The 255,059-nt window shown below is 39.9% G+C and overlaps 3 protein-coding genes across 3 annotated transcripts in view; 2 read left to right on the forward strand and 1 right to left on the reverse strand.

The window, feature by feature from the left end:
- LOC121294717 (la-related protein 6-like) overlaps positions 1 to 9,337 on the reverse strand; it is a 10,152-nt gene extending 815 nt beyond the window's left edge. Inside the window, exons 1-3 of the mRNA XM_041218755.1 lie at positions 8,577 to 9,337; positions 4,898 to 5,096; positions 1 to 1,721 (exon numbers count right to left, since the gene is read on the reverse strand). The exon at positions 1 to 1,721 is cut by the window's left edge and continues 815 nt beyond it. Coding sequence (XP_041074689.1) covers positions 579 to 1,721; positions 4,898 to 5,096; positions 8,577 to 9,322 — 2,088 coding nt within the window. The 5' untranslated portion in view covers positions 9,323 to 9,337 and the 3' untranslated portion in view covers positions 1 to 578. The remainder of the gene's footprint in view (positions 1,722 to 4,897; positions 5,097 to 8,576) is intronic.
- A 29,396-nt stretch (positions 9,338 to 38,733) lies between these two features.
- LOC121294927 (leucine-rich repeat-containing protein 49-like) lies at positions 38,734 to 55,903 on the forward strand. Its single transcript, XM_041219137.1, has 3 exons — positions 38,734 to 38,989; positions 41,139 to 41,342; positions 55,714 to 55,903. Exons 1-3 carry the CDS (start codon positions 38,739 to 38,741, stop codon positions 55,787 to 55,789), a joined length of 531 nt encoding a protein of 176 aa, XP_041075071.1. The 5' UTR covers positions 38,734 to 38,738; the 3' UTR covers positions 55,790 to 55,903.
- Positions 55,904 to 116,205: 60,302 nt separating this feature from the next.
- Positions 116,206 to 231,351, forward strand: LOC121294518 (leucine-rich repeat-containing protein 49-like). Its single transcript, XM_041218313.1, has 10 exons — positions 116,206 to 116,225; positions 119,968 to 120,115; positions 143,451 to 143,534; positions 158,537 to 158,706; positions 162,404 to 162,508; positions 206,806 to 207,043; positions 209,729 to 209,908; positions 210,768 to 210,877; positions 229,136 to 229,289; positions 229,681 to 231,351. The coding sequence occupies exons 1-10, from the start codon at positions 116,206 to 116,208 to the stop codon at positions 229,888 to 229,890; spliced, it is 1,419 nt and encodes a 472-aa protein (XP_041074247.1). The 3' UTR covers positions 229,891 to 231,351.
- The last annotated feature ends 23,708 nt before the right edge of the window (positions 231,352 to 255,059 follow it).

Consider the following 255,059-nt stretch of genomic DNA (forward strand, 5'->3'; position numbering starts at 1 on the left):
TAACCTTGTACTAAATCCACTTGTGCCTCAATGACTGATGCATTCAGGTTGAGAGACAAATTCAGGTTTAAAGTTCAGTCCCCTTACTTTTCAATAAGATGTATTAGGGCAGCTGTCACTAAACAATCTACTTAATTTAAATACCATTTTACCAATCAGATTATATGTATATTTCCCCCTTGATCCATTCATGGATGCCACTTTTAGAAAAGCTACCATACCTCATCACTTCCACTATCATTTTCACCAATATACTACTTCTGCTCTGAAGTAACAAAAACGTACACAACACACAAACCGAACACATACATAAAAGAAAAGCAACGCAGCCTACAAACTGTTGTTACAAATATACAAATTAAGAGATCCATCAATTTAAGACTATGGCTTTTGAGAAACACAAAAATAGAAAGTCTTAAACAGAATACAAAAATAAAATAGCCACTATAAAACAAGTCAGTCTTGTTCTTTAAATCCAGTCTGTCCGTTTCCTTCCTTTTCCAAGTTGCCAGGCTGTGAAACTGTTTTTCCTACAGCTCTCAACAAAAACGAGGGATGGGGAAGGAATTGTTTCCCTGTTATTCAAACAGGGTGCATTTGCCCCTGTCCCCCGGGGAGTTATTGTGGAAGCCCCTGGTTCCATCTGGCCCTCTTGGCAGTCTGACCACCCCAGGTGGCAGCCCGTCTGCGTTCTGTATCTTGCGGCCTAGCATGGGGCTACCAACTGGGCTGCTCTCCTGAGATGTCACCTGCCTGCGGCGCTGCACCCAGGGGCTCCCAGAGGGGGTCAGGCTGCTGTCCGAGGAGTAGTCAGCCCACTTGCGTTGACCTGGCTCAGGGCTCAGTCTGCCCACACTGGCCAGGGGAGACTTGTGGCTGTGTGGGGACTTACGCTGCACAGAGGGGCTGGTTCGGGGGCTGTTCCAGGGGCTGGAGCGAGGGGAGACGCTGGGGCTCAGGTGGTTGTTCTGGTGGTAGCCCCCTCCGGGAGGACTCAGCTTGTTTGGCCGGGCCTTGCGGGTCAGTCTGGGCGAGGTGGGGTTGCTCTCAGTCTCAGAGGAGCTGCAAGCGTCGTCTCCGATATATTGCAACTCTCGGACCCTGCTGTTGAGAGAGCGATTCTTTCTAGAGCCATCGTAATGCTGCTTGTCTTTTGGGACCTTTTTCTTCGGGGGTTTGGTGCCGATCAGGATCACCTTAGCCCCTGCAGTGGCCCCAACAGATGCAGCCTCCTCCTGCTGCTGCTGCTGCTGCTGCTCCTCTTCACCTGTTCCAACCGCCACATCGCTGTCTCCCAGAACCTCGTGAGCATTAATCGCAGCCTCCACCTCCTCAAATTCCACAATTGCGCACTCACTGGTGCCCAGTTGGGTGTAGCGGCTACTGAGCTTCTTGAGGTCTGCTGGAAGCTCCTTGCCGGGTTTGAGGACACGGACAGAGGCAATGACCCCATATGCACCAAACACTTTGAGCAGGTGCTCCATCAGCTTCTCCTGCTGCACGCCCCCCCCAGCACTGTCCTGTCCCCCGGCAGTCCCAGCCAGCTCAGACCACAGGTGCAGCTCGCTCACCAGCAGCATGCGGCTCGGCAGATTCTCGCTGGCGAACACAGGCACCACTGCCTTGCGCCGTACTTTCCGCCCCTCCTCGTTCAGCTCCAGAAGCTGAGAGTGGCGCAAGGCATAGGCTGTCGTCCGCCAGTCTCTTGTCAGGTGCTTCACCTGGGAGACAGAGAGAGTCAAACAGAAAGCTTTGGAAACTTTTTAAAATCTAATTAAACTGTAAATCAATTTGTTGTATGTCTGCTTTCAACATGACATGAAAGTGGAGACGTGCTCTGTGTCCAGAATACACCAATAAAAGTTCTCCTTGTGGTACCTTTTAAGGATGAGTTTTTAGTTTTGTAACAGATACAGTGCCTTGCAAAAGTATTCAGACCCTCTTTTCAAATTGTTGCTTTAAAGCTTGCAGTCATCACACTTTGAAGTAAGAATTAATGTGTTATATACACAACCTACTCTACACATTCAAAGCAAAACCAGAAAGTAAATAGATAATGAAAAAAATGGAAAAGTGATGAAAACTTAAAGTATTCAAACCCTGTGCTGTGGCAAACCTAAATTAATTCAGGTGCACAAAATGAACTTAAGCCACACAATTAGTTGAATAGCCTCTGTGTGTGCAATATTAGTGGTTCCCACTATTTCAGAATAAAAACACCTATCTGTGAGGTTCCTTGGTCAGGCAGACACTCAACCATGAAGACCAATGCGCTTTCAAAGCAAGGTCAGGGATAGTCATTGAAAAGCACAGATCAAGAGAAGGGTACAAAAAATATCAAAGTCTCTGAATATCCCTGTGAGCACAGTCTACTCAAATCATCAAGAAATGGAAGGTGCACTGTACCACCCAGACACTGACTAGATCAGGCCGTCCCTCCAAACTGAGCAGCTGGGTAAGGAGGAAACTGGCAAGGGATGCCAACAACAACAACTTTAAAAGAGCTACAGAGTTCAATGGCTGAGATGGGAGAAAATGTGTACGAGTCAACAATATCCAGAACACTTAACAAAAGTAGCCTATATGGCAGGATGGTAAGAAGGAAGCCATTACTAAAAATAAGCCATCTCAAAGCCCACATGGAGTTTGTAACAAAGCACCAGGGTGATGCTGCAAAAATGTGGCAAAAGGTGTTGTGGTCAGACGAGACCAAATTGGAACTTTTTGGTCTAAATGCCAAGCGTTACGTTTGGCACAGACCCAACATAACACAACTCCCAGTCAACACCATCCCTACAGTCAAGCATGGTGGTGGCAGCATCATGCTATGGGGATGCTTCTCAGCATGGACTGTAAAGCTCGTTAGGATTGAAGGAAAAATGGATGGAGCAAAGTACAGGCAAATACTAGAGCAAAACCTATTTCAACCTGCAAAAGACTGAAAACTGGGGTGAAAATTTAGCATTCAGCAGGACAATGATCCAAAGCACAAAGTTAAAACTACACTGAAATGGCTTAAGAAAGTGAATGTCCTTGAATGGCCAGTCAAAGTCCCTACTTGAATCCTATTGAATCTGTGGAAAGACTAGAAAATTGCTGTCCATAAGCAATCCCCAAGAAACTTGAGAGCGCTTGAGCAAATCTGCCAAGAAGAATGGGCACAAATTGCACCAAGCCAGTATGCAAAGTTGGTAGAGACTTACCCAAAAAGACTTGCGGCTGCAATTGCTGCCAAAGGTTCTTCCACCAAATAGAGTTGACTGGACTGAATACTTATGCAATCAACTTTTCATATATTCTCCTTAGTTTTTGCTGATATTTACTGCAACCTATTTACCCTTAGAAGTCTTCAGTTTGAGCATTCAAGTTTTGAATAAAATATTAACGTTTAAAAAGTGTATGCATCATTTTGTAATTTCACATAATGGGACACCATAGGAAGGGTCTGAATACTTTTGCAAGGCACTGTATTTGCAAATTTTTTCATGGTATCTACATGGAAACAGCATTTCCTGAGGTTAAATCAATACATTTGGTAATAGAAGAGCATTAAGTAAAAGAGCATCACAACCATGCATTCAGAGCTAAGAGGAGGTGTGCACAAGTGTGGGTTTGAGTAGCTCAGTGGTTAGAGACAGTACCTTGCTGCAGTGAGGAAGGCAGTAGGTTTGAGTAACTTGGGGTAGAGAATGTACTGTGCTGAAGTGTGGGAGGCAGTGGGTTCGAGTAGCTCAGTGGTTAGAGAAAGCACACTGGGCTGCAGTGAGGAAGGCAGTGGGTTTGAGTAGCTCAGTAGTTGACAGCAGGGCTGCAGTGCAGAAAGGTAGAGCATTTGAGTTGCTCAGGTTTTAGAGTGTTAGACACAAAGGCCTAACTATGTCCCTCTATATGAAATCTGGTTCCTTGCCCTTGGGAAAGTAAACCCTTTGCAATGAACGGGAGAACTTTGAGCAAACAGAATTTCATTAAATCTAACTGAATATAAAATTATGGTAATTGTAGGTCTTGCATTTTTCTATACGAAAATACAATACAATATTCTTTTCATAGCACAAAACCTTGAACATTCAGTCAAATTAAGAAACAAAATTGTATACACTTCCCATAATGAGCACGTCTTTCATATGGAAAAATGTGAAATGGCACTCGTTTAGTAATTTTTCTACAATGATTTTGTTCTATAAAGTGTTACTGAACAAACTACAAATAAAATATTACTAACTGTTTCTCTTGTATGTATCACTAGCACATCTTTCACCAAAAATCATGTTTTTTTTATTCACAAATCCTTTATAAAGTCAGCATTTACCACTTATTTTTATTTGACTATGTACGTATCTTTTGGTCTTTCTAAGAGTCACCAGTATTTTCCAAAGTACTATTGTGCAAGTGACTAATACTTATTAAATTTGGGCTAAAACTTTAAACCAAATCTGTTATTTATATTGCTGGGATAATAACTAGGACTAAGGATACCTCAGCCAAGAACTCGCTTGTTGTTATGCACATTAATAAACAATTTCACACCCCCCAATCAAAACACTGAACTTGTTTGCACCAAGTGTTGGATATTTAGACCGATAGGGTTACTCATACACAACGTAGAATATGGAAATGACTGGTCAACACTGACTTATGGTCAGGCATTTGGGAATAAACAAAATCAATTATGATTACGTTGAAAAGGATATTAGAGATACTACACAACACAGCAGTCAAAATGAAGAATAACGTGTTTTGCTACAAAAGTTTTAGTAACGCAAAGTATCATGGACCAAGTCATCGACTCAGACTTTCCAACATCTTTCAGAGCTCTTGCCCTGATGAGAGTTGTTACAAAACCGGCTCATCTGACTTCCACAGCCGGATGCATTTCATACACAATCTCTCGCAGTACCTTCTTGAAGGAGGTGAGCAGCTTGACGCTGACGAAGCCCAGCTTGTTGCGGCGGACGTGTTTGAGCAGGAAAGCGTCACGCTCCAGGTTCTCATCAGACAGGTAGTACTCGATCTGGGCAATGAGCTTCTGGGTGAGATCGGGGTCAGGGGTCTGCCACCTGTCCTCTTCGAGCTCCCCTCCACTTGTCCCTGCACCACTGAGGAGAGGCACCAGGGTCAGACAGGGGCAGCACTGCTCACCAAACTACAGATACTTACTGGAAATTACATTAAACAAATTAAAATCACATCCCAGAAGATTTAACCTTCGGGGGAAAAGGGACAATGCTTTTAGGCAAAGAGGAGGTCTAACTACTGCACAACACAAGCTACAGATCTTCCTTCTGTAGAAGCCTTTTTTTTTTTTATTCCTTCATGGTCCTGTGTACATTGCACTTAAGCAAAAATAACAAAACGTGCACAAACATTTACATAATTATCCAAACTTAACATTCCTGGGACAAAGTTAGTGCTGCATTGTTTTGATTTAGTTCTAAAATCTAGTTTTCAGCATTAGAGGTAAAATAGTAGAAATTGACAACAAAGCAAAAAAAGGAAAAGTATTTCGGTGATTGTCAAGATATTCCCCAAAGAAACTGTACATGCAGATGGAGATAATTGGTTTTGAATATATTAATGAGTCTTTGGAGAATATGGCAGATCGCTATTTAGCTTCAGAAACGCACATTAAAACAAAAGGCTACTACAGAGGCTGCTGAACAGAACGTAAAACAAACAGCTTTCAGAAAACAAACTGGAAAGTCAGCACAGACAAAATGTATTCCAGTTGGCAAGTTAAATCAGTCCTAAAACCGATCTAGCACAGCCACCCCACTTCAACCTGCGGCTGAATAAAATAAAATTATTGGATGGGACAAATAACATAACAAACGTGCTGTACATATTGCCTTTATTAAAGTATGCCAGTTGCTCTTGGGTAAACAAATTTTTGGACTGTTTCCAAATCGATTTCCACATCTCTAACTTGGCAAAGCTTTGCCTTAGACGTCATACCAATTCAGTGGAAGCAGAACATGCAGTCTCAATCAACTCCAGGGGGCTGCAGCATGCTTGCATTTAACAAATGACAGCACTCCATTTTAGAAAGGAAGTACCGCTACTTTTTTTAGGCTTTATAGTGGCGTTCTGAAATACTGTCTATTTAGGTTTATTTAATGTTTAAAAAGGTCTGCAAAATCCTAATGTTATTCCGCAAACTACCTGTGAAATACATGCATTTATCGTGATTTAAGCAGACCTCTAGTTATAAGGACTTTTCTATGAATCGGATGATCATATTTCATTTGCAAGTGTATTGAGTGTTCTGCCTGAAACTTTGCATAGTTTTACAGTCACCTCGAAGCCTCTACGAGTATGAATTGAGTTTTTGTGGCTGTCAAGAATGAGGTCACTCGCCTTTTACTTTTATTACGCAGGGTAGTTTACTGGTTGATATTTGACATTATCCCAGCCTTTACACTCAAATCTCTGGGGCTTTCTGCTGTTAAGAATTAACCTTGTAGGGTAAAGATAAAATGTCTGCTTTCTTTGCTTATAGGGCTATGACAAAGGAATGAACTTGCTAGTCTAGGTCATGTTAACCCTCTATGATAACACACGTCAAACTTATTTTAAAGACTTGATAGTGTCCTAACGTCAAGCGCTACTTGCAGGTTTGGAGTTGAAACTTTATTTTCATTCTAACTTTAAAACTTTCTTTTTGTTTCATTCTGGCTATGTAGAGCGACATGATCTAGGCCCACATGCACAATTTTGGTTTCCATATACACCCAGGCTCTGACTCTGGAACTTGGACTAAAGGACGTTGGATCAAGCAGTTCTTTAGACTGTTTCTTTATAACAACCAATTGCACTCAAATTTGTTGTATTTAAAAACGTAGATAGGCAACTAAAAATGTGCTATCAGGCACAGCTTCCTGCTTGAAGTGTAGGCCTCAGACCTCATGACCTTCTCAGAAAAGCTCATCCCTGGAGAACAGGAGGGGGACCGTTCATAACACTATCAAATTGGCTTCTCAATATAAACGCATGCAACGCTAATGTTATGAACACTTCTAGCCTGGGGGCACGAAGGTCGAACTCGCGTGCTTAAACATGACCAAGCAACAGGTTACCTCAGAGCAGTCTGCCATCACACTTCATACTGCAGGAACAGACCTGTCAGACCCTGTCCAACACAGGCCTCATCACAAACAATTACAGCAACCACCACAGTAGGAGAGATCATTCAGATAAGCCTGTCTGAGGTATGTGCCTTTATGGGAGTGAACTTAACACATCCTTCTGTTTATACATTAATCAAAAAGTGGGTTACTTTAAAAAGTGGGTTCTTTACAGTATTGTAATTAAAATAAATGCAAGTATGAGTCATCTATTGAGAAGGTTCTGACCCACCACAAATTGTCAGCCAGTCATTTTCACATAATAAATTCAACACCTGTCAACAGTCAGAGTGTAGATCCAGGTCTAACAAGTCCACAATGTGCTTGAATTAAGGGCGTGAAATAGCGGCCTGCCTGCAACCTGCGTCAGCACTCCTGCCTGATGTGATTGAGGGGGGAATCTGAGATTAATCGTGACTAGAAGACTAAAAACCTTCAAAAAGACTATTAGGCGTGGGGCCACCCCAGTAAAAACAAATAAAACATACAGTACATAGCTCAAAACAGTAACTGCAAATATCGCAAGCATACTATATTTAACACATACCCTGTCGGTTGCTATTTTTAACCTAAGTGACATACACTGACAAGTCACAATTTATTAGTCAAATTCTTGTAACTTAGCCCAAAAATGAGGCAACACTTTCTCTTGAGTTCTCGTTTTCCCACCAAGTGATACCGTATACCTGTTGACGCTGTACTTTAAAATGCCAGCCTTAGCGTTACTATTGGTTTATCTGTGTTTGTCCAATTTGCATCGATAATCCTACATCCTCTCTTTAAATCAACCATAATGCATTTTTATAAGTATTTATCTGAAGCCAAACACTAACTTGAGAATGTTAAAAAAAAAAAAAAAATTAGTAAGCCACCATCGATTTAATTCTGTTGTCCATTAAATCACTGACGAAGCAATTCCTATACACGGCACCACTTGTTGTAGACGGAGTATACAGATGGGTATTTTCTCTAGTTGCACAATACGGTGACCTAGTAGTTTCTTGTTAACATGTGGTGTTGTTTAATGTAGCACTGCATTTTAACAAAGTACAAACTGACCGAATTAGGAACAGCGAGATACTTTGTAAACCACCTACAGTATTTTCAATAATCTTGAAATCGTTAGTTCTGTTGCAATGCTACATTAAACAACACCACATGTTAACAAGAAACTACTAGGTCACTGTATTGTGCAACTAGAGAAAATACCCATCTGTATACTCCGTCTACAACAAGTGGTACCGTGTATACGAATTGCTTCGTCAGTGATTTAATGGACAGAATTAAGTCGATGGAGGCTTACTATTTTTTTTTTTTTTTTTTTTTTTTTTTTTTTTTTTAAAATCACAGAATTATATTTAAAGCCAGAAAACACACTTTGTCCATTTACTCACATAAATAGACGTTTATGCCCCCCAGTAATAATATGTAAAATCACATGTACAGTATCTATACCTAGATTTGTCGTGTCTTCCCAAGTCATCTTCACTACAGCTACCCCCTCGAAGGTCCAGGTGGTTTGACATGAAATCTTCATCGCGATCATCGTCCTCGGCCTCTTGGATAGCTACCCGGATTGTTACCTGGCTCCTCATCTCCTGAAGCTGGCATTCAATTGCTGCCTCTGCTAACCCGAGCCCCGCAGACTCAGAGATTGAAGCAGCCGGGCTTGGGGTCTCAGTCACCGCGCTCATATTGTCTGAGTTTGTTGCTCCAGCTTCTCCTGTGGTTCTTTCTGTCGCTTTCTCTTCGCCTGGCAGTTCAGTTTCAGGTAAAGAACTGCCTTCCTCAGCACGGGCGCTAGCAGCACAAACCAATGCTGGAGAGGCGCTGGGCAAATCAGACTGATTTTGCAACAAGCGCCTAACAGATGAAACCCCGAAGTTGCAGCCCCAAGCCTGCCAAAGCTCCCAGATTCTCCCCAGAGGAGATTCCGGGGGCAACGAGGAAGCAGCGGGCAAGGGAGGTACAGGAGAGACGCGCCTACCAGCAGCAGGAGAGGAGCAGGAAGGACTGGAAACTGCTTCTGTTGTTACTTCCTGATCTGCAAGAGGCTTTATCCTTTTGAAACGGGCCCTGGGATTGGGCCATGTCATCTTTCTGTGTTCATCCCCAACCCACCACCAGATACCAATATGAAACCATGGGGGAGGCAGGAGAAAAGACAGGCAACGGAGGAACGCGTTTACCAAGGCTTGCATATTTCTCTCTTTCCTTGTGAAATGACATCTCCGACTCTCGGCAGACACGTTTTATTTATAAGCGTTGGGAGTGAACGTCACCCTTAATTTTCAACTGCATTTCATTAGGAGGTTTTGCAAGGCATTAAAGAGCAAGCAAAACGCTCCAATCAGCGAGGTCGACTCACACTCCGTTTTTTAGAGTTAAATTGAATAATAGGATTTAATTTTAAACACGGGGGTTGTGCATGGATTCAATTTTGGACGAACTAAAAATATACCTCGAGATATCTTTTCTGACAAACTCATGCACTCCAGATTATGCTTTTGTTTATTTATGAGGGAAGGTTAGTTTTGGCATAATTGTAACGTCGTAATAATCCCCAAGTTTGCCCGAAATGTGCAACACGTGTCAGAGAGTTCAGCAAAGTCAATTAAAGATGTTGCTGGTGTTATGCCTAAAAGTGTCATTGCCAAATAATGTCACCTGGCAGAATTTGGCGTCTATAGGTTCCAAATAGTGTCACCAGACTGGAGACACTATTTGGCAGTGACACTATTGGGCACCCAGTGATGCCAAATAGTGTCACTTTGTTATTTAAATCTGCAGTAACAGCTCATGTTGTGTAAGCATAGGGGGTGAGGAGTGGGGGGGGGGGGGGGGGGGGGGAGGGGGGGGGGGGGGGGGGGGGGGGGGGGGGGGGGGGGGGGGGGGGGGGGGGGGGGGGGGGGGGGGGGGGGGGGGGGGGGGGGGGGGGGGGGGGGGGGGGGGAGGGGGGGGGGGGGGGGGGGGGGGGGGGGCGGCATGGGGGGGGGGGGGGGGGGGGGGGGGGGAGGGGGGGGGGGGGGGGGGGGGGGGGGGGGGGGGGGGGGGGGGGGGACTTTGGTTGTTTTTCCCCCCAATAAAAAGTATTTGATAGAAAACAAAAATACTATAATTTATTCATTTTTGTAGTTGCCTTGTTCACTAGGCCAGACAGCTACCACATAACTGAGTCATTATTATTAACTACAATTAATAAACAAAAATAGTAACTTTTGTTATCATTTTCAGTTTTATCATTCATGTATCATCTTTTAAGTAAATTTGATTAAAATGATAATAATAAAAACAAAAAGCCATTTTCATTTAAAGGCACAGCTTTAATCAAAAATCTATTGTTTGTGTGTTCATCTTTTAAACATGTTACATTTTGAAATGTTTTTTTTTTTTTTTTTATTTATTATTATTATTATTATTATTTTCTTTTAAGCCTGTTTACACTTGCTGCAGACGAATTTCACAGATTTATTAATGAAAACGTCTTCCCTAATGCTTGCAGATGTTTGGTGAAACCACTGTTTGCAATTTGCACACTGTGCCATGGGGTATTCTTCACCCAGCAAGGCAGGCTGCCTGCATATGCAGTATATGCAGTATATGCAGCGACAGCGAGTGGGAGAAGTACAGGCGTGGAAAAGTACAGAGCAGTTTAGAAGCAGTAAGGAGAAATTGCATCTTTAATTGCTTTAATCAGAAAACAGAGGACATTGGGGAAACACAGCAGCAGCTCAAAGTCAAACAGCCGCGTATGTTTTTCTGATAACAAACAAGCTGAAACTCGGAGCAGCTGATTCAAATTCAGCGCCGTTCTGAGACACGGGCGAGGGGAGGAGCCAACAGCACAGCAGAAAAACGCAGTTAAATGAGGCAGTCTTCCCAGCAACAGCCAGTGAAAGCGACAGCGAGTGGGAGAAGTACAGGCGTGGAAAAGTACAGAGCAGTTTAGAAGCAGTTTGAAAGCAGGTTGACGGCTGCAGAAGAAACTAAACTTCAAAAAAAAAAAAAACCCTCAACATGGTCTTCAAGCCAGTAATCTGTGACACCTGTTGATGTGGGAAATCCGAGAAAACCCAGCGGAGCTAAACCAAGTGTGCGTAAAGTGCCGCGCGATCCAGGATTTTAATAACTAGTAAGTATGCTAGAAATGGAGCTGGAAGAAGTGCGACAGCAACAGGATCTTGAGGAACTGGCACACCCACAATTCATGGAAGTCTGCATCACCCTTAACAGACTGAAAGCCACCAGGGAGATAGAAGGTCAGAACAGCTGGGTTCAGGTAGGCAGAAGCAGGGAAAAAAAGAAACTTCGTCAAACACAACCACCAGAAATCAAAACAACCAACAAATTTGAGTCACTTCAGAATTTTGATGAGCAGAACCAACAACAAGAGAATGAAAGGAACAACATCCAGGACCCCATTGACAGTGGTGACCAGACAGCAAAAAGAAGGGAGGTCATGATTGTTGGGGACTCCATATTGAGAAACACAGCAAGTTCAGTTCGCAGTTTGGACCCCCTTACTACAACAGTGTGCTGCCTTCCGGGAGCCTCTGTCAAGCACATCACTGAGAACGTGGACAGGCTCCTAGAACGAACAGGAGACGACCCGGTAGTAGTCGTCCACATCGATACAAACAACATTGGAAGAGACAGACCAAAATCCCTGCAAAACAAATTCAGAGAGCTAGGAAGGAAATTAAAAGAGAAAACCAAAACTGTGGTATTTTCTGGTATACTACCGGCACCTTGCAAAGGACCATATGGACAGCTGGAAATAATTAATCAAAACGCATGGCTGAAGATGTGGTGCACACGGGAAGGCTTCACCTATCTTGATCATTGGACCACATTCTACAACGAGGACTATCTGTATAGACGGGATGGACTGCACTTAAATAACAAGGGAACCAGTCTACTTGGAGAAAAGATCCTTGAGCAAGTTCAGAAGCATTTAAACTAGAAAGGAAGGGGGGAGAAATCAACAAAAAAAACAGAAGGGAGACCGCATCAAAACAAGAACAACAACTCAGGTAAGACAACCATTAAATGTATTTATCTAAATGCTAGAAGTATCAGAAACAAAATTCTAGAACTTGAAGCTACTGCACTAACAGGTAACTATGATGTGATAGGTGTTACAGAAACTTGGTTGTCTGAGAGTGATGGGGACGAATATAATATTTGTGGGTATACACTGTATAGGAAAGACAGGCAGGACAGAAGAGGAGGAGGGGTAGCGCTATACATAAGAAACAGTCTTGAAGCCCAGGTGTTAAACCTGGACAAAGAAAATAAAACCGAATCAATATGGGTCAGAATAACGGACAAAAATTCAAAGGGCATAATAATAGGAGCATGCTATAGACCGCCAGATTCAGACGGTGAGCACAATAATCTGTTATACAATGACATTAGAAATGCGTGTAGCAAAGGAGAAGCCATACTAATGGGGGATTTCAACTTCCCCCAAATAAAATGGGAAAACCCGGTGGGTAGCACGTTGGATGAAATAGAAATGGTGGAAATGACAAATGACTGCTTCCTAACACAATTTGTGAAGGCACCCACTAGAGGGGAGGCATGCCTTGATTTAGTCTTTTCAAATAACGAAGATAGAATAACTAAAACAGAGGTCAGAGAACCACTGGCAAACTCAGACCACAACATGGTCTCATTTGAAGTGTTTTTTAAAACCCCAAAAGTAATGACTAAAGCTAAGGTTTACAATTTTAGAAAAGCAAACTATGAAGGTATGAAACAGAGACTAACAGAAGTAGATTGGAGTAAAATAGAGAAAACACCCACAGAAGAAGGATGGTTGTTCTTCAAAAATGTAGTACTAGAGGCGCAAAACAATTACATCCCTAAAGTAGACAAATCTAAATGTAAAACTAAATTGCCAAAATGGTTTAATAGATCAATTAAAAAAAATATTCAGTGAAAAAAGGCACTTTACAGAGCATTAAAAAAGGACCAAAAAGAAAGTACGCAGAAAGAGTACACAGAACTGCAAACGCAAGTCAAAAAGGAAGTTAGAAAGGCCAAGAGAGAAATAGAAATGAACATTGCTAAGGGAGCTAAAACCAATTCCAAAATGTTTTTCCAATATTACAACAGCAAGCGAACATTCAAAGAGGAGATTAAATGTTTAAGAGATACAAATGGCAAAATTGTAGATGAAGAAAAAAAATAGCAAATATATTAAATGATTACTTTTCACAAGTTTTTACAAAGGAAGATACTGACAACATGCCCCACATGTCATCCAGTTCCTATCCAGTTTTAAATAACTTTAGCATAACTGAGGCAGAAGTGTTAAAGGGACTAGGAGCTCTTAAAATAAACAAATCCCCTGGGCCGGATGAGATCCTCCCAGTAGTACTCAAAGAAATGAAAGAAGTAATTTACAAACCGCTAACCAAGATCATGCAGCAGTCTCTTGACACAGGGGTGGTACCGACAGACTGGAAAATTGCAAACGTAATACCGATCCACAAAAAGGGAAACAAAACTGAACCAGGTAACTACAGACCAGTAAGCCTGACTTCTATTATATGCAAACTTATGGAAACTATAATAAGATCCAAAATGGAAAATTACCTATATGGTAACAGGGTCCTGGGAGACAGTCAACATGGTTTTAGGAAAGGGAGATCGTGTCTAACTAACTTGCTTGATTTTTTTGAGGATGCAACATCGATAATGGATAATTGCAAAGCATATGACATGGTTTATTTAGATTTCCAGAAAGCTTTTGACAAAGTCCTGCACAAAAGATTAATTCTCAAACTGAACGCAGTTGGGATTCAAGGAAACACATGTACATGGATTAGGGAGTGGTTAACATGTAGAAAACAGAAAGTACTGAGTAGAGGAAAAACCTCAGAATGGAGTGTGGTAACCAGTGGTGTACCACAGGGATCCGTATTAGGTCCTCTGCTATTCCTAATCTACATTAATGATTTAGATTCTGGTATAGTAAGCAAACTTGTTAAATTTGCAGACGACACAAAAGTAGGAGGAGTGGCAAACACTGTTGCAGCAGCAAAGGTCATTCAAAATGATCTAGACAAGATTCAGAACTGGGCAGACACATGGCAAATGACATTTAATAGAGAAAAGTGTAAGGTACTGCACACAGGAAATAAAAATGTACATTATAAATATCATATGGGAGATACTGAAATTGGAGAAGGAATCTATGAAAAAGACCTAGGAGTTTTTGTTGACTCAGAAATGTCTTCATCTAGACAATATGGGGAAGCTATAAAAAAGGCTAACAAGATGCTCGGATACATTGTGAAAAGTGTCAAATTTAAATCAAGGGAAGTAATGTTAAAACTGTACAATGCACTAGTAAGACCTCATGTTGAATATTGTGTGCAGTTCTGGTCACCTCGCTATAAAAAAGATATTGCTGCTCTAGAAAGAGTGCAAAGAAGAGCGACCAGAATTATTCCGGGCTTAAAAGGCATGTCATATGCAGACAGGCTAAAAGAATTGAATATGTTCAGTCTTGAACAAAGAAGACTATGTGGCGACCTAATTCACGCATTCAAAATTCTAAAAGGTGTTGACAGTGTCGACCCAAGGGACTTTTTCAGCCTGAAAAAAGAAACAAGGACCAGGGGTCACAAATGGAGATTAGACAAAGGGGCATTCAGAAAACAGAAAATAACGGAAAAATACACTTTTTTACACAGAGAATTGTGAGGGTCTGGAATCAACTCCCCAGTAATGTTGTTGAAGCTGACACCCTGGGATCCTTCAAGAAGCTGCTTGATGAGATTTTGGGATCAATAAGCTACTGACAACCAAACGAGCAAGATGGGCCTAATGGTCTCCTCTCGTTTGTAAACTTTCTTATGCTCTTATGTTCTTATGTTCTTATAACTTGACACAAGTGGTTTGCTTTGTCTTAGCAATTAGTACCCTTCTGTTAGATGCGGTCTTTGGAAAGGTCTCCAAACCCACCTTCCTGAAGCACTCTACTAAATGCATTTGCATCCTTTGTTGATCCCATTTTATTGTACAGGGGTCTTCTACGCTGCACAATGCAAGAGCATTAGCAATGGCAAATAACCCACAATCATTGCTACCTGACTGTGGCTGGACAGCCATGTGCTGGATTTCAATAAAGCTTTCTTGGCAGTAAAGTAGGACTGCACCTGTCTGCTTTAGGGTTTGAGTCACAGAAACTCCTAGGCTATCATACACTTGTACCACATTTTTAAAAGGTACAGAACTATTTGTATATGTTGTCACCCAGTGAGTCTGACTTATGTTCAATAGCTGAACAAACAGCTTGTCATAGGTGGCCACACTGCCTCCTGCATTGCCAGCATGTAATGCCACTACAGTCTGGAACCCTTGGATATCTTTAAATTGACTAGCCATTAGAGCTTGGGCAGCATCAATATGCTCATCTCCCAACCAATCTCCTTCCGTAATGATCTCTAGGTTCAAAATGCAGTGGATTCTTCTCAGGCGCTTAGCAGGAAGTACCACGTTTCCTTTCTTGATAGACTTCTCTTCCCCAATAACCACCACCTCCTCATCCAACAACCTCTTTCCTTTAAGATATGGCAATATGATAAAAAAGGTAAGTCCAAAATTATGCGCTCTCCAAAAGATGGCTTTAGAGGTGTGAGCTTGTAAGCTTTATAATAGAACACAGAAAAGATAAATGCACAAATAGCCAAGATTGTTTTTTTTTTATTTTCTGTTAATAAAGAAATAAAGTTTAGACTTTATTTAATTATTTATTTATTTAAGGTCTTCATCACAGTCGAAATGTTTATGTTTTCTGTGTTATAAATGGATAAAAAGAAAAAATACTAAATTCACAAAGCCTTTTACTATTCTTTTTAAAAACAGAAACTCCTGTGTTTTTGGCAGATTTGTGAGTCTGACCTTCTATATCAAAACATAATTGAACTTACATTTTCATTTATTAGTACCTGCCACAGATGTTTAATCTTTTAGGACTGCAAATGTCTTCACTGCAGGAATAGGATGATCTGTAAGAAATAAAGTAAATGCAATTCATTATGAACTGAGCTATAATGAAATTAGAAGTATTAAAAAGCTAACAATTTATATTAAAAGTTATTTAAAATTAAGTGCATTTCAAAATATGATGTTATTTACCACAAGTTGTAAGACAGTGTGTAAACTCTTTTAAACTGGACTCATCAGAACTAGAATCAATGTGGTAATTTCCTGTCCTCCAATTCTCCCTGTGGTGACAGGCAGGTCTCAAGTGATATTTCCTCTTTTCTGTATGGCTTCAGGTGAGTCTAGGCCACTTTACATTGAAGTGTCCTATTCCCATCAATGCGCTCCTGGGTCACCTCCTTTCTGCCACTGATCATTTTGATTCTTGAATCATAGAAATGTATTATTAAGGCTAACATCATGTAAAACACCTACAGACACAAATTTATGTAAAATTACTTGGAATGGTTGCAATTATGAAAACATAATGCCTGCTAATCTATAAATGTTACAACATATTTAAAAAATGTCATATTTAATTTTAACAGTATCAAATATCCAAATAATTACTACATCATTACGTATTTAGACTATGTAATTTGTTACTTTATCATCATTCTTAGCTTACCTGTATGGACCGACCCAGTCTGTTTCTAATTTACTTCCCTTCCTACCAATCTTTCAGTAATTCTTTTGTAACACTTCATCCCCTACTTCAAAAGTGCAGTTTCCTCTCGTATTTTTCCTTGCATCGTCTCTGACTTTTGTACATTGTCTAACACCTGAGATATAAAACAATCACATCCCTTAAATATTTTAATAGGTGTGTTCAGAAAATAAAAATCTTAATTATAATTTTAATTGTGTTAGAATTTTAAAATCAAATGTTGCAGATCAACAATCTCATTTTGTAAACTCTAAGAAAGATTAAGCTTTTACCACATCTTTTACTGTCTTCATCTGTTTTTCCTTCAATGCAGCAAAGTTGCTGATGATACTGTTAGTTCATTCAGGGATAGGAAGTTCACTGTGGTTATGAAGATCCTAGTAGGAGGGGGATACAATTGATATATTTAATACTATAATCCCCTCTACTCCACACCTCATACACACCAATTTGTTGTAAGTATTTGTTTACTGATAATGTCCACTTACTTCACAAGGAAGTCTGGATTAACTCCCATACATTAGATAAAATGGGGTGAAATGTATAGAGGAGTGCACTGAATGTCCTGTTACCAAACAGGACTGGTTCCAGAAACTCTTCCCAGTCATCCTGTTTGTGGTTAACTAGCTTTGCCCATTGGTTTGTGGATGGTATGCTGAAGAAACTTTATGCTTTTTTCCCCATTTGGAAGGGGGAAGCTCTGAACTGACCTGGAAAAAAAAAAAAAAAACCTTTTATTAATAATAAGTCCAATTCAAAAGTACCTTTAACCCTTTTGAAACATAAACCAAGAGGTTAACAACTGTAAAGTCAATTAATAGGGCGTTGGACCACCACATGAGGCCTGTATGTGCCGTGGCATACAGTCTACCAGCCTGTGGAATTCTGCAGGAGGGATGCGGCACCATTCTTCCACGAGAAAGTCAATCAACACACGCCTGGTGGTTAGAGGTGGAAAACGATGTCTCAGGCATCATTCCAGAATATCCCATAAATACTCGTTTGGGTTCAGATCTGGTGACTGAGAAGGCCATGACATATGGATAACATCAGTGTCATGCTCATCAAACCACTAGGCGACCACAAGTGCTCTGCGGATGGGGGCATTGTCATCCTGAAAGACAACCCCACCCCCCGGCAGGAAAGAAACGCTGCAACATAGGGTGAAGATGATCACTCAGTACCATTAAGTAGCGATTAGCTTTGACCTTACTCTCTAAGGGAATGAGTGCACCCAAACCATGCCAGGAAAATGCGCCTCACAACATTACTGAACCACCAGAAACCTTCACTGTTGGAACCAAGCACTCAGGGCTGTAGTTCTTTAGGTTGCCGCTACACATGCACTAGTCCATTTGGGTTGAGAACATGGTGAAGGATGATTTATCTGATCATATCACATTTCTCCACTGCTCGGTAGTCCATTGCCTGTTCTCTTTACATCACTGGACTTGCAAACATGCATTGCCAGGTGTAATGAGCGGTCTTTGCAATGCAACCCGACTATGGTATCCCTCTCTGTGGAATTCTCAGCGGACCATTTCTGATGAAACTGGCTGCTTGCACCCCAGGTTGAAATTTGCAGTCAAATGATGTGCAATTGCCTGCCTGTTTTGCCTTGCACTTAGAATTAATGCACGGATATCACAATCCTGAAGTATGCGCTTCCGCCCACTGTTGCCCTTTGCTGAGGGTTTCTTTCCCTCGGAGTTCCATGCCGACATCACCTTAGACACCGTTGCTTGTGAAACATCAGCAAATTGAGCTGTCACTGAAGCTCCTGCCAAACCTGTCTCAACAATCACCCCTCTTTCAAAGTCACTGAGGTCTTCTCTTGCTATTCTAGCCATAATTATAGACAACCAGACCTGTCCAGCATTTTAAACATGACCCTAAGCATGCTGGGATGTTATCTGCTTAATTAATGCATGGGCCACACCTGTGTGGAAGCATTTGCTTTCAATATACTTGGTGTCCCTCATTTACCCAGGTTTTTCAATTTTTTGTCCACTTCATGTACATACACTTCAAAATGGAACTCTAGTTATGAACCCTAGCTAGTTTCCATGGCGATAGTTGTATCATGTTCACCAGAACCTATTACGCTGCCATTTCAGTTAATAGACTATAACTCTGGTTGAACTAGTCATTTTCTCCCACACTTCCCATCACTGTAAACAGGCACATGATTAGAAGAGCCCTAGTACATCAGCACATTAATCTGTCCTCAGTTGTACCGACTTAGTATTGTGTGTAACACACACAAACACACAAAACGGTTTTGGTCAAATTGATTTTGTTTTTCTATTGATATATTGTTAAACAGAGTTGTTGTCCATAATTTCAAACACAGAATCATAATAAAGGTAAAATTAACATTATGAAAGGAATACCTCAAACATTTGGCTATTTGACTACAAAGAAAAATAAACTTTGCTAAACTCAAGAAAAAAAACAACAAAAAAAACAAACATCTGTGTTAAAATTTGCATTGGATGAAAAAAATGATCACTCCGAATCAACAGAAACAGTCACAGGTGTTTCCAGTGCTGCGTGATGTAACCAATAACCTAAACGTCTGTCTATTATGGAAGGCCATCTGGTCTGGTGGACAGTCATTTTACATTAGTGGCTTGTCATGGCCACATATACTCTTGGAATCGCTTATCATACATAATGCAGTTGGCATAGTAGCCAGTAACCTTTGGTGTATCATTTAGACAAGAAGACATACATTTAAAATAAGGAGTATTGCAAATATGGCGGCGAGAGATGTTCTTCTGTGCTGCAAGTATACATTTGCAAGATATTTCAGTTTTTTATTATTCTTAAAAATATTTCCCAACATAAAGCCAATGTCACCTTACAATAATTGATTTTGAGTTTAAGTGTTTAAAAAAATAAAAAATAAATCAAACAGAACGAAATTTCAATGTACCATTTGTAATTCGGTAATATGAGAGAATTGGTCAGGGGTCTGAATATTTTTGCAAGGCACTGTATATAGTCACACTACCGGTAAAAAGTTTTAGAACACCTCAATTTTTCCAGTTTTCATTGAAATTTACGCACTTTAATGTACTCTGAAATTAAATCATAGAACAAATAAACAATTGGAAATAAAAAAAAGAAATCATGGAATGGAATTTAATCAAAATTTTTGACTCGTCAAAGTAGCCACCTTTTGCAGATATAACAGCCAAACACACACGTGGCATTCTTTCTACAACGGAGATAAATATTGTTCGGAAAGTTCTTCCCAACACTGTTGCAGAAGTTCCCACAAATGTGTTGCACTTGTAGGTTGCTTTGCTTTTACCCTTCTGTCCAGTTCATCCCAAACCAGTTTAAGTCTGGAGACTCTGCTGGTTAATCCATGATTTGAAGCCTACCATCTTGTTCTTTTCTTCTAAGGTTGTTCTGACATAGCCTGGAGGTATGTTTTGGGTCATTATCTTGCTGTAGGATGAACCCTTGACCAACTAAACGTATACCAGAGGGTATTTCATTGCGCTGCAAAATACTGTGGTAACCATTTTGGTTCAGGGTGCCACTCACTCTGTGCAAGTCGCCAACTCTGGATCCAGCAAAAGAGCCCCAGACCATCACGTTTTCTACTCCATGTTTGACAGTTGGTGTCACACACCGAGGAACCATCCTTTCGCCTACTCGACGGTGTACAAAAACCCTGCGTGATGAACCGAAGATTTAAAATTTTGATTCATCGGTCCATAAAACCTTCTTCCAGTCTTCAGTAGTCCACTAGCTGTGCCTCATGGCCCAGGCAAGCCTCTTTTTCTTATTTTGCCATCTTAGCAATGGCTTTCTTACTGCCACCTTACCTGCAGCTCGAAGCCATCTCTTCACAGTTGAAACTAAGACTTGCTTACTTCGACCAGTGTTAAGCTGTGCTTGAAGCTGTTGTTCTGTGAGCCGCCTATCACGTAAGGTGTTGACTCTCACACACTTGTCTTCTGATTCTGTTGTGGCTTTGGGTCTGCCACACCTCTTCCTGTCAGAGTTTCCTCCAGTTTCCAAGTGCCTTTTGATGGTGTAGGAAACTGAACTCACTGACACCTTGGCTTTCTTTGCAATTTCTCTAAAGGAAAGACCTACACTTTTAAGGGTTATAATGGTCTGTCTGTCTTCCTTTGTTAATTGCCTTTTTCTCGCCATTATGATAGCAATATATTACTTCCTGCAATACAATACTGTCCAAATAATGCTTATGAGGGTGTAGTAACACAGTCTGTTCCAACACTGCTTTTATACAGACAGAGGGTTTTTAAGTAATCAACAAAAGTTGGGACACCTGTAGGAATTGTTAGCATCAACTTTCAAGGCTTAATTTACTTCCATTGCTGCAGAATAGCTGTAAGTTGTTAACCCATTACTTGTTCCCTGAAAAAGGCCTTTTTGTGTAACTCTGAAATGTACATTATTTTTCAGTTTTTGTTAACCTAAACTTACCTCTGGCAGTTTACCGCTTACCTTTATACCATTTCAGTTTATTCACTGGACTTGAACTGCTTAAATGTCAATAAAAACTGGAAAAATGGGGGTGTTCTAAAACTTTTGACCTGTAGTATGTGTGTGTGTGTGTGTGTGTGTGTGTGTGTGTGTATTATGTATGATATATATGTGGGGTATATATATATATATATATATATATATATATATCTATATATAGTATTATATATATACATAGAAGTTAACACGTTTGTGAGAAGTTATTGGAATTTAAAAAAAAAAAAGTTTTTAGAAGGCTTTTAAAAATATTCAAAGGCTCAGATTCCCTGATCACTTTTGGAAGGGTATGGAAAATGTGAGCCAATTTTTCATTGGATCATTTAGTACACCTACTATTTGCTCCAGTACTACACGTAGTAATTTATTTGAAATGTGTACTAAAAAAGCACACATTTTTGACCCAGATGGCCTTCCATAGCAACAACTCTCAAACTCGTTCCTAAACTCACCGTTGAGAGCTAGTGACGCGCACCATTGGCTCAACAATGACTCACCGACTCTCAGAGCTGGTGAGCTGATCAACACAAAGATGGGACACCCAAAACTGCAAACAAGCTGCTAGATAAAATAATTAGTAGGATTTAAATATATCGGTCACTTATCAAATTCGCTTTGCGGTTTATTGCTGGACTGTTTAAAAAACGGTTGAGACTGGCTCGTAGCATCATATAGTCTGTGTTCCTAAATTCAACGCTGAGAAGCAACAACTCTTAATCATTCCTAAACTCACCATTGACAGGTAGTGACGCCCAGCGTTGGTTCAACGCTGATTTAAGGAACTCACCCAGAGCTGATGAGCAGCTCAACAGAAAGATGGAGACCACGATCAAGCGGCTATATAAAAATTATGAATGGGATTTAAATTTAGATACTGATACCTCAATCCGCTTTCAAAACGATAATTGCTAATACACACATACACACACACACACACACACACACACACGCATATATATAACTGTTGTTGCAGTAGTGACGTTTTTGTTGAGTCAGTGCTCAACAGTACTGTTGAATTTAGATACGCACACATAGCTTGAGACTGAATATTGACAGTATTACTGTACTCCCGTCCCTCTGAGCTACGGACAGTGCCATAAAACTCCTGTAGCAAATTATTTGGATCAGGCAGAGGAATCACTTTTAAATCAATATTTAACGTTTCTAGTTTTAGCCAGTCGAACAGCACAACAGATGCCCAAGTAAGTCGTACTTACTTTTTCCCCCATTTGCATTAGTGTCCAATTCACTCATACAAAATCTCAACCAGACTTCGGTTTCCAAAAAGATCAAAACCGACCGTCATCTTTATTGCGAATTTAAATGTTTTTTTTTTTTTTTTAAATTCTAATGGCGTATGGATATCTATACGTGATTCACCACTTTTTGAAAAGAAGTGCAAACTCATGGTGATATGTTGTAATATCCACACCCCCATGTGACCTGTTTTGACTAATTAGGATAGAGTATTTAAAAAACCCATTATATATATAAAGATTTTGTAATATTCTTTTTAGATTCTGAAGCTGCAGGCCCGATATGCAGAATCGCTCATTTTAAATGTTACCGTTTAGTTTAGGAGAGCAACAAAGCATTCCTAAACACCCGGAGGTGTTGTGATAATAGTGACGTTTTTGTTGAGTCAACGCTCAACAGTACTGTTGAATTTAGGTACACACACACAATGTGTTTTTGACCTAGATGGCCTTCCATAGTAAGTCACCTGAGGACATCCATCATCTTCCCTCGGGAACGTGGAGCTAAGTGATGCTTGGAGGTTTGACACAGGCCCGGTTTTTGTGATGGAACCGCATAACAGTCTCACGTTTTGATTGGTCCATGTCTGTCACATGAATATGTCGTCACATGAGTGGAAAAGCTTGCAGGCATTTTTAACGTTGCAATCAGAGAAAGAGCGAGAGATCTACTTTCCACAATTTTTCAATTAAAATATAACATGGTATTTTGCTGTACTAATATAACAAACTATGGGTTATTACTTTATATGAATTATTATGTTATGCACAAATGTAAGAATAGTTTTTTTTTTTTTTTTCTGTAGTGGTGTACTTTTTTCTTTCAAATAGCATATATCAGTAATCATCTGTGCGATGCATTTTAATATCAAATTATTTGGCCCGCTTTCATTTTTAGATAATTTTCTAATTCGTTACAGTTTTTGGGACTCAGCTGACAGCTGAGTTTCTAAGCTCAGAACACCATGCAACCCCTGCATGCACATCACCACCATGCAACCCCTGCACGTATCACCCACCATGCAACCCCTGCATGCACACACCTAGCCATCACTTTTAGTGCATATTTCTGGAACAGAAGCACCTAGAACCATCAGGGCAGTGTTAAAAAACATATTTTCAGTCGACCACTTACATCCACCGTTCGAAGGGTTCTAGACTCAGGGGACCAGCGTGAATGTAACATGCCATGAAATTGTAGCAATTCTTTGCAAAAAAATATTTTCAGGGTGTTCAGCCTCATTCATGTGTATGGCACGGTTGAAAAACACATTTTCATGCATATTCTTGAACCTGAGCACATAGAACCACCATTGCTATAGACTCAGAGGAGTGCCCCAAACCACCTCCTAAAACAGCACATTGGTTCACCCAAAAACTCGAGTAATTTTGCTGAGCCATCCTGGCACCTAGAACCGTGAAACTAGAACCAGTAACTCTTGTGAGGAGGCACCATTGGGCCCTGCCACAAAAAAAAAAAAAGAAATCAAGTTCCTAATCTTCACAGGTTATGCCCTGTCAAAAATGTATAAATTGGGGACCTTTCCAGCTGGGGACACGTCGCTTGGAGGAATCGACAGGGACCCCGAGGTGGAACCCCGTACCAATTTTCAACCGAAACCTGAGATATAGCACCCTGAAAATTATCTATGGGAAAACCCATTATAAAACACCTTTGGGTGGCAGCAGGGTTGCGCACAAACCCGTGGACGGTTATTTTCTTTATTTGAGAGTCATGTGCACATGAAGAGAGTGCCTCCTAGTTCATTGCCCCAGGGGTCGTGGAGATATGAGGTATGATGAGACCACCCCCTCCATATGGCAAATCCCATTATAAAAAAAACAAAGCAGTCCAGAATTTGGGATGTTATTTGCAAACCAAATCGGCCCAGAATCTAGGACATTATCAGAAGCAAGCGGCCCAGAATTTGGGATGTAAGTGAAAACAGGGGCAGTCTATATTTAAAACTGTGACTACATTTGAGATAAACTAATGTATTCTGTAACAGAACTGCAATACTGTATATATTTGATATTAAAATATATCACGCAAACGATAATAGATATATGTTATTTGAAAGAAAAAAGTACACCATTACAGAAAAAAAATAAATAAATTCTTACATTCATGCATAACATGATAATTCATATAAAGTAATAACCCATAGTTTGTTATATTAGTACAGCAAAATACCATGTTATATTTTAATTTAAAGGTTGTAGAAATAACGTTATCTAAAAAACAGAGTAGCCCAGATTTTGGGACGTTATCTGAAAATTATAGCGGCCCAGAATTTGGGAAATTAAGCAAAGCGGCCCAGAATATGGGACATAAATGAAAACGGGCAGTCTATATTTAGTACAGCAAAATACCATGTTATATTTTAATTGAAAGGTTGTGGAAAGCAGATCTCACCCTCTTTCTCTCTCTCTCTGATCGTAATGTTAAAAAAGCCTACAAGCTTTTCCACTTGTGTGATGACATATTCATTTGACAGACATGGACCAATCAAAACGCGATACTGTTATGCGATTCCATCCCAAAAACTGGGCCTGTGTCATGCCTTGATGCTTGTGTTCTTTGAGATACAGAGCAGTTACTTTGATGACTCAACAAAATGAACAGCAAACAATGAATCAGGTTTATTTTTCATTTTTACTAAAGTCGTGTCTGAATTTTAATAACTGTTTGCAGTGTTTCCCATCTCAAATTAACTTGCATCATTCTGAAACCACTGCCATGAAAAAAAAAAAAAAAAAAAAAACCTGTTTACATTGTAAGAAATTATGGTTAGCTAAACAAAAATATATGATCTTCAGGGTTTTTTTTTTTTTTCATTTGCAGATGGGTGAGTTTGTGTGCATCTTATTTTAATAGAGTAAATGCAACAGAGATTTTAACGGACATGCAAACTTGCAATATTAAAAAAAAAAAAAAAAAAAAGATTTATACAGCAGATCTATGATAACAAGAGCTGTGGTTTTCTCATGCACAGAGTGGTAACTGCAGTTAAGTGTATCACTGGCCTGATTCCATCTAACGCAGGCAGTAGAACATTCAACTTGATGCAGTTTATAAAAAAACAACATCTCAACGCCCAAGTTCAAAGTATCAGCTCAGCGGGAGGTTTTTTGGAGAATGTTGACAGTTTAACAAAACAATCTAGAACAGTTTGAAAATGTCATTCATACTGTATCTTCCTAGTGTTGAGAGTTTAAACAGGAGCATGGAAGTTTGACCCTGTCTGTCTAATCTATTTTTAGTTACTGGCTCATAACTATTCATATGTCAGAGGGAGCTGGAAATTAGAAATGCAGTTTTTTGCTAATCTTATATCAGCCAGTTTCATCAGCGAATGACTACAGAAGAACCTGAATCACTGAGTCAAAAAAGGGAATGAAGGTCTGTGGCTCACTGTTACCTTGTAGGTTACTGCATGAGAAATCAACACACCCTTTTGTGATGCAACTCTCTTCTTGGAATGTCCATTTTTGTTAGACCAGAATTTCAACTGCAGGAAATAAAAACTGGGCTTTGTTCTTGAACCTTGTAATTGGGTTGTACTATTTAAATGGTTCTACACTGAAAAAACAATTAAGCTGCTAATACTGTATAACAGAAAAATCTACAAACAAGGACATCAAAGCATATAAAGCTCCACCACGTCTATAAACTCTAAACTAGAGCTATCAAAATGCTGACAAAGTAAATGACCAGGACATAGATCAACAGCATGTGCTGAACAATAGAAAAGAAATCACAATTAAATGTTTAATCACATTATGATAAGCAATTCCCGGGATATATGCTAGTGTAGGTGTGACATACAAGGGATGAACACACAAACAGAGGCATGCACATAGCTGCAGAATCTGATACCCTGAATAGCTAAATTATGCTAATTACAAGATTCATGACAATTGGATAAGTGGGTTTCCAAATATAAATAACTACTTTGTCATTAAACTTGGTAGTAACATTCTTTAGCATCATTTGATGAGAATATCGGATTGTGGGGACATAGGGCAGTGTCTGTATGTCACACTTTATTTTTGCACAGAGAATTGCTTATCGAATTGTAATTCCATGATGTCGCCATCTCAGGTGTTCCATGAGATATCTCAGGTCCACTGAGGTAACGGGCAGCTGAAGAAGATAAAAAAAAAATTAGTTACAAAATGTAAAAAAAGCTGCTGTCACTTGCCTTTGAAGCAAAAAGAAGCTGATGGTCAGCTGGCACTTCAGTCTACCAGCTCTCAGTCTGCTGTTTCAGCAGTTGGATATACTGGCCTGGACCTAATGAAACTGCTAGGAGCTTAGATACTGAGTGAAAATATATGTAAAGGAAGAAAATAAATAAAAAACAAAAACTGAAAAATAAAATGATCTCACCGGAGGAGCGTAAGCTGTTTTTCCGTTCGGGGACAGTATGTTAACAAGTGCCGAATACCTGTAGCGCTGACACAACCAATATGATGTGAGCAGTTTTACCTTCACGGGCCAGTTCCAAAGTTTTGTTGACTTGGTTAAAAATTGCGGGATTTGATACAGTGGGCTCTATTAATCAAAGTGTCGGTGTTTAGAACTTTTTAAGAAATCTTTTCCGATAATTTCTTGTTTACACCTTTTCCTGAAATCATGAGTGATTCATCAAACATGAGATCTAGTGGTCTGGCTTTCCAGATCTCCCTTCAGTTCCTCACACAAGTCAAATGTTGCAGCTCTATCCAGCCTGAATCTTTTTTTTAACCTCATCACTGGGCATGTTAAGGAAAGAAATTATTTGCTTAAAAATTCTCGTACGGATTTGCCTTTGCTGACCCTGGTTATCCTGTTGTATAGCAGCCTCGTGTTCTAGAAGGTCATATGCTGCGAGGGCTACAATTGCAAATGCATTTGCACTGGCAATTTTTGCTCTGTGTTAAGAATGTGGTGTTAACTTGGACAGAAAAACGGTTCTTCTTTGAACAAAAATGTTTGAATCGCTTCCCTTTTCCCACTTGCATAGGCAATGACATGCAAATTAGGAAACTTTTTTTAGGATTTGTCGGATTGTGGAAAACAGTCGCTATTTGACATGCCATGACGTCACTCAGTCGTCTGAGACGAAATCCATATTTGATGAAGCACAAACAGTTCTTAAACAGTTCTTAATCTGTTCAAAACGATTTCTGAAACCGACACTTTGATGAATAGAGCCCAGTGACTCAGACAACTGGAAGAGATCTGAAAACCAGGTGTCTTTATTCACACCCGTTTCTCCTCAGGCAATGTATCATTTTACTATAAACGTTACTATGTAACATTTTTTGGTTCATATTTAAAAATATTAACAGGAAAGTAACAATATTTGATTTAGTAGTTCTATTAACACGACTGGAATATCCCTTCATTTCACTTTAGTCAATTTAAAACCAAAACAGCGAAGACCGACACATAGAAACCTTATTTTTACATCTCGAAATGCCTTCCACTTTGTCAGCTGTCAGAAACCTCAAGTCAAGAAATCAAAACATACAGCCCCCATGTTTCTGAGGATTTCACAAGCCTGTGAATTGTTTTTAATTTCAAACACTTTCATTGACTACACCCCCCCGCTAAACCTCGCTGTGATCTATCACTCTCTCACACACAATCACAAATTTATAATTTTAAATAAAACTATAAAGTACTATGGGACAGGGTCATAGAGAGGAAATATATAGATCCCCGGATTATGCAAGAGTTTACCTGGAAAACCTTGTGTAAAAGGAGAGTGCAAAAATACATTTCTCAGAGTGCCACGGACACCCTGAACAGTGATTGTCCCTGATTTAATAAACTGACTACGCTATTTTTAATTAATGGACCAACATGTTTCAAACTTAAATTTAAAGTTTTGAAATGGCCTAGTCAAAGTCCCCATTGAGATATTGTGGCAGGACCTGAAACGAGCAGTTTATGCTCGAAAACCCATAAATGTCAGAGTTGAAGCAGTTCTGCATGAAGGAGTGGGCCAAAATTCCTCCACGGCGCTGTGAGAGACAATAACTACAGGAAGCGTTTGGTTGCAGTTATTACTGCTAAAGGTGGCGTAACCAGTTTTTGAGTCTAAGAGGGCGATTACTTTTTCACACAAGAGCATTGGGTGTTGCATACCTTTCTTAATAAATAAATTAAATAAGTATCAAAATGTTATGTTATTTGTTCACTCAGGGTCCCTTTTATCTAATATTTGATTTTGGTAGAAGATCTGATAACATTCAGCGTCAAAAATATGCAAAAAATGCAGAAAATCAGACGGGCAAATACTTTTTCACAGTACTGTATTTGAAATGTTCGTGGAGCACAGAAGCGCTCAGCTAGTGTTGTTCGTTGTAAAAGTAGTTAATTACAAACGTTCTGTTGAATGCACCCTGTTAATACCTCTTGGCCGAACATTTTCAGACAGCCGTGTTCGCTCAATACTGCCAACTCAAGTAAAATGTTTGGCGACGACCCGGATAACACCTGGAAGACCCCAATAACTTCATACAATCGGCAATCGACTTTCGAGACAAGACAAACCCTATAGGATTCGTCTTTCCTTCAGAACAAGCAACAGCATCCCTTTTTTGGCTGGCATAAATGGCCACAATGGGAGAACAGGACACATTTCTAAGTGCAAAGAAATAGCACTGCCTTAGGTAAGTGATGTGTGTTTTGTTGCTGGGGTGCTCTGACGCTCAAATATCACTAGACACTGTCCATTTACATTGGATTGATAATTGTTTTACCTTTACCTAATTCTGCAATTCATGCAAATTTCTCTTCAGCAGAATTACGTTTTTTTTTGGATACTGAAATTCAATGCTTATTAGGAAAATACGTTGTTGAAAAGGCACGCCTGTTATTTGTTTCATTAATAATCGTGGTTCCAAAGAATGACGAGCCTAGAATGACATTAAACATCATATACATTTAAGATGATCACTCTGAAGTCAGTTTTACAGTTAATCTCTCCTGAATGCTATATGACATCTATTGATTTAAAACATGTATATTGTACTCTACCTATTACCCAGGAAGTAGGAAAATACTTCAAATTCGTTCATAAGGAGTTTATACCAATGTACATGTATGCCCAAAGTCTTACAAGGGCTCTCACATATTTGCCCAATTGTTAAAACCACCAATGTCCTTTTTATGTTCCCATTGATTTCACCAGTGCTGCTTATATAGATGCCTTTTTTATTCTAGGAGACATAATTGAGCAATGTACTAATACTGTGCAGGACACTAAGATCTTTGCAGTTCAGTTATAAATTAAGTTATGTGTTTCAAGATCTTCATCTCAGCAGGGTATAATCTGCCAAATACATTTTGCATAATACATTCCATTTCAAACACATACAGGCCTGTTGTTGTGGTGTCCTAACACCATGTGTTCTCTAGTAGCACGGAGACATTCTACTGAATACTGTCATCAGAGCTGTGTACAAGGGAAGCAAAGCGTTAGAAAGAGCGATCTGTATATAAAAATGTGCTGGGGTCAAGTAAAAAAAAAAAAAAGGTTAATAAATCTTTGATAAAAATGGGCAAGTTAATCAAAACACAATTAAGTCTAAATCTATTTGGGGGTGCAGTTATTCCAAAACATTTATTGTGTCTTTTGCTTCAAGCAGAAGAACAATAAAATGTGACTTCTTATTTCTATTAATATAAAACAGTTATTAACAACAGCCTACAGTTTTAAGATTTATCAAACTTTTATTTAATTCACCGTAATGGTTTGGGAATATTTCCCTACCCCCTTTTTATAGCATCTAACTAAAGTATTATCTAGTTATAGTTATTTTGTCCTCATTTGTCTCTCCAATTTAGAATAACCAATTACATTCCATTACCACAGTAACCCCCCACAACAGCTCAGAACATTTTGAATTCTTTACAACCAGGTATCTCATAGTAGATGTTGGCAAGTTGCTGGCTCCTTAAGGACAAAGGCTAGCCCAGCGGATTTCTGTCTTGCCCTGTCTACCATAGCTCCTGGCCACTCAACATGTCTTTACTAGTGAGCCAGTATATTTCAACACACAATCATTATAATGCAGATCAACATTATTTGAAATACACTCTCAACTTTTTCAGAGGTAGACACGAACACTTACAAACGTACAGGAAAGTAATGTGCCTTAGAGGTTAACTAGGGCTCATTTCTTCCCTAGTAAGGGAGCTATATAGCAAGCAACTATGCTTAATTTTCACCTCCTTCAGATTGCCATCCTTTCCAATTATAAAAGAATATGGAAACAAAGAAAAACATGTATGCTGCACAGTTACATAAAGCACTCGAACATTCAAAAAGGTTTTTGATGCATGGGCTCTGCCTTTGATTTTCGAGTGTCTGCTCTTTCAAAACGAGATCTCTCTGGGGTGCACTTATTACTGGCCGCTCTTCAGTTGTTAGGCCTAGTCCCCTTGAAGCCATATTCACATCCTGAATCTGTCCTGTCCTCAATTGTTCAGACACCTGTGTCTAATTCTTGGTGCACCACTGATAGAATACATCTGCATTAAAAGGGCTTGCTTGAGTAAAACACCAGCACAAGAGGGTTGTTTGATTGCTTGGTTAACTACTCAATATTAGTTTTTTTTATTTAAAATGCTGTCGCTTCTGAATTTAGAAATGTGAAGACCTGAAGGACACTGGCACTGTGTAAGTCAGCTTCACCTTACAAATCTGCAAATGAACACACCTCAATCCTGCCTGCCATTCAGTCTTTGCCTCTCTCAAGCAGAGACTGGTAATTGTATAATATTGGACTGAAATTGTGTGGTGGTTTTTGGTTGTGGACTAATAGCCACAAGGTGCTACATTCAGACCACCAAATGTCAAAAAAAAGTCTGTGCCTATTTGCTGCAGTGCTGTTTAGTTTAAACACTGTATACCAGCACAGACAGTTTTATAATGTGGTATGGTTTCTGAAGTAGACTTTTTCTACTGGTTTAAATATAAGCCTCAAAATAAATTCTAAAAGTTTTGAATGTCCCTGCCAGACTTCTGAGACAGCAACAGGAAGACTGATTTACATAAAGACAAACAAGCAGAGGAGTAATTGAACTAAGAACAATGAAATGTACATTAAAGAAGCAAGGCTGATCCCTAGTGGCACTGCAGTTTGTAGTGCGAGCGTCATTCACATTCCATTAGAGTCAAGTTGCAAATATTGGATGGAGTCCATAGAGAAAGCTGCATTATGCTGTGTATGAGAAACTGGAATCTATCTCAAGGATGTAGAATACAAAGGATAGCATGGTACAGGGTAGCAAGTGTTCTGTGAAAATAACAATGTATAGGACATATGAGGCGGTAAGACCAATGGGGTGATGTCTGGTGAGCAGTGGTACTGATATAAGGAACTTTAGTGGAAATATACTGGAAAGTACAAGAAAATTGTATAAAACCCTCTTTTCATATATGAGCTGTGCCTTTTTCCTTATTTTGCCTTTTCTATCACCTTTCATCTGGAAACTGTAATACTGTGGATTCCCCTTTGTTCCTGATAAGTTTGTTTATGTTCAGGCATTGGATGCCATAGAGGCTACCAGCCTGTTCCTGTAACTGGGTACAGATACAAAGAGGCGGGAATACTGGTTAATTCCTATAAGGAATATTTGAGTGAGACTTTTAATGAACATCCTACCAGAAGATTTGGAGACAGCCCTCAAATTGTAAAGAGGCTTTGTGTGTATTCAGAACATTAAATTTGCCATTAATCTCTTACGCTAATAGCTTTAAGGTACAAGAAGGAAACAGCGCCAGTGTTGATATCACTTGTTTGTTGGAAACCACCTGCCTTTAAAGGAAGAAGAGGGTCTACAAGACAGCTGTACACTTTCTGTAAAATACATTTAGCTTTTTGTTATTTCCCATCTTTTGTTATTTTTGCTCTGAATAAAAACACATAAAAGACTATCGATAGTCTGAGTCATATTTGGGTTTTGTATTTTTTAACATATATTGTGTTCAAGCTTGTATATTAGTGGCTGAAATAGTAGGCAACCACACCTCAATTGGGACTTGGATACTTGCCCTTTCATGTCTTAATTAAGTCAGCAAATGTTTCTACACCTTCATAGCGTTACAAGGACCCCTACTGGTCAGATGCTGGGCACTCATGCTAACAAATAGTTTATTTAACGTAGTATGGTACCAGAAATGATTTGCATTTGTTTGCAAGGCTGTGAATATTCTATTTTGCCAAACAGTATAACGTTATTGTCAGGACGCTTCAATTTCATTTTCTAAACTTCACAGGAAATATAACTGCTAAGTGTTAACACTGAGATAAATAATGACATCCTGTACAGAGTGTGAACAGAGGTGCATGTGAACTTCCTGTGCTGATGATGTCTGACAAGAAAATCTACTCTGGACAAATACAATCTGATCGTTCACTGGTCACTGTGACTCATTTAATTTCACTCTGGCATATTTCTAACTAGTGTTAGCTAACCGTTTATCTCCTTCCTTGGTGATTTGTACAGTTTTCATTCTTGGTGTATTTTAGAGGACTTTTAAGGTTGACATCCCATTACCGTTAGTGTTGTTCAGAATGAGCAGTGAAATGTTGTACATAAATACATCGAGTTTGTTTGCTAACCAAAGCAGTGCTTTTTACTATGTATCCAGTCAAAAGCTGACTAAATTAACATTTTATCCACAGTTAGTGATAATATTGGACTAGATGTCAATTCTGTGCTGAGCCTATGTGACAGTAAAACAACTCAATAACCGAACAGAAAAACATGGGCCCAATTTAACGATGAACCCCCCTACACACACACACACACACACACACACACACACACACACACACACACACACACATATACACATAAGAAACCAGGAGGGTACCTAGTACTGTTTGTATACTGGTATGGTCGCAGTACTGTCATGTGTTTTTGCCACTAGGGGTGACAGAGCCAGCTCGACTACTCTGCGTGGGCTTTTAGGGGAGACCTGAAATGGGACAGGTGACAGTGATGCCAAGTCATGGGAATTCCTGTTTGGGTCGTTCGCTGTGGCTATGAAGTCACTAACTCATTGAACCATAATATGCAAGCAGTTGTTATTTAATAATATCTAGAAGCGATCGGTGAAAAAACATAAATAAATGCTAAGCTTGGTTTGACTGTGGTGTCGCTTTAACCTTCGACGCTGCAGTACGTTCAACTATAAATATCACAGGGAATTGACACGCTACAGTATCTTAATTATATGGATATAAGTATTATGCTTTTCAGTTGTCAACAATGCATCATTTAATTTACAGACTATTCTGTTGCAAAACTGAACAATTTAGGACTAACAAATATTTTACTTTTTTATTTTTATTTATTTATTTTTTACATAAAAATATTAATTTACACCAAGTATAGAATTCCAGATATCAGTGTGTATTTTTTCTAGTACTTACTGAATCATTGATATCGGAATTTGGGGTATAAATAAACTTTTTTTTATATAATTTATAATTTATGCTTGCTGTCAGAAAAAAAAAAAAAAAAAAATGATATCAACAAAATGTAATGCCAGGTAAGCCATACCTCTAAAAGTACGATTCGGTTATTTTTGAGAATCCTGAACACTTCTCCGATGAGCTTTGCTATACGTCTTGTCACTACACCGTGTAACTTATTATTATTATTATTATTATTATTTTTTTTGTTCCTGGGTAGTAAGTGTTATTTCCTAATTACTTATGCCTCAAAAGTATAGAAAATGACTATTATTCCCCACAAACTTTGCTTTTGTGATCAGGACAGTGATATTTCAAAATATCACTATTTCCAATGGGAAAACGGGCAAATGTGTGTCTTTTCGTTCACATAAAGTCAGAAAAAAACAACATATGAATCCAAATTAACATGTATTTATACTAAAGTAATACAAAAATGACTACAAAAGATTTAGAAGTGAGTAGTTTTTCGAGATTTACGATTATATTGTAAATACAGTATAATCGTAAATCTTAAAACTACTCACTTCTAAATCTTTTTGTAGTCATTTTTGTATTACTTTAGTATAAATACATGTTAATTTGGATTCACATGTTGTTTTTTTCTGACTTTATGTGAACAAAAAGACACATTTGCCCGTTTTCCCATGGGAAATAGTGATATTTTGAAATATCACTGTCCTGGTCACAAAAGCAAAGTCTGTGGGGAATAATAGCCATTTGCTATACTTTTGAGGCATAAGCAGTTAGGAAATAACATTTACTACCCAGGAACAAAAATTGTGTTACATTGTGCTATCAGTAACGTCAGAACCATTGTTTTGCGTCTTCATAGTAGTACGGGATTTTTCTCTAACGTGGACCGGTGGTCGCTGTTGCGAACAACGCTCTGGCGCGGTTGTCAAGGAAGTGTGGCTTCGAAAACAGGAGTTTAAAAAAAGTGAATGATGATACAATTTAACTGGAACAATAAGTAACGGTATCGACTAGCAATAATTAAAGTTATTTATCTAGTTTAGCTGAATACAGATTGCAAAAATAAATAAATGACGTTAATCAAATTGAAAACACAACACAGCACAATTATTTTCATATAAATATGTACTGTCCTAGTAAAATATAAAATATAGAGTATTTATTGTGAAGAATAGTGTCGCATAGTTATTGTATTTTGAATTAATAATTGTCAGATTTGTCATCTCCGATCTTTACAAAACGGTACAGCTGCACAACATCAAATAAGTTGCCTCATAAATACAACAAAGGGAGGCTCGTTGCTCACACGGTAAGTTCATATTTGATTTAAACACAACAGTACTTTTTGTGAGTTAAGGGTCTTGCTCTGATGGGCGCATTTTGGTGGGTTGCTGGTGTACTGCGCAGCCTAGTATTTTATATAATTCGACAGAGCTACAGAAAAATGCGAATTCTGGAACTACATTAATTGTGAATATGTGTGATAAAATGATGGTGTACCTTGTTAAAGTTGTGTTCTTTCTTAAGTGTAGCCACCATCCTGTGCACTGCTGTGGCAACAAGACCAAGCTGACCAGTCCTTTTTACAATATTCCCCAACATTACATTTAGACAACTATCCCCTGTTGACATTGCTTGTCACTTTTAGCACTCCTAATATGAGTCAATTAAGTGTTGCCAGAATTCATTAAGTCAGTGACTTGAAACATCCACAACTTCTGGGGTTCATTAGAAAGTGACCCATCCTGTATTTCAGGTCTTTTACCCACTATGATTCATGAGATCCAGGCCCTGGTGGTTTAGGGTAAGAGGGCTAGTGGAAAGCCTTGGAACCAGAGGTATTAGCCAGTTATCCATAGTAAAAGAATAGCAACGTGGGAAACTATTTGAAAACTGTATAATTACTATGAACATTGACTGTGGTAAACGATTATAAGGGCTGTATTAAATTAAACCACATTTCTAGAAATTAAATATTATTTTACTTTAAAATACTGATAATAGGCCAAAGAGATGCAAGAGTTTAAGGAGTATATCTATTAAACCATGCGAACAAAGGTTGCCAAGCTTATTGCAAACCACTTTGCACCACAGGGTGTGCACATGCACTTCTGATGACTCACATGTTGAATTGTGTGGAAGAAATGAATTAAAACATATATTATAACAATTTTATTAAAAATAAATAAATAAATAAATAAATTGGAAAAGTCACTGAAGGGCAAAACACTAGAACAGCCATGTTTGTCCATTTTATGTCTGAGTGTCACTAAACTCAAGATGTGCCACCCTGCAGAAAAACATGGAAGATAGGGCTGGTCTGTAGAAATTAAATGTTCAACATCACAATGAAAAGCTTACGCTAATAAAGGGCAGGGAAATATAGACAGTGCAAGGGGTACTGTTTGGATAGATTTTTAAAACCTATTGTATTAGTTTTAAAAGCTGACACCGTTGTAACTTTTTGTTTTAGACTTCACAAATTTTAACGACACAGTATGAGTGTTAATAATTTAGATTTTTTAACATGGAAACATTAATCAAATATTGATGAACTTCTTACAGTTAGTTTCACAGTCCCTGATTAGCACAAATCTTGGATTTATAGATGTTGTTTTGGGTAAAGTAATCCAAGATTAGAGCTAATCAGGGACTGTGAAACTAGCCTATAATGTTTACCTAGTAGTAAGTGTACAGTGTATGCAATATTTTCTTTTCTATATACAATTAAATGCTGTAAACAAACAGTATTATATGTATTGCTTTCATTTATAAAACATGATGAGAGGCTTCTCATATTTTCTGATTGATTATGAACGTTCCCAATACGTTAAAGGTAAATGTTTCAGAAATTAAATGGAAACTACCACACAGTACAAATAAGGCAATCTTAGATGCTTAATCACTGTGGTCCGAACTGGCTAAATACCCAACTGAAGAGCGACACCAGTATGTTGACAAGCTCTGATGATACCCAGCACAGTATTAGTAGTAGCGGATGGCAGCATTCACCTGTGGAATGAAACATTGACTTTTTCTTTTATTGATGGAATAGGGGAACTAAGATAAATATTTCAATCGGACTTGTATATTCTAGCACACCAGAGCCAAACTTGGTACAATGGAAAGTTTTGGAATGTCATGCTAAGCAATGGCGGAGTAACTCTAAAGCAAAGGGGCTGTAAAACACTGCTCCTTTGTAAAGTATACAGCGTATATTTTTCATAGTATAGAAATTAGAAGAGGTAAACACTCGAGGACCTGACACCACAAAAGCTTTGAAAACTGTGCAAAATGTAAACGGGCAATTAGGTATACATGTTTTTATTTCAATAAGCCATAAAAGAGGTTAACTAAGTTGTTTGGCTCATGCACTGCTATGAAGTACTTTTACAGCAATTAGGAATGTGCAGAAAAACTGGGTACTGTTAGTACTAGAAAAAGATTTGAACCTCTAGGGCCTTCACATTTCTGGTTGTTGAAATGCAGTTTCTTTGAATAGGAAGTTTTATTGGAACATGTTGCTCTTTTTATTTGCCAAGGTCTTCCTTCTTGTTTTGCTGGTTCTCTCTTTGTTTACCCATTTTGCATGATATTTTTATTTTCCTATATATTCCCTCCCTAACTGTATTGACTGCTTGGTAGATACTATGGTTTGGAATAATCTTTCACAAAAACAAGACAATGCTGTAAACTTCACTTCCTCTGCTGCTCTTGAAAGCATTGAGATCTATGAATTTAGTGATTGGAGTATTGGGTTGTTTTTTATCTGGCCCGTGATACCTTGAGTATTTTCTTTGATTCCTGATTGTTTCTGTGATATTCATGAACAAGTGATATTCATTGTCACCAGTGTGCAGCATGCTTAAGTTTGAATCCTTTTTTCTGACAGTTGGACATCCGTCTGGGTAAAGACCTACCTAGCCACAACAGAGTGCCCACCCAGGGTAACCTGAGAAGCTGCCATCCTCGGACTGGTATTGTTATATCCTAAATTAGAACAGGCAGAAGTAACATAGCTGGTTAATTCACTTGAGTTTGAAACACTTCGCAAGTAAAATGAGTTTGGTGATTTCTCTTTCAATCTCGGCACAATTCGTCAAATTCGCCAGTTTTTGCTTGAGAGGCCTAGAGCTGAATTGATTGAGATGTGCTGCTGGCACTGTTTGCAGCTGTAGTAGAAGCTGACAGACAGGCTTGGAATAGTATTACTGAGTTTTAAATTGTACCAGGCAGATATTTAACTCTGGGTCAGAAACAGCAAGGTTCTTTGTCCTTGTTCTCAATTCAGGATTAAGTTAAAGTTGGTAGTGAAAAGAGGACAGCCATCAATTTATGCACAAAGCTTGTACATGCTATGTGCTACATTTTAGTGAAGATACACTGAATGGGTGTGAGTACTTTAAGACTTACTAGTTGTTGTTATATTTTTATAATTGTTCATTTTGTTATTGAAGGGTAGTCAAATTCATCTACTTCATCCATAACTTTAAAACGTTCAATCAGAAAACTGTAAGAAGTGAAGTAGACAAGCATTTCGTCAAGCGCATTTATGTATTTATTTACTGGGCAGTTGCACAAACGTTTGTCTTCTAACTTTCTTATGATTAATTAGTTACAGTACATTCAGACAGCTAGAAGGATATCAACATGCCATATTTTTGAAGGCTGTTGCACTGTTTGTTTTTCTTTGCAGAAGGGAGGCTGATGAGCACTGGCAGATCCCCACTGAGTCCCAAGCTGGCATATGCCAGTGAGTTCATCGTTCAAGAGAGGTCTGTCCCCCAGGCATCGATATCCCCCTGCCTGGGATCATCTGGAGATGCCTCAGCTCAGAACTTCAGGTCCAGAGCTCGGCAGGTGTCTCACAGTGCAGGCACCAGCCCCTCCAACAGCAATAGAGCCACCATCAACTCTACCAGTACTGCAAACTTAATACTGTCCATTTCTATAAGGAGGTTGGTAATATATATGTGCCACTTTGAACTGGTCTCAACAAAATAACTCTTATTGAGCAGTTATTAAGCCAGTAGTGTAACTGCATTTCTAGCTGTAAAGATTACCAATCATTGTGAACACGTACAATATATTTGCCCTAGTTTACCAAGGTTTGCAATGTTTTTGAATGTTTTACCATACCTCTGTACTTTATGCTTTACCATGCTTTCAATATGCTTTATTACACTTTGCTATGCTTTTACTGTAGGGAAATGTTTACAAGGGACAACAATTAAACATATCAATGAAAAGCAATTTGGAAATCAAATTAATTTGTTCCAATTAATGGTCCCAATATATCAAAGTTGATATCTGTATTGAAAATAACTGTTTCCATTTCTTAGTTTTTTTTGATTATATAGTGGAATTTTGAGTTCTCTGAAAACCGGGGTAGTTAATACATGGACCACGATCAGAATCTGGATTGTCAGTATGTTTTGACTACTTAAAGTACAGTAATTTTGCATTTCATTTTTTTAACTGAATTGTTAAAATTTGTTTATCTGTGCTTCAGTTTTGTTTGCTGGAACTCACTTTGTTTTCACAATGGTGGATCACAGTTCTGTTAACAGAGAAAAAATATAAGAATAGTTCTACAATTCTGTGGTTTTTTTGGGATGGATGGAACTCAATCAGTAAAAAGACAGCATGGAAGGCAGATTATTGAAAGAAAACTATAGTTCCACTATTATTTGGTTCCTAAAAAAATCCCCTTTACATTGATGTAATCAATAATTTTGAACTGTTCCCCTGATAATTTGCTGTAGACTTGTTTTTGACCTGTCGCAAATTAAATGGAGCATAAGCTTGAATGGGTGTTAGATTAAATGAATGGCCTATTTTTCCACAGCAGCATCACAAAGTGGTGCACAGACTTTATACCCACCCCTTATTCAAAGATAATTCCTCAGAATGTACTTTTTTACTGGTGACAGTTTAATTTAGAGATCCAATCTAAATATAAATCTATTTGTATTTTACTGTGTTACTATGTTGTACACAAATGTATTATAAAGAGTCTTTATTATTACAAATGAACAAATGCAGAAAGATTGTATCTGGGGGCATTTATTGTCATTTGTTACCCCGCTCATACCCTTGCTTACTAAAACAGTGCAGTGGCACCCCAAATAGTATCCCTGTACTACCAGCACAGTATGGGTGCGACATTTGTTGTTTATATTTTATTAAAATTTGTGTAGAGTGAATGGAGTCACTGTCTGTCCCCCTTCACAGATAAGCATTTTGTGAAAAGCCTGTTTAAGCCAGGAACCCTTGTCTTTTTACGCTCCCCTGAAGACAGTGCAGCCAACCCTGACTGGCTGGATCTAGACAGGTGAGCTGCTAGCTTACACAGGACCTGCACTGCACCTCGCAGATCAAGGTGGACACGACCAACTTCACACCTAACTTTGTATGTGTACAACACTGGATCACAACCGGATCACTTGTTCCTCTCGTACTTTGACTTAAAAAATGATGATCTTATTTGTGGCTGTTATAACCTATTTGTGTTACACAGATTTATTTTAAACACAAAAGGAATTCTGCTCGGACCTAATTGTTTTTTCCTATTGGATCGTTGGTTCAACTCCGTTAGTTAGAACATTGAAACCAAAGGATGTCCCTTGACTAAAATGTTTCCCACACTACGTGTGTGACAGTGACCTTCGTGATTTTTAGGATGAAAAGCATCATTTTATTGTAATGAGCTTGCTTCACCACTTCAGACCTTGTGTTTGACACGACCGCATTAGTGCATTCCCACATGATGCCAAAAGGTAGAATTGGAAATTGGAGCATTTTCACATTTCCATCATCCTTTATGATCCAGGTTCATATAGGTTGCTGTATATTGGCCATCTAGAGGTGAAGGAACTCAATGACTTGCTTCTAATTATGGCAGAGTGGAATGAGTGGTCTACCTAGAGAATGTCAGTTTAATGAAGATTACACAGATGCATTTTCCTGATCAACCTGATTGAGCCAGTTAATTATAAATCATCTAAAAGTCTGCACTTGTCTTTTATCTCTGCTGTTATTCCTGACACTTTGTAAAGTGTTTTGATTACACTGTAGGAAAATTACTTTGTCTTCCTTCTCTGGCAGGAGGAATCTGCTCATCTGTCCCCTGCTGGAGGGAGAGGAGAATTTGCGGCTGCTCAACTTACAGCACAACCTGATCTCTGAGATCCAGCACCTCTCTCACCTGAGGCGGCTCATCTTCCTCAACCTGTATGACAACCACATCACTGAGATCACCGGGCTGGCCGCACTCACCAGCCTGCGCGTCCTTATACTGGGCACCAACAGGTACCAGAAACACACAGCTACTCTGTCAGCTTGCCATTCAAGTACAGAGCTAACACAACCATTCCAATACATCTCACCTAGTATGTACTGCCATCACTTCATAGATCTGAAGTGTTCCTATATGAAAGATGCACACATTATTTTAAATGTGGATTTGTTATTTGTCAAAGGCATTTTGTACTCTTTTCAATGCTGCACTTGCTGTCATGAGGGAACACAGTCGACATTGAAAATGCACACGTTGCATCTAGGAAGTTTGAGTTCGTGTTACTTGAAAAACCAATAAAACATGTATCATTTTTATACTATACATGTATATTTAAGTATGTTTTTCAAATAATCGAAAGATCTTATTTCCTTTACTAAAAATCTCTGATGCTTCCCAGTAACCTGTGGCTGACTTTGTTTTCAAAGTTGACTGCATTACTTTTACATGACCTCTTGAAGTTGAATTCTCTGAAGTGCAGCTTGAAGTGTTTGCTTGGAGTGACCTTTATTTTTTCTTCATTAATAGCATTGAAAAAAATCTAATTCAGCTTTGCCTTTCATATAGAAAAAAAAAGAGATCTAAGAGAGTAGTTTGTTAGCTCTATTTACTTTCATCCAGGTGTAACTACCTTATTGATGTGTCTGAAAGGCATACTTTATCATTTAATTTAAATGTGTACCTTTTTTTAAATATACAGTTTTGTTTTTTCAATGCCATTCTCTGCTATTTCTACTTAGGTAATTATTTATTAGGCTTATTGTCCTTTTCAACAACAGGGCTGCTTCTGAAAGAATTTCTAAAAGCTGAGTTTCTGAAATGACAACTCGCTGTGTGCCACTGTAATTTCAACCCCTGTGTTTCTATTTAGATATTTGTTCCAATTATGTCCTTAATACATGGAAGCCGTTAAACCCCTGGCCAGGTCAAATATCACTTACTCATTAAATGTTAACTATTGAACCTGGAATGGGACAGGAGTTCCCTATCTCTAGTATAAAATATAAATCCTCTTTTGACTAGTATGTTGTTTTTTTTCATATTCACTGTTTTTACAATGTTAGACTAAAATCTATTTTTGGAATTCCATCAAATTTCACAGCTGTTTATTTGAAATATAAGAAAATCATGCATACCTTGATATCGCCATCTCTGTATTCTAATGTCAGTGCCCTACAAATGCTAACCCTCTTTGTATTCTGGCTTGCACAGTCTGAAGCGTATATTTGTATCATCTCTTTTGGAAACATAGACAGGAAACAAATATAGAAACAGATGGATAAGCAAGATGACTTCAGGCAAGAACAGGGAAATAAAAGGAAACTCCCACTAACTTTCTGTGTAGCTTTTCTTTCACTGGATGGCACTAGAGTCTTTCTAATATGAAGAAGCCAAACCAGAACATAGTGTAGTTTGCTTTAGATATGAACAGTCAGTTATCTTTCTCTGTATAATTGAAGGCATCACAGTTTACATTTTACTAAGTGCTGGTTAAACAAAGCAATCAGTTTTCAAATGATAAAATCACACTATCACCAGAGATTTATGGCCATGTTTATCGGCTTTAAGAGTTTACACACATGCAAATTTCAGTTAAGTCTGTCTGGCTAAAAGGGCTTAAACAAAATGTCAACTGGTATTCCTAACACTTCTAATGGGTAATATTTTAATAAATACAAATGTTGGTTTTTAAAACAGGTCTAGATTTATGTAAAGATTACCATGCTTTATGAATATTGGACTGTGGCAAAATGGTTAACAGTGTACAAGTGATCAGTGAACAGACAGACACAGGTCTTTTTTGGGGTCTAATTCAGGTGCAAAGTTGTTTAATGGGTTTGTATATCCAGTGCCTGATGGCAAAACAAACAGTAAACAATAATGATGGTAAGTAATACAGCGACGTGTATTACTTAGTTTGTAATCCCTGGGTTTGTCCCGAAATAATAGTGCCGTTTATTGTACGCCCACACAAAACAGATACACAAGTCGGTTAGTATGTGAATTAATGCTTGTAGTGCAAATACAGTTATATGTGATAAAGTGCAGTGATGTCGATAAATTAATATACTGAAGCTCTACCCCTTTTTCTAAATGACCCTTTTAACCCTAGGAACGAAGTTCAGGCCAAGCAAAGTACAAAGGTACTTTGTTCTTGTTACTTAGCACCCTCACAGGTCAGGAGGGAGGTTTACCACCAGGAATCACTGTCTTTCTGTCACATGGACAGAAAAATGGCATAAGTCTAAGAGATAAACATTTTTTTTAAATACATTATGTTAATACAATCAAGGTATTATAAAACCCAATCAAAATGGAGATAGTTTGTGTCATACAGTTTGTGTCTGTCTTCTTCCTTTTGTGTGGAACTATTTTTTTGAGACATAACTCATGAGCAAGTGGAATGAAATAAATTTGCTTTGTATTTGGATTGAGGATTAGGTGCCCTTAAGATATATCAGTTTTGGAGATGAAAGCCAAAGGGTCAGGTAAGATGGTGCACTTATGCAATTCAATATCAATATACCACAGCAAAGTACATTCCAGTCAATAGGTGGCACTTTAGAATTCTACATATAATGTATATTTTGGTCTGTGATCTGTTTTAAATTGCAGATAACAGAAAAGTTTTATGCTATAAGGAACCCGTAACATTCAGAATAAATTTGTGTTGTACAGAGTTCCCTTTCAAGTACGAAATGTAACCATTACCGCATAAGTATTTACCTCCTAAAGACCCCAAAACCTGAATATTCAGTGCCATTTTTCCTTTCAAGATCTGACCTGACAGGAAGAGAAAAGTACTTATTGCTTATGACTGTATCATTTTCGTGGATTCTTGTGTTTTACATAATTTATGCAAACATTTATTTATGCTGTATCATTTTCTTTTTTTTTTTATTAATTACGCTTATATTGTGCAGTACAGCCTGTTGTTTGTTACGTCCTGCAGTCTCATTCCACAGTATCTCACTGCTGTTTTGGTGACTGCTTTGCATCACCATTCCGAAGGCTGTTAGTACCTCTAGCAAGCAGGCTTCCCTCAGTCTCTTGTGGGTACTGACTGTGTGGTCTTGCCAGTAGCTTGTACAGGTGGGCATCCCTCTAGAGTGTTACCCGCAGTAACTGTGAACTGGTAGACCTGTACCATACCGGTACCGAGGATCACCGACCCCGCTCCATTCCCGATCTGATACTATACCGGGACTGAGGTTACTGCACTGGTCTTGCATCCCTGATCCGGTACCAAGCCGGTCTTGTTCTGGTCTTGAACAGCCCTGTTGCTTTCCTTTAAGCATTCTTTGGCAGCACTTGTACATTGTTACTGTACACTGCATTGCTGCTTGTATAACACCTGGGTTTATTCCCTGTGAAACATATAAGGCCAGTCTGTCTGTTGAGGACAAGCATGGCATATGCTCTTCCTGCTTGGGGCCTGAGCACGCAAAGGAGGCACTGATGAACTGTAGTTTTTGTGAGTTCTCTTCCCCATCACCCTCTGGTGGAGGTCCTCACCCCACCAAGGGAGAGCGGACAACATACCCGGGAAATTGCATCTTATACAGTAGGCTTAAATTTCCACGTTGGTACAGGTGCCTAATTTAGTGCCCCTGTCCAAGGTGCTATCTGCCACAACAAACCGTGCTGGGTCTGGAGGTGATCCTCAAGCTGGCGTATTCAGCCAGTGCATTCACTGCATGGCTGGACAACTTCAATAGTATTCTTGTAGACTACCAGTCCTATTTGCTGAGGTCCCTCTCTGACAGTCGCAGGCCCTCACCACAACAGCTGAATGAGCTGTGCGTGGTCAATAAGAACCTGTTTCATCTGTCAAAGCTGAATGGGCAGGCTCTAGGTAGAACCCTGGCTGCGCTGGTAGCTGCATGCAGTCAGCTTTGGCTTTCCTGGGCACACGTAGCTGACAGGGATGACCCTATTACACCAGCGCATACCTTTTGGTTCCGCGGTTGACGAGATGCTGCAGAGCTCTCACCGCTTGTGGGAATCCACAAAGAAGCTGGTGCGCTTGCTTCTCAAGTGACCACCCCCAGTGTGCAAATCAGTGGCAAACAGGTTTCTTTGGCACCAGCCGCCTCCAAGACCGGCACAACTGACTGTGCTTGCTGCCAGAGGTGGTGTTCAGAACCGGCCTGCGGCTGCTCGTCGCAGAGGCTACAGTAGGTTTTGTTTCCCTGCTGCAGAGGCAGATGCCTCAGGTCAAGCCACAAGCCAGGCAGCAGCCCTAGTGGTTTGCAGCCACAGGCCCAGGTCCAGTCCAGGCCCCTTTTCAGGGAGTCATCTGGAGTATTGGCGTCAGTGCACCACAGACATCTGGGTACTTACTCCCTTTTAGACCAGCTACTCTCTGCAGTGGAAGCACGGTCCGCCTCCCTTTCGGGGTGTGACTTTAACATCAGTCACAGACCAACAGGACACCATGATGGTGTCTCAGGAGGTAGCAGCTCTGCTGCAAAAATGGGCTATTCACATGACAGACCCCCTCTAGTTACAGCTTAGTGCCCAAGCCTCAGACTGATCCTGAGACAGATCAACCTGTATTTGAGCCAAAGGAGGTTCAAAATGTTGACAATGCAACAGCTGTGGCAACCAATCAGGCCAGGTTTCACCATGGTGGACCTCAAGACGCCTATTTCCACATCCCTATAAAAGCAGCGCACAGGAAGTACCTGCGGTTCACCTTTGAGGGAACAGTGTATGAGTTCCATGTCTTCCATTTGGCCTCTCTAGCTCCCTGTAGCTTTTCGAAGTGCATGGAAGTTATCCTGGCCCAACTGAGACAGAGGCATCAGGGTACTCAATTGTCTGGACTTATTTGTTTCCAGTCTGCAGCACAGGCAAACACCCACATGTAACTTGTCACCGGCCACCTTCACCGTTTGGGTCTTAGGTAAATCATGCAAAGAGCCAGCTTGCGCCTTCTCAGACATCCTCCTAACTGATAGTGTGCTTGGACGCCAGGTCCATGCTTGTTTAGAGGTATTTCAGCTCAACAGAGCATTTATGTTAGTGACGTTCTACCTACCTCTCCTGCACATGTGCCCTCTGCAGGCCTGGTTCAACAGCAGAGTTTTTCAGCCCACGTTGAACCATGACTGCCTACTGACAGTATCTCGTTACTGTGTAAAGGCTCTCTTTTGATGGAAACAGCCTGTTCATCTATGCCTCGGCGTAGTGCTGGACAGTGTCATCAGAAGTGCTGTGTGGCATGGGAAGGAGTGCAGGGTGTAATGGAACCTAACTTGGCAGGGTCTCCACATAAATGTTAATGGAGCTGCAGGCAGTTTGCCTGGCCTTGCAGCATTTTTTGGAGGAGGTTGGAGGGAGACAGTGCTTATCTGTACAGACAACACAACAGCAGTGGCTTACATCAACCACCAGGGCAGCCTCAGGTTCCCCAGTCTCCATTGCATGGCCCATAAGCTTTTGCTCTGGGCACATGAGAACCTCCTCACTGCAGGCAGTACATCTGCCCGGGGTGACAAACTGGGTGGCGGACCTCTCAAGAGAGTTCCCAGTGCTTCAGTGGAGGCTTCACCCTGAGGTGAGCCTCATTTGGGTGAGGTTCGGGAAGGCATATATAGATCTCTTTGCCTCCCAGTAATCAACCCACTGTCCCCTCTGGTTCTCCATAGTAGGAGGCAAGGACCCACTGGAGGTAGATGCCATGGCATTATATGTCTTTCCACCACTTGCCCTGCTCCCGTTATGTCTGGAGAAAATCAGGCAGGACCGGGCTAAGGTTCTCCTAGCCCCTTATTGGTCCAGGAGTCTCTGGTTTTCAACCCTGATGCAGCTCCTGAGCACCCAGCCCTGGAGGCTGCCCAGGCACCATGACCTGCTGTCAGGCACGGGGAGCCTTATGGCATTCTGACCAATCGAGCTGAAATTATCACTCAAAGCGTCTTTTTTGCTTGCAATCACCTTGTAAGATGCTGCCATTTTCAATTGCGAAAGCCTGCTTTATTTTTACAGAGGTCAGGACAAAGGTTATGTTCCGTACCAATCGTGCTTTTTTGCAGAAGACTATCTTGCGATTTCATGTCAACCAGTCTGTGGAATTGGAGTCTTTCCATCCGCCTTTCCAGTCTGACAGGGAGGGACCATGTGCTCTGCCCAGTGTGGGCCCTGGCATAATATGTTGACAGGACGAAAAGGTGGAGACAGTCCTCACACTTTTTTATCTGCTATGGGGTGAAGTCCCATGGTTTCCAAATGGATAACAGGTACAGTCAGGACTGCGTATGAGCAAGCCAACTGCCCCCTCCAGAGAAGCTCACTGCCCAATCTACCAGGAGCATGGCAATGTTGTGGGCTTTATTCCAGGATGCATCTATCAAGAACATTTGCAATGCAGTGGTGTGGGCTACTCTCCATACCTTTACTAGATTCTACAGACTTAATGTCATGGATCCTGAAAACCTTATTTTTGGAACCCTTACAACACAGGCATAGAGCTACTTGTTACTGGGGTTCCATATGGTAACACAAAAGGCAGCCTTGGCTTAGCCTTGTAGTATTCCAGTCGTTCTGCAATATTGCCTTTGTGATGGCTTTGGTACACTTACCCATGCATTAATGGTTACATTTCATACCTGAAAGAGAATGTTAGCTAATTTCCATAACCCTGGTTCTCTGAAAAAGAAATGTAACCTTAACCTTCAAGGTCACTGTGTCCGTGATTGCAGCAGGCTTGAAGGAAAAATGACACAGAGATCTGTGCATGCAGTCTTTTATACCATCAGGGGCAGCCATGATGGTGTCACAGGCTCGGCTGAGTGGCTGTGGTGTAGAATATTCAGGTTTTGGGTTCTTTAGGAGGTAAACACGCATGCGGTAATGGTTACACTTCTATCTCAGGGAACCAGGGTTATGATACTTTTTCTGTATTAAGACAGCATGCTTAAATTGCGTAAAACAATAAGCAGTGTCATGTTCACAAAGACTGTCTCATGGGAGATAGAATTGGGTGATCTTTTGCAAAGATACAGTATGACACATAGAAATCCATGCTAACGCTAAGCAAAGAATAGTTTTTCTCCTAAAGATTTCAGAACAGATTTCAGAACAAATAATGCTAGATGTTTAACCCCCAGTATTTATTTTATCAGTGACTGTTCTGAAATTATGGGGCCACAAAATGTAAAATATTGAATTAGGAAAAAAATGCTTTTTTTCTAATGAGTCACAGTGATTTATGTTTTCTGTTTACAGTCATAGGTAGAAAACATGATTCTAGTTTAGCTATCTCCATGCAGTGCTCAATGCACGCATGGACTAGCTGCTTTGCATCTGAATTGAACATGGCATGAATCAGCAAGGGACATTTAGTAAAGCTAAGCACAATTAATTATCTATTTTCCATAACCTGTGAGTGCTTCTTGTGAGCACTAGCCAAGATTGGGAACCTGGTGAGAGCAGAATTTGAACCATGATTGCATGACTCACCCTGCACTCCAAGCAGAAGTGCTTTATTAGGCAAGCTACTAGGTACCTAAGGGGTCATCAATTACAGCAATAAGGGGCCGTCAATTTCAGCAAGCATACACATCGTGCTATTTTTAACCCCCCCAAAAAATAAATAAATAAATAATAAAACATAAAAATGCTGACATCAGAAGCAGGCCCTAGGTTTTTAAAATGTAATTACCAACTACAGTGTGTAAAAATGTGCACACTTGACTGGTTTACTGTACCCTATATTGTACACAAACACGTAGGCATTGCAGAATTTGAGCACCGGTTAAAAAAATGATGATAACCCTTTTATCTCTATGGCAAGCAGGAAGATCAAAATCTGAATCTTTATTTCAAGTCTCCCAACACATGTGTGTTTACGATTTATATTAAATACATGTTTGTGTTAAATGAGATTGTATCGTTGTAGGTTAGTTCTTCTGTACACTTTATGAAAATTGTTGATAATTGTACACAGCCCCCAGGTTCTGTTGTGTCTTCAGATTCCTCAATGTTCTCTAAAGCAGACTGCTTATCCAGATCAGACACTGCTCTTGTCTTCTGCATCTGTATTTAATCCTCCATTTTATTAGACATTTTACAAGATTGCAAATTCGCAATGAGATCAAAATGGGATACCACAATGGACTCTGCTTATACTTCACTTTTCAGTTCTGATATTCCACATTCTGATCAATGACTGACACACAGACACATTCCAGTCATTTCCAAACCTGACAGTAAGAACCAGATACTGATTTCATACCATAGCTGACATTCAGTTCTCTGCAATAGGCTGCTCACTATAAATCCTTGCAGTGGGCAGGCTGGTTGGTTTTAGCCCTGCCTGTCACCTTTGTTTTTACACATGTCAATAGACGAGGAGACTTTTTTGCGTGGAACATTGCTTGGGCTACTCTTACATTTTGGCTCCACCATGGTGTAAATAAATACTGGATCTAAAGCTAGGTTGAGGTCTAGCAAATCCATGTTTTACATTTTCATATGGATCTGTTATCTGTCATTGTTTGATTTAAAGATATCAAACGTGATTCTTTACTTTATAGAGATAATGTAATGTCTGAGAAAACAAGTTTAGGCAAAAGTTAAAATGTTTAGCACTTAAGGGCCTGACAGCACTTGAAACCGAAGCCTTCTATCTATCTCTGTCTGTCTGTCTGTTTGTCCACAGTGGCCTTGGATTTCAGTGCAGTAATGAATGAACAGCTCTTTTGCTCCCTATAACCTCTTGACTTCTATAGCTGATTTATTGCCAAGCCCCTGCTGTGCTCTCACTTTTCTAGCTTCTAAAGAGTATGTGTGCTGCTGAGAAGGTATCCTGGATTTTCCGTGGGTGAATTATGAATTTGTGCTGCAGTATATATATAAATCATCTCGGCTGATGTCTTGCTTGGTTTGGATTGGGGTCCGTCTTTGCTCAGTCCCCATGTGTGCACATAGTTAAGGTCTTACATAATGAAGACTGGATTACAAAACAAACCCGGTGGACTTTACAATGCTGACAACATTAATGTTAAAAGTAATTATTATACGATCTCCAATGTTGGACGGGACAGCTGTGGACAGTTATTTAATACACCTGTGTTGTCTCAAGTCTGTAATCAGTGCTGCTGATGATGGTGATCAAAGAGGCTTTGAGTACGTGACCTGATGCTTGTAATATGGCTACACTCCAGAGAAGTATTTGTAAGTAGGCGGCCTCAGTGTTTTAAAATTGCAGCTGTACTGTTTATCTGAATTTGGCTTCATAAGTTAACTGACCAGATCTGCATTATGCCTTAAGTGTCTTATTTTTTCTAACAAAATATTAAAATATCTACAATTTGAAATTTTGCATTTAAAATTTATGATTCACCAGTTCTAATGCCGACTGACTGCAGAAATCAGGTTAAAATGCTTATTTGCAAATTTCGTTATTTCAGTTTAGTCACTAACTTAAATGGCTACTAACTGCGCAATGTATACCAGTTGTCGAGAAATGATGGCCAATCCAGCCCACAGAATAACATAACACAATTCAAAAGTAGCATATTTTTTTTTTTTTTTTTTTAATACTTCATTGCGTTATGACAAATTCAATGAGAAATGGTACTCCTCCTACATAGACAGGAATGCAGAATAACACCAAAAAACAATCAAAAGTAGTAAACATTTTTATTTTAAATGCTTAATTGCATTATGACAAATTTAATAAGAAAAATGGCACTTTCGTTTGGGGATCAGCTTTAGAACACCAGGTGTGATAGGCGTGACGACGATACATAGGTAGTCCTCCACAGATTCTTGTGTCAGCCTGTTCCGTGCATCTGTATTTAATGTTGCGTTCATTGTGGAATAAGCCGCTTCACGTGTGTAAGTCGTTTCAAACATGGAGAGCACAAACAGATCCAGTGGTAGTTATCTGGAAATATATAGGCGGATCAGAATGATTCCAGATTTGCTTTGTTAATGAATTCATTTTTAAGCAGTGACTATGCCTGCAAATATACTACAAGTTCTAGTTGCTGCTTTGTTGATTTGCAAGATTCACTTGCTTTGCATCGGATGATTGAAAACGGATCATGGACAAAAACGATACGTACCTGGGAATGCTGAAGTTGTCAAAGCGAGCACTGAAATTGTCTTTCAGCTGTACAAGTAGCCCGTTCTGCGGCTGAAGACCACTGATGTATACTGAATATTGAACTGTTTTACTGGATGGACACAATTTAGATGTAGGCCTAAATAATAAATATGTTTAGTGTTACATTGCTACATAATACATCTCCCAGCTAGCACACCAACGTTGGACCAACGTAACATGTAACGTTATCGGCCAACCATGAATTGACCATGGACCTGCCATACATCCAGTTATGATCCAACCTTGGAAGATGGTTCTTTATATATTTAATATACAATATTTTTTTACTACATTGATCCTGAAGACAACAAGCCTGCCTATCATGATATAAAGACATAAAGCCTATCATGATATACATTTAGCGATCAATTATATTGTATAGGTTGAAATATTATGTGTATGTTCTCCATGGTTGGCCCAAAATAGTGTATTGTCAGGGCTAGATGTGTTGGTACCATTTTTTAATTGAAACATGTCAGCTTCTACTGCTTTATTAATATAGTGGTTTTTTCTATATCTGCGAAAAAACTTAAAAAAAATAAAATAAACACTGAAAAATTTCAAAAATAAAAAGTTAAATACTGCAGTGTCACTTTGAACTGCAGATGCGAGAGCTTAATCCCTCAGAACATCTTGTTAAATGACTTTAGCCTGTCCGAGTAGTTTTCAATACCTCCCTGACCTCCAAAGGCAGGCTGTGTACAGCATTAGGTCATGCAGCATCAAGAAACGTTTTGTATTTTCAGAATTCTACAAGCAAGGCAGTTGATCTCACTCCGTCACTTGGGGTTTCATAAATTAAGACATTGACTTCTCCTTGTCACGGAAAAAAATGTCTTGATTTGAAAAATACCTGGCACTGGACTTTAAGTGCATTATTGAAAACAGCTGTGTGTTCAGCTGAAGAGAAATGTGGAGCTACAATCACCTGGGAACTAGCTAGTGTGACAGCTCAGCAGGTCAGCATCTCTGATTTAGTCCCCCGGAACACCACTGACATCTTAATCTGCCGAGCAGCAAAAACAATTCACACAAACTATTACTATTCCCCAGAAAGGCATTTGCGTGCAAAGTTTGCAATGTCTTTTCCTTTATTGTAGCCTTAATCCCTTTGGTGTGGATTGTTGGGTGTTGCTTTGGGTATTCACCAACAAGATTAAAATGTGGCTTTACATTACCAGAAATAAGCAGAGTTACTGTGCCGCTTCGCACATGACACTATTTCTTGATCAATTGTTTTTTTTTTTTCTATCCAATTTTTCAAATGTCCTATTTAAATGACATATCATTCCAGCTGTCGAAGCTACTGAACTTTGCTGTTTGGTTCGAGGTTTATAAAATGAACATTTGTTTTAGTCCATTAACAAAATAGGTCTTAACCAGTTTGCAGCTAACAAAATAATTCTATAAATCTTACAGATTTTGCACTTCCATTAGCCACAGTAATTAGGTCCCAAATGTGCAGTTTTGAAAGAAATACATGTATGTGTATATACAACATGTATTTCTTTCTAAAATATGATATCTGGTACTACTTTTTAGGTTATTGAATGTTCTCAGTTTCTGTGTTCTAGTGATTTCTGTTACACTTGCTAAGTCATTTCACCTCAGCAGTTTCTTCTGGGTCAAGCATGTTACTGGCTGAAAGCAAGTCGGTCATGTAGGAGCTGGTTAGTTAATAACAGGATAGAAGCCGTTGAAGGGATGGGGACAATTTCCCTCTCTAGGTGAAATGACCATGCATGTGCTAGACACTAAATGAAAGCATAGCTTTCAAACAGAGGTTTCGTTTAATGAAAGTGATATTACTTAACATAATTAGTAATAGCAGCAAAGATAGTAAAAGGCAGAGAAGACATATGGAAACTGTTTCTAAACCTTAATTTGATTTATAAAATGGGTATTTTAAATATTCTATCCTGATTGGTCAAAATAGGTCACATGGGGGTGTTGATATTACAGTATATCACCATGGGTCAGCACTTTTTTTCAAAAACGGGCAAATCACTAGCAGATATTCATACACCTAGAATTTAAAACAAAAACGGCAGACATATTGAAATTTATTGCAATAAACATGACCAACGAGATTTATGTAAATGTTGAACTTTTGGGAAACCGAAGTGTACATGAGATATTGAGTGAATCTAAATCGGACACCGATGATTAATTAAAGTAGTGAAAAAAAAGCAAAAGTAAGTATTCAAATAAATTCAAAACATGCCATTCTGATCACTGCTCCTTCTCCCTGAACTATGACGTTTCCTATCCCATTTTGAAAATTAATAGTTTCTTTAAAATATCTCTTAAACTTTCAGCTTTTCACAAAAGATTTGTGTCCCTCTTAAAAGAGTCTTTGGGGTTAAAATATGTTTTGTTGCCGTTGCTCCCACTGTCCGTTCTTTGGTTCGGTCTGCCTGCCTGCTGCCACTGGACCCACCCCCTGTGCAGCTGTGTGATCTGATGCTGAACATTTATAAATTAATCTTGACAGTTCCTGCCATACCTTTTTAAATGTGTCCAGGTATGATGGTATCATGTCTTCTGTTGTGCCCTGCATTGTTTTAAATTGTTTCTTAACACTGGCCCAGTAGTTCTCCATGTTACCAAGCTGTAAATTGCAAAGTCAGTTTGATAAGTAACCGGGTATACATGCAAATACTGTAACGTCTTTCTTGCCACTGTGAGGCTGTAGCACAAATCTGGTATGGATACCTCCTGTTACTACCACGGATAACAAAGGATGATTTAAAAAAAAAAAAAAAAAAAAAAAAAAAAAAAGCATTCTCACCTGATACTATTGCAGGTCTTGTGAGAAGGGTCTCTGTGATTTAAAGGCAGTCTTATTTGTACTGGGCAGTAATATTTTACTGTAAAATGTAATGAATAAACTAAGAATTATAAGAAGTGTAACAAATCAAAACTGCACTTTCAATGACAATGTTCAATTCAACATCTGAATTTATTTTTTAATTTATGCATTTTTGGCTTTATTTTTTATGTTTTAAGGGACTATTTTTTCTAAGTTCAGGTAGAGGTGGAAGGATATTTAATAAAAATTACTTTTTTTTTGTTAATTAAAACATGTTTTTACTTATTTATTTTTTTGGTAGTTTTTTTGTAATGTTGGTTGATCCATTTTACAAGTGCAATAAGGCACGACAGGGTGTGGGATATACCCCAATATCCACACACCCCGGGTGCGTTATAAGTCACGAGGCACATATCAGTTGAGGACTAAACAACAGTGGTGGAATGGTACAGAAAAACAGAGTACTGGCATTTCGTAGGTGAAGTTGCCACATGATGTGCTGGAAACTGGTGCATAAGGGGTGTCCTTAATTCACATTATATTACCTATAATCTGTACTGTAATAAAAGGCAGCAAATAGGTTATTACCCAGACAACATGCAGACCTTGAAACAGAATAGGCCTTGTACGCCAACAGTGCTGCTGCAGGTTTAAAAGCTTATTGTCGAAAACCAAGAATTCAAGCTTTGCAGTTCCAATCAGCTGTTCACAAAATCCATCAAAAAATGCCAGTTGCTGACCTGGAAAATATTATACATCATGTACTTAGGAAACTAATTCAATTTGAATAATGAAATGGCCTGTTTGCTGCGGAAAGTTACAACAGACTGTGCATGTATTACATTTCACCTCATCCGTGTCTTTGGGGTCAATGCATGTTAGTCAATAGGGGAACCAGCTGGTTGGTTAATGACAAGATGTTCACTCCAGTACTAATTCATTTTAAATAAATGTTTTCACTTCGGTTACTTTCAATACTACATTTAGAAACTTGCTGAAGTTTAGACAGAGCTGGGCAACTTAGTCACTTGGGTCTACTGTCTACCTGTACTTCACTCATTTTGTTTTCTTTCATTCTCACCTTGGCTTTTGGTTTGGCTGTCTCTACTGTTACATGCATTTGACTTATAAGATTATGCCAGAACTTTTTTTCATTTAACCTGTTTGTGATTTTACCCACAAAGGACAAGACTTCGTTCTCCCTCCTGCCACAACTGGCTTGTCAGTAGAGATAGGGAGAGTGCTGATGGGTTTAAGATCTAAGAACAAAATATTGGCATTGAAAATAAATTCAATATTTAATTAACTAGTATCAGTAAATCCTGACAGTGGAATGATGGATTGAGTATCTGATACTGCAATGTGCGTCAGTATTTGGGCACATTTATTTTTTGGTGAGTAAAAAAAAAAGTAGGTAGCCTTTTCATTGCCTTTCTTTTATTTGTGTTCACAGAATCTCAAGGATTTCTGGTCTGGAGAGCCTGTCCAAACTGTATGCTCTGGATCTTCATGGAAACCAGGTACACTAAAAATGGCCAGTCGGTACATCAAAACTATCGCCCTGCAACCTTCCTTACCCTTCTGACATACATGCCACATTTCCATCTGCCACTGGGATTGACTCGTTTATTTCCATCAGCAGCAGAACGAGATCAAATCCATTTTAATCGCCAGTTAGGATTGCGTGCTGGCAGAATATTGAAGCAAGAACTCGTACGTCAGGTATGACATATGACAGTTATCTCAGCTAATGTATTCTTGCCATTTAGAATCACTTTGTGTATCATTTCCTGTCTCAATCATTGTTTTTTTTTTTTGTTGTTAAAATCAAAACTGTGGCCTCCTGTAGCGCCTTCAAACATGTAATCTCTCTAAGCACAGCTGGTACACCACCAGTAACTTGTCCCCCTGCAACACTGTACCCAGTGTATGTAACATATGTTACATTTGTTCTATGTGGTTGCATAAGGACAGGTTAATGTTAGCACTCTGGTGTACCAGTTGTTCTTAGAATATTTAAGAGCTCTGCAGAAGCCACAGGGATGGTTTAAAAAGCCAGCAGGATAGGATGACTTAAACGGAATGATACAAAATGGATATAAATATGAAAAAGAAAGCATTAAGATAATGTGTCATGTTGATACCCTTACTAATTTGCTCTTTAAATCTGGTGTGCAATGACCTGTAAGAACCACAGTTGTGCACTTCTGCTACATCTTGTATACGTTTACCAGGATACAGCATTAAACTTGTATATTGGGACAGTGTAGTTGTTAACTCTAGTGGTTAGGCATGTTAGGCACGGGTTTCTGAGCGCAAACAGCTTCGTCAGTGGTTTAGAGGAAACAAGTTGTTAATTCCCTGATAACTTCTTGTTAGCATGTACTTAAAGCTTTTAATTTCATCTAATTTATTAAGACTAAGTGCCAGCTCAAGTCACCCTTGTGCTTCCCACACAATGGCCCTTAGAAAGTGGGGATTATTAAACTTACGCAGCTGTGGCAGTCCCCAGACACCCAGCTGCTCTAAATCCACAGAGATCCTCAGCTCTGCAAAGAATTGTGGGCTGTTGAGGCGAGAATGGGGCTCTGACAATTAGACTTGGCAGGGAGATGTGGGGAATTAGAGAGGGTATGCAGTGTGGGCTTTGTGGACACACCTCAATATGATGTTGAGTTTCATCAACCCTTAAAAGTAAGAGATGTTTACTAGTAGGGATGGCATTTTTGTATAGTAAATTGCGTGTACTTGCTTATTAAAATATAAACAATTATCCTATTAAAAACTTACCTCCTGTTACTAGTATATGTTCTGCTGCATGAAGCCTTATAATGTAGTACAGAATAGATGTTAAATCAATGAATGTCATTGACTAAAAGTCAAGTTAAAACTACATTTTTTTTTTGTTTATATTTATTTAATCTTGTCCTTAAAGTGCTAGTAGTCCATATATCTTTAGTGATCATTTCAATCATTAGGTTAATTATTTGCTCCATGTGGAGTGAGCTGTTGTGATTTACCTGTGTGTACCTGAACTCTATGGAAATCACACTCCTCTAGTCTCTGTAATTGACTGTCTCTACTCTCTGGTCTGGCTTCTTCTCCAAATTCTCTTTTCCATTTCTCTTCTCCTAATCTTGTATTTTCCTGCTTCATCTCCCTCCTCTGACCTCTCCATCTCAGTCTCCCTTGACTCTATCACTCTCTCTCCATCTTCTGCTAAGTGTTACTCTTAACCCCTCCCTCCCCTTCTCTCCACACATTTCTTCCCTGACATGCACTTGCTGCTTTTTTTGGCAACATCTGCTGAATCCTTCATTTTACACTACTTATTCCACTCAACTCTTGGTCCAAGCTTGGGTACTCTCCAGATTGGACTACTGTGTAACTGTCTTTGCTGGTCTCCCTGATTTGGCCATTCCACCCCCTTCAGCTCATTAAAAAATCTGCTGTCTTGTATTCTCCCAACCTCTCTACTATCATACAACCCTTCTGTTTCACACTCCAGTGGTTAATCATATCTGCTTGCATTCAATTCAGGGGCCTGTTTCATAAAACCGATTTGTGAGGAATCGCTGTCACAGACCCCTCACTGGTTGCAATTTGTGCAATTTTCACTAGAAACCTGCTAAGCGCTATATTTGGCACAAGCATAAAAGGCTTAAATAATTACAAAACAAAATTATGTAGTTAATAATGTGTGACCGAAAGATATGTGGGTGAAAAATAACAGTAACTTACAGTGGCTCTCAAAAGTATTCATCCCCTTGGACTTTTCCACATTTTATTGTGTTACAACATGGAATCAAAATGGATTTAATTAAGAGTTTTTGCCACTGATCAACACAAAAAAGTCCATAATGTCAAAGTGAAAAATAAAATCTACAGATTGTTCTAAATTCATTACAAATATAAAACAGAAAATAACTGATTGCATAAGTATTCACCCCCTTTGCTGTGACACACCTAAATAAGCTCTGGTGCAACCAATTGTTTTTAGAAGTCACATAATTAGTTCAATAGAGTCCACCTGTGTGCAATTAAGGTGTTTCACATGATTTCAGGTTAAATACACCTGTCTCTGGGAGGTTCAAAAGTTGGTTAGTACATTTCCTAACAAAAACTCCATCACGAAAACAAAGTAACATTCAAAGCAAATCCGGAATAAGGTTCTTCAAAAGCACCAATCGGGTAGGATATTAGAACATTTCCAAGACATTGAATATCTCCTGGAGCACAGTAAAGTCCATTATTAAGAAATGGAGAGAATATGGCACAACTGAATCTGTCTAGAACAGGCCGTTCTCAAAACTGAGTATCCGGGCGAGAAGGGCACTAGTCAGGGAGGCCACCAAGAGGCTTATGACAACTCTAAAGGAGTTACAGTCTTCCACGGCTGAGCTGGGAGACACTGTGCATATGGCAACAATTGCCCGGGTGCTTCACAAAACTGGCCTTTATGGGATAGTGGCAAAAAGAAAGCCATTCTTGAAAAAAAAACTCACATCAAATCTCAGCTAGAGTTTACCAGAAGGAATGTGGGAGACTCTGAGACCAATTGGAAGAAGATTCTATGGTCTGATGAGACCAAAATAGAGCTCTTTGGCCTCAATGCTAAGCGCTATGTTTGTTGCAAGCTTAACACCGCACATCACCCTGAGAACACCATCCCTACCGTGAAGCATGGTGGTGGCAGCATCATGGTATGGGGATGGTTCTCTGCGTCAGGGCCTGGAAAGCTCATGAAGATAGAGGGCAAAATGCATGCAGCAAAGTACAGATAAATCCTGGAGGAAAGCCTGCTGAAATCTGCAAGAGACCTGGGACTTGGGAGAAGATTCATCTTCCAGCAGGACAATGACCCCAAAGATACAGCCAAAGCCACACTGGAGTGGCATAATAACAAAAAAAGGTCCATGTCCTGGAATGGCCCAGTCAATGCCTGAACCTCAATCCAATTGAGAATATGTGGAAAGAGTTGAAAAATGCTGATCACCAAAGGTTCCCGTCCAACTTGACGGAACTTGAGCAATTTTGCAAAGAAGAATTGTCAAAATTGCCATGTGCAAAGCTGGTAGAGAATTATCCAAATAGACTGATGGCTGTAATTGTTGCCAAAGTTGCCTCTACCAAATATTGACTCAAGGGGGTGAATACTTATGCAATCAATTATTTTCTGTTTTGTATTTGTAATTAATTTAGAACAATTTGTAGATTTTATCTTTCACTTTTCACTGTTTAGACTGTACTTGTAGATCTCTTGACCCTCTTACTCCTCCTATGTACTGTGTTCACATTACCTAAGCACCACGTTACTGGTTCCTCAGCTGATGCTCTATTATGTTACTGTTATGTCTAGATATAAATAGTTGTAATCCTAGGTTGTTAGTAGTATAGTTTGCGCTTATTGTAAACTGTAATGTATTTAAATATTGATTTTGCACTATAAGTCTGACTGCCCTGTAACACTTTTAAGTGGTTTTGGATAAAGGCATCTGCCATTTACAAATAAATACTATTCTCAGTTAACAGAGCTTGAGGCTTGTGGCTAGGGCTCTCTCCAGGTAGGTGAATACGTGCTTGTATCATAGGTGGTTTAACATTGTCCCTATGTGGTTCATGTAGCCCAGTCTTTTATTGCAAAGTGTGGATTTTATTGTTTTAGTGTCTACTTTGGTAAAATGTCAGGTATCGGCTTACTTATGAATGTTAACCACAGCTGTTTAAGTATAAATAATTATACCATAACTGCTGACAATATTGCTTTGTATGATATCACCTTTTTTTTTTTTGTAAAATACCTCTTTTTGTAGTCTTCATGTATTCATAAAATTGAGTAATTGATTATAGTTTTAATATGTGCAATGGTGCATTCGAACCCCCTCCGTTACCCATAACTACAGTATTGGTATCACCCTTCACTGTTACGAACAGCTGTTTTTTGTTGTTTTTTTTTGTCAGGAGCTTGATAATGATTTATTTAATATTTACAGTGGCAGGATTAGCATAGTTAATGGGTCTGTTCAGGCCATTTTATATTTGTTGCAATACAAGACAGATTATATGATTAGTAATTTTCTAAATGATTACCAATTGTCCAGTCAATTATTTGAATAAACGATTGCACGTGCCCATCCCTATTTACTCGGTATATACCTCTTTGTAGAACAACTCCAGCTTCATTACATATTGCCATTAATAGAAGGCTTGATATTAAAGTTTCCATGTGATTTCTATATGTGTGGTTTTAGAAAAGGCTGAACTCTGGTGGAATACTATTAATGAAACAGAGATGTGCTTTTCATTTGGGGCTGTAGTATAACTGCATGGTTATAATTAAACTTTTAGCAGTAGGATGTATGGTTGAGGGTATATTTACATCTGTGCTCATGCTGCGTTAGAAATTAATGGCTATCTGTGCTACGATTTGGCTGAATCGACCTTGAGCGTTGCATAATGGATCTGAAAGTCTTGAACTCCAGCTGCAACCAAATGCCACTTTTCACCTTTAGAGCCAAAGCAACAGATTTTACAAACCCTGGAGGCAAAAAAAAAACAGTAATTGATGAAGTCCTGAAAATGACGCACATTTCTCTGGCAAGGCCTGACAGATCATCTGTCTTACTAAAACTGACCTTTTCAGAATGCATGACAAATTAAACATCAAAAGGCCAGCCTTACAAAACAGTGTTTGCTAAATGCTCCATCTCCCTTACTTCTAATTAGCTAAATGATGGTGTACATTTTTTACTTGTGAATAGCAGAAACTGCAGCATCAGCATAGGTTTTTAAATTTTGGATTATGTTTGCTGTAACAGATAATATGGACAACCTGAATTTTAATGACTTTCCTTAGACCAAGCTGTGCATATGCTTTGCAACAGAACAGTGTTTAGAGTCCGCTTAGTCATTGTGAATGCAATTTACAAAATGAGATCCAGTAAAAAAAAAAAAAAAAAAATCACTCAGAACTGGAGCTATAGGCTGTATTAGTAACTTCGTTGCTATATCACACTTTTAGCAGTATAACTGCATGTTGAGTATTTACGTGATTTGGGTTGGGTTTGTGATGACACTGACTAGCCAATTGAAGAATTCAAGTTAAATTAGATAATCCCTGTTTCCTCTTATGGGAGCGATGTGATCCTTCCAACTACTAAGGCCACTCTTTAAATTTTGGCTGTCAGTGTCCATCAGAAAAGGTTAGAGCAGAGATCCCTAGAATACCAGTGGAGTGAAATGTAAAAAAAAAAAAATACTGCAGGGAATTCAGAAGCTGCCAGGCCAACATTTTTTGCTTATGACAGACAAAAACCGGTAAATGGTTATTGAAGCAGCAATTATGTTATGATGACTAACAGTGCAGGGCTACAGCAGCCAAGCTACAGAGACAATGTGTGGTCTTTAGACCTTGCTTACAAATCTGTTATGCTTGAAGGTTTCGAAAATATACCTGTGCTGTTAGAGGATACGCTTGGAATTAACTCTCCGCTGAAATGAACAGCATACTTTTTAGCTGGCATTTTGTTTTTTGTTTTTTATTTCAGGAATTATTCTTGACTGTGGTTGGCTTTAACTGCAGCAATAGAACTATAAATATCAATTTATGGTGGTTGCAGCTCTTCCATTTGTTATATAGGTCTCAAAGCTACAGTTTCTTGATCCTGGTACTACACCAAGTAAAAGAAAACTCTGTCTGCTTGCCTTTCATTCAGGAAGTCTGTTCCTGGAACACATCCTTGGTTGTTTCACCTGTTTCTTTGGGGTTAAAACAGTTTACTGGCTGCAAACAAGGATGCAGCTAGTTGGTTAATGACAGAAGGGAAACTGTTGAAGAGCAGGGACAATTACTCCTTCCAGGTGAAATGATCAAATTTATTCAAGAGAGATTAACCTTGTGTAGTACCAGATGTCATGTTTGAAAATGAAAGCACATGTTTGCTATGACATGTGAAACCTAACCTGTATAGCCAATGGAAGTGCAGAGCAAGTTCGAGGTATGCATTATTTTGTTGGCTACAAACACTTTTTGCTGGAGTTTAAAATAAATACATCCTTGCAATGATTTTTGTATGAATCACAACTTGTTATAGGCCTATAGCAATGCAAATGCATTTCACTCTTTGGCTGTGTTTGCATGCACCTGAAAATAGACTCTATAGTCATGACTGTGATATACCAACAACCGCCGATGGCAGTCATTATCATGGTACATTTTAAACATCATTAATATTAAAATGAAAGACAAACTGCATGCAACTATAAAGTTTTAGTCAAGCACATCATCTGCACAGCCAAAACAACGTATTTAAATGAACAATTAAACATAAAAGGGTTTCTTTTCTAACTTACCACATATAAAGCACTACTTAAAAAGAGGAAACGCTATAAGAAAATAAGGTGTTTATATAAGTATAAACAAGTTTATGTACATACACAACTGCAAAAACAAAAAGTCACAGACAAAAGTTACATTTTATTTGTCTTGTGTGTGTGTGTGTGTGTGTGTGTGTGTGTGTGCAGCATAGAAACCAGGTTGAGCTGCTGCGGCCTGCAGTTTTCTGATCAAAATGTTTCTGCTGAAGCATCGTGGCTAGCTTCAAATGAAATCTTTTCCTCAGTGCATTTCTTTTGCAAAACAAAGGAATTGATGGCTGCTAGGTCCAGTAAAGATAACAACAAGTTTGTGTGTGTGTGTGTGTGTGTGTGTGTTATATATATATATATATATATATATATATATATATATATATATATATATATATATATATATATATATATAATAGAATATTGTAGGGTATATTCAAAATAAAAACATGTACTGTATTGTAAAAGGCGCTTACAGTGTTAACTAGAGAAAACACTTTGAAAATCCAGGGGCCATAGCCAGGCATGAAAAATCACGATGCACTTGCCAGTGCACCCCGTCACTAAAGTTTTTATAATGGAAGAAAAAAGATATAAGGAAATTATTAAATGTTGTTTACTTAAGTACAAAAGTTTAGTTAACAGATTTTTTTTTTTTTTTGGTATAAGATACCATTAGAGAATTTTGAGTACCTAAGGTTCTAAATTTGCAGAACATGTGGTTTTGTACAGTGCCATTAAGTACTTTTTTTTTTTTTTTTTTGCAACATTAATTCAGTATAAAAGCAAATAAGAAATGTAGCAATGCCAGAATATTTGTTATAGATACTTGTCACAAAGACTGCTGCAGTGGGTGACGTCAGACCAGAAACAGGAAATAATCGACAGAGAGAGGTGGAGTTTGGTGGAGCTGAGCCACTGGTCTCACTCAGCATTTAATAATTGAACAGACAGTCAGAAAATAAACGGTTGTAACAAACACACAAACACAGGACACGGCACATTCGCCAAAACAAAAGAGACAAACAAAACGGACTAACACTACACAAAACACTGTGAGCAGATATTTTAACTTTACATTATTATTTTATTATTTATTATCTCTGTCTCCAATCCCGTTCTCCACTCACCGAACAACCAACCCCGAGTGGGTGAAAACAGGCAGCTTTTATGCAGCTGTACCGAGACTCGATTGCTAATCAATCAGTCAGTTGGAGTCGCGGTACAACTGCATGTGAATTAATAAAGTGCAATTCCCCGTTCTCACATATTATTACGTTTTGTGTATTATTAAGTGCTGTGCAATCCTCTTGCCTAAATACAAATATACATTTTAAACACTTGTGTTACACAGGCCCGTTTATATCCCGTGTACCAATGACTATACACCAACATTAACACACAATACAAAATACACACAGGGGCGGGCACTTTGCCACAATACTGTATTTAGTTTTAAGTCCTTATCTATCAAACGTGAATTTTAACAGTGATATCATTATTCAGAAATACAGAGAAGACAAGAGTGTTTGCATACATAAAGTTTTGTGTGATATGAAATGAGCTTAACCGTGTTTACAAGACAGAAAGTTTAGCTGTGTAAGCACATTATAACCAATGAGGGTTTCAGCTTGAGTCTTCGGCTGAACAGTGGATTTTGTTCTGACTTTCATTTGAATATGCATTTGACTTCTATTAATGAGATTGACCAGCTGTGAGGCTCTTTGCAAACCACAGCCCAATGAATTCGGCACACCCTTCAACTCAACTGCCTGTGTCAATCATGCACTGTCTGAAATAAACCTTGAAATATCACACTTACTTCAAATGGAAAAGTCAAATGCTTCTAAATACACCAGAATGGATATTTAGGGTTTCCGGATTTCAGGCATTATTTCTGAGCGCTTGTAACAGGGAGAGATCTGTGCTGACTCTGCTGGCGTGTTCACGGGCTGCAGGAAGAGGGCGGCAGTCATCCAACAACCGCCTGTGAGTCATGGCAGTGACACGGGGAGGTGGGAAAGTGGGTGTGTGGACTTTCCCCCTCTCTGAATGGCTGAGAGGCGCGTCTTGGGAGATTGTTAGCCCTATAAATTAACGCTCTGTTGTTTCCTCAGATCTGCCCTTTTAAACGCGTAGGTGCGCGGAAACGCTGGTCCACGACTGAACGGAACGGAACGGAGGTTCAGAGAGAGACAGTGAGGGAGGGGAACCCTTGGGCAGATCCCTGAATAAGGATAGCTGAGCAGGCTAGGTAGCTGGCAGCGTAGGACGGTGATCCGGGTCGCACGGACAGCGGCGACCGGGATATTGCTGCAGAGTGCAGCACCTTTTCTTTGTAGTTTTGTTACTGTTTTATTTTTCCTGTTTCTTTTTGCCTTCGATTTTTGCAGTATTGTTTTGAAGAACCTGCGAGTGCGCCTGAACTGTTTACCCTTGCTTGGTATTCCCGTGGTTCTGTTTACCATAGTTGGTAAGCAGACCACGGACCAACAGCGCCCTCTGCGGGCTAAAGAAACCCAACGCGCCCCTGAAATAAAACTGGGCACCTGTGTGGTGTTTTCAATTACACCTGTCTGTCTCCTGGTCAGTGAATTACCCACACCCCTTCCACAGCACTATATGCACACGAGGGATGACATGCATTTTATTAGCAATGTGTGAAAGGGTCTAAGGCCCATATCTCTGGTGCCTCATAACTGGCTATGGCCTTGGATCCAGAATATCTTTGGATATCTTCAAAAAGCATGTTCATGTGGTGTAGAATTACTGCTATTCCACTTTGTGTTCATCAACTGGTTCAAGCAGAAAAATAACTTCTATTCCAGTGTACAACAACAGCTGAAAATACTGCTGTATTCAGTCTCATCAGATTTGTGGTTCCTGTTTTTCAACCTTTCACGCCCACACCTACCTTCCATGAGTAGCCTCTAAACCCACCATTCAGATTTACACTGGGTGCCCAGTTGCATAGGTGACTCTAAACTAGTAGCTGAGCTAGGATTTATCATCCCAGGGTCTTCTCTCGAACTATTTTCTCACAGACCACACTTGCTTCCCAGTCCCTCAGCTCTATCCAATATACCACACTGTGTCTCACCTCTAACTACTAGACCACACTACCTCTATGTCCCTCACCTCTAACCACCAGGCCTCACAGTCCACCAGTTCTAATCACCAGACCACACTGCTTCCCAGTCCCTCAGCTCTATCCAATAGATCAGATTGCCTCCTTTCCAGTTCATCAGCTTTAACCACTGGGCCACTGAGCCTTTAATTCCTCAGCTGTGATCATTTTGGGAAAGAGGAATGTTTGTGTGGGATGTTTGAATGAAGTCCCCTTTGATGTGGAAAAACAAATTGCAGTTTCCAATCTGGTGTACTGTCTCTCTCTGCCTGTAGGGGGCAGTAGTGCCTTAAGAAACCCTGTGCGTTTTGGCGTTAAAGAGCAGATTTGTACCAGCTGAAGGAAATTGTGCCTTTATTTGATTGTTTTTTTTAAAAGATTAGTTCAGTGTTGCCCTTTGAACACACTTGCCTGTTTCCAAAGAAGCCCTGTCCACATTCGTTTTAGTGAATTATATGTATATAGGGCAATGCAATTCTTTTGGGGATCCACGTACATTTATTCATGTTGGAGCTGGCAAATGTGCTGTATTCAAAATTAAAGCTATCAGTTTAAAAAAAAAAAAAACACTGATGACCATGATATCAACAATTGCAAATTCAAAATTATCACTATATGTCACTGTTGCAGAGTGGTAGGAAAGCTCTGCTGTTTAATCGTATTGTTTATTTATTTTTAGAATAGGGTCCCCCCCCCACCCCTGTGTTATTTTGTATTTATTTACTGTATTGTGTTTTATTTTGTTTAGAGATGACAGCAAACCGCTGTGTGTTTTGTTTGTTTATTATTTATTGTATGACAGCGTAGCTGTGTTTTAGTTTTGTTGTTGTTTTGCAGCGTGGATGGGAAGCCCCATCCACATTATAAAAGCCGTGCAGAAGGTGGCCATCTCCCAAATGAATTAAGTGATTAATTTGTTGCTAATCAGGAAATGGTCACCTGCATAAATACCTGCAGCTCTCTGCACTCTGTGTGGGTGTTCGGAAGTGGAGAACGGGAGAGTAAGAGGAGAGATAAATTTGAAAACAGCAGATATAGGAACAGTGAAGGCGATCGCCCAGCCTGACCTATATTTATATTTTGTGTTCGTGATTTATTTTTGTTTAAACCTTTTATTTTTGTGCTCTGTGAGCAGTGTTTATTTTTGTTTAAATATTTAATTTAATTTTGTGTTATTTAATAAACGGTGCATGCTGTGCCAGTAAACTGCAGTTACCTGACCTGTGTGTGCTTCCTTCTTCTGGTTTGACGTCACTGCAACGCCAATTCCTGCCACAGTCACTCAGAATAGTATTGAATAAGAAATGGCAATGATTAGTTTAATTAAAGTTGGATAGGCATTATTTATGCACAGTTTGGAAATATATCTAATTACTGATTTACAGTATGAGTAATAACTTTGTGTTCTCAAGATACAGGTAAAAATGTGTGACATATAGATGGATGGATAAAGTAATAAATGAAAGTATGAGGCTTTAAGCCAGAATGGGAGGAACAGTTTGTTACACTGAAAACAGTGTAAACCTGTTTCATCTGCAACAAATCGCCTGCACACTGTAGTCTGTATAAGGCCAGCAGCCTCAAATATCATTATGAAACAAATCGCAACACATTTTCATCTGAATATCCTCCTGGATCAGAGTTAAGGTGAAAGAAACTGACTTCTTTAAAAGCCCACCTGGGCAGTCGGCAGATGTTCCTTTCGGTGGTCAGTAAGAAGCTGATTTAACGACTCAAGCTAGTTTTGTATAGCATGGAATATCGCTCGTGCCAAACATCCTTTTTCAGATGAACAAATGTTTTCATAAATTTGAAGTGTTGGCGCTAGTCTAGAGAATGCACGTTTTAAATGTTATCTTGCAGGTCTAAAATTAATATTACATATTATTAATATTTACATATCTTACACCTTGTCATAAGCAGTTACTGTAATCCCTTTCAAAATGAATACAGTGTATTTGTCATCCACAAGCTCATCGGTATTTAATACACGCAAGTCATGCTTTTTTGTAATACATACAGTATAAACAGAAATAGAAAAACACCATAGTGTTACATTTTAATAAACTGTAGATCTACAGTACAATAACAACAATTGCACTGAAACTGTAAGACTCTGCAGTGTGCTATCCCTTCTTCTTGTGTATTTTGCTGCCATCAAGAGATAACAACTACTGTACTGCACAGAGTAAGTTCAAGATTCTGTTAGAATGTTTAAGAGATTTTTTTTTTTTTAAATCAGAGATGTTGCCCATCCTAAAAAATTACACATGGCCAAAAAACCAGCCTCTGTAAACATCTTGGGACACATTCAGCCTTTTCTATAAACACGCTAAACCATTTAGAGTGGGATTGACCTTAACCCAAACAAACCTCAGGAAGCAATCCATGGGTGACTCACTCGCACCCCACAAGCACAGTCTCTGTGGTCCAAAGACCATTGCACTGCTGCCACATTCATCTTCAGATTGGAGCGCTTCCACTCTTTCAGTGCGCTCCAGTGTCAATAAATAAAATACACGCTTCTGATGGTAAGCAAAACAGTGCCTCGACAATGCTTTGAAATGCTTTTTGTTGCTGACATGTCTAATAGTTTTAATCTAATACAATTGGATCCCTTTCATTTTCAAGTTCTGTTTTAAAGCAGTTTTCTTCCTTGGGGGAGTGGATACTTGACCTTACATGACCTCCTGCTTTAGCTGTCCCAGCCTTTTCTAAACTGCCCACTTTGTAATTTGTGTATAATTAATTTTCATGTGAACAGGTCAGCCTACAGGAATGTTCAAATGTTTGCATTGTTAATTAAGTGCTTTTTTATTGTATTTAAAGGAGTATAAATTGGAGGGTGGTTCATAAAGGGATATTTAAAATGTTCTTTCCCATTTTTGTTTAAAGTTGCATGTAAGGGGCCTCACGTATAATTCCCAAAGCTTGAAAAGCATCTTCTTTGATCCTTTTTTTATTCCTTTTTTTCTTTATGCTTTACAGACTTTATTTTCACTTTGTCTCTGCTGGAGTCCATGTATCCGCTACATCAGTATGTTTGTATGGAAGTGCTTGGTTTTCAGTCTTCATTTGGCTGTGTATAGGATCCCTGCTGATCCCACATATTTTCCCTCTGTAACACATAAAGCTCTGGTTAGGTCATATTATCAGTATTGCAAGTCATGTCCCTGTTGGATCCTATGAGTAGCAACTACTCATATAAATTGTGTCTTTGCACAAATAGAATTCTTTCCAATTTATTTAATGAACATGGAAATAGCTGACTGAATTAGAAAATGATTTACCTTGATTATTCTTGCAACTTGTCAGGAATCAAGATAGATATATTTGTAATGAATATAACACAAAGGCAAGCTATAGACTTATTTTGGCTTTTAAATATTTCTTACATGCAGTATTATTTTGTAGAAACTATGAATATCTTTATACACTTAGGAGTTCTGTCACTTAGCATTCTTTGTTTCTGTACTTGTTTTTCTATTTGAACCTAACTCCTTTTGAGCTGAGTACCCTATCAATCGAGTAACCCCCTGTTTTAAAACAGATCAGTCAACTGCTATGGTGTAGCAGCCTTTCACCTGTGGAGGCTTGGCTCTGAATCAGGTGATAGTTGGTTTTGTTGTTTGCTGCTTACCGTTTGTTCAGACAGGATAATGAACTGCTCCCTTACTCACTTAAGAGAAAGGGTGGACTCTCCAGTCCTGCACAGGCTTCAGTCATGGAGACTGAACTTCTCCCCACACCTAAGAGAAAAGGTGGCCTCTCTAGTTAACAGACTTGAGACATGAGACTGAACTGCTCCATGACTCTCTCAGACAAAGGGTGGTCCCTTCATTCCATGTAATATGATGTGGTAGTATAGGTTTATTTGCCAGTAGATCTGATGGACTGTATAATCCAGAAATACATTAATTTTTACCAACAAATGAACTTGAAACTTTTGCTAGTCTGTTCGAGGTTCTGTATTTCCTCTTCCCAGAAAACTACAGTCCTTGCCTTCCTAATGCTATACTGAAAAGGCTTATACATAGTGTCTCTTTCTCCACACATACAGTACTGTGCAAAAGTTTTAGGCTGGTGTGAAAAAATGCTGTAAAGTAAGAATGCTTTCAAAAATAGACATGTTAATAGCTTATATTTATCAATTAACAAAATGCAAAGTGAGTGAACAGAAGAAAAATCTACATCAAATCAATATTTGGTGTGACCACCCTTTGCCTTCAAAACAGCATCAATTCTTCTAGGTACGCTTGCACATAGTTTTTGTAGGAACTCGGCAGGTAGGTTGGCCCAAACATCTTGGAGAACTAACCACAGTGCTTCTGTGGATTTAGGCAGCCTCAGTTGTTTCTCTCTTCATGTAATCCCAGACAGACTCGATGATGTTGAGATCAGGGCTCTGTGGGGGCCATACCATCACTTCCAGGACTCTGTGTTCTTCTTTACGCTGAAGATAGTTCTTAATGACTTTCGCTGTATGTTTGGGGTCGTTGTTATGCTGCAGAATAAATTTGGGGCCAATCAGATGCCTCCCTGATGGTATTGCATGATGGATAAGTATCTGCCTGTACTTGTCAGCATTGAGGAGACCATTAATTCTGCCCAAATCCCCAACTCCATTTGCAGAAATGCAGCCCCAAACTTGCAAGGAACCTCCACCATGCTTCACTGTTGCCTGCAGACACTCATTCGTGTACCGCTCTCCAGCCCTTCGGCGAACAAACTGCCTTCTGCTACAGCCAAATTTTGACTCATCAGTCCAGAGCACCTGCTGCCATTTTTCTGCACCCCAGTTCCTGTGTTTTCGTGCATAGTTGAGTTGCTTGGCCTTGTTTCCACATCGGAGGTATGGCTTTTTGGCCGCAAGTCTTCCATGAAGGCCACTTCTGACCAGATGTAGATGGGTGTACCAGGGTCCCACTGTTTTCTGCCAATTCTGAGCTGACGGCACTGCTGGACATCTTCCGATTGTGAAGGGAAGTAAGCATGATGTGTCTTTCATCTGCTGCAGTAAGTTTCCTTGGCCGACCACTGCGTCTATGGTCCTCAATGTTGCCCGTTTCTTTGTGCTTCTTCAAAAGAGCTTGGACAGCACATCTGGAAACCCCTGTCTGCCTTGAAATTTCTGCCTGGGAGAGACCTTGCTGATGCAGTATAACTACCTTGTGTCTTGTTGCTGTGCTCAGTCTTGCCATGGTGTATGACTTTTGACAGTAAACTGTCTTCAGCAACCTCACCTTGTTAGTTGAGTTTGGCTGTTCCTCACCCAGTTTTATTCCTCCTACACAGCTGTTTCTGTTTCAGTTAATGATTGTGTTTCAACCTACATATTGAATTGATGATCATTAGCACCTGTTTGGTATAATTGTTTAATCATACACCTGACTATATGCCTACAAAATCCCTGACTTTGTGCAAGTGTGTCTAGAAGAATTGATGCTGTTTTTATATTTTTCTTCAGTTCACTCACTTTGCATTTAGTTAATTGATAAATATAATCTATTAACATATCTATTTTTTGAAAGCATTCTTACTTTACAGCATTTTTTCACACCTGACTAAAACTTTTGCACAGTACTGTATATTAGCTGACTATGACACTCTGTATTGATTTTATAGGTGTCATATCTAAAAAAACGAATTCTTAATCTGTCTTGCACGCAATGTCAGTTTCACTTGTTGTAGCAAACTCTTGGTTTTGTCTAATAAAATATACTTGTTTGAATTACATTTTGAATGTGGGTACTAATGTGGCTTACTCCTTTTCTGTCAAAAACAGGATTCCTATTGTTTTTGTTTGTCGGTGGGAGGTGAGAGTCAGGCTCCAGCAGTGCTCTGTGACTAATAGAGCTACAATAAAATATGTAAACAGCATTGTTAAAGTGTACTTTCTATCAAAATGGTTATATAACCCCTAGTATTCACCAGTGCATATAGAGCTTGACTAAAGTGACATCTGGCCTACTTTGCAGCTTGACCATTTTATTGTTTATTTTTTATTGAATTAAATTATTAAAATTAAATACAACTTGAATAAGTACAATTAATATACAGCCAAACTAGCATTGAGTTTCTTTTATTTACAAAACATGTATTGTACATTTTTAAATGTACAATACATGTTTTGGAAATAAAAGAAACTCAAGGCTAGTTTTTTAATTTATAAATTAACATGTCAACAATACCAATGACGTTATAATCTCTATAGCTTGTGCAACAGTATTTTATGACAGAAAGGGCCAATTAAACCAAATAATACATTTTAATAATAATACTAATCAGATTTAGTAAAAGGAATATTGCTTCAAAGTAGATAATTTCTTAAAGCTGAAATGTGTTTGCTAGTGTATTTGCTGTTCTCACAATCCATAGATTTATAGACATTGGTATTAAAACACCAACATGTGTTCATTGGTTAGTGCAGGGCTGTATGTAACTGAAAGCATGAAACAAATCAATTCTACACATTCTAATATCATTTAGTAAGCTGGACAAACATGTAGCTATCACTCGGCTTGTATCATAGTGTCGATAGTTGTGCATCTGACTGGTGACCCAAGGGTAGCTAGTCACTTTATATGACAATCTCCTGATCCCTGTAGTTGCAGTGCTTCAGTATGAACTAGCCCTTAATGTGTCACAGTAATGTGTCTACAAAAGAAAGCTTTATTGTAAGGTTTCTTATATAATCTGTGAAATGTCAAGTTCTAAAAGAAATTCATGTTATTGCATGTTTATTTTAAAACATGATCTCTAATGCTGTATTATACTTGGTTCAGGGTAAACTGTGTAGAGTTTACTCACATTGCGAGTCCAGCTGGAGCAGAAGGCTCCAAGCCAGAGACCAAGTTGTCATTTGAATCCCAGAATGCTGAACCTTAAATAGAAATTGCTAAGTGTTTATACAGTATGTACAGTGCCTATAGAAAGTCTACATCCCCTTTCAACATTTTCACCTTTTGTTGCCTTATAGCCTGGAATTAAAATGCATTAAAATATTTTTTTTTTTATGTTTTTTTTTTATTTTTATTTGTCTACACATCCTACCACACAACCTCCAAGTGAAAAAAATATTCTAGAAATTTGTAGAAAGTTAATTAAAAATAAAAACTGAAATAGATTGGTTGGATAAGTGTCCACCCCACTTGTAATAGCAATCGTAAATTAGCTCAGGTGTAACCAGTCACCTTCAAAATCACACACCAAGTTAAGTAGCCTCCACCTGTGTTAAATTGTAGTGATTCATATGATTTCAGGATAAATTCAGCTGTTCCTGTAGGTTCCCTCTGCTGGGTAGTGCATTTCAAAGCAAAGACTCAACCATGAGCACTAAGGCGCTTTCAGAAGAACTCTGGGACAGAAATGTTGAAAGGCTCAGATCAGGGTATGGGGATAAAAAAAATTCAAAGGCCTTGAATATCCCTTGGAGCACAGTCAAGATGATTATTAAGAAGTGGAAGGTGTATGGCACCACCAAGACCCTGCCTAGATCAGGCCGTTCCTCCAACTGGATGACTGAGCAAGAAGGAGACTGATCAGAGAGGCTACCTAGAGGCCAATGGCAACTTTACAAGAGCTACAGGCTTTTCTGGCCAAGACTGGTCAAAGTGTGCATGTGACAACAATATCCCAAGCACTCCACAAATCTGGCCTATATGATAGGGTGGCAAGAAGGAAGCCATTACTCAAGAAAGCCCACCTTGAATCCCATTTGAAATATGCAAAAAAAAAAAAAACACTCAGGAGATTCTGTAACCATGTGGCAAAAAGTTTTGTGGTCTGACGAAACTAAAATGGCAGTTTTTGGCCTAAATGCAAAGAGTTATGTTTGGCGCAAACCCAACACAGTACATCACCCAAAGAACACCATCCCTACTGTGAAGCATGGTGGTGGCAGCATCTTGTTATGGGGATTTCTCATCGGGATGGACTGGGGCACTTGTCAGGATAGAAGGGAAAATGAATGGAGCAAAGTACAGAGAAGTCCTTGAGGAAAACCTGCTGCCCTCTGGAAGAAAGCTGAAACGGGAATTGAAGTTCACCTTTCAGCATGACAATGACCCAAAGCACACAGCCAAAGCTACAGTGGAGTGGCTATGGAACAAAAAGGTAAATGTCCTTGAGTGGCCCAGTCAGAGCCCCGACCTAAATCCAATCGAAGATTTGTGGCAAGACTTGAAGATTGCTGTCCATCAACGCTCCCCAAGGAACTTGACAGAGCTTGAACAGTTTGTAAAGAAGAATGGGCAAATATTGACAAATCTAGGTGTGCAAAGTTGGTAGAGACCTATCTCAACAGACTCACAGCTGTAATTGCTGCCAAAGGTGCTTCCACCAAGTATTAACTCAGGGGGGAGGAGACTTATCCAATTATGATCTTTCAGTTTTGTATTTTTAACATATATATTTTTTCTCAATAAAAACTTTTTTCCCCTTAACAGTGTGGAGTATGTTGTGTAGATAAGTTGAAAAAAAATCCTCATTTAAATGCATGAAACTCTGAGACACTGACACAACCTAATGTGAAAAAAGATCAAGGGGGTGTAGACTTTCTTTAGGCACTGTATATAAACGGTGTAATGAAATGGAATGCTGCTCCATCATTTAGACAGTTGGCAACGATTACAATCTGTCTATTGTAGTTGTTTTTTTTTTTTAATTTTGTAGAAATTGATTATTTTTGTTAATTAAAATGAGAGTGTGTGTTTGTTAGGAGCTGGCATGAGGCCATCAGAGATTTCATTTCAGCTCAGCTATAACAGTTGGTGCAAATCGGTAACCACTCACTGCTCTGTTCAAATATATATACCTTTTATATTACAGTAGTTGAATCTGATTTTTCATTATGTTAATTATTTTAAAGTAAAAGCCAGTTACAATATAGTGACTTTAGTTGGTAGTAAAGTATGATTAAAAATAGTGATGGAATGAACGTGGGTTTTTCATGTTCAAATTTTCTTACAAAATGAAAATAAGTATTCAAATATTTAATTTTGAATTTGCTGAAAAAGTATACTTCATACCATATTACAGTAAAATAAACCCGGTAACCCATCACACTACCTATAAGGCAAAGGAGAGATCCACTCTTCTGTACAGTAGAGTGTTATTATTTTAGACGTTATTTATGAATTGGTTTCCTTTGCATGTTATACTTTTCTCTATCATACACAGCGATTTGTAAATTCTGTTATATGAACAAATATGAACATGGTCTGGTTTCCACCCAATATACATCTTTTGAGTATTTAAATATTTTGTCCCAGTTTTAAGTTTTTTATGTGGAGTTTCTAATGCTAACATCAAGCTATAATGGTTTAGTAATGAATGAAATGTCTTGGGAGAATGCAGGCACTGTTTAGCATCAAAAGTAGTTATTTCAGGAATAAAGAATTGACAGCTGTCTTTCAGAATTTTTTAATTTACAGGAAACCATGCTATCAGATGATAGGAAGTGGAAAGTTAGCATTTTATTTTATTTTGTGTATTGTTATTGGGTTTATTATGTAATTTGCATGGCTTTGCAATTGAAAAGTGTTATACATTTTATTTATTTTATGGCTTTTTGGAATAGGCGATAATGGAAGTTGCTCATGAAATAAATGGGGACCTACATAGTCATGCATATATTGAAATATATACATATTTTTTTCCCCATGTAAAGCGAGTGTGTGAGAGAGAGAGCAGGGTTGGGGTTGCTTGTTAGAGAAAATTTACTTAAGGTAATAATGCATTATAATTACCAATCTAAATTATCAGGTGTTTTTTGAGTCGCATCGGGAGATGGGAGATTCACCCTCTATATCGACAGGTTTGCATATTTGCATTTCAAAGTTGATCAATTATCATCACAAGCACTGACATGGATTTCATAAACTTCAGTGAAAACAGAACAGATATACTGGAATTGTGTTTTAGTTCCACCCCGTCTGTTGCTTTGGTTACACAATTTCAACACCAGTTTTATTCACTGTTTTTCTGGTGTTTTTCATTGCAGAATTAGCTAATCAGTTCAACTCGGATTACTAACAGGAACCAATCGGCTCTATAAAACGTTGTCAATGTTTTTCCAGAGCCAGTTTATTAGAAAAGAATATCTAGGCTAAAACTTAAAGAAAAAATGTGCAAGTGCCTTCAGCAAAATTATGTTTTATAGTATAAAAGACCTTAGGAACGCTAGAAAAGCTTTGCTCAGAGTTTTTATTTGTTAATAGCAAACTAGTGACTGCTCTAGTATAGTTGAAAATGTCTGCTAACATCTGAAAGCCATCAGTTTATGATACTGTAATGCAAACACTTTATACACGCTGCGAGTAAGCTGTTTACAATACATTCATTCATGAGATGTTTTTAAAGGCTGTTTTTGATGGATGAATGCAATTAGATATTCATGCATACAAAACTTTACATTTAATCCATCAAAACTGGCTTAATATGTTTAACCTAAGATTTGCAATGACCATTAATTTCTCTGCTAATGCCCATTAATTTCTTGTTTTTGGGACTGCATAATAAATCATGTTGTTAAGACGATAAAGCGGTAATAAAGGGTCCAGTGATACAGTTGTTGAGATTATATGGAAATAATAATAATGGAGTATTATCAAAAAAATTACTGTCCTTCATATTGCATAGTTTTATGCTATGAAGATGACTTGTCTGTCTGACAAACCTCCCTCCCTCCTGAGAGTGGCTGGAAACATTTGCTGCATACTACCTATAGAAAGGATTGGCCTTTTTAAATTTAAAACTATCAGTCAATGCTGTGCCATTCAGGCCCTAGTAGATTAATATTTATCAAATCTGAAGGTTAAGACCAACTGTACTAACTAACTCAGTGGTGTATATTTTTATTTATATAGGAACAATTTAGTAATCAATAATTTAATGTTTATCTGGGTTGATTAGTTCTCTTACTAACAATATTTAATTGATGTGTTTCAAAGATCAAGGATTTACTATGAACAAACATTCTTGCGCAGGCACAAGGAATGTTTAATCAATAGTAGTATTTTATTAAGTACCCAAATAATACACAGAAATCAAAAAAGTCAGAACAGATGAGATCATGTGACCTGCAGACAGGAATGGACGCCTGAGTCTGCTATTCCCTTCCACCCGACAGTTATTTTTTCCTTTAAACTTTATCCGGGCATTTTTCAGCCACTTAATTCAATAAAAGTTAGTATAAAATGTCGGAGATGGCAATGAAACGTGATAAAGACATGAGTTCCTCACCATTAAAAAAAAAGTTAAAGGATATGAGTACCGATCTCCCCGAGTCACAGCTGCGTGCTGCCGTTGCAGATTTGCTGAAACAACAGTTTGGGGATTTGCAGCCCCTAATGAGACAAGTGATTCGGGAAGAACACTATTTAACGGAGAGGCTTGGATCCTTGCAAAAAGGATTTGAAAACACTTACTTCTAAGTTTGACAATATGCAAGTAACTGTTCGGGCAGTCAAACAGGAGTCAGCTGAAACCAGATTCACTGTTGATAGTGACCCTATCAAATTCCTCCAACATAATCTTCCTAAATGAATTCTGGCTATGGAAGGCAGATCTGTTGAGATCGAAAGAGACCACTGCATCTACAGCAGAAAGGAAGGCCGTAGAAATAGGCCACATACCTTGTTTTTCAAGCTGCTGCATTAGAACGACCGCCAGGCCATTCTCGCTGGAGCTCGGACCAGCCCCACCCTGCAGCACGGTGGCTGTTCACTTCGCTTTTTCCCGGATTACAGCAATGTCACAGCTCAGAAGAGACGGGACATGGCGCAAGCCAGGAAATGTCTGATTTAGAAGGGGATCAAGTCTTTCCTGATTTTTCCAGCTCTGGTTAAGGTGTTTCATGGGGGGGGGGGGGGGGGGGGGGGGGAACACTGGCTATTGAAAAACACCTATGGAAGTAATGGAAGTTGCAATGGACACAACTCAGCAAGGGATCTGAACTGTGAAGCTATGTCTGAAGTTAACCGTGACTTAAGGTTTTATTTCTTTTTATTTAGTAATTTCTACCTCTCTGCTGTCTGCCTTGTGTTTATGGTTAATATGTCTCAGTGTTGACTTTCTACGAATCTGTTCTTTGCTGTTGTTCTATTTGCCAGTGCTTGCTTCCAATATATTGTACTGTTTTGCATACCATATCTGTCCGATATCTATTTTGACTGGTATATTATCTTTTCACACAATGTGCTCTTTGCTGCAACTAGTAGAATACACCCTATGTTTGTCTTAATTTTGTTTGTTTTCCTGAGAGAGAGGTTTTCGTTTGTTGATCAGCCATGATGGCTGATATTAATATTCTACCTTGGAACGTCCGTGGCTTAATGTCACAAAGACGGCTGCAGTGGGTGACATCATACCAGAAACAGGAACCAACAAATAAACAACAAGAGGTGGAGTTTGGTGAAGCTGAGCGATTTTTTTTGCTCAGCATTTAATAATTGAACAGACAGAAAATAAAAGGTTGTAAGACAAACAAAATACAGGACACGGCACTGGCAGCCAAAACAAAGAGACAAACAAAATTGAACTACACAGACAAACATGGTGAGCTGCTATTATTATATACATTACTTTTTTACTTTCTCCTCTCTACACCCGTTCTCCACTCACTGAACACACAGCCCGAGTGAGTGAAAACATGCTGCTTTTATGCAGCTGTACCAAGGCTCAATTGTTAATCAATCATTCAATTGGAGTTTCGGTACAACTGCATGTGAATTAATAAGTGCAATTCCCTGTGCTCACATATTACTACATTTTACTTGCACATGAAGTGCTGTGCAATCCTTTTTCCAAAATAAGAATATGCATTTTAAACACTTGTGCTCGTAACCCATATTACATCCAGTGTACCAATGACTATACACCAACATTAACACACTACATGCAACATAAAACACAGAAATACCCAGGGGCGGGGCAACATTGCCACACTTAAATACTCCTGTTTTTAGATTTTTTGCACCGTAAAATGATATTGATTGCATTAATACAGGAATCTCATCTTAAATCTGAGGACATTCAACGCTTTCAAAATAAACACTTTCGTGTTGCAGCATACTCTTCTGCAACTAATAAAACTAAGGGGGTTCTTATATTGGTAAATCGGAAACTAAAACTTTCTGTTGAAGGATCTGTGGGTGACGACTCAGGGTGTTTTGTTTATTTGCTAGGTTCCTTGAACAATGTTAAATTTGCTTTTGTTTCTATTTATGCCCCTAATGACTATGATATTCACTTTCTTCCTGGTATAGCAAATGTTTGTCTAGATCTCTCCGAGCACCAATTAATAATAGGAGGAGATTTCAATACAGTAAGTAATCCGATTTTAGATCGATCTAATCCCAATTCATCTGATAATTGTTTGAATTAGTAAGTGGTTTTTATTAATTTTATTAGAGCTACTAATTCGCAGGATATTTGGCGTTTGATGATTGATAATGCAAGGGACTACACCTTCTTTTCTGCTCAATACAAAACCTACTCTCGGATTGACTATATTCTTACCTCATCTACACTTATTGAATATGTGACAAAGATTGACATACTGTCAATATTAATTTCAGATCATTCCCCTGTACTGTGTAATATATTACCTACAATACGCCCTCCACATGCAAAGAGATGGCATTTTAATACTTATCTTTTACTAAATTCAGAGTTTATTACACAACTTAATAATAAACTACAAGAATTTATTAAATTTAATCTCAGTTTTGCTAAGAATCCTCAGGTCCTTTGGGAAGTTACTAAGTGTTTTCTGAGAAGTAATTGCACTGCATTTTCTTCCCATATACACACCTTTAGAAACAAACAAATTATTAACCTTGCTAATAATAACCTTATTAAAATGAAAAACAATAAAAACAATTAAATATTCTCAAAACCGAATTTAAAGCCCTGACGTTGTCGCGAGCAGCACCAAGCAAATTTATTATTACCACGGGGAAAGACCTAATAGATTACTGGCTCTGAGACTAAAGCATAATGAATGTTTGGCAGCACTTAGCGCGATTTAAAACTGTAAATAATGTACTGTTTACAAAACCTAAAGAAATTAATAAAATATTTGAAGAGTACTATTCCAAATGATATACATCAGAGACCAATACAGATCACGTTGCTTGTAAAAAAATTCTAAGCGAACTAAATCTGCCTAAACTGGATCCTGATCAAAGTAAACTTCTTGATGCACCTATTACCTTAGAAGAATTAAAACAGGGAATTACATCTGTGCAAAAGCATAAGTCTCTGGGCTTAGATGCCCTCCCCCCTGAGTTCTTTCTAGCAATATGGGATACAGCTGGACCTCTTATATTGAACTCTACAAACTACGCTATTGAAACAGACTCTTTTCATAGGGACCAAAATACAGCCTTAATCTCACTATTATTGCAAAAAAAAAAAATAAAGATCCAAATGGATGTTCCAGTTAGCGTCCAATTTCCCTTATATGCACAGATGCAAAGCTCTATGCTAAGGTCATGGCTTCTAGATTAGAACAATATATTGGTAGTTTGATCCACTTTGATCAAACAGGCTTCATGAGAGGGAGTCTAGCTTCTGACAATATTCATAGATTACTACATGTCATTTGTGATGCTGTCTCCCACTCTGAATCTTGTGCATTTTTTTCCCTGGATGTGGAAAAGACATTCGATCGAATTGAGTGGCACTACCTTGCATTTATCTTTACAAGGCAGGATAGCCACGATTAAAATGAACATATTAATGAGAGTTCATTTTTTTATTTTCTATGTTACCCCTATCCCCATATCCTACTTTTTTTAAGGAAGCCAGTTCTATTATATTTAAATTTATTTGGAATGAAAACGTCCCTGTATTCATCTAACAGTACTGCAATGCACAAAGGTCAATGGTGGATTGTCTCTTCCTGATCTTAAACTATACTATTGGGCTAGTATAGAGCCTTAAAAACATGGACCAACATAGACTCAAAGGTCGCCTGGCTCAATTTGGAAGCAGTTATAGTTCACCCACATAGACTACAGGACTTAATATTTACTGGCATCCCTAAGAAAAACTTAAATTTCAAATTTGTCTCATTTGTCTCCTATTTGGAATAATAATCTTTTATATATCCTGTCTAGTGGTTTAAAATATATTTTTAACAGTAAAGACCTTCGAACGTTCCAGGAACTCAAGGAAGACTTCTCTCTCCCAGGTTTCTCTTATTTTCTGTATTTAAGACTAAGGTCTGCTTTACGTGCCTATGGGGTTCCTTGGGACTGTAACAAAGTGCCCGCCCCTATGTCTATTATCTGTTATGTGTTGCGTGTGGTGTGTTTAAATGTTGGTGTATAGACATTGGTACACGGGATATAAACGGGTCTGTGTAACACGAGTGTTTAAAAATGTATATGTGTATTTAGGCACGAGGATTGCACAGCACTTCACGTGCAAGTAAAATGTAGTAATATGTGAGCACGGGGAATTGCACTTTATTAATTCACGTGCTGGGATTCAAGTGAATAATTAATTGGTAATTGAATCCCAGCACAATAGTATATATAGATGCACGTTGTCACATACTGGGGGTTGGGTGTTCGGTGAGCGGAGAACGGGATTGGAGACGGAGGAAATAAGTAAAGTAATAATAATAACAAAGTATCTGCTCACCGTGTTTGTCAGTGTCTGTCCGTGCACCGTTTTGTTAAGTTTAGTCTGTTTTCGTTTGTCTATTTATTTTGGCGTAGAGTGCCGTGTCCTGTGTTTTTCGTGTTTGTGTAAACCTTTTATTTTGTATTAAACCGACGCCAACAGGCGTCTTCATCACTTCATTTCATCCGTCCTGTGTTTTGTGTATTGCCTTACCTTTCCTGGTTCTGACGCCGCCCACTTCGGCCGTCTCTGTGACACGTGGTGTCCTGCGTGGGATTTAACAGCGCCTCCAAGCGTCAGACCAGGAGAGGTTTTTTTGTGTGGGAGAAAAAAAAAAAAAAAAAGAAAGAAATGGGGAGAAGCAGGAAAGAGGATAAAGAGGTGAGGGACAGGGAGGAGGAGTGCCGCCTAAGGGCCAGACATCCCCGGCGATGTAACCAGTCCTTGCCGGGGTGCCTCCTCTGCAACCAGGACCATCTCTTTGCCAATTGTCCCTTCCGCTGCCCCTACCAGGAGGGAGAGGAGGAACTGCCACAGAAGAGGAAGGCAGAGGTCCCACCGCTGTCTCCACAGCCGCACCAGTCTCCTGCAAGGGAGGAAGAGCCGCACCAGTCCCCTGCAAGTGAGGGAGAGCCGCACCAGTCCCCTGTATCAAGGGGAGACTACACACCGCTCCCACCTCCACCACCAGGAGACTACACGCCGCTCCTACCTCCATGGGCAGGAGCAGAGCAGCAGGAGCTGCCTCTGCCTCCGCCACCTCCACCGGCAGGAGCAGAGCAGCAGGAGCTGCCTCTGCCTCCGCCACCTCCACCGGCAGGGGGAGAGCAGCAGGAGCTGCCTCTGCCTCCGCCACCTCCACCGGCAGGGGGAGAGCAGCAGGAGCTGCCTCTGCCTCCGCCACCTCCACCGGCAGGAGGAGAGCAGCAGGAGCTGCCTCTGCCTCCGCCACCTCCACCGGCAGGGGGAGAGCAGCAGGAGCTGCCTCTGCCTCCGCCACCTCCACCGGCAGGGGCAGAGCAGCAGGAGCTGCCTCTGCCTCCGCCACCTCCACCGGCAGGAGCAGAGCAGCAGGAGCTGCCTCTGCCTCCGCCACCTCCACCGGCAGGAGCAGAGCAGCAGGAGCTGCCTCTGCCTCCGCCACCTCCACCGGCAGGAGCAGAGCAGCAGGAGCTGCCTCTGCCTCCGCCACCAGCAGAGGGTGAATGCCTGCTGGGTCCCTGTCCACCAGCAGAGGGTGAATGCCTGCTGGTATCACTTCCCCCACCAGCAGAGGGTGAATGCCTGCTGGGTCCCTGTCCACCAGCAGAGGGTGAATGCCTGCTGGGTCCCTGTCCACCAGCAGAGGGTGAATGCCTGCTGGGTCCCTGTCCACCAGCAGAGGGTGAATGCCTGCTGGGTCCCTGTCCACCAGCAGAGGGTGAATGCCTGCTGGTATCACTTCCCCCACCAGCAGAGGGTGAATGCCTGCTGGTATCACTTCCCCCACCAGCAGAGGGTGAATGCCTGCTGGTATCACTTCCCCCACCAGCAGAGGGTGAATGCCTGCTGGTATCACTTCCCCCACCATCACGAGGAGAGGAGCTGGAGCTTCCTCTGCCTCCACCTCCATCAGGGGGAGAGGAGCAGGAGCTGCCTCTCCCTGCACCACAAGGGCCAGGACTAGATGCTGGCGGTCCTCAGCAGCCCTTGCATAGGCTGCTGAGGGAAGCACGGGGAAGAACCTCCCGGCTGCAGTGGCCGAAAAGAGGGCCAACACCCGCACCCCAGCTTGTCCTGACTGCCAGCCTCGCTTCGCCCAAGGATGCCTCGCTTCGCCCAAGGATGCCAGCCTCGCTTCGCCCAAGGATGCCAGCCTCGCTTCGCCCAAGGATGCCAGCCTCGCTTCGCCCAAGGATGCCAGCCTCGCTTCGCCCAAGGATGCCTCTGCATCGCCTGGGGTTGCCCGCCGCTCTGCATCGCCTGGGGTTGCCCGCCGCTCTGCATCGCCTGGGGTTGCCCGCCGCTCTGCATCGCCTGGGGTTGCCCGCCGCTCTGCATCGCCTGGGGTTGCCCGCCGCTCCGCATCACAGCCGGAAGTACTGTGGCCGGAACCCCACGAAGGGGAGCTGCCGGCCACGAAGAAGGGGGAGGAGGTCTGGAGACCGCCAACCCCAGCAGCAGTTTCGCTGCCGGAGGAGGGGGAGGAGGTCTGGAGACCGCCAACCCCAGCAGCAGTTTCGCTGCCGGAGGAGGGGGAGGAGGTCTGGAGACCGCCAACCCCAGCAGCAGTTTCTCCGCCGGAGATCGTGGGGGAGGTCCGGAGACCTGCTCCCTCTGCAGTTTCTTCCCTGCAGGAAGAACGGTGGTTGAAGCCCCACCAAGGGGAGCTGCCGGCGCCGAAGGAGGGGGAAGGTCAGGAGACCACACCCCAAGCAGCCTTTCCGCTGCTAGGACTACCCTGGCAGGAGAATGCTACCCTGCTGACAGCATTACGACCTGTGGGCCCCTGGAAGCCTCTGGTCCTGGCCAAGGACTTTGGGCGGGACTTTTGGGCTTTTAAGGGGGGAGGTGGCCATTGAGGCCATGTGTGCTTTGCACAGGAGGGGGTATATGTAACAAAGTGCCCGCCCCTGTGTCTATTATCTGTTATGTGTTGCGTGTGGTGTGTTTAAATGTTGGTGTATAGACATTGGTACACGGGATATAAACGGGTCTGTGTAACACGAGTGTTTAAAAATGTATATGTGTATTTAGGCACGAGGATTGCACAGCACTTCACGTGCAAGTAAAATGTAGTAATATGTGAGCACGGGGAATTGCACTTTATTAATTCACGTGCTGGGATTCAAGTGAATAATTAATTGGTAATTGAATCCCAGCACAATAGTATATATAGATGCACGTTGTCACATACTGGGGGTTGGGTGTTCGGTGAGCGGAGAACGGGATTGGAGACGGAGGAAATAAGTAAAGTAATAATAATAACAAAGTATCTGCTCACCGTGTTTGTCAGTGTCTGTCCGTGCACCGTTTTGTTAAGTTTAGTCTGTTTTCGTTTGTCTATTTATTTTGGCGTAGAGTGCCGTGTCCTGTGTTTTTCGTGTTTGTGTAAACCTTTTATTTTGTATTAAACCGACGCCAACAGGCGTCTTCATCACTTCATTTCATCCGTCCTGTGTTTTGTGTATTGCCTTACCTTTCCTGGTTCTGACGCCGCCCACTTCGGCCGTCTCTGTGACAGGGACTCAGATGTATGTCCTCATCCTTTGATAGACTGGTTGGTGACGGACAGCTGTTCACAAGGGACAACTATCTATGAACACTTGCTAAAAAAAGCATGTTACAAAAATTGCAAAAATTTGGGAGCGTGAAATGGAAAAGCTCAGCTTTTCTCCTGATTGGGACAATGTATGGAACAATACGTTTTTAGCTTCCAAGAACCCAGCTCACCAATTAATACACTTTAAACTTATCCATAAAGCATATGCTACTCCATACATGCTTTATAAAATGAAAAGGTCCCCTAGTCTGCTCTGTGCAGTTTGTCAGACTGGTGCAGTGGGCACATACCTACACATGCTTTGAGAATGTTCGATTGTGGCTGCGTTCTGAGACAGTAGCTCAAACTATTACTGAGCTGACAAAGGTTCAGATAATAAAAAATCTGATTGTATTTCTATTGAATGATGGCTCCTCCCTGGGCCTTTCTCTAAACCAGAGCAGGATTCTTCTGGCAGGGTTAACTGCAGCCAAGAAATCAATTTTACGGCTTTGGATAGACCCTACTCCTCCTGTGATTGCTACCTGGCTCTCGGACTTTAGAAGCATTGTTTTTTTGGAATGCTCCACAGCCAGGATTAATAAGGCACGTCTGACAGCTGTACAGGCATGGAGTGCAACTGCTGCCTATTTGGCTACGCTGATGTTTAAATGACATGGGCTTCCTTTCCATTACCTTCATACTAGCTTCTATTTTTGGTATGTAATTTTATTTTTAGATAACAATATTATAGTAACTTTTTCTTAGTTATTTTATTATTATTTTAATGTGCAAACCTTGGCAATGTTCTAAATAGTTATTTTTTTATGCTTTGTTTCTGTTATTAAAAATACAAAAACAACTGATCACGCAAAAAAAAAAGTCAGAAAGTAACTCTCTTAGTCTCCTAAGCACAAAACAATACTAAATAATTAACAGTAAACTTCTATGTGACTGTGTTACAGTTAATTAATTTAGTTCCATGAAAGGAAAATGCAAGTGGAATTATACTCAATGGTTCCTTGAAGCTTAGACTATTGGTCCGCTGGTTTGGAAACTCATCTGTTGAAGTGTCCCATACGAAAGCTCTCCTCTCAGCAACAAAATCTTCAATCCCACATTAGGGGGATCAATCTGCAACAAAGTCTTCAGTCCTCAGTATAATCCACAACAGCACCCGTCCGCTCTGTCCTCTTCACTGAATCTTTTAGGTACGCAGGTAGCAGGGCACAGTTTCTTTTGGATACTGTGGTTTTAGGTGATCCAGACTGGTTTTGTTTGATAAGTCACTGTAAGTTTTATGGTAGCCCTCCAGCTGGGCCTCAGTCTCATTGCTTGTGGTCGTTTACTCGTCTGGTTCTTGGGTCTTCTTTTTCAGCAGAGTCCTGTTTTGATTCCGTTTTTAGGCAATCTCGGAGTTGCAGCTTTGCTTAGCAGTGACAGCACCTCGTTTAGCATTCGATGTGTAGTGCAAAATGTTTAATTTTGCTTGGATATTTATAGTTTTTTTTCACTCTGCTAAATAGCCACTTTCGTGAGATAATTTGTGTATATTGTCTTTTTTTAAACTCGCAGTCGTGTGAGGTTTTAATGTCCTTTTCCACTGGGACATTGCATAATTGCATAAATTATTGCATAATTTTTCATCTATTTAGAACATCATTACAAGGTACCAAATGATATTTGCATGCTGCATTAAGCACTATTGGGAATATTGTTTTCCATGAGACTACTTACACTATTATTAATGTATTTGTAAAATGTGAACATTAGGTATTATAAATTTAGATGAACAGATGCACAGCATGACATCGTAGGCTACATGTGTCGTGCATTAGAAAAGATGAAATTGCTTCCGGATTGGCTAGTCTGTGCATTGAAGTACAGTATAAAAATATTTTGGTTTTGAGGCAGCTGATGATGGCATGAAATAATAAAACCTTGTTTTTCTCCATGGATATTAAGACACCAAGTTAAAGTAAGTTATTGCTTTTCTTATGTAAATATCTGTTAACATCTATATGTATATGTTTCATATTGCACTTGTGTTATAATAGTTTTCTGTATTTTTGCAGATATTATCGGTGTCGTTATCGATTGGCAATTTTCATATAGTTATCCACCCCTAATTTATATATACAATACCAGTCAAAAGTTTCAGTACACCTGCTTGAAACCAGGTTTTTCATGATTATCTATGCTTTTAACTGTATAAACTTGTCTGTAAACACTTAATATTTCATTATATAATACTTGTACTTATATAAGCTGATAATCATAAGTGAATTGCATTCAAAAATGTAATTTAAATGAAAATGTAAATCTTGTCAATTTCAATGAAATGGTCACCCAAATCAAGGGGATTTCAGTCTGAAGCCCAAGTCAGTTAAAAGTCTGAAATGTGTATAACATGGTATTAGAACACTGGCCTAAATATAAAAATGTCTTTGTTAGATGTTCTCTGAGTTAACTAGCATGTTACCTAATTAACCTTTTGTCACCAATTATTGTTAACAGGTAAGGGTCCATGATTACTATAAATATAGGTAGCATAGGCACAAGTTTGTCATTCCTGAATGTAAGGGAGCAGAAAATGGCAAAATACGCTCATTAAGCAAAGAAAAAAGATAATTACATTAAGAAATGAAGGTCAATCTTTAAGACAAATCGCAAGAACTTTGCAAGTGTCTGTAACTGATGTGGCCAAGATCATCAGATGATTTGAAGAAACTGGCACTCATGAGGACCGAACAAGTTCAGGCAGGCCAAGAATGACCTCAGAATCAGAGAACTGTCAAGCATGGAGGAGGCAGTGTCATGGTCTGAGGTTGCTTTGCTGGTGACAGTGTTGGTGACCTTTACCAAGTCCATGGCAAGCTCAACCAGCATGGCTATCATAGCGTACTTCAGAGGCATGCCATTCTATCAGGATTACGGTTAGTTGGGCAGTCCTTCATTCTTCAGCAAGATAATGACCCGAAACACACCTCAAAGTTGTGCAAGAAGTATCTGGCGAAGAAAGAAAGTGAAGGACAACTCAATCTAATGACCTGGCCTGCCCAGTCTCCAGACTTCAATCCTATATAATTTGTATGGGATAAACTGAACAGAAGAGTGAAAGCAAAGCTACCCACAAGTGCCCTACATCTCTGGGAATTGCTGCAGAAATGCTGGAAAGATATGTCGGGTGATTTCCTGCTGAAACTTGTTAACCGAATGCCTTGTGTTTGTGAGTCTGTTATTAAGGTAAAGGGTGGCTATTTTGAGGAATCCAGGATTTAGAGACAATTTTCAATTTTATTGAACATTGCTTTGATACTTTGTTTGTATACTGTAACATGTGTTTTCATTTTCAAGTATTTACAGAAACATATACAACGTAAAACATTGTCAATTATGAAAAAAAATCTAGTTTCCAGCAAGTGTACTCAAAATTTTGACTGGTACTATATATATATATATATATATATATATATATATATATATATATATATATATATATATATATATATATATATATATATATATATATATATATATATATATATATATATATATATATATATATATATATATATATATATATACACACACACACACACACAGTGGCTTACAAAAGTATTCAGACCCCTAACCAATTCTCTCATATTACTGAATTACAAATGGTACATTGAAATTTCGTTCTGTTTGATATTTTATTTTAAATCACTTTAACTCAAAATCAATTATTGTAAGGTGACATTGGTTTTATGTTGGGAAATATTTTTAAGAAAAATAAAAAACTGAAATCTTGCTTGCATAAGTATTCAACCCCCACATACTAATATTTGGTAGAGCAACCTTTTGCTGCAGTAACAGCTTTAAGTCTTTTGAGGTAAGTATGTACCAGCTTTGTACACACTGTTGGAGTAATTTTGGCCCATTCTTCTTGGCAGATTTGCTCCAGGTTGTTCAGGTTGGTTGGACGACGCTTGTGGACCGCAATTTTCAAATAGTGCCACAGATTCTCAATGGGATTGAGATAAGGACTTTGACTGGGCCACTGTAGGACATTCACCTTTTTGTTCTTGAGCCACTCCAATGTTGCTTTGGCCTTGTGCTTGGGATCATTGTCCTGCTGAAAGGTAAATTTCCTCCCAAGCTTCAGTTTTTTAGCAGACTGAAGCAGATTCTATTGCAGTATTTTCCTGTATTTTGCTCCACCCATTCTTCCTTCAATTGTAACAAGATGCCCAGTTCCTGCTGATGAGAAGCATCCCCACAGCATGATGCTGCCACCACCATACTTCACTGTAGGGATGGTGTGTCTTGAGGCATGGGCAGTGTTAGGTTTGCGCCACACATAGCGCTTTGAGTTTTGGCCAAAAAGCTCTATCTTGGTCTCATCTAACCACAAAACCTTTTCCCACATCGCAGCTGGGTCACTCTCATGCTTTCTGGCAAACTCTAGATGTGCTTTCAGATGGTACTTTTTGAGTAATGGCTTCTTTCTTGCCACCCTCCCATACAGACCAATGTTATGCAGAGCTCTTGATATGGTTGACTGGTGCACCATTACTCAACTCCAAGCCACTGAACTCTGTAGTTTCTTCAAAGTGATTGTTGGCCTCGCGGTGGCTTCTCTCAGAAGTCTCCTTCTTGTTTGAGCGTTGAGTTTTGAGGGACAGCCTTTTCTTGGCAGTGCCTGGGTGGTGTGATGCAGCTTCCACTTCCTAATTATTGATCCAACTGTGATCACTGGGATATCCAAACACTTGGATATTAATTTGTACCCTTTCCCTAATCTATGCATTTATATTACTGTATCTCTAACTTCTGTAGAATGCTCTTTGGTCTTCATTTTCCTTCAGATTCACAGCCTTACCAATACTCCTTCAACAGTGGGGTTTTTATCCAGAAAATGTGACAGCAACTTTAATGGTTCACAGGAGGAGGCCAATGGTAAGGTCATTGTGTTCTCGTTTGGGCAATTTCTTTCATCGGTGCAAACTGGGAGCTTCCACAGCACAGGGGTTGAATACTTATGCAAGCAAGATATTTCAGTTTTTTTTATTTTTCTTAAAAATATTTCTCAACACAAAACCAATGTCACCTTACAATAATTGATTCTGAGTTTCAGTGTTTAAAAATAAAATATCAAACAGAACGAAATTTCAATGTACCATTTGTAATTCAGTAATATGAGAGAATTGGTCAGGGGTCTGAATACTTTTGCAAGCCACTGTGTGTGTGTGTGTGTGTGTGTGTGTGTGTGTGTGTGTGTGTGTGTATATATATATAGTGTAACCAGCAGGGAGGGGGTTTATCCACCCTGCATAAAACGTGTTTTGGTTAATTGTGGTGTTCATTAATTATATTCTGCACCTGGTGAGCATTGTAAATTAGAGCCAGGTGCAGGGTATGTAAGCAAGGCAGCCAGTCTGTTCAGGGCTGGTGTGGAGAAAGAAGCAGGTAGGTGTGTGCTCTGTTTCTGAGCAGTCACAACGGTTATTACTCATTGTGTTAAATTGTATTTTGTGTACCGGTAAACAGCTTAGCTGTCTGGTGTGTTAGTTAGGGCAGTTAGGGCATGCATGCATATATATATATATATATATATATATATATATATATATATATATATATATATATATATATATATATATATATATATATATGTGTGTGTGTGTGTGTTTTGTATAATAGCAATAAAAAATAACCCATTATTTATTTTAAAGCATTGTGACTAGGGTCCTGTGATATTGGAGCCTGTAGCCAGGGTGGATCTGTGTTGACTCTGCTCTCATGTTCACAGGGCTGCAGGAAGAGGGTGGCAGTCGTCCAACAACTGCCTGTGAGTCATGGCAGTGACACGGGGAGGTGGGAAAGTGGGTGTGTGGACTTTCCCCCTCTCTGAACGGCTGAGAGGCAAGTCTTGGGAGATTGTTAGCCCTATAAATTAACACTCTGTTGTTTCCTGAGGTCTGCCCTGTTAAACGCGCCGAGAGTGCGAAAGTGCTGGTCCACGACCGAGAACCAGTGGGAGAGAAAGAAACGTTCAGAGCGAGACATTGAGGGTGGGGAACCCTTGGGCAGACCCCTGATTAGTATATCAGAGCAGATAACGCTGCAAAGTACAGCACCTTTTCTTTGTAGTTTTGTTACTGTTTTATTTTCCCTGTTTCTTTGTGCCTTCTGTTTTGAATTATTGTTTCGAAGCACCTGCAAGGGCGCCGGTATTGTGTACCATCACTTGGTATGCCCGTGGTTCTGTTTACCATCGTTGGTAAATCAGACCACGGACCCACAGCGCCATCTGCGGGATTAAAAAAAAAATAGCACCCTGAAATAAAACTGGTTACCTGTGCAGTGTTGCCAAATTCACCTGTCTGTCTCCTGTGTCAGTGAATTACCCACCACCCCTTCCACAGAGCCCTGTTACATAAATTGTGGGCATTTGTGGCTGCTTATTCAAGGTAAAACACAAAATCCTGAGGGGTTACTAGCTGATGACCTCTGAGTTCAGGTGACTGTAAACAGGTTTTTCTACAGTAACTTTCAAGATACATGCTTTAAACCTCCCTGTCCAAACTTTGTATTTGACATTTGAATCCCCTTTTCAGCTTATTTGGTTGTGTCTTTAGTTTCGTGACTCACTGTGGTTTCGGGTTATCAAGTATCAGTATGCTACAGTACAAACTCCAGCATGAATCGCCATTCACTTGCACTTGTATCTTTTGTAGATCTCTAAAATGGAGAACCTGTCTCACTTATTGGAGCTGCAAGTGCTGAATGTGGCTGGAAATAACATTGTGTGTGGAGGAGCTGAGAGGACTGAACTCACTGACTGAACTCAACCGACGCGACCACATCACAACTGTGATGAGTGAGCTGGACCCACGTGTCGCTTGCTGGACTTAGGACTGTTAAAGTGATGTTTACCTAGGGTGCACAATTTAGTCTTTTCTCTCTTCCACCTGTACCTGAAATGTATTTGTTTGAACCAAATTAACCTCCTTAATTATGTAAGAATACATATAAGACTGGAACTTTATGTTTTTATGCTACCCAGGCATTACTTTTTAAAAATGATCTTTTCAATGGAAATGTACGCAAGTATCACAACTTTAGTCCTTGCTAGCATCAAGTAACTTTTTCATAGTTGGAGTGAGTTAATATTTTTCTTACCGGATCTGATTTTGGAATTTATCAAATCCAATGACAGTATGACCAGACGAATCGCACTCCACATTGCGTCGCATTTAGGTTAATGCGGGACTTGATGCTCCGATACAAGCTGTTAAATAAAGGTTTAAACATACTGTCCTCATGAGGGAAATAACAGCAGCACTCTTGAACATTCATGGAGCACTCTGTTTATATAACAGTGTTAATACCTGGAATGATGTGATACTTTTAATTTTCTTTGAACAGCTATAGTAAATTTAAAATAAATGCCTTGGTTCTATAAACGCATATGTGGACAAAACAATAAGAAAATGTCACTAGTGAATTCTAATCATATCCTCATTCATGGAAAAACTCCAGAACTCTATGAACATTCTTTATGTATGTATCCATTACCTATTATTGTACCTAACTTAGAGAAGACCGTATCACTGCAAATACAGTGATACTTAACCACTGCAAATACGGTAGGTGCTGCTTTTATTTTGCTATGTATTTTTTCACTACTAGAACTGATCTTAAAATTCCACAAAAGGGTCTGTTGTCTTTCAGGTGCCACAGACCCTGAACATTTCAGATATACTCAGTAAAGAGGCCAGTCCCCTTTGATGCCAGCCTTGGTGATGATGGGTGTTGAGGTCTTTCCTGGCTCACAGCCTAGTGTAAGGGAGCTGCTGTCTGAATGCAAAGAGCTGAGATATCTCCACACTGCAGTAAGAGAGAGGCATGCCCCCATGGAATTTATGCCATCTGCATGAGCAATCACTGTGGCTGAGTGCTGCGGACTGTTCCTGGGGGCTGACGGTTATTAATGGGACTTGTTGATGGCTTTGATCTGCTGTGCTCTTTTGGTGCCTTGCCGATATGGATGAGGATTGGCGTTGGTTCTGAAAGCCGTTTAGGGTATTGTCCGCAGCTCTCTTTTGTCACACAAAATTGAATGTACTGGACATTTTTTAATAGTTTCTGGGAAGTCAGTGCTGCAGTTGAGTATATGTGAATATTGTGGTAAAATGTAGAGGAAATTAAAGGGCCGTATTCTCAAGTCTGTAATTTAATTGAGAAAACACATATGAATGAGAATGAAACCTATTTTCCCGTCATATTTAGAGAGTACAGTTACTCACTGCAGCAATTCCCCATACAGCTCAGGTGATCTGAAGGTTCAGTGGGTGTCCTCCGATCCCACGACCGAGCCAGCTTCCTCTTTTACACCCAGGAACCTGAGAGCAGATGTCGGCGAGCTACCAGCCTCTGGTGAACAAAGGCCAGCGCTGTAGGTGTCTACCTGAGCATTTTTCTACTTGGATCACTATAAATTGTACTTTATAAATTATGCCCAAGCTTTGTACAGGGGTAATGGCATATGCTGCAATGGCAACAAAAGAAAGCGTGTTGTTTAAACAATCCAACAAAAATTGGAAATCCTTTTAAGACTTGAAAAGGGAGAAACTAGGGAAAAGCAGCTGATTTTGGGATAGGCAAAAGTACTGTGACAGATCTTAAGAAGGCAGAACCAAATCTAAAATCTTTTGTAGGATCAACAGAATCATTCAGTTCTTGCCAAGAGAGAAAAATAATGCAAGGTGCTCAAGATGATCAACTGGAAAAATAGGTTTTTATCAGGTTTGTACAAAGAACAAACAAAGGGATGCCAATATCTGGTCCAATTCTGAGCAATAAAGCCAAACAGTTAAACACTATGCTTCAGTGCCACAGAATACAACAGTTGTTTATCCAAGGTGAGAAACTCTCTGAAGCGGTGGAGGCAGACTCAGCACAATTAATGTTTGTCCGATCATTGGTTTTAAAGTAAAGCACTTCTCAATGTTTAAAACAGTTTGCGCTTTATTTTTGTCCAGTAACCTATTTGTGCATGTATAAATGTCATTTTCTGTAGATGTTTGCAGATCCGACATTTTCACATATTTACACCCCAGTCTACAGTGAGATGGATATGAGATATTGTACTGTACTATACATATATTTAGAAAACCATGTATTAAATTGTGATGACATGTGGTTAGGACAGGTCACAGGTTATTGAATGTGTTAGAATCTTGGAATATATATGGATGTGCCAATCCATTTGTGTGTCACACTGCTGCTTCAGTTGTAAATAAACTTGCCAAGGATATTCTTTGCAGGGAGTTACTGGGATTATCCGAATCTGGAATAACAGGGGGGTTCTATTTGTTCATGTATGTCACATGTGCATAATACAGAAGCCGTCATAACACTGAGAGTTCTCAGAATATCTGATTTTTATATTTACAGGTGCGACTCATTTCTTGAGTATAGATCTGTAAACATCTCAAAATGCTTTCTATTACTGTGTCGCAGTCTTGAAACAACCTTCTTGCCTGCAAAAAAAAAAAAAAAGAAAAAAAAAAAATGCTGGATCATTTCCAGCTTAGAAAGCAGGCCTGTAGAAATGACAGCCACAACCCCAACATGGCAAACCGGGAATTGTTTTACTGCTTTATTTTTACACTTGTTATTTTGGCAATCAATGCATGGTCTGGTGCTAATAATTAATGACGAATTTGGGAGTGGAAGAGAAAGGAGCAGAGTTTTATTAGAGTTGTTTACTCTTCGGTGGCTGACAGTGAGGTTTGACACAGTTGGCCAGTGTCAGTCCTGGGCACCCACTCATGAAATAATATCTGGAAACTTTTTTTTTTTTTTTTTTTTTTTTTTTTTAAACAAAGCAAACTTGGGGTAAGTGGTGCCGCAGGCACTAGTGTAATGCTTGTATAGTAATTGTTGATACACAGTGAGTGGGTTTCAGCAGCTTTATTGGATAAGAACACTGTTAGGAGGTTTACACAGCAAAATAGTTCATGCAACTGTCTCGCTTACATTTCTCATTCTCAGTAACTTTTGATTTCCTCCTACATAAAGGTCAACCCCAGTACTTACAACCCTAACAGTTAAAGATGTAGAAGCCACATTTCAAATACAGTGTAGCGAGTATAAATTATTTATTTCTTATCCTATCCTAGCTTCGCATGTTCGTCAGACTGCACAGGCTGGGTTTCAGTATAGTACTCGGGTTATAAATTAGTTTAATGGTCTCAACCTAGTAGTACATAATATGACACAGTTGTCAGTCTCTGCTTGAGAGAGGTACAGGGTTGAATGGCTGGAAGGATTTGAGCTATGATTGCAGAGCTGGAAAGAGAAGCTGTTTTGGCGCCTGCCGGCAATGTGTTTTTATCCATCGTTAAGAGAAAAGGACAAGTGTGCACAGTGTAAGATGGGAATTTTGCCTACAAGTGACAGCCAAACATGAAATAATTGCTATGGAAGTTCACCTTTAGACCTTTAACTACCACAGTGTACATGTGTAGAAATTAACTTGAATAGTGCCACATTCTTCGGTTTTTTTTTTTATCGAATCCCATGTAGGCCCACTTGTGCAATTTTGCTCATTTTAAGATTTGCTTAAATCCTTTGCAACCAAGCGGTTTTATACACCGGTTTTTACGGTACATGATATAAAAATTAGCTTTTATATAAAAATAGCATCAGCCCCTACTTTCTAATCCTTTAGAAAATCAATTTACATAGGTATTATAATACAGATGTAGCATATAAAGGATCCTCATTTTATAATATATTATATATATATATATTATATATATATATATATATATATATATATATATATATATATATATATATATGTATGTATACTGGTTTACAATATCACAACATTAATTAGATGTTTTCATTGTCCTTTGAAATATAAAACAGAACTATAAACTTTTAGTTTGGCTGAAAAACAGACTGGGATCTGGGATTGTGGGTCTTTGAGTGACAGTTGCAACACCAATCAAAGCTTGACTGTCTCTGCAGTGTAATAATGGAATGCAGTCATTACACAGCTAAGAAGAGACGCACAGCGTGGAATCGAACATGGCTCATCAGCTACCTAAGCCGATGGCAGCAAAGGGGTTAAAGGTCTACATTGTTCCCACTTTGCATCTATTTTAAACAATATCAACATTTAATACTGATCACATCTCATAATACTGAACAAAATACTGAAATTGATTAAAGGTTAATTCATTATTACTGAAAAAGTTATTTTACAGTAAAGTTCTTTGATTTGCAATTGTTTTGTGTATTGGCAATTAAGGTTATTCACAACCAAATGTTCATTACTAAATTAGCTAAATTAAACTATGGATTAGTCAGAGAAGCCATCTTGTCCACAATAGACAAATCTACTTAAATATGGTCCTCCCATTAACAAGATGTATTCTTTATTGCTAATAAATGTATGGACATCAATTTGAATTGATTGCATCTAAAAAGGAAGAGTTACATGGATATGACTTCAGGTAAAATAGCCCCTAACCAGTTAAATGAAGCCTACCTGGGTTTAAACTAGATTGAAACTGTTCCTGTAAATGCCCAATATCTGCTAATTATTAAAATAAAATGCATGTATGCCCAAGACACTTGCATACTTTCCCCCCTGCATCTTATGGAATTTTTCACAGACCGATATGTTCTGATTTTGTTATCTCCATCATTACAAACGAGATATATTTGAAATGCTGGTATTGTGAACTGTGCAAAGCTACAATCAATAAATTGTAATGTCTTTGTAGTCGGGATGTGAATAGTTTAGAGTTGCCCAGTATTAAATAGAGGTCAGCTGTAGTGTTACACTTACTGTGTGTGTATAAACAGTGCCTATAGAAAGTCTACACCCCCTTTCAAAATGTTCACCTTTTGTTGCCTTACAGTCTGGAATTAAAATGCATTACTCTCTCTCTCTCTCTCTATCTCTCTCTCTCTCTCTCTCTCTATATATATATATAGATATATATATATATATAATATATAATATATATATATATATAATATATATATATTTTTTTCATTTATCTACACATCCTACCCCACAACATCCAAGTGAAAAAAATATTCTAGAAATTTGTAGACAATTAATTAAAAATAAAAATTGAAATAGCTTGGTTGGATAAGTGTCCACCCCCCTTGTAATAGCAATCCTAAATTAGCTCAGGTGTAACCAATCACATTCAAAATCACACACCAAGTTAAGTGGCCTCCACTTGTGTTAAATTGTACTGATTCACCTGATTTCAGGATAAATCCAGAAGTTCCTGTAGGTTCCCCCTGCTGGGTAGTGCATTTCAAAGCAAAGACTCAACCATGAGCACCAAGGTGCTTTCAAAAGAACTCCCGGACAAATTTGTTGAAAAACACAGATCAGGGTATGGGTATAAAAAAATATCAAAGACCTTGAATATCCCTTGGAGCACGGTCAAGATGATTATTAAGATGTGGAAGGTGTATGGCACCACCAAAACTCTGCCTAGATCAGGCCGTCCCTCCAAACTGGATGGCCGAGCAAGAAGGAAACTGATCAGAGAGGCTACCAAGAGGCCAATGGCAACTTTACAAGAGCTATAGGCTTTTAGAGCTAAGACTGGTCAAAGTGTGCATGTGACAACAATATCCCAAGCAGTACACAAATCTGGCCTGTATGGTACAGTGGCAAGAAGGAAGTCATTACTCAAGAAAGCTCACCTTGAATCCTGTTTGAAGTATGCAAACAAAACACTGAGGAGATTCTATAGCCATGTGGGAAAAGTTTTGTGGTCTGACGAAACTAAAATTGAACTTTCTGGCCTAAATGCAAAACGTTATGTTTGGTGGAAATCCACCACAGCGCATCATCCAAAGAACACCATCTGTACTGTGAAGCATGGTTGTGGCAGCATTATGTTATGGGGATGTTTCTCATCAGCATGGACTGGGGCACTTGTCAGGATAGAAGGGAAAATGAATGGAGCAAAGTACAGAGAAGTCCTTGAGGAAAATATGCTGCCCTCTGTAAGAAAGCTGAAACTGGGATTGAAGTTCACCTTTCAGCATGACAACGACCCAAAGCACACAGCCAAAGCTACATTGGAGTGGCTAAGGAACCAAAATGTAAATGTTCTTGAGTGGCCCAATCAGAGCCCCGACCTAAATCCAATCGAAAATTTGTGGCATGACTTGAAGATTGCTGTCCATCAACGCTCCCCAAGAAACTTGACAGATGTTGAACAGTTTTGTAAAGAAGCAGTAGCCAAATATTGCCAAATCTAGCTGTGCAAAGTTGGTAGAGACCTATCCCAACAGACTAACAGCTGTAATTGCTACCCAAGGTGCTTCCACCAATTAATAACTCAAGGGCGTGGAGACTTATCCAATTATGATCTTTCAGTTTTGTATTTATATATATATATATATATATATATATATATATATATATATATATATATATATATATATATATAGCTCTGGAAAAAATTAAGATACCACTGCAAATTTTTCTTAAATCAGAAAAATTTTCTACATGTATGGCAGCCATTCCATTCCAGTGTCTGTTGAATTCCAACACAGGCACACCTCATTCTATTGAATGAGGTACTGATTAGGGGATCACCTGAACCAAATCTTATTTAATGAGGAAAAGTATAAAAATCACTCCTGTGGTCATCACTATCCTCTTGCAATAGGACCAGCTGATGGCAAGACAGTGCTAGTAGTACCTCAAAATTAATTGGAGTCAAAAAATAACTATTGACCATGCCCAAAGAGTTGAAAAGGAAAGTCTTTAGTGAGGAAAAGAAGGGTTCAATTCTGGCTTTACTGGCAGAGGGATACAGTGAGCGTCGGATTGCTTCCGTCCTTAAAATTTCTAAGACGGCGGTTCATAAGAACAAGGTCAAGCAGCACACATTGGGGACAACAAAGCTACAGACCGGCAGAGGGCGAAAACGACTCTCCACTGACCGGGGTGACCGCCAACTCATTCGAATGTCACTCAGCAACCGTAGGATGACATCAAGTGACCTACAAAAAGAATGGCAAATGGCAGCTGGGGTGAAGTGCACGGCGAGGACTGTTCGAAACAGGCTCCTAGGAGCAGGGCTGAAGTCATGCAAAGCTAGAAAAAAGCCCTTCATCAATGAAAAGCAAAGAAGAGCCAGGCTGAGGTTTGCAAAAGACCATAAGGATTGGACCGTAGAGGACTGGAATAAGGTCATCTTCTCTGATGAGTCCAATTTTCAGCTTTGCCCAACACCTGGTTGGAGACCTGGAGAGGCCTACAAGCCACAGTGTCTCGCACTGCACTTCAGCAAGGTTGGAATCAGGCAGATTTGTCTTTGTGAAGGACGCATGAATCAAGCCAAGTACAAGGTTGTCCTGGAAGAAAACTTGCTTCCTTCTGCTCTGACAATGTTCCCCAACTCTGAGGATTGGTTTTTCCAGCAGGACAATGCTCCATGCCACACAGCCAGGTCAATCAAGGTGTGGATGGAGGACAACCAGATCAAGACCCTGTCATGGCCAGTCCAATCTCCAGACCTGAACCCCATTGAAAACCTCTGGAATGTGATCAAGAGGAAGATGGATGGTCACAAGCCATCAAGCAAAGCCGAGCTGCTTGAATTTTTGTGCCAGGAGTGGCATAAAGTCACCCAACATCAATGTGAAAGACTGGTGGAGAGCATGCCAAGACGAATGAAAGCTGTGATTGAAAATCAGGGTTATTCCACCAAATATTGATTTCTGAACTCTTCCTAAGTTAAAACATTGGTATTGTGTTGTTTAAAAATGAATATGAACTTATTTTCTTTGCATTATTCGGTCTGACAACACTGCATCTTTTTTGTTATTTTGACCAGTTGTCATTTTCTGCAAATAAATGCTCTAAATGACAATATTTTTATTTGGAATTTGGGAGAAATGTTGTCAGTAGTTTATAGAATAAAACAAAAATGTTCATTTTACCCAAACACATACCTATAAATAGTAAAACCAGAGAAACTGATAATTTTGCAGTGGTCTCTTAATTTTTTCCAGAGCTGTATGTATATATATATATATATATATATATATATATATATATATATATATATATATATATATTTATAATAAAAACTTTTTTCCCCTTAACATTGTTGAGTATGGTGTGTAGATAAGTGAAAAAAAATCCTCATTTAAATGCATGAAACTCTGAGGCACTGACACAACAAAATGTAAAAAAATTCAAGGGGGTGTAGACTTTCTTTAGGCATTGTGTGTGTGTGTGTGTGTGTCTATATATATATATATATATATAGACGAATATATAATTAATATATATATATAATATAGATATGATTTTATAATAATGATTTTGTTTCAACCATAGAGTGAATTGATAAACTATTCCATTATATTCAACTTTAGTGGAATGAGCTCTCATTGCTGCTGAATAGTTTTTTGAGAACGCTGTCTATAAAATCACTTGAATGGAAGCCCTCTCATGTTGGCATTTTTTGATTGGTTACAAAAATTCACAATATGTTAGTGTTTAAATCCTGAAGTTTAAACATTTAGCAAACTAAGCAGAGTCTAACATGATCTTGGGTCTTGGTCCAAATGAAACTCCAATCATTTCCCTCCAGTGAATTTGCTAAATGTATTTTAGCTATCATATTTTTTCATCCATCTCTATATATACTGTATACTTAAAAATGACAGCTTTGTCCATGCAGCAAGCCCGACGCATTCCCTATGTGTAGCAAGCGTATCAGCGTTTTCATAAGCTGTGCTATTTATTATTACATTTTAGTTCCTGATATTATGTTTCAACCATAGATTAAATTGATAAATGATTCCATTATAATCAACATCCCTGGAATGAGCTCTCATTGCTGCTGAATAGAATAGTGGGGATTCAGAGCCCCTCATACACACACACTAAAAAAGCAGCACCCAGCCACTGAGGCCACTGAGACCAAGTTCGTATTTATTTGAAATCAGTCCTGTTTGTTTCCATTGGCAGAAAGTGATCTCACTCTGAGCATCCAAAATCTTTATCAGGATGAGAAACCACTGCACACTCATGCAGAGGGTCCTCATAATCACCAATAAACACAGGACCCAAAAGGTTACAAATATTTGCTTAAAATGTAGTTTATCACATTATAGCCTTTTTTTAATGACCCTTAAAAATGTACAATCAGGGAAATATTGTTGGTTGGAGAATTAACAGTATTTATACATTTTATTTATACTAAACCATGAGACATATTGCAGGTTGGATTGTAGACTGCAGATGGACCCAGCGGCAGTCTCAGTTTTATATAGAAACATGATAAGATTGAGATTGGAAACGAGGCACTTCTACAGAGGAGAGTTGTTGAGTCAAATCTACTAAGAAGTCCAAGTAGTCTTGAATACTATATTATAGTGTACAGAAGAAGAGCCCCTGAAACTGTTTAATTGTAGCTAATTTTCAGTTCCCCATCTACTGTAAATGTATGCTGGATATCTAAATGGGATGATGCATCTCTGGAGCTCCATCCAGAATACATGTCTTTAAATAAATACATTGTAATCCACAAAACACAGGTGGCATGAGATGCTTCCAATATCCTTTATTGCTCCATAATAACTTTGAACACTGAATCATAAGAACATAAGAACATAAGAAAGTTTACAAACGAGAGGAGGCCATTCGGCCCATCTTGCTCGTTTGGTTGTTAGTAGCTTATTGATCCCAAAATCTCATCAAGCAGCTTCTTGAAGGATCTCAGGGTGTCAGCTTCGACAACATTACTGGGGAGTTGATTCCAGACCCTAACGATTCTCTGTGTAAAAAAGTGCCTCCTATTTTCTGTTCTGAATGCCCCTTTGTCTAATCTCCATTTGTGACCCCTGGTCCTTGTTTCTTTTTTCAGGCTGAAAAATTCCCTTGGGTCGACACTGTCAATACCTTTTAGAATTTTGAATGCTTGAATTAGGTCGCCACTTAGTCTTCTTTGTTCAAGACTGAACAGATTCAATTCTTTTAGCCTGTCTGCATATGACATGCCTTTTAAGCCCGGAATAATTCTGGTCGCTCTTCTTTGCACTCTTTCTAGAGCAGCAATATCTTTTTTTTATAGTGAGGTGACCAGAACTGCACACAATATTATAAGTTATAATGTTTTACATCTATTATTTCTTAGATCAATAAATTGTAAAGATAAAAACGCATTAAATGTACAACCAAAGGACAACACTCTATACCTTCAAATACTTTGCTAGTGTAAAAACAACAGTTAAATGTATGATCTCTGTGATTTTAGAAATTGTTTCTCCTATTTAAAAGCCTGTAAACCCAATTTGAAGAAAAAACAAAACATTACAGTATTACCTGAAGTTATTATCTACTTTTAAGAATGTGAAATAACTAGGTGTTGAACTTTAATCACAGACTTTCCCACTCTCACTTAATATATTGGTATCTCTGAATAGATACTGCTCTCCTCTTTTAATATATGGAATTGTTTAAATGAAAAATCCATTGATCAATTTAATACCAATGCAGAATAACTGTTGAACAGTTGTTAATTTTACGAAAACATGTTTCTCCAATGGTGACTGTCAAGATATACCATCGTGAGAAAAACTGGGCACTCTCCAGTCCTAAAAGAATATAACATTTTGTGGCATCACTGCACTTGTGAGATGGTATGATCATTAACATTTTTAGCATATATTTAAATAAGTGATTTGCTATTAATGGTATGAGGAGGTAAAAGGGGCAATAAATGCCCCATCCCGTCATTCATTTTTATGGCTGGTGACACCCTCATTCTGACTGCCAGTGCATGTTCTTGTCATACTTTTGGTTTCTGCTGGAAGATCGCCTCCTTTGATTGTCCTTGTCCTGCCTATTAAGAGTTAATAGAGCAAAGAAAGGACTTCAAAAGCCTGCCAGCGGCGTTCTCTCTCTAATGAAAGCACATGTTAGTTAGTAACTTTATCGTGGGCCACATGTTTTCTTCCGTGCATAGTCTCTTTTGTATTTTGTTTTCAGTCCTGGCAGCATTCCCAACTCTGTAGTACACAGTTCATTGAATTTAATATTACTTGACCTTTCGTTTTCCCCCTGATAAATACTTAAGCAAAGGCTTCTTCTATATCTGAAACTGAGCAGATGGAGAGGAACCAGTATTCAGCAGGGTGAGTGAATGGCTCAATGATTCCAGTACCCTGTTTGCTGCTCTGGTGACCTGGGTTCAAGTCTAGACAGAGATGTTAACTGTTATGATTTGGCCATAGCAGGTACTATTTTGGAGGTTCTGCTATGGTGCTATGTCAAAGGGGTATAATACTACAATTTCCATTAAATAAATAAATGATGGATACTCCCTGAACTTTTATGAAATATTATTTCAGTACCATGTTTGGTTTTCCTGTTTTTTAATGAATTGATGGTTCTTAAATAATATTGACAGTTTATTGTGGCATTTTAACTGACATACTAAAAGCTCTGAGCTGGGTTGCTTAGTAACCAGTTTAGCAGTTTTACTGCTGTGTAAATGTCACCTTGCTATCACTATCAATCACACGTTTGCTTGGTTGCTTATCAGTAAGGCTGGGATTAAGTCACATGGTCAAGGATTCCATAATTTTAGTAGAGAACATTGAACTTTACCAACACAACTTGAAATTCCACCTTAACCAAAACAGATTTTAAATTATTTTGAAAGAAAACATTTATTCAAATTCAAGAAAATGCTGCAAACCAGAGGAAAATAATTCGTTTATTCAATTTGTTAGATTTAGAAGTTGCCATTCCTTCCAGATATTTTCAGCTTGGGGGCTCCCAAGTGGCACATCCAGTAAAGACTCTCTGCCCAGAGTGCAGGATGCACCCTATAGCTTGGAGATCACCAGTTCAAATCCAAGCTATGCCACTGCATCCATGGATAAGAGTTCCCAGGGGGCAGTGCACAATTGGCCAAGCACTGCCTGGGTTGGGTAGGGGTTAAGTCGGGTGGGGAGTCCTTGGCTCACCGCACACCAACAACCCCTATGTCTGGCTGGGCATGTGCAGGCCAGCCTGTACACAATTCAGAACTGCATGGTCTTCCAACACTGTAACTTCTGAATATGGCAGCACGGAAGGCATGCAGAGCGAAAAAAAGTGGATGACTGACAGCACTTGTTTTGGAGAACACAAGTGATCATCTTCATCTCTCCCAAGTTAGTTCTGGGGTTGACAAAAAAAAGGTAGTTTTTAGCTCTCTTCACTGGCATGCTCCTGGGATACAGAGAAGCTGTCAAACATACATACATCACAATTCATGTTTTTCCCATTATTCAGAGAAACACTTGTCATGGAACTTAATATTAATGTTATTTAGCATCATGAGTATCAGATTCTGAGGATTTATAGAGGTGTCTATGTATCTTTCTGTCTGTATGTCACACTTACATGTTTTAATATCTCTGGAGACCCGTGTATCAAATTGTGATTACACATTACTTTGTCATTTATTTTCTATAATAATATGCACATACTGTTGATATTTGTCATGGCAATAGAGGCCATGCTTGTTAAATGTATGTGTGTGATGACACTACACTTTTAACCCCCAGTTTCCACCTTGGTGTGAGTTGTTGCTCCTCATGAACAGCACACTTCCACTGCTGTGCTACAGACACCCATCCCTGCTCCTGCAGCCTGCCTGTGCAAATGAGATCATTACAGCACATACAGGGCTGCTGTGATGTGGTTTGGCTGAGGGTTCGTCCGAATCAGCCTGTGGTTTTGGGGCTGTGTAGCTGAGTGTTTGTGCTGGCTCACCTGGTGTTTGCTTTCCCCGCAATCCTCAGGATCTTTCTTTTGCTAATTGGGATATTAGCACTTACTGGAGCCCCTGGACTGGTGACTCTGACAGGCTCACAGGAGCTTGGGCTAAGTTAGTGTCTGATTCACAACCTACCCTACCAATGAGAACTGGCCTAAAGAATCTATAGTATTGCATTTAAAGAAAGTCTGCTTGCTTTTTTGGTTCTCACATGAACTTATATGGGCAAAGGCGTTGTGTAGAGAGAGATAGGAATGGGAAACACAGACCACACCCAAAAGTGACAGACATTTTGGCAGGGGAGCATCTGTATTGGTAAATATACCTTCTGTTTTGTAAATAGACCATAAACTAGTATGTTGATGAGTATGTTGAGTATAACTAGTAAGTTGTTGCAATTTTATATGTCGGTCTACAATATACTACGATAACATTAATTGTTGGAAATAAAGTAGCATGACTCTTACAAAATGAGTGATGGCCTGTTTCCATTTTGATATGCTGATATATTATTATTTAATATGAATTCTCATAATAATGTTGTAACGGTAAGCTAATATGTCATGGTAGAATACAATTTGAATGTTAAATTACTGTTTTCAATACTTTTAGTTGTATTGTATGTTACATAACAATTTGAGAAAAACCTACATATCAAAATTGAATAATTATTATAGAGAATAACAAATAATCATATTACTAAATCCAACAGGTTAATCCAAAGAAATTAATTTTAAAGGAGAAAATACTATTGTTTTGCATTAGTCCTGAAGGAAGTACCAGGCACATTCAGTGGCAGTCAAGTGGTTAAAGTGAAAATCCTGCTCCAGTAATACAGATGCAAGCACTTGGCAGCAAAGCTTACCTAACACTTCTGTACTTTTATCAGTAATTGGCTCCAGCCCTTTAGTATGAAGCCATCCCTCTACACACACGCAAAGCTGCTTTCAACCTTATCTCAGCACTTGAGCTACGACCAACTACAAACATCTCAGGTAAGAACATAAGAAAGTTTACAAACGAGAGGAGGCCATTCGGCCCATTTTGCTAGTTTAGTTGTTAGTAGCTTACTGATCCCAGAATCTTATCAAGCAGCTTCTTGAAGGATCCAAAGGTGTCAGCTTCAATAACATTACTGGGGAGTTGATTCCAGATTGTCACAATTCTCTGTGTAAAAAAGTTCCTCCTATTTTCTGTTCTGAATGCCCCTTTGTCTAATCTCCATGTATGACCCCTGGTCCTTGTTTCTTTTTTCAGGTCGAAAAAATCCCTTGGGTCAACATTGTCAATACCTTTTAAAATTTTGTCCCAGCTTCTAAGTTCATTTGTGTTACACAGTTCCAAGATTCGCTAATAAGCTAATTCCCTAAAAATGGATATATGTCGCATTGCATGCATGCGCTTGGCACTACTGTATCAAGAAGTACATAAGAACCTGTTCCAAAGCTGCTAATGCAGCTTCTTGATAGATGGATGATAGTTGTGAGGTTTATTATTGTTAACAGGTTTGAAACACCCCACGTAGATTTCTGTTGAGATCAAACAGGTAGAAAAGTGGATACAATGCACATCCTAGCAAAGACTAAATTATTTCTCACAGAAGACTCCCATTGAATTGATTAAAACACTGAATGTCCCAGTCACTGTCAATTTTAAAAGGAATATCAATGTGATCCAATTTGCCTTCCACTGTCATTTATAATGGAGACAATATCATAAATGGAGTTTTGTAAGTCTACCAAGAAAAGCTGGGTGGTTCAGAAGCAATTCTATAATGTTTATAACCAGGTTTTGGTTTGAGCCAGCCCCGTTTCTCATACAAAAGCATCCATCTCACCAACCGTCAGTTCCATGTTTAGAGCACCCATTATCAAATGGTTATTAAGGGTCCCCATTATCCATTCGAAGGGATATTTTGTTTTTTTTAGTTTCATTTCTATATTTGATGTACTATTTCATGTATTATGCTAATATTATATATTACACACTTCACTGCATTATGCTTTTTTTTTTTTTTTTTACACTGTATATCATGTATTATGCATTTCTCTGTATTTAAAGTATTATGGATTTTCTTGTTCTTACTGCATCTTGGAAAATGCAATGTGGTGGTTGTCCATTATGAAAGGTGCTATGTAAAATAAAGATTGATCGATTGATTTCAAAAACACACAGAGACAGCTGCATGTTAAAATGCATGGGGGATTACTCAAATAATACATCAGCAACAAAGCATTTCTCACCATCAAGGGGAAGAATATTAGTGTTGGACAGTGCACTGATCCCTTTGCAAATATTTTATTGGTTTCCTTCTCACTTCAGAAAATTAGTCAATTTTAAATGCATTTCTTGCTGCACTAGATAAGCATGACAAATAATGCAAGGGTGACTAATGGGGTTGTGGATATTTGCTGACAGATATAGGAGACACAGAGGTTGTGGTAGATGCCAGGATTTATTTACAAATATTTACAATAATTCAGATGCAGTGGCATGTGGCTACCGCTAGGCAATAGTAGCCATAGTGTGGAATTTGCACTTACTTCCTGTTCGTTTCAGGATTGAGCAATTGTGACCGCAGAGTGCTGTTTACTTACTTGTACGTGACCTTTAATACAGAAGAACTTGCTAGATTATGTTTTGGACACATTTATCTAATTTCAAATTGAAGGTTTGGTCAGTATTGTTCACAGTTAGCAGAATAGGCAAAAGCTAACAATAGAAGAGCACCTGTATAAATTGAGAGAATTACATAGAACACAAGTAAAGAACTAGAAAGTTGTATGGAAACAGCCCTGTTTATGTTCATCGAGGGGGGGGGGGGGGGGGGTCTTTAGTCGAGAGGTCGAACATGGTCCGACTCGGTCCAAATTGTTGGACTAAGTCCCCCCTAAACCTACAGTCCCGTAGTAATTTACTAAACTAAATTACGATAAAAAATTTGTTACACCTCTCTTCTTCTTTTTTGATATCAGTGTACTCTGGTGAAAACTTCAAACTTTGAACCTAAGTAAAAAAAAAAATAAACTTTAAAAAGAGAAGTCAAACCTGTCAACAAATGAATTTGGCCGAGACACGGTTTTTAACTCTCCAGCTTGTACCAGGCTGAGCCAGGTTTAACAACCTGATTCAGGGGGGATTTGGATGTCAGGAAATGCATCATTAAATGAATTTGATTTAATGCTATTTTTTAAACAATGTGGAGAGAAGAAGAAAACTATTAGTCACCTGAATATTTACTTTTTAGTAAACCACTTATTGAAGTTTGAAACTTGGCTTGGGCATTTTTTTTTTTTATTATTTGGAATCACCAATTTTCTCTTCAGTTTAGTAAGCCCAGTTGTTTATTTCAACCCGGCTCACCACTGCCAGCCCCACACTGAATTGGGAGGGATGGAGACAGACGCACGTGTCCTCAAACGTGTGCCGTCAGCTTCTTTTCACTCCGCAGGCCAGCTATGCTGTCACCTCAGTTACAACTTCAGAGGACCACGCAGCTCTGGGCAGCTTACAGGCAAGCCCACAGGCACCCGGCCAGTCTGCAGGAGTCGCTTGTGTGTGATGAGATGAGGACACCATGGCTGTACTAGTCTGCCAATTTGGGATTGACAAACTGCTGGCTTAGGACAGAATACCTTGGCCTAATTCTTAACTTAGAATTAGAGGTTTGACTCAAGACAGTACTGTATTTGGGAATTTTAGGAAACGCATGTATTTGCCTTTCTATTCATTAATTATAAATAATCAAATAGTCTGTACTGTGAATGTTTCACGTTAACATCTACTTCCATCTCAGCATAATGTGCCACTTAACACATTTACAACATCAAAATAAAGTTAATAGCTAACAATGATGAACTTTGTATTGTTTCTTTTGGAAGCGAGAAACGTGTACACTTTCTACTTGAGAAACTGTACCGGGAATAATCTTGATATACTCTATCAAACACTAAAAACAAATTCAACCTGCCAATATTGCTGTCCGAAAGATTGTGTTTCACTGTTTATATAACTAATTGAAAACTGCAAAGTTCACGGAGCGTGCTCTGTGCTATCAGAGTGGAAATCCTCTCAACGAAATCATGCATACTTCCAGATGGATGATCATTTTAAAGCTACAATACTAACCTTTTGAGCTGCTAAGAGCATTTTTTTTTAATTTTTATTTTTTCCATTTCTGAGTCATCCTGCATACCCTCTATGACCTGTGACAGGCTGGCGAGTGCATTCAGACTCAAAGACAGATTAAAGGCAAAAATACAATTCTTTATTAAAAAATAATCAAATAAATAGGCACAAGGGCCAACAGAATGAGGTTCAAACAGAAATAATGAAAAATGAACTTACAAGTAAATGCGCAGGTTCCAGGTCTTTAAAAAATACTCCTTTAATTCTAAACACAAACTCTGCAACACAAAATCAAACTCCCAACCAAAGGAACACACTCCAAACAGAAAAAAACCCACACACACTGCCAGCCAGCCCCTCTCCCCTGGCTTTTATCCCCTGTGGCTGGATCCCAATTAATCAATAATTATTCAATTAGAGCTCCAGCCACATTCTCACATGTTTTTTTCTGGCAGGGAGAAATTTAACCCCCTCCCTGCCAGTTCCAAACATATTCATATAGACGGGGAGTTCCCCGTCACAACCCTTAAAAGTACTCCACGGGTACTCATATGCCCAGTTGATAACTCCGGATCTATATTGCTATATACTCCACAGAGCTTTATTTTTGTATCTACTGTACTAAAGGTAGAATGGCATTTAATAAAATATGATTAAATCTTGTATTTTTTAATGAGTGGTGCTCAATTTGCAAAACTACTGTTTTGTAACAAAGGGGAGCCAAGGCTGGTTACCAGGCTGGAATTAGCCCCAGAGAGGGAAACGCTGCAGTTTAAGCACAGATGCATACTTTTAGTAACAAAACAAACAACAAAATGTTTAAACAAATACAAAAATCAAAATACAATACGAAATCGCACCCAAGCTGTGCTATCACGATGCTTAAGCTGAGAGCAGAAACTGCTGCTTTCAGCCTGTCCCCTAAATTAACTCTCCTCAACAAAGGATCTGGATTCCTTTATATACCATGTGGGTCTTGATTGCATAACTGATCATCAAGCAAGCCCCAGCCACATCCTACATGTGTATTCAACAGGAATGGAATTAACCACATCCCTGCCTAACTTAAATACACAAACACTATTTACAAGGCGGGCTTCCACCCTGCCACAGTCTTTTTTCTTTCTTTCTTGCACTACACTTTAAAACTGCATTGAATGACTTAACTGTTTCTTTATGTTCTAAAATGTCATTTATATTTCAATGGATTGATTGCAACCAGAGCTGCACTTACATTCATCTGAAACCGAATACTTTTCAATTACAATCTGATTCAATTTAAACCACTAAATACAATATAAATACTGACCTTGCTAGTTTGCTACTAATATACTCTTAAACACACACAACATGACTGTTGTTGTTAAAGAGTAAGTAGCGGGCTTCCAAACAAATACAGCTTTACACATCCCCAACAGTGCTGCTATAACTGTTTAAATAACATCCTAACTTTTTACGCATAACTTTAAAGTCTGTTTAAAAGCTTTTTTGAAAATGTCCGCTCTACTGCACTGGGGTTTGAGATTTGTCATCTAAATCAATGCAGAAAGCTATTAAAAAAAAAAATATATATATATATATATATATATATATATATATATATATATATATATATATATATATATATATATATATTTATAAAACAAGTGTTTTCTGTTCCATATCGCATCATGGATCGTTATTGCTGTGTTATCGATTTGACAATATGGGCAATAATCCTTACACTATCAGTGCACTAGAGTGGACATTTTGAAACCTGGTTCAGATGGCTGTAACTGACAGATAGTAACTCAGACCAGAGCAGCAGAAGACCTCTTTTTATTGTCATAAAAGCAGTGTCCCTTTGAGCTGACCTTGAAAAACACCTTGATCCAGAGAAACCCACTACTGATGTGTTATTTACTGAGTAATCCCCTCATGCATTTTAACATTCAGCTGTTAGCTGTACTATACATTACAGCAAATGCCTGCCTGTATTTTTGATTCCAATATCTGAAATTTTGTTTCATTAAAACAGTGTGCGGGCTGTGCTTGCTCAGCACACTAGGGTTCTAGAAAGCAGTTTGTGGAGCCCCAGGACTTCAGCTCAGCGCAGGCCTCACCAGCTGGCTATATTTAGGACAGCATTTGCTAAACATTTGTACCAGTGCAGCAGTAACATATTTTGAATCGTTATTAATGTTGAAGATACAGATATGTTATTGATAGTTAATATACTATAGTATGATATATAGTATTTATTAAAAATAGTATGTACTAGTAAGGCTTGCCCATGTTGAAGATGTAATTTATAAATGATAACAGTACTGCAACAAGCTGTAGCAAGAGAACAGTAATTTGGTTCACAGGGTAAAATAATCAGGTTTCAAGGTGGGGAGTTTGCTACATCTGAAACCATTGGTATATGATAAACTATTGGGCACAGAACCCAATGATATATCAATATGGGCTCCATTCTAAACTATTGTAGTTAACTGCATTTATATATTTTAGATTTATATATTTAGATACAAATTTTAACATAAATATGTGTAATATACATTTCATTAAGCATTCACATCTGATTCACAAACTCACAACATGCACAAGCTGTTTTTCAAGAGTAAAATTCTTATAAAGTAAACTTTAAATTAGCAATAATACTAACTTATAAACTATAGCACCAATTAATTATACTGTACAGCATAACCACACACTATTCAGACATTTATAATAAACTTCATCCATCCATCGTTCTATATAATACAGCTTAGCTGTGAGAAAAAAAGTATAGCTATGGGATGATTTGATTTACATACTGTATACCCTGCAGGTATAAGCCACAGCTGAACCTGCCCTTGTTGTCCTGTGATTATCCCTTAAAATAAGAGGCTCATTCATTTCAGGGTGATTCCCTAGTTCTGTAAAATGGTCTTATACAATTCAGGGGTAGTATCTGGGCGTCTGTCAGTTATCAAATCAAAGTATATAGCCTAACTTGAATTCCTAAGAAAAGCATTTGGCAAATTACAAGGAGTGGATTTTTATAGCCAATACAAATACACTGCACTGCAGCAAGAAGGCAACAAGAGGTATTTAAAGTGACTGTAGCTCACAAAATAATTCTATAAACCGTACCTGTTGTGCATTTCCATTCCTTATATACTCAAATAGTGTTATTTTGCGTCTGCCTGAGACTTGGTGGAATTTGCCTTTGCTTTGTGTCTTCATACACGGTATTCTGTCAGGTTAATGTTCTGTTCATGGCTCTAACCTTCATGTTGCTCTTGTTTTGTAGTTACTGTTCTGAAGCTTAGTGAAGCCCCCTTTCCTTATCTGTCTTTTCTTCACATTTTTGTGTTTTATCTTCTTTCTAACTCTCCTTCCCTGTCTCTGTTTAGAATCTTTTCCCTAATCTTTTGTCATTTCCTCTATTTCTTCCCTATTTACACTTCTCTCCTCCTTCTTCCTCACATTTTGTCTTTTCCTTTTTCTCCTGTACCCATTCTGCTTGTATCTCTCTTCTCTGTCCCTGCCTGTTAATTTTGTTGTCCTCTTACCATCCTGTCTTTCTTCCTCGCTGGATTTCTCCTTCATTGTCTGTCTTCATCCCTCATTGTCTCCCCCATCTGTGCATCTCTCTCTCTCTCTCTCTCTCTCTCTCTCTCTCTCTCTCTCTCTCTCTCTCTCTCTCTCTCTCTCTCTCTCTCCCTGTCTGTTACTTCACCTTATAAACAGTACAGCAGCTCCTGCAAAGTGGATCACTGCATTAACGAGCACTCCCCCCTCCTCCTTCCCTCCCTCTGTACAGTAACATTCAGCAGCAGAGGAGAGGATGGATTTGTGTGCTAAGAAGAAATCAATGTGAAAGGGAAGGTGACTGAAGGAATGGTGCCAGCTCCCAGCTATCTGGCCTGCAACACTTCAACACAATTGAGGGGGCCCTGTTTGTCTTTGCTTCTTTCCCTGCTTGACATGAACCAGGCATCCTCACCATCTCTTTATCTTCTTGCAGAGAGATGTTGACTGCCCTCCCTCCAGCACCTCTTTCTTAGCTGCAACAGCATCACCAAGTAAGTCTACTGCATCCCAGCCAGTGCTGCTTCACCCTGCCCTTGCTGCAACTAATTGGGCTAGACTGGGGTATTGGGGTGGGAATGGAATATTTTAGTGCTCATTATTAAGGTGATAATGGCAGTGTTGGATAGCTGGGAATTAGATTTTTAGACGATTACTAATTTTTATATTAAGCTGCAGGGTACATGCAGAAGAGCGTTTGGAAGGTTTAGATCACTGCTGCTTTATCATATTAGCTCTTTCCGCACAAACAACTAGCATTTCTATAAAAGTCTGTGGTTTTCAATGGAAATAAGATATTGATAAAGACTCCAAATGTTTTTTATGGAATTTATAAAGTTTTGTTTAGTATGTTTAGAAATGTAGTATGAAAGAGACTGTGTGGCAGGGCTAAGGCCCTGTAATAATGTGTTTTTGTTGGGTTTGTAAATACATTGCTTAATTTTATAAATAAAGTGTCCCCACCCCATTCACTGGCATGTTTACTGTCAGCTGCCTCCCAGATAGACAGACTTGCTTCCAGCCAGTTAGATGCGTTGACCCAGAAGACACTTCTGGGGTGAAATGACCAAGGAAGTCAAACAGTAACAGACTTCCTGGAAGGCTAGACAAGCAAATTGAGAACACTGGCAGTGTTTTCTTGCAGTTTAGAAACTCCAGGTTCTCTCTGCATTGTTCTGAGAATGTGACGTAGCAAAGACGTACCATGCATATTCCTCACGCTATAGGAGGTGTGCAGCCAAAATATTGTACGAGTTAAAGCTGCACATATTTAACAACAATTTTTTATTTTTTATTTTTTTTGTATGGAAACGTTCGAAAGCCGTTGACAAGACTTCAGCATTGAAGATCCCATTTGCGACATAACCTTGTACAGCTTTCTATTATAACTAAAGACCGTACCGTAACATTTGTGATCTGCTTGAAGTAGCCCTGACAAGCATAAACATTTAAATATACACTCCCATATTTTAATATTAATTAGGTTGTTTGGATTTGGAAGGTGAATTTCTCTCCCTAAAAGAAAACTACATGGAAACACTAAATTACCCGAAAGGTACTACCAAAATAGATGAGAAAAAGATGAGACTTGTTTTTATTTTTCCATGGAAAGCCCTCCTAGTGTAGTACCAGATGAAAATATGTGTTTATTATAACAATAGTCTGTTTCATTGCTATATCTGAGCCCTATGTAATGGAAGTGCAAAATGGGTAAGATTTATGAAATTCTGTTCACTGCAATTGCTGAAAATGTTTTTTTTTTTTTTTTTTTTTTTTTTTTTTTTAGATAATTGTTTTCTGCATTGTTAAGCAGTGCCCCAATTTTAAATATTTTCTTAATTATGATGCCATTATCTGGCCAACAATAACCTTTAATTTAACCCTAAAATATAATTAATTGTGCTAAGGGTAAAAAAAATATGCAACAGGGATTTGATGTCATAAGACGTAAGAGGAGTGATTTATGAAGGTTTTACAGATGTGAAATAACAAACAAACTACTCAGGAATAAGTTAGGGGTTCAAAGATACCTACGCTGCTGTTTGCTGATAGTTTTGTAACATAAACCATTTACTTTTCTTTAAGCTACTGAAGCTTCAATGACAGGAACAGCCCATCTTGTCTGCCCTGTAGGGAAATCACTGGGAAATGGTTGTAAAGCAGAAAACAAATCTAGTAAAGCATCGAAAAGCGGTATTAATGTATAGAAATGACTGAATACAATGGCTGACAGTGGATTTATACTGTATCTGGTGTTACAAGTTCAAGCAGGACTGGACATTTAATGTAATTGTTTAAACGTAGTGTTATGATAAGGAATTAAATTGGTATAGTAAGTTTTGCTCATATAAATACACAGTGCAAATTGCAAGCCCCACTCCCATGAGGGCTTACAATACAAAATAAAACAAATTAATAAAACTCAATATTATCACAGCACTCTCAATGATTGCAAAGGTAAGGAAAAAGAAAAAAAAAAAACATTTTACTCTTCTATGCTGTACAAAGTCACCAATATGCCACCCATACACACATCATGTACTTACACTTATGATGAAACTGGAAAATATGTTCTTTATAGTGATAGTGTGTTTTCTCTATTGAATTGTATTCTTTAAAAACATGTAAAGTAGTCACTTGCGTCAACTTTGTGTAGACCATTTCCTTTTAGGATTTTATAAACTTAATTTAATTTCCAATTACCAGCAGTTATGGGTAGAAAACAGCGGTATGTGAGTGTAGTGTAAGTGAGTGTAGGGCAGAAGGATCCAGGGAAGGGAGCCTGGCAGTTGGAGTGTCTGTGTACAATTGCAAGCATGCTTTGATTTAAGCTGTGAAAGTCTGTTTGGTTTTGCATTTTGAAACAATGTAAAATATATTTTTTGCTTTATTTTACTTCAAGCATTGTAAAGCAGTTCTAAGCCATATAAATTATAAAATGACAATGCAACTCTTATTTTATTAGGCACTCAGCAGCTCCCTTATGAATATTCACAGATTCACTGCTCTAAAAAGAAAGCATTGCAGAAACAGTGTTTGCTAACAGCGTGAAGTGGTCATTATAGCCTCTGAGTAATTGTCATTGTTATCTGCTAGGCAGTGTAACCTCAGTCCCCAACATGTCCCTAAGTCACTCTCACATGTCTCTTTGTTGGCGGAGTTCATTTGTTGTAATTTACCCGCTAGGCTAAATTCAGCAAATCTTTCCTTCTCACAGCTAACAGCCCCTGTAGCTTTCAGGGAATTATATAAAATATGCGTGTTTTAACTGGAATCAGTCCCCTAATTTGTTTCTAGTCTGCCATTTTCTTCAAAATTCAGACAATAAAGAATCTCCTTAGTATATCTTCCCCTTCAGAAATCCTGCATTGATAAAAAGTGTTTTGGATATGAAAAGTGGCATAATCCCCTTACCTCTGGGGCTGGGGTTCAGATCTCAAAGCTGGGAAACTCACCCCATCCCTAGGGCTAGATCTCTGATATTAGGTTTGGTAAATCACGGCAAATTATGGTAAATGCATAATATAATGGTAAAAGTGTGGGAAAAATGCAAAATTACCATGAAATTGTACTGTTATAAACTTGTATAAAGGAACATACATCAACTTTAGGGCTGGAGTTAAGCAACTCACCCCAACTCCAAGTTCTAGAAATCTCCCATAATGTTTATTGTTCCCATTCTGAACAAATTCCCTGTTATTTTAACACTGATACAAGTCAGAGTCCAGTCTAACAGACAGATGGGAGACTGAAATTCAAAGCAGTCAATTACTGGGGTGCACTGTGCCTGTACATTGAGCTGGCACCGACAGCTTTGATTGTGTGACCTGTTTGCTGAAAGCCACAGCTCTGAGTCAGTGGGGGTGGTTTTCCTTCATGACAACAGCTTCTGAAAGTTTAGACCAGGACAGGGAAAGGATTAAACACATACTTGTGCAGCCCAGCAGGAGTGGAGCATGAATGTAAGGGCCGGGGTGGGCTGTCAAAGTTAGTCTCACTGAGGGCCATGCAGATCACCTGCTGGTGTGACGCAACCTGGAACTTTGTTTAATGACCATGGCAGCTAAAGAGTTGACGTAGTACCTGGAAGAGATGCAGTTTTCAGTTACAATAATCATATATTTAATCCAGTTTCTGCTCTGTGGGGGTGGATTATTTTTTAAACTGTTTACTTGAAAGTGTGAGGGAAAGACAAAATCACATGAAGAACAATGCACTTACTTATGTGACAGCTATCATTCATATTGTCAGAAGAGGAAAAACTAAATCCCATGCAGTTCTACATGGGATTCTCATGGTGTTACAGCACAGCTCAGGATGCACAACAACGTCAGAGTTTATGCTGCACAGCACAGTGAGAGATTGCAGCTTAGGGGAGAACAGTATATGTGTATTTCTTCTGTTATCAGTTATAAACTAATACAACTTCAAAAGCTGTGCATGTACAGTACTGTGCAAAAGTTTTAGGCAGGTGTGAAAAAAAGCTGTAAAGTAAGAATGCTTTAAAAAATAGACATGTTAATAGTTTATATGTATCAATTAACAAAATGCAAAGTGAGTGAACAGAAGAAAAATCTACATCAAATCAATATTTGGTGTGACCATGTGTGACAGGATAGCCGGGAGGACAGAGACTCGGAGACAATAAAACTGTAGTGAAAGCTCTGCTGCGCTGTTTTAATCAACAAAAAGTAAATCAAAAAGTCAAACAAAACACGGCTCACAGAGCCAAAAATAAAAGGTCAAACAAAAACTGTTCAGGCTGGGCAAAGTCTTCACTGAACTTTGTAACACACAACACAAAAACATTCACCCCAAAACACCTCCACCAAACAAAGTAGTTTCCCCCCTTTTTATAGCATATGGCTGGAGCCTAATTATCAATTATTCAATTAGCTCCAGCCACATTCTCACATGTATTTTGGCAGGGATAGGAAATTAACCCCATCCCTGCCAACCACCACCAAATTACCACAGCACAATATTTACAGACAGGGCCCTGCCCTGCCACAACATCCTTTGCCTTCAATATAGCATCAATTCTTCTAGGTACAGTTGCACAAAGTCAGGGATTTTGTAGGCATTGAGTCAGGTGTATGATTAAACAATTATACCAAACAGGTGCTAATGATCATCAATTCAATATGTAGGTTGACACACAATCATTAACTGAAACAGAAACAGCTGTGTAGGAGGAATAAAACTGGGTGAGGAACAGCCAAACTCAGCTAACAAGATGAGGTTGCATAAGACAGTTTACTGTCAAAAGTCATACACCATGGCAAGACTGAGCACAGCAACAAGACACAAGGTAGTTATACTGCATCAGCAAGGTCTCTCCCAGGCAGAAATTTCAAGGCAGACAGGGGTTTCCAGATGTGCTATCCAAGCTCTTTTGAAGAAGTACAAAGAAACGGGCAACATTGAGGACCATAGACGCAGTGGTTGGCCAAGGAAACTTACTGCAGCAGATGAAAGACACATCATGCTTACTTCCCCTTGCAATCGGAAGATGTCCAGCAATGCCATCAGCTCAGAATTGGCAGAAAACAGTGGGACCCTGGTACACCCATCTACTGTCCGGAGAAGTCTGGTCAGAAGTGGCCTTCGTGGAAGACTTGTGGCCAAAAAGCCATACCTCCGACGTGGACAAGGCCAAGTGACTCAACTATGCATGAAAACACAGGAACTGGGGTGCAGAAAAATGGCAGCAGGTGCTCTGGACTGATGAGTCAAAATTTGCCATATTTGGCTGTAGCAGAAGGCAGTTTGTTAGCCGAAGGGCTGGAGAGTGGTACACGAATGAATGTCTGCAGGCAACAGTGAAGCACGGTGGCGGTTCCTTGCAAGTTTGGGGCTGCATTTCTGTAAATGCAGTTGGGGATTTGGTCAGAATTAATGGTCTCCTCAATGCTGACAAGTACAGGCAGATACTTATCCATCATGCAATACCATCAGGGAGGCATCTGATTGGCCCCATATTTATTCTGCAGCATGACAACGACCCCAAACATACAGCAAAAGTCATTAAGAACTATCTTCAGTGTAAAGAAGAACAAGGAGTCCTGGAAGTGATGGTATGGCCCCCACAGAGCCCTGGTCTCAACATCATCGAGTCTGTCTGGGATTACATGAAGAGAGAGAAGCAACTGAGGCTGCCTAAATCCACAGAAGAACTATGGTTAGTTCTCTAAAATGTTTGGGCCAACCTACCTGCGCCTTCAAAAACTCTGTGCAAGTGTACCTAGAAGAATTGATGCTGTTTTGAAGGCAAAGGGTGGTCACACCAAATATGGATTTGATGTAGATTTTTCTTCTGTTCACTCACTTTGCATTTTGTTAATTGATAAATATAAACTATTAACATGTCTATTTTTGAAAGCATTCTTACTTTACAGCATTTTTTCACACCTGCCTAAAACTTGTGCACAGTACTATATATAAAGTTCTCAGTCGTAAAATAAAAACATCATTAATAAATCATTTATTTGCTAATGTCTGATGCTCTGATTTGTGAGCGTACTGTTTTGTAACACTGTGCACTTCATTTAAAAATTGCTTGGAATTTATTAAATGTTCTAAAATGTCATTTACATGTTTATATATTGCAAATGCACTTCCGGTCATCTGAAAACCACACGGTTCACAATGAATTCACAATCCCGTGATGTGAGATTACCAGTTTCTGATGTTGACTCTTACTTTACTGTTTGATTGGTCAACTATTTGCTGGTACCTCTGTTAAACCAGTTAAGAATCTCATTGAAATCACTGAAGCAGCCATGATACTCATTTCATAGATGTCTTCAATTCATATTACAACAAACCACTATCTAGAGCCTATTATTGTAAGATTAACCTATTTCATCATGACTTCGAACCATTTTTTGAAAGCAATAAAACCCTTGAATTTGTGTGTCAGTCTTTTTGTGATTAGAACATAAAAAAGGCTTGTTTGTGTTTTATATTTTTAAATGGTGGCTGTGTTTAGAGCAGTTTAGATTAATGGAATGCACCCTATTATGTTGAACTAGTTTTATTTTACTGAAGAGACATGGCAGTTTGAAGCCTGTGAGTTTAGCGAAAGCAGGTCAACTGTACACAAGCTATGTTACAAAAAAGTTGTAAAATTATTGTTTTCTAAATAGAAATGTATTTTTAAAATAGTGTGACACAAGTAGAATACCAGGTTAAACAACGTCCTATTTGTTGAAATATTACAGCATACAAGTACTCTGTAATAACAGATTGCTTTACCCCAGGCTGTCTCAAAGCAGCTGCAAAAACACAGTCAGTAAATCTAGGGTAAATGTTAAGCACAACTACAGGACCTCAACATACAACTAGCCATTAAATCAGTTTTATTTTCAAATGACACATTCATTCCTGTAACCTCAACAACCACCAGTGACATTTTGAATTAAACAGTGAGGGGGATAACACTGGAGAATAGGTTTAAAACTTTAATTACCTCTTCATTAATGGCTGGAATCAATAACTGTTTTAACCTTTTACAATATCAAGGATACAGACCACTCACTTTTTCAGACAGTGTCTATACAGCTGGTACATTGCGTATTCTATGATTACAGGTGGTGTTTTTGTAACCAGAAAGTTCCCTTTGTAGTTTTTTGTTATTGACTCTGCCTCAAAGTCTAGGAATGAGCAGGAGCTTTACAACATTTAAATCACTTTAAAACATTGGAACCCACTTTAAAGCAAAGCTTTAAAAATGTTCTGTGTGCTTAACATCGCCTCAAAGGGAACCTCTGTAGACCCAGTGTGTAACCCTGAACTCCTGTGTTTGTGTCCGCTCAGTTTTGAAGACATCGTCTGCCTCTTCGATTCCCTGTCCCTCACTGAGGTCTCCCTGGATGAGAATCCCATAGCTCAGGAGTCATGGTACAAGCAGACTGCCCTGCGCTACATGGTGCAACTACGACATCTGGACATGAAAAGAATTACGGTGAGCTCAACACTCAGTGCCGTCTCACCAGACTGATACTCCTGTAGACTTCACCGAATTACAGTGACATTATAACCTGTAGGATTAGTGGACGTACCTCACACTTCACATATTTTTCCAGTAGTCCCTTGCAAATGCAGACACCGTTATGCTATACATTCGGATATGCCTGACACAATGTATGCACCTCAATAATAAACCAATTAAGTAATAAACCAACATGAGTAAAATAGAACATATGAACTCACACTCTACAGAGTTTAACTGCAATCAAATGATTAAAAAAGAGGGAGAAGCTTTCAGAAATACTGATGGACTTCACTGGTTTGAAACGACTATAATAACATTTCTGAATTAAGCCTTTAATTGCAATGTAACATACTTTCTGTGCATTGATCCATATTTACTGTATTTTGTTGGATTCAGTTACATTTCCTGTATGATCAAATGATAATGTGTAGTATTTAATTTTAGAAGATGGTCTCATCTTCAACGTGTGACACCGGCTGGTGAAACACTGTGGGCACGTTAAGTAAGTAAGTGGCTCAGAACGAGAATTTTTCCACTCACAAGAATCACTGATAAAATCTGTTCTGCAGCGCTCTGAGCTGCTCCAAGGGAACGGAATTGAATATTCCGTTAAGTGGGTTCTTTTACCAATCTTCTCTGAGCGGCTTACTTACTTGTCGCATCCTGCAAAAAAGTAAAAAAGAATTGCTGTAATTTTGGGTTTACATTTTGAGACTTTTATATGATAGACTGTCCTCCTTATACAATCAGGGACACCCTACAACACAATGCATTAACATAAAAAATAAAAAATAACTATGAAAATATAATGTAAGCTTAATGAACCAGTGCATGCACATACAGAGGGTACGCATAACCGTATAATAATTGCACATTACCTGAAAGGATAAAAACATCTGAAACATCTATAGCAGTGTATGATACAAGTTTGGTGAAGATTGGTGAAAATTAAACCAGTGTTCACTATGTTGTGCGACAGACAGACCAAAATTCCCCTTTTTTTAAACGAGGACCATAAAAATAAGTTAAAAGAAGTGTTGACTGCTAAATACAAGTATGTGATGATAATCTAATTCTCATCAGTGGCTGTGTTATTAATAGTGCTTATACAGAGATGCTGGTTATAGGCACGGCATAAATGATCTCGAAACGTTTTTAGTCTATCAATTAAGGTATCAATATTAATATGTTTTATGTATGAACAGTGCAACTGGGAGTTGAGTACTTTCAGTACTGTCTAGTATACTGTTGGAGAGCTTGTACTGCAGATGACAATCAGTGTAACTAAGTGGTACAGTAGGGCGGCTTCAAGAAGTAAGTAAGCGTGTGTCCCACCCTGCAAGGTGAGCTAGTCCTGTCACTATGAGAGTAAGAGTTGTTCACATAATTTCTGTATTTTATTCTGTTTTTTTTTTTTCCAGTGCTGGGCAGTGCATTTATTTTTTTGTAATTTGTTTGGTTTGTGATTTGATTTGAAAAGTGGGGTTTGTACTTTTAACAGTCGGAGGCCATGTGAGTAGAGTAGAAGGCAGTAGTCAGTGTATGGCAATTTGGAAACCATAGGTACACACCCATGGAAGAGCATAGTTACTACAAGTCCAGAAAAGGAAGATTATTCCTGGAGAATAAATGAACAAATCTGATCTCTTCGTATAAGATTGTGGCAAACTATAATATGCACTTTATTATTATTGTTACAATGTTGATGGAAGTGCAAAAGAAATAAGACAGTGCCACTGGGCCCTAAACTCCTGGAATTTGGATTGTTGTATAAACCCAGTGGGATTATTTACTCCTATGGCAACTATATTTGTAGAATAGAAACAAAGTTTGTGTAACCAGTGTCTTTTGATTAGGCTCACAGAAGTACACAGTAAAATCATATTTTGTTTGGTATAAAGTTGAAAATAATTATCATAAAGGCTTATGTAAACTAAATTTAGCCAAGCTTAAATGGTTATGTGTATGTTTATCTTTTTCTAGGCCTATTTTAAAATGTAGACATGGCTAACAAAAATACGATGGACTTTTTAAAAACAGTGTAGGCCTTGTTTAAGTCTTGTTGCTCAGTCATGTGTATGCAGGGCACTAAATAGAAAAAGATGTGGAAAGCAGAAAGTTTCTACCAGACCACTGTGACAATTGGAGCAGGCAAGACTAAATTAATTCATACTATTTGCATTAACATTGGTATTTTTTAGCCATGTTGGCTTGCCTTAAAGGATGTTTAAGGAGTTTTATGAATACCAGTTACAATGTAATTGAAAGCCATTGCAGCCAGACATGCTTCAGGGATACTTCGTATCATCTACATTTTCATGATATTAAATTTCTAACTTGACTTTGCAGAAGCAGTCCTTGTGGTTTAAAAAAGAACATATCCGTAAGCAGAAACAACACTATAGGATGATCTAAAACACTTTTATGGCATTAAACTCTTGTAACATTAAACAGGCAAAACCATAAAATATTCTGGAAATGTATAATGTATCCTCTTAACTCAAATTTGCAAGTGTGTTAGTCTAAAGTTATAAGAAACTAGTGTACACTGAAGAAAACTCTAGCCAAAAGTTGTGTGTGTTTGACTTTGTTTCTTATCATTTTACCTCAGGATTCTGAAGCATTTTGAAGTTGTAGAAGATCACATTCGATGATACCCACTCAAAAAACATGATTTAAGAATGCAAGTGTTTGCGTTAAAGCTGTGTGAAAAGAGCCCAACATGTGTTGCACCAGTGGGGCAAGACCATTACCTTGCTGAGAATATCATTGTTATGCTTTGGTGGAGTTCAGGTATACTGCCGATGCTATTGTGTAATAGAGGTTGTTGTGTGTTGAAATGGCAGATATGAACTGTGCTGTGTCACGCGAGGAGTGGAGATCAAGCCTCTTTTTCTGTCCATGAGGGTAATGGTAGCTGACAGCAGTTATTGTAAAAATTAAGGCGCTCATTGACAGAGAAGGGAACTGATTAGCAAACCTTGCCAGCGGTGTATCCTTTAGGAGATTAAAAACAAGAGTGTGATGAAAGAACCTTGCTGATCTAAAGGACACTACTGGGTCCTTTCAGACTGCAGCAATTTGAACCAAGCCTATATCAATAGTAATCCCCAAGGCAGGTGGACATCTCACAGTTTGAGCAACCATCGCTATATTAACCTACATAGGCAGTGTCACATTACTACAGGCAAAAGTGTAGCCATAGAGTGATATAACAACATGGTTCTGTGGTTAAAACATGAATGTTATTCTCTTTTCAGATATTATGGTGTGTTTTTTGTTTTAAGTAGATGCAAGAGGAATATCCAAGGCTTCAAAAACGCTTTAAGCGTTTCTCTGCAGTCTTGCTGTTGATTTTTTGGTTTTCCATACCCAACACAATTTCTGTATTACTGTGTTTCTTGTTAAAGCACCCCACCTGTTTCCTGTAATACTGGAAGTGAACAAGGAGAGGAAGCCAGTGCAGAACTTCATCAAATTGACTGGGTTCTGGCAGGATACATTATTTAAAAGCCAAAAGGAAATGAAAACCTGGAACATAAAAGGATCAAAAAAATAATAATGGACTTGTAAATGTGGGAGACTCAAATAACAGTATGTGGCAGGCTGGTGAGTGGATAGAGGCCCAGAGACAGACTGCAGTTCAAAATATACTTTTATAAATAGATACAAAAATAAAAAGGCACAAGGGCCAAAACAAAGGATTGAAACACAAAAAGAAAGACAAAAAGCAAAATGTACAAAATAAAGGTTTCCAGGCTGGGCAATGCCTTCACTGGATTTAGAAAATTGAAAAATCACAACCAACAAAACACCAACCTGCTTCCTCAGCTCCCTCCTCCCAAATGAGAAGCAGAGGCCTCCTTTTATGTCAGGTGGCTAAATGATAATTGATTAATTACATTAGTTGATTGCTCCCACCTGGGGCAATCAACCTGGGCAGGGAGGAGAATGTAACTCCATCCCTGCCAGAGTTTCCAAGGGCAGAACCCTGCTCTGCCACACACCTCCCCCCACGTACAAAGTACAGAGGCTACAATCGGCCAAACTCCCCCCTTCCCCCTCCCCCCAAGAGTCCAATTATGTCCCTTGGGTGGGCTGTTATGGTGGGCGGGGTTGATGTCGGAGCCCCCAAGCCTTCTTTGGTTGAGGGGGCACTGGATCTCCAAGGTAGTACGGCGACAGCGGCCCAGCTCCCTCTAGTGGCAGAGACAGTAGCAGGCAACCCCAGGCGATGAAAACGTGTCATCCCTGAGCGGAGCGGGCATGGCATCCCTGGGCGGTGCAAGGCAGGCATCCTTGGGCGGTGCAAGGCAGGCATCCTTGGGCCATAGCTCCTCCCCTCTGGGCTCTGGGAGCGGCAGCTGCTCCCTCTCTGGGCTCTGGGAGCGGCGGCTGCTCCCTCTCTGGGCTCTGGGAGCGGCGGCTGCTCCCTCTCTGGGCTCTGGGAGCGGCGGCTGGGAGCGGCGGCTCCCCTCTCTGGGCTCTGGGAGCGGCGGCTGCTCCCTCTCTGGGCTCTGGGAGCGGCGGCTGCTCCCTCTCTGGGCTCTGGGAGCGGCGGCTGCTCCCTCTCTGGGCTCTGGGAGCGGCGGCTCCTCCCTCTCTGGCTCTGGGAGCGGCATCTCCCATGTCTACCGCCAGGTAATTAACTACCATGAGGGCAATCTCTGGGAAGGACGCCGGGTGGTGTTGTTTCTCCCACTGTTCCTACCTCTCCCCATCTCGACCGCCACTGTGTGTTGATAACTATGGGGAGATCATGGACGAGGTCTGCCTCAGGGTGTATCAACCAGTCTCAGATCTCCTGGGACGGTGGTGAAGGTGGTGGTGCTGGAGGTAGTGGGGTGGCCCCTGATGCCCGGGGTGAACACTGCACCTCTTCCTGGGCCTGGTTGTAGGGGTATCCTGTCCAGTTGTGGCCGTCCTCACACTGGCCACACCAGTTTGCCGGTGGCACATCTGGGCAGGACCGCCAACGATGGTCCTCCTTCCCGCACCAGGAACACCAGGGGAAGAGGCAGGCTGGGTCCTCCAGCGGTGGCTGCAGCAGCTTACATTTCTTCAGCTGCTGCTTGTCCTGCCTTTACCGCTGTCTGCTCTTCTTTCCCATTTTTTAAAAAAAAAAAAAAAAAAAAAAAAATTATCCCAAAAATTCCCAAAAAAAAAAAAAATATATACTGCTCTGAGCCTCTAGGTGGCGCTATCCCAATCTGACGCCATATGTGGCAGGCTGGTGAGTGGATAGAGGCCCAGAGACAGACTGCAGTTCAAAAAAATATAATTTTATTATAAATAGATACAAAAATAAAAAGGCACAAGGGCCAAAACAAAGGATTGAAACACAAAAAGCAAAATGTACAAAATAAAGGTTTCCAGGCTGGGCAATGCCTTCACTGGATTTAGAAAATTGAAAAATCACAACCAATAAAACACCAACCTGCTTCCTCAGCTCCCTCCTCCCAAATGAGAAGCAGAGGCCTCCTTTTATGTCAGGTTGCTAAATGATAATTGATTAATTACATTAGTTGATTGCTCCCACCTGGGGCAATCAACCTGGGCAGGGAGGAGAATTTAACTCCATCCCTGCCAGTGTTTCCAAGGGCAGAGCCCTGCTCTGCCACACTGTATTTTAGTGCTATTCATCCACGTTATGTAAACATGTTTTTAGACCCTTTTCAGAGCCAAGCTAAAAATAGTATTTTGTATTATACCAGCATACAGTAATTTATTAGTATACTTTTTTAAAAAACAAAATACATCTCTGATTAACCTACTAAAATGTACCAGAAAAGTACTAATTTAATACATTTTTCTATTTTAACCACATATTTTGTTATCACAAATAATGCATATTGACAGTATAATACATCCTGTAGTATGTTCTAAGTACATTGTAATATCAGTATGCACTAACATAGCACCTAATGGACATGATTTTGGCTTAGTTTGTACCAGTGTAAAGTACCTGCAGTTCTTTTGTGTGTTCAATTGGTAGCAAATGTTGATTGCATTTATAGTTTGGAGGTTGTAATGTGCCTTGGTCACTTTAAGAGATGCAGCAGATCTCACTCAGCCTGTAATAATATCTTCACTATGAAGTGCTGACTGAAAACATCACAAAGGATTACATTGTCGTCCACAACAAGAGTATTCATCCCAGGTATTAGCTATTTAATTTACTGAACATAATAACTCATTAACTGCTTTCTGAATCAATCACATTCCATTTTAGACTTGTTTTTAACTCTACTTGGCCAGTTAATTTAAGTACCAGTACAGGTCAACTGTAAGATATGTTTAGTAAACAAGCGTTTTGACAAACATGTCTTCTTTAGGGTACAGTGCTAATGAATTTACTTCAAACATCTGTTGTTATAGCAATTGAAAAATCAGCGACAGATTTTGAAGTTTAAGATAAATTATTTACAAGCTACATACCAGCGATAGTCAAAGAAGTGGGTTGCATATAAATCTTATTTGATCCCAATGACATGTTGGTCAATGCAGACGCTGTTGTAGCATGGGCTTCCCTTGTAAAGTCAATGAGATTTCTCATGATTGTTGTAGACTTTCCCACACATCAATGTATGTCTAGTGGATCACATAATCTAACTATATGTTTTTGAAATAATCATTATTTTATCAATCAAAAATACAAAAATATGTATCAGTGCTTTAGCCTTCAGGAAGACAGAGTTGAGCAGCCAGCCAATTTACACATTTAATAGTGATGAGTAGAATATTTTGAATTAGTAACGTACCTTTAAGCACCCTGGTAAATAAGATCTATTTTTTCCAAAATTGAAGATGTGTAAAACATTTAGATCATGTCCCCTCTATCAACCAGTGTGATAAAAGTGCAGGAGATCAACTTTTTATTTGTTTGTAAAGATAAACAAGGTTTTAATATAAAATAGAAACTCAATTTAACTTTTAACTATCTGGTAGGAGCGTCTATATGTGTATTAAAATTCAAGTGATTGTCAAGCCAAAAACCCAGGTATTTGTAGTTGCTGACTAAATCTCTAAATCTGGGGTTCTCGTCCCCACTACAATAACCTTGTGACCCCCTTTTGGGTCAGGACCCCCAGTTTGAGAAACACTGCTGTAGGAGATCTATCAAGTTTTCTCTTTCAGTTGTTTTAGATTTAGTAAATACTATAAAACTGAAAAGCTACCATTATGAAGAAAAAGTTGATGACCATGACCTACACCATCTGTATGTGTAGAATTAGAATTAGCAATTCAATGTCTCTTCACAAACAATGTAAGTGCAACATATGACATATGAATGGGTAATCGAATAGACAGACACCACCTTATATCCTTAGAATCAGATACTATTAATAACTTAATAATAACGTTTCCTGGCAAAGCAGTTCTCCAGATGATAGCAAGGGTGACGGACATTCTCAAAAATGAAATCTACTTTTTGAACACCCTATGTAATGTATAGGGAATATTAATATTCCCTTCAATCTAAACACAGAATTCCAAATACATAAAGTGTCATGGTTTTTATTTGCTATTGTCACACTGTCTACTTGAAATACTGCCTGCATATAAATGTAGTGGTTGTTTAGCTGATTTATTCCTCTGCACTGTCAGTCTGGATCTTGTTCTCACCTTGATAATATGCTTTCTCACCACACAAGATCTTAGAGTTTTACTGAATGATATTTTGACATGAATCATCTGGTGTTATTGGAGACTTTCAGTGCAGTCATTTTTGCAGGCCCGTAAGGGACTGGCAAAGTTGATTTTGGACTGTCCAGCGGCACTTGTATTTTGACGGATGGCAAACTTTCCCTATTTAAACGTTAAGACTGTGGTGCTTCTTTTCCCCAAAAGGAAACGCTTAAGCTCAGAAAATAATACATATACTGCCAATGAAAACAAATTGCTGTGAAACAAAGAAAAATGCCCCAGGTGAAAATGCAAACCTTGCTATAACTCTTTATGTAACCTGGAGGGATTTCAAATTATTCTATTTTTCAATATTTTTTGCTTTCAGTCCTGTAAAAGGAACTGTGGCATATTTCTTAGAGCTGAGTGACGGAGGCTATGTGGCCTAGTGGCTTGAACTGAGGTACTGGGAAACAATATGGCCTAGTTGTTAGAGCTGAGAGTCTGGGAAGTAGTGTGGTCTTGGTGCTCCAAGTAGCAACCATTTTGGTCTCTACTTTTATAAAAAGCTGTAACTTTGAGTATGTAATTAAAACTGTTTTTGTGTATTTAATTAATCATGTATTTTGTAATACAGTATATAAATTGTTTACAAGTGCTATTATGGTCCCAACCACAGCCTAGTTAAATATCATATAAATACAAATATAAGTAAGCCTCAAGGGGGCAGTTTAGATTATTTATGGTCTATGAGAGTTACTGGCCTTCAGCATTTTGAAAAGTATAGTACATTAATGTAGTGAAGGATAGACAGCAGTCAGTTCTGTCTGCAGTAGTCAATCAATAATTTCCCAACCCCAGTCTGAACTCTGTATTCGCTGAAGCAGGCCTGTCACTGCTGTGTTCTGATCCCCTGCACTTTAATATTGTGATTTAGAAAATGATTGAGTGTGAAAACCAATTAGCTTCAGATCTCCCGTGATGGTGGTGAAAGCAGTGTTGGTAGGGTGGCTGCTGAGGACGGGGTTGGTAGCTGCTCCTGGTCTGGGTTGTGGGGGAATCCTGCCCAGGTGTAGCCATCCAGCTCACAGCGCCCACAACAGGACCTCCACCGGTGGTCTTCCTTCCCGCACCAGGTGCACCACGGGAACAAGCTTGCTGGGTCCTCCCACAGGACTTGGGTTGGTGGTGGCGGCTGCCGCCGTTGCTGCTGCTGCTGCTTCCTCCACTACCTCTGCTTTTTGCCCATTCTGCTCACCGATGAACAAAGAACAAAAAGACCCTTCAAAATCCAAAAACTCAAAAATAAATTCCAAAATTCCAAAAAAATATACTGCTCTGAGCCTCTAGGTGGTGCTGTCCCACTTCTGACACCAAGTTTGACAGGATGACAAAGGGCTGAGGCTCAGAGACAATGTAAAGGCAAAAAATAAAGTTCTTTATTAAACAAAAATAATCTTGGCATGCTCTCCACCAGTCTTTCACATTGATGTTGGGTGACTTTATGCCACTACTGGCACAAAAATTCAAGCAGCTCGGCTTTGTTTGATGGCTTGTGATCATGCATCTTCCTCTTGATCACATTCCAGAGGTTTTCAATGGGGTTCAGGTCTGGAGATTGGACTGGCCATGACAGGGTCTTGATCTGGTTGTCCTCCATCCACATCTTGATTGACCTGGCTGTGTGGCATGGAGCATTGTCCTGCTGGAAAAACCAATCCTCAGAGTTGGGGAACATTGTCAGAGCAGAAGGAAGCAAGTTTTCTTCCAGGACAACCTTGTACTTGACTTGATTCATGCGTCCTTCACAAAGACAAATCTGCCCGATTCAAGCCTTGCTGAAGCATCCCCAGATCATCAACGATCCTCCACCACATTTCACAGTGGGTGTGAGACACTGTGGCTTGTAGGCCTCTCCAGGTCTCCGTCTAACCATTAGACGACCAGGTGTTGGGCAAAGCTGAAAATTGGACTCATCAGAGAAGATGACTTTACTCCACTCCTCTACGGTCCAATCCTTATAGTCTTTTGCAAACCTCAGCCTGGCTCTTCTTTGCTTCTCATTGATGAAGGGCTTTTTTCTAGCTTTGCACGACTTCAGCCCTGCCCCTAGGAGCCTGTTTCGAACCGTTCTTGCCGTGCACTTCACCCCACTGCCGTTTGCCATTCTTTTTGTAGGTTACTTGATGTCATCCTACGGTTGCTGAGTGACATTCGAATGAGTTGGCGGTCATCCCGGTCAGTGGAGAGTCGTTTTCGCCCTCTGCCGGTCAGTAGCTTTGTTGTCCCCAATGTGTGCTGCTTGACCTTGTTCTTATGAACCGCCGTCTTTGAAATTTTAAGGATGGAAGCAACCCGACGCTCACTGTATCCCTCTGCCAGTAAAGCCAGAATTGAACCCTTCTTTTCCTCACTCAAAACTTTCCTTTTCAACTCTTTGGGCATGGTCAATAGTTATTTTTTGATTCCAATTACTTTTGAGGTACTACTAGCACTGTTTTGCCATCCAGCTGGTCCTATTGCAAGAGGATAGTGATGACCACAGGAGTGGTTTTTATACTTTTCCTCGTTAAATAAGATTTGGTTCAGGTGATCCCCTAATCAGTACCTCATTCAGTAGAATGAGGTGTACCTGTGTTGGAATTCAACAGACACTGGAATGGAATGGCTGCCATACATGTAGAGATGCTGATTTAAGAAACATTTGCAGTGGTCTCTTAATTTTTTCCAGAGCTATATATATATATATATATATATATATATATATATATATATATATATATATATATATATATATAAGAGTATGTGCAAAGTCCTGACACTGTTGTTTGAAATACAGGGTTGTGGTTACAATGTTACTTTATTTCTTTGTGCTTCTGCTATAGGAAAACTATGGTAAAAGTTGTCTCATACTGTGCAAGGTGAGTCATACAGGCAGGGGAGTGCCACCCTGGTTGTGTGACGTTTGCTGTGTATTCCTGAGGGAGCGTCACATTGGCTTTGGCAGAGCTCCTGTGGGTTAGTGGGGTAAGACAATTGGCAGAGACTGGTTCTCCTGACTGCTCATCTGTTGGCCAGACTGTCAGTGAGCTTCTGGGCTGGCCTTTGTCTGACAGGAGCTGGTAGCTCACCGATCTGCTATCAAGCTCCTGGGTACAAGAAGGGGATTGGCTTGGCAGTGGGACACCCTCTGACTTGGTTATTCCGAGCTGGGGAGAAAAACAGGTGCAAAATAATTGGACACTAAATAGGAAGTGCTTTGCATGTATAACCGGAACTCAATTTAAATAGAATCCAGCAAGAAAGTTTGAAATGGATTTCACCAAACACGTAACTGTACACAGGAGATCACGTGAAAGAAGTATAACTCAGAATAGTCCTTCAGTCCACTCCGATCCAAAACATACCTAGGTCCATGTTTTCCAGTTCTCCACAATGGGAACTACAATGCAGAGTAATAATCTGCAGTGAGACGCCCAAGTCAGACAGACAGACATTTCCCCGGGAGGCAGAGAACTGCAAACCTGACAGTTCTGACAAACCAATGCGTGCGTAAAGGATGCAGGCACCTTGAATATGATAAATTACACCCTTAAGGGGTTAAAAACCTTTTGTTTTGTATTATGCCTCATACAGTATAACTATCTCATGTTAATCACACCCCTGTTGTGTCTTAATCCAACAGGACAATACAGTAGGTGCCAGAAAATAACAAACAAAGTATTCTAAGTCTGGTTTGCCAGCAAACATTGAATACTTGTTTGACCAGCCAATTTACTAGCAATTATTGTAGTACAGTAGTCTCTGGTTAAGAGAACACCACTCAGGAAGCAAGCGAGAGTTCTTATAGCCAAAGTTTTCTAGAAGACAGAGTTAGCCACCAGATGCAATATGAATCAATAGATTCATAAATATATTACTTGTCATGATGCACATGGATCAACATATGAAATGAACTGAATAAGTAAACAAAAAGCAATAGGCAAGTGTATGTTAATAAACTATAATCATAAAGTAGCAGATAAACTAATGTTAATAAACTAACTCTCAAACTAAATTAACACAGCACCCCTACAATGATTAAAAAAAAATAAATGCAGCAGCAATATGCAAGAAATGCCCATTATTTAAGAGAATGGTGAAGAACTCACCAGAACGGCAAACACAAAATTGCTCAGCAACTTGTGTCTTATTCAGGTTTTTTTCAATCGCTCCAGCAATTTCCAACTGTATCAAGAGAAACAGTGGTACATTTTGCCATTTGTTTAGTGCCATTTCATAGCGATGAGGTGCACACTTGTGGAAATCTGAATACAAAACTATTTCATGATATGATGGCGGTTCTTGAAAGATTTAATAAACCAGTCAGTGTGCCTCAAGACACCCGCGATGACAAGTCGGTTTTGAAAAGACTGAATAAACCATTTTAAGTTTGGTGATGATGAGTTATCAGGTTACAAAACAGTACTATATCTGTTGTGAATGAATCTGCTTTAGGTGGAGAATTTACAATGGGAAAAATCTGTTTGTTCCCTTAGGTGAAGTGTTCCTTTAGCAGGTATTTCTATATGTGGAGACTACTGTGTATTAAAATTATGGATTTAATTAACATTAATATGTTATTATTTTGTTATCATCTACTTGGAATGTAAAAATGACCTCTGGGATAGTTTGGCAATAAGTTCTAGAACATAGCAGCAGATTTTAAGAATTTACAAATTAAACTGTATGCGTAAGCAATGACTCATACATCTTAACAAAGAACAGCAGGCCCTAAATGTTTTTACAATTACCAGACTTTGATTTTGTTCGAGCTAAAGCCAGGCAGATCTAAGGAGAAATGGAGAAGGAGCGCAAGGAGATGCCTGCAATATGCAGGCATTTGGCTCAGGTGTGTGGAAGCAAGGTTACATTTGAGGAGAAAGCATGTTTTCCATCAAGTAGTAAGGATACAATTGTTTGCAGTGTAACAGCTGTTCGCCATCTTCTCTCTTCCTGGTGATTTCATTATTGGATGGTCCACTAAAAATGTAGCACATAGTGTAAATGCCCACTGACTTTCTGATGCATACCCTGAACATTACAAATCAGAGAATTTTATATTTTGCATGGAGCTTAAGCATAGTCCATTTGTTACAACCTCAAATGTGCATTTTTTAAAGAAATACATACTTCTGTATAATATACATGTACTGTATTTTTATTTTAAAACCTGGTATCTTCTAATACACTAGATTTAAGCAATCTTAATTTGCAAGCCATGCTTTCAATAGCCATTAGTCATTTCACCTGGTGCGTGAAATTGTCCAAACCCCTTCAGCAGCTTCTTGTCATTGACCACCCAGCTACTTCCTCTATTGCCTGACATGTTTTCAGCTAGTAGCAAGCTTTGACCCAGAAAAAGACTTTTGAGGTCTTGAAAAGTAGTGCTATCATAACTTAGTTAACATAATTAATAGTATCAAATATTTTATCACTATGTTCTTAATTACAAATCACTTTGACATAGAAGACACAACTGGAGCTAAACAACTTAAGAAGTGCAAGTGTAACAGATTTCCAGAAAGCATGGCATAGAAACTGGGAATCCTTAAGCTAAGATTTGTAATAATACATACTTAAATGCTATAACATGCATTTCTTTAAAACTTTAAGACCTATGCATTTAATTGAAGTGCAAAACAGGTAAGGTTTATGCAATAATTTTGTTTGCCACTTTAACAAAAGAAAGTGTCAGTTTCAAGATCCTGTTAGACCAGTGGGATAATGGAAAAGACAAATCAATTAAAAATAAAAAAACTGAAAAGTCTTCATTAGAGAAGTATTCACCCCCTTTGCTATGACAATCCTAAATAAGCTGAGGTGCAACCAATTATCTTCAGAATTAACACAATTAATTAAATGGAGTCCATCTGTGTACAATAAAAGTGGTTCACATGATTTCAGATTCAATACACCTGTCTCTGTAAGGTCCCACATTTGGGTAGTGCATTCAAAGCAAAGATACTATCATGAAGACCAAGGAGCTTTCAAAACAACTCTGGGATAAAGTTGTGTCACAGATCAGGGGAGGGGTACAAAAAGATTTCAGAGGCATTGAATATCTCTTGGAGCACAGTCAAGTCTATCATTAAGAAGTGGGAGGTGTACGGCACCACTCAGAAACTGAGCAGCTGAGTAAGAAGGGCATTGGTCAGAGAAGCCACCAAGATATCAATGACAACTCTAAAAGACCTACAGCATTCCCAGGCTGAGATGGGAGAAACTGTGCATGTGTCAACAGTAGCTGAGATACTACAGAAATCTGGCCTGTATGGAAGAGTGGCAAGAAGGAAGCCATTTCTGAAAAAAGCCCATGTAAAATCCAGCTTGGAATTTGCAAAAATTTGCATGTAGGAGACTCTGAAAAGATATAGCAAAAGATTCTGTGGTCTGATGAAACAAAAATTGAACTATTTGGCCTAAATCCAAAGTGTTATGTCTGGCGCAAACCCAACACAGCACATCACCCAGATAACACCATCCCTACTGTGAAGCATGGTGGTAGCAGCATCATGCTATGGGGATGTTTTTCATGGGCAGGGACTGGGAAGCTTGTCAGGGTGGATTGCAAAATGGATGGAGCTAAATACCGGCAAATCCTTGAGGAAAACCTGCTTCAGTCTGAAAAGACCTAAGATTGGGATGGAGATTCACCTTTTAGTAGGACAATGGCCCCAAACTCACAGCCAAATGACACTGGAGTGACTTAAAAACAAGAAAGTGAATGTACTAGAGTGGCCCAGTCAAAGCCCAGACTTGAATCTGATTGAGAATCTGTGGCAAGACTTGAAGATTGCTGTCCACCAGCGATCCCCATCCAACTTGACAGAGCTTGAACAATTTTGCCATGAAGAATGGACAAATATTGCACGATCCAGATGGGCAAACCTGGCAGAGGCTTAACCCAAAAGACTCACAGCTGTAATTGCTGCCAAAGGTGGTTCCACCAAGTATTGACTAAGGTGCATGAATACTTATCTAACCAAGACATTTCAGTTTTTTTTTTTTTCATTAACTGTTGTTTCACAATAAAAATTCTCTTGCCTCTTCAAAGTGTTGTGTAGGTTGTGTAAATCTAAGGAAAAAAACTCCCATTTAAATGCATCAAAATTTCAGGGTGTAACACAGTAAACTGTAAAAACGTCTAAGGGCAGTGAATACTTCCTATAGGTACTGTATCTGTTGTACAGCCACAAATATTTGAATTATAAGAATAATCTTGAATTTGGAATTTTTGTGATAAATATTTTTGCTCAAGACAGATTTCATAAACAAGTTCTACAGTAAGACAAATAGTGTATTGTAATTGTCCACTGTGTACATCCTGTCTCTCAAGTTCTGAAAGTAAACACAGATGTCTTTGAACAAATAAATCCTTCAAACTCTATGAAAACACCGGAAGAGCATCCTGCATGCACTGGATTTATGAAGAACGTAAGGTTGCGGATGCAACCCTGGTTCTCTGAAAGAGAAAATAGCCATCAACTAATGGGTATTGCCGTCAAGTGATAGGATTATGCTGAGCTTAATATAAAAGCTGTCTTTAGGACTCTGTAGCGCGACACCACTCCTGAAATAACTGCCACTTATACGCGTATTGTGACCTGGTAGAGGGATCTCTCGCGCTCTGAATAGTGGCAATAACTGCCGGTGACAGCACTAGAGCTGACAGGCGTTCCCGTTCAGGGGCCTGAGAGAGGAGATCCGCCTGCAGGGGGATCTGCCTCGGCTGGCCGTTCAGGAGTTGCACCAGGGTCGAAAACCAGGTCCTTCAGGGCCAACAAGGAGCTACCAGAAGCACTGTATCTTTCTCTACCCTGACCTTCTCTAGGAAGGTGGGGAGCAGTGGTATTGGTGGGAAGGCATATAGGGGACAAGCCAGCCACTCGTGGGCCAGGGCATCGACTCCTAAGGGACTATTGAGGTCTTTCATCGAGAACCAAAGAGGGCAGTGTGTAGACTCCCGCGAGGTGAAGAGATCTACAGCTGCTCTGCTGAACCACTCCCAGATGCATTCCACCGCCCTGGGGTGGAGATGCAGTTCCTAGGCCAGTGGCCCTCCTCTGGAGAGGAGATCCGCTGCATGGTTGAGTCGGCCTGGTAAGTGGACTGCTCGAAGAGAAGCAGCCGGGGATGCGACCACAGTAACAGCCGAACCGCCATGCAGTGAAGGCTGGGAGATCTCAGGCCGTCCTGGCGGTTGATATATGCCATGACCGTGGTGTTGTCTGACTGCACCAGCACGTGTTTTGAGTTCCAGGGCATTGATGTGGGCTAAGGCCCAAGGCCCTGTTCACACTCCCTGAGTCCCCACACCGTTCCAGACTGCGCCCCAGCCGTGGTTGGAGACATCTGTGGTGATTACTTCCCTCCGGTAGATGGGACCCATGGTTGGAGGTGATCCTCCACCAGCACAGGGTTCTCCAGCAGGACTGGCATATCACCAACCTGCGATGTCTGTCTCATTGCGGTTGAAGCGCAAACGAGTTGAACCAGGCTTGGAAAGGCCTTTGGTGGAGAAGTCCCAAAGGCAGGGTCTGTGGCACCATCCATCAACCCCAGCATGAGCTGACACAGCACCATGCTTACTGTCTCTCTCAACCTGAATAGGGAGAGGCAAGACTCTATTGCGGTAACTCTCTGAGTTGTTAATGTGGCCTTTATAGACACCGAGTCTAGGTGGAGGCCCTGAAAATCCGATTGCTGGCTTGGCGTGAGGCAGCACTTCTGCAGGTTCATCCTGAGACCGAACCACTGGCGGTGGTCTGTGACCAACGTCATATGTGCCAGGGCTTGCTCCTGTGACTGAACGCAGATGAGCCAGTCGTCTAGATAATTCATCAGTCGAATACCCTGAACCCGCAGGGGGGCCAGAATGGCGTCCATGCACTTGGAAAAGGTGCAAGGAGCAAGGGACAACCCAAGGGGAGTACGCAGTACTTGTAGAACCTGCCTTGAAATGCGAAGCAAAGGTATTTCTAGCGCCTGGGCCTGATGGGTATGTGAAAATACGCATCCTTCAGGTCCACAGTGGTAAACCAGTTGCCCTGGTTGAATGGCCTGGACGACATGGCAGGGTGTGAGCATCTTGAAACGTAACACCTGAAGGTGTTTGTTTAGAAGTCTCAGATCCAAGATAGGGTGGAACCCACGGTCCTTCTTGGCCACTAGGAAGTACTTTGAATAGCACCCCTCCCTGCAAGAGGAGGGATTTACTTCGCGAATGGCAAGCTTCAAGAGAAGCGGCAGGATTTCTGTGTTGAGAGCCGCTGTTGGAGCCGGTTCTTCACTGCCGTTACTATCACCCCCCGAAAGGTGCCAGTTGCCCCTCTTTGTAGGCCGACTGCTCTGCGGGGCAGGTGCTGCCAGGCGTGCTGTAAGAGCACGAGCGGGCCTGGGCGGAGGCTGTCGCCGCCTCAGGAGGGAAGCCCTAGCAGGCAAGGCAGGCTTCCATGGAAGTAGCTCGGCATACTGCCTTGATGCCTTCCTGGTCTTCAAAGTCCTCTGATAGAGTGATAGAGGCATCCCCGAGGGAGGACTTGTCCTGCTCCTGAACTCTAGACTGGGAAAGCCAAAGTTGCCGTCTGGTGACTACCAGCGCCACAAGGCATCGACCCTCCGATCTGGCCGTGGGTTGGGCCAGTCTGGGGACTGCCTCAGAGACCTAGTTCAGCTCTTGTCTGTGAGCTGCAGTGACCATATCAGGGAGCTCGTAAATAAGGATGGCCTGATAGACAGAGATCATGCTCGACACATTGGAAAGCCGGGCAGCTTGGTAGCAAGCGGCATATGCCTTCTTGAGGTGAGTCTCTGTTGTCCGACACTGTCTGTTAGGACAAAGTCAGGGAAAGGGTGCAGTGTCCTGTCCTGTACTAGCTTAACCGAGGAGAACCAGGAGCCCTGGGACTCCTTGTTTCTGGGCCATTCCACCCATAGACACTGGGCTTCTCGCTCAACCAAAATCTCAAATGCTGACCCTGGAGATACTTCCGGTTCCTGTTACAGCTTGTCCACCGAGTTGCAAGAAGGTCCCTCCTGCACAAACTTGTCATCACCAGATGCCTGCAGAGAGAGGATGTCTTCTTCATAGTCTGAGATGGCCTCAGGCTCAAGCTCAGGCTCAGACTCAGACTCAGGCTCAACAGTCGGAATGGGTGGCCGGGGAACCAGCGCAGCCCGGGTGCCAGGGGCCGACAACATACTCATCATGAGTGACTGTTGTTCCATCACCACCTCCATAAAATGACCAATCTGGTCCGTGAGGGCCGAGATCCCACTAGGCTGTTTGTCCCTAGGGGACCTGGGGCATGCATGCTTCCGCATGGGAGGTGAACGCTCCTTAGGAAGGAAGCGCCGAAGCTGCCCCACACTCCTTGTAGGTGAGCGAAAGTGTCGCCTGAGAGATGGAGAGGGTGACCTGGATAGCTGCAGGTGGGCAGGAGATGATGCTGTACCACCTGAAGGGGGAACAGACTCAGAATGAGATCCCATGCTGGAAGGAGATCTCAGCCCCACTGCCCTGTTGGCTCTAGCCTTTAGGACCCGCCTCTGGAACTTCCCGCAGATAGCACAGAATGCGCTGTTCTGGACCCAGGCATGAAACACAGAATTCATGCGGGTCCTCTGGGGACATTTTCCGGTTACAAGAGCCGCATTCATGGAAATCCGACATAGTGCACAGCACTTGCCCGGGTTGCACAGTGGGTACAAATGTGCACAGGGCACAGGAGCGGGTATGTGCACGGGGTGCACGATAAGTTCATGAGCACAGAACAGTTGTGTACCGATGAGTGCATGGGGTGCTCGGAATGTGGGGGTGTGCGGGCACCGATATGCACAGAGAGCACACAAGCCACAGGTGCGCGGATATACGTACCGTCACGGATGTTCATGGGGCACAGGTGTGCATGGGCACGGATGTGCATGGGGTGCACGGATGAGCACTGTATGCATGGGGTGCAGAGGCACGGATGGGCACGGGGTGCACGGGTGTGCACGGCACGGATGTGCCTTGTATGCACAGGGTGCACAGGCATGGGTGTGCACGGGCACGGGTGTGCACGGGCACGGGTGTGCACGGGCACGGGAGTGCACGGGGTGCACGGGCAAGGGTGCACACGGGTGCGCATGTCACTGCGAGGATTGTGGTGAGACACACTTGGGGAATAATCCCTCCGAAAACCCAATTACAATTAAGATGGGGAGATCTAAGCCAACATCTGTGCAGCTGGTGTCTGGAGCAGGCTATGGTTTAATAAAGTCCGCTGCTGAGTGTCTAGCTGGCTATGATCTACAAAGAACACTGCTGTAGTGTTCCGTCTGGCCCAGGGCCAACACACATGCACCTTGTGTTTCTCTCTGAAAGAAAGAAAAGCAAATGTTAGTACAAGTAATAAAATATACAGGTAATAGTAATAAGCTCTCAAAGTAATAAATAGTAATAGTAAGCGAGACAGACTCAGAGACAGCAAGCTGAAAAGAGCGAGAACGCTCGAATAAGCAACTCAGCCGAGTGCTTATGGGGCAGTGCCAGCCAGCACGACGAAAATGAAAGCTAAAGGCAGGCGCAAATTCAACCAAGCCCGGTGAATTGTGGTCCGCGCTCAGCGAATGTAACTTTTTATTTTTTAAAAATCAGAGTGTTGTAGAAGAACAAATAGATTACACTCAATCCCGATCAGCAGCTGAAAGCAAAAGAGGCTGGGGTTCCTACGCTCTGCATAGTCATTCAGCACCCGAGGGGCGGGGCGCTGATGTCAGAGCTACGGAGGCCTAAAGGCAGTTTTTATATTAAGCTCAGCATAATCCTATCACCTGACGGTGATACCCATTAGTTGGTGGCTATTTTTGAATTGAAAGAGTACTTCATAATTCTAAGTTGCTATTGTTGCCTAATAATTGTGTTGTTTGTATCAGTAGCCTCCTACTGTAGTTTGAATATACAGTGGTGCCCAAATGTATTGACACATTTCTAAAGCATCATGCTTTAAATCATGTTGATGTTGTTACCAATTAAGAAATGTGGATATGTATATACTGTATGTGAGCAATCTTCTCAACTCAAAGTAGTTTTGAATAACTAGGGGGTGCAGTTCATAAAACTGTAAGGAGCGTTTTAAAGAATTATTTTTTTAAAGACTGTTTTTAAACATCCTCTTATAGTAGGTTAAGCAATGGTTTGAAAAATGAGAATAGACCAATACATTCTTTATAAAACTGTTTCAGAAACTTTTTTTATGAAGCTTGCAATCATTCTCTGTGGCTCTTATTGCAATTACTCAAATACTGTATTTCTACCTGAGTTCAGAAGCTGATCACCAGTTCTAGCTGTGGGCTGTAGATAATGGGCTAGTCTGTCTTTATATAAGTAAAAGCCATTTAATGACCAGTTACTTTCAGATCACAAGTTCCTTTTCTTTCTCCTTTTCAATACACTACTGTGCACTAGATGGTGCTGGTCCTGACCATTTTAAAACCAGTAGCACTGTAGGTTTTAATGTTTCCATTCCGACTTGAGTTAAATTTTGATTTCTGACTTTACTACAAAGCAGCCCCTGCTGACTGCTTCCATATTGTCTTTGTTACCCAGCTTTTTTTTTAATAAGATAGCAAGCATTGTTCAACGTGTTTAACAGATTTGGTCAATTTCATTTAATACCTAACAACATAACACATGTTAAAGGGAATAACTTGGTAAGTATCTGCATATTGTAGTTGAAGCACACTGGAAAGGAAGCAGTGTGTATTAGGGTATTTTACATGAGCAGATGGTATGTTGTTTATTTCTTATACCTCATCAGTTGGTGATTAATTGCAACCTATAGCGGTATCCCACACACTGTAACCATAACAGAACAACTTACACAAACACAAGCAGTTAAACAGTTACTCTTCTGGCTATTATTGCAACTTTTAAATGCGGAAAGGAAACAAACTCCAGGCTGAATAAACTCCTGAGGTGTAAATAACTGAGGCCTTTTTTATAAGAGGAAGTGAATTTACTAGGCAAACATTTTGGAGTCTATAAAACCTCCAGGAAGTGTACCAAAAGCAGCAGTAGGAAGTAGAGCATTTCATTGCAGCTTCAGCCTGGTTCTCTCAGCTGGCTGAAAGTCATGTGCATAATTTGGATAATTGAAAGTAACCTTTGTATCACCATGTGACAGAAATACAATGATTCTTGGTTGTAAATCTCCCTCCCGAACTCTGAAGGAGCTAAGCAGCGAGAACAAAGTTCCTTGGATGGACTGGTCTGACAGTTCTTTCCCAGGGTTCAAGGGAAGTTGGCCAGCCAGTAAGGGGGCGAGACTCCATTGCAATAACGCATTGACCTGGAAGGGAAACGACGTGGCAGCCGCAGATTGGAGAGGCGGTTGCATTCATTTACCAAGGGGTCATGTGTGACAGCATAAAAGGGGACAGAGAATCATAATCTGTTCCTTCTCATTCTCATCAGGTTAGAGGCAGTGATATGGAAACGGTTTTAATTGAACTTTACAAGACCATTGTCTGGACCAGTCTGGACCTCTTAATCCTGTGGCAAGCCTTAAGATCATTTAAAATTTCAGTTAGTCATTCTTTTTTTTTATGAATTTAAAATCTTCATTAAAATCTTTCACATGTATTTAAAAGAGGCAATGATTTACTCTAGGTCCAAGTGGAGTTAGATTTAAATCTGCTTTGTAGGTATATTTATAGTTTGATTTTCAATATTTAAAACAGCAACACTGTTTTATCCAGTTTAAATTATTTGTAATGTTTTAATTTGAATTATAATAAAGCAATGCTATCACCTGACCAATAACATTTTATCACTCAGTTAAGGCTACGATTTTAGCACGTTAATTTTTAGTACATTTCACAGATGAGGTGCGGCAAAAAACCCAAGAATTCACAAAACGGTCACCAAATAATGTAGCTTTAGCTACATCAGCTTATGCAAGAGCTTTTGGTAGTACACCAATAATATAAAGACTAATGATTTTGACTGCTGATAAGTTTAAATGTTACTTTAGAATACACAACTTACAGTACATACTTCAGTCTTAATTTCTGGTTGGAGTAGAGGGTCTTTTTTGGAAATCGTAGCCTTATTCACAGTATGTAATTGCAGGTTGAAATTGGTTGTGAGTGTAATGTCATAATCAGTTATTTTGTAATTAAGTTTAGAATTTAGTCCAGCAGTGTTCAAACTTATGCGCTGGAGCTCACTTCTTCTTAGAATTTAGGTGTGTGCCCCGGAACAGCACAATCCGGCTATTATATGCTAACGCTTCTGCACGAAACCAGGCTGATGCCTCACTTCATTGATTTGTGAATCAGAATGTGACACAGCTAGTGGTTGCTAAAGAAATATACTAATACAAAAATTAAAAATTAACACATTTTTGAATTTCAATGCATTTTCAAACGGCCTATGATAGGAACAGTCACTGTCAGTGTCAGACTCCACCCCCAGTCTGTATAAGCTTGAGTATGGCTTGACATTTCAAACTGGATGTGAACAAAACAATGGGGAAGTGGTTAAAATCGAGACTGAGCTAACCACTTTCTGTGGCTTCAGATCCCTTGCACTAACTTGCTTACCATCTGATCCCTGCCAGGCTTGGGATTGTGGTCTTCTCCACATGCTCAATTACAGACCTTACAGAACTGTATTTCTGACCAACTTGTTTATTCTACAAGATCCTCCCTCTCAGTGCATTCCAAGCCTTTCTTGTTGCCTTAGTTTCTCAGCCTTTTTAAAGTATTTTTTTTTCACTGTGATTGCCCCACTGACCACACTGCTAATTAAGATATATTTTAAAGGATCACTAAGAAAGGGGAAGACCACTTTCTACTCACATGTACTGCTTGTCGTAGTGTCGTTCCTGAGAATCAGGATGTCTATTCTATCAACAGTTCTTATTGCCTTTTTAAAATTTTCTTTTTAGATTTCAAAATGCAGGATTAGTCCTGACCTCAGTAACATGAACTATAATGACAAAAAGGTACAGCGTTTTACAATATCGCCCATCTTCTATTGTTTTTACTTAACTATCTTAATCTCTAATCATTTTACCCCTTTTTTTCTCCCAATTTGAAATGGCCGGCCACTGCAATCCCTGTATTGATTCTGGAGAACTGAAACTCAAGTTTTTGTTTGCATCTTTTCACTCAATTAACCAAAGTAGTGGATCTTACCAAGCTAGTGAACCCTAAATCGATGCCCAGTAAGGGTTGGTGTGGTTCTGTTAGGCAGACCAACCCAGTCATTTGTACTCCCTTTCCCGCAGGTGTATACATATGAATGATTTGAATGAGCAAGCACCAGATCTCATTATCCCCTGCACTCTATATGGTTGATGTCTACCTAAATCCAATAGACTAACCTTAATTCAATAATGCTGGTTATATAACAAATACAATGTATAGAAAAGAAAGCACATTTAAACCTATATTTAACTACTGAATTCAAAGAAATACTTTTCTTAGATCAAGCTCTGGTTCAGGAATTTGGAACAGTGTCTTTCTTTTATTGGATTTGAATGAATCCAAGATATATGCAAGATATGAATGCAAGATCCAGTAATATAAAATAATTAGTCAATCTCGTATTTGAAATCTGTTCTTACACATCTCAAATTCTGCCCGTTAGGACGAAGAACGCCACATGGCATCAGTCGTAGCAAGGAAGGAGGAAGAGAAGAAGAAGGAGGGACACAAGCAAGCCATTCAAAAGGTACTGTATATTTCTCAATACTGTCATGCTTATTTTCACAAAACAGTTTCCTAATGTAGCTAGGACTCAACAGCAGCTAGGACTGTGTTATGTTCAAATGGTATACCCAAATACTCACTCTCTTCTTCAACCCTACTTCTTAGAAATTGGCCCAAAATTAATGATGCACAACGTTGCAACATTTAAATGCGCTGTGTCAGATCTCCAAAATGAGCTACTGGTAGCACAGATTAACAGACTAATCTGAAAAATAATACCTCCCGTCCAAATGGGCTACCTCAGTTCAACAATAGGAAGGTCATTTGGAGAGGGAAAACCTGTGTTTTAAATCAAATGTACAGGTTTTAAACCACTAAAGCCTGGGAAGCTCATCTGGAGTGTTGACTAAGTGTCTTGACTTTGTATTATATTATTATATGACAGTACAACAGGCTGGCGAGTGTAAATAAACACAAAATAAAAGGGCACAAGGGCGAAAATAAAGATATTTAAACACAAATAACAAAACAAAAAGCAAAACTTACAAAAATAAAGGTTTCCAGGCTGGGCGATGCCTTCACTGGACAACCCAACCCCAACCCCAACCCCAACCCCAACCCCAACCCCAACCCCAACCTGCTTCCTCAGCTCCCTCCTCTCCCTAATGGGAAGCTGAGGCCTCCTTTTATGTCAGGTGGCTGGGTGCTGATTGATCGTTAATTAACTAAATAACTAATCAACCCGAGCCACCTGAACACAATAAACCCAGGCAGGTAGTGGAATTTAACCCCATCCCTGCCAATTTATAAAGGGCAGAGCTCTGCTCTGCCACAGACGGATAAAACCAAATATACATAATGAAAAGGATAACTTAATGAACCAAGTTTATTATACAACAAATACAATTAATTAATTTCATCCTTGGAAAATGAAAAAGGATACTGAAGACCCCCCCCCCGCCCCCCACCCCTATTCCCCCCCCCCGCGCCCCCCCCCCCCAGTACTCTCCTTCTGTTACTGGGTTGTTCAGGGAGGTTAAGAGCCTGCACTCTCCGTTTGAAGAAATACGTTATGACTGCTTTCATAATGCTCTTTCCTATCGGCTGCTTTCTGACTTTTAATTTGTGCCCAAATAAGACCAATGTGAAATTTGACTTATTTGTGGACCCTTTTAGAGCAGGGGCAGCTGTTCTGCCACTTCATAAATCAAATTTCACTGAAATGGATGCAGCAGTGTTTATTTAGAATATTAGAACATTATTATTTAAAAAAAAAAAAAAAAAAAATACATTTATAGGGCACTAAAATATGATTTAATGTGGATCACGGAACACACCTGCCAAAAACACAACCTTTTTGTTACACGTCACGCGTGAGGTTTCAAAAGGGAAACAGTTCTCGGCCTATATGTCTGGCCTACAACTTTGTGAGAAATAAATAAATAAATAAATAAATAAATAATTGGTGAATATGTGCGTGTACGGGGTTGCACAACCTGTAGGGGCATCAGGTGCATGCCTTTCCAGGGAAAAGAGTGCCGTATTTCACTCCTGGGTGTAATTTGTACGAGTCAAAAGAGAGGACCTCACCGGGAAATCCGTTCACCAAAAAAGTTTCTCACTTTCTCGACAGTGATTATCTGGAGGATGACTTAGTTGAATATAGCATGTGATTTAGAAGCATGCATCAGATGAGGTACCTTCAGTACACATAATTTTTTTCATTAAGGTTTTATAGGAAACCACCATGAACACAAGGGAGATTAAAAATAATTAAGGGAGATTAAAAATAATTAAATAAGGTTTAAAATAAATAGTTCTTATTGTGTGGAGACAATGCATTGGGGGCATTAGGACCCAGTAATGGTTACTGGAGTCCGAACCAAATACAGGTTAATTCAATTAACTAATTAATTATGTTAAAAGGAGTGTGTGTGTGTGTGTGTGTGTGTGTGTGTGTGTGTGTGTGTGTGTGTGTGTGTGTGTGTGTGTGTGTGTTTTTGTGTGTTTTTGTGTTTTTGTGTTATTTTTGTGTTTTTTTTTGTTTGTTTGTTGTGGGTGATAGTAGGAGTTTGGTTTGGAGAGTTGGAGAGCAAGCAGATTATAGTTACACTGGAAAAATGAACTATTAGAAAAGGTATTTGGGATTACGATTTGGATTATGAATTGGTTTTGACGACGAGGGAACAGGCTTAGCCTGCCTCGTTATTAGTTAGAGAAAGAATTGTTTATCAAGGGCCCAAGAACCGGTTAGGTTTTGTTTTGTTTATTTTTCTTTTTAAAATTGTAAACAATAAACACACGCTTATTGAAGGAAAAAGTGTGACTGCAGGATAATATATATATATATATATATATATATATATATATATATATATATCTATATATATATATATCTATATATATATCAAATCGGGTTTTATAAGGCAAGTTTTTTTTAATGAAAATAAGGTTTGAAGAATGCAACTCGTCTTGTCAAGGCTGTTGCGAAAGTATGTATTGAGTACCGTATACAGTAATAAAAATGGATTAAAGCAGCTGCAATGACCATGTGGAAAAGAGTGGATTAAAAAGGGATCAAGTATCACAGATATTACGAAGAAGTTATGGTGCAATTTTTATGATCATGGTTATCAGAAAGCTGTTTGAGCCAGCAATTATCGTGCTGCTGAAAATTTGTGTCCCCTAAAACAACACAGGCAGGGACACAACAACTGCTATTGAACGCCCACTCAGAGGAAATTGTTATGTGGATTATGGGTTGTCTGTTTCTTAATTTCCTTACTTACCTAATGAGTAAGTAAGTTGCTGTATTTCAGTTACATTACTGTTGTTGACAGAAACGTACGGTCATATCTGCATTCGCTTTTAAAATTATATAGAGACTAATTATTGTGTGTGCATCATCAGGATACAAAACATGTAAATAGTTGTTATGGCATTACCATACTGGAATATAATCCTGTATTTCTGGATGACAAACAACTATCCAAACTTTACTGCATCAGAAAATTCACACCACTGAAATAATGACATGTTTATTTTTCCATATTCATTTCTGAAGTTGTCTCATCTGCTTTATATAATGTCATCTTATCAATCCTCATGTCTACTGTACATTATTGTAATGTTTGTAATGTATTGTCTTTGAAAAGGGTCTTTGGGTCTTTGATATTTTCAGAGGTTGTCGCCATGTGTGTTTTACTTTCTTACAAAACTTCCGGTTTTATTCTGGCCAGAACGATTTTTGATTGGGTGTGGCAGTACACCACACAAAATCCATCATATCTTTGTTGTTTTATTAATATTTTTTAACTGCATAAAAAAAAACCTTTTTTTATTATTTCTATTGATGAAATCTATACAGAAATGTATTGGTGTGTTTGACCTGTAAATGAGCTCCACCTACAATTTGCCTAGGCATATAATTAAGGCTTGACATGCCTTAAACTGCATGGCTAATACACGGGCGGAGCATACATCTGCTGAAGAGCAGGTATTGCTATGGAAGGCAATCTAGGCTATAGGGGTCAAAAAAAAATTAAGAACATGTTTGAAATATGCTTAGAACATGCTCTAAATCAAATTACTTCACATACAAACAGGAAATTAAACCACTATGTCAATGCACTATCTGTGCTATCATTTCTGAGTGAGAAACTTCAACTTTCAATTTTTAAAATCTTAATAAAAATATATATTGTTTCCATCTGTTTATGGTGAACAAGATATTACTGATTTAAATACGTCTAGGGATTCACACGCATTACACCGTAGCATATTTATTATATTATTATTATTATTATTATTATTATTATTATTATTATTATTATTATTATTGATGATGTTTGATTAGTAATAATATATATTTATTGAGATTTAGGCAACTTAGAGTATGCAGTAATTATAATAACAATACTATATCAATTTCATAAATTTTTTGCTAGAAAAACAAGGCAAAGTTTATTGCAAATTCCAAAAGTTCAAATTTTAAATCAGTAAAATCTGCCAGACCTTCACTAGATTGCAGAAATCTGACTGCAGAAATCTAATGTTTTATAAGCTTACTGGCCTCTCTGACCTTGTGGGTGAGAATCATCTTGTATCTTACACAGCACTCAATAATATGTTTTATATAACCTACAGTACAGGAAATTATATTGTGTTAATCAAATACAAATAAGCAATACTTTGCATGCATTTTATTTTTCTCAAATATGGGTTGAAATGTCTTGCATGCTACTTTTATACTCTCTTTCAACATTGGCCTTGAGCCATCAGCCCAGAGGCTAAGGACATAAGAACACAAGAAAGTTTACAAACGAGAGGAGGCCATTCGGCCCATCTTACTCGTTTGGTTGTTAGTAGCTTCAAGCAACTTCTTGAAGGATCCCAGGACCTCAAGTGGATGTTACTAGAGTGGAGTGTTCTCTGGGTGGCCTGCATGTTAAAGCAGAGCTATCTTATTGTCACTGACAGGTTTCTTTTTCATAAGCAGTGCAAACTATTTTACAGGAGTAAGATACACAGTGAGAGAGAGACAGTGTAGTTTACCCATGGATTATCTGGAAGTGGTCTTTTCTAAGTGGGGTAATCGATGCCATCAGTTTGAGAGGGCTGAGGTTCATTTTCTCTCTGTGCAGTTTTTTCCATGTCGTATTTAACAGCTTTAGCCAAAAAATGAAAACAAGAATGACCTAATCCTTTCAAACATTTTAATTTACACCACCTCCATCACTCGTATAAAGCTAGGCAGGCTTTATAAATCCATGCAAATATGTATTGGTATTGCTTTTATTGATGAAATGTGTTTTAAAAGTCTTAAATAGTAATTGTATGAATTATTTAATTATTCTTCACCATATCCTAATCATTTAACCAGTCCTCCCTGTAAAAAAAAAAAAAAAAAAAAAAAAAAAAAAAAAAAAAAAAAGAAAAAAAAAGACATTTGTTCTATTAGGTATGTCTTTCTGATTTATTTCTTATGTCCACTTGGGGCAGAGTTGTTGCAGGAGGTCAGGTTAGTGGTTACACTCGGGTGTACCAGCTGTATTTAGAGAGAAGACATGTTGAGAGATAAACAACCAGGATGTGATAACTCAAATGGGAAATGATATACAAAATGATTCTAAACGACAAGAAGAATGCATTAGTTAAGGTAAATATTTCAGATCTGTATAACATTGCTGGTTGAGAATACCCAGTACACTGCAGAACTGCATATGTTTAACTGTTTAGCAACCATGGATAACATAAGTAGGCCTCCCTGTACAAGAAGTAATAATTTTAGTAATAACATTTTAAATTTAGATTAGAAACCTCAGAACTTTCATCCACCGATCAGGAAACTCCATTGCACATCTCCCTTTAAATAGAAATGTTAGTGCACATTTAGATAGATGAAACATCTGAAAAATAGTGATAACCTCCTAGGATATGAACCCTGGTCTGAGTTGACAAGGTGATTGTGCTGCATTGGTCAGACAAGTTTGCAAACTGTTTAAACCATGCTAATTTCTAAACCACTCCACTCTACATTGTTGGAGTTTCCCACATTCCCATCCCTGAGGCTGGAGGGGTTGTTTGAGGATAATGTCACACATCACTCCTTTGCAATGATCTCAGCTGCATTTTGACCAGTCTGCCTTTGTAATGTGAATGCTGAGTGTGGTCGATTTCAAAGAAACAGCTCTCTTCAGTTGCCTTTCTTCACAGACTGAACTCATTGATAAAGTGTAGGTCTTAATTCGACTGCAGTTACATTAACATCACAAAACAGTGTTGAACAGACATGTGCAATCAGACATCATCCTCTATAGAACTGTCTCTGCATTGATTCCAGTGGGACAAAATAGAAGTAGTAATTCACTGTTTTAATTTCTTACTTTAATTCTGGATTAAAACACATAATAAAAGACCAGCTTCAAACTTAAATTATACTTCAGTTTGATACTGCAACATGAGTAGAAGATCTTTCAGATACAGTTACAGCATTATGTCACAGTTTGAGTGCATTTTTGTGCTTCTGCACTGCAGTGTCCTGATGTAGATGCACATTTCTTTGGGTAAAGGCGATTGATGTATTTATAAAATTAATTAACCAACTCTAGAACATTCATTCTGTGTTCATTGGTTTTGTTCCAAAAGTGACATCCTGTTTCTCTGCCTGAATACGAGCCGTTGGAAAATTATGTTCTAGTGTGGTCAAAAGTTCACTTCGATATTTGCATAAAACATTTAGAACCCCAACCAGGACTAACCACTAGCTAAATTCATCTAGTTTAGTACCCCCCTATTGAAACAACCCCGTTTAAACTCACTGTAACTGTGAGATGTTAAAATAGTGCTTTGTCCTGTAGGTTATACTGGCCCATTGAAAAGATCTGGACCCCTCTATAACCACAACAAAAACACTTCAAAACTAAACTAAATGAGGTGCTTTGCACCCAGTTCAAGAATTTACCACACAATTTTTTCCTGTCTTTCCTGTGAGGCTTTCCTGGTTTCTGCTGTAGTGCAATGTACATTGTGACACAAGGGCGCAAGATACCTGCAGCACAGCAGTCAGAACATGTGAATAGCTGTAACCGGCAAGCAGAGATTTCATGGATTGTGTGCAGTTGGAATTGCACACATTTATCATTTTCCTGTTGTTTGTTTAGGTTTCTAGCCTTTATTTTCACTTGGGTGACATTTATTTATCCAACTACAACACTGTATATTCACTCCCTGTGCAAAATGATGTCAGATCCCACCTGACACCATCCTTATAAGAACATAAGAACATAAGAAAGTTTACAAACGAGAGGAGGCCATTCGGCCCATCTTGTTCGTTTGGTTGTTAGTAGCTTATTGATCCCAAAATCTCATCAAGCAGCTTCTTGAAGGATCCCAGGGTGTCAGCTTCAATAACATTACTGGGGAGTTGATTCCAGACCCTCACAATTCTCTGTTAAAAACGTGTCTCCTATTTTCTGTTCTGAATGCCCCTTTTTCTAAACTCCATTTGTGACCCCTGGTCCTTGTTTCTTTTTTCATGCTGAAAAAGTCCCTCGGGTCGACACTGTCAATACCTTTTAGAATTTTGAATGCTTGAATTAGGTCGCTACGTAGTCTTCTTTGTTCAAGACTGAACAGATTCAATTCTTTTAGCCTGTCTGCATATGACATGCCTTTTAAGCCCGGAATAATTCTGGTCGCTCTTCTTTGCACTCTTTCTAGAGCAGCAATATCTTTTTTATAGCGAGGTGACCAGAACTGCACACAATATTCAAGATGAGGTCTTACAAGTGCATTATACAGTTTTAACATTACTTCCCTTGATTTAAATTCAACTCTTTTCACAATGTATCCGAGCATCTTGTTAGCCTTTTTTATAGCTTCCCCACATTGTCTAGATGAAGACATTTCTGAGTCAACAAAAACTCCTAGGTCTTTTTCATAGATTCATTCTCCAATTTCAATATCTCCCATATGATATTTATAATGTACATTTTTATTTCCTGCGTGCAGTACCTTACACTTTTCTCTATTAAATGTCATTTGCCATGTGTCTGCCCAGTTCTGAATCTTGTCTAGATCATTTTGAATGACCTTTGCTGCTGCAACAGTGTTTGCCACTCCTCCTACTTTTGTGTCATCTGCAAATTTAACAAGTTTGCTTACTATACCAGAATCTAAATCATTAATGTAGATTAGGAATAGCAGAGGACCTAATACTGATCCCTGTGGTACACCGCTGGTTACCACACTCCATTCTGAGGTTTTTCCTCTAATCAGTACTTTCTGTTTTCTACATGTTAACCACTCCCTAATCCATGTACATGTGTTTCCTTGAATCCCAACTGCGTTCAGTTTGAGAATTAATCTTTTGTGCAGGACTTTGTCAAAAGCTTTCTGGAAATCTAAATAAACCATGTCATATGCTTTGCAATTATCCATTATCGATGTTGCATCCTCAAAAAAATCAAGCAAGTTAGTTAGGCACGATCTCCCTTTCCTAAAACCATGTTGACTGTCTCCCAGTACCCTGTTACCATATAGGTAATTTTCCATTTTGGATCTTATTATAGTTTCCATAAGTTTGCATATAATAGAAGTCAGGCTTACTGGTCTGTAGTTACCTGGTTCAGTTTTGTTTCCCTTTTTGTGGATCGGTATTACGTTTGCAATTTTCCAGTCTGTCGGTACCACCCCTGTGTCAAGAGACTGCTGCATGATCTTGGTTAGCGGTTTGTAAATTACTTCTTTCATTTCTTTGAGTACTACTGGGAGGATCTCATCCGGCCCAGGGGATTTGTTTATTTTAAGAGCTCCTAGTCCCTTTAACACTTCTGCCTCAGTTATGCTAAAGTTATTTAAAACTGGATAGGAACTGGATGACATGTGGGGCATGTTGTCAGTATCTTCCTTTGTAAAAACTTGCTATTTTTTTTTCTTCCTCTACGATTTTGCCATTTGTATCTCTTAAACATTTAATCTCCTCTTTGAATGTTCTCTTGCTGTTGTAATATTGGAAAAACATTTTGGAATTGGTTTTAGCTCCCTTAGCAATGTTTATTTCTATTTCTCTCTTGGCCTTTCTAACTTCCTTTTTGACTTGCGTTTGCAGTTCTGTGTACTCTTTCTGCGTACTTTCTTTTTGGTCCTTTTTTAATGCTCTGTAAAGTGCCTTTTTTCACTGAATATTTTTTTTAATTGATCTATTAAACCATTTTGGCAATTTAGTTTTACATTTAGATTTGTCTACTTTAGGGATGTAATTGTTTTGCGCCTCTAGTACTACATTTTTGAAGAACAACCTTCTTCTGTGGGTGTTTTCTCTATTTTACTCCAATCTACTTCTGTTAGTCTCTGTTTCATACCTTCATAGTTTGCTTTTCTAAAATTGTAAACCTTAGTTTTAGTCATTACTTTTGGGGTTTTAAAAAACAATTCAAATGAGACCATGTTGTGGTCTGAGTTTGCCAGTGGTTCTCTGACCTCTGTTTTAGTTATTCTATCTTCGTTATTTGAAAAGACTAAATCAAAGCATGCCTCCCCTCTAGTCGGTGCCTTGACAAATTGTGTTAGGAAGCAGTCATTTGTCATTTCCACCATTTCTATTTCATCCTTTGTGCTACCCACCGGGTTTTCCCATTTTATTTGGGGGAAGTTGAAATCCCCCATTAGTATGGCTTCTCCTTTGCTACACGCATTTCTAATGTCATTGTATAACAGATTATTGTGCTCACTGTTTGAATCTGGCGGTCTATAGCATGCTCCTATTATTATGCCCTTTGAATTTTTGTCTGTTATTCTGACCCATATTGATTCGGTTTTATTTTCTTTGTCCAGGTTTAACACCTGGGCTTCAAGACTGTTTCTTATGTATAGCGCTACCCCTCCTCCTCTTCTGTCCTGCCTGTCTTTCCTATACAGTGTATACCCACAAATATTATATTCGTCCCCATCACTCTCAGATAACCACGTTTCTGTAACACCTATCACATCATAGTTACCTGTTAGTGCAGTAGCTTCAAGTTCTAGAATTTTGTTTCTGATACTTCTAGCATTTAGATAAATACATTTAATGGTTGTCTTACCTGAGTTGTTGTTCTTGTTTTGATGCGGTCTCCCTTCTGTTTTTTTGTTGATTTCTCCCCCCTTCCTTTCTAGTTTAAATGCTTCCGAACCTGCTCGAGGATCTTTTCTCCGAGTAGACTAGTTCCCTTGTTATTTAAATGCAGTCCATCCCGTCTATACAGATAGTCCTCGTTGTAGAATGTGGTCCAATGATCAAGATAGGTGAAGCCTTCCTATGTGCATCACGTCTTCAGCCATTCGTTTTGATTAATTATTTCCAGCTGTCCATATGGTCCTTTGCAAGGTGCGGGTAGTATACCAGAAAATACCACAGTTTTGTTTTTCTCTTTTAATTTCCTTCCTAGCTCTCTGAATTTGTTTTGCAGGGATTTTGGTCTGTCTCTTCCAATGTTGTTTGTACCGATGTGGACGACTACTACCGGGTCGTCTCCTGTTCGTTCTAGGAGCCTGTCCACGTTTTCAGTGATGTGCTTGACTGAGGCTCCCGGAAGGCAGCACACTGTTGTAGTAAGGGGGTCCAAACTGCGAATTGAACTTGCTGTGTTTCTCAATATGGAGTCCCCAACAATCATGACCTCCCTTCTTTTTGCTGTCTGGTCACCACTGTCAATAGGGTCCTGGATGTTGTTCCTTTCATTCTCTTGTTGTTGGTTCTGCTCATCAAAATTCTGAAGTGACTCAAATCTGTTGGTTGTTTTGATTTCTGGTGGTTGTGTTTGACGAAGTTTCTTTTTTTCCCTGCTTCTGCCTACCTGAACCCAGCTGTTCTGACCTTCTATCTCCCTGGTGGCTTTCAGTCTGTTAGGGGTGATGCAGACTTCCATGAATTGTGGGTGTGCCAGTTCCTCAAGATCCTGTTGCTGTCTCACTTCTTCCAGCTCCATTTCTAGCATACTTACTAGTTTATGCAAATCCTGGATCGCGCGGCACTTTACGCACACTTGGTTTAGCTCCGCTGGGTTTTCTCGGATTTCCCACATCAAGCAGGTGTCACAGATTATTGGCTTGAAGACCATGTTGAGGTTTTTTTTTTTGAAGTTTAGTTTCTTCTGCAGCTGTCAACCTGCTTTCAAACTGCTTCGAAACTGCTCTGTACTTTTCCACGCCTGTACTTCTCCCACTCGCTGTCGCTGGAAAGACTGCCTCGTTTAACCCCTTATAAAAGTTTCCCATAATAAAAGCATAGCAAAGTGTAATAAAGTATAGTTAAAACATAGAACATTGTAAACCCCAGCAAGGTACTGTATGGTAAAGCATATTAAACAATTACCTTGCAATTTTATTAGGGCACCTAAAATGACATTTTGATCATAGTGAGAGGTTTATGTTGCTGTGACAGAAATTGTGTTGGCTAAATAGCAAAAGGATAGGCAATGCAATTTGAGTATTTGTTTCATTCTGTTAACCAGAAATGTTATTATGTTTTATTAAGTTTATTTTTTATTTTTATTGTAGTACTGTGTAGAGACTATGAAAGCAGCGATCCAGGCTCTTCTCTGAGCTCCCTTACACATTCAGTAAATCCCGAAGTGCAGAGAGGGATTAGATTATTTTCATGTAACCCCATCCCAACTGGTCTCGGTTGAGGACATGAGAAATGGAATGCTCTGCAGAACATTAGGGGATACAATTATGAACTCCAAATCGTCTCTCTCTCTCTCTCTCTCTCTCTCTCTCTCTCTCTCTCTCTCTCTCTCTCTGGGCTACTTGAGTATTTTGGAACACAAAAATAAAGAGAAAGTGTCTGTAATGAGAACTGATGGCCCTGACATTATTTACACAAGTCCAGTTCCTAGATTATGACATTGTGGAGTGTTAATCTAGACAGGCTATGGGAATTAATTATGCTCAGTTCCCAAGCTTGCATTACTCAGAGTTTGGTTACCTTAAAGGAAGCCTTTGGTATCTGTTAAATTCAGCCCCAAACTCTATTAATCCTGTTATCTATTGTCTTAGACCGGAACCTTATGGTCAGTCACACACTAGATGGCCCCTTGTCCTTCTCTTTGTATCAGTGCCAGGGTTTTGGAAAAGATTCAAGCTAAATAGGTAGGGATTGCATACCACAGAATAATCAAATGCCACAAAGATTAAACTGAATTAAAGAGAAAAATGGAATTTCTTACTATTGTTTGAAAAGGCTTATAGAACAAGTACAGTACAGTATAGTATAATTAACTTTCTGGTTTTGCAGTGCCAAAGTTAACCAGTAGGGGTCATGTTGTTTGTGTATTTGGTGTGTTTCTTTTTTTTGGTTTGCTGTGATTCTGAAGGATTGTGCTGTAGGATGTGAGTAGCTTCCCTTATCAAATTGTCCCATAGTAAAAGCATAGCAAAGTGTAATAGCATAGTGAAACCAATATAAAGCTTATGTCAGCATTGTAAAGCCCAGAGAGCTATGGTAAAGCATGTTAAGAAAAACATGGCAACCCATTTTGTAACTGCATAGTATCACCATGGGGGAAAAGCATGAGAACACTGTGAAGTGGTTTGCTAAGGGTAACTATACTTTGAGTTTCTAATTCCTTATACTACCGGAATTTAATACAGAACTGTGTTTAGCTTTAGCCTGGTTGCTAGGCAGCAATGGGTAGCTCCTCTGCTCATGTGATTATGATCTTCGTGCGGTGAAGTGATAATGTTTTTGTTGTTTTAAAAGAAAGTATGAATTAGACCATATGATCTTGCAAATTTGCTATGTTGGCATATAGACAAACACATGTATACGAGTTAGGTAACATTTTGGGATGTTGTGAGATGTTTGCATTTGAAGTTGACTAAACCCCACAGTTGTTTTCATTTATTTATATGTCCAAATATCTCTGTTCACATTTCTATCTGTTTTTTTTATCTTCTAGAAGTTCTCTTTGCAAATAACTACTTTGTGTATTTTCCTCCTGGGAAGTTAAGCAGGTAAAAGCTTTGGGAAGATGTTATCTAACTTTGACAAAGTTGTAATGGTATAATAACAAACAACTCCTAGCTGGGCACACGCCTGGAGTTAAATGGCCAAGAGCTTCGGAGTACAGTAAAAGCAGCTATGTCTTAGTTGGTGTTTATCTTGGCAAAAGCTGAGTCCAATATCAGCAAGTTTTAACACCTACTCTCATGTAATGGAAATCACTAGATATTCTGCCATTGTGTGCTTTACAGTTATGGCTAAAACTGGTAACATTAAATTTGCACAGTAATTTAGCAGTTTTTTCATGGTTATACAATGCATTTACCATATCTATCTGGTCTTTACCATGCTTACCTATGCTTTACCATGCTTTCACTATGCTTTTACTATGGGAACCTTATTACTGGAGCAGTGTCTGAGGGCTGAGTAATCAGGGTTCCATGGAATTCAGTGGATCTCCTGCAGTTTGATTGATTTTGCAATGAATCACAAAAGTGTTTTCCAGATCTTTGATGCACAATCACAATTTCAAAACAGACCATCCTTTGGGTAGATTGAAAAATAAAGATCCTGCTGCAAATACATTTAGTAGAAAATTCTGGTAGAATAAATAAAAATGTTCTACTTACTGTTGCTGCCAATTTACTGCCCTCTAGTATAATGACTCTCTAGTGCCCTGGAGCAGTCTAGAGGTACCAAAACATGCACCAGATACTTGTTGTACATAAATATTTATTTTTATTTTCAGATCTTTTAAAAGCTGTAGTGTGTCATGATAAATTGTATGAAAACGAGTGATTTGATTGGTTGTGATGATGTATAATACCATACAAAGATAAATTGTCCGGATTTAGCACTATATACAATATAGAGCATCAAATACACCGTATCTCTCGGATGTTGCTGATTTGAACATTCAGATTGAGCCACAGTTGATGCAGCTTCATGCCATGAGAGAGAGCTGTCTAACTTCAAATAAGGTAATATGCTGTGTTCGTGGGAACAACGATAGGGAGACCCATGAGTTAACAAGACATCCATAAACAGCTGTGTATAATGGTGTAATGCTGTGAAAAGACATGTGGAGAGCAGCTATTACTGCCAGACTGGGCAAGGCTAAGAAAATCACTGTGATGGTGAGGAGAACTGAACTGAACTATCAATCAAGCAGGTACGCTCTGTGAAGAATGCAGTCAAATACTGCGTGAGACATGCTGCAATCTTGTAAAGGGATTACCCCAACCACCTTTAACAGCTGGAGTGTCTTTGCAAGTGCCAGCTTCCTTTTATACTCTTTGTCTGATCTGGCTTATGTTACATATGTCTGTGGCATGCAACTAGAAATAGAGTGAATTCTGAGCTCCAGGCCATCAACACACGAAAAAAAAGGATGTGAAAGGCTTTTTTTATTCCTAACAGTGTGATTTATTGATAATACTGTCTGGTCATTCGGGGGTTAAGACTGTTATTCTCCATGGTACCTTAATGAGACGGGACCCCTGGAGGTGTGGGCACCACGCTGAATGTGCTTAAAGAGTATAATTACAGTAACAGATAGATTACAATAACAAACACACCCTCCAGCTCCAGACCTAAATATTTGCCGACAATGCATTCCTCCAGATACAATAGGAGACCCGAGAGCACCGTTGCGGCAGCCAAAACTTTGGTTTACCAGTTTATTGTTTACTCAGTGGCTCTTGCATTCCTGAGGGAGACATTCTGTCTTAAATTCACATTTGTTAGCTGCCAGCCAGTCTGCTATGCCTTCTCGATTCCATAGTGCCCCTATAGGTCTGTCTTGGAAAGAATTGCAGTATATTGGTCTGTTTTCCAGCTGGTTTCCCCTGTTCTTACATTGTGGTTCAGTGGTCCAGAGTTATCATACTCTGGTGTCTGTCACATGTACTGTCAAAGCCTCTATTTCAGGTAGTGACTTCTTCAGCACAAAACGTTGTTCTTTGATTTTCTTACTTAAGCTTCATTATCAGTGTTGTCCAGTAAAAACAAGTAAGTCCATAAGATGTCCCCGGGGTAGTTACCCTTTCACTGTTGCATTGTGTTAATGTCTGTCCACGTCAATGATACAGACCACAGGCTTTGACAGTGTAATTTTCTTTCAATAAAGTTCCATAAAGGTGGGGTCCAGCAGAAAGAAACCATTTCACTGCCACATTGTTTCAACCTCTGGATCAGTTTTACATCTTCATTTTACTTTATCCTTACAAACAATTTGATATCAGATTCCCTTTTCATTTCTCACCTGGGAATTTTTTTTGTTTTTCACAAAAAATCAAATTTCCAAGTCTTTGTATGAATGAAAAACAATTTGATATCAATGACTATTGTTGGCTCCTTTAAAATCAGTCTATGAAAGTTTGAGTATAAAGCAAAATTTTAGTCCTACAAAACAACTTAAAGCTATATAAATAGGGCAGTTGTTTTAAAATATGTCTAAATCATGATGCATATGCTTGTATCTTCATTGAATTTGAACTATATCTCAGGTCCCAGTGTCTGTGTGTCTGTCTGTGCAGGAGAAGCGGCGGCTTGCAATTCGGAATGCAGCTTCACAGTGGGAGACTCTAATTCAGAAGCGCAGCAGCATTGGAAAGAGCTTTCTGGAGCTCCCTGCTCAGAATGGCAGTAAGGAGCAGGTCAGTCCTGTCAACGGGACTCCCACTGAACTCTTCACAGAGGAGCCCAGGTAACACACTGCAGACACTCACAACCATGTTGTTAACATCACGCTAGCAAGGCAACGTTTCCCAATGTTATAAAAAACGTTGTGATTAATCACGGTAAACCATGGGAAATGCTGTAATTAAGTATAGGAAATGCTTGCTATAACCAAATATGATACTATTAGTACTTTATGATAAAAAAGCTCCATTCCAGTCAATTTTTCTTTTATAAAAGTTGGCAGTATACATTTGCATAGTACTGTTGCAGTTTTTCCATTCTTTTTCCATGGTCTACGGTATCTACTATGTCTCTCAGTGGTTTACAAGGCATGCCTGTGATTTACCCTGCTTCCACTATGCTTTATTAAATTTTTACTATGGCAAACTTTTCTAAAGGTTGTCTGTAACAACAACAAAAAAATATCCTGAGTCTTGCACAGGATTCCCAAACTTCTGTAAGGTTCGAGTTCTTCTTAAAATAATCAGACATTCTTCTTTGGGTAAGTTCAATCAAAAAAGCTTTATTCAGGAACCAGTAGATCAAAAGTAGTACAGGATACAGCAGCAACAGCAGTGGAACTGCAAGTAAACTCACAGGTCTCAAAAGATGGGATATGGGTAACAGAACTGCAAGTAAACTTGCAGGTGGAACCCGAGCAATGAGAGACTTGTTATAAGCATTAATATACTCGTCAATTGCCTGCCCAGTGGGAGTGGAACTACACCTAGAGGGAGTGGAAACCCCCTACTTCCACCAATGAATAGTTTTAACCCCCCTTCATAGCAGGTATGTTAGTAGGCTTTCCATGACACGACACTAAAAGTATAGCATGCCACTTTTAGCACAGGTTTGTGGTTTAGAACTAGTGTGACAGGTATGACTAAGTGGTGACGTCAGGCCAGATGCAGGAAGAAAACAGAGTTAGTACTGCAGGCCAAAAGACACTGAGGAGCCGTTTATTTTGAAAAGAACAAAAATAAATAAAATATTTTAACAAAAACATGCTGCTCATAGAGCAAAAATGAGTCACGAGCACTAAACAATGCGATTAGGCTGGGCAGTAGCCTTCATTTTTACCTTCCTCTCTCGCTCTCGTTCACTCCTCTGAACACCCACCCAGAGGGCAGAAAGCTGCAGGCTTTTATACAGGTGACCATCTCCCAGTTGGCAATAAATGAATCACTTAATTAATATGGAGGTGGCCACCTTCTGCACCAGGATTTTAATTGTGACTGGGATTTCCCATCCACTACAAAACAAAAAACACCCACGCCTCTTTTATTTTTAATAAAAAAATAACAAAACACACAGAATTAGCCGTCATTTAAATACATAATAAATCATTCTAATAATAATACAAAACAAATATACTTTATAAGAGCAGGGCGAGCCCAGGCGACCATGCAGCGACGTCCAGACATGCAGCCTGGGTGTCTGGGAGCCAACCCCCAGGCACCGGGCTATGGCACAGGGGTGATGGTTGGTGCTGTGGTGGATGTGGTTCTCCCCCCCCCCCCCCTTTTTTTTTTCTTCGTAGCTAGCAACTCCCTCTTCTGGGGCTCATTCTCTTCTGCTGCAAAAATTGCTGCGTGGGAAGCTGGTCTCCTGACCCCACCCCCCCACCTTTCTTCATGGCTAGCAACTCCCCTTTGTGGGGCTCAGGCTACTGTATTCCCTTCTGCAATGAAGGACTGGCAGCGACCCCAGGCGAAGCAGAGCTGGCAGCAACCCCAGACGATGTGGAGCAGCAGGCAACCCCAGACGATGCGGACGTGGCGTCCTTGGGCGGTGCAAGGCAGACATTCCGTGAAAGCAGCAGGGGCTCCTCCCCTTCTGGCTGCGAAGGCAGCAGGGGCGTCTCCCCTTCTGGCTGCGAAGGCGGCAGGGGTTCCTCCCCTTCTGGCTGCGAAGGCGGCAGGGCCTCCTTCCCTCCTTCTGTGAGGGGCAGTTAGCTGGGAAATGCCCTCACTCCCCACAGATGCAGCAACAGTACTATACGCCCATGTTCTGGAGGAGGGCTTCCCAACCAACCTCCTCCTATGGTTGTAACCTTGGTTCCAAATCCTTTTCCTGAGGTGGGGAGCGGTAGTAGTCAGGCGACACGTGCCTGGCCTTGCCAACTTCAAAGCACCACTCCTTCCTCCTCAAGAAAGTTAGGTAGACATCCACTGGGGCAGACACATGATGGGGCTTGTGACCAGCCTTGCACTGTGACAGGGTGCTCGTGTCACGTGTGTGGGTAGCCACTGCTTAAGCAATACAGAGAGACATGGGAGGTGGAGTTGAAACGCCAGCACAGGCACGCAGGATTTATTAATACAAAAGTAAATAAATAAAGGGGTCATGTGATGTTACAAGCAATGGTAATGCACAGAGAACACATACAGCAAGCTGTACAAAAGGCAAAATAAAACACAGTACAAAAACTACAAATAAAAGGTGCCACACAGGGTAAGTGCTAGCCTTATAAACGAGGCATGCCGCTCCAAGAACCGGCTACATTACTTGGGATCACTATCCCATAAACTAACCTACTTATGAGCCGGTATTCATACGACGACTCCTGCTGCTTCATACGGCCTTGGCTGGGCATTGCCTTCACAAGCACCGATTGCAGCTTCAGGTTTGTGTAGCTGTCGTTTCTGCAGAGCGGACGCTCTCCTCCCAAATATATGCAGCTCCCCTCTGTAGCATGGTGTTGCAGTCGCCCAGAGCCACCTCCAATGGATATTTTTAAACTGACGCACACTCGGTCAAGACCTGCCCACCTGCTGATTTGAGGACCAGCACAGCCAAACACTTGCTGCCCTTCCCCTCAACCAAGCCTAGCAGGCAGCAAGTCTCAATCGAGCGCCCATCTGTAAATAATAATTTGATCATACAAATCAGCTCCAAAAAGACACACAATAAACCCTTTTCCACATATAAATTATAACACTAATTCCCACCTGTGCAGGGCAGTCGCCCTGCCACAATCAGTTATAACCAGTTATACCCTTCCCCATTTACAAGAATACAGAAGATTGCAGAATGGTAGATGAAGAGATTATTAAGAGATTATAGACATTCTAACACTTCCCACTTGTCTCCCTCCTTGACTATCACAAGGAGAACAATACCCGGGAACAACTTCAGCAATAATTCAATCTTGGGAATTGGCAGCCAGTGCCAGCACATATTGAGGGCTCATAATTGAGAAATACTCGCACAGTACCTGATAAACTATTCATATCAAATCCTAGAGTTTATCTGATTATAGACAATTGCAATCTGAAAAGTGCTAAAAGTTTGTGCAAAGTGAAGGCAGTTATCATGTTCCTCATGAAGAGTGCGACAGACAGACAGACGCATTCAGGGCTCAAAAGTCCACATTTTTTTTTAAATGACGAGCCTATATCATCATGCAATTCTCTTCTGGGGGCCTGGATTAGAGTCTGTATCTCTTCACAAGTGAATTTGCAGGTTTAAACCCAAATCCCAGCTTGGATGTTTCAAGTTCATCATGCCATACCTGAAGTCCAGCCTCTGTAACACCTGAATGACACACATATGTTGAATAACTGAATAACGCAAGGGGGTGTAGTATTCAAAGCCAGCACTGTGTCTAATGTGATTGGTAAAATCCTTTCTAATCTGTTGTGAAATGGTATCAGCAGCAAGAAACAGGGTTTAGTGTGTCTTTTTGACCACTCTCTTTCTCTCTTCCTTTTGCCTCACAGGAGGTTAAGTCCAGCTGGCAGTGCAGAGAGGTTACCTGGGGGGAGAGAGGGCAGCGAGAGACAACCCAGAGCCCCAAGCAGACCCAACAGCCCCCGGGATGCCAAGTAAGAGCACATGTTTAGACACTTTTATCCCCGTGAGGGATGCACTCTAGCCTAACAAACATTATCAAAGTCCTCAAAATGCATTCAGAATTCACAGGCTTGAGAAGAAGCACTGTCTAGGGCTGCTTCGCCTCATTGTGCTGCAACAGCCTCTACTGGTCAGCCGCTGGATAAGGCCAGTCAAAGACTAGTTAAGCTGCCCTCTGGGACTTAAAACATGTGCTGCTTGGGCTCTGTGTGAAAAGAGAAACGCAGCAGAAATGGAGGCTGTCCGTTAATATTCATTGTTTCAAATTGGGGAGAAAATGTAATAAATATTGTAACGACCCTGGCGACGTTGTGTTTTTCTTGTTTGTTACATCCTTTTAAGGTTCTGTGTATTGTGAGGGTACGGGGCACGCCGTTAGCGTGTGTTTGCGTGTGTGTGTGTGTGTGTGTGTGTGTGTGTGTGTGTGTGTGTGTGTGTGTGCGTGTGAGTGTGCGCGCAGTGGGTAGTTCCCCTGGAGGCTATAAGTAGGAGGGGGGGAGCCGCGAGCGAGAGAACGCGGGTGAATATCTGAGGGGAGAGAGATGGAGAACTGGTTGAGAGTGCTTATCGATGAAGCAGTGTGCGACCCCCAGTGAGGCTGCAGTGTAAGAGAGAGAGAGATACAGTCATTTATTATTTTGGCGTGAAGCCCGGTCCAAACAGGGTTTCGTTGTGTTATTAAAAAAAAAAATAAAAGTACGTGGAACCTCATCTGGTCTCCCCTGAGTCTGTCTCACCCCCATAGCACAAAACGCTACATTGGTGTTTCAGGAGAGGGATTTGTACAGCACCTGCCACGAGGGGTGAAACAGAAGCAAGAGGGAGAAGATGGCGGACGCGAGAGAGATGAGAGGAGACGAGCTGCGAGCCAGACTGGAGGAGCTGGTCGCTGAGCTGAGGGTCAGGAGCGACCCGAGCATGGGCGCTGCATGGGGAGGAGAGAACATGGAGCGAGGGAGGAGCAAGAACCCTTGGGCGAAAGAGGGTTCAAGATGGCGGAGCTAGGAGACAAACAGACTTCCCCGCAGGCTGAGGGGCACTGCGCCATCGTCATTGAGGAAGAAGGTGGTTCTTTGGCCTCCGCAAGGACGTCATTGGCCACGGAGATAGGAGGAGCGTGAGTGCGCGTCAAGGAGGAGGCAGTGTCACCATCGGACACGGCTGTCCTGCAGCAGAATGTCAACTAGGGGGTTTATTACAGCCATCTGCAGTACAACGGTAAGGCCGATTGGCAAGACTTTGTAAAGCAGTTTGAAATGATGGCAACGATAAACAACTGGACAGACAGAGAGAAAGCCAGTAATTGAATTGCTTGTTTAGAAGAAGAGGCTTTACATTGTTTAAACACTGTCAATCTAAATGGCTGTAGTAGCTATGGGACATTGGTTGCTGAACTGAGCGTGTGTCTGACAAGGGAGTATGACGTTAAGGCCCGACATGGGCCCTGTGCCGATCACGGGAGAGAGAATATGCGGTGTGGGGGGAACATGTTGCCAGGGGTGAGCCGGCAGTCAGTGAAAGCAGGCTGCTATGACGGTAGATCGCCGTGGGATGCGTACCACGTCAAATTCAGGATGGCAGCGCTCATTAATGACTGGGGGCCGACGGAGAAAGCAGGACAGTTGGCGGCTGCATTAGTGGGAGAAGCGCTGCAGGTTCTGCTGGACTTGGGCCCAGACAAGGTGTTAACCACAGCTCTCGAGCGCCGTTTTGGGAGAGTGGAGCCCGCAGTCGGGTTGTGCCTGCAGCTGGCCAACCGCACTAGAGCTCCTGGAGAGAAACTGGGCGTACTGGCTTCTGATGTCCAGCACCTGCCCCGGAGGTGGTACCCAACGTTCTCACCTGCCACCCAGGAGGAACTGGCTGTCGAGGCCTTTGTTCGCGGACTGACCCCAACCGCTCTACGTCAGCAGGTCCGGTTTGCTGCCCCAACCTCCCTAGAGCTCGCTGTGGCTCACGCCAAACGAGTCGAGGCGGTGCTCGAGGAGGAGGAGCATGACCGTGCCCCTGGGAGCGAGAGTGGTCAGCAGAAGAGGCAGCCTGACCACACGCCACCTCGAGCTCGCATGGCCCAAGCAGAAGAAGAGGAGGCCCCGTACCGCACCATTGACCCCACCTGGCCCCTGGAGCTTACCACCCTCATAAGGGCGGCGATCACCCAGCCGGCTCGGACTCCTGAGACCCCCCGCACGGCTGTGCTGGGAATGTGGACAGCCTGGCCACTTACGGCGCCACTGCCTAGCAGCAGCTGCTGCACCATCACGCCTGACACATCAACTGTAGGGAAACGCCAAGGGGCCCGCATAGACGGGATGACACGTGCCCCTAGTCCAGTCCCCTTAATCGCGGACCACCCAGCTGCAGCGGCTGCCACCAGTACAAAGCCGTGTAGCCGACAGAGCGGGGCATCACCCCCCATGGAAACAGCCGACCACAGACAGTGCCAGCCAGCTATAGTGGTAGGAAGGTCCACTGCCGGGGACTTCTGCCATGTCCCCGTCCGCATTGAGGGGGTCCCGTGCACTGCCCTCGTGGACACTGGCTCCACTGTGACTCTCATCTGCCCCGATGTGCTCCCTGCAGGGGTCCGGCTGGAGCCCACCACCATGCAGTTGCGCACTGTGACCGGAGAGCTAGTCTCCTTGCAAGGAAAGGGCAACCTTGCTATTGAAGTGGCTGGACGGACCGTGCACCACCCCATCTGGGTAGCAGCTGTACAGGACCCCTGCATACTGGGCCTGGACTTCCTGCACTACACTGGCAGACAGCTAAACCTCCGGACCGGAACACTGCACATACAGGGGAGCCCAGCTTTAGCTTTAGCCTCACCACTTGGACCGCTGGGTCGGAGTCGGGACCCCTTCGCACGACAGTTTCGGGATCTGCCGAGGACACAACGGATCGCTGCAGTGAGACGGGAGACCTCAGCACACCCCCAGGCTCCATCATGCGCCAGTCTCATCAGGGACAATACAGCGTCTCGACGGCCACCCTCTGGCCGCAACACTCGCCAGCCAACACGGCCACCCTCCGGCCGCAACGCTCGCCAGCCAACACGGCCACCCTCAGGCCGCAATGCTCGCCAGCGTGTACAGCCACCCTCCTGCAGTTCTGACATGGCCCAGGGGAATGCAGCCCTCCCCCAGAGAGCCCCGCCACCCTGCCCGGCGCCGCCAACCGCTACCCAAGGGCTGCGGGAGGATACCGCCATGCCACGCCCTACTGTCAGGAGTAATTTAGCGTCCCCAGCAATCTCCCCTCCGCCACCAGTCTCCACTGAAGACCCAGCTCTCAGCGCAGTGCACGCAGTCTGGCTTAGGAGCTGCGAAGGGCTTTGCGCAGAAGAGCGTCGCCAGCTGTGGGAACTGGTGTACGAGTATCGCCACAGTTTCGCTACCGCCTCGGATGACTTGGGGCGGACACACCTGTTGCAGCACCAGATCGAGACGGGAGCTGCCCGCCCCATTAAGCAACGCCCTCGCCGCCAACCACTCGCCCTCCAGGAAGCCACAGAGCAGGTGGTGGAGGAGATGAAGGCGGCGGGGATCATTGAGCCGTCCGACAGCCCCTGGACCTCGCTGGTAGTCATGGTGCGGAAGAAGGACAGCAAGTGGCGTTTCTGTGTCGATTACTGGCGAGTGAACAATGTGACGGAGAAGGACTCCTACCCCCTTCCCCGCATCGATGAGTGGTTACTGGCAGGTTGGGCTGGATCCCTCTGCACGGCCGAAGACTGCCTTCTCCACTGGACGGGGTCTGTGGCAGTTTACTGTGATGCCGTTCGGACTTTGCAACGCCCCCGCAATGTTCGAACGGCTCATGGAAAAGGTGCTGGCCAGAGTACCCCCATCGAAGTGCCTGGTCTACCTGGACGACCTGCTGGTCCACAGAGGGACCTTCCAGGATGCCCTGGCCTCCCTGCGTGAGGTGCTCCGGCGAGTGAGGAGAGCGGGGCTAAAACTGCACTCTGAAAAGTGCCAGCTGATGTGCCAGGAGGTCTCATTCCTCGGGCACCGAGTGTGAGCAGAGGGGATCCAGACAGAGGTGGACAAGGTCACCGCAGTGAGTGACTGGCCTATTCCCGTCAACCCCCGGCAGGTTAGAAGCTTCCTAGGGCTTGCATCCTACTACCGCAGGTTTGTGCAGGGCTTTGCCACCATTGCTTCCCCCCTGCACCACCTCCTGAGGAAAGACGAGCCCTTTGAGTGGACCCCGGCATGTACTGTGCCAGTCCCCGGTGCTGGCTCCCCCAGATGTCCGTTCTCCCTTCCTGCTGGATACGGATGCGAGCAATGAGTGGATCGGGGCTGTCTTATCCCAGCCGGGTCCGGAAGGGGAGCATGTGGTGGCGTATTTTAGCCGGTCGCTCAGCAAGGCTGAGCGCCGGTATTGCGTCACCTGATGGGAGCTGCTTGCAGTGGTGGAGGGGGTCCGCCACTTCCGCCACTATCTCTGCGGGCTCCCTTTCACCATTCGCACAGACCATGCTGCCCTGCAGTGGCTACTGATGTTCCGGGCGCCGGAGGGATAGGTCGCCCGTTGGATCGAGCAGCTCCAGGCGTTTCAGTACCGGATCCAACACCGGGCTGGTGAGAAGCACACTAATGCGGACGCACTGTCCCGTCGTCCCTGTGTCCGGGAGGGAAGCGCACATTGCAGCAGAAAGGAAGAGAGGGAAGCGGAGCTGTCCCACCGGGGGGAAGAGCAATGCCGGGTGGCAGTATCGGCTGAGAGGGTGGATTGGAGAGCCCATCAGGACAGAGACCCGGACCTCCGCCCCGTACTACAATGGCTAGAGGAGCAGCATAGGACCCCTTGGGAGGAGGTGGCCCCTTTTTCCACAACCACTCGGGGGGTCAGTGGAGTGGGTTGGCCTTGCATGACGGAGTCCTTCAGCGGCAGTGGAAGGTGCCCGCCACGGGGGAGGTGAGGTGGCAGGTGGTTGTCCCCGGGGCGATGCGCCAGGTGGTGCTAGAGGCCCATCATGGGACCCCAGGCACTGGTCATTTTGGAGTGACAAAGACCTTGCGGCAGATCTTCCAGTTGTTCTACTCGGGGCAGTGCAGGCGAGATGTGGAGGACCACTGCTGGGCTGTGACATCTGCACTGCCCGGAAAGGACCCCAGGGCCGGTCGCACGCCCCACTCCAGCAGTACCAGGTCGGGGGGCCTATGGAGAGGGTTGCCGTAGACATACTAGGCCCCTTTCCACGCTCCGAGAGGGGGAACCGGTTCGTTCTGGTGGCCCTCGATTACTTCACTAAGTGGCCAGAGGCGTACGCTTTGCCAGACCAGGAGGCGGAGATGGTCGCTGAAGTACTGCTGGAGGGGTTCTTCAGCCGGTTCGGGGTCCCTCAAGAGTTGCATTCCGACCAAGGGCACAACTTTGAGTTCCGGGTCTTTGCTGGGATGTGCCGGCGCCTGGGCATCAAGAAGACGTGGACCACCCCTCTGCACCCTCAGAGCGACGGACTGGTGGAGAGGTTCAACTGCATGCTGGCCGTGCAGCTGGCTGTCACCACCGCCACCCACCAGCGGGACTGGGACACCCACCTGCCAGTTGTGCTGTTGGCCTGCTGTCCAGGATTCCACTGCATGCACCCCTGCCCTGCTGATGCTGGGGTGTGAGCTGCGCACTCTTGTGGAGCTAGATTTTGGTCGTCCCCCAGATGCCCCCAGTGTACCCCCAGGCCCTGAGTATGCCAAGAGACTACAGGACCGACTAGAATCAGCCCACAGCTTCGCCAGGGACCAGTTGCAGGCCGCTGGGGTACGGCAGAAGCAGAACTATGACCTCCGAGTACGGGGGCATCACTTCACCGCCGGGGAGCTCGTGTGGGTCTTCAGCCCCAAGAGACAGCGGTGCTGTTGCCCCAAATTGGACAGCCACTGGCTTCGTCCTTGCCATGTCCTGGAGAGGATCGGGGACGTGGCCTACCTGGTGCAGCTATCACACAGAGGACACAAGGTAGTGCTGCACCGGGATCGGCTGGCCCCCTACCTGGGACAACACCCAGCACCATCCGACCCAGCAGCTCCTGACAGTCCTCTCCTGCCCCTTCCCGATCCACCCTGCCCTAACAGTCCTCCCACCCCCAGGGCTGAGGATTCCTCCCCCGACGGTTCAGTTTCCCTGTCCCCTGTGGCTGACAGAAGGGACGAGTGTTCTTCCCTCGGGGACGAGGGACTAAAGGGGGGGGACTGTGTAATGACCCTGGTGATGGCAGCATCCTGGACGTTGTGTTTGTCTTGTTTGTTACATCCTTTTAAGGTTAAGTGTATTGTGAGGGTACGTGGCATGCCATTAGTGTGCGTCTGCGTGAGTGTGTGTGTGTGTGTGTGTGCGCGCAGTGGTCGGTTCCTCCGGAGGCTATAAGTAGGAGGTGGAGAGCCGCGAGTGGGAGAACGTGGGTGAATGTCTGAGGGGAGAGAGATGGAGAACTGGTTGAGAGTGCTTATCGATGAAGCAGTGTGCGACCCCCAGTGAGGCTGTGGTGTAAGTTTGTTGTTGCTAGTATTGATTTTCATCTTTCTGACTGTTACTTTGGCTTGGCTTTTAACCAGCGTTCCCTCTAAGGATAAAATGTGCACATTTTTCGCAGTAACTGGCAACAACTTAAGCACTCAGTTTACTAACTTTCACAAGTTATTATCATAAATATCAACCTCAATCAAGACTCCAGCCTCTCGAGGTAAACCTATTATTTTGAGACCATTCTTGCAAAGCATTAACATAAGGATATTTGTGGCTGTGTTGCAGATGATTCTCTTATTTCCCTCTGTAAAAATGTATCTCGCATAAATGCAGAGCATGCTCGGGCACCAGCGAATCTAATGGTAAAGGGATGACGAAGCAGGCGTCTGGCGATTCTGCCTCTAGAGAGTGCTGCTCATGAACTTTTACAGTTTTTAACTCATAGTATAATTGCACACTAAAATCAGTGTAGCACATTCTTCCCGCATTATTTAAAAGTATAAATACTCTGGTAAACATAAATAAAAATCACAATACTCACACTTTGAAGGTTTTTGTTTTATTTCCCTTTTAAAAAATGACTATTTCAATCAATCTTTATTTTATATAGCCCCTTTCATAGTGGACCACCATCACAAAGCATTTTACAAGATGCAGTAACAACAAGAACATCCTTTACTATCCTTTATTTAAAATATTTTAATTTAAAATACTTTAAATAAAGAGAAATGCATAATACATAACTGTAGCAGGGCAGTAGGAAAGCCCTGCTTAAATGTATTATTTGTTTATTTTTAGAAAAGGGTCTCAAACACTGGAGCTGTGTTATTTATGTATTATTATTTATTTATTGTATTTGTTGTTATAAATGACGGCATTGCCATGTTAGTTTTGTTTTTATTTAGATGTGTTCTGGCAGAGGCCAGGGAGTAACTCGTCGTCTGCCAGAAATGATTAAAAACCTTGTGGTAATGTGTGACTGCCGGCTAGTGCATTGTTAAACTAGCCGGCAGTCACACAATTAATAAACTCATGCAGATTGTGGCCCAGGGGTAATAGAATAATTACAAACTAGTTAAACCCCTCGACCACGGTATTTAAGCCTGTAGCTCTCCCTGCTCTGGGTGGGAGTTCAAAGGCGGAGTACGAGAGAGAGAGAAAAACAAGACTTAAAGATATAGGATCAGTGAAAGCGATCACCCAGGCTGACTTGTATTTGTATTTTTGTGTTTGATTATTTTTGTTAAAACTTTTTATTTGGGCTCTGTGAGCAGTGTCTTTTTGTTTTGTTTAAATCGTATTTATTTTAGTTCTAAATAAAACGGCGCACGCCGCGTCTTTTTGGAACCGCAGTACCTGCCTGTGTTTTCACTTCCGCCTTCTGGCCTGACATCACCGCAACGCCATTTCCTGTCACAATGATATACAGAAAAAAAGCATAATACATTAAATAGTACATTAAATACAGTGGAAAGTGCATAATACGTGATAGTAACATAATACATGAAATAGTAGTAGCAACACAGCAGCTAATAACAGATATCGGGCTTAAAGAAAGCAAGAGGGGACAGGTGAGTGGGTTTGCAGCATGCATCCATATAGGTAAGAGGACATCCAGGAGAGACAGGTTGCAGAGATTTCAACATACTTCTGAAGGTGGTCAAGAAGAATGCCATGATCTGTGGTGTCAAAAGCAGCTGTTAGATCAAGGAGGACAAGCACAGAGGGAGTATCAGCATTGAGCAGGAGATCATTCACAATCCGGAGCAGAGCAATTTCACTACTGTGATGTGGCCGGAAACAAGACTGTAGAAATTCAAGCAGACTGTTGTTCATGAGATGTTTAATCAGCTGGCTTGCTATAGCCCTTTCAAGAGTTTTTGAGAGAAAAGGGAAATTGGAGATGGGATGGAAATTAGATAAGTCAGCTGGGTCAAGGGAGGGTTTTTTGAGTACCGGCATAATTTGGTGTCACAAAGACGGCCGGAATGGGTGACGTCAGACCAGAAACAGGAAATAAACAACAAGAGAGGTGGAGTTTGGTGGAGCTGAGCAAATGGTCTTGCTCAGCATTTAATGAATTAACAGACAGTAAATAAAAAGGTTTGTAACAAAACAAACAATAAAACACAGGAAACGGCACATTCGCCAAAACAAAAGAGACAAACAAAACGGACTAACACTACACAAAACACGGTAAGCAGATATTTTAACTTTACGTTATTATTTTATTATTTATTACCTCCGTCTCCAATCCCATTCTCCACTCATCGAACACACAACCCCGAGTGGGTGAAAACATGCAGCTTTTATACAGCTGTACCGAGACTCTATTGCTAATCAATCATTCAATTGGAGTCGCGGTACAACTGCACGTGAATCAATAAAGTGCAATTCCCCCTGCTCACATATTACACTATGTAACACAATTTTTGTTCCAGGGTAGTAAGTGTTATTTCCTAATTGCTTATGCCTCAAAAGTATAGAAAATGGCTATTATTCCCCACAAACAACATATGAATCCAAATTAACATGTATTTATACTAATGTAATACAAAAATGACTACAAAAGATTTAGAAGTGAGTAGTTTTTCGAGATTTACGATTATCTTTTGTAGTCATTTTTGTATTACTTTAGTATAAATACATGCTAATTTGGATTCATATGTTGTTTTTGTCTGACTTTATGTGAACGAAAAGACATACATTTGCCCGTTAGACGGCGTTATTACATTTTACTTGCACGTGAAGTGCTGTGCATTCCTCGTGCCTAAATATAAATATACATTTTAAACACCCGTGTTACACGGACCCGTTTATATCCCATGTACCAATGACTATACACCAACTTGCGGAGAGGCTGGCAACCCCAGGCAATGCGGAGCAACAGGCAACTCCAGGCGATGCGAAGAGAGGCAGGCATCCTTGGGCGATGCGAGGCAGGGATCCTTGGGCGATGCGAGACAGGCATCGTTGGGTGAAGCGAGGAATGGAGTCAGAACAAGCTGAGATGTGGGCGTTGGCCCTCTTCTCGGCCTCTGCGGCCAGGCGGTTCTTCACCGTGTTTCCCTCAGCAGCCTATGCAAGGGCTGCTGAGGACCACAGGCATCTATTCCTGGTCCCTCAGGTGCTGGGAGAGGCACCTCCTGCTCCTCTCCCCCTGATGGTGATGGAGGCAGAGGCAGCTCCAGCTCATCTCCTCGTAATGGTGGGGGAAGTGATACTAGCAGGCATTCATCCTCTGCTGGTGGGGGAAGTGATACCAGCAGACCATCATCCTCTGCTGGTGGGGGAATTGATACCAACAGACATTCATACTCTGCTGGTGGACAGGGACCCAGCAGGCATTCACCCTCTGCTGGTGGACAGGGACCCAACAGGCATTCACCCTCTGCTGGTGGTAAGGGACCCAGCAGGCATTCACCCTCTGCTGGTGGAGGTGGCGGAGGCAGAGACAGCTCCTGCTGCTCTGCTCCTGGCGGTGGAGGGGGCAGAGGCGTGTAGTCTCCTTGCGGTGGAGATGGGAGCGGAGTGTAGTCTACCCTTATTACAGGGGACTGGTGTGGCTCTCCCTCACTTGCAGGGGACTGGTGCGGCTCTCCTTCACTTGCAGGGGAAGATGATGGAGGCAGAGGAAGCACCTGCTCATCTCCTCCGGGTGGTGATGACAGGGGAAGTGATACCAGCAGGCACTCACCCTCTGCTGGTGGGGATGTGAACAGCTCCCTCTCGGGCTTTGGATCCCCGCTGTCCCCCCGTCTGGGCGCTGGACTCTCGTGGTCCCCCTGCCTGGGCGCTGGACTCTCGCGGTCCCCCCGCCTCGTCGCTGTAGACCCTGATAGCTGGGCTGCTGTTCTGTTTATAGCTGCCTCAAGGCAGCAGAGGACCAACTCCACACCTTCCTCCAGGGAGTTTGGGGTGTGTACCCTCTCGTACACCTCCCATCGCTCCCTGTCCATCAGCTACAGGACCCAGATGGCTATGAGCATGGACTGGGCCACCAGCCCAGCATTGTCCCGGATCCAGTCCCTTAGCCTGACGGCGTCTTCTGACCTTTATTTTTTATTTATTTATTTATTTTATTTAAACAAGAAATTACGGTTCCTGCTCTGGTCTGCGTCTAGGAGGCACTGGTAATCCCACGATGACACCACTTGTCACAAAGACGGCCGGAGTGGATGACTTCAGACCAGAAACAGGAAATAAACAAGAAGAGAGGTGGAGTTTGGTGGAGCTGAGCGAATGGTCTCGCTCATCATTTAATGAATTAACAGACAGTAAATAAAAGGTTTGTAACAAAACAAACAAAAAAAACACAGGACACGGCACATTACCAAAACAAAAGAGACAAACAAAATGGACTAACACTACACAAAACACGGTGAGCAGATATTTTAACTTTATGTAATTATTTTATTATTTATTACCTACATCTCCAATCCCGTTCTCCACTCACCGAACACACAACCCCGAGTGGGTGAAAACATATAGCTTTTATACAGCTGTACCGAGATTCTCTTGCTAATCAATCATTCAATTGGAGTTGCGGTACAACTGCACATGAATTAATAAAGTGCAATTCCTAGTACTCGCATATTATTACATTTTACTTGCACGTGAAGTGCTGTGCAATCCTAGTGCCTAAATACAAATATACATTTTAAACACTCGTGTTACACAGACCCATTTATATTCCGTCTACCAATGACTATGCACCAGCTTTAACACACAACACAAAATACACTCAGGGGCGGACACTTTGCCACACTTGGGCAATAAGTGCAGCAGGAAGCGAGCCATAGTCCAGGGACAGGTTGATAGTGTGCAAAATGGAGGGAGCAAGATCAGAAGCACAAAGATGAACAAGGTTAGTCGGTGGTTGGTTGTAGGATTTGGTCAGTGGTCTTAGAGAACATTGGGTTTACCATGTCCCATAGTTAGGATTTCAGAGAAGTACTTCAGAACTCATCTCGAGCGTTTGGAAACTGGTAAAAATGTAATCCGCACATTAGTCAAAAATACACATTTAAGTGTATAGCAATTAAAGAAAACATACCATGTCCAAGTTTATTGTGACCACTCTATGTCTCTGCTAGAACTCAACATGGTGGCTGCACCAATGAAGAAAAAAAACAATTTTTCAGTAAGACAGAGCTAAAAGAAATCTGATTATCTATATGAGGAAGGTACGTTAGTATTCTTAGTTTTGCTGAAATTTCCGTGATCATGTACGAGTCAGTAATATTAACTATAATAATGCCAGTCATAAACACGTAGAGAATAAAAAAATCAAATAAGACAGCAGTCATGGGAAAGCATTGCATTCTTCCGTGCTGAAAAACTAAGACCTAACGTCCTGTGCTCAAGACAGATACTTTCCCAAAGTAAGTAAGCTAAATAAACTATGTATTTTGTTATTGTTTAGTTTATTTCTTTCCACGCTACCTGCCTTTAATGAAGCTATAATTGGCAATTTTAATTGAATTGTATTTTCTGACGATGAAGAAATGAGCTCAAAACTATTTTTCTAGCTATATAATCCTTAAAGGAAATTGATCACTTTACTGTGTAAAGGATTTAGTCACTATATTCCACACGGTTGGTTTCATAAAGACATTTTGTCTTAAACAATTGAGAGGATTAATTGTGTTTACATTAAAAGAGGCATGTGAGGCGTGTGAGTAAAAATGGATTTTCCAGACAGTGATTTACGTGTAAAAATTTAATTTTTTTTTAATATTACACGGAAAAAAGAAAAATAATAAAGAAGGATGTGAGGGAGGGAGTGCTGGAGTAATCAAAAATAAAGGAACGGAAGCCTCTTAATCCTCTCCGCGCTCTGCTTAAATCCAAAAATAAAACAAAAAGGAATAAAAACAGAAAAGAGCCAAGTTAGTAAGGCCTCCATTCGTGACACAGTCCAAACTCCCACATACTTCCCTCCAGCCTTTTTTCCCCCGCCTCTATTCCTTAGGACCAACCCCAAACACAGTAGCACGTTCCCTTTAGTATGCAAACCCCGCCCCAGTAGTCAGTGGATCACCAATCCCAAACTGACAGGTATCCTTAATTTCACTTGACTCCAGTGGCTGGAATTTACATACTAGTACTTCCGCCCCTCACCAAGGTGCCGCCCCTCAAAAACATAACTTTTGTCATGGTCACAAGACCTTGGTAAGGGAAGTCCCGAGTTGGTTTGATGCCTTCTACTGTTGGGAGGCTGAATTGCAGACCGAAACCCCTTTGACTCATCACAGGGCACTATTTAAATTACAACCAGGTAATACATAGCAGTGAACTTATTTTGGAGCAACGAGTCAGTCAACATACCTTTATCAGTGTTTCATATTTTATCGTGGTTATTATTATAATGCCAGTAATGAACCCTAAACTTAATTTGTGGAGTGTTGTATATAGGATTACTCTCACATGAAATTGCTGAACAGTTACTAAACTGTTTCATATTTTTTTTATTGTTATTGTAAATGCCAGCAATAAGCTAAACTTGTCTTTTCAAAACACCTTTATTTGTAGACTGAACTACTGTGTTAATGAAAGACTGTAAATATGATTCTCACAACTGCTGGACATTTGGTTTTCTGAACTGTTGTAATATAATTCCTAGGTTTTCCTGCTGCTTTTAATGCCAGCAATGATGTCTACAGTGGTTCTCAAAAGTATTCACCCTCCTTGGACTTTCCACATTTTATTGTGTTACAACATGGAATCAAAATTGATTTAATTAGGAGTTTTTGCCACTGATCAACACAAAGTCCATAATGTCAAAGTGAAAAATAAAATCTACAAATTGTTCTAAATTAATTACAAATACAAAACAGAAAATAATTGATTGCATAAGTATTCACCCCCTTGAGTCAATATTTGGTAGAAGCACCTTTGGCAGCAATTACAGCTATGAGCCTATTTGGATAAGTCTCTACCAGCTTTGCACATCTGGACACTACAATTTTTGCCCATTCTTCTTTGCAAAATTGCTCAAGCTCCGTCAAGTTTGATGGGGACCTTTGGTGAACAGCAATTTTCAACTCTTTCCACATATTCTCAATTGGATTGAGGTCCGGGCTTTCACTAGGCCACTCCAGGACATTGATATTTTTGTTTTTAAGCCACTCCAGTGTGGCTTTGGCTGTATGTTTGGGGTCATTGTCCTGCTGGAAGATGAATCTCCTCCAAGTCCTATGTCTCTTGCAGACTTCAGCAGGTTTTCCTCCAGGATTTCTCTGTACTTTGCTGCATACATTTTGCCTTCTATCTTCAAGAGCTTTCCAGGCCCTGATGCAGAGAAGCATCCCCATAGCATAATGCTGCCACCACCATGCTTCACGGTAGGGATGGTGTTCTCAGGATGATGTGGGGTGTTAGGCTTGCGCCAAACATAGCCTTAGGCTTAGCGCTAGGGCAAAAAGCTCTATTTTGGTCTCATAAGACCATAGAATCTTCTTCCACTTGGTCCCAGAGTCTCCCACATGCCTTCTGGCAAACTCTAGCCAAGATTTGATGAGAGTTTTTTTCAACAATGGCTTTCTTTTTGCCAATCTTCCATAAAGGCCAGTTTTGTGAAGCACCCGGGCTATTGTTGCCACATACACAGTGTCTCCCAGCTCAGCTGTGGAAGACTGTAACTCCTTTAGAGTTGCCATAGGTCTCTTCATGGCCTCTCTGACTAGATTCTCACCTGGATTCTCAGTTTTTGATTATTTCTTAATAATGAACTTTACTGTGTTCTAGGGGATATTCAATGCCTTGGAAATGTTCTTATATCCTATCCCTGATTGTTGCTTTTGAAGAACCTTATTCCGGAACTGTGGGACTTCCCAGAGACAGGTGTATTTAACCTGAAATCATGTGAAACACCTTAATTGCACACAGGTGGACTCCATTCAACTAATTATGTGACTTCTAAAGACAATTGATTGCTCCAGAACTTATTTAGGTGTGTCATAGCAAAGGGGGTGAATACTTATGCAATCAATTAGTTTCTGTTTTATATTTGTAATTAATTAAGAACAATTTGTAGATTTTATTTTTCACTTTGACCTTATGGAATTTGTGTTGATCAGTGGCAAAAACTCCTAATTAAATCCATTTTGATTCTATGTTGTAACACCATAAAATGTGGAATAGTCCAAGGGGAGTGAATACTCTTGAGAGCCACTGTATAAACATTATGACTGGTTTGAAGTATCTTCAGGTGTTTTACTTAGTATTACAGCAACAAGAGTCTGATTTTTGGAAAAAAAAAATTGTGGTAATATTTATTCAATTTACTTATTTTAAGTAGCAACATTATATTTATGTTCAAGTGCCATATTTAATTATTAATACGCTGATAAAAAGTGGGAACAAAAGGATTTGACCATTTTTGAAAAATGGAATTTGGTATTCCCAAGAATGGAACAATTAATAACCCTAAAGATGTTTACAATTGAAGGCAGTGCAGATGCCAGTGTTTCATGCATTAATATAAAACAATTTTATGCAGGCAGTCTATGACTATGATAACAACTGAAAGGGCTGCATAGGATCAGTGAATGTTTCAATAAATGTATTGTTTAAATTTAAAGTAAATTGTAAAATTGTCGAGATACTTGTGTTGGAATATTGTTTCAAAATTGTAATCTGCAACAAAAATATATTTAGAGTTAATGCTTGGCCGAAGGTTTCTCACTGATAATTTACCCTTTTCAGTCAAAACGGCAAGTTTCTCAGTATCTAAAAAGCTTAGAGGGAATGCTGCTTTTAACTTTTTTTTTGTTTCTAATGTTTAGGTAGGCCTGAGTGACAGCATAAGGACATTTTTTAGCTCTTAGTTTTTAAGAGTGGCTCTTGATTATTTTATTTTCATTCCTGTTAGAAGATGTACTGTAGGTATGTTACTGACACTGTACCAAAACCTATGATAACCAGGCAGTTAGAAACACAAAAATACTCATGTAACAAGCAAACAATATTTGTATTTTGCTATTTGGTACCTATTGCCTAACGCAAACCTCTTGGAATAATACTGACAAGCCTATTTGAGTGATTATAACCCATTGCTGTTTCAGCAGGGCTGCCATTGCAGTACTGTAATATATCATATCACTGCCAGGGGCCCAGTCTCTGTTATGGATTACTGTTGCGGTGTTTAATTGAATTCCTGTAGCACATCCAGTTTGTGTTGGATGAGCTAATCGTATTAATGTTCCAACAGCACTGCCGTTGCAATATTACATCACTGTGGAAAGAAATAGTTCATCCCAGCACTGCTGCTGCTGTTACTGGGTAGGTCTACATTATCCCACACAGGCTTTCCAGGGGAGCTGTTTGTTGGGAGTGTTGCTGTGGTGATAATGTCTCAGGCTCTCAGTCTTGTGCAGAGTAGATTTGGAACAATATTGTTTTAATATAATCATGATTTTTAAAGTAGTTGTATTTATACGTCATGGATTGTGAATCTGCTAGAAGTACATTTCTTGAGCTTTACTTGGGTGCGTTTGGCAGGAGAAAGTAGAAGAGCTCATATGCAAATATGAATCCCTTTTTAACAAAGACACTTCGTACTACACTTGGTAAAATAGTTATGTTTGCTTGCCTTGCCTTCCAGGAAATCTGTTACTGATTCACTTCCTGCTGTAGGTCATTTCACCTCAACAGTGTCTTTGGGGTCAAAGAAACTCGCTGGCTATAATGTCCATCATTAGGGGAAGCAACTGGGTAGTTACTGATAGGAAAAAAGGTCCTGAAGGGGTGGAATAGTTTCACTGCCCATGAAAGTACAAGACTATCTGAAACCATGTCTGCAAAAAGTGATTTATTTAACCTAGTATAGTACCAGATATCATGAAAACACATAACGTTTCTTTCAAAACTAAACATTTGAGACCTAATTAGTGAATGGATGTGCATGGGGTAGGAACTGTTTGGAATTATTTTGTTAGCTACAATCACATTAAGAGAGGTGAGATGGGGGCAGGGTTCAGGCACATTGGCAGGGATGGATTGTGTGTATGTGTATTGGGTGGTTGGGGTGTCTGTATTTGTTTTTGGATGGTTGGGTTGCCTATGGCAGCCACTGCCATGCCTGTTCTATAGGTACTGCACACAGATTGCATCAGCCTTCTGCGTTCTCGAAATGCACTAAAAAGTAGTTCTGGTCTGTGTTTATTTTCAGAATGCTAGAAAATGAAATGCTGTGAGCTGCCATGACTCCTCTCAATAGGGCACAGCTTCCCACACTACAGCCAGAACTCCCCATTGCATTCCAATACAAACTTCCTCCCTCTGCAACTCGGCACACATCCGCAATATCCGAGATAACACAGTAATGTTACAGCCCAGTTTCATGTTATTTATTCTATTATACTGACATTGCAGTTTCAACATAGCAGGGTCATAGTAAACATCAGTGGGTTCATATTTTGGACACCCATCTGTCTTGTAAGTCTGAACACTGGCATCTGTCTCTGTCATTCCAGCTCCTGTGCACCAAAAGGAGTTATGTCAACGACTTGCCCCAATTATTTAGATTTTTTTTGGATAGCCCTACCTTAAAGCAATCTTTTAAATTGATTTAAAAGTTATTTGTCCACAGCTGTTTTTGCTGACTTCAGGTACATTCTCATTATGTGGGGCATATTTTACAGCTCCTTTTTTGCATGCAAAGTAGAATTTGCTCCACTTGGGCCACATTGATCCATAAAGACCATGCATCTTTTTTCTGGCTACTTTTCAAGCAACTCGTTTCAGGGGACATTTTGAAGCAATTTTCACAAAACAGCTTTATCAAGCTTATTTAGGTGTTGTAGCTGGAACTTATGACAAGCTCAAAATTGCTTCAAAATGCCACTAAAACAAGGTGCTTCATAAGTTGCCAGTTCAAGTTACCCAAAAGTTGCCTGGTGGTTTTTTACATTAAAGTTTAAAACATGATATCTGTTACTAAGGGTAAAGACATTTTCTATGCCGCCTTCACAGGAAATATGTTATACTTGCACTTCCTGAGTCATTTCACCTTAGTAGTGTCTTCTAGGTCAGTGGTTCTCAATCCTGGTCCTGGGGGAACACTGCCCTGCTGTTTTTTGTTCCAACCAAGTGCTCATTTACATAATTGAACCCTTAATTGAACTAATAATTTGCCTAATCTGAGCTTTTTAATTATTATTTTAAACAGATGGAGATTTCACTTTAGGTATAAAATTCTATAATTAACTTAAATCCTTAAACTTTTTAGAAGCTACGCTATTTAAAAAGTCAAATTAAGCTAACTATTTTTCAATTATGAGTTCAATGTTGTAATTGAGCGCTTGGTTGGAACAAAACCCAGCAGGCAGTGTTCACCCAGGACCAGGGTTGAGAACCACTGTTCTAGGTCATGGCATGTTACTGGCTGAACACATGTTGGCTAAGAAGGAAAGATACTTGATTGTTATTGACAGGAAAGAAGCCAGTGAAGGGGTGGGGACAGTTTTGCCCTTCAGGTTAAATACAAAGCAAGTTCAACACTATCCGAAAGCATTGGTATCAAACATGGTTTTCTTTAACAAGTATTATACCAGATACCAGGTTTTAAAATACAAATAAAATGTGTTTCTTCTAAAAATATATATTTGAGACATAACAAATGGCACTGCAGAACAGAAAGGTTTTATGAAAATATTTTGTTTGCTACAGTCATATGTTTTACTAATTATAGCTCATGAGGTGAAAAAGTCTCAAACATAAGTTGCAGTACTTTACCTGTTTTTGTACGCTAGGATTGTCCAGACTAATATTAATCTTCACACAGTGTACTACGAAAAAAAATTGCGTCCAACCTGTAGTAAGCTATACACATCTGTACTTCAATTAGATAATAGCTCAAGTAACACATTGTAGTTACCTTACACAACTTTCTCTCACACTAAAATTTAAACGAAGCGTCCAATGCAAAATTAATAGATCTTCATTAGAATAATACATTTCAGTACTTCAAAATACAATAGAATCCATATTGCGCACAGTAAAACAAGACTTTTCATTTATAGCAATTAATCATGTTTCCAAGTTTGTTGTTACATTGCATAACATCATGTACTATACTACATTAATGCCAGCTTTTACAAAGGGGGCCTGATCCCAAACTAAAAATCCTCTAACAGTCACCTTTGATTACTTTCTGAATGAAAGAAGCATTACGACTGCTGTAGCTTTTAAGGAAATTATGCCTGATTTGCAGGGCCATTATAATAAGTTCCGGAGAGGGAGAGAGAGAACTGTCGCTGAAATGCTGTTGAACAAGGAAATATGTTTAATTCATTACAGTAGGTATTACATCCCACCTCGTATATCAGCCTTCTCGTTGTTTAAAAACCTTTGAAGAATAAGGGAGGTAGAGCATTCCTTTCACCATGCGCTGGAGAAATTCCTTTTGTGTTATGCTGTCATAAAGGTATAAAGTGTCATTGGTGGCCTATTTATCTTCTGCCTCTATTTTTTTCTACTTTTCCATTTCTTCTCATTTCCACATTAGATTCACTGTTATTGACCAGTTGTGCATTGCGTTCATAAACATAAACAATATTGTTGTTTATGAAAAAAGAAGAGGCCAAACTTACTTAAATCTATGATGTAAATTAGAGTTTCATTGGACTGGGCTACATTGGATAACACCGTGTAACAATTATTTTTTTTTTTTTTGTTCCTGGGTAGTAAGTGTTATTTCCGAATTGCTTATGCCTCAAAAGTATAGAAAATGGCTATTATTCCCCACAAACTTTGCTTTTGTGACCAGGACAGTGATGTTTCAAAATATCACTATTTCCAATGGAAAAACGGGAAAATGTGTGTCTTTTCGTTCGTCTTTTCGAAAGCGGCTTGGAACAGTTTTTTCGCAGTTGTTCGGGGCTTCCTGGGCAATCACAAGGCCAAAAACTATGTGGAGCTGGTTGAGACTCTGGTGAAGAACTACGGCACAATGGGCTGTAGGATGTCCCTCAAAGTCCATATTTTTGATGCTCATCTTGATAAATTCAAGGAGAACATGGGAGCGTACTCGGAGGAGCAAGGTGAGTGCTTCCACCAGGATATATTGGACTTTGAACGTCGCTACCAAGGAAAGCATAACAAGAACATGATGGGATCTGGGGGCTGATTCGTGAAAGGGATTTACAGTATAATCGTAAATCTCGAAAAACTACTCACTTCTAAATCTTTTGTAGTCATTTTTGTATTACTTTAGTATAAATACATGTTAATTTGGATTCATATGTTGTTTTTTCTGACTTTATTTGAACGAAAAGACACACATTTGCCCATTTTCCCATTGGAAATAGTGATATTTTGAAATATCACTGTCCTGGTCACAAAAGCAAAGTTTGTGGGGAATAATAGCCATTTTCTATACTTTTGAGGCATAAGCAATTAGGAAATAACACTTACTACCCAGGAACAAAAATTGTGTTACGTAGTGTAATTTAGACACTTTTTTTTTTATTATCCTTTGTACTCTTTGGTATCGAATATGTGGTTTATTTACAAGTATACTGTACTTTAAAGTGTACAAAAATCAATCAGATCACCTAACTATCTGCCATGTTGTTGCATTTTTTTTAATATGTCAAATTTTCTTCTGTAAAATTAAAACATTAGCCCACGAGAGAAGTTTTAAAATATATAAAATGCTTATGAAAACAAATATGCTGAACATTTTAGCAGCTGCTTGTGAGCTGCAACAACTGGGAACAAGAAGTGCAGGATACTCAGTAGGTTTTTGTAAGAGGTGCACATGTTTACAGCAATTAGATTTCTTGGACTCAATTAACCAGCTTTTCAAACCAGCATGACCAATAAAAAATGTGCCTGAAATTCGAAAGCTTGATTACTGACGTGATTCCTTACATGTAAGCTTGATGCTGAGAGTAACAAGGAGGGGGAGTAGAGGGAGAGCTGGGACTGTAAACAGGTATGTGCATGTGGCAAAGTGGCTTGTGGTGTGCAGATGTAGAGCTGATGGAGTGCTCAGACAATGAGAACAAACAGTGTTCACAGTCCAAACGGTTCTTTAATTGTTTTCACGGTTTAACACTGTTAAATAATAATGCTGGCAACAACACAGTTGCACAGCTAAGCAAAACAGGGTTTCAATCCCGAAATAATAATGCAAGAATACAGGCACAGCTCCAGTGCTAGTGGTGAATACAGTTATTTTGTGACTAGTGGAGTATTTGGAATTTGGGTTTTAATGCTGGCTGGAACAACGACAGCTCCTGGTTGTTAGCTGTCTACTAAATACAAATAAACAGTGATTAACAAAACAAATACAAAACACTCACAGTTACTTTTGGTTTTGATCATCCTTTACAGGTCTTTCCATAACCATAACAAAGGAACAGATTTCTCAGCTGAAATACCCTGTGGTGAGTCCAATCACATATCTTCAAATCCATGACTGACACATCGCCTACCTCATTAAGGCGATGACTTCATTCCAACTGACCCTGGAATGAACTGTCAAACTATCCAGTCCTGGGCACACTGTTCCCTTTACACATTGCCCTCACAGGTCGGGAGGGAGATTGTTGACTAGGATTCATTCGCTTTCTCACAGTATTGTATAAGGTTATATTCTTTCTGTCCACCATAAATATATTTAAAAAAAGAGTTTGGCTAAAAGAGCCAAGTCTGCTTGCACAACAGTATGAACGTGGCTGGGATACAGGAATCCATCTGATTGTGATCCGAGTGCATGTGATTCTCTGCCATTTAAGGATTTTGACCCCTGCATGTGAGACAATGTTACAATTCTGGGATTTTTCAGTTGCCTATAATAATGGTCACAATACAGTAATACTGGTGTAAAAATACAGCCACAGCAATTCTGAACCAAAAAGGTGAACTAAAGAGTCAGACTAAAAAAAAGTAAATGAGTTGTCTAAAAAAATCTAAAAGATTTGTGAGGAGTGATGCTCGAGAAATATTGTGATGCCATAAATTGGAGGATCTTGTTTTTTCAGTTGAAAAATTAAAACCACATGCTTGTGTCTGCATTGATAGCTCATTTAGTTGATTTCCATTTGATTGGATTTATGATCTTCTGTAACTATTCCACAGCTTCTTCAAACCTGCCACCCGTAAGCATGCTGGACAACAGCGAGAAGGCCTATAACTGCTTGCCTGACTCCGTGGTTAGGATGAGAACTATTAAATCGAGTTATAATGTACACATAAATGTACAATACTCTACCGGTACAACATTAATTTCTTGTTACATCGAGATACAGACAAGTGTACAGTATATGCAGTATAGGAGTTTAAGCTGTGGAAACATTGCCAGACAGAGAGAGTGCCTAGAATCATGTTACTGGCAGCTCGCTGGCACATTCGTTTGCAGTTATCTCACTGGCAGCTCAGTATGTACAAGGTGCAAGATGTTTCGGAGATTAGCACTGGCTTTCCGGGATGGATTAGAGCCATAAGATTTTCTCAAGATGTGGAAAGATACCCACAGCAAGCAAAGCACACAAGTGTTGCCTCAGGCTACCTAAATTACTAAGTGTGTGTTCATCTGGTTGATCATGTGTTAAACATTCATTTACACTGGTTCTTTGGCGTGAAACAGAACCTCTCTGAATGTGAAACAATTCATCTCCCCATGAATTGTTTGGATCTGACCTCAGTGCTTCGAAAGCTGATACCATAAAGAACTAATACAATACCATGCAATACCATGGCAGCACAGTAGTATCAGGTGTGCGACGTTAGTTTCATATCCATTGTGTTGCCATTGCTGGTACTGCTGTGCTGTGCAAAATGTTCTGCTTCAGTAAAATGTTAGATGTTGAGGAGAAAAGTGATGTTTCTCCGGTGAATGTTCCCGACTAAACGTTGAAAAAGTAATCCCAATTATTTACCTACTGCATGAAGTGTGAATAAAAAAATTTTAAAAAAAATCAAAACAAATCAGGAATATGTTTAAAAATATATACATAAATAAATAAATTGCTGGGAAACTCATTCTTGGGTTATCATACTACTTTTATTTTAATTTACTATAATACATTTAAAAAGCAATGGATTTATTTGATCCGTCTGTCAATGTCTTTCAAATATAACTATTAACACAATGCTTTGAACATCCTTTCATTATTATTCCCAGAAAAAGGGATATAGTGGAGGCGCCCATTTATACCTTAGTTTCATATATGCCCAGAGGTATAGGATAGCAGACTGCAGATAATAATAAATGATGTCGGGTATAGATAGCAGATTACAGATAATAAATGATGTTGGTGTAAATATAAGAGTATGCCAGATATTAGTTGAATCAGCTGTCCTATTTTTTTATTTAAAACTTAATTTAATTTAATTTGGTTTATTTCAAGTGACCTGCCCTCTTAACCAGAAACCTGCCGACCAGAAGAGATTCTTGATGTATGTGTCATACAATGTAGGTGTCACTAGGTGCCCAGGAATACAGTGACAATACAAATCGTCTCTATGATTGGATCAAGTTCCAGTGCTTAGTATGTGTTTGCCGATTTCTGAGTAATTCTGAGTAACTTTTAATTCAGAGAATTATTAAGTACCAATCATTAACAATCTGTTTTTATTTCACTTTGCTTGTTACCTTTTAAAATGTATCATCTGTCATGAAAATTCAAGATGTTCAATTATTTTGACCAAAAGTGTATGGTACTCTCAAATTACCTGGGAAATCCAATCCCAATACTTCAAAAGCTCAAATATATGACAAAGGTGTATCACTAACAATATACATTATAATAACTCTGGTAAAGTATAGCAGGCTATTAAATACAGACTAGCTAGATGAATACAAGAGTGATTCAGTTATGCAGTTCACAAAGTTACAGAATGTAATCAATCAGTAAAAATAAGGAGTCAGATAGATGGTTCAATCAAAGAAACAATTGGCTTACCGACTTAGAGCACCCTGGTCTATGGTAATGTTAGGTGAACATGTTTATACTAGTCAAACCAGTTCCTTGAAGATTAGGTAATTTAACAGTGGAGCAAAGAGCAGTGGTGAGGTGGTCTCACCAGATTAGGTAATTAACAGTGGAGAAAAGAGCAGTGGTGAGGTTGTCTGTGCACCTCTGTATCTCCAGCAGGAGATACAGAGCAAGTGTTATTATATTCAAGGACGCAAGCTAGCAACTTGTTTACAAATCCACAGTTGGTCTAAGATGGGGCAAGGCGATGAAATACAAAAGGGAGAGAAAGTTTTGTCGGGTCCAGTCCAGTTTCACTGGCCTGTGTGACTTTGAATCTTCTTGTGAAAACAAAGTCTCCAACTCATTCTTTCTTGGGTTCATTATTTCAAAGAACCCTCCTTTAATTAAAGCTTGGCATCAGTGCTCTCCACTTTGTTAATAAAAGTAAACTTGAGAAAGAAATACATATCCCAGTTTGCATTGCGGTAGCTCTTACGTTAAGTCTAATGAAAGGTCAAGCGTATGTGATTAATCAGTTGCATTTGATCAAATTTTTCATGATACTATTTTTATACTTTTTAAATTATAATTGTGGGATTTTGTGTTTATTCAACATCTGCTGTGAAGCTTTTGAATTATAATTTTTAACGTGTCTGTTTAAACATGCAATATGCAGCGAGGTAAAATACACCAAAAGAAACAAAGCTAACCAATTATACCTTTTAAAGGGAAGATAGCATTCTTTATCTTATGTCAATACCTTCAGACAGGGCTTCTTTGTAAAAGTGCATGCAAAGAGGCTACTAAGAAGACATTGAGGCTCTCCAATTCACCACAAGAAAGGTCCTCTTTGGAATCAGGAGCTTCCCTGCAGAAATATCCTCAATAAATACTGTAATTTAAGTACAGCATCTGAAGCCTTCACTGTTCTGGTTAATGATGCAGATTGCAAGCTTCACAATTTCTCATTTAAAGCACTCAGTAGCCATTTGTAAGAGGCAGATCATGTGCACCTAAACAAAGTGCTACAATTGCAGGCTTATCAGTCCCTGGTCAATGGGCGATTGTGAAGCTTGGCTGATAGAGTTCTATCTGCAGCCAGGTTCAGGTAGCTCTCCCATTCTGAGCAGACCCTCTCCAACAAAAGGGCTGGCAAAGACTTTGAGAGTTTGGAGTTCTGGCCCAACCTCAAGAGCTACATTAAAGAGATTATCTCTCAGCCCGAGTTTAACCCGCTTCCATGAATCCCAGTGCTCTGTTCCTTTGTGTTAGACAATGCGTCCATCTGTTCTCCTCTGATTGAATATTGCCTCTTATTTTTCTTCTTCTTTCAAAGTGAAGTATCCCCTTGTGCTAAAGAAACTGCTACTAGTGAATTTTTAAAATTCAGGACTCTGGTAAAGCCGTGTTTGAACTGCAGAGACAGACCACCTGACCACACTGCCTCCCAGTCCCTTAACTCTAACCAGTGACCGCACTGCCTCTCAGTCCCTCAACTCTCTACTACTAGATCACACTGCCTCCCTGTCACTCAGCTTTAACCAGTAATCAGCACTGCCCGTCAGTCCCACAGTTCTAACTGCTAGAGATCACACTGCCTTTCTATGGAGCGCCATTTTGTGCCAGAACTATCCAGCCATTAATTTGTCAATTTGCTTGTCAATTTGTGAATTGGTCAATTTGTTTGTCAATTTGTGAATTGGTCAATTTGTCCAGCAGTTCATCCATAAAATTGTCAATTCATGCAGTAATTCATAAACTGATTTGTTAATTCATCTAATAACTCATTAATTAATTTGTCAATTCATTAATACGAAAGGCTTTATGGACCTGCAAATTTCAAATCAACCAGACAAACTTCCCAACAAACACACAAACTTCCAGCTGTCAGTCTCGCTATCAATGAAAATCCAACCTCGCTCAAAACTGCTTCAGCCAGTAATATTGCAGTTTTTTAGAAGGGTGCTTCAAAAGATATTCTATTTAATATGATACTCGACTCCTCTGATCTTCAATGGAGACTTCCGTCTCACTGCGCACAAAGCATCACTTCGAGATCACCACGTCGAACTACAATTCCCATAAGTCTACGAAGTTCACAAAAGCGTCACTTACCAGGAACTCAGACACACGACTTAGTCAGAGCGGGGCTCACCACAGATTTTCTGATTGCTGAAGACAAATTGTTTTTTGTTTTTTTTTCCACTGTTCCCATAGAGCTCCATCATAACTAAATTGGCAAATATGCTAAATAAAACCTCCATGCAATAAAAACGTGTTTCCAGGAGCATTTTTTAGGTAGTTGGGCTACATATTGATTTTTTTGTTTGTTTTTGACGTTGCAGAATGATATTCAGCACTCGTTACGTATAATATTTTTTATATATATATATATATATATATATATATAATATATATATATATATATATATATATATATATATATATATATATATATATATTACATTTATTTACACAACCTAATCAACACTTTGAAGATAATTTTTTATTATGAAACAACCGTTAATGGAAACTAAAAAAACTGAAATGTCTTGGTTAGATAACACTGTGTAACAATTTTTTTTTTTTTTTGGTTCCTGGGTAGTAAGTGTTATTTCCTAATTGCTTATGCCTCAAAAGTATAGAAAATGGCTATTATTCCCCACAAACTTTGCTTTTGTGACCAGGACAGTGATATTTTGAAATTTACCTATTTTCCAGAATGTTCCAGATAGATTCAGTGTTGAGTAAACTTGGAGTAACTTCTAGAACTTTCCAGTAATATAAATAATAGTATAAATACAGGGGCCTTAAGCCCACCAGTTCAGTTTAGTTCCAGCTGCCTAAATGGATACATATCTGCATTTTTCTGAGATGGCCTTGAAGTATGATGAGTACAGCTGGGAGGTCATAGGAGACTTCAAAATGGTGGCATTTCTGATGGGTCTCCAAGGTGGTTTTACCAAGTTTCCCTGCTGTCTTTGCCTTTGGGACAGCAGGGACACCAAGGCGCATTACCACAGGCGGGACTGGCCACAGCGGACCGAGTTCTCTGTGGGGAGGAACAACGTCAAGTGGGAGCCACTGGTGGACCCCCTGGAAGGTGCTGATGCCACCACTGCACATCAAATTGGGCGTTATGAAACAATTTGTCAGAGCTCTAGATAAGGAGTCGGCAGCCTTCAAGTACCTTCAAGACTTCTTCCCTAAGCTGTCTGAGGCAAAGGTCAAAGCCGGTGTCTTCGTCAGACCACAGATAAAGAAGATCCTGGAGTGCAATGAATTCCCCAAGAAGCTCATTAGTAAGGAGAAAGTGGCTTGAAACAGCTTTTTCGCAGTTGTTTGGGGCTTCCTGGGCAATCACAAGGCCAAAAACTATGTGGAGCTGGTTGAGACTCTGGTGAAGAATTATTGCACAATGGGCTGTAGGATGTCTCTCAAAGTCCATATCCTTGATGCTCATCTTGATAAATTCAAGGAGAACATGGGAGCATACTCGGAGGAGCAAGGCGAGTGCTTCCACCAGGATATATTGGACTTTGAATGGCGCTACCAAGGAAAGTATAACAAAAACATGATGGGAGACTACATCTGGGGGCTGATTCATGAAAGGGATTTACAGTATAATCGTAAATCTCGAAAAACTACTAACTTCTAAATCTTTTGTAGTCATTTTCGTATTACTTTAGTATAAATACATGTTAATTTTTATTCATATGTTGTTTTTTTCGGACTTTATGTGAACGAAAAGACACAAATTCGCCCGTTTTCTCATTGGAAATAGTGATATTTCAAAATATCACTGACCTGGTCACAAAAGCAAAGTTTGTGGGGAATAATAACCATTTTCTATACTTTTGAGGCATAAACAATTAGGAAATAACACTTACTACCCAGGAACAAAAATTGTGTTACATAGTGGGTATTCACCCCTCTGAGTCAATACTTAGTAGAACCACCTTTGGCAGTAATTACAGCTTTGAATCTTTTGGGTTAAGCCTCTAGCAGTTTTGCACATGCAATATTCGTCCATTCTTCTTGGCAAAATTGATCAAGCTCTGTCAAGTTGGATGGGGATTGTTGGTGGCCATAGATTCTCAATCAGATTCAAGTCTGGGTTTTGACTGGGCCACTCTAGGATATTCAATTTCTCTGTTTTTTAATTTCTTTGTTTTTAAGCCACACCAGTGTTGCTTTGGCTTTTTGCTTTTTGTCCCGCTGAAAGGTGAATCTCCGTCCCAGTCTTAGGTCTTTTGCAGACTGAAGCAGGTTTCAAAAAAGACAAAAAAAATATTTCTATGAGAAATGGATTTTACAAAATGACGTATTTTTGTCAGTGCTGTGAGGAGCTGCGGAGAGATACCGACATATTTAGCTCCATCCATTTTGCCCTCTACCCTGACAAGCTTCCCAGTCCTTGCTGATGAAAAGCATCCCCATAGCATGACGCTGCCACCACCATGCTTCACGGTAGGTATGGTGTTACCTGGGTGATGTGTTGGGTTTGTGTCAGACAACGCTTTGCATTTAGGCCAAATAGTTCAATTTTTGTTTCATCAGACCACAAAATCTTTTGCCAAATCATTTCAGAGTCTCCCACATGCCCTTTTGCAAATTCCAAGCTGCATTTTACAAGGGCTTTTTTCAGAAATGGCTTCTTTCTTGCCACTCTTCCATACAGGCCAGATTTGTGGATTGCCTCAGCTATTGTTGACAGGTGGACAGTTTCTTTCATCTCAGTCATGGAACGCTGCAGGTCTTTCAGAGTTGTCATTGGCCTCTTGTTGGCTTCTCTGACCAATGCCCTTCTTACCCGGCTGCTCAGTTTGGGAGGATGGCCTGCTCTAAGCAGATTCTGGGTGGTTCCATAACTTCCACTTAATGATTGACTTGACTGTGCTCCAAGGGATATTCATTGCCTTTGAAATCTTTTTATACCCCTCCGCTAATCTGTACCTTTCCACAACTTTATCCCAGAGTTGTTTTGAAAGCTCTTTGGTCTTCATGGTAATATCTTTGCTTTGAATGCACTACCCAACTATGGGATCTTACAGAGACAAGTGTATTTAATCTGAAATCATGTGAACCACTTTCATTGCACACAGATGGACTCCATTTAACTTAATGTGTGGATTCTGAAGGTAAGTGGTTGCACCTGAGCTTATTTATGAGTGTCTTAGCAAAGGGGGTGAATACTTCTCTAATAAAGACTTTTCAGATTTTTATTTTTAATTGATTTGTTTTTTCACCCCCCTCCCCCCACCCCCATTTTTTCACAAATTGAAAGTGTCAAGTTGGTTGTGTAAATCAAAGGAAAAAAAAAACATTTAAATGCATCACGATTTCAGGTTGTAACACAACAAACTGTGAAAAGGGGGGGGGGGGGGGGGGGGGGGGGTGAATACTTCCTATAGGCACTGATATACAGTATATATGGAGTGCCGAGAAAGTTTGTGAACTCCAGTGATAATTATAGAAATTCCATACTTTTACCATGACAGCCTTCTTGTATCAAATATCCAGTAGGGTTTATATTAACCAATTCCATGTCTTTTGAAACAAATTGATGTATGAATTAGACAAACAATGAGTAATTAAGATTCCAGGTATGTGAAAAAGTAAATGAACCCCTGGTTTTGTCAGTTCAATTAAGGGGATAATTAGAATCAGGTGTTTTAAATAATTAGGTAGATCTTCAAGGGTGAATTTGTGACGTCCCACACTATATAAAGATCAGAAACTTTGTGAGTTTGGTCTTCACCATACAGGTGTGTGGAAACACGTCATGCCATGATCAAAATAAATCTCTGAGGACCTCAGAAAAACAGTTATTGATGGTCATCAATTTAGAAAGGGTTAGAAAACTATTTCTAAGGATTTGGGGCTCCACCAGTCCACTGCCAGACAGTCTACAAATTGAGGAAGTTCAAGACCACAATCACTCTACCCAGGAGTGGTTGTCCTACCAAAATCTCTCCAAGAACAAACCAGAAAATCATCAAGGAAGTCACTATGAACCCTGGAGTAACATCCAAGGATCTTCAGGCCACTCTCGCCTTGGCTAATGTGAGTGTTCATGACTCAAATATCAGAAAAAGACTGAACAAGAATGGTTTTCATGGAAGGATAGCCAGGAGGAAACCACTGCTCTCTAAAAAGAACATTGCTGCCCATCTGAAGTTCGCCAAAGAGCACATAGATGATCCACAAGACTTCTGGAACAATGTTCTCTGGACAGAGGAGTCAAAGGTAGAACTTTTTGGCCTTAATAAGAAACGTTATGTTTGGCAAAAACCAAACACTGTGTTTGATCAGAAGAACCTCATCCCAACCGTCAAGCATGGTCATGGGAGTGTGATGGTTTGGAGCTGCTTTGCTGTCTCAGGACCTGGACAGCCTTCCATCATTGACACAACCATGAATTCTGCATTGTATCAGAAGTCTCTAGAGGAGATTGTCAGGCCATCTGTCCGTTATCTGAAGCTGAATCGAAAGTGGGTCATGCAGCAAGATAATGATCCTAAACATACAAGCAGATCTACAAAAGAATGGCTGCAGAAGAAGAAATTTTACATTTTAGAATGGACTAGTCAAAGTCCGGACCTAAACTGTATTGAAATGTTGTGGCAGGACTTGAAGCGAGCTGCCATGCAAGGAAGCCTTCAAATGTCACCGAGTTGAAGCAGTTTTTTAAGGAGGAATGGGCCAAAAATCCTCAAAACCAATGTGAGAGACTGACCAACAGTTACAGGAAATGCTTAGTTGAAGTCATTGCTGCTCAGGGGGGTGCCACCAGTTACTGAATCTAAAGGTTCACATACTTGTTCACACATGGATATTGAATGTTGAATCATTTGTGGATAAATAAATGTGGAAAAAGAATCATGTTTTTCTTTCATTTGTTTAATCAGGTTATTTTTGTCTATTATTAGGATTTTAGAGTAAGATATAATTAACATTTTAGGTTTGAAATGTGTGAAAATCCTAAGGGGTTCACAACCTTTTTCTCTGCACTGTATAATACTATTGATATACATCTATTTGAGTTGTTTTGTTAATGTGTATCTGTAATAAAATGACATTTGTGAAAAATTAAATTGAAGTAAAAAGACATTTGTGAAAAATAAAACAAAAAATTATAAAAAATAAAGAGTTTCACGGGCTCTAACAATAACATATTCCACAATGATCTTACACTGAAACGAAAACACCTAATAAATGAAAACAATACCTAGGAAAAAGCTTTCACTAAAAGTCTTTCATAGTGCCTTCAAATTTTGGTTGAAACATCTGTCAATGATTTTAAGTTTGTTTTAATATTTCTTAATGAACTATTCAGTCTTATATCTTTAGCTCGCCATTGTCAAAGTTGTGATTTGTTAGGGAATGTATCTAGACATCGGGGTTAACATTCTTGCACATTGAAGGAGCACAATTAGATCCTAAATATCTACAAGCTACACAAGTCTTCAGTTATACAGCAAAGTACTTTTGAGTTGGTTGAGTTGTTGCACATAGTGAGAAATATTCCGTTGAGCCAGCACACTCATTCATGCATTACAGCATCTGCTTTTTGGTGAAAAGGTTACCTTACTCAAGCTGAAAAAGTTTCTTTGTGAACTCCAATATGTGAACTCTCCACTTTATTGTAGGGTGCTTAAATAAAGTGGAGTCAACAGGAAACATTTGCAATCGTTTGTTGGAGCTTCTTTAGCAGCTGCATCTATCCCAGATATGAAACAATTAGTTACATTGTTTACCTTCAGGAGTTTGAGGATGATTTGATTTCACAGTAGCTTCCCTAGTAAGATGATGAGCTAATATGGTTTATAATTCAAGTTTCCATAATGAAAAACAACAAATGTAAGGTGAGTTTTTTAGCAATGGTCAAACTGACCATTTTAAGAAAGGTGACAGCAGAACACATAAATATACTTGGAACTGTAATTAAAAAGGGAATTAAAAAGGAAAATCACTGCAGCTTACAAGATTGCAGTATAAAAACTGCCATTAAATGCATCTCTCAGATAGTGTAAAAGGACAGTTTGGAAAGATTTAAAATACATGACAATGTGCTTGCTGTAGTGTGTTTAATATTGTAAATAACAGTAGTAACTTGTTGAAGCTTAAACTTCTTTTTACTTAAAAAATAAACAGTAACATGTAAACATAAGAGCTGGCTGTGTTACATGCTCTCAGATCAGGACTTCACTAACATTGAGTATGCCAGCTGCAGCATGCTGTTCCCCATATTACATTGCACACAATTAAATGTGCAGTCTACCAATTCTATTCACAACACTAAAATATAAACATGCTGAGTTCTCAGTAGTGTTTTGTTTGGTTATGTGTTTTCATTAAAGATGACTTTGGCAGGGATGGGATTAATTCTATCCCTGCCAGACCCATGTGCATAATGTGGCTTGGTGCTGGATGTTGATTGATTAATTGATGGTCAATCAGACACCAGCCACATGGTATACAAAGGGAATTAGACTTTGTTTGAAGAGGCAGTAGGGAGGTAAAGGCTGTGAGTAGCTGACTGCCCGAGTGCCGGAGAGGGAAAAGCCACTGTCGTCTCCAGAGCCAAAGCAGGAGGAGCCACTTTTGTCTTCAGAGTCAAAGGGGAGAGGGGCCGCTGACATTTCTAGAGCCAAAGGGGGAGGAGCTGGAAGGGGAGAAGCATCTGCTGGCTCCAGACTCCAGACCAGAAGGGCAACTGCTGGGGCAACCACCGGGCCAACTGCAGCAGCTGCTACACCTATTTCTGAGGGTCTAGCATCCAAATTGCCACCACTGGTCCTGCCAGTGCCCCGTGCCATTGCCTCTGCTGCCCCTGCCGGAGTGCCTCACCCCACTGCTAGAGCCGACACACACACACCCGGGCCTCAATTACAGACGTCACTGCACAATCGCCATAGATCACATCTCTCCTTGCTCCTCCAGTTGTCAACCTATGCTGCCCATCCATGTTGCCTTGGTCCCCTGTCGCCGGTTCTCGTTGTAATGTCCAGTTGCAGAATAGATTGTGTATTGTAGACTCTAGATGTAACCAGTTGTAGCGGATACTGGAACAAGCTGTTTTTACTTTTGCGTTTATGGTGCAGGTTGTCATTTATCAGCCTGTTTGAGGAATACATACACAATACTACCGTGTTCGTAGCATTTAATATTTGTCTCACTTTCTGGATATTTTATTGTTTGTTGTTTGCTTCTGTTTCTTGGTTTGTTATGGCATAATGTACTTGAGTTTTAAGTTGCAGTTTGAGATTATATGCTCAATATTTCAGTTTTTAAATCAATCCTCAGTAACCAGCTTTGAAAAAAAAATCAAGCTGAACCTAACCATGCAACACAAAGATGTATTTTTTCTAATTCATTTTGCAATAACACAGTTCACACAGATTGTTTGACATGTCCAGCAGACTGTGGATTTGCACTGTGTTACTCAGCTGGTGTTTATAAACATTTGAGAAGTGAGTTTAGCAAACCACAATGTTTGTGGACTCTGTGTCCTTCTATTGTGGAGCCGGTTAACCAGGACTGAGATACATACAAAGCTAGTTAGTAATTTGCACTGTTGATAAATAACTTCCCCTGCAAAGCTTTGATATCCTGCGTCAGATCCCACAGGGTCCCTTGTGTGTGCTAGTTTCACTGCTGGGTTATACAGTTTCAGAAGCCATCATCAATCTACATGGCCTCCTCTCTGTTTTGTTCTTATGTAAATGTTTGTTGTTGATAAACTGGAAGAAATGCAATTTATCCTGATCAGTTCTGAGACATCCAGTCCTGTGCACCCTGTGTTAACCAAGTTTTCTGAATGAAATAGGCTTCAGGGTATGTCAAACTCAAAATTGAATTATTTAGAGATCCTAAACAATGAGATTGATCAGTGTGCCAATTATCTCTGTGGTACTTGGGCTTGTTAGCTGTGCAGTTGTTTCTTATTAGTTGTACAGTACCTGTATAAAGTAACTCAAACTGTAGTTGTCTTGCTTTTGCAGTCCAAGGTCTCTTAATCCCAATCACGTTTGAGAGTAAATTACAGATTGGATTAAAAACTTTGAAAACATCCCCCAACGCTATGTTCTCGTGGAAACATCTAACTATATGTACAGTATTTCTAAATACTTTTTAGTTACTATATAACTGCATTAACCAACTGCACCTACTGTCCCCCTCTGAAGCCCTTAGTACACACATGGCCAAATGTATCCCCTTTGTTTGCACCTTTTGTTATAGAAAATGTATAACAAGCAGTTTAGCCACACTCTTGAGTTATTAATCTAATATCCTGAGTTGCTTGTTACTAGTCTTGTAAAACTATACTTTGACCTAAAGACCCTTGCGCTGTGCTTTCTTATTATAATGAACTTTTCCCTCTTAGATTGTAAATCATTTGGGTATTGTGCATCTGTTCATTACATGAATAACTTGCAGTAATAATTGCATCTGTGTGCTTTATTATGCAGTTAACTATATTCTATGTAGATCAATAAAACTCCTACATCAATCAGTACTTTCATAAAGTTCCTAATAATAGTCTGTGCTGTAATGTCCGCATGGTTTAGTCGCTTCTAGCTAATGGTAGCCTGGGGCCCAGTGAATATCTGGGTCGCACTATGAAACAGCCTCTCCACTGCTGCATTGTATTACTGCTACTACAGATTCCTTTTACTTCAACATTAATAATGAAATGTTGTTTTTTCATAGTAAGTCACATTCTTAAGCAGATAAAATTCGAACCTGCAGATATAATGACCATACATGAACCAGGTAACTACAGACCAGTAAGCCTGACTTCTATTATATGCAAACTTATGAAAACTATAATAAGATCCAAAGTGGAAAATTACCTATATGGTAACAGGGTCCTGGGAGACAGTCAACATGGTTTTAGGAAAGGAAGATCGTGTCTAACTAACTTGCTTGATTTTTTTGAGGCTGCAACATCGATAATGGATAATTGCAAAGCATATGACATGGTTTATTTAGATTTCCAGAAAGCTTTTGACAAAGTCCCGCATAAAAGATTAATTCTCAAACTGAACACAGTAGGGATTCAAGGAAACACATGTACATGGATTAGGGAGTAGTTAACATGCAGAAAACAGAAAGTACTGATTAGAGAAGAAACCTCAAGATAACCAGTGGAGTACCACAGGGATCAGTATTAGGTCCTCTGCTATTCCTAATCTACATTAATGATTTAGATTCTGGTATAGTAAGCAAACTTGTTAAATTTGCAGACGACACAAAAGTAGGATGAGTGGCAAACACTGTTGCAGCAGCAAAGGTCATTCCAAATGATCTAGACAAGATTCAGAACTGGGCAGACACATGGCAAATGACATTTAATAGAGAAAAGTGTAAGGTACTGCACGCAGGAAATAAAAATGTACATTATAAATATCATATGGGAGATACTGAAATTGGAGAAGGAATCTATGAAAAAGACCTAGGAGTTTTTGTTGACTCAGAAATGTCTTCATCTAGACAATGTGGGGAAGCTATAAAAAAGTCTAACAAGATGCTCGGATACATTGTGAAAAGTGTTGAATTTAAATCAAGGGAAGTAATGTTAAAACTGTACAATGCACTAGTAAGACCTCATCTTGAATATTGTGTGCAGTTCTGGTCACCTCGCTATAAAAAAGATATTGCTGCTCTAGAAAGAGTGCAAAGAAGAGCGACCAGAATTATTCCGGACTTAAAAGGCATGTCATATGCAGACAGGCTAAAATAATTGAATCTGTTCAGTCTTGAACAAAGAAGACTACGTGGCGACCTAATTCAAGCATTCAAAATTCTAAAAGGTATTGACAGTGTCGACCCAAGGGACTTTTTCAGCCTGAAAAAAGAACCAAGGACCAGGGGTCAGAAATGGAGTTTAGACAAAGGGGCATTCAGAACAGAAAATAGGAGGCACTTTTTTACACAGAGAATTGTGAGGGTCTGGAATCAACTCCCCAGTAATGTTGTTGAAGCTGACACCCTGGGATCCTTCAAGAAGCTGCTTGATGAGATTTTGGGATCAATAAGCTACTAACAACCAAACGAGCAAGATGGGCCGAATAGCCTCCTCTCGTTTGTAAACTTTCTTATGTTCTTATGTTCTTATGTTCTTATGTACATACGAACTAGTTGTAATGAAACTTTGTATAGACAAATTATTAATCAGAATCTGTGGAAATATAGAAAAAAACTGTACATATGCCAGTCTCTATGTTACATTTACACTTACATGACAATATGGTAGTTGTAAATCATGAAAATAAAGAATTACAGCTGTGACAGGTGTACGTTCCTCACATACTTACAGCACAGCTTGCAGGTCACATTTATAACCTCTATCTGCTGCTGGTTGTTTGTGTGTTTAGTTAGGAACAGTGGAATAGGGCTCCTAATGTGAAAGCCAGCAAGCTCTCTATGGAAGTGCACAGCGTGATTAACTATTATAGGAATATATTAAACAGCCACCCAGGAATTGCATTATATCATATAACTGAATGAGACTGAGAGACACTGTAGATTTTAGATACCTCTTACTGTAAGAGCATATTCATTTTCAGTGTGAAAACACAGCACACAGTGTCAAATATCCGAGTCGGTAACCATCATAGAAAACAAGACTTATTCCACTCATGGGTTATTTTTCTGTTGTCATGAAAAGTGACAAGATCTTTTATTGTTATTATTATTATTATTATTATTATTATTATTTATTATTATTATTATTATTATTATTGTGACATACTGATGCGGCATTGCAAATACATTCGATGGCTAATCTCACTGCGAATCACTTTTTTTCAAATTTCTTTTTAACCTGTTAGTGTTACAAATCTGTGGCAAAGTGGCTGGTGAATGGGGAACAGGTGTAGTGGTAATGCGGTGCAAGAGTGAAAGGCAGACAATGGTAATCCTTTGAAAAAGTGCTTTATTTGTATTCCAAGTCTGGTGACCATTTAAATAATAAATCCCTGGCAATACACAACCATGTGTAAAGCACGGGGATAGCAAAACATGGCACAGTCCCGAATAAAAACGAGCACACGGTCACCAGTCCTGGGTGAGTGCAGACGTGCTTGTGGTGAGTGAGAAAACAGGTATTTCGTGACGGTTTTGTGCAATGGTGATCCGGATAGCGTTGACCCTCGTCGACAGCTCCGGATTTGTGGGTTAACTGTCTAGTGGTGCAAAAACACAGACAATGACAAACACAGACACAACACAATACACAACACGTGTACTCCAAGCGTTTACTCAAATGAAGGAAAAGAAATAAAAGCGTTACCCTCGCCCCTATCTGTAATCCCGCATGACATCTTGATAAACGGTTGCAGCTGCCCTATTGCTTGCAGCTGCCCCTAGTTTACCTTTCAGGTCAGTACGGTCTTACAACAGAGACTCGCTTCTTTCCAGGCTGACCGACTTCTCGGCCCCGGAAATGAACCAGTCTTTCCAGATACTTCTCCTCCCGTTCTTTAGCACCCTCACAGGTCAGTCGGGAGATTTACCAACAGAACTCATTGTCTTTCTGTCACAAAATCCCACATGGTTTTAAAGGGTAGTAAACGTGTCACAAAGACGGCTGGAGTGGGTGACGTCATACCAGAAACAGGAAATAAATGACAGAGAGAGGTGGAGTTTGGTGGAGCTGAGTGAATGGCTTCGCTCAGCATTTAATGAGTGAACATAAGACAGAAAATAAACGGTTGTAACAAACATAAAAACACAGGATACAGCACATTCGCCAAAACAAGAGACAAACAAAACGGACTAACACTACACAAAACACGGTGAGCAGATATTTTAACTTTACGTTATTATTTGATTATTTATTACCTCCGTCTCCAATCCCGTTCTCCACTCACCAAACACCCAACCCAGAGTGGGTGAAAACATGCAGATTGCTAATCGAGACTCGATTAGCAATCAATCATTAAATCGGAGTCGCGTTACAACTGCACGTGAATTAATAAAGTGCAATTCCCTGTGCTCACATATTATTACATTTTACTTGCACATGAAGTGCTGTGCAATTCTCGTGCCTAAATACAAATATACATTTTAAACACTTGTGTTACACAGACCCATTTATATCCTGTGTACCAATGACTATACACCAACACAAAATACTCACAGGGGCGGGCACTTTGCCACAACATGTCATTGACATTATTAGCAGCTATAAAACCTCTTGATGTGTGCCTTCTGCTTTTAAATCTCTAGCAGGGTCCCAGTATGTGGATTTAGTCCAGGAGAGCGGGACCTATTTCCATGTCCAGTACTCATTGTGGATGTGGAACTCTGATTTTCCATGTTTTAAAATAATAAAGACAGAAACAATAAATTCAGCTCTAAACTTTGCTAATAGTCAAAAGAAATGTGTTGTTTAAATGTGCATGCACACAACAGTAAGAAGACCTAATACATAAATACATATCCCACTGCAGTGTCACTCATCAGTGTAGCACGCTTTTGTGTTCCACTAGGTCAGCATTTGATGGGTGATTTCGGGTCTTTAAAAAGTCAAAAAGGAAGCACATACTGTTTACCATCAATTGATACAGATTGTAAATACATTAGCAAGACAATATAACTATTATAGCATATACTTATCTACCTTATATAAAATGAAATATTTTGAACAATCAAGAGAATACAACCACCAATGTTTGTACCAATTGCATTTATGTTTCACGGCAATTTTAAACTTGCCTTAATAGCAATGCTGCAACACTGCCTCACAATCACCATGGAATCAGTTTTTAGCAAGAAATTCCACTGAACTGCAGATGCTGCATCTTTCACAGTTCTGCCAATCTGTGTCATATTGTGGGCAGTGATACAGTGCTTGAGTGTTTCTGACTCTTTATACCAGGACCTATAATATCTTTAAGAAAAGCTGTTGCACTGGAGTGTGAGTGTGCTTGTCTGGCTCATTACTGCGATAATCTCATCAGTAATAGGCATCCCTCCTGGCTTGTGTCCAGAAAGCTCATCTAGCAGGCTGTAGACTAGCCAAGGGAGTTAACTGACAGATAGCCCGTCATAGGCAGTGTGGTCCAGTGCTTGTAACCAGGTGGTCATCGGTTTAAATCCCACCTCTGCCGTTGACTGACTCACTGTGTGACCCTGAGCAAGTCACGTAACCTCCTTGTGCTCCATCCTGCGAATGAGATGTTAAATCAATGTCTTATTGTAAGTGACTCTGCATATAATTCACAGTTCACATCTCTGTAAAGCACTTTGTGATGGTGGTCCACTATGAAAGGTGTTATATAAAAATTCAGATATTATTATATTATTATTATTATTATTATTATTATAGAGCTGTATCCTCAGCATAGTAGGCCTGCATAAATGGTGAGAGGAATCCTGAGGATGGAGACACAGATTGTCATGCATGTCCATGACTTTTCATGAAGAGAATCATGTATTCTGGGGTCTGCATGTATTACTTTATACAGTCAGCCTATGGTGCAAAATAAGTTACATTTTACATGAATGTATACTGTGATTTCTTTCTTTATACCTTGAGCAGTATCTGTCTGCATGTTTTTCATACAAGGTGTAAATTCCCCAGGTATATAGTGAGAATGTTACGGCCTTCCACAAACTCACCGGAGCCCCAGAGGTGATTGGAGCCAATACTTATCAATATTTTTTTGAATGGTGACTGTCAAGCTTGGTACCAGTTTTGAAAGTCATTATAGTGGAACCCCCTTCTCGGAGATACAATGAAACAAAGATATCTCAGAGCAGCATAAAGGAAATCCATCGTGGTAGATACAGTGAAACACAGATATCTCAGGGCAGCATGAGAAACATTCATCGTGGGAGGTACAGTGAAACACAGATATCTCAGAGCAGCATGAGGAACATTCATTTCCATGTATTAAAATCACATACTTCTCACTTCAGAGGATTCAATGCACATTATAATTTTTTTATTATTTATTTATTTATTTATTTATTTTTATAGTTAAACAAAATATTAGATGAAAAATATACAATGATTCAATATTCATTGCCACAGCTACATCTCCAGTCAGTATTTATAGCCTTTATTTATCATCCAATCTTCCAAGTAAACTTATCTGAAAAAAGGCATAAAATCAAATGAATAGAGGTTGTGGCAGTGAGGAACATAAGTAATGATCCTTGGCTATTTTTAGTCACATGGGGTCTTGTCTTGAGCTCATTGTTGAGGTATGCTAAGTAATGTGTTTAAACAGCACCCTGTGTATACCCAGCCTTGTCCCTGGCGTCAATTCAGGGTTACAGACCCCTCGGTGTATCCTATAATTGCTCACAGTGTTCAGTTTCCACTCACAGTCTAACATCTTTGAACTGGATGCAAAGGTGTGGAATTGTGACAGCTTTAACCAGTCATGTGTCAAATCATTTTCAAATTACACTAAATAGTTTCTTAACCGTGTTGACTTTTTGATCTCAGGATGGAAATTTATTGTGATGGTCCGTGATGATTAAAATCTCCTAATAAGCAAAATGTCCGTTATATCGGCATTAGTAATACTGTACTAAAATCATACCAGACACTCCTCTTAAATTTGTACACAATTCCTTTTAATATAATTTCAAAGGGACTGGGCAAATCAGAGTTGACTTTATCAGGGATTTACCAATAAGATGGCAAAACAAGCATGAAAAACACAGACACCTTGTTTATTGTTCAACTCAAATGCAGAATATTACTGCAGCGTTCATACAATTTCCATTCAATCCAGGAAAATCCATTGCCATGTATTGAAATCACAAGTTACTTCTCACTTCAGAGGACTCTTAGCTGAAAAACATACCACAATTCAATGTTGGCCACAACTACATCTCCAGTCAGTATTACACAGCAGTCTACCTGACAAACTCTATTTGTAGTCTTGTCTATGAACTTGGTAATCCCTCTCACATATGCATACTGTGCTGATTTTATTTTTTGTTCTACACACTTTTTCATCATTAGACAATTTATTTCCAATAAGGGCTGTTTTCAGACAACTAAATAATATTTACTCTCAGAATTAGATATTTCTTCATACACTTAACCAATCCTACAGTTAAGAGTTTCTTCGCTGGGGACTCCTGTGGGTTAGGGAGGCAAAACCGGCATGGACTGCTTCTCCTCATCACACTAGAGTGGACCCTACTGGCTAGGAGCATTGTGAGCTCAAACAGTCATCTGTAGAACTGGTCTGTGCCCTTCAAAGAATGGTAACTCGCCTATATCTGCTTTGAGTTTCTGTGTGTAAAGAGGCAATTGGCTTGGTTGTGGGACAGGAGGATGACCACTGACCTTGTTTCTCCTGAGCTGTGGGAAGAATTGCAGTGTGTAAGGAAAAAATCTGAGGGAAATATAACTGCACGTATACACCAAGAAAAAGCGCAGCAATGTGTAGTACATAGGAATCATGTTGATTTTACCCACCATAAAGGAGTTTTAGAAAACATTTTAAACATATTAAAATAGTTTTCTTAGTATTGTAGTACCTTACCATCACTACCTCTGGTTCCCATGGGAACAACTGTGTAAAAACACAACATGAATGCCTTCGAGTGGCAGATTTTATTCTCAAGCATTAATCAAGTTATTTTATTGTGGAGATAACCATGTGTTGGCACGGAATCAGGCAGCTGACAGGCTGTCTCAGAAAATTCTTGCGCTCCAATAAATGTTGCTACTTAAGGTATTAGGGTCCTGTTTTCCTCAGCAAGTTTTTGGACTCCAGCCAGCCTGTTTGGGAGGCCTGCTTTCTTCTGCTCTGCTCTGATTGAATCACAATGATATCTGGTATCAGACACAGAGGGGTATGAACTGGTGGCTCCAGATATACAGTGGCACCAAACTCTGTTCTGGCAGTTACGCTAAGTTTTGAATCTGTAGTGTGTCGTAAAGTGTATTAAAGAGCATGCTGAAGCACAGAGAGGTATGATGTGTATTAAAAACATTGTAAATCCATTGTATAACCATGGGAAAACTGTTAAATTAGTGTGCAGATTTTTCAGTGGTAGACTTTTATAAGGGTATTGCTTTGTTAAATACTTGATTTTAATGTGGATGCTATTAGGAATGCAACCATAATACAATATATTCAGTAATCATAATATCAGTATTGACAGATTCATAGATTAAATGTAATGTCTATTTAAAAATATATTTTTTTGTTTAAATTACTGGATGAACTGTAAAAAAATAATTGTACTTTTTAATTGGATAATGTGTCATCTGCATTATATTGCTTTCAGTTATAGTCTTCATCTAACACATGACAAAGGATCCAAATGAAAAGCAGAAACCTACCAAAATAAGCATTTGTTCCAGCTTACAGAATTAAATGCAGGCTAAGATACAGGATCAACTCAAATGTCCATAAGTTAGTATTGATGTCGGAAAAAAAAAAAAAAACCTCTTTTAGCATTTTACCACCTGCCAATAACGTCACATTTTGTTGAATTACAAATAATCTATGCATAGTTTTACAAACAAACTTTTTTATTCAAAGCTGTAGTGGTTAAACTGACACTGTTATAGGATGAGGAGGTTAAATATCAGCAAAACTTGCAAAGAAAATGTACAAAATTAAATGTACTGGTTGCATAAGTATTCAGCCCCTTAAGTTAGTACTTGGTAGAAGCACCTTTTGCAGCAATTACTGCTATGAGTCTTTTTGGATAGGTCTCTACTAGCTTTGCACAGTAGGACGGTGAAATGTTTGCCCATTCTTCATGGGAAATTTGCTCCAGTTCTGATAAGTTTGTTGAGGATCGTCGATGGACTGCAATCTTCAAGTCTCGCCATAAATTTTTGATTGGATTCAAGTCAGGACTTTGCCTGGGCCACTCAAGAACATTAATTCTCTTCTTGTTCAACCACTCCAGTGTAGCTGACTCAAACATATTTTCCTCAAGGATTCGCCTGTACTTTGCACCATCCACCAGATCAAGACCCTGTCATGGCCAGCCCAATCTCCAGACCTGAACCCCATTGATAACCTCTGGAATGTGATCAAGAGGAAGATGGATGGTCACAAGCCATCAAAAAAATCCGAGCTGCTTGAATTTTTGCGCCAGGAGTGGCATAAAGTCACCCAACATCAATGTGAAAGACTGGTGGAGAGCATGCCTAGGCGCATGAAAGCTGTGCTTGAAAATCAGGATTATTCCACCAAATATTGATTAAAACATGTCTTAAACATTGTTAAAACATTAGTATTGTGTTGTTTAAAAATGAATCTGAACCTATTTTCTTTGCATTATTGGAGGTCTGACAACACTCCATCTTTTTTGTTATTTTGACCAGTTGTCATTTTCTGCAAATAAATGCTCTAAATGACAATATTTTTATTTGGAATTTGGGAGAAATGTTGTCAGTAGTTTATAGAATAAAACAAAAATGTTCATTTTACCCAAACACATACCTATAAATAGTAAAACCAGAGAAACTGATAATTTTGCAGTGGTCTCTTAATTTTTTCCAGAGCTGTATATATATATATATATATATATATATATATATATATATATATATATATATATATATATTATTGTGGAAGGTCGCTCTCCTCCCAGGGTCTTTCCCAGCACTGTTTTATCAACCAAGACCACAGGTGTTTGATTTTTAATGTGCTGCGCACCTGTTATTTTCACACAACAATTAAAAATAAACAAAACAAAACCTAGCTCTACTCAAGCACTAACTAGACATATAGGAACCTCACTTCACACAAGACAGCTAAATGGTTTCCCTGTAAAACAAAACACAATTACACAAAATAAACTTTGCAGTAATACGTTTGCAAAGTAACACAGAATACCATTTCTTGTAATGGTTCACAATTGTTGCAATGTGTGTAATGTATAATTTTTTTCACATTTTTTTTTTCACTCAGAAAAGAATCACCAGAAAATCAGCCTTTGTTATCTAATCTGATTTCCAGATGGCATGTTACTTATTAAATACATGTACAATACACTGTGGAACAGAAATGAATAGACATGTACAAATGTACTGAATTGTTTTTACAAACAGGGTATTTAAGTACTAACTTGTATTTGGTTTACAAGTTCTTACAAGCTTTACATATCTGTTGTTTTTAGACTGATGTACAGTTAGTTCTAAAAAAAAAAAAAATCTATCCATGTGGTCTGAAACTATAGGCCAGTACTGTTTATCAAGATCTAGAAACACATGCTGTGTCAATAGGGTGGAAGTCATTATTGACAGCAAAGATGATACTGCTTCAAAGGCTGCAGCTAAATCGTTTTACCAGAATAGCTTTAGAGCCATCTCTTTTGAAACTTGTGTGAAACACATATTTGCAGTCGTAGATAATAATGCGCTGTCTATAACCACGCCTTTGTAACAGCTGTATTACCCATTGTAAATGAAACAAGGAAATACTTTTACAATGCCCTAGTGATCGGATAGACTTTGTTTTATATCCTGTCACAGTATCTGCATTTTGTACAGTTCTTTCTGCTTAGCTCATTATTGATTAAGTTATGATGTCCTTTTTGAACCTCGGGTCTGCTAATATTAATTTTCTGTTTTAGTCATCACATCCTGGGGATGCTTTAAAACTTCAATTTTAAGCATCTGTGCAGCCTCAAAACATGTCTTCTTTCCAAGTTCATCTGGTACACAAAAGTGTAACCATTAACCTGTTCATCTGCAGCACTCAAAAGTGCCGGAATGTGATGATTGAAACATTAAAATAAAAAATACAAACTTCTAAACAAGAAAAATACATTAGCAAAGATAACTGTGGTATTTGATACCTGTACAAAAGTTATTTTTGAAGCCCTCATTACTAAAGCTCTGTGTGTGTTGTTTCCAGATCCTCAGAGGGGGCGGGGGGCCCCAGTGTGCAATGTCTGTCCATGTTGGACTCACACCTGGCAGAGCTGGATGGTGAAACACTGAGGCTGTTTGGTTTTGGGGCTCTGGAGGCACTGGAGCGAGGTTGGGGGGTGCAGACTGCGAGCGCCGTGACCGCCATCTCCTTTCGCTACATTGAGTATGACGCCATCGCGCCCACGCTGCCCCGCATATGCGTCAAGTTCCCTAATTTAACGGTAGGTGAGCGGCAACTGATAACAAAAGGAATCGGGCATAAGATAAAACTTTAGCATACTTTCTAGAGTTTAAATTTATCTATAGAGTTATATATCAGCCACTCCATGCAAGTGACGGGTGAAATTATATTTGCGCATGATCACATCCATACTGTAGACTTAGGGGGGGTTCTGCAATTAGGTGACAGGCCTAGAACTATTTAGGCAGACTTCTGGGGAACACTAATGGAAAAGTAAGGCTGTAAATATATGTTAGATAGAGGATATATAGTCTAGTTCTCTTGTTGAAAGTTGTACACCTTGTTTTAGTCCAAATTTAAAGGAATACAATTGCAAACAAATAGTAGCTACTCCAAACTAATTCACCTGCTACAACTAAATCATTCTTGCTAGTTTTAATTGTTCTTGTTAGTTTTAATCGTTCTTGCTAATTCTTATATCCCAGAGATATAAGCAGGTCCCCCATGAGAACCTCTCTTTGTTTTTCAGCTGATCTCTTGTGGGCTATTTTATGTGAAATCATCGCATTTACTGGCTGAATGCAACCCAAAGATGTTAGAAATCAGTAGAAAGTACTAGCTAGTCAAAATATGAATGCCTGGTGCTTTTGAAATACAATGTATATGATACTCTTTGAGTTCAGCAGTCAAATTGAATCAGCTATGCTGTTTGCAAAGAACCTGCAGCTGCAATCCATTTGTCTGTACCTGCCCTGTGTTGATTTTCTTTGTTGATTTTTTTTCAAAATGTTCTCTATCATGACGGAACTGTACTATTTTGATAGATATTGTTTACTATATAAAATTACATTCATAATGATTTTAATCAATGTTGTTACGATGCTCTCAGTACTGAATCACCCCCCTCAGCAAAGAAACAATTAAGTCAATTTAATGAAGCCTTTCATGCAATTCACACTCCCTTTACTTATTGAAAAGCAATTCACTTGTGCTTTAGAGGTGATTTAAAAAACCCGACATGAAGTGTCCTGGAAATTGGGACCAAGGGACTACCCTAAGCTCGGCATTGTTCCTGCAATATTTTCTCTACCAAAGACCAATACAATATGTTTCTAGTTAGTTCCCCACTGGGGCTTTTTGCATCATCAATGTGAAGATAAGAGAGTGAAGCTAATTTGATTATTAGTGTCATCTTTAACTTCTCTGTAATGAAAAAAAAAAAATCCATCAGACTCATTGCATCTTGTTAGATGCAGCAATTAACTCAACAAGCCAATCACAAAGCAATTATAAGCAGGGAAGCTCTCACATTTGTAGAAGGTGAAACACAACTTTATATTGTCCTTTTTAATCAGTTACACACTCTTCCCTCATTTTCTTTGTAAAATGCTACTCTTCAACCTATATTTTCACTGTGATAAACTTTGTGTATCCTGCCTTGCCTACACTGTGAAAAAATAAACACACTGTTTACTGGGTGTTATTGATGGTACCTTTTGCCTGCTCATTGCGATGTGTTTGATATATGAACAGTGTAGCAACATCATCCTTTTAAAAAAGACACAGGCTATTCTATTGTTGTTGTACAGAGCCTGGTTTTTGCTTAGTACTGTAGTTATTATTATATTTATCTCTCTGTGGACCAAAATGTTTCCGATGGTCCTCATATCATTCAATCTCTGCTATAGGAGTCTAATAAAGGTCTATCCCATGTTCCACACAAACAGTAATTTTCACAGACAAATGGAATTGCCTTTTAAGCAATTTAAGAGAAGTAGGATGAATTACATCACACATTTAGAAAAATGTTTTTAACCCTTTGCAACACAAAAAGAACGTTTGCTGTGCCATGGTAAAATTGCACTTTTATATCGTTCTATTAAAAAAACAATTGTGAAAGCCTTTTACAACAAGTTATTAATATATTCTAATGTAAGATAAAGGCAATGCGGTCCAGTGCTTTTATGACTGTATGTGTTGGTGGTATATACAACAAATTACAATGTGTATTTTATATCTTTACTAGGGGTTATACTTACTGTTTTCGGTAATGTCTCCTGTAGATTCCCGAAAAATAATCCTCAAATGAACCATTGTCCAGATGTATTTTAAGCCTACCTCCATTTCATTTCATTTCATTTCAGCTTCCCAAAGAGATTACAGCAGGACCACTACATGGCCAGATAGAGACAGTGTGTTTTTTATATAAGCAACATTTGTTTTTTTTTTAGGTTGTACAAGGTCACAACCTATATTACCTTTATATATATATATATATATATATATATATATATATATATATATATATATATATATATATATATTTCTGTTTTGATAAATAATAATAATAATAATAATAATAATAATAATAATAATAATAATAATAATAATAACTTACATTTCAAGAATGGTCACATTAAACACATTGTTATATATTCATTTTTTTGTTGTTGCTGATTTTGCTTTAGTGAATTCAATTTTTTTCTTGATGATGAGGTCCATTACAAGGGAAAAATGATCAGTAATAAATGTAATCATATATTTAAGCATGCAAAAATATGATTTGGAAATACTGTAACCAGAAAGTTCTATTTTCCTCTAAACTATTTTACATTGAATGGTACAGAATACATTCAGCTAGAGTCTTGGACCCCTTGTATTGTTTCTCCTCGCTCGTATCTACAGCAGTCTGATTGGTTCTGTGTTTGAATCTTTCTCTCGGCAGCACTTGATCTTCTCTGAGACCAATGTCCACCGGCTGTCCCAGCTGGCCGCTGTGGCTCAGGTCCGGCGGCTTGACCAGCTGACTGTCCACCCTGAGGGGAACCCAGTGGTCAGCTTGGCGCTCTGGAGGTCCTTCGCCATCTTCCGGCTCGGCCACTTGCAGAGTATCAACGGGGAGGAGGTACGGCACGGCAAGCCTGGGCTTCACAAGTCACTCTTACAGTCCAGCTTCTTAATTAACCTCTTACCATCTATAAACACTAAAATCATGTACATTCAGTGATACATGTTTCCACTAGAAGTTTTTTTCAATGTCCTTGAGAAACTAAATCAATTCAATGGCAAATGTTTAGACTACAGTGCACTTCGTTTATAAGAATCACAACCGCCCCTGATGATTTGATTCTTATAAGCGGACCGATATGATTACAATTAGCACAATCGCGCCTCCATTATGTGCCAAGATCAGATTGAGTTGAGCTCAAAATGTGGCCTGCAGCTAGTTGATTCAATAGCTGCCAGTGAAAATAAATAGCATTAAAGTGCCTTTAAAGTGTACACACCTGAAAGCAAAGCTGATTGAAATGCATTGGAACACCTATCGTATAGCTATCCTATGGGGCATTGTAAAAAAATGTATTAAGTCAATATGAGGGTAGCGTGCTGGTATTGGTCCTGAGGGCTATATATCAATGGCAGATTTTTGCTGGCAGGTCACAGTATGTCTTCAAGACATTCAAAAAGTCTTTCTTTGTCAGTCTTTGTCTTTGAATGTATTTAATTTATTGTAGTATTTATACATTATTGCATGATGCTTAATAGTTATGGATGATATTCTTACTATACAATCCTGCTAATAGGTAAATGCTCTTTAGTATTAGGGAGTTCCTGTACGTGAGATAAGCAAATGTGCTTGTATGCAATATCGTGCGAGTGCAATATTTTATCTGTGAAGACACAAACACTACACGGCATTGTGTAAAAAAGGTGTCCATGTCTATGAACTTGCCACCCCTGTAATGCTGTGTTTGTGCCTGTAGGTCACCATGAATGACATGATAATGGCAGAAAGGCTGTTTGGAACTCTGGCTCACGTCGCTGCTGCTGAAACTCCACACTATCGCCTGCTCCTGCTGCTGGGAGAATCCAGGTAAGGGTTTGTGGCAAAGTGGTTGATAGTGTGCAGGTGCAGATGATTAAAGAACAGACAGACAATTGTAATTCAGGTGAAAAGGTTTGTTTTGTTTAGTCCAGTGCCTGACGGCAAAACAAACAGTAAATAATAATGGAGGTAAGTAATACGGCGACATGTATTACTTAATTTATAATCCCTGTGTTGCCCCGCAAATAATAATCCTGTTTTTATTATACACCCACACAAACCACAAATCACATATACAAGTCTGTTAGTGCATGAATTGGTGCTAGTGGTGCAAATAGTTTTATTTGTGATACAGGTGCAGTGCTGTTCCAGGATTGTCCTGGCCTCTGGCGACAGCTCTGGAACATGTTAGCTTTTAAGTGGTAACACATAACAAATAGACAGAACAAACCAAACACTCACGATTATTCAATAACAATACAGGTTCTTCTGGGTTACTTAATACCAACCAAAGCAAAGGAACAGATACATCGCTTCAACCCCTATTCATACCATCACTCATTACCCCTTGATAAATGATTGCAGCCACTCCTCTAATCCGCAGCTGCCAGATTATTTACCTTCCAGGTCAATGAGTGCACTGAAGCTCCGTCTCTTTTCTACATGACTGACTTCCTTTTAACCCTCGGAACAAAGTGTCGGCTCAAGTAGTCCAGAGTATTCTGTTCCCATTACTTCAGAACATAAGAAAGTTTACAAAAGAGAGGAGGCCATTTGGCCCATCTTGTTATTTGGTTGTTAGTAGCTTATTGATCCTAGAGTCTCATCGAGCAGCTTCTTGAAGGATCCCAGGGTGTCAGCTTCAACAACATTACTGGGAAGTTGGTTCCAGACCCTCACAATTCTCTGTGTAAAAAAGTGCCTCCTATTTTCTGTTCTGAATGCCCCCTTTGTCTAATCTCCATTTGTGACCCCTGGTCCTTGTTCTTTTTTCAGGTCGAAAAAGTCCATTGGGTTGACATTGTCAATACCTTTTAGAATTTTGAATGCTTGTATCAGATCACTGCATAGTCTTCTTTGTTCAAGACTGAATAGATTCAATTATTTTAGCCTGTCTGCATATGACATGCCTTTTAAACCCAGAATAATTCTGGTCGGTCTTCTTTGCACTCTTTCTAGAGGAGCAATATCCTTTTTTCTGGTCACGAGGTGACCAGAACTGAACACAATATTCTAGATGAGGTCTTACTAGTGTATAGTACAGTTTTAACATTACTACCCTTGATTTAAATTCAACACTTTTCATGATATATCCAAGCATCTTGTTGGCCTTTTTTATAGCTTCCCCACATTGTCTAGATGAAGACATTTCTGAGTCAACAAAAACTCCTAGGTCTTTTTCATAGATTCCTTCATCAATTTCAGTATCTCCCTGTGAACGTGTGGTTTGTTGTGCGTAGTGATGGGGTGATGCAGATGATCCAAACAATGACAGACACAAAGTTCACGGTTTAATTCCTCCAACCACTTTTATCATTCAGAAATAATAAATCTGGCTGTACCCAGCAATGGGTATTGCCATCGCAACAAGGAGGGGTTACAATCCTGAAATTATAATAAAGAAAACACAGACACAACACAAACAGACACGTCTCCGGACAGTGCTCTTGTTGAAGGTGCGGTGCTGGAACAGTGATGTCAGCTAAGTGCAGGTGCAGTGAAGTTCAAGTGAACCGCTGGCCCCAAGGCTACAGCTCCCAGCTCCGTGCTCGATCAGTCTGGTGATAGAAAACACACAGTGTTGCAAAACAAACACCCACTTAGCTCCGTCTCTCAAAACACAGTCCTTGTTTCCTCCCATCAACCACAACAAAGGAACCGATCACAAAGGAACCGATCACAACGTCACATCCCTAAAGTACCTTTAGCCCTGCCCCCTCCAACAGCTAGTTCAATCACATCTCCTCCAATTCATGAATGAAACTTCGCTCACCATACTAGGGCGATGACTTCTAGTACCGTGACGTCGTCCCTTTCCTGAATGGCCGGCTTCTGACTGCCGCTGCAATGAACTGCCCAAACATTCAATACGGGGCAAATAATTCCTGCTGTGCAGTACTCTCACAGGTCGTGAGGAAGATTGTTGCTCCAGATTCATTCGCTCTTTGTCACACTCCTATATTGTATTTATAATGCACATTTTTATTGCCTGTGTGCAGTAATTATACTTTTCTCTATTAAATGTCATTTGCCCAGTTCTGAATCTTGTCTAGATCATTTTGAATGACCTTTGCTGCTGCAACAGTGTTTGCCACTTCCAATTTTTGTGTCTGTAAATTGAACAAGGTTGCTTACTATACCTGAATCTAAGTCATTAATATAGATTAGGAATAGCAGAAGACCTAATACTGATCCCTGTGGTACACCACTGGTTACCTTGAGGTTTCTCCTCTAATCAGTACTTTCTATTTTCTAAATGTTAACCTCTCCTTAATCAATGTGCATACATTTCCTTGACTCCCTACTTTCAGTTTTAGAATTAATCTTTTATGTTTGACTTTGTCAAAAACTTTATGGAAATCTAAATAAACCGTGTCCTATGCTTTGCAATTATCCATTGTCGATCTTGCATCATCAAAAAAATCAAGCAGGTTAATTAGACATGATCTCCCTGTACTAAAACCATGCTTCGTACCCTTGAGGTTGGTTTTGCTCAAATGTGTTAGACGATTTGATTTCTGGTGGTTGTTTTTAACGAAGTTTCTTTTTTTTCCCTGCCTCTGCCTACCTGAACCCAGCTGTTTTGACCCTCTTCTATCTCTCTCATGACTTTCAGTCTGTAAGGGTTGTGGACTTCCAAGAATTGTGGATGTTCCAGCTCCTCAAGCTCCTGTTGCTGTCTCATTTCCTGCAGCTCCATTTCTAGTATATCGTGCGGCACTTTACACACACTTGGTTTAGCTCTGCTGGGTTTTCTAGGATTTCCCACATCATGCAGGTGTCACAGATTACTGGCTTGAAGACCATGTTAATTTTTAGTTTTTTGAAGTTTAGCTTAGAGCTTCTGCAGCTGACAACCTGCTTTCAAATTGCTCTGTACTTTTCCATGACTGTACTTCTCCCACGCTGTCGCTGGGAAGATTGCCTGGCTTATGCCTGTATCTGTTATGCTTTTAGCTCCGCCCCTCCCCTTTGTCTCAGAACCGAGCCGGATTTGAATCAGCTGCTCCGTGCTTCAACTTGTTGTCAGAAAAAGTCACACAGCTGTTAGAATTTAACAGCTGTGCACTTTGTTTCCCAGGAAAAATAACCTGCATTTTGGTGGTCTTTTCCAGCACGATTTACCATGCGATATATGAAGGGCTGCAATGCCAGATACCATCGAGTTATCTGGGCATTGCTCTCCTTCATTGTGCTTAACTACTTGAGTGGGGTGTTGTAACGGACTGACAGCAAATAAAAAAAAAAAAAAAAAGGGGTCCTCAATTAATGAATTTAATACCACACACACAGACCAGTAAACTATATACAAGCGAATCACAAACAATTTAAGGAAAGCACACAAGTAGTAGCGGGAAAGGTAACAAACAATTTTAAAGTCAGGGAATGAAGTAGAGATCTGGAATAGCTAATTGCTGATATGGTAAGAAAACCTATAAGTGCACAAGCTATATATGATAGATAGATAGAGAGATAGATAGATATAGATATTCACTCAGACACACACACACACACACACACACACACTAAGGCCATTACACACATATATCACTCATGCAAAGCAATGTCCCGAACAAATCAAGTGCAAAAATAATTCAAGTAATCCAACAAAGCAAAAAAGAAACAAATCCAAAATTCAAGAAAAACACAGCCCAGCAGGAAAAAAGAAAAAATAGAAAAAACAAACCCAGAGTGATCTCACATGACTGTTTGTATGTTGTCCAAGAGATGCTTCAAGGTAGTATAGCCATTATTTAAAGTCATTTTCTTGTAAATAAAATCCTGAAAGCAAACTGGAACCCATTCAGTACCTGCGTACAAACCCACACCTCCATACATAAAATGGAGAAACACAGAACACAGACTCCCTTCCCTTCCCCCTCTTCCTGTTTAACAAGGCCAAGGCTCATTGGAGTTCGCCCTTCTTAAAGGGAAATCCCTGATTGATAGATACAATGAATATAAAGCCCCCTGGCCAGGCATTTTAACCTAAAGGGAGTGATTATTTAAACACTTGTAGCGACATAGACATAGCCCCCCCCCCCCCCCCCCCATGCAATAGTACGATTTAAGGTTATGTTAACCGTGTCAGGGCATTGAAACTGCCATGGCAGGCTTCAATCCACTCCCATGACTCATCTTTTTTTTAAGTTGTTCAAAGGAACAGAAAGGTCAGCAACACGAGGGACGAACTTATGGTACCATCCGACAAGTCCTAGAAACCTCTGAACTTCCTTCACATTGGACGGTGCAGGATAGTCCCGAATTGCCTTGATTTTTCCAGGATCAGGAGAGACCTTTACCGGGTTGGGTCTTTTAACCTGAACTACACTGACCTCAGCTTTTCTTTTTGTGCTGGCTTTCATGGTCTTCTTTTCTCCAGGAGTTTGTACATTAACCTTAGCCCAGTACTCCTTTACACTAGACAGGTCCCTCTCCACCATGGTTCCAACTCGGACCAGCTCAGCCACAGTTTTCACTGTCCCAAGAAGGCTCCCAGCGAGCTTAGGGTTGGCATTGTTTAAAATCCTCCTGACCATGTCATGTTCCTCCATGTCTGGTCTTCAGCGCACACACAGCGTGGTAGTCATAAGCAAAATCACATATACATTCAGCTGGCAACTGGACATGCTGTCTTAGGTGGCCTTTAAGAAGTCAGTTGGCAGGAAAGCTTTAAGAAAAGCAGTTTTAAAGAGAACCCAGGTATGGATATGTTGTCACTCAGCAATCCATCAACTCTTAGCAGGTCCTTTTAAAACTGAAGATAAAGTAGCCTTTATTTCCTGCTCTTCCATGGGTCTCAGTGCTAAAAACTCATCACAATGGTCAAGGTAATTTACAGCATCTAATTTATCTTTACCTTCCCCAAATTAAGGAAAATTTATTTTAATGGGAAGTTTACTTGAAATTACAGCCCTACCCACTTTCTGTGTCACCATTGGGGCCATAGAGAAGCCTGCAAATGAGCCTTCAAAATCAGGACTGTGATCTAGACAGGTGACTGAACGTTGAAATCTTATTTTAGGTGTACTAATCTTTCTTGAAACTTTACTTAGCTCATTCTGCCACCAGGTGTCCTGACGCTGGAAACAATCAAACACAGCCCTTTCTAAGGTGGAAGCCATTGTGGAAAGTAACTTTTCTCTAACTCTTTATACAGTTGATCAGTGTGTTTTCTCAAACCTTCCTCTCTGATAATGTTACTTTGTTGAAAGAAAGTAAAATCGGTCTCTAACTCTGTAATGCGTTTATTTAGAGCGTCATTCATTTTTTCTAACTCAAACTGACTCACATATACATCATTATCATCATTCTCAACTTCTGCATCAATCTCAGTTTCACTCACATATAAACCACTCAACAATTGGGTTACTTCATTTACAGTGGTTCTGCTTATAACAGATTGACCAGCTGTGAAGTCTAGATCCACTAACATACCACTACTACTGTCTTGAGGACTTGTAGTGATGCCATCTTGACCCTCCATATTTATAAAAATAGGATGGGATTCAAGTGTAAAGAACACAGGTGTGGTGGTGTGGTGGTGGAGGGGGCCACCAATTCTGTAACAAAGAGATTCAGTTGACAGCAAATAAATAAATAAATAAACAAACAACCAGATTCCTCAATTAACAAATTTAAAACCACACACGCACCAGTAAACTATATACAAGTGAATCACAAACAATTTAAGGAAAGCACACAAGCAGTAGCAGGAAAGGTAACAAACCATTTTAAAGTCAGGGAATGAAGTAAAGATTTGGGATAGCTAATTGTTGATATGGTATGAAAACCTATAAGTGCACAAGTTTATATATATATATATATATATATATATATATATATATATATATATATATATATATATATATATATATATACATACACACACACACACACACACACACACACACACACACACACACACACACACACATATCACTCATGCAAAGCAATGTCCCGAACAAATCAAGTGCAAAAATAATTCAAGTAATCCAACAAAGCAAAAAAGAAACAAATCCAAAATTCAAGAAAAACACAGCCCAGCAGGAAAAAAAGAAAAAATAGAAAAAAACAAACCCAGAGTGATCTCACATGACTGTTTGTTTGTTTGTTAACACTTATTGTGTAGTTCAAGTGGCAGTAAAACAGCAACAAGTTGTCCAAGAGGTGCTTCAAAGTAGTATAGCCATTATTTAAAGTCATTTTCTTGTAAATTCAATTCTGAAAGCAAACTGGAACCCACACCGCCATACATAAAATGGAGAAACACAGAACACAGACTCCCTTCCCTTTGCCCTCTTCCTGTTTAACAAGGCCAAGGCTCATGGGAGTTCACCCTTCTTAAAGGGAAATCCCTGATTAATAGATACAATGAATATGAAGCCCCCTGGCCAGGCATTTTAACCTCATGGGAGTGTTTATTTAGACAGCCACCAGACTGACCTTTTCCACCAACTTCATGTACCGCTCCTCTGTCCGTCTGGTCTCTCATCACTGTGTGAATGTGTTTACATGCCTCCCTGATCTCACTGTATCAGAACAGATTAATCTGGATTGTGGACTCAACACTGGCTTGGAAAGTGGGGTAACCCAGATACTGAGGTAAATCAGCTCTCACACTGGGAAATTCACAGGGGTACCAGTGCCAACTAACATTATAGCTGCCCACCATGCATCATCTCCCCGTCAAAACCGAAGTACAGCTAACAAAGAAAATAGATCATTTCACTGGCTCATTTCTTTAACCCTTCAGAGTGGGCTTTACCTCTCTCAATCCAGCAATACCCAGAACATCTCAGGAGCACCAAATGTCTGTGGGCATCTTCTGATCCCATGACACAGCCAATCGGCTGTTTACACAGAGAAGCTCAAGCGCAGAAGTCCACGAGCTACCAGCCTCTGGAGGACAAAGGCCAACCAGCCCCACAGTAGTCCGCTTTATGTCACCAGGTGTCAGTAGGGTCCGCTGTATCATGATGAGGGGAAACAGTCCCTGTATCTTTTCCTCCCTAACCCGTGGGCAATGGGACACTTCCAGGGTTAACCCGTCAACTTTGCATAGTTAGGATGCACTCCTGCATTCACCTAACTGTATAATTCAAACTTCATATTGGCGAACCTTCAGTGGTCTTTAGCTTTTGACCCAACTTGTTAGATGAGTGTCTCCCAGCTTCTGTCAAACAGTTAAGTGTCCCAAGCAGTATGTTCAGTGGATTTAAACAGCAGTGCTTCTCCAAATACCATAACGACTGCCTGCATAAAAATTAAGAAACTCTATGGGACCCCGAGAGGCTCTTCAAGTCAAGACACTGCTGTGTGGTGTGCAGGATGAGTAGTGTTCTATGTTTCCAGTTTATTCAGAATTGTACTGAAAAATTACCGGATTTTTTTTTTAACTGAACGGCGGTTTTTACTGATTTATACACTATTTTTGTCTTTTATTTAATATTTTCCCAGTACTGTGTTCTAGGAAATACACAATATTTTGCTGTTTCACAATAAAATGCTGTTTGTTTTGACTCCCACATTGTAATGAGCAGCTCTACACTGTATATCCTAGGGTACAGTAGACATTTAGACATCAGATGATCAAATAACAAAAACTAAATTGAAATACTTTCACAAAAATATTATATTTTTAGTGGATGAGGAATGGAGAGAAAACATATCAGTTTATGAATATTCAAAAGAAAATATGTTTCTAAGTTTGCAAAAAGAAAAAATAGCAGAAGTGGGTCAGATGAGGTAGATGATGCATAGCACTGCAAATACTGCTGTACTGAGGAACATGTTCACACTGCCAATAAAAGAACATACTGAAAAATGAGCGACAAGTTAAACTAAAACACGACAGTGAACTGAGTGACAAGCAATCCATTTATCCTGCATTTACACATGCTTTAAAACAAAGAAAACACAGAATGATTATGTTAATGAGTTTGTCAGAGCGCTGTGCTTTGCTGGACAGCCACTGTTGCAGAGAGGTATGCATTGGTGACTTTGTGCAACAGTACTGTCTGTAGTAAAACACTGCCTAATGCCTACAATCTTAATCATAAATATTTGACAGAAAATGATGATGCTTTAGTTGTCAATTTTATTTATTTTTTTATGATTTCAAGATGAATAAACCTGGCTTGTTTTGTGCTGATGTAATGTTCATACCTTCTGTAGATACTATTTCCATCAGCACAGCGATTGCCCAAACTTTGCAAAGTACCGACTAACTTGGGAAAATGTGGCTTCGACTTACACAGACTTTGCTTCATCATGCATGCCAGGGACATTATTAATCAGAAACCAGAACTTCTATTCACCATATTCCACATGTAAAGTTTTTTTTTTTTTTTTTTTTTTCTGAGATTTATTTATCCATAATTGGATATTGTAAATAGGGGAGAAAATCACTGGTTAAATAATTGCACACTAAATTTATTTTAAAAAATGTAGGTATGATATGTTTACACTGAACAGTATGTCAATTGGTTATATTCTTGCAACTCTTGGAATAATTAGCAGCTGATGTTCATAGTAAAAGGCTTTGGAGAAGTGTTCTGAATTTTATTTTATTGAATTTTATTTTGCCAGACCAATACAATCATATACTTTGAATATGAGCAACATGGAGGCGTGAAACAAAAGACATTTAAACAGTTAAAATGCCTTAATAGGCAAGACATTTAACTAGAGAATGTCAAGACATGAGTTGGAGTTTCATTCCAAAATACTACAGCTATTTAGAGGGATCAGAGTTAAAAATAAAAATTGTCATAGAGCAGGGATCAAAATATCTTTCCATGCGACCAGAGAATTACAAGAATTAAACAGAACAACAAGATTCATTGTCTTCATTGCAGGAACTTAAATGACCGTGTGGCCGTCAGCCCAAGAATAACTAGAGTGGGAATAGCCAATTATATTGTGAGGTGGGCCAGGGGACACCTGATCATTTCTTTCTTGAATCCCTCAGGTCTCTCCTTGGCTCTTGATCCTGGGCACCGTGGTTTCCAGAGCTGCTGTTCCTCCTGGAAACACAGAGAGGGAAGGAGGAATCTGACACTTCTGTGAACCCTCATCCCTCCTCCTTCCTTCTCCCCCTTTGCAGTTTGCATGCTTCCTATTGTTTTTGTTTTGTGGATTCCTCGCCGCTGACAGCTTGGTGTTGCACTTGGCAAGGAGAACCTGCTCCTTCTAGCTTACACTGTGGCTGATCTGAATTAACACTTTCTTTGAATGCTTCTGCCTAAAATGGGAATAGTTGTTTCACTTTGGCACTTGTTATTACAGTTTTTACATTACCCTTACTATGACAACCATTATGAGTGGTTCTGTTGCTCCAATATTACGTTCTTGTCATTTTTTTTTTCCTAAATCTGTCTTTACCTGTCTTTGAGCTTGTCTGGAGAATCCTAAGTGCCGGGACTAAACATCCTCATTCAATTAAAATCCTGTGACAACATTACCTTTCAACTTGTTCACCTACTCTCTGTCTAAGTTCATAGGGATTTGAAAGATCACATTGTTACATGATTTGAATGGAATGAGGAAGGCTGTTGAGTGCTGAAGCAAAGTCAAGTAATGACAGATTTACAGAAAAATTATAATAACTCAGTATGGGAGCAACAGAATCCAGAAGCGCTCCGAATGACTGAAAAAAAAAAAACTATCAAAATGACTGTAAAAAAACTACTAAAATAACATTTGAAGCAACACACTCTTTAAGTAGTCAGATGAGGGACAATGTCTTCCTCACAAAACTCTACCAAGAATTACAACCAAAAGGATGCAACTGTATTTCCTGCTTTTCAGTCCTGGGCTTCTTTCAAGCAGAAAAGCCCATACTATACTGTAGGATGAAGTGTATTGTTAACTGCAGGTATGTCTGTCGGCCCGTCCATTAATATTCATCTCTTGAATAATTGAAGCTACGCTAGGGATCCAATTCGGTTAACGTTTAGCTAAGTAAAAGCATTTGAGTAAAAGATTCATTCAAGTATTTTAGTATTTTCAAAAGTTTTGTTTAAGATTCAGTTAAAAACTTTTGATGCAGCTATTGCAAAAAGTATAATTATGTAATCCAGTTACGGGGTTGCCAACTTTCTTTGTGTTGCTTCTCAGATTACTTTCAAGATAGTGCAAAGGGTGTAATAATTAAAGGATTTAAGGCTGCTGCTATAAAAAAGGAAGGTGTGCCTCAGGGCTCAGGCCTCAGTCTTTTACTCTTAGTGATTATGTATGTGAAATACTTTGTGCCACACCCTAAAAATTTATCATATGTTGCCATGTTTTCATGTGGTTGTGAATTTGTGCACAGTGAACTAAACCGTAACATTAAAATGTATTTAGTATCCCCAACGAAGGGGATGTAGTGGAGGGCTCACATGTACCCATGTAAGTACATGCTTAAGATATATCTTGAGAACTGATCTTCCAATTGTGAAGAAACAAGGCAGCACATTGATTAGAGAGTGGCGTCTTCCTTAGGTATGCATTCTAGCTTGGTTTGATGTGATATAAGAAAAGTATATGAAAAGTCTTGCTTGAATTATATGAAACTAAATTGACAGGTACATGATACATCTGTCTGTATATGTGTGTATTTTTAGCTCTATCTTGAGAACAGCTTGTTTTATTCTCAGCTATGCCCATTAGTATGGGCACCGTGTTTTAAGGTCTGGATGTACTCTCACTCGTCTTAGCTGTATATACTTTGCATTTGTGTTTATTAAAATGTGGCTCAACCTTCTTTTACTTCATCACTGCCTCTAGATGACTGTCACAGCATGTACAAGCCTGGGTTAAAGAAATGAGACAAGTCTGAGGTATATATTTTGTCACTCTCGAAAACTCTTTTTCAAAAAGATTTTCACTGCAGGAGTGAATTCAGAACTGATGATAGTCTGGGCCATGTACTTAGAACAAGTGCAATGCTCATTACATTCTGAAGATGACACTAGAGACCAGAAAGATGGAAGATTGGTCACAGAACAACTTGTTAACTCATCAAAACAGTATCAGAATGGGGACACAGAGCATGTTAGTGTATGGGCATAGCCAGTTCTGTTGTTCATATAGATTATAATGAAGTGAGTATTTTGTGAGATTCCACAGATTGAGCATCATTAGAAAATGGCGCCCCAGGAGAAATGAAAGATGAGATTGTTACATCAGCTCATTCAAATTTCTACCACCCCAAACTTGGCTTTGTGCAGTACTTCACCCAGTTCAATGATAAGTCAATACTTTCTCAATGAACTTAAAATTATTCAGTTATGGGTGGGCGAAATAGAACTATTTAATTGTTCTAATTTACAAAACAAGTCCTGTCTTATTATTTGTGCCTTTGTGCTATTTACAGGATGAAGCCCATGGCTAGATGCAAAATATGCTATAAAAGCTATATTAAAATAACAGTAACTGTTTGTTTACTGTACTGTGTGAGAAAAAAAAAAAATTCTCTGTATTCTGTTTTTTTTTTCCACAGAAACACTCTACGCAGCTGCTAGGCTCAGCTGAGCTGTGTTACATTGAGACGCGCTGGGTCAGGCTGCTTGCAGTTTTTCTCAATGTCTCATTGTCACATTAAGATCTGCTTGCAGAATTAGCGTGAAGACTGTTAGCTGAAAATAGGCTTTCCTTAGTTTTCGAACTATTGGTCAGCTTGGGCTAACTGTAAGTCTCAGACCTGCTACCGTTCCGGTCGGTATTTTGTACGACGAACAAGGTTACATTTGCCGATTCACTAGCAGTCGTTGAGCTCTGCTTTGGATCGGACTGCCTGCACTTCTTCCCATAGTGTCTCTTTGCCGCTCTGGTTTCTGCTTGCAGTAACACTGCGAATCTTCCTACAGTGTTGGTGTGTTGCGTTAAGCCAGAAGCTATACAGGTGGGCATCTCTGTATTTTGTTTCTTCGGTAACTGTAGGTCACTGATCTGCCACTGTTCTTGGTGAACGAGGTTACTGTATAGCTCGTGTGCATCATGCTCCATGCAGTGTACCGTACCGTTTGCACCATACCATTATACCATGCACTGTACTGTGTGTACCGTGCTCCATGCACCGTACCATGTGCACCATGTACCGCACCATTGCACCGTACTGTTTGTACTGTACCATGCATGCCATGCATTGTACACTGTACAGTACCATGTGCACCATACTGTGGGTACCACACACCGTGTAATACAGTACACCATGCAAGCAACATACAGTGTGTGTCATGCCGTGTGTCTCTATTTAAAAAAAGGTTTGTTTCCAAGGATAGTTCCGGGCACTGCCATTCGGCCTCTCTTTAGCTCCCCGTGCCTTTTGGAGGCTATTCTGGCCCTGTTGAGATAACAGAGTACTAAATTATCTGGACGACTGGCTCACTTGTGTTCAGTCTCCAGTGCAGACTGTGACTCACATGGAAATAGTCACAGATCACCTTCACCATTTAGGTCTGTCAGTGCACAGTGCAAAGAGCAAACTCACACCTTCTCAGACAGCCTCCTGTTTAGGAGTGTGTCTGGATTATGGGTCGTGGACCTTGTTCTAGGGCGCATCTGTCAGGGGCATTTGTGATGCAGAAGTGTGGGCTACTCCCATATTTTGGTGTGGTTCTATTAGTTGTATGTCATGGATCCACAAATCCCTGGGTTTGGAACAAGAGAGTTAAGGGTGGCCTCGAGCTGGACCCTTACAGCATAAACATAGAGGTGAGTTATCCCTCAATTTTTTTAGCCGTAACTGCTTGTACTGGGGTTCCTCATGGTAACGAGCAAGGTGCCGTTGGCTTAGCCTTGTCACATTCCAGTTGGTCAGCATATATTGCCTTGCGACAGCTTTGGTATTCATACCCATGTGGTAATGATTACATTTCAGACTGGATAGGAACCGTTAAGTTATTATCATAACACTGTTTCCCTGAAATAGAAATGTAACCATTAACCTTCAAGGTCCCTGTCTTCATTATTGGAGCAAGTCTTGAAGGAAAAATGATGATGATATCAGGGTCAGCAGTCTTTTTATACCCTCGGGGGTGGGTGTGACTGCGCCACTGGCACTACATGCAGCTTTGGAATATCTATTCAGGTTTGACGGTATCAAAGGATTAATACCCATGAGGTAATGGTTACATTTTTTTCAGGGAACCAGGGTTATGATAATAACCTAACGTTCCTGCACAGATCTGTTTATATTAGATGTATTAACATGTTTGTCACTAACTGGCACACTTTAAGTCCTAGGCTGTTTCTATTTGTGATTGTAACTAACAAAATAATTACATATATTTTACCTTCCATTCATTATACGCAGTAGGTCCAGGTTTGAAAGAAACACATGTTCTACTAAACATGTATTTTCATGTTAAAATGTGATTTCTGGTACTACACTTGGTTAAAAAAAAAAATCTTTGTTAGCAAGCCATGCTTTTCAGTTCAGAAGTGGCACAGGATTTCATTAAAATGACTTACTATGAAATGAAAATACACAGCCAAATCTTACTGGGATGGTCCTAGGTTATCACCGTCACTTTTGTCAGCCTTGTGACCCAGTGTAATTGATTTGACCTTGTTGTGTCTTTGCACTATCACAAAGGTATGTTGTACAAGGCAGCTGATTGACAGAAAGTCTTTTTTTATATGTTCTAATGTAGTCGGGTTAAACAAAATTAGAATTTGGGAGTCCCCATACAAGGAGCATTAGAAATATGTGTCTGCTTTGAGAGCAATCTAATAATAACCAGAGAGAACAACAATTAAACATGATTCGTAGGGATTTGCAAACTGGAGAATAGCTCCTGTTACTAAAAGGTTACTACAAGAAATGGAAGGGTGGTTTAGCTGTACCGCACACCAAGTATACTCTATGTTTATGTCAAAAGTACTGTACTTCCAATGAACAGCTTCAATGCTATAGGTTTAAATAGATTACTTTGTTTTGCACTATTTTGGCAAGGCATATGTAGAGTTTGTCACTAGAGCAATAGTTTCATTAACATTTCACAAGGTATATGATTGAAAATGAACATTGAACTAATACGTATACCATTCAAATATAATTATAATCTAATAATATAATCTATATATAATCTAATCTCAATATCTGTGTTCCCTCATTGTGTCATGAGGATTGTTCATGATCTGTTTTTGTATCTCCATTCTATGTTATTCAGTACTCTTTTTTAAAATCTGGTCCTTATGTGGACCTGCAGACCACTTATTTGAATCCATGAATGTAATGCCATGTGTAACATGTTCATACTCACAGTGCACCATATAAAGTCTCTACTCAGAGAGCCCTGCAGTGATGGCACTGTGGAGCCGGAGAACAGCACTGCCAGGTTATCACCCTCATCAGTGACATGCTGAGAAGTGAGTCCAGAAGCACTGGGTGTAACCTGGCACTCTCTCCCTGCTCCCACAGCAGCAAGTACTCTGGGAAACTCAGATTCAGTACGCAGCCACAGGAAATAACAATAACAAAATCTCTTACCTTAGTAAATATACAGTAAAAGGTGCATACATTCTTTATATATATATATATATATATATATATATATATATATATATATATATATATATATATATATATATATATATATAACATATTTACACACTTTACATTTTTGTTTTGCTTCCTGAGCTAAAACAGAGCTTACATATGGCATCCATACCATCCTGCTGCTGCAAGTAGTAGCAGAGGATGGCTGTTTGCTCACAGAGAGACAGTGTGGCCAGGAAGAAGCTTGCGTGCATGACACATACTATGGAAGAATGTAGTAAACATTCACCCAGGATTTATTTTTCAGTGTTAAAATGAACATAATTGTGGGACACTGCAGTTTTAAAAAGATGTGTAGTAGTAGTCCCTGAGTGGCTCATCTGGTAAAGGCATGGACTTGTTTTGTGCAGGGTACGGTCAATTTGCATCTTAGCTGTGCAAAGTTCCTAAAATTGGTAGGGACTGTTTGTCCCTAAAGCAGAGTCCTGCAGGACTGGCCTTGGTCCCCCAGGGGCTGGTAGCTCATCGACATCCGCTGTGGAGTCCCTGGGGATCTCCTGAGCTGCTATGGGTGTCTGCTATGGAGCCCATGGGGATCTCCTGAGCTGCTGTGGGTATCTGCTGTGGAAACCCTGGGGATCTCCTGAGCTGCTGTGGGTGTCTGCTATGGAGTCCCTGGGGATCTCCTGAGCTGCTGTGCGTGTCTGCTATGGAGTCCCTGGGGATCTCCTGAGCTGCTGTGGGTATCTGCTGTGGAACCCCTGGGGATCTCCTGAGCTGTTGTGGGTGTCTGCTGTGAAAACCCTGGCCTAGACGATATAGTATATATATATATATATATATATATAATATATTATATATATATAGATATTATATATATATTCTATATATATATAATTATGCATATTAATGTGTTAATTAACTATTAACTCTTTATGATATATATATATATATATATATATATATATATATATATATATATATATATATATATTATATATATATATATATATACGATATATTTACTCGGTGGTCGGTATCGGCCCACCAGATATTATGCTGGAGGTCAAAATGAGCCACCAGCCACCAGCCGGGAAGCTAAACTGTGGATAGGACATTTATTTCCCCTTTTCTGCCTCTCAGACCTCTTACTTACTCAATATATTGGTATGTCTGAATAGCTAACTGTTATATCTTCTTGTATAGGGGCGTCCGATAATGCAGTCACGTTTAATCTATTATGACATTTATTCATAATTTGTCATTGTTATCATTTTATGCCTGCCGTGCATGTCCTTGAATATACTCAAGAATAAACTGTCAGAAGTCTTTCATTTTACTTTTGATTCTGTCTACATATGCTGATCCTTACACATATTTGATTGTCTTTCACCATCTTTGTCCTCCTAGATTGTTCAAAAGGATATCTGTGTTAAACTTAGGTAAAGTTGAAGTATTTGTACTAATTAAACCAGCAGTTTAAAAAGAGTTCCTGTTGCCCTTTTTCATGTTATGGTTTTAAATAATCTCAGGAATGCTTAGTGGAGTGTGAGAGAAGGAAGGCCAGGACAGTGCATGTATGTTTCTCGAATGTACAGAATCTCAGCGACGGATGACCTGGAATGTGTACAGTGGTGGTGGCTCATTCCATATGTTCCATGCTTCCAACACCACTGTGGTCTGCAGATCAGGCCAGCGTTCCTTTCTCAGGAAGTGCAGTGCTAATCGGAGCTGATTCAAACTGATCCCCTGCACAGAGCCAGTGGGGCTGTACCCCTCCACTCCACAATCTGGAACAAATCACTCAACCCGGCTCCTGTTGCGGTGCTGCATAGCTGCCATACAGGTACCTGCTGAACCAAGCCAGCAGCTTCCTGAACTGCAGAATGCAGAGAGACGGTTATTAAGGAAGATTGAGAAACCTCCCAAAATCGCATTTATATTAAACTTTTGCTGTACTGCTTCAGGTTCATTGACAGTGCTAGTGACTACAGTTGGGCAACTCAAATGTGTTTCAGATTTGACGAATATGGCATACAGATATGGGAATGTCAGTTACAGTACTGTTCTTTCCTAGAGAGTAATGTTCAAAAGTGTAGTCAACATACAGATTGTAATTATGACAGACTTGTTTTTAATTCATAAACATCTAAACTAGAGCTGCACAAACCGATTATTGGATTGGTCAGAGCTAGCTCTCCACAGGTGAGGCATTGGTGCTGATTGGGCTCATTTACCCTTCCAAGTGAAACAACTGAAGAAACAGCTGCCTGGATTTGAGTGGCTTGCTGATCCCCACAGAGTCTAAGAAAAGTAGTAAATCAGAGCAACTGTTTCTTCACTTGTTTCACTTTGAGTGATAAATGAGCCCATTCAACACCAATTCCCATCACCTGATTGCTAGCACCTGATTTCCGTGGAGAACTCAATCAGAATAATGGAATAAGGGGTTTATGGAGCACTAATCAAAATGTAGCAAAAAGAATGGAAACACAAATCCATTATTAATATTTTCTTGTCTTGCTTCATAAGCATGCAGTGTAGTCAGCAGTCTGGGGATTTGTATCAACAACATATCATGATGGTATTGCAGTTAATAGTGTTACTTCACACGTAAGCATGGAGTGTAGAGAACAGATATGCATCTTTACAAAATCTGACACAAATGTGTTGCATATTTATCAAAAGATTTTGGTTAAAACAGAGCCTGAAACGATACCTAATCAAACATGGATTTAAAGTCTGCCACAGTGGGGTTCAATTTTACACTCGAATATTCCTCCAATGTGAGTAGCATTGCATCTTAATTGTGCATTTAGTTGTCTACATAGAATAGCAAGGTTGAGGTCAATCGTCACATCTCAAAACCAAGACACATTGTAAATAATTGATAAGACTAATTAAACCATTTAAATATAGGTAATTTATTGGTTAAATAGCCATCCTCTCAGTATTTTTAATTTGTTTTTATTTTTAGCAGCTAGCTAATTTCTGTACACTCCCAGGTGTATAATTTGTGGTTTATTAGTTTATCTTGCCGTGTTGTGTTATATACATATTACTACTTTTTTTAATAATAATAATAATAATAAAACTACCATATTACACAATTGTAGATTCTTATTGAATATAAACAAAATGGAAATGCATGGCGTACTGAAGAATAAGCAAGTGAATCTGTTAATCACTTTGTATAAAAATAATGTTCTTGATTACTCAAGTACCCTTTTTTAAAATTTGTTTTCACTGCAGGTACCATAAACTAAGTTACATAGAAAGCAGTCGTTTACATTATTTTGACAAAAGGTATTTGGAGTGTCTCACACTACACTTTTTTAAAAATGTTCAGAAAAATGTCAGAACACAGGGACCTTTGATGGAAAACTGGTACTGTCTCGGCTAAACCAGGACATCTGGTCAACCTATCCATATTCCCCAACCACCAAAATAAAAGTAAAATATTACCATGAAAGATGTATTTGTTCTCCAGACTTTCTGAATAGACTTTATGGGCTGAGGTTTTTATTTTGCCTGTGGAAAGGTGAAGATGGAAGTGCTATGAACCCTGCTCACAGTTTTTCTCTTGGTCTCTCCAGGAAGCATCAGCTGCAGTTCCTGCTGGAGGGCCAGGGGCAAAAGGCGGGCCTGAGCCCTGTGGAGCTGCGAGAAAACAGGAAGCTGCTGGGAGAGAGGCTGGACCGAGCCATCTTCAACTACCCTAGCAGAGACGGGGACACGGACAGGAGCGAGGTACAGGGGATTGTTGGGGGGATCAGAGAATATCACAGACATCTGCAGAGCTTTTTGAGATGTTATAGTAATAAAATAATGACTTGGATCGCATTATTGAGGAGTTTTGTGATAAAACAAGTGATCAGAAGAGGATTTATCAGTATGCATGTCTATAAAGAGATATGTGAAAAATACAGTGAATAAGGGGTGGAGCTTGGCTGGAGATGCATTACTGATGTTGTTTTGCCATGCATTGTAAATAATGGTCTGAGCACCAAAGGACTAACAATGTCTTGAATAAGCAGGGAACTGAAAATTCTGAATCCCGTAAAGAACAAAACATTTGTAGCATGTTTGAATACTGAGTACACTATGACAGCTCTAATGTTTTTGTGTAACTCTATCTCAGAAAGCTGCTCGCCAGGAGAGGGCGCAAGTGAGCCGGTGCTATGTGCAGGGGCTGGTGCAGGAAGCAGCAAGCACCAATCTGAAAGGAGAATCTCTTCACAAGCTGTGGTCATCACTGTTCATGGAGCTGGTCCGAGACAGTGTGGTGGAAATGAGAGACCGCCCAACCTTCCGCAGAGTCTGCCTTCAGAGGATCTCAGAGACCAAATAACACCCAGCTGCTCCACACACCACACCCAGCTTGCTCACACCACACCCAGCTTCATCACACCACACCCAGCCTCCTAACATCACAGCTTCCTCACACCACACCTACCATGCTCCTCACACCACACCCAGCAGCTCCTCACACTACACCCAGCCTCCTCCTCACATCACACCCAGCAGCTCCTCACACTACACCCAGCAGCTCCCCACACCATACCCAGCAGCTCCTCACACTACACCCAGCAGCTCCTCACACCACACCCAGCAGCTCCTCACGCCACACCCAGAAGCTCCTCACACCACACCCAACAGCTCCTCACACCACACTTAGCCTGCTCCTACAACCACTTCCAGCGTCCTCACACCACACACCAGGGACGAATGTGCCACCTTTTGTTTTCAGCATCAAAACTTTCCTGAACAAACATACTGTGTTCGGACATTAAGGATTTCTGACAAAACCATTATAAAGCGTCTTCCACTAGTCCTGCTGCTGCTTCTTCTGTGAAAGGACTGAAAAAGAACTCTCGCCTTCGTACATCTCCTTCTGCTATGTGTTTATCCCCAGACATGTGGATAACATAGGGTTGTATGAGCAATGGAGGGCAGAGATATTCACCCCATGTCCAAAATATAACCAGAAAAGTAAAGCTATTTTAAACAGGTCAGTTTGTGCAAGTAAGAGGCTTGAGTGGTACTCGCAGAACTTCAGATATGTCCGGATATCAGACCTGTCTGAGCAACTGAATTCATGTTACCTTGTAGAACATGTTAAAGCATGCACAGCTAACAAAATATGTATGTATTACCATAACTTAGATCTCATATTTTCATATATGAAAGATGCACACATTGGGCTAAATCCTCAAAGCTGTTTATTCCAATTTGTCATTCACACATTTTTTTTTTTTTTTCAGAAAGGAGAAACACAACACAATAAAGTTACCAAACCTGAAATAAACAACCAAGGCTTTTAAATAAGGGGCTTGATGAAGTAACACATTGTTTCTTATTTGGGTTAGACGTTTCATTGGTGTTTTTTTTTCTATTTTGAATTGTGTTTTGCTGATGACAATTTAAAGTAAGTAGCTTTGCAAATCAGGCCCATTATTATTCAAAACAGTTTTTAAATATGTTATCTACAACCAGGACCAATATCCTAATTCTTGATAAGATTCCCTTTTGCAATTTATTATATTTAAAACAGGATTCTTTTTACTTCTCGATGACGTGGTGTTTTGTAGATTGGTGATTGACCTGATTAAAGGGCAGGGCTCTGTGATAAGGATCCTGGCTGTGTCTACAGTAAGTTTCCATTGCGTCTTGCTCAGACCCCAGGTTATCTATAGATCCTGCTATTAGATACCAATGGGTTGCTCAGACTGCCTGACAACTTGTTTTAAACCATTTCTTTTCTGATTTTTTAATCCATTTCTTTTCTGTTTCACATAGTTTTAATATAAAATAAATACATGAATGACAACTCTGGAATGAATTTCAATTTCTTTATCTATTCATGAAATGTTTTAGTTTTAACGTGCAGAAGCAGATAACTAATTTCTATGACTAAGGTAGATGATTCAAGTATTTTGAACCAAAAAAGTACATTAAGGCAAATGTAACTTGTATTACATTGTATTTTGGCAATGAAAAGGGTACTTTGGCATGGTGTTAGGGATTTTGAACCGCAGGCACTCAGTTCATAGAAAAATATCATGAGGGCTGATGGATTTCTGTGTTTATTGTTTTGTAATTTGAATGTTTTATATTCTAAGTTTTGTTCAAATTCAGATATATCAGTTACAACTTGTAACTTCAATCTGTTAACATGGTGTATGTACTATGATTTTACATTACCCAGTTTTAATAAACGGTCGCACAGATATAATACGAGTATTATATTCAAAGAAAGTGCAACACGTTTATTAATAGAGTTTCTTCCAGTAAAAGTATAATTATTAGCAAAATTGTGTAGCAAATAATTACTGATAGTTGTAAGTAGTTCATCAGTTAAAGAATAATTGAGAGCAGAAACAATCTCAGCAATTGATTTGATTTAACTTTAACATTTTGTAATTTTTATGGATTGGAGATGATTTACAATCAGCAGTGAGGTTAGTCTTCGAAGTAGATTGAAACTGGTTAAACTATTTTCTTTTAAATTACTGCTATCTCTAGTCTTCATTCAAGACTGTTGCACATACTCAGCAGCCTGGTTACCTTCCCTGGATTCTGCAGTCAGGTTTCTTCTATTCCAGTTCTGTTTGCTACCCTGAACTGCAGCTCTAAAGAGGCTGTTTGACTTCCATGTTAACTGAAAACACTCATGAACTGAGACATTACTGCAGTAAAATTCAAACCCATCAGAATTCCTGACCTTCCGATACTGACAAATACATTACTGGACCCTGCTTCCCTTTGAAAGTAGAGCAAGTACTGTGATCGTCTAATAACAAAAGACATATTTGCTTGCCCTCCTCACACTAATACAGTTTTTAGTGAGAAGCATTTTACTGTGTATATGTAATAGAAAAACAGGAACCCTAAATATAACACAAACATGGTTCTCTAGGGTTTAGTGCATAAAGCAGGATTCAAATATGTTTCATTTTGAATACTGATCCTATGTGTTTAAATGACTCAGGAATGTAAAAACATCCATCAGTGTGTTTGCTATTGCTTGTTGTGGTCTGTGAGTCATACTGAACCGTTCTTGCTTGCGCCTACAGGAATTGTAGGCACTCTGTACAAAAGTGCTGGTACCGCCTGTTTGGGCAGCAACTGGAATGCAAAGGTGGATCCATTTCCACCCTCTGTGTTAAAGTGATTGTAGCTAACAAATCATTTTAGAAATGTGTTTTGCTCTTCGATAAATATAGGTCTCAAATGTGTTGAAAGAAACACAGGTTATAGCACACTTGCATTTTAATTTTAAAACATGATACCTGATACTACTTTAGTTTAAAGGAAGTTCTCGGTTTCTGTGCCTTATTCTTGGGTTATCTGTTTGGACATCACTCAATACTGTTTGCAAGCATGACAGGCAAGAGGAGAAGCAGCTGGTTGGTTAATGACAGGAAACAAGTATTGAACGGGTAGGGACAATTTCACCCTCCAGGTAAAATGACAAATCAAGTTCAACACTACAAACAGATTTCTTTAACCAAGTACTATATAAAATAAAAAATATATATTTTTAAAGAATAAAAACACACTGAACATTTAAGACTTACATAACAAATGGACGTACACAACCAGTAACAGTTATGGAGTTATTGTGCTAGCCATAATGACTTTAAAGAGACACATTACAATGAACTTATAGTCCAGAGGTTAGTCAACTACAGGCACTTGGCATTACACTGTTATTAGGGTGTAGAGAACCCATGGGCAGCCAGGACGCAATGGTTCAACCTAATGAATATGCAAGTCTGTTCTCCAGAATGGGCACTTTTGAGTTTTCACATTTCAATCTATTTCCTTGTCATAGATACAAACGGACCTCAGATACACTAACCCTTTATCAATTTGTTTTCACATGCCAAACATTGTTAGATGGAGCTGAAAAAGAAGAAGGGGAAGGAGAGCTAACGCCCGGTACTGGATTCAGTTTATCTACCCATGTCTCTTGGTGGTCCTGTTTAGAAGCCCAATTCACGATCATTCAGGTGAACCCAACATGCAAAGACAAGTTATTCTTTATCGCTTTGTAAAATAACTATAATAAAAAAAAAAACATCTAATTCAGAACCTCTTTCAACAGTTGTCTGGAGATCATGGTCTACCACTTAAGTGTTTGTTTAACCTTCATTTTATTTAATGTCTAGTCTGCCTTGTCAATAGCCTGTATCGTGTTATCTAAAATATTTGAACAACAATATACAGCACTCCCACACACACGTACAAAAATAACCTTTCGTGGTACACACATAAATCTAAAGTAGCAGAGACTTACATTTTGTTGTAGGGTAAAGTAACTGGTCCAGGGACATTGGATTCAAGCAATGCATTCCACAGCCCTTGAGCAAATCAGTGAAGAATTGTTGCCAGAACTTTAGACAACACATAGAAAGAGCCACAGATCCCCGTGTATCCTCTGCCTTCTTTCAACAGATACAAAGACGATTAACACAAAGAATGCACAGATTAGTTTTCAGTTTAAAACATTTATAGACCTCAGATTTCTAACTCAAACAAGTACTGTGTATACCTTGCAAATGTCAAACCTATTAATCTGAGGTAGGCTTCTGATTTGAAATTGTGCTCCCAAAAGGATTCATCAGTGGCCTGCTACCCCCCTGCCAAACCATTCAAAGACCATAAACTAATGGATGACAAGTGAAGTTAACTAGATTCTTATATTGTTTAGAAAAGTTAACAACAGGATTTCAGCACCTACACTGCCCTCCAAGTATTGAAATATAGAAAAACAGAAAAGCTGGGGAGTTAGTTGTTTGATTCCACTGAGATCTTTTCTAAATATATTATTTTTCCTTCGTTGATAACGTTGTCTTCTAATGAATCACTGTAAATATATTTTGAGACAATTTGGGTCAATTTACCTTTCAAAAGTTCACCATATAGAATCATAACAAAGTGTAATAAAGCATAGTGAAAACTCGGTAAAGCCCAGTATAATAAGGCAAATTAAAGAGCATGGTAAACTATTGTAAATCAATTATACAATCATGGAAAAAGCATAGGAAAACTGCAAAATTACTGTCCAAATATACTGTGGTAAACTTTTACAAGAGTTGGGATACCAAGATATTTAATAAGCAGGTAGGTGTACTACAGCAATGAGGCAACATTCAAATTTGGGAATTCAAGATGATACTTAACTTGGTACTCTAAATGAAAAATATCAATGACCATTATAATTCTAATGTAACTAGAATGCCCTTTTTCTAGTTATTTGCACATGAAGCAATGAGTGGTGTTAGTTTATAGTGGATGAGGTTCCCTGAATAGTCAATGTGTATCATCCTGTCTTACCATGCCCTGGGATTTACGATTGCTGGTGACCTAGCGGCAGCTACCTGAAATGGCCTGTAAATAGCAGCTTTCTTGTCTCTCCCTTCTGTTAGTGCTTTGGTCCTCAAAGTAATTAGTGGCACTTGCATAAATTGATCTATCTTGGCTGTTTGCGGGCACGCTAACTATTGCATGGGTTCTTATCTTAAACACTGCCTTCTCGCGACATACACTGTCTGTGTGTGTGTGTGTGTGTGTGTGTGTGTGTGTGTGTGTGTGTGTGTCTCTATATATATATATATATATATATATATATATATATATATATATATATATATATATATATATATATATATATATATATATAATTTTTAAAGAGTTTTGCAGTAGTTATTCTTGGCTCACTCTAATAAAGTCAAGTCCAAGGCAGTAATTGTGCGTGCTTCACTTATTTATTAAATAATTTACATAAAATACACAATGCAAATATTTTTAAGTAGCATGTTTACACAGATTACCATGAATAAACTAAAATAAGAGGATAGATAGCGTCTCGCTTTGTTTCAATTTGACAAATTTGTCAACACTACTCTGTTTTAAAGATCTCTCATTTCCAGTACAGATATTCAGAGAAAGTGGATTCGTAACTAAATATACTACGGTGTTTCCCTTCTCTGGTGAAATAAATTAAAAAAAAATAGAGAGAGATAGAAAATGAAATTCTACATACTGAAATGCATTATTTTTCTCAATAACAGTCGGCGAGAAACAGTGCTTACCCGGCATATTAACACTCTGCCTCTGCTCACGAATGATTGCACAGCTGTCAGATCTTTCACTTTCCCTTTGGCTACTCACTCGCCTTCAATTTTCATGCAGAATACCGTGAACGGCCTCTGCTTGCTTATGATTGGACAGCTGCATAAAACTTGACAGATATTTGACTCTCCTATTGGTTAAACTTACTGTCAGTATCTGCCTGTCTGCTATCTGTTTATAAACAGTTATAAACAGATTCTCTGGTGGGAATGACATAGGAGTTGCTGCCAGAATCCTAGGCTGTTTATGTGACCCTTCTAATGTTTAAATACATTTTACTGAGTCTGAAATTGCTTTCACTCGCTGTATTAGATAGACCTGTGGACTCCAAAGATATTTCTGCTTGGAATCCCCTCTTTGAAGTTCTAGTAGTGATTAGCATTGGTTTTTGGCAGGTCAGAACCAGTCATTGTTGAGGTTTTCAGCTGGTCGAAACTTTTAAAATTTGTTTTTGAAAAATAAGTATACTGTTGTTTTCTCATTGACTGATAAATTAATATACTTTGGTTTGTTATAAATCATATATACATATATTATATGATTGAATAGGCATCTTAAAGCATGCATAGAGTTTGCAAAAAAAGCATGTAGATGGTACTTCAGACATGTGGAAAAGGGTTCTGTGGTCAGACAAGACAAAAATTTAACTTTTTGATCTAAATTCCAAGCGTTACGTCTGGCGCAAGCCCAACACTGCAAATCACCCAGTCAACACCATCCCAACTGTCAAGCATGGTGGTGGAAGCATCATGTTTTGGGGATGCTTCTCTTGCTTGTCAGGATAGAGGGGAGAATAGATGGCAAATCCTTGAGGAAAACCTGTTTGAGTCAGCCAAGACTCTGAAACTGGGGAGGAAATTCACATTTCAGCAGGACAATGACCAGAAGCACAAAGCCAAAGCCGCACTGGAGTGGTTGAACAAGAATAGAATGAATGCTCTTGAGTGGCCCAGTCAAAGTCCTGACTTGAATCCAATCAAAAATTTATGGTGAGACTTGAAGACTGCAGTGCATTGACAATCCCCAACAAACTTGCCAGAACTGGATCAATTTTCCAGTGAAGAATGGTAAAAAATGTCACCATTCCACTGAGCAAAGCAGTAATAGGGACCTATCCAAAAAGACTCAAAGCAGTAATTACTGCATAAGGTGCTTCTACCAAGTATTGATTTAAGGGGTTGAATACTTATGCAACAAGTAAATTTTATTTTGTATATTTTCTTTGCAAGTTTTGCTGACATTTAACCTCCTCATCCTATAACAGTGTCAGTTTAACCACTACAGCTTTGAATAAAAAAAAAAAAAAAGTTTGCTTGAAAAACTATGCATAGATTATTTGTAATTCAACAAAATGTGACAATATTGGTAGGGGGTGAATACTTCTGCAAACCACTGTTTATAATATATGGATGAAGGCTATATTTGCATCCTGAGCCATTCTAAATAAAAGGCATAATACCACAGTAGTGACATCAAAAAGTGATAATTCCTCTAGATGGAAATATACTTGAACATTTCAGCTCAAACACAAAATGTGTCATTTACAATCACTCTACAACACCCACAGTACAGCAATGTTCATTAATGATCAACAAAATGAGAATACATAAAAAAAAGATGTAAAGCTGGTACATTTGTATCTCAGAGAAACTATAGAAACAGATAGCAACATAGAACATCTGTACAGCATTGAAAAAAACCGAACTGTACTGCTGAACCTCGTTTTCTTTAACATGAGTATCACAAGGGTATCCATGTATTATAAAAAATAATAGATAGGCCTCTTCAGTGACTTACAGAAAAACATTTTCATCTCAGGTTTTTGTGACAGTTTATAAATTACTCGAACTGCGGTCCTGTAATTTATGATTGCACAGAAACCCTTGATGAAATTATTTTCCTGTAACTCACTGAAGCCCATATATATATATATATATATATATATATATATATATATATATATATATATATATATATATATATATATATAGTGCCGAGAAAGAGTTTGTGAACCCCAATGATAATTTGGGAAATTCCATAGTTTTACATTGATAGCCTTCTTGAATCAAAAAACAGTCTTTACTTAAATATCCAATAAGGTTTATATTAACCAATTCCATGTCTTTTGAATCAAAATGATGTCTGAATTAGATAAACAATGAGTAATTAAGTTTCAGGGTATGTAAAAAAGTAAGTGAACACCTGATTTTATCAGCTCAATTAAGGGGATAATTAGACTAAAATCAAGTTTTTCAAGGAGAAAGGTAAATCAAGGAGCATCTCTATAATTAAAGGTAAAGTAGTAGATAAAAGCTTCTACATTAATGGTGAGGCAATACCAACAGCGTCCAAGAAGCCAGTGAAAAGTCTATGAAGATGGTACGACGGGGATCTAAAGGACACAGTTCGTGTAGGAGAAGTTAGACAACAAGCAGTGGAGGGTTGAAGAGCATAGACAGCAGCGCTTTACCGGGAAAACTGAAACTCTGGTGCTATCAGTTTGGTCTACTGCCAAGACTGCTGTGGCCACTGATTGTGTACAAGGGTTCCATTTCAACAGTTGAGAAGCTGGAATCCTTAATCAGTTCATATGTCAGGAAGTGGTTGGGAGTTCCAAGCTGCTTCAGCAGAGTGGGACTTTTTGGTCAAGGAATACTGCAGCTACCAATCTGTGCTCTCACCGAGGAGTTTAAGTGCACCAAAGTCCAACTGGAAATGACATTAGTAGATTCATGCGACAAATGCGTAAGGTAGGCAGCACCTGTGTTAAAAACTGGAAGAAAATGAACAGCAAAGAAAGCTGTGGAAGATGCTCAGGCTGCCCTTCGAATCAGAGATATTATGGGGCAATTTCAGCATGGAAAAGGAGGTTTTGGTCTAAGTTCAGCTCCTCCTACATGGCATAAGGCAACCCCGGCTCAACAGACAAAGCTGGTAGTCAATGAGGTGCAAAAGCAGAAGGAGAGGATCAGGTATGTAAAGGCCATTTCCCAGGCTAAGCAGGGAGAATGGATGAGATGGGAGAGTTTGAAACAACGCAAGATTGGCTGGCAAGACCTATGGAAAATAGAACAGAGCAGGATCAGTTTCCTCATCAGATCAGCATATGAGGTGGGTGAGGATCCCTCATGTCCTTTGTGTTCATCACCTGCAACATTAAGGCACATTTTGAGAAGACGTAAGGTGGGTCTTAGTCAAGGACGGTTTACTTGGCGCCATGACCAGGTGCTGTAATGTTTGGCCTTAGCATTGGAAGACAAGCGTAACCTGATCAATAAGTTGCCACCCGTTCCATCAAATCACTACACACAAAAGATTCCTCTGTCCAGGAGAACACCAAGAAAAGTTGTTAAAACCAAGTCTCGCTCAGGACAACTGGAAGCTGCTAGAGACTGGAAGATGCTGGCAGATGTTGGTCAATGGCATATTTTTCCACCTGAGATTGCCACCACTAACCTTCGACCAGACATTGTCTTGTGGTCTGGATAAGCATGCCTTGTTCATCTGGTAGAGTTAACAGTGCCGTGGGAAGATGCTGTGGATGAGGCATATGTGAGGAAGAAACGTTGGTATGCTCAATTAGCTGCTGAAGCGGAACAGCAAGGATGAAGAGTCTGAGTTTACCCAGTGGAGGTGAGTTGTCAAGGACTTGTGGCACATTCTACAACCCAGTTTCTCAGAGACTTTGGGTTCAGTTGTCAAGAGTTGCGTCGCACAGTGAAGAACTTATCTGAAGCAGCAGAAAGGAGCAGCAACTGGCTGTGGTTGAGACAGAAAGATTCTGGATGAGGATCTCAAGCACAATAGAAAGAAAGCAACACTGCTGTACAGGTAAGTAAGCTGGGCTGAGCTGAGTGGGGGATGGAGGGCCGGGTGATGCTGGGATGCCAGAATCACTGTTGAGCCCTCTTGAGGTGTCATGGACTAGTCAACGAAACATCGAAGATGGAAGGTGCCCACTTGAAGACTCCAGAGATGTACCCTACTTAGTAGTCATGCTGATGTCCTGGGGAGACCGCACTGGCTTGATCCCCGGAGCCAGCATCACAGCTGTTGTGTGTGCTGATGCACTGGGGAGGCAAAATGAGCTGATCCCTGGAGCCAGCATTAGACTTCAGCAATCAACACCAGACAGAAGGATATCTACATCACCAGATGGAAAACAATGCAAATGGATGGAGATGCAAATGGATCACACTAGTTGACTGCAAAGCTACGTCTTAGTTGGTTCTTATTTTGGCGAGAGCCGAGTTCAAATCAGCATGAAGTTCAAATTCAAATTATTCAAATTCATCTACTCTCATGTAATGGAAATCAAAATCGGTAGCTCTTCAGGGGTGAGTTTGAGAGGCTCCACCATATATAAAGATCAGACACTTTGTAAGTTTAGTCTTCACCATACAGGTATATGGAAACACGTTATGCCACGATCAAAAGAAATCTCAGAGGACCTCATAAAAACAGTTATTGATGCTCATCAGTCTAGAAATGGTTACACAACCATTTCTAAGGATTTGGGGCTTCACCAATCCACTGTCAGACAAATGGAGAACATTCAAGATCACAGTCACTCTACCCAGGAGCGGTCATCTTACCAAAATCTCTCCAAGAACAAACCAGAAAATCATCAAGGAAGCCACAAAGAACCCCAGAGTAACATCCAAGGATCTGCAGGCCACTCTCGCCTTGGCTAATGTGAGTGTTCATGACTCAACTGTCAGAAGAAGACTGAACAAGAATGGTGTTCATGGAAGGATAGCCAGTTGGAAACAACTGTTCTCTAAAAAGAACATTGCTGCCCATCTGAAGTTCGCCAAAGAGCACATTGATGATCCACAAGACTTCTGGAACAATGTTCTCTGGACAGATGAGTCAAAGATAGAACTTTTTGGCCTCAATGAGAAACGTTATGTTTGGCGAAAACCAAACACTGCATTCGTACAGAAGAACCTCATCCCAAACGTCAAGCATGGTGGTGGGAGTGTGATGGGCTGCTTTGCTGTCTCAGGACCTGGATGGCTTGCCATCATTGACACAACCATAAATTCTGCATTGTATCAAAAGATTCTAGAGGAGAATGTCAGGCCATCTGTCTGTGAGCTAAAGCTGAACCGAAAGTGGCTCATACAGCAAGACAATGATCCTAAACTTACAAGCAGATCTACAAAGGAATGGCTCCATCAAAATTTTGTGGCATGACCTTAAGTGAGCTGTCCATGCAAGGAAGCCCTCAAATGTCACAGCGTTGAAGCATTTCTGTAAGAAGGAATGGGCCAGAATTCCTCAGAACCGATGTGACTGACCAACAGTTACAGGAAACGCTTAGTTGAAGTCATTGCTGCTCAAGGCGGTGCCACCAGTTATTGTATCTAAAGGTTGTGGTTGTCATTTGTGGATTAATAAATGTTGAAAAAGTATCATGTTTTGTGTCATTTGTTTAATCAGGTTATCTTTATCTATTATTAGGACTTTGATTAAGATCTAATACATTTTAGGTTTAAATATATGAAAATCTTAAGGGGTTCACAAACTTTTTCTTGGCACTGGATATAGAATAAGGGGAGTCCAGAGGAAACGTGTAGTCCTAGGGTTAAAGTGGGTACAGGAATACATCCCCCAGAATGCCTTGGGCTTGGAATTACAGTCAAGAATGGATAACACCTGGCTCTAATGAGGGGGTCTGTCTGTAGTTAAGCAGGAAGGTATAAATTAGCAGGGTAATGTATGGTAGATGGTCTGTGTGATGACTAAGCCCTGTGTGGTCAAACCTGTGTCGGGGTAAAAACATGTACTGTGAAATGTGTGTAACAAGCATTTTAATAAGGGCTCCATCTTGGAGTTAGGCTTTTGTTTTGTTTATCAATTGTTTTCTGTGTGAATGTAAATGCAATTCTTGTGTCTGGTCTAGTATTTAAAGGGCACAAACCAGCCTTGGCCGGGATGCTATGCCACAATATATAGATATATTTAATATTTATATAATTGTTATTTTTTTCAGGGGATTTAAGAGTTCACTGATACTAAAAGAAGCTAAGTTTCAACTAACCATCTGCTTTAACAAACCATCTTCATCAGCACTGAGAGATTATGTCACAGACGGTGGCAAGCAGAGGGCTTATTCCAGTTATATATTGAGTATGGCTTAAGAAAAACTTCAGCAGCTGTCAGTGAGTTTAATGTAATTCTCTAGATATTTGTAAATATTGTTTATCATATATCTTATTTGAGATTACAAATGGATATGTTGTACTTATAATTAATCTTCAAAATCCACAATAAGAATTAAATAGTTGGGCTAGATATACAGTATATGAAATTGCAGATGGGTTGCAGCCCCTGCATTATGGCAGAACTCCAAGAAATGAAATATTGTGTATAAAAGTTTGAATGGAATAAATTACACTGTCATAATACAACTACAATTGCACTGCACAATAACCTCTCAAATCCTTGTTATTGTAACTGCAGCAAAGATATGCTCAGTTCATTCAGTTCAGCTTTCCTGTTAAGAACTTTTATTTGCCATATGAGCAGAATTGAAAAGCACATGTTATAAAAAACATTCAATTTGATTTATATTAATGATATCTGGTACCATTAAGACTAAAGAAATATCAGTTTGCATGGCGTGCTTTTAGGTAGTCTTGCACATCCTTTTGTTCATTCAGAGCCTTCTTTCCTGCCATGAACCAACCAGCTGCTTGCCCTTTCCAGCTGACCTAGGAAGTGAAACAGTAACAGACCTGAATATAAGCCACTGTAGAGATGAGAGTTTCTGGCATTTGGTATTATACTGCAGTAGGTTTCAAAGAAAGTTCCAGGTTGCCTGCCTTGCCTTCCAGGGATTCTGTTACACTTACAAATCAGCTCACCAGCTTCTTTAGGGTCAAGCATCTTATTGGATGTAAAGCATGTACGTCGTTAGGGTTGGTTGCTGACAGGAAAGATGGCCCTGAAGGGGTGGGGATAATTTCACCCTCTAGTTGAATAGGCCATGAAAGTGCAAGGCTTTCGAAAGATAATATCTAGGCTAGTGTAGTACCAGATATGTTAAAATAAAATAACATGTTTGCTTAAAATATAGATTTCTTTAAAAAATACATGATTGAGACCCATAGCCGTACATGATGTAAACAATGTATGGAATTATTTTGACTTTAATGGAACTATCAAAGGGTATATTTACACAAATGAACTTGTCTATTCTTATTTTTTCCAGGTGTATCAAATGTAGGCTCATATGTACACTATTGCTAATTTTTCCTAATTTCATCCTACAACCTGAGCTTACAATATCTGTCCTTTCTAAAACCAAACAGACAGAAAGCCTTCGGCTCATGGTTACTATTGCTGGCTGCACCCAGGCACTGCTAGTTAATTATTCCACGCACAGTGTACAGGTACACATATCACAGGATATTAAAATGTTGTTTAAAGCTGTTTTAATTTAATTAGTTGAAATGACAGCATGTCTTACATGTTTTTGACAGCACAGTCTATCAGAAGGTTTGTCTAATGATAACTAACAATGTTTTATTGTTTTTTTTGTCAGAAGTCGTTCAGCAGTACAAAGGAATCCAGGGATTTGAGGAGGAATGTACTCACTGTACAGCTCTAACACAAGCAGGAATGCACCGTGGGGCAGTGCAGAGAAATCTTTAATGATCCATTCGTTCTGCTCAGACTGTTGGACTCAGGGCATGTTGACAAGGCTGAACAGAGGCACTCGGGTGGAAAGATTAGTTCATATTATAAAACAGCCCACTGTTGGAGCTTTCACCTGTCTTGAACAGAATGTATGGAGCTAGGCTTAATGCATTGTCAGACTAGGATTCAACTGTGTCTTTGCAAATGAAACTGTGTCATTTAAACTACAGTAGTACCAAAATGATTCTGACAGTTATCAGAAGTCTCTGTAGTTACTGTATAAAAACAAAGGGTGACATGTATCAAGATTGACCGACGCGGCGCTAAATTGGTGGCGTATAAAGTATCACTCTGTCGGAGCACAAATTTTACCCCATCCTGAATGTACTAAATGGCCCAAAATTAATGAGGCAAGGCGTAAGCTGCTACATTTAAATGTGAAAATTCTGCTACGCTGGTGTTCTAAAACCCTAAAAATGGGCAACCTCAGTTGAACAATAGATAAATGTGACAGGGTGAGGAGCCTTGTACATGTATTTGTTTATTTATTTTTAGAACTGGGTCTCCCCCTCCGGCACTGTGTCATGTTATTTTGTGTTGTATTATGATTTATTTATTGTATTTGACAGCGAAAGTCATGGTTTTTGTATTTATGTTGCAGAGTGGATGGGAAGCCCATCCACATTAATAATTAAAAACCTGGTGCAGAAGGTGGCCAGCTCCCAAATTAATTAAGTGATTAATCTGTTGCTAATCGAGAGATGGTCACCTGCATAAAAGCCTGCAGCTCTCTACATTCGTGGTGGGTGTTCAGAAGTGGAGAACGGGAGAGCGTGAGGAGAAACAAGACTAAATTAAAAAACAATATATAGGAACAGTGAAGGCGATCGCCCAGCCTGACCTATATTTGTATTATTTGTGTTCATGACTTTGTTTCGTTTAAATATCTATTTTGTGATCTGTGAGCAGTGTTTTTGTGTTCAAATATTTTATTTATTTTTGCTGTTTAATAAATGTCACTGCAAGTGCTTTTTCATTGTAGTTACCTGGTTTGTTTTGATTCCTGCATTCTGGCCTGATGTCACCACTCATGGCCATCCTGACACACGTGGTGTCCAATGTGGGATTACAGCGCCTCCTGGACCCAGGTCGGAAAAGGATACTGCAGGTTTTTTTTTTTTTTTTTTTTTTTTTTTATTACTTGTGGAGTGAGGAAGAAGAGGATGGCAGGAAAAATGAGGAGCTGGAGGAAGCAGCAGCAACAGCTTCAGCAAGTCTGCCTCACCTGCCTGTGGGGGAAGGAGTGGTGTTTTAATTGTGGGGAGCCCTGGCACGTATCTCCTGGCATCTTCCCCATATGGCAGAAAGACAGTGGGAGAAGTCCACAGCCCGAACGTCCTGTGCCTGAGTGGGAGGAGCCTGAAAATCCAGCGCCTCAGTGGGAGGAGCCCGAACATCCAGCGCCTGAGTGGGAGGAGACCGAACGTTCACAGCCCAAGAGGGGGGAGTCGGTGAGTCCACAGCCCAAGAGGGGGAAGGCCGAATGTCCACAGCCCAGGTACCCACCAGCAGAGAGAGAATACCTCCTGGTTCCACCTCCGCCGCCATGGGAGGACTGCGTGCCACTCCCACATCTGCCTGCAGAGGGAGAAAACCTGCTGGTTCCACCTCCATGGGAGGACTGCTCGCCACTCCCACCTCCAGCAGCAGAGGAAGAGTACCTGCTGGTTCCACCTCCACCACTGTGGGAGGACTACTTACCCCTCCCATCATCATCAGCAGAGGGAGAGCACCTGCTGGTTCCGCCTCCATCGCCGTGGGAGGACTACTTGCTGCTCCAACCTCCACCAGCAGAAGGAGCATGCCTGCTGGTTCCCCCACTGCAACCAGAAGGGGAGGAACCCTTTCCGCCTTCGTTGGCAGAAGGGGAGGAGCCTCTGCCACCTTCACCACCTAGAGAAGAGGAGCAGGAGCTGCTTCTGCCTCCACCATCACGTGAAGTAGAGTAGCTGTCTTTGTCTCCACCACCGCCAGAGGGAGAAAAGCAATAGCTGCCTCTCCCTGCACCCATAAAAGGGCCAGGACAGGATGCTGGCAGTCTTCAGCAGTCCCTGAATAAGTTGCTGAGGGAAGCATGTGGGAAAACCGCCCGGCCGTATTGGTTGTGAAGAGGACCACCCCCAGCACCACCGCTAATCCTAGCTTCCCTCCTGTTGTCGTATCCCGAGAGTCTGTTGCCGCCATCGCCTCCCGAGGGACTGTTGCTGCCCTGTTATGCATTGCCCAGGGATGCCAGTTCACTATCGCCTGGGGATGTCAGTTTGCCATCGCCCGGGGATGCCAGTTTGCCATCGCCCGGGGATTCCAGTTCACCATTGCCCGGGGAAGCCAGCCGTGCAACGCCCAAGGGTGCTTGCCTTGCACTGCCCAAGGATGCCTACTTTGCACTGCCCAAGGATGCCCGCCTTGCACTGCCCTGGCATGCCACGCCCGCTCTGCTCAGGGATGCCACGCCTTCATCGTCTGGGGTTGTCTGCTGCTCCACATCGTCTGGGGTTGCCTACTGCTCCTCATCGCCTGTGCCTGTCTGTGTCTCCTTTTTATCCCATAGGGTTGCCGAAGTTTTTGTTTCACCTGGGGTTGCTGAAGGTCTTGCTTCACCTGGAGTTACTGAGGGTTCCGCTTCACCTGAGGGTGCTGAAGGTCAGCCACGAAGAAATGGGGGTGAAGGACCGCCCACCATGGCCACTGCCATGTTCACCGTGCTTCCCCTCTTCTGGGACTTTGGGACTGAGGGGGGAGGTGGCCATTGGGGCCATGTTTGCATTGCACAAGGAGGGGGTATATGTGACAGGGCGAGGAACCTTGTACATGTATTTGTTTATTTATTTTTAGAACGGGGTCTCCCCTTCTGCCACTGTGTCATGTTATTTTGTGTTTGTATTATGATTTATTTATTGTATTTGATGGTGAAAGCTATGGTTTTTGTATTTATGTTGCAGCATGGATGGGAAGCACATCCATATTAATAATTAAAAACCTTGTGCAGAAGGTGGCCATCTCCCGAATTAAGTGATTAATTTGTTGCTAATCGAGAGATGGTCACCTGCATAAAAGCCTGCAGCTCTCTGCAGTCATGGTGGGTGTTCAGAAGTGGAGAACGGGAGAGCATGAGGAGAAACAAAACTAATTAAAAAATAATATATAGGAACAGTGAAGGCGATCGCCCAGCCTGACCTATATTTGTATTATTTGTGTTCATGACTTTGTTTCGTTTAAATATTTATTTTGTGCTCTGTGAGCAAGCGCTTTTTCACTGCAGTTACCTGGTTTGTTTTGCTTCCTGCATTCTGGTCTTATGTCACCACTAACGGCCGTCCCATCACAGTAGATTGTTTGGAGAGGCAATGACCTATGTTGAGTAAGGCCCAGATATTCGAAGCGATGCGCAATCCCCTCGCAAAATTTTTGCCTCGCAAAAATGAGTGATTTTGCACAAAAATCTATATTTTCCAACACGGCACAACAAAGTTAGAAATAGCATTTTTTTTGCTTAATTTGCAAATGTGTTAGTGCCATGCAAACCCACCTTCGCATTCAATACCAATATAGAAGAAATGCTACGCGTGACGGCGCAGAATTGGAATACCACACAACAATGTAATGTAATGGAAACAATGCACATTGCAAGCCTGTCACGCTTATTGCAAAACTTTTCATTCAAATTTGGCCTTCGGAGCAATTCAAATATTTTTGTGCTTAAGCATATGAAATGTGTGCACATGCATACATTTGAATCTAGCATGGCTAATAAGAGCAATACTGTATTTAAAGGGCCATCACAGATTCCACCGAATTCAAACAGATGTATCTATGCTGTGCTGTTTGCTGGGAAGTGAGGTCATGATTTCTCTACTTCTGTCTCCATAATTGTGACAGCTGTCACACAAATATGAGTACATGTTACCTGTTCTAATTCATTTACATTTTTTGACGTTCTTGTTTTCTGTTACAGCACCATCTACTTCTTTTTTCTTTCTCATAATTAGCCATGATCCCGCTTATCAAACCGCTATTGCTCCCTGTCTGGACTGATCTGATTTTTATAATGTGTTTTTTTGTAAGAACTGCAAGTTGCCCTGGATAAGGGTGTCTGTTATAAGAAAATACATACTTAAATTCACAATAACAACAACAACAACAATAACAACAACAACAAACAATTGTAATGTTTTCCTAACATCAACAGTTGAATCTTTCAATAAAGAATCTTTTGGAAGCATTCTTGAAGTCTGTGTAACTTTGTAACTGAATTAGCATAACACAGGAATCATTTGAATGTCCTAACATACACACAGAGGCTCCAGTATATACTCTCCACTCCAATATTGTGTCCCCTTGATACAGTTACTCAGGCACATTGGTTCCAGTATGGTGTTCCAGTATATTTAAATGACAGCTTGTCTTCACATCACCCTTACATTGAGTCTTATAGTCTTCTGAATTATTATCAATACAGTATAACTAAACATTTGTTTTCAGTAGTTTGAATTTACTCTGCCCATCCTTTAAAGCTTTTTAAACCTGTGGAGTTATTTTGTATCAACTAGATTTTTTTGCATTATGATTAACTAACATGAACTTAAACATATGTGCAATTAACTGTTTTAAACATTTATTTTAACATATAAACATATCTAACTTTCTAGAGGCTTCCGGGTAGACTACCAGTTGCCTTCATAGTAGCTGAGGGTTATTCTGTCTCTTTTAGCTTGCTATGTGTTAACTAACTAAGTTTCACAGTCTCTGAAGTGTATTGGTTGTTTCACGATTCTTCCCCTAGACGTCATTCTCACTGGACTGAGGAGGATTAGGCTTAGGCACATCAGTGGCATCTTTATTATCTGTCTTGTGTCACTGGAGATTTTTTTTGACCTTCTCCACTCTCACCTTTCTCTTCTTCCAAATGTGAATTAGTCTCTTTTAGAAGTCTCAAGTGTCTCCTGTTCCTGTGAAGAATCCCGCTCTCCGTCTGGATCAAGTAGGATCCAGAATGCAACTTGCTTCAACTGTCCTTCATGGCTCTGCAACAGGACCCCTCCTAGTCCGTAGCTACTTGCGTCTGCGCTGTCTATTATAAGCTTGGGTCCATTATAGAAATCTAGAACTGGTGCTTCTGAAATGAGCTTTTTCACCTTAGTGAAAGCGTCTTCCTGTGCCGAACTCCAATGCCATGAAGCACTGCTCATTAGCAATCCATTCAGGGGTCTTGTTGTGTCTCACAGGTTGGGTAGGTTTTATTGTTGAAGAATGTGACAGGAAATGGCGTTGCGGTGACATCAGACCAGAATGAGGAAGCACACAAAGACAAGTACTGCAGTTGAAAAAGACACGGTCATTCGTTTATTAAATACAAAAATAAATAAAATATTTAAACAAAAATAAACTTGCTCACAGAGCGAAATAAAAGATTTAAACAAAATAATACAAATATGAATCACCTTCACTGTTCCTAGATGTTTCTGTTTTAAATTAATCTCTCCTTTCACTCTCCTGTTCTCCACTTCTGAACACACCAGCCAGAACAGGGAGAGCTGCAGGCTTAAATACTGTGGCCAAGGGGTTTAAGTAGTTCATAATTATTCTATTAACCTTCAGCCACAATCTGCACGAGTTTATTAATTGTGTGACAACGCACCAGTCGACAGCCACACATTACCACTGGGTTTTAAATTAGCCACTGGCAGAGGACAGGCTGCCAATCTCGTCTCTGCCAGCATAAAAATAAAAACAAAACAACAGCAAAACAAACGCATGGCTACGCCATCATAAATACAATACATAAAACACATATAATTAAAACATAATGCAAAACACAAAATAAACTGCACAGGGGTGGAGGGGGAAACCCCGTTCTAAAAATAAATACTGTACAGGGCTGCTTGCTCTCTTACAAAGACCTTCTGAATCTTGTTTTTTTAATATAATTTGATGTAAGTCCAATTGTGTAGATCAATCTTAGATTATCACTTCCTGAGTGGTGAGTCATGTGGACTAACAGCAGCTAGAACATTGGAATGAAATTGAACCACAACACAAGAAGTGGTTTGGTACAAGAAAGCAGCACAAACTTCTATAACATTGCCTTTCAAATATCTGAATATTGTATGTTTAAAATATAAGCCCAGGACCAAAACATCTTCAGCAGAAACACTGATGAGCGTTATTTTGTAATAAAAGGTAAGAATATGGATTTTACAAGTCCTGAACTAAATAGTTCACATGGCTTATGTATACCAGTTTTAATGGGCATCTTGTACTATTTCAGCTACCCTTATAGTGTCCCATTAGATTCACATGTGATTCCATGGGAAAGGATAGCCTTGTCATGTGATTCCCATGAGATTTCATGGGAAAGCAGTCATGGGATACCATAAGACTGATGATATTTGGAAAAATGATATATGGATATGTGCAAGAATCACTTAATAAATAAGCAAATAATATGAAAACAGATTTTTGTATTGCTAGTAGTCTTTTTGAAGTCACAAATTTGAGCAGAGACATGCTATTATGGACATATCAGCATTGTTAGTATTTTGGTGAGTGGGGCAGGTAAAATTTGTCATGGAAAAGGACTGTTTACATTAATATATTACAAAAATGTAAATTCCCATTCACTGAAAAGTACACTACAAATTAAGGTGAGAAAATAACAGTCTGTACACAAGACTTTTATTCACTTGAGTGACATATCCTATTATTACACTATGTAACACAATTTTTGTTCCTGGGTAGTAAGTGTTATTTCCTAATTGCTTATTCCCCACAAACTTTGCTTTTGTGACCAGGACAGCGATATTTCAAAATATCACTATTTCCAATGGGAAAACGGGCAAATGTGTGTCTTTTCGTTCACATAAAGTCAGAAAAAAACAACATATGAATCCAAATTAACATGTATTTATACTAAAGTAATGCAAAAATGACTACAAAAGATTTAGAAGTGAGTAGTTTTTTGAGATTTACGATTATACTGTATTTACTTATCTACCCAGGAACAAAAAAAAATAAAAAATTTGTTACACAGTGTTATTATTATTATTATTATTATTATTATTATTGGTAGTCATTGTAGTTGTCATAGTCCTCTGAGGCGTAGTCAATTTAAGAACATAAGAACATAAATTTTACAAACGAGAGGAGGACATTCGTCCCATCTTGCTCGTTTGGGTGTTAGCAGCTTATTGATCCAAGAATCTCATCAAGCAGCTTCTTGAAGGATCCCAGGGTGTCAGCTTCAACAACATTACTGGGGAGTTGATTCCAGACCCTCACGATTCTCTGTGTAAAAAAGTGCCTCCTATTTTCTGTTCTGAATGCCCCTTTGTCTAATTTCCATTTGTGACCCCTGGTCCTTGTTTCTTTTTTCAGGTCGAAACAGTCCCTTGGGTCGACATTGTCAATACCTTTTAGAATTTTGAACACTTGAATTAGGTCGCCACGTAGTCTTCTTTGTTCAAGACTGAACAGATTCAATTATTTTAGCCTGTCTGCATATGACATGCCTTTTAAGCCCGGAATAATTCTGGACGCTCTTCTTTGCACTCTTTCTAGAACAGCAATATCTTTTTTATAGCGAGGTGACCAGAACTGAACACAATATTCTAGATGAGGTCTTACTAGTGTATAGTACAGTTTTAACATTACTTCCCTTGATTAAATTCACACTTTTCACAATGTATCCGAGCATCTTGTTAGCCTTTTTTATAGCTTCCCCACATTGTCTAGATCAAGACATTTCTGAGTCAACATAAACTCCTAGGTCTTTTTCATAGATTCCTTCATCAATTTCAATATCTCCCATATGATATTTATAATGCACATTTTTATTTCCTGCGTATTACTGCAACACTTACAACACAACAGTCAGCAACGTAAGTCATGTATTTTGTTATAAATGCTATAGTGTGTTCAGTAACACTTTAAAACACCTGACATACTGACGTGACTGAAAAGAGACTCTGAATAAACAATGGGCTTTCTTAAACAGCTGATCGGACATCCTGAGAGGTATTTAAGGAGATGTTTTTGGCTAATCCAAAATATGGACAATAGTTACCATGACATACAAGGAAAGGACATCCCAAAATACTTTACAGCATTTCAGTTGATCTATCCTGTTTTAAAATCCATTTGAAATTGTATTCCATTGTGCCATCATTAATCTATACAAAAACTGAAGGGGCTGGAGGTTTGAAGATAGGACTGGGCCTCTTTTTGGATAGGTCTCTACTAGCTTTGCACAGTAGGATGTTAAACTTCACGGGAAAATTGTTCCAGTTCTGATAAGTTTGTTGGGGATCATTGATGGACTGCAATCTTCAAGTCTCACCATAAATTTTCGATTGGATTCAAGTCAGGACATTGCCTGGGCCACTCATTCTCTTCTTATTCAATGACTCCAGTGTGAGTGACTCAAACATATGTTCCTCAGGATTCACCTGTACTTTGCACTATCCATTCTCACCTCTATCCTGACAAACTTCCCAGTCCCTGCTGAAGAGACGCATCCCCATAACATGATGCTGGTATTGACTGGGTGATGTGCAGTGTTGGGCTTGCGCCAGACGTAATGCTTGGAATTTAGATTGAGAAGTTCAGTTTTAGTCTTGTCTGACTACAAAACCTTTTTCCACATGTTTGCAGTATCATCTTCATGCTTTTTCACAAACTCCATATATGCTTTAAGATGAGGCTTATTGAGTAGTAACTTCTTTCTTGCCACCTGTCCATACAGGCCAGCTTTGTTTATGGACTGACTTATTGTTGATCTGTGAACACTGACTCCCATCTCAGACACAGAACTTTGCAGATCTCTCAAGGTCATTGTTAGCTTCAGAGTGTCATCCCAAACCAGTTTCCTGGTTGCCCGACTGCTAATTTTTGGAGGGTGACCTGATCTGGGTAGTGTCTGGGTGGTATGATGCATCATCCATTTCTTAATGATGGACTTCACTGTGCCTAGAGGGATAATCAGCACCTTTTAAATTTTCTTGTAGCCTTCTCCTGCTCTGTGCCTCTCTACCACTTTATCCCTGACTTGTTTCTCATTGGTCTTCCATGGTTGCTTTTTTGCAGCTTGAATGTCTTTATATACCTGAGGGAAATTATCTACAAGTTAAACCACATTGAGTACACACAGGCTGAAACCATTTCACTAATTTTGTGACCTTTCAAACAAATCATTTGCACCTAAGCTGATTTAGGGCTGCGGTAGCAAAAGGGTTGAAGGGTTGAAGGGTTACTTATGCAAGTGAGATTAATCCGTTTTTCTCTGTAAATCTTACTTATTTGTATTCTATATGCATTTTTTAACTTTATCAATGTGGCGTATTTTGTGTAGATTCTACATGCAAAGTCTAATTTGAAAGTGTCATGGAGTACGCTCAGGTGCCACCAAAATGTGAAAACTTTACAGGGGGTGAATACTTCTGCAAACCACTGTAAGTAGGCAAATATAAACAAAAAAAAACTAAAGGGTTTACAACCTGAGTAGGCTAATTAGGGCTTCCCAAACTAGAATAGTCTGCTCAATCACCACAGAGCAGAGGAAGGCTGTTCAGAGAGTATAAAATCCCCCCTTTTTTCTGTTTCAGCAGCACAGAGCAAAGGGAGGCTGGTAATAGAGCATAAAAGCCCCCCTTTCTTTGTTCCTGTGGCACACAGCAGAGGAAGGCTGTTCAAAAAATGAAACAGTTTTTATATTTAAATGTAAATGGTGTTTGTTTTTAAAACAATGATTTTTAATAGAACAATGTAAAACAGAAATAGACTGAATACTGAGCATAGGAGTAAAAAAAAGCTTTATGAAAGAAAAAAAAAGTAAATTAAAGTTTGTCCTAAAACTCCTTACCCCTAAATCATATGTGTGAGTTGTTTAATTCTGGTTGTTAGCTTTTATTGCATTGCTTCTCTCTGAAAAAATAGAGCAAATCACAATTGGGAGTGAAGAGCTTTTTCAATCAAGTCCTAATGTCAGATTTATAGTAGCACCAAAAGATTTAAAAAAAGCCTGACCAACACAGGGAGGGTCAGGCCTGGTGCAGACTGTCAGCAGCCCTCACCACAGTGAGTATCAGGCCTGGTGCTGACTGGCAAGCAGCTCCTCACGCCACAGGGAGCTCCTGCAGACCAGGTGTGCAAGGCAGCAATGGTGGTGGATTCTCTTCCAGGAATGTGTAGTTACTACTCTGAGCCATTTCTCACTAACACTGCCCTGGGGAGAAATGGGGAGGGAGAGAGAAGATAGCAGAGAAAAGGAGGAGCGGTTATAGGGAAGATTTCAGGCAAGATGTAAACAGATGTTTATTAAAAAAAACATTTAGTTAATTTTGTATTCAAATATTGCATTTAAATTCACCCAAGTGAAATCTGAGGCACACAGCATTCCAGTCCTCCCAGGTCCTCAACTCTAACCACAAGACCACACTACCTCCCAGTCCCTCAGCTCTAACCAATAGATCACACTGCCTCCCAGTCGCTCAGCTCTAACCACTGGACCACACTGTCTCCCAGTCCCTCAGCTCTAACCACTAGACCACACTGCCGCCCAGTCCTTCAGCTCTAACCACTAGACCACACTGCCTCCCAGTTACACAGCTCAAACCACTAGACCACATTGTCTCTCAGTCTCTCAGCTCTAACCAGGTATTAATACAATTTCTGTACCTTTAATAATGTATAGAATAAAGTTAACATACACAAGTACTTAGTACACAAGTACCTACTGATGATATATAGCTAGTAAGCTGTACTATCACATTAAGCATACAAAATTACAAACTTTACAGATCATTAAATTAATGCAATTCAGTAAAACTTTAGCACCTACAGTTAAGGTAATGAAAACCTAATTAACCTGCCATAGCCTATACCAAACTTTGAAAATCAAATCTATACTTTGATACTTGCTGTTAAGGCATTGTAATAACTTGAAATGAATACAATACAAGTTCTTAGCTGCTCAATAACATAAACAGGATCTCCAGCCCTTACTGACGAAATAAAAGAAAAATCAAGAACGAGGTGACTGTTTTAATTTGCTGAACTGCAACAATTTAAAGCACACAATGCTGTTTAAGGTTTTGGTGGTCTGAATAATTCTGTAACTTGCATTTGCCTCAGTCTGCTGGTCCTTTTTTTGGCAGCTAAATCTTGTAACCGTTTTAGCAGCAAACGGTTGTTTTTATACACACCATAAGTAAACTGCATTGTCAAGTTTATTGTTAGCGGCAGATTTCATGCACTTTCGTTCCAGGGTTCCATCAGTTGAAAATAACTTACTGTTAAACAATTCGATTTTGTCACTGTTTCATTTTAAATCACTCACTGTTGCTTTTCCAAGCCCGAACTCAAGAGCCAGTTTAGTCTTTTTCAGTCTTTTAACTATTTCCAACTTCTTGTCAAAAGCCAAAACAATCCTCTTTCTTATAGTCACCATCTTTGCTGCATGCGTAATACACCACATGTAATTCATCACGTGAATGAGGCATAAAAGTGAGTAAACTAGTGAAAACAATCCACACTGTCACTGGACCAATATGCCATGGGTCCATTCGGTACATCAAATATCCCAGAAGACAGCTGCTGTCAAGTCACATGAAAGGTTTCATTCAACGTGTGCAATAGCCTATACGGAGAATGCAGGTAGCGATCAAGTGTAGCAAGGCA

This window comes from Polyodon spathula, chromosome 19 (genome assembly GCF_017654505.1).
Source record: "Polyodon spathula isolate WHYD16114869_AA chromosome 19, ASM1765450v1, whole genome shotgun sequence".
In the NCBI taxonomy this organism is placed as follows: domain Eukaryota; kingdom Metazoa; phylum Chordata; class Actinopteri; order Acipenseriformes; family Polyodontidae; genus Polyodon; species Polyodon spathula.

Excerpts from the sequence above, each read along its gene's own strand:
- LOC121294927 (XM_041219137.1), top strand. The coding sequence starts at position 38,739 with ATGAGCACTGGCAGATCCCCACTGAGTCCCAAGCTGGCATATGCCAGT. Across the intron at positions 38,990-41,138 it reads CTGTCCATTTCTATAAGGAG|GAGGAATCTGCTCATCTGTC; the intron begins GTTGGTAATATA and ends CTTCTCTGGCAG. Across the intron at positions 41,343-55,713 it reads CTTATACTGGGCACCAACAG|AATCTCAAGGATTTCTGGTC; the intron begins GTACCAGAAACA and ends TTGTGTTCACAG.
- LOC121294518 (XM_041218313.1), top strand. The coding sequence starts at position 116,206 with ATGGCAGCTAAAGAGTTGAC. Across the intron at positions 120,116-143,450 it reads TGGACATGAAAAGAATTACG|GACGAAGAACGCCACATGGC; the intron begins GTGAGCTCAACA and ends TCTGCCCGTTAG. Across the intron at positions 210,878-229,135 it reads CTGCTGCTGGGAGAATCCAG|GAAGCATCAGCTGCAGTTCC; the intron begins GTAAGGGTTTGT and ends TGGTCTCTCCAG.